Raw genomic sequence first — 288,358 nt, 5'->3', positions numbered from 1 at the left:
ATATCCTGTTGTAATGATGGGATCATACATTATCCGTAATCATGGAAAACACGGTAGCGGTAATGATGGGATAATACGGTACCCGAAATCATGGAAAATATACTGTATCACCTCACCTCAGAATCGAGGTTTAGTGAATATCATTGTCGAATATCTCCCACTCCGATCACCTGTTAAGAGATTATAGACTTTAACCACTTCAGTGTGAGAGGAACGACTGTGTACCACGACGACACGACCCTTGTGCACGACAATACGACTCTTGAGCACGACGACACGACCCTTGTGTACGACGATACGACTCTTGAGCAAGACGACACGACCCTTGTGCACGACAATACGACTCTTGAGCACGACGACACGACCCTTGTGCACGACAATACGACTCTTGAGCGCGACGACACGACTATTGAGCACGACGACACGGCCCTTGTGTACGACGACGCGACCCTTGTGCACGACAATACTACTCTTGAGCACGACGACACGACCCTTGTGCACGACAATACGACTCTTGAGCACGACGACACGACCCTTGTGCACGACAATACGACTCTTGAGCACGACGACACGACCCTTGTGCACGACAATACGACTCTTGAGCACGACGACACGACCCTTGTGCACGACAATACGACTCTTGAGCACGACGACACGACCCTTGTGAACGACAATACGACTCTTGAGCACGACGACACGACCCTTGTGTACGACGATACGACTCTTGAGCACGACGACACGACCCTTGAACACGCTGAGACAAACCTTATGACCTTCATCACCCCTCCCGAGGGTCGTCTCGTCGTGGTCAAGGATCGTCTGATCATCGAGGTCAAAAAGGGGGGGAGGGGGTCATTAATCACAAGACCCTTCATCTCCCGCGTCACGATGTAACTACCACACTGAAGACATCGACCGACCACGTACTACCCAATTGCCCTGCCCCTGTACTCTCAGCACACACACACACACACACACACACACATCATCATCATCACTACACTTTTATGACGTGTGGTCGTGGGACGCGCAGGAGCCTCCGGAAGACAGGAGGGGACCCGACCCCTGGGTGAACCAGACAACTCTGTGTATCTTAAGGCGAGACATTAGGGCGACACTGACCCTCCGGGGGTATGAGACAGCCCGCTGAGTCTGCTCTCTCTCTCTCTCTCTCTCTCTCTCTCTCTCTCTCTCTCTCTCTCTCTCTCTATCTATCTATCTATCTATTTATCTCTCTCCACCGAAAATATCTATGAGTCTCGTCTCTATTCACCGGAAATATCATTTCTTTTTTCTTTTTCTTTTCTTTTTTTAAACTATTCGCCATTTCCCGCGTTAGCGAGGTAGCGTTAGGAACAGAGAACTGGGCCTTTTTTGGAATATCCTCACCTGGCCCCCTCTGTTCCTTCTTTTGGAAAATTAAAAAAAAAAAAAAAACGAGAGGGGAGGATTTCCAGCCCCCCGCTCCCTCCCCTTTTAGTCGCCTTCTACGACACGCAGGGAATACGTGGGAAGTATTCTTAATCCCCTATCCCCTTTTTTCTACTTCTAATTATTCGCATCTAACTGGCATACTGACATTTTGATGACTCTAGGGACGAGACTCCCATTTGACAACGCGGACTATCCAACCTTTAGTGTCAGGGAGAGAATAGTCCCGTGTTATCTCTTTCATGCTATGATGCATCCTTGGGGCAGGCCATCCCAGCAGGCGTAAAAAACTAACGTTTATTGACAGTATGATGGCCAGCGTAATGGCCAGCCAGCTTAATGAACATACGAATTATCTTGATCATGGTACGTGCCAAGCGCGCACGCATGTACGTGTGTGCAATTCCTAATTTGGTTTGGGATATGATCGACCTTCTGAGAGTGGAGGATGGATGGGAATAGTTTAGAATGCTCTCGACTGGCTGAACACACACACACACGCACACACACACACACACACACACACAACAACACCATCGGCGGCACTTCACCGGACTGTCATGTCCTCATGCACATGGTCTTCAGTTCCCCCTCACCCATCTTTTACAAGGAATGGGGTGGGGATGGGGTCAGGGGTCAGGGAAGTGATGTTTCAGGAGGAGCACACGTAATGAAATCGAAGACCATGAAAAGTATCACCGTTTAAGAGGTTAGACAACTGAAAGATGTAATTACAGTCTTCAGGGAGGTTTATGTAGTGCGCAACCAGAAGAACGAAGAGGGAGGGGGAAAGGGGTTGGGGGGAAAGGTGGGGGGGGAATGGGAGGGAAAGGTGAGGGAAAGGGAGGTAAGGGTGGGGAAAAAGGGAGGGTGGTGGGTGCCTGAAGGGTCTTCTCTGAATGTCCTAGAGACAGTTACGACAATAAACAAAAGAGTGAAAAAAAAAAAAAAAGATTGATAAAGAGAGACAATAATGGATCTGGAGTAATGACTGGGCTGTTCAACAGACTGAGAGCGTGAGGACTGATGATTTGGAAACGAGACATCCGGGAGCACTGAAGCAGGATACACTGGGAATTAAGTGAAGCTTTAAAGAGAATAATAGGCAATGTCGGAAGGCAGATCAGTCGGGGGAAATTTATGGTCGGATGAATCAACAATGCCTTAAAAGGTGCCGAGTATTGAGGAGGAGGAAGAGGAGGAGGGGGGGTTGTCAGTGCTGATTATTAGCATAAAGGGAGATTTTTTAAGGAAATTCAGAGACATGAAGTCTGACGAGTCACCACTGAAGGACTGAGCAGGCGAGTATGTGGTGGCAAAACAAGAAAGATCATCAAAGCAGCGGGATGAGGGACGTGTCCATCGAAGGTGATAGACTAAGGGTAAAGAGAGAGAGCAAACACATACCATAGTCAAGAGGTAAAAAGACAATATAGAACAGCAAATGTGGTACAAGGAAGGAAGATCCCTGCTGGTAGCGCAGAGGTCTGGAACGTTGAAGTGACTGAAATGTCAGACTGACAGCAATGTAGATAAATGCAGATGTATATGAATGCAAATGGACTCGTGATTCACGGTAAAACTGCTAGAGTTCAAGAATCAAACTAAGAAGAAATGCATCTCAGTTGGCGTTGGTGGAGACGAAACCTACGACAGATATAGGACCACTACTGCCAGAGGGACACGTGACAGAAAGGAGACGTGATGACGACGAAGTAGAGGCAGGAGGAGGAGGACTAGCTGGCTAATTGAGATACAGCATTAAGAATCAGGAAGTAGTGATATTGGCCCATTTACACCATAAATAATATACTTAAATATATATATATATATATATATATATATATATATATATATATATATATATATATATATATATATATTTTATATATATTTTGTCCCTGGGGATGGGGGAGAAAGAATACTTCCCACGTATTCTCTGCATGTCGTAGAAGGCGACTAAAAGGGAAGGAAGCGGGGGGGCTGGAAATCCTCCCCTCTCGTTTTTTTTAATTTTCCAAAAGAAGGAACAGAGAAGGGGGCCAAGTGAAGATATTCCCTCAAAGGCTCAGTCCTCTGTTCTTAACGCTACCTTGCTGACGCGAAAAATGGCGAATAGTATCAAAAAAAAAAAAAAAAAAAAAATATATATATATATATATATATATATATATATATATATATATATATATACCTCCAGTAGTCCAGCACCCTCCAGTGGTCCAGCCCCCTCCAGTAGTCCAGTACCCTCCAGTAGTCCAGCACCCTCCAGTAGTCCAGCAACCTCCAGTAGTCCAGCAACCTCCTATAGTCCGGCACCCTCCAGTAGCCACACATGAAAAGGCACACCCCTCCTCCCGCAAGCGCGCGAGGAAGCGCTAGGAAAATACCAATAGGTTGTCATGTGTAATGCACCGAAACCACACCTCCCTTTCCACATCCAGGCCCCACAAAACATTCCATAGTTTACCCCGGACGCTTCACATACCCTACTTCAATGCAATGACAGCACGTCGACTCCGTTATACCATATCATTCCAATTCACTCTATTCCTTGCACGCCTTTCACCCTCCTGTATGTTCAGGCCCCGATCACTCAAAATATTTTTCACTCCATTCTTCCACCTCAAATTTGGTCTCCCACTTCTCGTTCCCTCCACCTCTGACACATATATCCTCTTTGTCAATCTTTCCTCACTCATTCTCTCCATGTGACCAAACCATTTCAATACACCCTCTTCTGCTCTCTCAACCACACTCTTTCTATTACCACACATTCTCTTACCATTTCATCATTTACTCGATCAAACCACCTCACATCACATATTGTCATCGAACATTTCATTGCCAACACATCCACTCTACTCCCCACAACCCTATCTATAGCCCATGCCTCGCAATCACAACATTGTTGGAACCACTATTCCTTCAAACATATCCATTTTGGCTCTCCGAGTTAACGTTCTCGCCTTCCACACATTCCTCAACGCTACCAGAATCTTCGCCTCCTCCCCCACCCTGTGATTCACTTCCGCTTCCATGGTTCCATCCGCTGCTAAATCCACTCCCAGATATCTAAAACACTTCACTTCCTCCAGTTTTTCTCCACAATCCACTCCCAGATATCCAAAACACTTCACTTCCTCCAGTTTTTCTCCATTCAAACTTACCTCCCAACTAACTTGTCCCTCAACCCTATTGAACCTAATAACTTTGCTCTTATTCACATTTACTCTTAACTTTCTTCTTTCACACACTTTACCAAACTCAGTCACCAACTTCTGCAGTTTCTCACCCGAATCAGCCACCAGCGCTGTATCATCAGCGAACAAATGCCTTACTTCCTATGACCTCTCATCCACAACAGATTGCATACTTACCCCTCTCTCCCTAACAACCCCATCCATAAACAAATTAAACAACAATGGAGTCATCACTCACTCCTGCCGGAAACCAACAGTCACTGAGAAGCAATCACTTTCCTCTCTTCCTACTCGCACACATGCCTTACATCGTCGATAGAAACTTTTCACTGCTTCTAGCAACTTACCTCCCACACCATATACTCTTAATACCTTCGACAGAGCATCTCTATCACCTCTATCATATGCCTTCTCCAGATCCATAAATGATACATACAAACCCATGTCTAAGTATTTCTTACAAACATTCTTCAAAGCAAACACCTGATCCACACATCATCTACTACTTCTGAAACCAAACTACTCTTCCCCAATCTGATGCTCTGTACATGCCTTCACCCTCTCAATCAATACCCTCCCATATAATTTCCCAGGAATACTCAACAAACTTATACCTCTGTAATTTGAACACTCACATTCATACCCTTTCCCTTTGTACAATGGCACTATTCATGCATTCCGCCAATCCTCAGGCACTTCACCATGAACTATAAACATACAATGAATATCCTTACCAATCAGTCAACACAGTCACCCCTTTTTTAATAGATTCCACTGCAATACCATCCAAACCCGCCACTTTGCTGGCTTTCATCTTCCGCAAAGCTTTCACTACCTCTTTTCTGTTTACCAAAACATTCTCCCTGACCCTCTCACTTCGCACACTACCTCGACCAAAACGCCCTGTATATATATATATATATATATATGTAGGTTTGCGGCAGGGGTGTGTGATGTCTCCATGGTTATTTAATTTGTTTATGGATGGGGTTGTTAGGGAGGTAAATGCAAGAGTTTTGGAAAGAGGGGCAAGTATGAAGTCTGTTGGGGATGAGAGAGCTTGGGAAGTGAGTCAGTTGTTGTTCGCTGATGATACAGCGCTGGTGGCTGATTCATGTGAGAAACTGCAGAAGCTGGTGACTGAGTTTGGAAAAGTGTGTGGAAGAAGAAAGTTAAGAGTAAATGTGAATAAGAGCAAGGTTATTAGGTACAGTAGGGTTGAGGGTTAAGTCAATTGGGAGGTGAGTTTGAATGGAGAAAAACTGGAGGAAGTGAAGTGTTTTAGATATCTGGGAGTGGATCTGGCAGCGGATGGAACCATGGAAGCGGAAGTGGATCATAGGGTGGGGGAGGGGGCGAAAATCCTGGGGGCCTTGAAGAATGTGTGGAAGTCGAGAACATTATCTCGGAAAGCAAAAATGGGTATGTTTGAAGGAATAGTGGTTCCAACAATGTTGTATGGTTGCGAGGCGTGGGCTATGGATAGAGTTGTGCGCAGGAGGATGGATGTGCTGGAAATGAGATGCCTGAGGACAATGTGTGGTGTGAGGTGGTTTGATCGAGTGAGTAACGTAAGGGTAAGAGAGATGTGTGGAAATAAAAAGAGCGTGGTTGAGAGAGCAGAAGAGGGTGTTTTGAAGTGGTTTGGGCACATGGAGAGGATGAGTGAGGAAAGATTGACCAAGAGGATATATGTGTCGGAGATGGAGGGAACAAGGAGAAGAGGGAGACCAAATTGGAGGTGGAAAGATGGAGTGAAAAAGATTTTGTGTGATCGGGGCCTGAGCATGCAGGAGGGTGAAAGCAGGGCAAGGAATAGAGTGAATTGGAGCGATGTGGTATACCGGGGTTGACGTGCTGTCAGTGGATTGAAGCAGGGCATGTGAAGCGTCTGGGGTAAACCATGGAAAGCTGTGTAGGTATGTATATTTGCGTGTGTGGACTTATGTATATACATGTGTATGGGGGGGGGGGCCATTTCTTTCGTCTGTTTCCTTGCGCTACCTCGCAAACGCGGGAGACAGCGACAAAGTATAATAAAAATAATATATAATAATATATATATATATATATATATATATATATATATATATATATATATATATATATATATATATGATGTTAGCCAGGTAGAAAAATGAAACACTATAAGTACCTAGCGCTCTCGTGTATTACATCTTCAGAGGAAAACCAAGGCCGAAGACTTCATTCAGTCTTCTTCCCCTGAAGGTGGAATACCCAGCAGCACTCGAGACTTGTCGAGTTCCATTTTTCCTCATGGCTAATATATATATATATATATATATATATATATATATATATATATATATATATATATATATATATATTGGGTGGTGAGAGTAAGTGAGCTTGAGAAGGAGACCTGTGTGAGGAAGTACCAGGAGAGACTGAGTACAGAATGGAAAAAGGTGAGAACAATGGAAGTAAGGGGTGTGGGGGAGGAATGGGATGTATTTAGGGAATCAGTGATGGATTGCGCAAAAGATGCTTGCGGCATGAGAAGAGTGGGAGGTGGGTTGATTAGAAAGGGTAGTGAGTGGTGGGATGAAGAAGTAAGAGTATTAGTGAAAGAGAAGAGAGAGGCATTTGGACGATTTTTGCAGGGAAAAAATGCAATTGAATGGGAGATGTATAAAAGAAAGAGACAGGAGGTCAAGAGAAAGGTGCAAGAGGTGAAAAAAAGGGCAAATGAGAGTTGGGGTGAGAGAGTATCATTAAATTTTAGGGAGAATAAAAAGATGTTCTGGAAGGAGGTAAATAAAGTGCGTAAGACAAGAGAGCAAATGGGAACTTCAGTGAAGGGCGCAAATGGGGAGGTGATAACAAGTAGTGGTGATGTGAGAAGGAGATGGAGTGAGTATTTCGAAGGTTTGTTGAATGTGTTTGATGATAGAGTGGCAGATATAGGGTGTTTTGGTCGAGGTGGTGTGCAAAGTGAGAGGGTTAGGGAAAATGATTTGGTAAACAGAGAAGAGGTAGTGAAAGCTTTGCGGAAGATGAAAGCCGGCAAGGCAGCAGGTTTGGATGGTATTGCAGTGGAATTTATTAAAAAAGGGGGTGACTGTATTGTTGACTGGTTGGTAAGGTTATTTAATGTATGTATGACTCATTGTGAGGTGCCTGAGGATTGGCGGAATGCGTGCATAGTGCCATTGTACAAAGGCAAAGGGGATAAGAGTGAGTGCTCAAATTACAGAGGTATAAGTTTGTTGAGTATTCCTGGTAAATTATATGGGAGGGTATTGATTGAGAGGGTGAAGGCATGTACAGAGCATCAGATTGGGGAAGAGCAGTGTGGTTTCAGAAGTGGTAGAGGATGTGTGGATCAGGTGTTTGCTTTGAAGAATGTATGTGAGAAATACTTAGAAAAGCAAATGGATTTGTATGTAGCATTTATGGATCTGGAGAGGGCATATGATAGAGTTGATAGAGATGCTCTGTGGAAGGTATTAAGAATATATGGTGTGGGAGGAAAGTTGTTAGAAGCAGTGAAAAGTTTTTAACGAGGATGTATGGCATGTGTACGTGTAGGAAGAGAGGAAAGTGATTGGTTCTCAGTGAATGTAGGTTTGCGGCAGGGGTGTGTGATGTCTCCATGGTTGTTTAATTTGTTTATGGATGGGGTTGTTAGGGAGGTAAATGCAAGAGTTTTGGAAAGAGGGGCAAGTATGAAGTCTGTTGGGGATGAGAGAGCTTGGGAAGTGAGTCAGTTGTTGTTCGCTGATGATACAGCGCTGGTGGCTGATTCATGTGAGAAACTGCAGAAGCTGGTGACTGAGTTTGGTAAAGTGTGTGGAAGAAGAAAGTTAAGAGTAAATGTGAATAAGAGCAAGGTTATTAGGTACAGTAGGGTTGAGGGTTAAGTCAATTGGGAGGTGAGTTTAAATGGAGAAAAACTGGAGGAAGTGAAGTGTTTTAGATATCTGGGAGTGGATCTGGCAGCGGATGGAACCATGGAAGCGGAAGTGGATCATAGGGTGGGGGAGGGGGGCGAAAATTCTGGGGGCCTTGAAGAATGTGTGGAAGTCGAGAACGTTATCTCGGAAAGCAAAAATGGGTATGTTTGAAGGAATAGTGGTTCCAACAATGTTGTATGGTTGCGAGGCGTGGGCTATGGATAGAGTTGTGCGCAGGAGGATGGATGTGCTGGAAATGAGATGCCTGAGGACAATGTGTGGTGTGAGGTGGTTTGATCGAGTGAGTAACGTAAGGGTAAGAGAGATGTGTGGAAATAAAAAGAGCGTGGTTGAGAGAGCAGAAGAGGGTGTTTTGAAGTGGTTTGGGCACATGGAGAGGATGAGTGAGGAAAGATTGACCAAGAGGATATATGTGTCGGAGGTGGAGGGAACAAGGAGAAGAGGGAGACCAAATTGGAGGTGGAAAGATGGAGTGAAAAAGATTTTGTGTGATCGGGGCCTGAACATGCAGGAGGGGGAAAGGAGGGCAAGGAATAGAGTGAATTGGAGCGATGTGGTATACCGGGGTTGACGTGCTGTCAGTGGATTGAATCAAGGCATGTGAAGCGTCTGGGGTAAGCCATGGAAAGCTGTGTAGGTATGTATATTTGCGTGTGTGGACGTATGTATATACATGTGTATGGGGGGGGTTGGGCCATTTCTTTCGTCTGTTTCCTTGCGCTACCTCGCAAACGCGGGAGACAGCGACAAAGTATAATAATAAAAAAATAATATATATATATATATATATATATATATATATATATATATATATAAAATGCTTTGCTTTTATAGGGTAAACTCGATTCCGATGTAGATATGCGGGCCACTGCATTAGGAAGTAAACCATCGCTCGGGTTGAAAAGCGTGATATAAAACTGGTCGTATCTCTGACGGGGTTTCCTATCTTGTTTACTCCACGGACAGGGTGAGTGACCTGTTAAAGCTGGGATGCCTACCTCTCCATGGGTAGTCCCAACGTCACGTCCTACCTTGAAATACATATGCATATATATATATATATATATATATATATATATATATATATATATATATATATATATATATATATATTTTCTTATTTTGCTTTATCGCTGTCCCCCGCGTTTGCGAGGTAGCGCAAGGAAACAGACGAAAGAAATGGCCCAACCCACCCCCATACACATGTATATACATACACGTCCACACACGCAAATATACATACCTATACATCTCAATGTACACATAGATATACACACACAGACATATACACATGTACATAATTCATACTGTCTGCCTTTATTTATTCCCATCGCCACCTCGCCACACATGGAATAACATACCCCTCCCCCCTCATGTGTGCGAGGCAGCACTAGGAAGAGACAAAAAAGGCCCCATTCGTTCTACTCAGTGTCTAGCTGTCATGTAATAATGCCCGAAACCACAGCTCCCTTTCCACATCCAGGCCCCACACAACTTTCCATGGTTTACCCCAGACGCTTCACATCCATTGGCAGCACGTCGACCCCGGTATACCACATCGTTCCAATTCACTCTATTCCTTGCCCTCCTTTCACTCTCCTGCATGTTCAGGCCCCGATCACACAAAATCTTTTTCACTCCATTCTTCCACCTCAAATTTGGTCTCCCACTTCTCGTTCCCTCCACCTCTGACACATATATCTTTGTCAATCTTTCCTCACTCATTCTCTCCATGTGACCAAACCATTTCAATACACCCTCTTCTGCTCTCTCAACCACACTCTTTCTATTACCACACATTCTCTTACCATTTCATCATTTACTCGATCAAACCACCTCACATCACATATTGTCATCGAACATTTCATTGCCAACACATCCACTCTACTCCCCACAACCCTATCTATAGCCCATGCCTCGCAATCACAACATTGTTGGAACCACTATTCCTTCAAACATATCCATTTTGGCTCTCCGAGTTAACGTTCTCGCCTTCCACACATTCCTCAACGCTACCAGAATCTTCGCCTCCTCCCCCACCCTGTGATTCACTTCCGCTTCCATGGTTCCATCCGCTGCTAAATCCACTCCCAGATATCTAAAACACTTCACTTCCTCCAGTTTTTCTCCACAATCCACTCCCAGATATCCAAAACACTTCACTTCCTCCAGTTTTTCTCCATTCAAACTTACCTCCCAACTAACTTGTCCCTCAACCCTATTGAACCTAATAACTTTGCTCTTATTCACATTTACTCTTAACTTTCTTCTTTCACACACTTTACCAAACTCAGTCACCAACTTCTGCAGTTTCTCACCCGAATCAGCCACCAGCGCTGTATCATCAGCGAACAAATGCCTTACTTCCTATGACCTCTCATCCACAACAGATTGCATACTTACCCCTCTCTCCCTAACAACCCCATCCATAAACAAATTAAACAACAATGGAGTCATCACTCACTCCTGCCGGAAACCAACAGCCACTGAGAACCAATCACTTTCCTCTCTTCCTACTCGCACACATGCCTTACATCGTCGATAGAAACTTTTCACTGCTTCTAGCAACTTACCTCCCACACCATATACTCTTAATACCTTCGACAGAGCATCTCTATCACCTCTATCATATGCCTTCTCCAGATCCATAAATGATACATACAAACCCATGTCTAAGTATTTCTTACAAACATTCTTCAAAGCAAACACCTGATCCACACATCATCTACTACTTCTGAAACCAAACTACTCTTCCCCAATCTGATGCTCTGTACATGCCTTCACCCTCTCAATCAATACCCTCCCATATAATTTCCCAGGAATACTCAACAAACTTATACCTCTGTAATTTGAACACTCACATTCATACCCTTTCCCTTTGTACAATGGCACTATTCATGCATTCCGCCAATCCTCAGGCACTTCACCATGAACTATAAACATACAATGAATATCCTTACCAATCAGTCAACACAGTCACCCCTTTTTTAATAGATTCCACTGCAATACCATCCAAACCCGCCACTTTGCTGGCTTTCATCTTCCGCAAAGCTTTCACTACCTCTTTTCTGTTTACCAAAACATTCTCCCTGACCCTCTCACTTCGCACACTACCTCGACCAAAACGCCCTGTATATATATATATATATATATATATATATATATATATATATATATATATATATATGTAGGTTTGCGGCAGGGGTGTGTGATGTCTCCATGGTTGTTTAATTTGTTTTTGGATGGGGTTGTTAGGGAGGTAAATGCAAGAGTTTTGGAAAGAGGGGCAAGTATGAAGTCTGTTGGGGATGAGAGAGCTTGGGAAGTGAGTCAGTTGTTGTTCGCTGATGATACAGCGCTGGTGGCTGATTCATGTGAGAAACTGCAGAAGCTGGTGACTGAGTTTGGAAAAGTGTGTGGAAGAAGAAAGTTAAGAGTAAATGTGAATAAGAGCAAGGTTATTAGGTACAGTAGGGTTGAGGGTTAAGTCAATTGGGAGGTGAGTTTGAATGGAGAAAAACTGGAGGAAGTGAAGTGTTTTAGATATCTGGGAGTGGATCTGGCAGCGGATGAAACCATGGAAGCGGAAGTGGATCATAGGGTGGGGGAGGGGGCGAAAATCCTGGGGGCCTTGAAGAATGTGTGGAAGTCGAGAACATTATCTCGGAAAGCAAAAATGGGTATGTTTGAAGGAATAGTGGTTCCAACAATGTTGTATGGTTGCGAGGCGTGGGCTATGGATAGAGTTGTGCGCAGGAGGATGGATGTGCTGGAAATGAGATGTTTGAGGACAATGTGTGGTGTGAGGTGGTTTGATCGAGTGAGTAACGTAAGGGTAAGAGAGATGTGTGGAAATAAAAAGAGCGTGGTTGAGAGAGCAGAAGAGGGTGTTTTGAAGTGGTTTGGGCACATGGAGAGGATGAGTGAGGAAAGATTGACCAAGAGGATATATGTGTCGGAGATGGAGGGAACAAGGAGAAGAGGGAGACCAAATTGGAGGTGGAAAGATGGAGTGAAAAAGATTTTGTGTGATCGGGGCCTGAGCATGCAGGAGGGTGAAAGCAGGGCAAGGAATAGAGTGAATTGGAGCGATGTGGTATACCGGGGTTGACGTGCTGTCAGTGGATTGAAGCAGGGCATGTGAAGCGTCTGGGGTAAACCATGGAAAGCTGTGTAGGTATGTATATTTGCGTGTGTGGACGTATGTATATACATGTGTATGGGGGGGGGGGCCATTTCTTTCGTCTGTTTCCTTGCGCTACCTCGCAAACGCGGGAGACAGCGACAAAGTATAATAAAAATAATATATAATAATATATATATATATATATATATATATATATATATATATATATATATGATGTTAGCCAGGTAGAAAAATGAAACACTATAAGTACCTAGCGCTCTCGTGTATTACATCTTCAGAGGAAAACCAAGGCCGAAGACTTCATTCAGTCTTCTTCCCCTGAAGGTGGAATACCCGGCAGCACTCGAGACTTGTCGAGTTCCATTTTTCCTCATGGCTAATATATATATATATATATATATATATATATATATATATATATATATATATATATATATTGGGTGGTGAGAGTAAGTGAGCTTGAGAAGGAGACCTGTGTGAGGAAGTACCAGGAGAGACTGAGTACAGAATGGAAAAAGGTGAGAACAATGGAAGTAAGGGGTGTGGGGGAGGAATGGGATGTATTTAGGGAATCAGTGATGGATTGCGCAAAAGATGCTTGCGGCATGAGAAGAGTGGGAGGTGGGTTGATTAGAAAGGGTAGTGAGTGGTGGGATGAAGAAGTAAGAGTATTAGTGAAAGAGAAGAGAGAGGCATTTGGACGATTTTTGCAGGGAAAAAATGCAATTGAATGGGAGATGTATAAAAGAAAGAGACAGGAGGTCAAGAGAAAGGTGCAAGAGGTGAAAAAAAGGGCAAATGAGAGTTGGGGTGAGAGAGTATCATTAAATTTTAGGGAGAATAAAAAGATGTTCTGGAAGGAGGTAAATAAAGTGCGTAAGACAAGAGAGCAAATGGGAACTTCAGTGAAGGGCGCAAATGGGGAGGTGATAACAAGTAGTGGTGATGTGAGAAGGAGATGGAGTGAGTATTTCGAAGGTTTGTTGAATGTGTTTGATGATAGAGTGGCAGATATAGGGTGTTTTGGTCGAGGTGGTGTGCAAAGTGAGAGGGTTAGGGAAAATGATTTGGTAAACAGAGAAGAGGTAGTGAAAGCTTTGCGGAAGATGAAAGCCGGCAAGGCAGCAGGTTTGGATGGTATTGCAGTGGAATTTATTAAAAAAGGGGGTGACTGTATTGTTGACTGGTTGGTAAGGTTATTTAATGTATGTATGACTCATTGTGAGGTGCCTGAGGATTGGCGGAATGCGTGCATAGTGCCATTGTACAAAGGCAAAGGGGATAAGAGTGAGTGCTCAAATTACAGAGGTATAAGTTTGTTGAGTATTCCTGGTAAATTATATGGGAGGGTATTGATTGAGAGGGTGAAGGCATGTACAGAGCATCAGATTGGGGAAGAGCAGTGTGGTTTCAGAAGTGGTAGAGGATGTGTGAATCAGGTGTTTGCTTTGAAGAATGTATGTGAGAAATACTTAGAAAAGCAAATGGATTTGTATGTAGCATTTATGGATCTGGAGAGGGCATATGATAGAGTTGATAGAGATGCTCTGTGGAAGGTATTAAGAATATATGGTGTGGGAGGAAAGTTGTTAGAAGCAGTGAAAAGTTTTTAACGAGGATGTATGGCATGTGTACGTGTAGGAAGAGAGGAAAGTGATTGGTTCTCAGTGAATGTAGGTTTGCGGCAGGGGTGTGTGATGTCTCCATGGTTGTTTAATTTGTTTATGGATGGGGTTGTTAGGGAGGTAAAAGCAAGAGTTTTGGAAAGAGGGGCAAGTATGAAGTCTGTTGGGGATGAGAGAGCTTGGGAAGTGAGTCAGTTGTTGTTCGCTGATGATACAGCGCTGGTGGCTGATTCATGTGAGAAACTGCAGAAGCTGGTGACTGAGTTTGGTAAAGTGTGTGGAAGAAGAAAGTTAAGAGTAAATGTGAATAAGAGCAAGGTTATTAGGTACAGTAGGGTTGAGGGTTAAGTCAATTGGGAGGTGAGTTTAAATGGAGAAAAACTGGAGGAAGTGAAGTGTTTTAGATATCTGGGAGTGGATCTGGCAGCGGATGGAACCATGGAAGCGGAAGTGGATCATAGGGTGGGGGAGGGGGCGAAAATTCTGGGGGCCTTGAAGAATGTGTGGAAGTCGAGAACGTTATCTCGGAAAGCAAAAATGGGTATGTTTGAAGGAATAGTGGTTCCAACAATGTTGTATGGTTGCGAGGCGTGGGCTATGGATAGAGTTGTGCGCAGGAGGATGGATGTGCTGGAAATGAGATGCCTGAGGACAATGTGTGGTGTGAGGTGGTTTGATCGAGTGAGTAACGTAAGGGTAAGAGAGATGTGTGGAAATAAAAAGAGCGTGGTTGAGAGAGCAGAAGAGGGTGTTTTGAAGTGGTTTGGGCACATGGAGAGGATGAGTGAGGAAAGATTGACCAAGAGGATATATGTGTCGGAGGTGGAGGGAACAAGGAGAAGAGGGAGACCAAATTGGAGGTGGAAAGATGGAGTGAAAAAGATTTTGTGTGATCGGGGCCTGAACATGCAGGAGGGGGAAAGGAGGGCAAGGAATAGAGTGAATTGGAGCGATGTGGTATACCGGGGTTGACGTGCTGTCAGTGGATTGAATCAAGGCATGTGAAGCGTCTGGGGTAAGCCATGGAAAGCTGTGTAGGTATGTATATTTGCGTGTGTGGACGTATGCATATACATGTGTATGGGGGGGGTTGGGCCATTTCTTTCGTCTGTTTCCTTGCGCTACCTCGCAAACGCGGGAGACAGCGACAAAGTATAATAATAAAAAAATAATATATATATATATATATATATATATATATATATATATATATATATATAAAATGCTTTGCTTTTATAGGGTAAACTCGATTCCGATGTAGATATGCGGGCCACTGCATTAGGAAGTAAACCATCGCTCGGGTTGAAAAGCGTGATATAAAACTGGTCGTATCTCTGACGGGGTTTCCTATCTTGTTTACTCCACGGACAGGGTGAGTGACCTGTTAAAGCTGGGATGCCTACCTCTCCCTGGGTAGTCCCAACGTCACGTCCTACCTTGAAATACATATGCATATATATATATATATATATATATATATATATATATATATATATATATATATATATATATATATATTTTCTTATTTTGCTTTATCGCTGTCCCCCGCGTTTGCGAGGTAGCGCAAGGAAACAGACGAAAGAAATGGCCCAACCCACCCCCATACACATGTATATACATACACGTCCACACACGCAAATATACATACCTATACATCTCAATGTACACATAGATATACACACACAGACATATACACATGTACATAATTCATACTGTCTGCCTTTATTTATTCCCATCGCCACCTCGCCACACATGGAATAACATACCCCTCCCCCCTCATGTGTGCGAGGCAGCACTAGGAAGAGACAAAAAAGGCCCCATTCGTTCTACTCAGTGTCTAGCTGTCATGTAATAATGCCCGAAACCACAGCTCCCTTTCCACATCCAGGCCCCACACAACTTTCCATGGTTTACCCCAGACGCTTCACATCCATTGGCAGCACGTCGACCCCGGTATACCACATCGTTCCAATTCACTCTATTCCTTGCCCTCCTTTCACTCTCCTGCATGTTCAGGCCCCGATCACACAAAATCTTTTTCACTCCATCTTTCCACCTCCAGTTTGGTCTCCCACTTCTCCTCGTTCCCTCCACCTCCGACACATGTATCCTCTTGGTCAATCTTTCCTCACTCATTCTCTCCATGTGCCCAAACCATTTCAAAACACACCCTTCTGCTCTCTCAACCACGCTCTTTTTTATTTCCACACATCTCTCCTACCCTTACATTACTTACTCCATCAAACAACCTCACACCACACACTGTCCTCAAACATCTCATTTCCAGCACATCCACCCTCCTGCGCACAACTCTATCCATAGCCCACGCCTCGCAACCATACAACATTGTTGGAACCACTATTCCTTCAAACATACCCATTTTTGCTTTCTGAGATAATGCTCTCGACTTCCACACATTCTTCAAGGCTCCCAGGATTTTCGCCCCCTCCACCACCCTATGATTCACTTCCGCTTCCATGGTTCCATCCGCTGCCAGATCCACTCCCAGATATCTAAAACACTTTACTTCCTCCAGTTTTTCTCCATTCAAACTGACCTCCCAATTGACTTGACCCTCAACCCTACTGTACCTAATAACCTTGCTCTTATTCACATTTACTCTTAACTTTCTTCTTTCACACACATTACCAAACTCAGTCACCAGCTTCTCCAGTTTCTCACATGAATCAGCCACCAGCGCTGTATCATCAGCGAACAACAACTGACTCACTTCCCAAGCTCTCTCATCCACAACAGACTGCATACTTGCCCCTCTTTCCAAAACTCTTGGATTCACCTCCCTAACAACCCCATCCATAAACAAATTAAACAACCTTGGAGACATCACACACCCCTGCCGCAAACCTACATTCACTGAGAAGCAATCACTTTCCTCTCTTCCTACACGTACACATGCCTTACATCCTCGATAAAAACTTTTCACTGCTTCTAACAACTTGCCTCCCACACCATATATTCTTAGTACCTTCCACAGAGCATCTCTATCAGCTCTATCATATGCCTTCTCCAGATCCATAAATGCTACATACAAATCCATTTGCTTTTCTAAGTATTTCTCACATACATCTTTCAAAGCAAACACCTGATCCACACATCCTCTACCACTTCTGAAACCACACTGCCCTTCCCCAATCTGATGCTCTGTACATGCCTTCACCCTCTCAATCAATACCCTCCCATATAATTTACCAGGACTACTCAACAAACTTATACCTCTGTAATTTGAGCACTCACTCTTATCCCCTTTGCCTTTGTACAATGGCACTATGCACGCATTCCGCCAATCCTCAGGCACCTCACCATGAATCATACATACATTAAATAACCTTACCAACCAGTCAACAATACAGTCATCCCTTTTTTGATAAAGTCCACTGCAATACCATCCAAACCTGCTGCCTTGCCGGCTTTCATCTTCCGCAATGCTTTTACTACCTCTTCTCTGTTTACCAAATCATTTTCCCTAACCCTCTCACTTTGCACACCACCTCGACCAAAACACCCTATATCTGCCACTCTATCATCAAACACATTCAACAAACCTTTAAAATACTCACTCCATCTCCTTCTCACATCACTACTACTTGTTATTACCTCCCCATTAGCCTCCTTCACTGAAGTTCCCATTTGCTCCCTTGTCTTACGCACTTTATTTACCTCCTTCCAAAACATCTTTTTATTCTCCCTAAAATTTAATGATACTCTCTCACCCCAACTCTCATTTGCCCTCTTTTTCACCTCTTGCACCTTTCTCTTGACCTCCTGTCTCTTTCTTTTATACATCTCCCACTCATTTGCATTTTTTCACTGCAAAAATCGTCCAAATGCCTCTCTCTTCTCTTTCACTAATAATCTTACTTCTTCATCCCACCACTCACTACCCTTTCTAATCAACCCACCTCCCACGCTTCTCCTGCCACAAGCATCTTTTGCACAAGCCATCACTGCTTCCCTAAATACATCCCATTCCTCCCCCACTCCCCTTACCTCCTTTGTTCTCACCTTTTTCCATTCTGTACTCAGTCTCTCCTGGTACTTCCTCACGCAAGTCTCCTTCCCAAGCTCACTTACTCTCACCTTCCTCTTCACCCCAACATTCTCTCTTCTTTTCTGAAAACCCATACAAATCTTCACCTTCGCCTCCACAAGATAATGATCAGACATCCCTCCAGTTGCACCTCTCAGCACATTAACATCCAAAAGTCTCTCTTTCGCGCGCCTGTCAACACGTAATCCAATAACGCTCTCTGGCCATCTCTCCTACTTACATACGTATACTTATGTATATCTCGCTCTTTAAACCAGGTATTCCCAATCACCAGTCCTTTTTCAGCACATAAATCTACAAGCTCTTCACCATTTCCATTTACAACACTGAACACCCCATGTATACCAATTATTCCCTCAACTGCCACATTACTCACCTTTGCATTCAAATCACCCATCACTATAACCCGGTCTTGTGCATCAAAACCACTAACACACTCATTCAGCTGCTCCCAAAACACTTGCCTCTTATGATCTTTCTTCTCATGCCCAAGTGCATATGCACTAATAATCACCCATCTCTCTCCATCAACTTTCTGTTTTACCCATATCAATCTAGAATTTACTCTTACATTCTATCACATACTCCCACAACTCCTGTTTCAGGAGTAGTGCTACTCCTTCCCTTGCTCTTGTCCTCTCACTTACCCCTGACTTTACTCCCAAGACATTCCCAAACCACTCTTCTCCTCTACCCTTGAGCTTCGTTTCATTCAGAGCCAAAACATCCAGGTTCCTTTCCTCAAACATACTACCTATCTCTCCTTTTTTCTCATCTTGGTTACATCTACACATATTTAGACACCCCAATCTGAGCCTTCGAGGAGGATGAGCACTCCCCGCGTGACTCGTTCTGTTTCCCATTTTAGAAAGTTAAAATACAAGGAGGGGAGGATTTCTGGCCCCCCGCTCCCGTCCCCTCTAGTCGCCTTCTTCGACACGTGAGGAAAGCGTGGGAAGTACATGACAGCTACAGAATGGATGTTAACAAGAATCCGTTCTTCGTCTATTCCTTGCACTACCTTGATACGAGGGTAAAGGAACAAAAGAGAGAGAGAGAGAGAGAGAGAGAGAGAGAGAGAGAGAGAGAGAGAGAGAGAGAGAGAGAGAGAGAGAGAGAGAGAAGGAATGCTTCGCACGTACTTACTGCGTAGAAGGCGACCAAAATGGTCGAGATTGGGGGAGGGGGGTGGGGCTGGAAACCCTTCGTCTTCTTGTGTTTTCTATTTTCAAATGATGGAAAGGAGCCGAGCGAGGAGCGCTCATCCTCCTCGAAGGCTCAGACTGGTATGTCTGGATGTGCGTGGATGTAACAAAGGTATGAAGAAGGTAGAGATAAGTAATATAACTGAGGACATACGTGGTATGTATAAGCTCAAGAGGAAGGGGGAAGAATGGTTTGAGAGTATCGCAGTAGTTACGTAAAGTCAGGGGTCAGTGGTAGGATGAGAGCTAAGAAATTCGTATCGCTTCTGCTGAGGAAGATGTGGGAATGTGTAAAAGTGTGGGGAAGTGAGCCAGAGACAGATGTGGGTATGAATGGAAGTGGATTACGAGAGATGGGTGATTATCAGTGTTTACGCACTGGTTGGTAATGGGAGGAAGAAGGAAAAGAGGCAAGCGTTTTGGGTGGAACTGAGTGAGTGTGTCAGCAATTTTGATGCGTGATACCTAAGTAATGTTGGATTTGAATGTGAGAACTGATAATATGGCGACTGAGGGCGTACCTGGAGGCAGGGGGTACCCAGAGTAAATGAAATGGTAAACAGCTTGTGGAGGTGTCTGCTGAAAATAGACCAGTGATTGGGATTAACTACATTAACAAGAGGGAAGTAACTGAGTATATAAGGGTGAGTGGGGTACTTTTGGAGTGAGTACTATACGATAGGCGATCTTGGATGTGAATGTGTTGAGATGGGCAGCTGGTGGGATGACAGATCGTTACCTAGTGTAGACGAGGGTGACAGTGGGTAGATGCTTTGAGTAAGAGGTAACGATATGGATGGGATGTGGGTGATGAAACTCAGTGAGCCTGGAAAAGAGACTTGCGTGAAGTGGGTACTAAGAGAGATAGAGTGAAGGATAGCAAGAGGAGAGAGTAAACAAAATCAAGTGAGTGTGTGAGGAATGGGAAGTATCTACAGAAGGTTTGTTTACATGTGGGAGACGGGAGTGTGAAAAAGTATAGCGAGTGGTGGAATGAGGAAGTTAAGTTGCTAATGAAAGGGAAAAGCAAGGCGAACGGACCTTAACTGCAGGGAGGGAGTGCGTGCATCTGAGAGATGTACAAGGGAATTCAGGTGGAAGGTGCATGGCCTGAAAAAGAGGGCAATTTAAAGTGGGGTAAGCGATAGCAAGCAAAGTTCAGGAAGAATAAGAAAATATTTTTGAAGGAGGTATATAGTGCGAATAGAACAAGAGACCAAAAAATGGAAGTATCAGTGAAAGGAGAGGATGCAGGTGTGGGAAAAGGAAGAGATGATTTGATGAGATGGAGCGAGTGTTTTACAGAAGGCTGGTAAAGTCTTTACATCCTGGAAGCCCGGAGTAACCCGATTCTTTGCCGTTCAAGTGCTTTTTAAATGTCTGTAACCCCGGCAGTTGCCCACGGAACAGATCTTTCAGATAGAATCATGCAATTGCTGGTCGCTTTTTCCTTTCCTGTTTCTCTGAAGTCTAAATCTGTAATACATGTTTTTTAGCTTGTTTTGTAGGATTTTTGAATGTTTGCGATGAAGTGGTTTGGTGAAAAGAGAAGAGGTGGTGAAAGCCTTGTATAAGACCAAGTGCGGCTAGAGTGGATGAGATTGCAGTTGAATTTCTTAAGAGAGGGAAATACTGCGTTGTTGCCTGGTCAGTCAGTATCATTATTCTTTGCCTCATTCGTCGCGAGGAACCTGAGGAGTGGTGGAATACATGTATAGTGCCCCTGTATAAAGACGAGCGGGACGGAAGTGTGGACGCGTTATGTTGTAAAAGAAAGTGGTGATTGAGTGGATGGTAGCATGCATAGGACATCAGACTTTGGGAACGATATGTTTTCGGAGGTGGCAGAGGATGTCTGGATCAGGTATTTATTTTGAAGAATGTGTGTGAGAAATATACCTAAGAACATGAAGTCTTGTATGTGGCATTAATGGATTTGAAAAATGCGTATGATAAGGTTGATAGAGATGCTTTGTGGAAGGTGCTACGAATAAATGGTATAGGAAGGTAAGCTATCAGAAGTAGTGAGGAGTGTTTATCAAAGCGTGTGTGCGTATGGGGAAAGAGTAGGATGAGTGATTCTAGGTGAAGGTGGATATAAAGCAGGACGTGTGATATCACCATGGCTATTCAATGTGCTTATTCATAAGGTGGTGAAGGGGGTAAATGCAAGGATTCTGGAGACAGGGGCAGGTCTACAGTCTGTCGGGGATAGGGAGGCGTGGAAGGTGAAGTTAGTTAATATTTGTCTATACGTGGCGCTCTGATGGCAGACTGGTGGCAAAGTGAGAAACAGCAGAACCTCATATTTGAGTTTGTGAGAGTGCGAAAGAAGAAACTTGAGAGTGAATGTAAATACAAGCAAGGTTTAGCTGTGGAGAGCAACAGGTCAGTTGGAGGTGTACGTTTTGAATCGAAGAAAAAAAAATTGAGGATATGGAGTGCTTTACATACTTATGAGGGGACATGACAGCAAATGAGTTCAAGGGAGCTGAAATAACCCACAGGGTGGGTGAGGGGGCTAAGTCTTGGACACATTAAGGAATGTGTGGAAAGAGACTCAATGCCTGTGAGGGAAAAGATGGGTGTGTTTGCTGGCACAGTAGCACCGACGGTGATGTGTGGATGTGAGGCGTGGGCCCTGAATGAAAAGGTACGCAGAGGGATGGATGTGCTGAAGATTAAACTCATTTCTTTAGGTTTTTGAAGTTTCTATGCCTATTCTCACTGAGGTGCAAATACTTCATAGAATAAGTATCATCAAAATAGTATACTACTTTTGTTTGTCCTGTTTCAATAAACAAACTATTATCATTATCACTGAATACAATTAAAGCAAAGAATATGACGTGAGAATGAGATTTTATAATGTATAAGAAACACAGAAATATAACCATTAGCTCCAACCATACCAAAACATTGCTCTTTTCGAATTCCATCGTATCCAAGGGTGGCAATATTACTCGTTATAATTCCTAACTATACATGAGGCAGACAAGCACTGCACAAAGAATGCTAGGGGAAGAAATACATAATCCATATACGACCCATGTTACATATTTCTATTATACTCCAGCGTTCACCTTAATATATTCCTGAAGTAATAAGACAACGAAACACCTACTCAAACTTTTATGACTTTCTCTTTACACATAGTGACCAGGAAGGGTGGTGAGGCTGGGGGGCAGGGCTGGGGTGAGGCTGTGGACCAGTGGAGGTGGAGGGTGGGAGGGTCAGGCTGGGAACAAGGGGAGGGGAAGTTGGGGTGAGGCTGGGCTGGGGACCAGATGAGGGGGAGTCTGTGGTGAGGCTGGGAGTAAGATGTTAACCAACGTCAGGTCCCCCGGCTTAGGCTCGTCTGGAATCTGTTCTCGAAAAGGTTTCCCCGACTTCCACCCAGGATCCCTTACTGTGGGTTGCACGTGTCGCCCTCACGTGCCTGAGATGTCATGAGTGGCATAATCTCAACCCACGTCTTACGTGCTAAATTATCTCTGAATAATCCACCACCCCTCACGATTACCTTCACTTATTTCCGATTGAGCCATTACTCATCACGATTACCTTGTTTTAAGCCATTACTCATCACGAGTACCTTGTTTTAAGCCATTACTCATCACCATTACCTTGTTTTAAGCCATTACTCTTCGCGATTATCTTATATTTCCGATTGAGCCATTCTCTTCACGATTGCTTTCTTTTAATTCATTACACTTCACGATCATCTCTTTTTGTTTTCTTAAAGTAAATGTGATGGTGAAGTAACTCTTAGGTATAGCAAGAAGTATCGTTTCTTTTCTTTACTGATTTCATTTCTTTCTAAACTAGTTCTTTCGCTCGGTTCATCATGTCGAAGAGAGAGGCTTTTGCGAGGGGCAACCACGACTTCGCCCGTATAGATGTCTCTGGTGTTGATGTCACTGATAGTGACGTCACCTCCTTCCACATCAAGACGCTTCGACGTTTCAGTCGCGTTCGTGCTATCGTCGTCGTCCCCTTCAGCTGACTGAACTGGCCAGTGTTCTTCTTATGGTCACAGTGATACGAGTGTCGTGAGAAGCAGGCCATCGAAGCGGGGCGAGCTTGATGACCCTGGCTACAGACGGCTTTGTTACAGGGTCCGACACCCTGGCAGGCCCTCATCCCGTCCCTGTGTGTGTGTGTATAGGGTGTTAAGTTTAATCATAATGACGTGAGTCTACCCTCCCCTCGCTTGCCTTGGTTGGCTGGCTGGCCGTGTTGTATGGGAGATAATGAGTGGACATTCTCTCAAGGAACTTTATCTCTGGGTACTATTCCGTACGTGGGGGGTTGTAAGGTGCGTCAGTAATGCGTGTGTGTCCACGTCTGTCCCTGCAATACTCCTTGCTTATATGATATCCCTCACACGAGGTCTTCACGACTGCCTTTAAGGACACTTGATCCCGGCGTCAAGCTGCTTCATAGACGTTACTGTCACAAAGACGATGTCAGGATCTTATTCGAGAGGACAGAACAGTGTTGAGTCCTGTTGTTCCTGACTCTACAAAGAGCTTTAGATCAGCCGTCCACGCTGGTGCCTTAGTTCGATTGTCTTCTTCAAGATTTTTCTTCAGCAGCATCCCACGTGGCACTTATACGTGCGGGCGGTGTAGAGATAATACTTTCCCTGAAAAAATGTGTGAAATGTCTCTCAATCTTATCGTCGACTGCACCTGCTTGGACACGGCCGAACACGTCCATCGTGTCTTCAACACGACCAGTTTGGTCCGTGGTTCGAGGGAAAGCTCCCATACCCATCAACACGTAGACCATGAAGAGGGAGGGCTGTTCCTACACCGCCATCCTACGAACAGGCGTCCTTGGCTATCCCCGATGAGCCTCAGCATCGACAAAGGTACATATCGCTACCCATCCTATTCAACGTGGTGATTAACGACGAGGCCGTTGACGTAGAGAGAGAGAGAGAGAGAGAGAGAGAGAGAGAGAGAGAGAGAGAGAGAGAGAGAGAGAGGGGGGGGGACTGGATCTTGCCTGGAGTCTGGGGGACAGCGGACTCGAGACGGCTTCAACACTGGCGTCTGTCTGTCGTGTTGGCGACCTCCCCGGTGAGCTCGCAGCTTTGGTGTCGTTAGAACCGAACTGCTAATGGAAGCAGGTCTGAGTTTCGATGGTAGAAATAACATCCTACGAGCCATGATGATGATGATGGTGTTTACAACAGAAGAGAAACAGTTGTTCAAATCCTCTAAGAATCTTCGAACTCCTTGGGGTGTCCTTTAGAGCCAAATGGTCAAAAGAAGACGCGTGTCATGTCCTTGATGGATGCCCGAAGGACCCCCTAAGAACGGAATCATACGATGGTTTCCCGAGCGACTGGAGTTATGTATAATCTAATCAATCCCACAACCCCAGGACCCCTTTAATGAGCCTCCCACTGCTTTAAGTCTCGGCTATAATCAGCAGCAGCAGCAGCAACGGGGGAATGATGGACTACTTTTGGGGTTCGAGATGTTCCTCAACGAGTCTGCTGCTCTTCCTCAACTGATGATGATGATGATGATGTCACTTTCATGAAGGTGACTTCCCACTCGCGGTGTAACCTCATGCAGGTAGTGGAGTCCAGTAGTGTACGCACACATGGGGGCAAGTTATGAGGTAGAACGTATCATCACCTCTGTACAACCCTCTGATCAATCAATATTTATATGATGATTCAGCGGGACAGAAGAGAGACGAAAAAAAAAAAAAAGACAGACAGAAGGATACACAAAGACAGTGTTATGTTCAAGTCCTAGTGAGCTGGGCAGAATTGTACGTTCAAAAAAAGAAATGATCTAAATTTACGAGTAATAGCCATGATTACCAAGTATTGTCTCTTCTTTTTTTTAAATTCCGCCATGTCCTATTTTCTACTATCGTCAAGGATGGAGAAGCAAGTCTTATCAAGATGCCGCAAATATGCTAGTAAGACCCGCATGAATTTACAACAGAGCATTAATAATCCAGGAGAATCTACAAGAACAGTGATAAATGATGTTAGTAACCTTGATAAATATAGCAATAAAGATAATGATGCCAAAAACTTTACTGCTGTTACTACTTCTAATACTATTACTACTACTACCACTAGTGCAATAATGATAACGATAATAATGATGTTGATGATAAAGATAATGATAATAATGATAGTAATACTACTAATAATCATAGTAATAATGTTGATAAAATAATACTAGCAATAATGACAATAATTATCATAATACTAATAATGATAATAATAACAATAATAATAATAATAATAATAATAATAATAATAATAATGATAATAATAATAATAATAATAATAATAATATTATCATCATTATTATTATTATCATTGATAATAATAGTAATATCAATAATGGTTGTTCTTTCATTCCATATCTCTTCAGATTCGTTAGAATTCTTTGGAGGAATGTTTAATGTCTTATCAGCATCACTACACACTACCTACCTGCAGTTACCCTTCCATCACTGAATACATTGCTTGACTGCACCTCTCCCGTAATGCCTGAAACTTGAGGTTGTCTCACATCAAGAGGGCCAGTTCTCCTCCTTTGTCCTCCATTTCCTTCCTTGCAACTACGTACCCTTGTGGAGGGAACAAGGGAGGTCTTACCTCACTTGTAAGTTTTGTCTTCCCTTCCCCATCAACATAGTGGGCAACTTTCCCCATACTACCCATGAATTCGAGGGCTTTTCACCATTAACTAACGGTTCATCAGCATTTGTGTACGTTACATTCAATCCGACATTTTCCATTCCCGTGGTTACTGCGGCACCCACGGTGATACCCGGACCTACTTGCCTCATTGGATGTCTCCGGTCTTTTGCCATCTGACTGCTTCTCTCTCTCTCTCTCTCTCTCTCTCTCTCTCTCTCTCTCTCTCTCTCTCTCTCTTGGTCTATCACCTTTGACGAGTACCCTGATGAATTCCTACTAAAAAAAAATAGAAGTTTTCTTAGCTTCCTTAAATACCTCCCGGTTACATGACTAGTTCAAATGTAGCCATTAGTGGTCGTCCCCTTGTGCCTACGAATGCTCCTCCTCCTTTCTTCTAGGGACAGAAGCTATGCTTGGTATGTCCGTAGCCTCTGTGAGTCTGATGGTCAGCATTCTTTCCCTTTTCATCCCTTCCTTTTCATCTCAGGAATATGATCTTGCTCCATTCCATCTATCATCAGTGACACCCGTGCGGCATCCTCCTGCCTCACTAACCTTACTCATTTCGGCGCCACCCACATCTCTGCTGGATGCATCAACACTGACTTATCAACCTCCATGTTTCTGGCTATGCTCAACATATCCCTTTTATGCCAACTAGCATTCGTCCTGCTCACTTTGTGAGTCTGCAATCCTTCTATCTTACTGGACCATAAATATCTTTCATTGCTCTGTGTCTAACAGTGCTTATCATTCTTGCTACAGCTTCATTTCATTCCCCGTGTCTCTCTGTTTCAATGTCTTCAGGTCTCTTCTCCACTACGCCAGTCCTCAATGATCTGAGTTTGTTGAACATTTTCCAGAAATATGTTTCCGGTGCCATTCTCTCTCTCTCTCTCTCTCTCTCTCTCTCTCTCTCTCTCTCTCTCTCTCTCGCCCACTGCTATCCATAGCTTCCCTGTGTGTTATAGACATTTTCTTTCGCTCAGTAAGTCTCTGTGAAGACCAGAATAGACCCCTATGAACTTTTTTTTTTCTCATTCGAATCTCCCTTTCTTCTGATGACAGACATCCTAAATCTCTTCATCCGATTTCATTTTGTGTTCATACTCCTTGATTACATTGTTCAATTTCCGAACTTTTCATCTATTTCCCCACATTTCTCAAGTACTTTTATCTGATATTAGTCTCATTACTTCCCCCTGCACGTGTAGTACGTCCTGATCATGTTTATCAATATTTTCTAATACTTCATCAGGTTTACGGTATCAGGTAACTCGACTTTCCATTCTGTGTAAGATACTCGTCTTCTAGCTTCCATGTAAAGATCTAGTCAAAGCCGTTTGAACTTGATCATTCCCTTGTCTAAATTCATCTTATTTTCTTAGATTAACATACACCAGCCCAGCTATGGTTGTGTGGCTGTGTGTGCGTGTGTGTGTGTGTGTGTGTGTGTGTGTGTGTGTGTGTGTGTGTGTGTGTGTCTATGTGTATGTGTGTGTGTGTGTGTGTGTGTGTGTGTGTGTGTGTGTGTGTGTGTGTGTGCGTGTGTGTGTGCTTGATACAGGCTCTCATAGCCTGGTCTGATATTTTCTTCACTTTGATTCATGTAATACTTAATGTCTTATATTGTTCCATCATTACTAACAATGTCACATAGGTTACTGACCCCCAAATATAATGTCTATCCGAAAGTGAATTCCAACGTACACCAGCTAGCAGTGTGGCCCGTCAGTAACACATAATTTACGTCCCCTTTCTAGTCACTGTCACACTCTACCCTACTGCATATTTTTGATAAACTTACTTATTCACTGCAAGTCACTTCACTGCTGTCACACTCTACCCTACTGCATATCTGATAAACTTACTTATTCACTGCATGTCACTTCACTGCTCTCACACTCTACCCTACTGCATATCTCTGATAAACTTCCTTATTCACTGCATATTACCTCACTGCATTAACACCTGTTTGGAACATTCAGATCAAACAACCATCTGAATACGTTACTGTACTGGTAATTTGCAACAACAGACATGGACACTCGATCTGGATATCTAGGTCTCATCTGGCCCGAGTTGTGAATCCACTCTTCCAAATGACACAGTGAAATGTTACATCCCGGAAATACATCATTCAAGGCAGGGCCTCCCTTCAATCGCCCTTCCCCTGACCCTTCCCTCCCTCCCTCCCTCCTCTCATTATTTGTACTAAGTAGGAACTGAAGATCCTCCAGGTCTTGAGAAGAAGCCAGGCAGGTATCTAAGCTGCTGTAGATGGTGTGTGTGTGTGTGTGTGTGTGTGTGTGTGTGTACAGCTATTCATATACATATTCACATGTCTGTATGGGTGTGTATAGCTATACATATACATACATACATCTGTATGTCCTGCAGCACACATGACACAATCCGTCAACCCTCTAAACTTCAAGACTAAAAGAATACATCAGATATACAGTAAATACAACAAGAATACATCAGATACACAGTAAATACAAGAAATATATCAAGGAGGACGTAACAAGAGGCTATCATACCGTGGCGATGAGCAGGACGGCTTTAAGCCAGGGTGAGGACGGACACGGGACCACCTCCCAACCGCTCCCTCCAACACCTCCAAGAAGTGGGAACCTCAAAACTGTTTGCCTAAAACACCTCCAAGAAGTGGGAACCTCAATTTGTTTTACCTATAACACTTCCAAAAAGTGGGAACCTCAAAATTGTTTGCCTACAAAACCTCCAAGAAGTGAGAACCTCAATTTTTTTTTACCTCCAACTCCTCCAAGAAGTGGGAACCTCAAAATTGTTTGCCTACAAAACATCCAAGAAGAGGGAACCTCAAAACTGTTTGCCTACAACACCTCCAAGAAGTGAGAAGCTCAATTTTTTTACCTACAACATTTCCAAGAAGTGGGAGCCTCAAAACTGTTTACCAGCAACACCTCCAAGAAGTGGAAATCTCAAACTGTTTACCCACAACTCATGCAAGAAGTGGGAACTTCAATTCTTTTTACCTACAACACCTTCAAGAAGTGGGAACCTCAAAATGTTACCTTCGACCATCTCCAAACAGAAGTGAATCTGAAATATGCTACCCTCCAATATCGCTAAGTTGTAGGAATTATATATATATATATATATATATATATATATATATATATATATATATATATATATATAGATATATATGCTTCGATACCGCCAAGAAGAGGAAGTCTCAAACCTTTTTTTCTCTCCAACACCTTCAAGAAATGGAACTTTAAAAGAGGTCCTCAGGCGATCATAAATGAATACGAAACAAGAAAGAGAACATCCCTGGGGTACACCACTTGACACGTCTCACCATTCTGAGATCCGACCGTTCAATCACCACTCCTTGTTTACGTCCAGCCAAGTCATTTTCACGTCCCCTACGCACGTCATTCATTCCCATGTGATAACCTCTGCCAGCTATATTTGAGAAGAGAATTCCTCTGATGTTCTTTCTAGCGAGTCAGGATAAATGACGCCACCTACCTTTCCTTCTTCGTGCAGGCTGATCGTACCATTTTAAAAGGTATTCGAGCAGGTTTGTTTAACCGTGAATGAGCGCGTCCAATACTTTGATGCGAATCGCTAATTAAGTGATTATCTATTCGGTTTACAATCACGTTTCGAATGATGGTTTCCACAGGGACTTGAAAGCTAACTGGGCAATCATTTCCGTGCGGGGGTCGGGGGGCTAATTTCCTTTTATGAATGTCAGGGTTACATTGGCAAACTTCTCATACTGTGGAACTTTTCCTGTAAAAAAAAAAAAAATCACTTGTAAAAGAAGGAGAAGTTAAGGGCTTCACTCCCTCATTTCGAGATTCTTTCAGTGTTCTCATAAAGCCAACCCCAGGATGTGCCTTTCCACGGACCTGCATTCGGTATAATGGTAGCAATATATCGTGGTCGTGTATGACAATATCAATATCGTCCAACAGCGAGGGAACCTGCAGCGTAGCAGTACATGAACTCACTTCACCAGCGGTAGAGAGAGAAAAGTAAAAGGAGATAATTGTAGATATTTCCCATGGATTCATCGTCATGAGCCAAATTACTGTTTTTCCGTAATCAATGGAACAACTGAATGGGTAATGACTTCACTCTCATGCCCAGAACAGAACCATTAAATTTTTTACGGTTTCCTTCGCCAGTTTCCAGCAATGTGCGCTTCATCCTGCCGTTTGATTTGATATATAACTCTTTTATCATACACAAATTCACAAAAGTTCGTTCTATCATGCAGGTTATCAACCATTACTGTCAATGGGTTTTTCTTTTTTTGTGTCCTATTGTCTGGACTAGAGGCAGGTCTTCGATTCAGTGTTCAATCATTTCGTCCATCAACTCTTTACGCACTTGTACACATGCTCCTTCCGTGGTCCTCCTCCACCTTTACTAAGTCATGTTTAGGTTACTTTAGCTAAAGGTGTTACCCAAGCTCATCCAGTAAGGAGCACAGTGGAGATCCTCAAAAAATCTGCCTGGATAAATCCTGACATCTTTTCCACGTCCGTCTTCGACACCTACCTGTCTTAAATGGAATCTGTCGGTGAGTACCTGTACCTGGCCAATCTCTCTCTAACCACGAGACTATATGGACGAGATGCTTATATGTGGCTAGAACTAGATCCAGTATATTCTTGTGTCTAGGTCTCCCAGTGAGTTATACTAGGAGCACTATTAAACCAGTTTGTTTCGAGTTCCCCTCCCGGAGCAACATGCCCCAGAAGTGAACCCCTCCGATACGCCACTGGTGACCCCCCAGCCCATATGGAGACAGCTCCTTTGACACAGGTCCTAAGTTCCCTTCCGCTAACATAATATCCGGTTTATGGACAGATTCTCTCATTATTCCCTCCTGAAGCTCCGTTTTCATTACCAAGCTCTCAGATATGGTACGGTGTGAAATGCTTTCTGACAGTCCAGGTACGTACAATCCACCCAATTCTCTTTACTGTCTAACACGGAGCTCACTCTCTCTTAGAATACTACGAGGTTCGTATCACATGTCCTCCTTTCCCTGAAATGCGTGTTGTCTCACACGTAAAGTAATTTCTCTTACGCAAGTAATCCTACGTTTGATTTCTGATGACGACTTTAATCATTTTGAAGAATACGATCGTTAGACAGAACTGTATGTAGTTCAGCACAACATTCCGGTCTGTTTTATACAAGAGAATACAAAAGAAATTAAACAGCAACTGACCACTGGGTCCTTTCGAGGTTAGTGATTGGGGAGAGAGATCAGATAGTCAGAAATTGCTGTGGTAAGAGAAGAGAGACATACAAACAATTCAAGGTGGGGAAAAAAAAAGCATTCTTGTACGTAATCAAAGATGTGCAAATAACACGAGTCGTGGACCTGCAGAGAAATATATATATCAACACTATTCTTAAACGTATCTATAGTACAGCTTTCAAGTACTCTAACTGACCACACAATCCATGTTCAATATTACCCTCAGTGGCCTTCCTTTAGTACCGTTTTCTATATTTCCTCATGCTCATGACTCCGTCACACTCTGAACTGTATCTGTTATGTCCATCACATTAAGCAACGTTTTGACGTGCTCCTACTCTCTTGACTTTCTTTCAGTCCCTTTAGTCCTCTTCCAGCGCCAAAAAGAATCACCAAAGACTTGCGTCTTTCAACCTCCCACTGTATAATTCTCTCATCTGCGTAGATGCCAGACTTTCTGATCTCCCATGCGGTCGTGCTAGGTCCTCTTCCTCTTCCTCTCCTCCTCCTCCTCCTCCTCCTTCTCCTCTCCTCCTCCTCCTTCTCCTCCTCCTCTTCCTCCTCCTCCTCCATTTTAATCTAAACTGAAATCTGCTGTTCATCGCCACACAGATGGGTGTCCTGACCGACCTGTGCCCTCCTAAGTCTCTCACCCATAATACCACATTTTTCCTTGACTCTCCTTGTCTCTTCAATGGCTTTCTTGAATGTATCATTCAGCCTTTCTAATTCAGAACCCCTACAATCTAGTTCCTCTTCATTAGGCTCTTCCTTGTAGCTATCTTCAGCCCTAGAATATATATATATATATATATAAAAGGGAAGGGAGCGGGGGGCTGGAAATCCTCCCCTCTCTTTTTTTTTTTTTTTAATTTTCCAAAAGAAGGAACAGAGAAGGGGGCCAGGTGAGGATATTCCCTCAAAGGCCCAGTCCTCTGTTCTTAACGCTACCTCGCTATCGCGGGAAATGGCGAATAGTATGAAAAAAAAAAAAAAAAAATATATATATATATATATATATATATATATATATATATATATATATATATATATATTTATTTATTTCATTTTGCTTTGTCGCTGTCTCCCGCGTTTGCGAGGTAGCGCAAGGAAACAGACGAAAAAAATGGCCCAACCCACCCCCATACACAATGTATATACATGCACGTCCACACACGCAAATATACATACCTATACATCTCAATGTACACATATATATACACACACAGACACATACATATATACCCATGCACACAATTCTCACTGTCTGCCTTTATTCATTCCTATCGCCACCTCGCCACACATGAAATACCATCCCCCTCCCCCCTCATGTGTGCGAGGTAGCACTAGGAAAAGGCAACAAAGGCCCCATTTGTTCACACTCAGTCTCTAGCTGTCATGCAATAATGCCCGAAACCACAGCTCCCTTTCCACATCCAGGCCCCACACAACTTTCCATGGTTTACCCCAGACGCTTCACATGCCCTGATTCAATCCACTGACAGCACGTCAACCCCGGTATACCACATCGATCCAATTCACTCTATTCCTTGCCCTCCTTTCACACTCCTGCATGTTCAGGCCCCGATCACACAAAATATTTTTCACTCCATCTTTCCACCTCCAATTTGGTCTCCCACTTCTCCTCGTTCCCTCCACCTCCGACACATATATCCTCTTGGTCAATCTTTCCTCACTCATTCTCTCCATGTGCCCAAACCATTTGAAAACACCCTCTTCTGCTCTCTCAACCACGCTCTTTTTATTTCCACACATCTCTCTTACCCTTACGTTACTCACTCGATCAAACCACCTCACACCACACATTGTCCTCAAACATCTCATTTCCAGCACATCCACCCTCCTGCGCACAACTCTATCCATAGCCCACGCCTCGCAACCATACAACATTGTTGGAACCACTATTCCTTCAAACATACCCATTTTTGCTTTCGGAGATAATGTTCTCGACTTCCACACATTCTTCAAGGCTCCCAGGATTTTCGCCCATTCCCCTACCCTATGATTCACTTCCGCTTCCATGGTTCCATCCGCTGCCAGATCCACTCCCAGATATCTAAAACACTTTACATATACATATATATATACATATATATATATATATATATATATATATATATATATATATATATATATATATATATAGTGTGTGTGTGTGTGTGTGTGTGTGTGTGTGTGTGTGTGTGTGTGCAAACGCCACAAGGATAAGGAAACACGCGAACCCTTAGCGCTTTCGTGTATTACCACATCTTCAGAAGACTATTTACCAATCCTCTGAAGATATGGTAATTCAAGAAAGCGCTCAAGATTCTCGTGTTTCCGTTTTCTGATTGCGTTTCTCCATTTTCGAAGCCATTCGTTTATGATTTTCTACACACACACACACACACACACACACACATATATATATATATATATATAGTCATCTGGATTTTCAATCTTCGTTGGTGTAATCCTATTGGTTTAAAACCCTGTTTCAGCCTATTCAACAGCTTCTGAGTCTGTGAGATGAGTTTTAAAGGATTTCCCGTGAAATACTGATGGAGCTCTAGGAAGCATTTTCAATTTCGTACAAAATCCACTACAAATCCTCCCCATACTGGGCTATATGGTACGCCATAAATCCTCCACACCAGGATTTATGTATGGGTAAGTTAGTAAGAGTGTGAGGGTCGTGTCAGCAAGTATGAGTTAGGGGGTCGTGTCAGCAAGTATGAGTGGGGGTCGTGTCAGCAAGTATGAGTGGGGGGTCGTGTCAGCAAGTATGAGTGTGAGGGTCGTGGTGTCAGCAAGTATGAGTGTGAGGGTCGTGGTGTCAGCAAGTATGAGTGTGAGGGTCGTGGTGTCAGCAAGTATGAGTGTGAGGGTCGTGGTGTCAGCAGGTATGAGTGTGAGGGTCGTGGTGTCAGCAAGTATGAGTAAGGGGGGGTCGTGTCAGCAAGTATGAGTAAGGGGGGGGTCGTGTCAGCAAGTATGAGTGGGGGGGGGGGTCGTGTCAGCATGCATGAGTTATATTTCACGTCATGTCATTTTCTCAAATACTCTGACGTGGCCTCAAATCCTCTCTGGTCATCCCTCACTTGGTGTGTCTGATGCCTCTAAGCCCTTCGTCATTTACATTTTCTTCGCCCAAAAAAATTTTCGCACACATTTTTCGCAAATACGAAATCATGAACTACTTTTCCATTTTCTTTCTGAGGTGGTGCCACGCTCAGTAGCAGGGAGAGGATGACCTCCTTCGTAGCGGTGATTTCTTTGACGAGACTGTGTGTACTGTTTCGTCAACTGAGGATGACCCGCCCTCACCAAAGGGTGACATTCTATATGCCGTGTAACCTCGACCAGGAGGTGTCCGGTAACACACACACACACACACACACACACACACACACATATATATATATATATATATATATATATATATATATATATATATATAGCTACAGTTTTATGTATAATGTTAGATAAATACAAATCCTATCGCTGTAGATCTTTTTGCAGAAAACTACAAGACCGTCTGCAGCAGCTGCAGCCCGGACTGAGCCTCACCCCTCCTCCAACGCCCCAGCAAGACACCATATCTTACCAGATATTATAGTCCCTCCTTACCCAGGAACTGCACCAGGAGCCGCTGGTTTATATCACTCTTACGCACACACGACACGCCCAAGTGCACGGCCCCCCCCTTGCCTTCACCTCGGCCATGCCTCTCAGTGTTCTGCTGAAGGTCTGAGCATCAACCCCGCGCCCCGGGGAGGGAAACGAGGGAAAGATAGAGAGATAGAGGAACGTAAGATAACGTCTTCTGTGCTACTAGAGACCGGGAACCCCCACCCAACCCCCAAAGCCGTGAGTTCTCTCGCCAAAATGTCTTCGCTGCTTCCGGGGGCGGAGGGAACAGCTTAGGCTGAGTCAGCCGCCACCACCACCCGTCCCAGCACTTCCCAGGGACTCCCTGGGACTTACCTCGTCTCGGCCATTGTCCGCACCGCAGGGGTGACGCCTCCAGCATTCCTGGGCCGGTGAGTGTGGCCTTTACGTCCGCCACCTCTCGTAAGTCAGACGAGATAACAAGTGCCCCCAGGGAGATGCCACAGGTATACAGGACTTAAAGACAAATAAAACGAAGAAATATATCCTCTCTCTCTCTCTCTCCCTCTCTCTCTCTCTCTCTCTCTCTCTCTCTCTCTCTCTCTCTCTCTCTCTCTCTATCTATTTATCTATCTATTTATCTATCTATCTCTCTCTCCCTCTCTCTCTCTCTTGATTTGTCATATCAGTTGACGTTGACCGAGGAGTATACACCAGCGCATGTGTACTTAGTAGTGTCATCATGAGTTTATTGAGTAACTTTAAGTTTACTTGGTCGCTTCAACACAAATAAGTTTACTCAGCATTTGCATCACTCCCAGTTTACTCAGTACTTACATGAGTACAAAATTACTCATTATCTTCATCATACGTTTACTCATAATTCACATGAGTACCAAATTACTCATTATCTTCACCATCCTAAGTTTACTCAGTATCTACATGAGTACAAGATTACTCATCATCTTCACCCCCATACACTGACTCAGTATCTTCACCACGATGAGTCAGTATGTCGATCACACGTGAAGTGTTCTCTGAGAAAAACACATCTTGGTTGTCTTCTGTGATTCTAATTCCCCAAGAAACGTCAGCAACACATCTGCAATACTCAGCAGCCTTAGCACTGGCGTGAGTATGTGTGTGTGTGTGTGTGTGTGTGTGTGTGTGTGTGTGTGTGTTGCCAGAAGCGATCTGGAACACCAGATACGCGTGTAATTTCCCCTCCTCGCCTCCATGCACACACACACACACACACACACACACAGAAAAAGAAAATCGTTGAAACCTTGGGCAGCGCACCCCCGGCGCACGGGATTGTGGCCCGAAACACATATCAAACGGGGTTCGATACTGCTCCTCTCCCGTCGCTATGGTGTATTAGAAAGAGAAAAAAAATATCTTTCGATGCAGCTATTCCATCATCAACTCCGCCACCACCACCACCGCAGCGCAACACACACACACACACACACACACACACACACACACACACACACACACATACACGCTCGTTCTGTTTAGAACCACTTCAAAAATATGTTGAAAAAAATTGGCCCTGTTTGGGGGAAAAGTCAGTTTGAAAAAGTGGATGATGTTATCAGACGTAATGAAGGTAGCAATTTCAAGGCTAATGGGTTACTTTTCCTTTGGGGAAGCAGGCAGGTGGTGCAGGTCCAGCATTTCCCACGCACACACACACACACACACACACACACACACACACACACACACACACACACACACACATACACACACACACGCCATCTCCGCCTCGTGTTCCGGGGGTTAGCCAGCCAGCCTCTCTCTCTCTCTCTCTCTCTCTCTCTCTCTCTCTCTCTCTCTCTCTCTCCCGTCCGGGCAACCCTGGGATGACAGCTTTATACCGCCCTCTGCACGGCGGCGGTACGACGCTTCAAGCACGACAGTGCGACACTTGACCACGGCGGTCAGGTCATTTAGCACGATGGGTCGACCCCTTGAGCACGATGTAGGGCCCTTAAACAGGAGGGTACGACCTTTGTGCACAATAATACCACACCTGAGCATGACTGGTTACTGGAAACAGCTGGTTTAAAGAGGGACATACATCAAAATACGAGGGCGATGGAGAGCAGACATGACTGGACTGATTATATGGTGATTGATATGCGTGCAAAGGAGAGACTTTTGGATGTGAACGTGCTGAGGAGGGAGAGGATGGTGGGATGTCCGATCATTACTTGGTGGAGGCGAGGGTAGAGGTTTGTAGAGGTTTAGGGATAAGAAGAAATGATAATAGTTACAGAGGGTGGAGAAAGTGAGTGACCTTGGAGACAGGGTTATGTGAAGAGATACCAGGAGATATTGAGAGTAGAATGGCAAAAGATGAGAGTAAACGAAGTTAAATAAGTGGGTACTGAATGGTAGGTATTGAGGGAAGTAATGCTTAAATGTGCGAGAGAAGTGCGTAGCATGCGGAAGGTGGGAGATGGACAGGTAGGATATGGTAGTGAATGGAGAGATGAATTTATTTTGCTAGTGAACGTGAAAAGAAGTGCAAACGCGTCATCTGCAAGGGAGGAGCGAAAGTCATTGGAAGGTGTACAAGAGAAAGCGGAAGGAGGTCAAGAGAAAGGTGCAAGAACTGGAAGAGAGGGCAAATGAGAGTGGGGGTGAACGAGTATCAGCAAACCTCAAAGAGAATAATCTTTTTAATGAGGTTACTAATGAGAGCAAAACGAGAAGAGAAATGGGAACATCGGTGAAGGGGGCAAATGCGAGCATGGAACAGGCAGATATGAAGTGGAGAGGGATGGAGCATGTATTCTGAAGGATTGTTGAAGGTGTTTGATGGTAGGATGGCAGATGGAGGGTGTTTGGGTCGGAGTGGTGAGCGAAGTGAGAGTCATGGAAAGTGGTTTGGTGGAGAGAGAAGCCTTGCATATAATTTAAATGTGGCAAGGCGGCTGAGTGGACTGTGTCGTGGTTGAATTTCTTCAGAAAGCAGGTGGATGAAGGTGTTGTTGACTGGATTGTCATGATTTTCGTTGTATGTCTGGAAAGTTGATTTAGAAACCTACTTCTAATACACAGAATGCATTCATTAACAATATAACTTCTAACATCTTCCAAATAGAGAGTCTAAAATCATGCTCACCAGCTCGTGATTTGCTGTTATCTAAGTCTGTCTGTCTCTCTCCACTGTTGACATACTCTGCCTCGTTGGATATCTCCCTACATACGATATGGCCAGAAGGTCAGGCACTCAACACGTGAGGGTGACAGCCAGCCAGCCAGACACTACACGTTATAGTCTGTGTTCAAAAGATCCCTACACAACACATGGCAACGCTGGAATCCTCACATCACTGTTATCTTTCCCATGGGAGAGAAAAGAAATATCTAATTACATTGATATAGATTTTGTATTAGGTACAATTTGAGAACATCTTGCGTGTAATCTAACTTAAGAAATCATAAACACGTCTTTTGAATATATTTGACCATTTGCGTTTTTGAGACATATCATTTTCTTGTATAATATATAATCTATTTTATAGAATATGAATATACACGAGGTTGATTAATAGTCTCATTCTCCCGCTGGTTACCTTCAACACGACCGTTCTCTCGGCCAAACGTTGCTGTCACAGGAGACAAACGTTTGAAGTTCGCCCAGAACGAACTGCAAGACGGCCCTTCGGCGCTGAAATTAGCCAATAAACTACGGCCTCCAGGCGCTATTAATCTTGTGATCTTAATCACTTCTATTATCCCTCTTCCTCGTGACCTGACATCATCTTCGTTTTGGGGTTCATTTTCCAATATATGAAATACTAAACATTCTCTCCAGCCCATAATATAAGAACTCAGAGCATTGTCATGATTGCCTCACAATATCTCTCTGATATATATATATATATATATATAATGTATATATATATATATATATATATATATATATATATATATATATAAGAATACTTCCCACGTATTCCCTGCGTGTCGTAGAAGGCGACTAAAAGGGGAGGGAGCGGGGGGCTGGAAATCCTCCCCTCTCTTTTTTTTTTTTTTTTTTTTTTTTAATTTTCCAAAAGAAGGAACAGAGGGGGCCAGTTGAGGATATTCCAAAAAAGGCCCAGTCCTCTGTTCTTAGCGCTACCTCGCTAACGCGGGAAATGGCGAATAGTTTAAAAGAAAAAAAAAAAAAGATATATATGTGTGTGTGTGTGTGTGTGTGTGTGTGTGTGTGTGTGTATGTGTGTGTGTGGTGTGAGGTGGTTTGATCCAGTAAGTAATGAAAGCATAAGAGAGATGTTGAGCGATCGGGGCTTGAACATGCAGAAGGGTGAAAGGCGTGCAAGGAATAGAGTGAATTGGAACGATGCGGTACACCGGGGTCGACGTGCTCTCAATGGATTTAAGCAGGGCATGTGAAGCGTCTGGGGTAAACCATGGGAAGTTTTGTGGGGCCTGGATGTGGAAAGGGAGCTGTGGTTTCGGTGCATTATACATGACAGCTGGAGACTGAGTGTGGACGAATGTGGCCTTTGTTGTCTTTTCCTAGCGCTATCTCGCGCGCGTGCGGGAGGAAGGGGTTGTCATTTCATGTGGCGGAGTGGCGACGGGAATGAATAAAGGCAGCAAGTATGAATTATGTACATGCGTATATATGTGTATATCTGTGTATGTATAAGTATACGTTGAAATGTATAAGTATGTATATGTGCGTGTGTGGCGTGTATGTTTATACATGTGTATGTGGGTAGGTTGGGCCATTCTTTCGTCTGTTTCCTTGCGCTACCTCGCTGACAAGGGAGACAGCGATAAAGTATAATAAATAAGATATAGAAAATACATTTATATATATATATATATATATATATATATATATATATATATATATATATATTTTTTTTTTTTTTTATACTTTGTCGCTGTCTCCCGCGTTTGCGAGGTAGCGCAAGGAAACAGACGAAAGAAATGGCCCAACCCCCCCCCCCCCATACACATGTACATACGTCCACACACGCAAATATACATACCTACACAGCTTTCCATGGTTTACCCCAGACGCTTCACATGCCTTGATTCAATCCACTGACAGCACGTCAACCCCTGTATACCACATCGCTCCAATTCACTCTATTCCTTGCCCTCCTTTCACCCTCCTGCATGTTCAGGCCCCGATCACACAAAATCTTTTTCACTCCATCTTTCCACCTCCAATTTGGTCTCCCTCTTCTCCTCGTTCCCTCCACCTCCGACACATATATCCTCTTGGTCAATCTTTCCTCACTCATTCTCTCCATGTGCCCAAACGGTATATATATATATATATATATATATATATATATATATACCGTTTCCAGAGGTTCCTGCTGCTGCAAGCTTGCACTACACTGAGTAAGTTGGACTCCTTTGAAAAAGGAAGTTCTCTGAGGAATAGTGTTCTCTCGGTCGTCAATTATCGATGATAAAACCTCGCTAAAGACGACTTCATCCACGGTGTAACCCCGAGCACCAGGAGTACAGTAACCTCTCTCTATCTATCTATCTATCTATCTATCTATATATATATATATATATATATATATATATATATATATATATATTATCCCTGGGGATAGGGGAGAAAGAATACTTCCCACGTATTCCCTGCGTGTCGTAGAAGGCGACTAAAAGGGGAGGGAGCGGGGGGCTGGAAATCCTTACCTCTCGTTTTTTTTTTTTTTTTTCCAAAAGAAGGGACAGAGAAGGGGACCAGGTGAGGGTATTCCCTCAAAGGCCCAGTCCTCTGTTCTTAACGCTACCTCGCTATCGCGGGAAATGGCGAATAGTATGAAAAAAAAAAAAAAAATATATATATATATATATATATATATATATATATATATATATATATATGGATATATATGGTTTTGTATGTAGCATTTATGGATCTGGAGAAGGCATATGATAGAGTTGATAGAGATGCTCTGTGGAAGGTATTAAGAATATATGGTGTGGGAGGAAAGTTGTTAGAAGCAGTGAAAAGTTTTTATCGAGGATGTAAGGCATGTGTACGTGTAGGAAGAGAGGAAAGTGATTGGTTCTCAGTGAATGTAGGTTTGCGGCAGGGGTGTGTGATGTCTCCATGGTTGTTTAATTTGTTTATGGATGGGGTTGTTAGGGAGGTGAATCCAAGAGTTTTGGAAAGAGGGGCAAGTATGAAGTCTGTTGGGGATGAGAGAGCTTGGGAAGTGAGTCAGTTGTTGTTCGCTGACGACACAGCGCTGGTGGCTGATTCATGTGTGAAACTGCAGAAGCTGGTGACTGAGTTTGGTAAAGTGTGTGAAAGAAGAAAGTTAAGAGTAAATGTGAATAAGACCAAGGTTATTAGGTACAGTAGGGTTGAGGGTCAAGTCAATTGGGAGGTGAGTTTGAATGGAGAAAAACTGGAGGAAGTGAAGTGTTTTAGATATCTGGGAGTGGATCTGGCAGCGGATGGAACCATGGAAGCGGAAGTGGATCATAGGGTGGGGGAGGGGGTGAAAATTCTGGGGGCCTTGAAGAATGTGTGGAAGTCGAGAACATTATCTCGGAAAGCAAAAATGGGTATGTTTGAAGGAATAGTGGTTCCAACAATGTTGTATGGTTGCGAGGCGTGGGCTATGGATAGAGTTGTGCGCAGGAGGATGGATGTGCTGGAAATGAGATGTTTGAGGACAATGTGTGGTGTGAGGTGGTTTGATGGAGTGAGTAACGTAAGAGTAAGAGAGATGTGTGGAGATAAAAAGAGCGTGGTTGAGAGAGCAGAAGAGGGTGTTTTGAAGTGGTTTGGGCACATGGAGAGGATGAGTGAGGAAAGATTGACCAAGAGGATATATGTGTCGGAGGTGGAGGGAACAAGGAGAAGAGGGAGACCAAATTGGAGGTGGAAAGATGGAGTGAAAAAGATTTTGTGTGATCGGGGCCTGAACATGCAGGAGGGTGAAAGGAGGGCAAGGAACAGAGTGAATTGGATCAATGTGGTATACCGGGGTTGACGTGCTGTCAGTGGATTGAATCAGGGCATGTGAAGCGTCTGGGGTAAACCATGGAAAGTTGTGTAGGTATGTATATTTGCGTGTGTGGACGTGTATGTATATACATGTGTATGGGGGTGGGTTGGGCCATTTCTTTCATCTGTTTCCTTGCGCTACCTCGCAAACGCGGGAGACAGCGACAAAGCAAAAAAAAAAAAAAAAAAAAAAAAAATATATATATATATATATATATATATATATATATATATATATATATATATATATATATATATATATTTTTTTTTTTTTTTTTTTTTTTTTTTTTTTTTATACTTTGTCGCTGGTCTCCCTCTTCTCCTCGTTCCCTCCACCTCCGACACATATATCCTCTTGGTCAATCTTTCCTCACTCATTCTCTCCATGTGCCCAAACCATTTCAAAACACCCTCTTCTGCTCTCTCAACCACGCTCTTTTTATTTCCACACATCTCTCTTACCCTTACGTTACTTACTCGATCAAACCACCTCACACCACACATTTTCCTCAAACATCTCATTTCCAGCACATCCATCCTCCTGCGCACATCTCTATCCATAGCCCACGCCTCGCAACCATACAACATTGTTGGAACCACTATTCCTTCAAACATACCCATTTTTGCTTTCCGAGATAATGTTCTCGACTTCCACACATTTTTCAAGGCTCCCAAAATATATATATATATATATATATATATATATATATTGTGTCAGCGCACCAACCACAATTCTCGTAGTTCAGGTCAGGCAAAACTGTGAGCTCCGTGTAACAATGGCAGCTGACCTGCCTCGTTATTTGCCGGGTATTGTGTCGAAGGAATTGTTGTTAATCCACTCTACAAATGAGGATAGTGTAACATAGTTTGCTTTCAAACGTATTCATACTCCAACTCCTTTTTTTTTCTTTTACCTCGCGTATAAAGATGCACATTCCTACACACACACACACACACACACACACTGCAGGCAGGACAGTGGATCATGCAGTGGGCTGGCGTGCGGAGCGTAACTAAGGAGTCCAGCTGAGCTCTGTAGATCCCGATCTCATTTCCTGCCGTCTAGTGACCGGGATGATATTGCGGATAATTTGTCCGAGACCCACTTCTCCGCGGATCCACCAGCACAGCAGCGGGGATCAAGCCAAAGAATAAGTTAATGTCCTCAGCCATGCTGGACCAAGCCTGAAGTGTGCTTGACCAAGCCTCGGCAGTGCTTGGCCAACTTTCAGCTACGCTGGGAAATGCTTACCAACGTTATGCTTGGCCAAGCTTCAGTCATATACTGGGCGAAGCCTCAACTATGCTGGATCAAACCTTAGCCATACACTACGAACCTATAATACTGCCATGAGGAGGGTTCGAACGCCTGTGATCCCATAAGAAACTCCTCATTCAGAAAGCCTCTTCAATTCTATCCCAGACTCTTTCGTTGGCACCCAACTTGGCCCTCACGCTCCGCTCTATGGTTATAGCCCCTCGCCTTGTAGCCTCCGTCTACGGTGCTCTGACCACCAGTGTTAACTGCTGCAGCGACGTGGTTGACCAGCACGGGCGTGTTGGAGGGCACGTCAGGCACAATGAGATCAACGACATTCGATAACTTTCGCTCCCGCCCGATGCTCTTTGTCATATTGTGGGAACCCCAGCTTCTCGGAGCCCGATGGAAGCGGCCTGACGGTTGTAGCATCATATGCCTTTAAGGCGGGCGGAAAGCTGTTCAAAGGATTACACACATCACACATGCGCTACCACCTCAGTGTGGTAGATTCCAGGGAATGGAGAAGACGGAGGGGAAATTATAGTGTCCAAGAACAACGATACCTCCTCCTCCTTCCACTTGCTCCTGCGATGCGCTGGAGCCTCGAGGGAGGAGGAGTGCTCCTCCCTCTCAGCGACCTTGACTCCAGGATAATCGAATCAACTAAGGACGAGAGAGCGGCCAATTCCAGCGCCTCACGATACCCATCCAGCAAGGGAATGCAAGTTGCATTACCGGTTCACGCCCCTCCTCCCCTGGGGAACAGGGCGAGCTTAACAAATGCAATTTCAACAAATCTCGTTTTAAAGACTTTTCATAAAATGTTATTTTCTGATGAAAATGAAGGTGAGGGAAAAATTATGGTGGAGGGAAAAATGTCATTTTAGATAGTCATCGACACAGAACTCCCTCCTTCATGGTTAATATTAATTCACTTCCTTGACGCCATGGGCACCTTAACATTAAACCTATATATATATATATATATATATATATATATATATATATATATATATATATATATATATATATATATATATATATATTATCCCTGGGGATAGGGGATTAACAATGCTTCCCACGTATTCCCTGCGTGTCGTAGAAGGCGACTAAAAGGGGAGGGAGCGGGGGGGGGGCCCTGGATATCCTCCCCTCTCGTTATTTTTTTTTTTTTTCCCAAAAGAAGGAATAAAGGGGGCCAGGTGAGAATATTCCAAAAAAGGCCCAGTCCTCTGTTCTTAACGCTACCTCGCTAACGCGGGAAATGGCGATTAGTTTAAAAGAAAATAATAGAAAAAAAAAAAAATATATATATATATATATATATATATATATATATATATATATATATATATATATATATATATATATATATATAATGTGTGTGTGTCTGTGCGTGTGTGTGTGTGTGTGTGTGTGTGTGTGTGTGTGTGTGTGTGTGTGTGTGTGTGTGCGTGCGCATGCGTGCGTGTGTGTGTGTGTGTGTGTGTGTGTGTGTGTGTGTGTGTGTGTGTGTGTGTGTTTTCTGGTAGCTGCATCGTGGGCATGATGGGTCTTGGAATATGTTGAAACGGTGTACGTAGTGTTGAAGTGACGACCAGAGACGGGAGAGTGTGTGTGGTTACTCGTGGGGTGTGTGTCTGGTGGGTTGGAGTTTACCAATGAGTTGGGAGGTCGGCTGGTCAGTGGTTGACGGGTTAGTTCGGTGTGTATGTGTTTTGTCAGCGTGATATTTGTTGGCGGGTGTGTGTGTGTGTATAGGAGACCCGCGAGCAGAGGTTACTGCAGTGTGATGCAGGGGTAAACTTATTACTTCTACTTACGAGTTGGTGGTTGGTTATAGAAAGATAATCTTTCAAACTGCGATAAAGAATATGATATGTAAGAAATAAAAGATGATTAATAAAGAAGTATAATCGTAAATCAAAATGATCCTTAATTCAAATGAAAAAAAATCTTCCTAGCTTTTTTATTTTTTTGCTTGATTTCTTACTGTTGGTTTGCGAGCTGACATTTGAAGTAAGCACTCGTGGTCACTTTCAGATCTACTGAGTAAGGCTTTTGATCACATTCACGCTAAAAGGAAAACTATGAGCATAACAGCCCAGAGACAAGCTAAGATAGCATTATACAGGGTGATCCTCCAAAAATGTACTCACCTTTTGACACACTATAACTCACTGAATTTCTTTTTTTTTCTTTTTTCAGATCCAATTGACCCTAAAAAATGGCAGAAGTACGACCACGTTTTGAAGAAAGAAAAATTGTCATCAAATGTAACTGGAAGCACGAAAACACCGAAGAAGTGCAAAGACAATTTAGAAAACAATTTCACAGACATCCACCAACTGGACGCGCCATTACTCGTATCACAGATGAGGTTGAAGCAGATGGGGCTGGTGGATGACCGTGGTCCTCCTGAACGATGGTAGATGACCGTGGTCCTCCTGAACGCTGCTTATGAAAGTCGTGAACAGCCCCATCTGCTTCAACCCCATCTGTGATGAGAGTAATGGCGCGTCCAGTTGGTGGATGTCTGTGAAATTGTTTTCTAAATTGTCTTTGCACTTCTTCGATGTTTTCGTGCTTCCAGTTTACATTTGATGACAAATTCTCTTTCTTCAAAACGTAATCGTACTTCTGCCATCTTTAGGGTCAATTGGATCTGAAAAAAGAAAAAAAAAGAAATTCAGTGAGTTATAGTGTGTCAAAAGGTGAGTACATTTTTATTGGGGGATCACCCTGTATACCAGATATAGAATCAAGCGAAGGTGAATTACCACAACGGTACAGATGCACTTAGATCTACCACGGGGAGGCTAGATCAGGCGACTGTGTGGATTTAACGATGGAAAGGAAGAAAAAAAACTCAGAAGAATCAACACATACTCGATCTGGAATTATGAGGATAACGGAATTACCGGCAGCCACATAAACAATAAGATCAAAAGCTACGACACTCGCGTGGAAATATCTGATAAACTCAAGAATCAAATCAAAGATCACGAACTGTGATAACATGAGATGGAAGAAGGACGTTAAGGACCCGAGAAATACAATCTAATATCATGATAACAAAACCACATCAAACGTAGAGACTCGGGGGGAACGTAACCAGAGGAACGAAGGTGCAGTGAATGGGGGGGAGCGTCAGAGAAAATGGCCAGAGGAGTCTACCCCCCCCCCCCCTGAGCAAGTCTTTGAGACAGGGGATGTCCATGACGCACAAAGACTGATGATAATAGAGGACAGGGAGCACGAGGGCATTCTGGTGGCCATATGAGCAGCAACAGATGTAGAGGATCTGAGACCTTGTGACGATGACACAGATGTACACGGGGAATCTATCAGGTGAAGGTATAAGGAAAGTAAAGGACTTTGTGAAAAAACAGAAGAATCAAGAAATATATGGCCTTTTACATGAAAGGGCAGGGTATCCAGAGTCGGCGTATGTTGGTAAATATGGGGAATATTTCTACATAAAGAAAGAGATATGGAGGTTGACGATACAGCACTGCAGAAATTATTTGACAAGTGGATTGTATCGAAATTAAGAATTTTGAAGGAACAGATGGTAGGAACATGAGGAAAGGGTATAGATGTGTGTGTGTGTGTGTGTGTGTGTGTGTGTGTGTGTGTGTGTGTGTGTGTGTGTTTACTCTTTCTAATCATCATGGGCGTATCTAGGGGAAATAGTGCCTATGGCAAGCACTGAAAATGCGCCCCTGGCTTGATTAAAAATGTACATACAGAGGATGTATATAGAAATATATACAGTTTAATCATAAACCGTTGAAGAGTTTGGCGAAACTTGAATCTATATAAACTCTTAAAGACTTAAAGACTTATTTGATCAAAATCGTAACGAAGAAGCGGTAATACAACTGATAGTAGCAAAATATTACTATAATTGAAAAGTAGGTGAGTTTCTTTTTTATCTCACAGAACCAAACCGTTAAAAATGTCAATCGGGTAGAACATGTCAAAAAACAAACCTGCTGAGTGGCGCCCCCCTTCAAAGTGGCGCCCAGGGCACCTGCCCTACCATAGGTACGCCACTGGTAATCACTACATGTATATTACGGGGGGAAACAATTCTACACCCTTGTTGTCCCGTCTCTTAATTTTTTGTATATGTACAGTGCATATATTCGCATGTACAATATGTACACACACACACACATCCAGCCATGCAGCCCCGTACAGCTGTATAGTTACTATTGTGTATTACGGGATTTTACATCCGTGTTGCCCCGTCTCTTTAACCTTGGACGTACATATGTACCAATTCTTCAATTTTATGTGTGTATACTCTTAAATGTATATATATCTATATGTGTGTGAGGGTGGCTTTAGTAGTCACTAACAATTTTTGTTTCACATTTATTAAGTCCCCCTTATCGAAGACTATAAATACTCGTTTTCTATTATGATGCCAAAGAAAATCTTTGGCGCTATAACTAATCAAAGATTTCCTAAGCTTGTACAAAAAAATCTCGAGGTAAATCCTTTAATTCAAGATATATAGAGGACCTAGGTACTCATCCTTTCTTGTTTACAGCTTACTACAACGGAAAAATATGATGAATACTGTCTGTCCTGTAAGGCACTGATAAAACGATTAAATGCATTTTAATTTGCGTATGTAGTTACCTATTAATAATCATACATTTGTACTGTATGGGGAGGGAATTTTACACTCAAGGGGCCTCATGTCCTGAAAATTCTCAATCACGCAATATCTCTAATCTATGTATGCTGTCTGCATTGACTTTTCCCTGTCATTCTATTCATCTACCACCGTTACACCGTAAATATTTCTTTGCATCTTTTTAAACAAGTTTATTGTTTAAGTTCATTTTATATTCTCTGGTTGCTCTATCCCTAAATCTCTTGAAGAACTACTCACTGTTCAGTTATCGGTGTTTGAAAACTTAAAGATGTGTAAAATATAAAGATGTGACAATCTAACACCACCGGCTTACCCATTTTAATGATACTACACCTATGAAACACACACACACACACACACACACACACACACACACACACACACACACACACACACACAAGCAATTGCTAAGAAAGAGACTGGCAATTTGGACTCTCATGGAGACAGTCAAGGAGACACAAGGTCTTAATCCAGAAGAATTTCCTACGCCACCATGTCACTGAGCAGACTAGGATGAGAAAATTATATTCAGTACAACAACCGGGAAAATCAAGAAGTGCTCCTATAATGCATCGGTTTGATCATGTGGGTCATCAAGGATGTTAAAAGAACACAGATGAAACGAGAGTCTACGAAGGAATAGGACCACGTCAACTATACTTTGACTCTTGTTCTTCCCTTCCATAATCCCCTCTATATTTCAATTAAGGTCCGGCCTTGATGGGGAGCTTCTGCCCGTGACTGGAGCCTCCAATGTGATCCAAACAAAGGACTCAACAGTTTCTATGGTCATACAAGCCAGGAATCAGGCCACTGTGATGGAAGGTTCTGTGAAACATACAAAGAAGGAGTGGAAACATGGCCACTATTACCCTCAGATACAAACGGAAGGTTCAGAAGAAACGGTTCAATAAATGATGGCAAAAAGCGAAGGAGCTTCGTGATGTTCTGTGACGAAGGTATAGCCGACACTCCTGGCAGTCGGCATTTATAAGTGTAAGACATTGGGAAACGAGTATCGCATGATAATAAAGGAGGAGAGGAGAAGCTTTCATAAGACCACTGTCGATAAGGCAGGGCATACTCTATGAATCATATGGAATAAACTGGCAAATAGGATCAGCTAAGCAGACTAAGGGATTCGGAGAGAAGAATTGCGGATAATCATATGAGAATATACGAGGAAATGAATGTAAAGCGTAAAAATGTTTTCATATCGGATGACACTACAGTCCCAACACCAATGATATGGAATGTAGAGGAGAATTTGAAAAGCATCGAAGTATCCAGACAAGGTATAGATAGAATACCGAGTAATCTTGACTCCAAAATTTGGATCTGGATCCTGATCAAACATTACCCTATATGCTGAAGATATGTGCAGCTACACTTGACAAACCTCTGACTCTGGAAGTTTATTCAAGATATCACTGGAAATGTGTGTAATTCGACCAGGGAGTGGAAGAGGACAAACATCACATCTAAGGAAGGAGACCGGAGAAGGTGCTGAGCTACAGACTGATCTCCCTGAACGGGTGCGGTCTGTGTAGGGAGTTGGAAAAATAATCGGAAAGCAAATGGATGACTTCGTGAAGTAGAGAAATTACCTAAGAGACAACGTGGTGTCAGGGAAGGAGGTCATGCGTCACGAGCCTCATAGATTTCCACGAGAGAGTGAGCTCTGTTGTAGACAGACTAGAAGACTGGGTGTATCTGCATATCTGCAGTGCCAGAAAGCACTACAACTGTGCCACACGGGAGGCTGGCACAGAAGTTGAATCTTCGGGCAGGAATAAGCGGCAGACTCCTTCGATAAATAAACCATCATCTTAGCGGTAGGGGGCAAAGGACGCACATCAGGGGAATCTTCTGGAAAGGCGATGAAGTCTCAGTGATGTACTGCAGACTTACAACCATTCCTCGACTGGCATGTATAATGGACCGAGACCTTAGCTCCCTTTCTGCAACCAAGCCCCTCATGTCCTGTGAGAGACCAAAGCAGATCTCGTATCAATATCATTCCTATTCAAAAAAAAAAAAAACCTGGTTGAGTGATCCAAGGCGTTAGTGAATTCCATCGTTTTTAAAGGGATAGAGAATCTGACACCATTCGTATACGAAATCTGAAAGATAAATGACAATTCTGAAGGTGTGGATGATCTAAAGTGATTCATTTTCATTGCACTTTTTTTTCTGGCACTAGAAAAACAGCTCAGTCAGGCACGCTGAAAATCATTACTGACTGGAAAAAAGTAAAAAAGTTTAATCAATCTTCCTTAAAATGAAAAGTTCAGACAACTAAGGAAAACAAATGAAACTGGAATCATTATACTAAGCCAGTAACATGATACAAGAAATCTAATCTTTTATATTTGGAATTTGGAATGGGATTAGACATTCCTTCTTGTATTCTCCTAAATCAAATCAAAATGGTCAGGCCAGCATATCCACAGGTCGTACCGTTGTGCTCAGAGGACACAGTGTCGTGCTAAAAGAGCGTACCGTTATGCTCAATGGGGCGTGCCGTCATATACAAGGGGCGCACGGTCCAAGGAATGGTCCATAGGAACGGTCCAAGGGATGGTCCACAGGAACGGTCCAAGGGATGGTCCACAGGAACGGTCCAAGGGAATGGTCTAAGGGCGTACTGTCGTGCTCAAGGTACGTACCCTCATGCTCAAGCGGCAATTGACATGCTCAGGGACGTACCATCGCACTCAGAGGTGTACCATCGTGCTCAAGAGCGTACCGTCGTCCTTAAGGAGCCCGCCACCATACTCAAGGGACGTACCGTTGCGCTCAAGGGACTTTCCGTAAAGGTTCAAGGGGCGTACCGTCGTGCTCAGTGGGCGTACCGTCGTGTTCAAGAGAGAGACACAATCATGTTGAAGGAGCGTACCTTCGTGCTGAAAGGACGTACCGTCATGCTCAAAGGGAGTCCCACTGCGCTCAACTGTCAACTGTCGTACCGTCGTGCTCAAAGGGAGTACCGCTGAGCTCAACTGTCGTACCGTCGTGCTCAAGGAGCGTACTGTGAGATCAACCTTCGTGCTCAAGGGGCGTGCGTAGAGAAGGTTAAGAGACAACAGCTCTAGAACCCAGATTCTGTGAAGGTCACCTGATGGTACAACTTGAGGAATGACAGATAAGTTGTTGACATGAGAAGAACTCATGCCTGCTCGCCTCTGGCCACGTACGTAAAAGTAATCCTTAAGGACTTTTGTTGACTCAGTACTTACACAATACTGACTCGTACCTACACAATAGTTTTTTTGTAAAATCTGAGATCTAGAAGAGTATGGAAATAATGGGTGTAAACATTAAAGACTTTTGTTAAATTGCTGACTTGGACCAACAGCAAGTCTCGTATTTCAGCTGACGCCATTTATAACGCTGTAGTTTGTGACGTAATACATTACTAATGAATCGTTCTGGTAAGAGACATGATCAACCCGCCACCAATATCAGGTCAATAGATGACAAACTGGTATCGGACTCGATAAAAAAAAAAATACTGGAAGGTAACGATCGTGAAAATCAAACAAACAAACTAGGTAGTAAGGTGTTAATAGGGCGGTTAAAGATGGCCGCGCACCTACTGTTGACGTGAGACATGTACAAGTAGGAAAGACTTCCTGGACGCGGTCCTAAATGAGCGACGAATGACTAGTGCTAAAATGCTAGTGATGCTAACCTTAAGAGACGAGACAACCTTAAGACAATACATACGCTACCCGAGACAATGAGGATGTGGGGCTGAGTATAGCAGACATGCAACAAGAGGTACGGTACTAAGCTGTGGTCGACAGACCAACTGTTTACCCGGGAGCGTTGACATGATCTTAAAATTGCCAGGTTCCATCATACATCTTAAATTTTCGGCAATTTTATATCATAATCGCCTGAAAATTTAAATAATCTAAACAGCTATACAGATACTTTCCCCGTTTTTCTTATCTCAAAAAAGCATTATGAATTTTCTTTCATGATGCTTGGTCTAAGCAGACAAATCTAGAAAGCAAATGAATTATTCCTTGATAGCAACTTACACCTGCGATCTTGCCTCAAAACATTCATATATACACATATATCTTTCTTATGGCAAGGCACAGGAATGCAGTTAAAAGATACAACTGTTCATTTTTCTTGTTAAAAAAGAACCTTCGTAGACAAAATATCAGTACATATTCCAGTACATTTGTACACCTGGGCTTCCTACTATCAATTGTGTACGATGAGATGGGACTACCCTACCCAGGGTTTAGGCACAGACGCTTCCCTGCAACCGGATGTGACGCAACCTACGAAAACAAACCTCAACCCGAGCCGGTACTTAAGAAGAAATACCTAAATCAACCCAGCGTAACCTGACCTAACCCAGCCTCAACATACATAGGCCCGCAGTGGTGTACCAACCAGCATAGGAGACTTGGTAACGGGATCCGGGACTGGCTCCGCCCACTGCCTGTGGAGGGGGGCGTGGAATGCACGGCGCTACACTTGAGGAAAGGTTGTGACACATCTCAGTTATCAGTACATAGTGTGTGGATTACAGGCTGCAGCTGGTGCTCCCTTAACCTGTGTGGGCCAGGCCAGCAGCAGATCTACCTCTGTTACTGCTGTAGGTGTGTGTGTGTCTCACTGTACTCGTTTATCATATCAAAGTGTCTCAACCTTGTTGTCCGTAGTACATCTTCTCAACTTCAAGTTTTCCATTCACATTTCTAAACTTCATTATTTTTTTTTTCATTAGTTGTCTAATATCTACGTAAATATCGACAATGTTTACTTCAACATCCACGGATCTTTGGCCTATGGTGATAACACAAGATGTCCATGTGTTAATCGGGATCTTCATCCAAAGGCCTGACCCCGACCTTGAAGGCTAGCCAAGGGCTTCATGGCCTGGAGCTCCCCCCCTGGAATGGACATGCCACCTTCCTAATTCACAACATGATCATTTCATCCACGTGTCGTCCTTCATAAGTTTCTTAAGGTCAGACGGCTCAGAGGAGAGGGTGTTCCAGGGAATTCATGGAAAATATACATGTTCCAGATCATCCCACCGTTTCGCAGGTCATCATTTCTTCCCTCACCCCAGCATTACACTGAGGTCTTACGGAGTGTCTGCCTCGCCACCTTCCTTCCCTCTTGTTCCTGGAAACAGCAGCAGCAGCAGCAGGAGGAGGAGACAGTCAAGGAGACGTGGCTGACCGCGTATCAGTCCACATCTGGAACTCTGACCGCCATTGTTTCTCTTTTACCCTCCCTGTCTTCACACACACACACACACACAAACTCACGTACACCACCTTTTTTTTTTTCTCTTCACGTTTTTCTTTACCTGATCTACTAACAACGTGCCCAACTTACTTCAACAACAGCTATTTTAATCACCAGAACCAACAATCATAAATCAGTTAGGAAGTTCTACCATCATCATCATGCTTTTGTTTCCCCACGATCCAAAAAACTTTACACCGTCACTGGAACAATTGTGTGTACACCTGCAGGAGTCTGCCCCCCCCCCCCCCCCCCCGGTACCCTGAGAAGGTGGTTGGTCGCTCACGTCACTAGCGGACACACACACACACACACACACACACACACAAAGCCAGTCTCTCGTCGAGTGTGTAGACGAACAGAGTGAAGCGTTGGTGGTCTAGGTAAGTGGTAGTTTGCGGGTCAGTGTTTCCAGGAAAGTTACTTGAATAAGAGTTGCCAAGTGTCGCCTCGTGCCTGACAGCTAGTGAAGTGGAATGGGAGGTGCAGAACTCTGTTATATGAGGGGTTTTTTCATTGTCTAGGCCCCAACCTTACCTGGAGAGGAAGTAAAGATATTGCTTTTTGCATCGAAACGTGCTCTGTGTGTGTGTGTGTGTGTGTGTGTGTGTGTGTGTGTGTGTGTGTGTGTGTGTATGTGTGTGTGTTGTGTTGTGTATGTGCGGGCGTGTATATATATATATATGTGTGTGTGTGTGTGTGTGTGTGTGTGTGTGTGTGTGTGTGTGTGTGTGTGTAATCACTCAATTGTAGTACGGGGAGAAGCTTATACACTCTTAAGGACTCGTTCTTTCAATTTTTTCTGGTATCACACAGCATCATAAACTCTGTGTACTCTCAGTATTCACAGTTTCAATGATTAACTCTTCCCTTCTTCCAATACTCTGATCCACTTCCCTAATATTCTAAAATCATTATTCACACCTTCTCTAAAAACAAGATCCATGCTTGGTTTCTTCTGGCCCTTGTTTACTTCATCTTTCGAAGAACTTTTCATCTTCGACCTCAAACAAGTTTAGAGGTTGTGGTCAAGTCACCGCTAATTCTTCTGCCCCATCCCCAACATACAGAACACTGATAAAACACACACGCTAAAATAGCTCGTCAAGCACTAAACAACCGACTTCCCAACTCAGTCGTAAACTCCAAACTTCCGGACATGCAATCATCAAGAATCACACTCCCTAGACAAGCACGAGTCACTCTCCACTTCCTGGACGTCACCCATCACTGACAACACTACAACCACAGTTTTATCGTATCCCAAGACCCTTCATGTATACAATGTAACTTCCATAAAGAAGATACCGAGCACTTGCTACTCAACTGCCCTGTGTGTGGCATGTAGACGCATACACAACTTACAACACTGTATGACCTATGGTTCCAACCGGTGGACGTGGCCAGCTTCCTGGGTGCTGCAGGAACCTCATAAGGATAGAACGGACTCTTGGAAAAGGATAGTGGAAAAATTCTACCCTCTTATCTCCTGCATATCGCAGAAGTGACTAAAATGGGGTTGGGTACACTTTCCCTTCTTGTATTTCACTTTCGAAAAGAAGCAGAAGCCAAATGAGAATTCCTCATCCTTCTCGAAGGCTCTGGCTGGGATGTCGGGCTATAAGGAGCGGTTAAAAGTGTGAGAAGAGTGTGTGGCATACAGAAGGTGGGATGTGGGTCTTTTAAATTCTATTATCTTAAAACTTTTAAAAATTCTGCATGCTGTCCCCATGTCCAAATTCGTCATTTTGTTTGTTCCATATATCTACCAATTTTCCTCTATAAAGGTACTTCTTTTCATAAAGAGCCAAATAGTTGGTATGAAGAGAAGACTCAACTGCTTAACGTTGCACAAGAACTAGCTATAACCAAGGTTACAGTAAGTAAGCGATGTAGATATACCAAGGCTACATTAAGTAAACGATGTGGGTACATCCTAGGATACAGTAGTACGCGATGTAGATATAACCTAAAGCTACATAAGTAAGCGATGGAGATATATCCTAGGATACATTAAGTAAGCGATGGAAAAAGTGGCAGAATGATGTCAATCAATACGATCTTCCAATGATTAGGGGACCCAGAAAAACTACACTTGAAGACGACCGAAAGATTATTCAGCAGGCAATAGATATTCCAATGACCAACGCTGTTGTCATCAGAGAATAACTCTATCTACAAGTAACGCGTCGTAAAGTCCGACTGAATGAAGGAGGGATATCGGAGAAACAAGTTGACAGAGGCATCGTATCGCTCGTCTGGCATTCTCGCTCAGAGATGCTTGTCCGCGAGACATTAAGATTTCTGGCCGAGGGTTATCTTTCCTGACGAAAAAGTACCCACGGCTTACTTCACTGTTATCGACGGAGTGCCACGCGTTACAACCGTGACGACATCTACGAAGTTGCCAGAAGCGGCCACATAACGGTCAACGTGCAGGCGTGGATGTGTGTGTGAGTAGGAGAACTAGCCGACATTGATGATCGCTTTCTCCAAAGAATGTACTATCTGGAAATACTGGCGGAGGTGATGGAGTCTACAGTTCCAGCTATGGCTCTACCCTTCTCTGAAAGGATTATCTTTATGTAGGTACGTTAAAAACGATGCATTATTTATAGCAAATTTGAGGAGTTTGATATGCATAACGAGTCAATGGCTTCTTCGAAATTGAATATATAAAAGATTTCATTGTCTATGTCTAGATTTTCTACATAACTATCTGAATAGGTCATTATAATTTGTCGTTATATATCGATCTATTTATATCAATCTAACTTTATTTCAAACCAAACACCAATGTTTGATTTTTTTCAGGACAACTGCCCTGTCCATACTGCTAGAATAATCCGACAATAGTTTACAGAACAAAGAGACATTGATCTCCTGGAATGGCCAAGCAAAGGTTGTGATATGATTCCAACCGAGAACTGCTGGGGACACATCGTCCTGTCGTAATGAACAATGGCAGGAAAGAACAACACATCAGCTTCACCAACACACTAAGGATGAGTGGAAGCTTCACTCCCAAATCGCCTACGAGTAGTCATCGAAAACGAGGGTGGTTGAACGAGCTACTGACAGAAGTAATTATGATAACCACCACTATCGCTCTTTGGTGCTGTTATCCATATCACATTTAGATTTGAGAATCACCGTGTGTTTTTTAAGATGGTATTTTTGTTATTTCATATGGCTACTAATAAATAGTTATATTTGACATGTGGTTCTCGCCTAGGGAACAGCAAACCCTTTATGAAGTAGGTGGTGATTCAACGGGACTAAGAAAACAGTGGAACGAGTCTGAAATTCTGGCTTAGAAAACTGTTACTAATTCGAAACACTAGTGCAAACTAAAAGAAACAAACGTATCTGCATGAACCCCACGTCGCACGCAGTTCCCACGTTTACATCGCACCAGAATAATTAGCAGTTTAGTGAAAATTAAAACGGAAATTGGGAAGGAATGGGACGGGGATTGTGTGTGTGTGTGTGTGTGTGTGTGTGTGTGTGTGTGTGTGTGTGAGGGTGGGATGTTGGGAATCGGGTCTACCAGAGCGAGGACAATTCTGCCGGCGAACACAGTGATATTAGATATCAACACTAGTCAGTAGTAGAGTCACTATTTCGCATTCTGATAACTGGTGCCATACAAACCCTGTTGCTGAATATCACTGAAGATATGTTACCACAATAAAAAAAAAAAAGCACATCACCTGCTTTTCCGCTTCACTCACACTTCCCCTCCCCCTCCCCCTTCCTCCACCCTCTCCTCCCTCTTTCTCCTTCACCCCCTCCTTTCCTAACCTTCCCCCCCCCCCCTTTGCCGCCTCTCATTCCCTAGGAAAACAGTTGTAAACTTTCTAGTTTAAACCTGATAAAAAAAACAACAACGACAATCACTACAGTGATAGCAGGTGTTTGTCTGTTCCCTTGAATTAAACCAAGACAACACATGGGTTCATATCTACAAGTATAAGCAACAGGCCGTCCCATGTTATCCTCCAATATCTTTTCTTAGTGAGGCGCCACATGGATTATGCGCTTCAGTTTTGATCGTCCAGAAATATAATGACCATGAGCTCCCTAGTAACACAACAAAAAACAACAAAACTGATACCGCATATCAAAAATTTATCTTTCGTTGGTAAACTAGATAAACTTGAGAGGTGGTTTGATAAAGGTCTTTCATTGGATCAAGGAAACAGACAAACACTTGGTATCAATAAGGAATTGAAATTAAGAAAATGACGACTGAAATAATGGTTTTCACCATACAAGATCAATCTAGATGTAAAGGGATATACGTACGCACTGGTTTGGAAATAGGATGTCTGTGTGGAATAGAATTCAGAATATCATCGGCATAATTACACTTGGAATCATTAAATGTAACTTGGGTAGGGAATGTACGATCGCTAACAAGGCTCTACAACCTGACTGAAGCAGTATCGAGCTGTTCTGAGCACTGACCAGAGTGCCATCTGTGAGGTTCCCAACAAAACCACTCTTTATGAACAACCAGAGGCGAAGCTCCGTATGCCGGGGATTGCTGTTATTGCTGTGTATAAGGCAAAACGAAACAGCACACTCACTGCATACCACCTTACTCTCATACAGTGCCTGACGTATGAACCTGATAAGCGAAAGAAAACTTGCAATCATTGCCATTTGTCTGTAAGTACAAGTATTGATGAGGCAGTGTTTGCAAAACTGAAATGATATTTCACGTACTAATTAGTTATCGTTGTAATGTTATAATAACTAATGTGACGAGCCGGATCGGATGAAGGAGGTGACTGATGCTTGTGGAGGTTAGAACAACTGAAAATATCATTTAAATAAGGAAATCATCTAACTAATGTATTTCTCAACACATTTCATCTTCAGAATATTATCCAATTTACTTCGATTAATATACTTTATAATCATGCACACAATCCGATTAATATACTTTATAATAATGCCACAAAGTTCATCACTGGAGCTGAACACACCTATTTTGTACACCTGACTTTACGATAAGCTTTCTTGTGTGGACGGTAAGCTGAGTATACGGCACTAAAAGCAGACGAACAATTAGCTAAGCTATAAAGAAGTTTGCACAGATATCTGTTGAAATATATGCAAAGTCTTGGTAACTGTACGTGAGGATGTACTCTAGTTTCCCGTGCATTTCACTGAAAAGAAAATTAATCTCTCTATGGTAACGACTTGATGATTTAGAATGGATAGGAATTCTCTTAAAAGCACACAGATAAGGATAAAAATTACCCTTAGCATTAGAAATAAGTCCTATGAGAACACACTAACATAAAACGCGTTCGCTTACAAAGGCTTAGTAAGGTGTGATACAAACTGGGTACACAAGCGGATAATCTGGTTTAACAAAGACGATATTATTAAAACTGGAAATCCAAACAATAAAGATTCCACAACTATGATTTTAGACTTGATTATTTTGGATTCAATAACGATAGAGGAAAACGTTAGAATTCGGTGAGATGAATGGAACACCTTAGTACAGTAGGTACACCTTAGTACAGTAAGTTCAAAAATTATGGAAAGTTCCAAGAAAAGATTGCAAGGCTACATGTGTAAACAGGTGGGGTTGCGTAGGAGTAGCCTAGCTTGTAGTAACAGGAACAAAAACAGTAACCCTCCATTCTTACGTTATTATGACCTTAAAAAGGAAAAGCCCGAACCCTCTTAACCTTGAATCACCAGAAACAATTATCAAACAGCGTTCGGTGTGTAACCTAAGATAAGTTGACACAAGTAGATATAAATAACAGTTAATCATGGTACTTACCTTCCGTCGCCCGGCGGTGTAGGTGACTGCAATCAGTTAAGAGTGACTAGGCTTTCAAGTAATCAATATACTTTACAAGGTTCCCAGGTAATTACATTATGTCACATTATGTTCACGGACTGTATTCTACATCACTCAAATCTTCTACCATCATTACGCGTTGAGAAATAACCACGAACCACTTCAATCACGTTTTGCATAACAAACTTAATATTCACCAATATCTTTACATAGTAGTGTTCCAAGTCATACTTTTCTTCCATCAATGGTTTGCAAATTTTTCGTATTTTTCCTAATTAATTCAGTATATAGAATTACCACTATACTGTTCAGCAATTTCCTTATGCTTGCGTGCTTTTACCATATTGATCCTCACTCAACACATTAACAAAATATGGAGCGTAATTTTCACCACTTCGCAGTCATATTGTTCGCTAGTCATTATAACTTCACCATACTGATTACTAGTGTTGTTCACTATCGTAATATTCTGGTCTCCATTCTTACTATAATGACACACGATTCCATAGTTTCTATTCGTGATTCACTACTCACTATTAGGTAGATGAGTGACGGTAGCCAGCTAGAGCCTAGCCATTATATCCAACTTGACTCAAGTTTTACATAAACCATTCACTAAACCAGTCAAACGAATTCATAAACCCAAATCAAGCACTGTATATCTGCACGGTAATCTATTTCATCACATGAAACATGACTGAATCATTCTGATAACGTTTCATTTGATGTCTTCGTTCACATCATCACTTGCAGTGTACTTTGCTCACACCGTATTTACGGAAATCCGAGTTAATAACATGACCGCAGTAGTGTTAACACTCTTCTTCAGTTTCATCGCAGTGTCATTACTTATAAAACTAACGTATCACACACCAGAATGTACTACAGTGTATACAACATGACCCACGTCTACTCCCCTTGGAGGTCAACGCAGCACTGAGTGTACCTACTGACGGCAATGTTGCCAACCCGAAAATTCGTTTTTAGTCCAAATATCCCTAAAAAAAAACATGAAAAGTCCCTAAGTCCCTATATGTGCCGACGTATAAAGTCCCTATGCCTGTCCCTACGTAGATTAAACTTATTTTTCAACAAGAAATGTACATACAATGTTTCTTATGAAGTGATTAATAAGCTTCATGGAGAAACGAGAACCAAATGATGAATGCAATGACATTTATTCAATGTTTATTAGAGAAAAACAAGTTATTTTGTTTCAGTATGCATCCATATTTCTAAAGTCTTCTTATATATCATATATTATGAATAGGAAAAAATGAAGTTTATAAAGCTTGTTTTCAATATAGTTAACTTGATAATGTTTTATTGCCTAGTTAGCTCATTCAGTTATTCATGATGATCATGTAAGGGTGAAAATACAAGGTATATATTTCATGAAAGAGGAATAGCAAATTAATAGAGCGATGTCATATTATTTCTTGCCGCAATGTTGAATGTGCATATCTATCCTCAACTCCAACGAAACATTATAACACTTCCAGCATTTCTCGTCAATCTCCTTTGCAAAATCAAGACAGTTTTTCTATCTTTGGATTTCATATCAGAATTGATGAATAGTAAGGAATCTAATAATTCAGGTCCCATCCTATTCCTCCTTTTCGTCTTTGCACCTACCATTAGAGAGGAGAGCCTCAGTTTCTGAACTGAAGTGTGGAAAAATTAGGATGAGACTTTGCTAGAGATGCAAGGTTCCTAAAAACATACTGGTCTGAAAAATTCCTTGGTTTGGAAAGATGCAACTAAAGTTCTTTACATCTTTTCTTAAGAAGCAGGTTATTACGTTCATCAGCACTGAAATATGCTGGCAAATCCTCTCACTCTTTCTGAACATTACTCTTAGATTCTATTGGATGTCCATATTCTGTCTTGATATTGTCTAGCTTTAGTAGAGTTTTCCTAGCATCAGAATCCAATGCAATCTTAGGAGATATGATTTCATTTCCTTAAGCAGAGGATCAGAAGCAACTTTTAATTTTTCTATTGAGCTCAACAAATACTGTTTGATAAAAGGAGAGACAACAACTCATCTTGAAATGCCTATTTTCATCAAGAGTAAAAATAATTGACTCTTCTCAATTAGGTCAAGGGGAAGATGACTTGTATAATCAGGTTCAATCTTTGATTAATTATCTACAAACTCTGGTTTGATGAAGTTCTTACCTATCATCCTTATCATTCGGATACTTTCATCTTGTAGAGTAGCTATCAAGCTGCTTTTATTCTGAAATAATGCATTCATTTGATTGCGACACGAAAATTTGTATTTTTGTCGAACAAGTGAAGGAGGAACATTATTATTGCATAAAGTACACGAAATTTCTTTTATATGCTAATTTTCTCACAGAAAAATATAGTAATTATCAATGAATATCCAAAATCCCTAGGTTTTTAAGAATTTTGCTTGGGCGTCCTTACGCCTTTGAAAATTAGCCAAAAGTCCGTAAGGTTGGCAACAATGACGGTGTGAGTCTCTAGCCCAGGATATGGGCGGAGCTAAGCAGTAAAAAATTTGATCATCGAACCTATAGTACGGCTGGGTCATTGTTGACAAATAAAAAGACGATGCAGGGCGTCTCAATTCCTGTTGTATTTATAGGGTTGGCTTTTTAAACTCACCATTACTGGTAGTTGTATTTGTATTCATTCTTCTCGCTGGGTTAGGCTTACATTTGTGGATATGGTCCACGGGTGGGAGGAGCAACCGTCGTTTGCCGCCTAAGAGGTATCCAAAAATGTTTATAGTCTTTGAGAGGTATCGCGTTAGGTGTACCGGCGCGGAGTATTCTGGTGGCTAGGTCAGAGGCAACACTCCCAAACAATTTGAGCGCTGGTGATTTTCGTAACAACAGCAAGAAAATATAACCCACGGAATAAACTCAATAAGGCATATAGGCTCGCGGACTAGAGCAGTGCAACAAGTTTGAATCCTCCAACTGTTCAGGAGAGAATCTGAACCCCCAGGGGTCCGAGGGCCTTCTGATATCGAAGATCCTAGCAACAACAGCTCTAAATCTCCCGACAATTGTCATATTTTGCCTGCTTCAGGTTGATCACTGAGGGTTCCTGAGTTTCATGTTAAACGTTTCGGTTATCTGGTATGGATATATTTGTAAGAAGACGTTATAAGAAAAAGAAAAACTTTTTTAAATGACATCATGTCATCTGTCGAGGTTTATTAAGTCTCTGACAAAACCAAAACTTTAGTTTATATGTAACTGGTGTAGCGGGGTGGAAGGTAAGGGTGGGGAGCTGTTGGGGAAGGCAAAGAGGGAATGGTAAGGTAAGGTGAGGGAGGGAGAAGTGTAGGTATAGTGAGGAAGAAAGAAGAGTAGGTATAATGAGGAAGGAGATCTGTATGTATAGCGTGGCGAGAGAGGATGAGCAAAAGGGAAATGATAAGAGCGGGTGAGGAAAGGAGAGGTGAAGTACGTAAGTGGTTCGCGCTGGTCACCGGAGGTGTTTGTGGAAGCTTGTCCTGTGTCATTTCGTCTTGCCTATGTACTGTTTACCACCACAAGGGGAAGTGGGTGTAATGCTTTGTACAAGACGTTGCATCCACTCACCGCGTATAGGTCAATCGTTAAGCTCCAGCTTTCTGATATATGCATAAGTCGTTACAGGCAGAACACTGTTGGACACACACACACACACACACACACACACACTTGATTCAGGTGAAAACACAATGGATTGACCCATTCAACGACACGCTCACTAACGGGCAGTCAAACATCAGTTCAAAGTAAGTCAATAAGATGGAAATTAATTTATCAACAATTTATGACGTCTATAAATTCTTGTTACACAAAAAGATCTTTCACTGGGACTATACGGCATAGATGTCGTCCATTCGTTAAGTCAAAAGATACACTAAATCTAGTTCAACTGCCACTGTTGATGCCACAACCACCCAGTATTTTTTCTTATGGTGTGTAACTAATATTCATTACCTTAAGCGGTGTTAATATCCTTATTTTTTGTGATGAACATCAACAACATAATGAAAACGTTATCAGGATGTGGGTATTTTCGTCATATTATTCTCGACTCAATTCATCCTCTTACTCTTACCACCTCCTCTGCTCGCCTCTCCTATCCATAAACGCCACGGAGTTGCCACCTGTTGGCTCAAAAATGAACTTGACTCAGGTGCTTCGAACTTATAGATCCATTTGTATCGGCTTCGCATCGTGGCTGATGCTACCAGGTTGTGGTTCAGAACCTCTACACTTGGAAGAGTTGCGATAACCGGCTGGGTAAATTAAGGAAAATTGTACAGTCGCGGAAAAACGTTGCGCCACAGCTTAACCGAAGCAGTATCGAGCTGTACCGAGCACCGGCAGCGCCATCTGTGAGGTTTCCAACAAAATCAGGAATCATGAACGATCAGGTGAAACTCCGTAGTTTACAGTAGTACTGTATATTGCAGGTGATTTCTAAATATCTATATCGTTTCCCTCTTTACCCAGTTTATCAAAGGCAAAACGAAACATCACAGCCACTGCATGTCACCCCGCTCTCATAAACTGCTTGGTATTTATCTCTTAATCTTCTTGAACTTTGTAAGTGAAAGTAAACTAGGAATTATTGTCATTATATGTAATGTCACACAATTATTAAATTTTCTTTATAGTAAAACACTACTTCATATATCAACCAAATCTATTATACTATATCGTAATATTTCTATAAGTAACAGAATTTTCTATCATCTCTATAGGAGTGGCAGGAGACATGACAACTCCCATATTGTAACATATAGTCGAGGACATATTAGAGTGTGTGTGCGTTAAGAAAAACGGTGGCTGAGACAGTGAGAGAGACGGGCACCGCTCGTTCCATTGTTCATCGGTGGGTAGACAGGTGGTAGGCAGAGGGAGGGGGTCATGGAGCACTCGACCCCGCAGTGGACGGCCAAGACTCGCTACTCGCCAGGGTGACGGTGTCATCACCGAGGCGTCCTGTGAGAGTCCACAGGTGTCAGTAGCGCAGCTGTTCATCCATCCCACCGCAACCCACCGAGGCTTCCGTACAGATGACATTCATTGTTATGTCCTGTCCGAAAATGGAGCTGTTCCTAAGGGCTTTGCTATGGCATAATCATCAGTTGACCTCGAGTTAGACGTCGGTAATATTTACGGATCAGAAGACTTTTACATCTGTAGGAGTTGGGTCAAGACAATGCTAGAGGACAGGGAATGTCAGACACCTCCCTCAGCACACCACTATGGGGGAGTCTAGTGGGTGAGTGACTACAGTGTACTAGGTATGGTTGTGGACCTGTGGACCAGGTGAACTGGTAAGCAGTGATGGTCAGCTGGACAGTGAAGAAAACGGTGAGATCAAGGCAACTGTGCGAGCCATGGCTCCATCTACCCGTAGACCAAGAGAAACCCTGCAAGAACGGCAGATAGTGAACACCAGCAGGATAGTGAGGTTCGTTCCAGATACACCGTCAGATGGAGGTAATTACATGGTCCAACAATTAAAGATTGTGACCTGAACTTAATCGTAAACTTATGGTCTATAACGTGTCGGGAGTGTGAGGTAGGAAGGAGTCACCAGGACACTGAGGGTACACTGCAGACGGTGTGGCCAGACACCCGACGCCAGCCGGATAAATGGGTGTGCATTGTTCCGTCCACTCTCGAGCTAGAGAAAGGGGAGACAGATGCTTGGAGAGGCTGAAGATGTTACTGAAACTCATGTATGAATAAAGAAATCTTTCTTAACTGGTGTGTTATTTCAACATGTTTTATCATCAAAATATTATTCAGTTTATTTCGAAGGACGTAGACTGTAATCACGCCACAGTGCAACAATGGAGCTGATCAAAGTAGTATTTTCTACAGCTGACAGTGATAAACTGTCTTATTTGTGAAGTGAGGTGAGAGGTTGTGGCATTAAAGCAGACGAATAGATCAAAAATAAAACATCTGTTTATACAAAAAAGATGCATGTCTCTTCCATTACTTTCTCAGATAAAACAAAAAAATAGCTTTCACATACACCTTCCCTCCTCTCCCTGAACCACTCTCTCTCTCTCTCCTCATTGGTCGGCGAATTAGCTCCCACTTTCGTCCCAATATTGAGAACAACATGTATCCTTTTCTTATCTGTAAAAACACTCCGCTATCCTGGGTGTCTAGATGCCACCATACCGGGTCAGTAGAGTAAAATAAGAAAAAAACGGGAAAAAATAATGTCACTCGGTGTTCCTATTGGTTCAGTTGGTACACAGAATCACCAACTAACGACGTGCGGGCGGCCACAAATTGAACCACGAAACATAAGCATATTGTACTCACCTCTGCTTCACTTAGACTCGACCCAGACATTAGGATGGTCGGATTATCCTCCTCCTATCACTACAGGTACAGAGTATCACATTACTCCTCTCACTACAGGTACAAAGTATCACATTAATGACTCCTCACTACAGGTACAAAGTATCACATTACTCCTCTCACTACAGGTACAGAGTATCACATTACTCATCTCTCTACAAACGTTAGACTTTTCATGGTCACGTCACAAACTTCTCTTTTCTTATATACATTCATTCAATTGTCGATGATTTAGATTATTGCCCAGACATCCAATCCAACTTCAGAATGAGAATTAACACAGTAGCCACGAGCTGTTTCTTGTGGTGGGGATAGTAGTGTTGGTGGTGGTGGTCATTGCGCTAGGATTCCTGCCCCAGGTAAATGGCCATATATACGCAGTGAGAGTGTGTATGGCTCTATATAAGATGATCCTTGAACACCTGAAGCAGGTGTTCCAAGATTTTTCGATTGGCTTTTATGACTCGACGTTGACGACCCTGGCTTTTGGCGGGTCTGGAGCCCAAACAAAGCGACCAATGAAAACATTTTCTTCAACGCAGAAAAGTTTTCTAATTTCTAAATAATAACCCAGGACGGCATGATTCCTGATTGTAATGGCATGGCCAAAGACCCTACAAGGAAGGTAGGAAAGCGGGTGTCTCAGAGTAACCATAACACTGGTGTGTTGGTGTGGCCAGCCGTCAGGTGGCAGCACCACCGGCGATGCCTCGCCCAAATCCAAAAACAGACCAAAATGGCAGAAGGTAGTCACCTGTGTGTTGTATGAAAACGCAAAAAAGAAACATCCAGAGGATGTATTTCGTAGATTCCCGCTGGAGGAAGAAAGGTAAGCATCTCATCATGTTGTATTCATGCATGAACCATATCAGATAACGGCAGTCAGAGAAAATATGATAGTTGATAATGATCAAGTTGACTTGGCAGATGTTTCCCCGTTGGGGTATTGTTATGCACTTGAAAGTAGGTACTAATGAGATGTCATATTGATAGATATGTCACAGAAATTAATTTTAAGTGCTGCAGAATAGATAAAGTAAGCACAGCAGTGTTTCAGATTTACCTACCCGTTACTGCACTACATTATTCTCAATATTTATAGGTGCCTGAGATGGGGGAAAATTTTGAGTAGCATGAAACAAACATCAAAGAAAATTCACTCGAAAATTTAAATCAACCTTACTTAACCAAACCTAACCTTACCAAAGCCTAACTTACCTAACCTAACTTAACCTAACCAAGCCTAACCTAACCTAGCCAAACTAACCAAACCTATCCTATCCTAACTAACCTAAGCTAACCTAACCTAACCAAACCCAACCTAACCTAATCAAACTAAACCTAACCTTACCTGACCTAACCTAACCCAGCCTTACCTAACCAAATCTAACCTAACAATCTAAACTAACCCAGCCAAACCAAACCTAACCTAACTTGACCATGATTATTTTAATTTCCCTCATCTGTAGGCTTAACCTTTTAATGGAAAAGAGTAAAGTACATGGCAGCAGTGGTGTGAATTAGTTTTTTCATACTTATTTTTCAGTTTAACATGCACTGCATCAAAGAATTTATGGTTTTGTTTGCATCAAAGAATATATGGTTTTATCTGCATGATAGTTTACTCTTGATTACCTTCATGGATATTGCTGTGTCTGCATGTGGAGAGCTTAATTTTATAATAGTAATATGTGATTACTATGGATCTTGATACTTTCTTTTTCATACCGTAAATGTGTGACTTAGTTTGCAAAATGGCATGCATGACCTAACCTAACCTAACCTAACCTAACCTAACCTAACCTAACCTTCAGCCACATTGATTAAGTGTCTGTTGCATGTAATTTAGTTATTTTATGGAAGATATTTTAAAAATGACTCATTGTTTTTGTGTCTGTGTGAGTTTGTCCAGCATTTCTTCTTTTGTGATATAATACAGCTTGTTTTCAGTGCATTGCATTAAAGTATAGGTAAATTCTATTCTGTTGCATAACTAATGAAGTGTTAATGTGTTAAAGAAGATACAATACAGCATATGAGTGAAATTAAGGTCTTTGTAAGCAATTAAGAACTTAATGGGCAAACATACTTATGATCTTTTATCCTAAAGTTATGTTGTAGATTATAGGTAAGCAAAAACAGTACAGTAGATGAGTGAAATTAAGGTCTTTGTAAGTAATTAATTACTTATAATGATAATAGTCAAACACACTGATGATTCATTTTATCCTAAGATATATGTAGTAGATTATAGGTAAGCAAAAACAGTACAGTACATGAGTGAAATTGAGGTCTTTTTATTTCACTGTAGTCAGTGAATATAATAATAATAATAATGATAATAATGATAATGATAGCAATAGTGATATATTCTAACACACTAATGATTCTTTTAATCCTAAGAATAATGTACATTACAGTTGAAGAAAAAATCAAGTGTAGTAATGGATGTACTAATGCTGAATATATACGTAAAAACGATTTTATACATATACTTTTTTCATATTCCCCATTTCCCGCATGCAGAGCTAAGAAAAGAGGACTGCGCCTTAGAAGGAATATCCCAACTTGGCCCCCTTCTCTTAAAAAATTATTATTATTATCATTATTATCATTATTATTATTATTATTATTATTATTGTTATTATTATTACTGTTATCATTATCATAAAATTCATTGATTACAGTAAAATAAAGACCAATTTCACTCATGTACTGTGCTGTTTTCGCTTACCTATAATCTACTACATATATCTTAGGATAAAAATAGCATTAGCATGTTTGACTATTATTATTATTGTTATTAATTGCTTGCAGAGATCTCAATTTCACTCATGTACTGTACTGTATTTTCTTTAACACCTTAACACCTCATTAGTCATGCAGTGCAATGGAATTAGTCTTATTATATTAGCCTTAAAATTATATATATATATATATATATATATATATATATATATATATATATATATATATATATATATATATATATATATATCAAATCAAAGAATACTTCCCACGTATTCCCTGCGTGTCGTAGAAGGCGACTAAAAGGGAAGGGAGCGGGGGGCTGGAAATCTTCCCCTCTCAGTTTTTTTTAATTTTCCAAAAGAAGGAACAGAGAAGGGGGCCAGGTGAGGATATTCCCTCAAAGGTCCAGTCCTCTGTTCTTAACGCTACCTTGCTAACGCGGGAAATGGCGAATAGTATGAATAAATATATATATATATATATATATATATATATATATATATATATATATATATATATATATATATATATATATATGTGAGAAATACTTAGAAAAGCAAATGGATTTGTATGTAGCATTTATGGATCTGGAGAAGGCATATGATAGAGTTGATAGAGATGCTCTGTGGAAGGTATTAAGAATATATGGTGTGGGAGGCAAGTTGTTAGAAGCAGTGAAAAGTTTTTATCGAGGATGTAAGGCATGTGTACGTGTAGGAAGAGAGGAAAGTGATTGGTTCTCAGTGAATGTAGGTTTGCGGCAGGGGTGTGTGATGTCTCCATGGTTGTTTAATTTGTTTATGGATGGGGTTGTTAGGGAGGTAAATGCAAGAGTTTTGGAAAGAGGGGCAAATATGAAGTCTGTTGGGGATGAGAGAGCTTGGGAAGTGAGTCAGTTGTTGTTCGCTGATGATACAGCGCTGGTGGCTGATTCATGTGAGAAACTGCAGAAGCTGGTGACTGAGTTTGGTAAAGTGCGTGGAAGAAGAAAGTTAAGAGTAAATGTGAATAAGAGCAAGGTTATTAGGTACAGTAGGGTTGAGGGTCAAGTCAATTGGGAGGTGAGTTTGAATGGAGAAAAACTGGAGGAAGTGAAGTGTTTTAGATATCTGGGAGTGGATCTGGCAGCGGATGGAACCATGGAAGCGGAAGTGGATCATAGAGTGGGGGAGGGGGCGAAAATTCTGGGGGCCTTGAAGAATGTGTGGAAGTCGAGAACATTATCTCGGAAAGCAAAAATGGGTATGTTTGAAGGAATAGTGGTTCCAACAATGTTGTATGGTTGCGAGGCGTGGGCTATGGATAGAGTTGTGCGCAGGAGGATGGATGTGCTGGAAATGAGATGTTTGAGGACAATGTGTGGTGTGAGGTGGTTTGATCGAGTGAGTAACGTAAGGGTAAGAGAGATGTGTGGAAATAAAAAGAGCGTGGTTGAGAGAGCAGAAGAGGGTGTTTTGAAGTGGTTTGGGCACATGGAGAGGATGAGTGAGGAAAGATTGACCAAGAGGATATATGTGTCGGAGGTGGAGGGAGCAAGGAGAAGAGGGAGACCAAATTGGAGGTGGAAAGATGGAGTGAAAAAGATTTTGTGTGATCGGGGCCTGAACATGCAGGAGGGTGAAAGGAGGGCAAGGAATAGAGTGAATTGGAGCGATGTGGTATACCGGGGTTGACGTGCTGTCAGTGGATTGAATCAAGGCATGTGAAGCGTCTGGGGTAAACCATGGAAAGCTGTGTAGGTATGTATATTTGCGTGTGTGGACGTATGTATATACATGTGTATGGGGGGGGGGTTGGGCCATTTCTTTCGTCTGTTTCCTTGCGCTACCTCGCAGACGCGGGAGACAGCGACAAAGTATAAAAAAAAAAATAAAAAAAAAATATATATATATATATATTTATATATATATATATATAAGTATAAAAGTATATATAAGTATATATATATAAGTATATATATATAAGTATAAAAAAAAAAATATATATACATATATATATATATACATATATATATATATATATATATATATATATATATATATATATATATATATATATATATATATATGCGAAAAATCAATAGAACATGGATTTTGATGTCAAAGAGGAAAGAATTATGGGATTTAAATGCTCGCCAGTATTGTAATTTGCATTACAGATGGCGCTCATGTTAGACAGCACATTTTATGCTTTGGTTAGGGCCCTTGCTTTCCTATCTTCCTTGTAGGGTCTTTGGTCATGACCCCATTGTCGACTTTTAACGATCAGGTCAGAGGTCAAGTAATCATACGTCATTATACCTAGGGGTCGTACCGTCGTGATGATGTGGTATAACTTTGTGTCAGAGCTTGTGTACCGTCGTGCTCAAGGGTCGTAACCTTCGTGCTCAAGGGTCACCTCAGGTGATAGATATGTAAATTGATATAATGAATCGCACAGAATCATTTGAGTATTATTCATACACAGTCTCTTTCCTCAGGTATATGTCTTTCTTTGAAGTTAGTAAAGTGAGAACTATGGGTGTGCATGTGAGCACTTGACGGCCATAGCAACCCTATAAGACCAGTCCCTAACCTTTATATGTTTTCATCATCTATTAGATTTCAGATTCCGCGAGGATGACGTTTCTTGATGTGTGGACGCCAGACACGGGCGTGGAGAAGCTACTGGCGGCGGCAAGCGCCGTCCTTTGCTGCGTCTACGCGCTGTGGGCCTGGCACTCCTCCCGAAGGCTTCCTCCGGGGCCCTGGGGACTTCCCTTGGTAGGCACTGACGGAGGTATCTGTATTTGCCTATATGGCAAAAGCCATGATAGATCATTCCTGTTGTGACTGAGGCAGTAATACGGACGTCTGACAAATGATTTTGTCTGGATTTTGACCAAGACACAGAAATGTTGGTCGTTTATAAGCACATGAATCTCATTTATAAACCAAAGGACAGAATCGTTAAAGATGCGTAAAGATACGTAATCTATAATCCGTTGTGAACAAAGACACACAACAGTAGTCTGGTAAGATGTTTACTTCAATCGTAATTAGATTAAAGATATAGATTGTCCTGTGCTCTACCGTCATGTAGTGAGGCTAGATAACTATCTCCTTGTCTGTGTCTACAGCCGACACCTTAGTACTACTGGTCAGGTTGAGGCAGACCAGAGTATATGCAGCAAACAAGATGCTACGTCTGACTTCTATATACGAGATATTGATCATAAAATTTTCACGTCATCATCTTACAGGAGATAAATGTCGAATCGCATTGTGGAGGCAAACTGAACTTATATACACAACATTCTAAATCGTTCGTGAAGGCATGTTGGTTTACCTCAGGACCTAACTAACGCTCTCTGCTACATCATGATACATTTGAATGCCAGTCACAAGTAACATGATTCCATGGGTTAAGTTTTTTACCTTCATATTTCGTGAATAGAAACAGAACCAAAAAGGTAGATTTGGAGCCACTTTACTCCGGCTTGTAAATTTTCCTGATACATATGTTAAAGCAAAACGAATGAAAGAAAACTTGATACAGAAGTTAGAGAGTAATTGAGATCGTGTTTTGTTGCATCTTGAAATAAATAAGGTGAACCTTGTACCATTAACATATAGCAAATTCAGGTGATGAGAAGCCAAAATATTTCTCGTATTAATCGTTAAAAAGATTGTTCGCTGACATTTTTTTTTAACCTCCAATTGTAGATCAACTCTTTAACAGTCACTAAACAGTTCAACTTATGTTTATTGATAATAAACTGAAAAAAAGAATAACTTGATTGATTACCATAGTCTTAAGGAATTTTCTCATCACATTTTCCTGTTACCACGAACCTTCAGTTATCCGTCTGGTGATTTTACGACAATATTCCAGGTGGGGTACTTGCCCTGGGTAAACCCGGTAGCGCCACACCTGACCCTGGTGAAGCTGGTGGAGCGGTACGGGCGCGTGTTCAGCCTGAGGATGGGAGGAGTGCTGGTGGTGGTGATGGCCGACCCTCACGTCATACGAGACGTCCTGAGTCAGAAGTGCACTACGGGCCGGGCGCCCCTCTACCTCACCCACGGCATCATGAAGGGATACGGTAAGTCACCAAGAAGTAGACTTTTTTTTTTTTTTTATATACATGTATGTACTTGTCGTTTCCCTCTTTAGCGAGGTAGCGCCGGGAACAGCTAAAGAACAGCCTCATTAACTCGCATGCACTCTAGCAGTCTCATAGGCAGTAAAAAGGGCGAAAAAAAAAAATCTTGTCTTCATACAATGGGGAGGGCACGGAGGCGAGCGACAGAGGTAATTCCCGGACTGAGAAACGAATCTTGTAAGACCCGATTAAACAATTTGATTCTGTTATGTTTAGATAAGAGAAAGATAAGATATGATTTAATACAAGTATTCATAATCTTGAAAAGGCTTCGATGATCTTGATCTGACAGACTTCTCAAGGATAGGTTCGTCTGGTTTCACTCGCAGTAATGGACACAACAAACTCGTGGTCGAACGTGTTACATCAAACGGGGAGTAATTTTCTTGAACGGCATTGTTTAAAAGTGGAATGGTTTACTAGTTAAGAGTGGTTTCAAGCAGTACCATTGGTACGTTTGATAATATTGATGATTATATCGCTTCAGATCCACGACTTACTTACACCTTCTTATGTACATGAAATGTTTACAGGTTTTGGAAACATTTGTCTTTCTATTCTTCCCACACTACCAATGAGTTCCTGATCCCTTCCACTATCACGATCAACCTCGATAGGACTCGATGGTCTGTTGCTGGAACTCTTTTGTATATCTTTGAATGAACAAAAAACCATGTTCCCCCAATCCACAACTAGGCCTTACAGACCTTTCTGTGGTTTCCCCCTAACCCCTTCAAGTGTCTTGGTTCAATCCATTAACATCAAGTCCTCCCCCCTTATATACCACATAGCTCCATAACCTCTTGCATGTTCAGGCCCTGGACACTCAAAATTTTTCCACTTCGAATCTTCTGTCCCCAATTCAGTTTGCCCTTCTCTCTTTTACCTTATAATTTCTTACTCGATCAACCCTCCTCACATACATTGTCCGCAAACATTTCATTTCCAACATAAATTCATAATCTTCCGGGCTTTCTCGTTGAGCCCATGCCTTGCGTCCGTTGACCGCCCATGGGACTACTGTACCTTGAAACACGAACCTAACCATTTCCTCCCTCACCGTAGCGACCTATCTTTCATCCCACTCCTGAATCCTGAATGCTCCCAGGACCTTAGCCACCCTCACCTGCCCTATGGCTCACTTCAGCTTCCATGGCTTCAGCCGCTGCCACGTCCACTCCCAGATGTCTAAAACACCGCCCTTCCTGGAATCTCTCCACATATGTCTTTTCCAAATTCACTTTCTCTCACCACCCAATCCTCATTCGTATCAATGCCCCTTTACCGAAAGTCTCTACGAATCTTCACCCTCGCCTCCACTAGGTAATGGTCAGACATCCCACCAGCTTTCCCCTACCAGTGCAGTCACATCCAAAATTCTCTCCTTTGAACACTTATCAATATCTACATAATCCATTGATGTCCGCTTACTATCACCTCTCTCTTCCCTCTTATACTTGCGTTTGTCCCTGTTTTTAAACCAGGTATTCCCAGTCATTACTAATTTTTGTGCGCACAGCTCCACAAGCTTTTAACCATTTTTAATTCATAACAATTATATCCTTAACTGCCGCATTACCCACGCTCGTATTTATCTGCTCATTTTAATACATCCCTCAAGTGAAAGCTGTTGACATTTGTTTCTTCCCAAAACATTTTCCTTTTTTATTCCTCTCGTTTCTAGGTGTACACAAAATAATAATTACCCATATCTCCTATTTCATTTTCAGCATAGTCTATCCTCTTATAGAAATATTACGTTTTCTATAGTTTGGGTCTTTCAGAAAACGTTTATGGTAAACTATGATACTTTTTTGAAATGAATCAACTCGTTTGTATGGCGTCATTTTGGTGTTGGAAGACGCGTTTACGATAAACAATCATGTTATATAGCACACACATCCAGTTAGAGTCCATGCCCTCACTGTTACACATTGGCGCGATCTGTCCCCCGTGAAGACAGAACCCTTTGATTGCTTTGGACCTGGCGAATATTTACATATTAACATACACATACATATGATGAGGAATAACATGAGCCATAGTGACGAAAATGTAATGTAGGACTGTGATACGATAACACAAACGATCGAATTGTTGTTCATAAGACATTTTCTATTTCCTGTGATGACATACAGCTCGAAAATGGGCAGGCCATTGAAGGTGAGAGGGAAAATGTGTTTGTGTAGCGTAAAAGGGAGAAAAAGAGTGAACTTGACTGCGAATGAAAAGAATCATTGTAAATATAAACAGACACTCGCTAAGGCCTAGAATTTACCTTATTTTCTGTTGCTTGTGGTATATGAGATAATGTATGAGAAAGACCAGTACGGGGATGGATTGTGAGGAGGCACTAGTTGTGAGGGGAGTTGGTACAGGTATGTTATGTCGAGAGGACAAGTACAGGAACGAGTTATGGAGAGAGCCACTACAGTTTTGGTTTGTGGGGAGGATCAATACAGGCATGGGCTGTGGGGAGGACTAGTACAGGCAAGGGTTGTGGGGAGGACTAGTACAGGCACGAATTATGGGGAGGAGCAGTACAGGCAGGGGTTGTGGGGAGGACCAGTACAGGCAGGGGTTGTGGGGAGGAGCAGTACAGGCAGGGGTTGTGGGGAGGAGCAGTACAGGCAGGGGTTGTGGGGAGGAGCAGTACAGGCAGGGGTTGTGGGGAGGACCAGTACAGGCAGGGGTTGTGGAGAGGACCAGTAAAGGCAGGGGTTGTGGGGAGGACCAGTACAGGCAGGGGTTGTGGGGAGGACCAGTACAGGTAGGGGTTGTGGGGAGGACCAGTAAAGGCAGGGGTTGTGGGGAGGACCAGTAAAGGCAGGGGTTGTGGGGAGGACCAGTGCAGGCACGGGTTGTGGGGAGGACCAGTACAGGCAGGGGTTGTGGGGAGGACCAGTACAGGCACGGGTTGTGGGGAGGACCAGTACAGGCAGGGGTTGTGGGGAGGACCAGTATAGGCACGGGTTGTGGGGAGGACCAGTACAGGCAGGGGTTGTGGGGAGGAGCAGCACAGGCAGGGGTTGTGGGGAGGACCAGTACAGGCACGGGTTGTGGGGAGGACCAGTACAGGCAGGGGTTATGGGGAGGAGCAGCACAGGCAGGGGTTGTGGAGAGGACCAGTACAGGCACGGGTTGTGGGGAGGACCAGTACAGGCAGGGGTTGTGGAGAGGACCAGTAAAGGCAGGGGTTGTGGGGAGGACCAGTACAGGCACGGGTTGTGGGGAGGACCAGTACAGGCAGGGGTTGTGGGGAGGACCAGTACAGGCAGGGGTTGTGGGGAGGACCAGTACAGGCAGGGGTTGTGGAGAGGACCAGTACAGGCAGGGGTTGTGGAGAGGACCAGTACAGGCAGGGGTTGTGGGGAGGACCAGTACAGGCAGGGGTTGTGGAGAGGACCAGTACAGGCACGGGTTGTGGGGAGGACCAGTACAGGCAGGGGTTGTGGGGAGGACCAGTGCAGGCACGGGTTGTGGGGAGGACCAGTGCAGGCACGGGTTAAGTTGGTGTGAAGGGGAATCTATTTGTCATGATGATCTTTTTGACAGGTTATGAAAATCGCACTTCAATCCAGTGGTCCCACAGCCCTCCAAGGCCCTCATGTAATGTAAATGCTATCATTAATATGATTCACAACATTGTAATGATGATAATCTCCTCCACCGTGTGTGTGAAAAAACTTGCAAACTTACGAGCAAATACAGGCGCATGATATTAAGGAGTGGCTTCATAATTATGATGATGTACAGCAACACAACATTAGCAAACCTCAAAATTTGTATTTACTTTAAGAATAGAACTTAGAGCAGAGTATTTGACTCCTGGCGCCTTGAACAGCATCATTTAGATTCACGTACTTTGTTAAGCAGTTAAGTAGTTACATCCCTTTGTATACAATTTTTTTTCAGGTACATTCTCTTTACTAGCATCACTTCCCACTTCTATGCCTCTGTGTTTATATTAATATTTTTGGTATTGGTGTATTTTCCCCTCTCCAACTTGGCTTGACTTAACTTATGATCATAACGTCTCCGAATTACAGCACCGTTTCCAGAGCGGATCTAACACGGAACGGGTCTTGTCTCTTCTTGAAGATGGACTTGAATGTTTGCTGGATCTGGTCTGGTAAAATTCTCGTAGCAGAGAGTCTATCTTATTGCAAACTTTGATGTGGGATGAAATTCCTGGTTCTTGTCATCTTTATAACTTCTTGGTTGGCAACTTTGTCCTCTCACATCACGTTCGTGAGTCTTAGGTCGAAGTAGATCAAAATGTTGAGACTTGAATCTTTCGCTTCAAAAACAGTTTAGGAGGAGTTGTACTATCTGTGACGTGTGGTGTTTATCCTGTAGTCAAGCAGGGTTATTTGTAGCCTTTCTTCTAAGATCGCATGTTATTAATAACTCTTGATGGTTTTCATGAACTTCTTAACTGCATTTTGTGGATGACCTGTTATGGAAGAGGTTATAAGTGCTATTTACATGACGACCGCCATCCCTCGTCCCACATTCCTGGACTTAAAAACATGTAAAGGCTCTTCCATTCCATTACCACTCACATGAAAAGTTTGGTAACATGTGAATACGAAACATTCCTCATTAACTCAGACGCAATAACCTTATCAGCAGATCCTGTAGCAATTATCACTTTCAGCCTAGCCTTTTACTGGACCCACATAACCAACGCATATCCCCCCCTCCCTCCTCTGGATTACGATTAAGTCGATAATTCGCATGGATTTCTTTTCTTGCTCACATCCAGATATATTTCTACATATTGGCATCTTTCCATAAAACCCCTCCTTTTCTTTTCTAAATATTCATCAATAGTCGGAGACAGTAGGTCAAATCGGGCGAACTCCTTCGTTCTGACTATGCTTGGCCGAGGGTCATGCTGGTTTCGAAGGACCTTCATGTCTTTGAGAGGAACTAGTGATTAAGAGTCTCCCTGTTGTAGACATCCATTTATACCAGCAATTTCATTCCTTCTGCTCAAGTCTGATGTCTTCAACGTTTACGTTTTGCTTCAGTCCAGCCTCTCAATCCTCAGTATGTGTTGTTCCCATTTATTCCACCCACGGATATAATCCTCAGGACACATCTGACTTGCGACCACAACCTGACACATTCTCCCACTGAAGTTGCCCAACAAACCCAGAATTCATCGGAGATCTTAATGAGAATCTTGCATTATTCTTTTTTTTTTTTGTGGTGTGTGTGTGGCATAACATGCAGACATATCCAGATAAGATAAGAGCACTGAGTAACCAACGGAAAATTTTCTGACGCCGTTTTGAGGTTCAGCTGTACCTTCGCCTGGGTGGGTGACTTCATAACAACCTCACTTCAGACTATCTCTGAAATGAATACTTCCTTAAATAACCCACTGACTGAACAACGGATGGGAATCCTTCCTTAAATAACCCACTGACTGAACAACGGATGGGAATCCTTCCTTAAATAACCCACTGACTGAACAACGGATGGGAATCCTTCCTTAAATAACCCACTGACCGAACAACGGATGGGAATCCTTTTGCCGAATGATGTTCTTCTTTCTCGTTCTCTGATAAAGATATTGATGCAAATGTGACAGGTTTAAGTCCTCCCACGTCCTACATTATATTTTTCATGGGTTCTAATTCTCCATCAAGGCCACTGAACCCTCATCATTGCGTCACACGTTCAACAGGGACACCTGGCTGGATCATTCGTATACAAGTGAAGCCAGTGATTCAAGTGATAAGTTTTGCCACTTCGAGTATTGTCAACATGTCCCCCAGATGCCTGGAAGGAGTCATTTAACATTTTTTTTTTCTTGCAGCGTTCCCACAAGGTAGCCATGACTAGCAGCAAGACCTACGTGGCCTAAGGGGAAGGGGAGGAGGATGATAATCTGTGGCAATATTTAATCACCTCCACAGATTGTCAGGCCTAATCCTTGTCACCTGTTGGGTACAGAAATTTGTGTTTCTCTGAATTATTATTATTTTTTTTCTTACCTTCTCGTATGATGCATGTGTTCCCCCAGAGCACGTAGCTCGTCTCGCTAGCGAACTGTAGACATGAGTGTGGACTCTCTCTCTCCTCTCCTCTCCTCTCCTCTCCTCTCCTCTCCTCTCCTCTTCTCTCCTCTCCTCTCCTCTCCTCTCCTCTCCTCTCCTCTCCTCTCCTCTCTCTCTCTCTCTCTCTCTCTCTCTCTCTCTCCACTCGTCGTAATCCTGCCTCTTCAGTGTCCTCCTCATCACAGGCTCTGGTGTTGCCTAATTAGATCTGCTTGTGGTTGTTCATGATAATATCATGCGAATACACTGCCACATCAAGAATGTTTTACATGGCATTTTTTTTTTCCTTCCTCACCACACGCCAGACAAACCTCACAGTAATATGCACTCCACACCAAAGCTTGGCTAGAGAAAGTAATCCCCCACACTAAATCCTAGGAGGACTCGGTAATAATCCCCCCCTAACACTAAAGCCTAGGAGGACTCAGTTTAATCCCCCTCACACTAAAGTCTAGCCGGATTTAGTAATCCCTTATGAGTAATGAGGTTGGGTAGTTTTGATCTGCCTTACTACGCTTTACCTGATGACTGACTGGCCCTTAGGAGGAGGTTACAGATGTACGTCTTCAGATGAGGGCAGTTAGTACATTCATATGTTCAACTGGATTAAGAATCTACGTAAGATCTGCCTCAAATACGACAAAATTAACTGTAGATTTGGTGTACTTAGAGAGAGCTGTACAAATCTAATCACACCAAGATAATCTAGAAATTGTAGTTTCGTATTTCATTATAGGCTTTAGATTCCTGGTTGCTGGTCGGGTAGGTTAACGAATATGGATGCATGTGGCCGAACATTAGATAATATATCAGAATCTCTCAAATATCATCACCGTGGTTCAGATATCCTCAAACCTGCTTCAAACATCCTCAACTTGCTGCATACATCGTCACCCTGCGTCAGACATCCTCACGCTTCATCCTTACTATAAAGCAGACCTCTGATGCGTCTTGAGTTACCACAGTCCACGAACCACACACGGTTACGATGGTAAACAGTGAACGATCCCCGGGACCCACAACCACTGATGGGTGATGAGACATCGAGAGGTGTTCATAACACTCGCCAGTGCAAGGCCTGTACTGTCCAAAAGCCTTCTGTTGTTATCAGTCAGGTTCATATATGCAGGGACGGGTCGCTTTCCAGGTAAACAGAACTTTTCTCAAGTCGACCCTACAACACATGTGGCAGCTGCTACAGTAACTAGTTCAGAGTCTACGTAATTACCTCACAGTGACATTCAGTGTTTATATTCAACCCTTCATTTGATGCCAGAAATGCCATATTTACTCTAAATCTCACACGTCCCGTACTCCCACTCGTAGTATCTGTAACTGTACGTGTAGAACTGTAAAAACACCCTTTCATTCCCTTGTATGATATCTGCTGTACTCTTAAGACACACGCTCGATACCCCAACCCCCTCCAGGAAACACACACACACACACACACACACACACACACACACACACACACACACACCCACACACACACACGCTACAGCAATGTGTTCTTTTTTTTCCTTTTCCCACATTTTGTAAATCTGAGCTTGATCTTGTCAACAAGGGTATCAAGGGGAAGTGCACTAAGAACGTAAATACCCATGAAGTGGGTTATCACTGCATGACCTTTGCTTGGAGTAAGCTGTTTGCACTGGCGTGTCATGCACTGGCCCTCTGTCATGCACTGGCCCTCTGTCATGCACTGGCCCTATATCACGCATTGGCCCTCCAGCACGGATCTATACGTTAAAGTGGAAGAGTTCTTTCCGATTACTTCACTAGTATCAACAGAAATGTCCGAAGCTTTACTATATATTTAATCACTATGTAGACACGAGTAATGTTCATGATGTACTGGAATCCGTCCCGTGCAAATGTACTGGTCTGGTTTGTTACCAGAGGTTTCTCAGTACCTTAGTCACATAGCTGCGTCCTTGCCAGGAACACGTATAAAAACAACTCCCACATCATCTCAGCATATCCCTGACATTCCTGGCTCCACCACGTTGCTCCCTCACTCACTCTGTAGCAGCGTCTCTGTCAGGATGATCCGAGAGCTTGGTTGGAGACACTAGGGTTTGTAAGTGTCAGACGCTCTTGAACCCGCTCAGACCCATGATGAACGTAGGTAGACACCATCACTTCATCATCTCTCGCCTCACCCATTCCAGTATCAAACCCTTACCTCTCGAAGTGACACCTCCAGACTCCATCGCCACTGTTGAAAGGTTGGAGCATCCCCTCCCGGAGCCACCGCTCACTGGTCTCCTGTGGAAATGATGATACACAGAGGATATCGTGTATTAAGTAATGTGAAAACTCCTCCCACACACAGACGCCGGGTCTGGGCGGGAGCCAGTATGTTTATTATGATAATGTTTACTGACACACAGAGTGTGAGGGGCACCAGTGGATGTTAACAGCTACGCGAGGAATATATGACTGTTCTTGTCGTCTGATTTCGTCCACGTGGTGAGGGCCGCAACAACAAAGATGCATGCAGAGGATTTGTTTTGACCGTTCTCATGCGCGAGTTTTAAAAGAGATTACTCGTTTATCTTATTTACGCTTGTACGTTGATTGTGAGAGACATTAAGACTGTTGTTCTTGGGGTTGTTAAGTAGAGAAGAACTGTCATTGTTGGACCGACAGTAGAAAAAATGAGAAAATATACTGTTGAAACTCACAGATGCGAACAAATACAAGTTCCCCCCCACCCGAATCCATCCTTGTTACTGTGGCCGCTCCCACTCACGGAACTTGAGATTAAGGTCTTAAAGGTTCTGTTCATTTAGATTTTTATTTTTTTTTTTGTTTTTATGTGTCTCTAATATGATATTTTATCCTCATTTTTTGCCATTCTTTCTACGCGGCGCCCGCTCTCAAAGGGACTTGTGCGTGGCTGTTTTGAAAGGACTGAGATGAACACCAGAGGCGGGGACGGTATTTTGCTAGGTTGGACGTACGAAATCCCGACATGGATCGCTTATAATGTTACAACACCGCGTATCATTATGCTGCAAATGATGTCTTAAGATAATCACCTCAGTTTATCATCATTGATTTGATTCCTTAAGGAATGATATATTTTAGACATCATTGATAACTTACAAACTGGAGGATACGAAAGATGTTTGATGTGATAACTGATCCACTTTGACTATTGACGCTATAATCATGTTAGATGGTGAGGAGTAATCTTACCAAGTATTACTCCTCTCCCCGAAGAGAATGATACTCAGAAAATCCTATTCCTGTTGAAGTACATAGTGATGGTTACAAAATGCTCATGTTATTGAAAGGATGTATAGATATATTTAAGCTGTACTATGAAACCTTGTATTACTGTATTATTGCATTGCGGTATTTCACTGGTGTGCTAATCGTTCATGTAGGATTCCCTTACTAAGAAGAAACAGGAATGATTAGCTTCTGTAAGTCCGTATGTACGCTGAATGTCGTTTTCTGCGCATTAATTTCGTTCATTTACGTTTTGCGCGCTTCAGTTATTTAACTTTCCACTCTTAGCTTCTCTACTTACATGTATTTGCATTATGTACAGCATCATAAATCGCTTTAATTCATCCGATTGATATTGACGACTTAACCACTGCACATTCCCGCCTTGCTGGGCTCAGGAAAACAGTTTAGTTCGATGATATACGAGGAGCACATCTTCCTATGTGCTGTGAAACCCACACTTCTTCAGCCATCCTTAAGTCCCTCGTGACACCGCCAGTCGGCCCGCCGCCAGAGTATTCTAAGACTGAAGTTGACTAGGCTACCAGTACCAGGTCACAATCACCAAAGGTCGACATCTCATGGCAACTGCCGTCCAAGTCGTCATGGCCATAATGGTTCGGTGATGCCATGAGGTGAAGGGGTAACCTCCGGGTGTGGTTGAGCTGCTGGTGATAGTGTTTTCATCTTGTACACACGTCGCCATGGACTGTTCAGATAATGTTGGTTATTACCCGTGAAGGCGGTAGAATATTTTGTTGTGAGAATATTTCGTAGACGAGTGGAAAAGAAGAACCCAGTTAGTAAGTGGGGTGTATTCACGTTGTATTTGAGATACTGGTTATCTTCTAACATATGAGATGTTTGGAGAAATGTGAGGTTCCTCCGCGCTATCGCTCGGGTTAGATGAGTAGTGGGCTAGGAGATTATATCTAGATACAACTTTATAGTCGCTAGTTTATCAATACAACTGTTAAGATTAACATCATGTGTTTGTTGAACTGATGTACCACAGTGTGATGGCTTCTGCTGTCTTCCCCATCAAAACATCGTCCGTCCTTCGCAATATTTTCAGACAGGCCGAGAAATAACTGTATTGAAATTGTCGAGGGTGATTAGTCTCCTAACCTGCCAGTTCTTTAGAAATCCACTCGGACATTTACGGACCATTCCGTCGTTCCTCGTGTATTTCTCTTCGTATGTAAAACAAGATACTCACTATGATGTTCGTCAGTATACATAATGATCAGTATGATGTTCGTCAGTATACATAAACACATAACGGTGCGTCTCTTGAAGATGTTTGTATTCTTACCGCCAGAGGTCCGGGACAGAGTTGATGCTATAATTTCACCCGTTGACCCATGAAGGGCTACTGGAAGTCGACCCACAGAGATGTCCAAGAAATCCTTTAACTTGCTTGACATGGATGAAGAGAACGATAAGGCTAGCTATAATCAATGTCTGTTGTTCGTTATAAGGTAGACTGACCTTTCCAAGCTTCATTCGGGCTCTTTCATTTTCCTCAGCAACGTGATGTCATAGAAGAATACAGACCATCGGATGTTCTATTCGTCTTTTATGTAGCAGCCAACTTGGTAGTAACGAAGGCATGCCCGAGTCATGGCCATGTCGGATGAAAGATAAGATGATGAGTAAAAGAAGAAAAATAAAGAAGTAACTTGAGCTTCTCAGGTTTTGCTAAGTAGACCCAACCTCTAAAAGTGGTGGTGGTGGTGGTGGTGGTGGTGGTGGTGGTGGTGGTGGTGGTGGTGGTGGTGGTGGTGGTGGTGGTGGTGGTGGGGGGGGGGGGGGGGGGGGGGGGGGGGGGGGGGGGAAGTGGAGGAAAATTTCACAGCGTCGTCGTACGAGAAGGGACGGGGGCGTCATAACGGTCACTCCTCGTGCGCTTGGTGTCCACAGTGAGAATATGGGAAGCAGTAATCCTACGCGAGCCACAGGTCTAGTTCACCGGGGTTGGAGCGTTCGCAGTCATACATCTTACGAGAACAATGCCCGAAATAATATCCGTAGAATAAAGACTGGGAAGCATATTTGCTATGGAGAGAACAGAATGGTCGAGGAGCGGGGATGGCTGGAAAGGTGATAAGGTAGAGAAGGCTTTTGCTTCCACTTTGGTTGAGAGAGAGATGAAAGTGAACCACCCTGGGTATGTGAGGAGCATCTGTGCTCCATAGTAGAGCTAGAGAAGCCTCTGTAGGTGTGGAACAGCCGTTCGTAACTTGTGAACCGTTGATGGAACTCTGATGTTTTCGATGACGAAGAGAAACAATATACAAATATATTCTAACGGGATTGATTTTTTTTTTATTCATATTTGTCACTTCCCGCGGTGGTGAGGCAGCGCTAGAAATAGACGAAGTAATGACCTCATTCGCTCATATACACTCTAGCTGTCGCGTATGATGCACCGACACCAGAGCCCCCTACCTATAATCATGCCCTACACACTCTTCCTCCGAAAACTTCATATGCTCTGGTTCAGCCCACTTATATGCCACATTGCTCGAATTCCCCTTATCCCTTGTACACCTCGCACCCTCCTGTATGTTCAGGCTCCGAACCTTCAAAGCATCTGTTGCTTCATCCTTGCATCTCCTTTGTTTCCCTCTTTTCCTTGTTACTCAGCAAGTTGTTTACTTCCTACATATTGCCAAAACTAAGATGTGCTTCTCAGAACTGGTCACTCCACCTAAAGAGGCACAAAGAGCTAATGGAGAACGTCTTGAAGAAGGCAGCAAAGTCGATGACAATATAAAGGGGCTGAATTACAGGGAAAGGCTCGAGGCTTTTTAATCTACTCATCATGGAAGAGAAGAGTGAGGGATGCCCTGTTCACAGCTTGTAGTTCTTTAGACCAGATTGATGACATAGTGAACAGCTCTTCGAAAGGTGTAGGGATAGAAGACCCAGCGGACATACGATGAAATTAAGCAAGAAACGTTTTAAAAGTGATGTAAGGAGGTATTTTACAGTTTAAGACTGTTAGACAAAAGGAATGAACTGAATGAGGACGTGGGTAGACACCATAGATAAATGTAAAAAGTCGCATGACTGTAGAGAATGTTTAAGAGATTGGAGCCCAGCGAATGTAAAAGCCCCACTCCGTATACAGTACAAATAAACAATTGAAAATAGGTAATTACACAAGCATATATAGCAGAAAAAAGGGAGAGAGAGAGAGAGAGAGAGAGAGAGAGAGAGAGAGAGAGAGAGAGAGAGAGAGAGAGAGAGAGAGAGAGAGAGAGAGAGAGAGAGGAACCATTATCCATCTAGGCATAACAGAGGTTCGTGAGGTTGAGGAGCGAAGAACACCATCTGATCAGTTCTGCCCCGTGTGTTCAACTGCGGAAAACTCGCGAGTTAGGCGTGTGGTACGTAGTAGCCCCCCCTGGATGCCTACTGCGCAACACTCGCCCGACTCCGCCCTCATGCTCGCCTACCGCAAAGATAATTCTCGAAGATGTAATGAGTGGAGAGGGTTGGCACGAGCCATAAGTGTTTCCAGTCACGTTAACTCCCCTTGACTTTTCCTGGCATAATCTTTGGATGCTGTCTTGCTCGAGTGGTGTGTGTGGGCTGAGTTCAGTCGAGCTCTTGTCTTGCTGCAGTCATACTAGGTGTTGTTAGAGGACGTGAAAGAAGGAAAACGAAGGGACCCTGATGGTCTGTGACGAATCAACTGCTGGAGGACAGACCTCGTAGCGCATAGTGTTTACCTATCTAAATGGGGACAGGATATTAGAGCATAAGGCTCCTCCCCATCCCACCTCTTCCTTGGGCATATCAGCCAGCAGGAATATAGCTGTGAAGGAAATCCATATGTAGTATACGTAATATATGTAGAGGGAATATATGCCGACATGAGAGATGTCTGTAAGAGAAGATGAATGACTAACGCACGTTGATCTGAATTCAGCCGCCAATTACTCCGGGGTGAAGATGAATATTAGCCTCTGCTCTGAAGAGAGAGAGAGAGAGAGAGAGAGAGAGAGAGAGAGAGAGAGAGAGAGAGAGAGAGAGAGAGACTTAAGGTTACGTACGTGAACGTTATATTGTTACATGCTTGGGCCAGGTAGCGTCTCGCTACAGTCGTCAGGAGGGCCATTACGGAGACGTCCTTGTTAGTTCTGCTGCAGTCATGAGGTACACGTGCCTGCCCACGCCAGGTACGTCCGTCCACATACGTAAATAAACCCAACGTTGCACCTCGAGCAAACACTTGAGCATGTCATGACGGCACAAAGGCGTAAGCAAAAGGGAGGGGAAAAAAAATATAAAAAGAACTTGCAGATTTTTTTTATCAGTATTTCTGACGCAGTGCAAATCCTAAGACGAACTTGTGTTATGAGTCTTATTTCGTTCGTTGGGTACGATGTTCATATCTACACATCTCCAGGAATCGTATCCACGTTCGAATCGGATGTCACCGAATTCCTCTGGTATTTATAGACACTTGCAATCACTTTCCTGTATCGCTTAGAATAGGCATAACTGGTTTAGCCACCTCACCTTGGCCTTGAGGAGAGATTATGTCCAAACAGCATCTGTCCAGTTGTGTGGGAGGGATTGCCTCATCGACTTCGAGTTCTGATGGCGAGTTAAACCCATCCGGTGCATTAGCCATTAAATGGCCCTTGTTAGTCGCAGTTCACCGTATGCCTTTTATCATATGTATGAATAATTATCTATGAACGTTTGACTTATGCTGGGCACAGTCAAGATAGAGAGAAAAAAAAAGATTCTATTCTCGCAAGCCTCTTAACAGGTTTTGCTGCGTAGGCCCCAATATTTCTCCTCAGTCTAGCTAGGTTCAAAGTCTTTCGTTATTCTTACCACTGGATCCCCCAGGGTCTAGATTTTGTATTCATCTCAAAGCCTACGGAGAGAACAGTTCACTCGGTAGGATATCTTTCAAGTCACCTCATTTTGCGAGACGCTTATCAGTGCTTTTTTTTTTTCTGTATCTGTTGTCGAATTGTTTTAAGTGAATCTGTTTCGGAACGTTTATCTCCCAAAAAAGAAGCAAATGTATGTTGGTAAATATGATCAAAAAGATGATTGTTGGAAGGAGAGTAAAGTTGTGACAACTGGTCACTGATTCCGCCTACGCTCTGCAGAGACAACGTTGGATTATATATACATTTTTTAATGGTTACGCAATAAACCCAAATATTTGAAGAGGAGCGGTCAGTCACCCCGCTTTGGGAACAGTCAGTAACCAGCACTTCAGGAGCAGTCACTGAACCCGCTTCAGGAGCAGGCGGTAACACCTGCTTCAGGAACAGTCCGTAGTCCCCGCTTCAAGAGCGGGCCAGTAACATCCACTTCAAGAGCTGGCGGTAATCCCCGCTTCAGGAACAGGCAGTAACCCCCGCTTCAGGACTTCATTAGCGTTTAGTGAATGATATCGAATCTTACGCGAATGTTTTCGAATCACATGCATGCATTATCATTATCTTCAATACTCATTCTGTCGTGATAACTGATTTTCCCCAATTATTCACTTCTCCAACAGAGGAAATATTAACGAAAAGTATGCTCTAATTAGGACACTCAGATCCTCATACAAATCCAACTGTTGGAAAATTAGGCTGAGGAGAGGAGAGAAGTATGTCTGTAATGTCTTAACACAAAAGTCCGATATCTCGAGCTGAACTCCGAGATCCCGGAACTGCTTCATGATCTCGAGCTGAACTCCGAGATCTCGAACTGCTTCATGAAGCTATGTATAAGATGATTCGTATTCACGAGATTCCTCTGAACCGAATAGTAGAAGATGGCATACAGGATGACGTATTTCATAAGCATATTTTGAAACTTCTTGTGTTAGCTCTTTTTTTTTACTTCTTTTTTATCACAGCTTTCCTGGCACAATCAGAACTACACCTGCCTTAATCGTACCTTGTTTAACTACGTCTGGCGAGGAAATGGCTTCTGTTCGTTCTCGTGTGTGTGTGTGTGTGTGTGTGTGTGTGTGTGTGTTTGTGACCTGTCGCCAACAAGAACACGGACGTGGCATCTGGTGTACGCCCTTCGTCCATGCCTCCGATTTATTTTCCTTGTATGTATTGCTAAAGATGTTAACGACTTACTTCTGGTGTAGGTTTACAGACCTCCCGCGCGTCACCTCTCTTCCCTTTTGCAAGGTTGTATGCAGCATTGCGCGCGACAGGCACTAAGGGTATCTAACGTGCAAATATGGCATTTTCGTCAATATCTGTCGCCACTGATCTTGGGACGAGTGGCTCCGTGTTGTAACCGAGTACCAGCTTCCACGTGTGGATCCCGGGCGAAATACGTCACCAAAACGTCTGCGTCACTGTGGTACAAGCAGACGTAACGACGAGGGTCCTCGTGTCGTAAGGTGTTGGAGGAACGAGTGTGGTGGAAGAGGAGCTGCGGAATACATTGCAAGAGAAAATGTTTAGTGTGTTAGAGTCAGGTAGAATGCCCGTCCGACGTCCCTGTGAGTTAGCTTATACAGTTGTTATTTAGCGGCTTTGGTGGTACTGTGGTGGCTCTCGCTGTACGGTGTGAAAGCACTTTCTCAGATTTTGTCAGGGTTGTGTGACGGTCGCACCCGCGTCCCAGCTAAATGTAACAAAGAGAGAGAGGAAACTGGGTGTTGGGGTCTGGTTTCTGTCCTTGTTAGACAAGCCAACACAGTTTAGCCTCCTGGCCAGAACATGTCCACGCAAGGTCAGTTCCACAAGTACCACTTACGGTTCCTCTGATTTGTATTGTATCCCTGGATGTTGTCATCTCTAGCATCTGGAGGCAAGTGTTGCAACAGCTCGACAATATGTGAGGCGAACTGAAAAGACAGAAGGGAGTTGGTAGCATTATGTGAGATCTCACAACGTCCCATACAATTAAGATGTCATAAGATAAAGCCATTCGTATCACAGTCTTTACCTACATACCATACACAGGTTGGTCCTCCATAGCACGAATGCGTCCTGCGTGCACATTGCCTGCAGACTGCCCAAGCCACAGCATAGAAGTGTTCTCTTGCGTACATAAGTAGTCTTTCCAAAACACACTAATGCGTCCTTTTGCTCTGCATCCCATCACAATCACTGTATCTTTTTTTTTTTTAGCTCGCATCGAAGACAGAGGTCCTCATTGAGGCCAGACCTTACTGAAACATGAAAGCGAGCTAAAGACATATAGCCTGGAGAAAAGAAGGACGAAGATAGTCTAATAGTTTCTGAGTGAAGGGGAAAACTTGCCTTGTAAAAGGGGCAGGTAGTAGACGATAGGCAAGACACGAAGCCGTAGAGTGTATCGTTGTAGATCGACGTAGGCAAAGAAACTAACGTCGTAACGTCTCACCCTTGAGGCGCCGATGGCCACACCAGCAAGTCGTGTGACACATCGTCTTGAAGAGTCTTGCGTAGTCTACCCAGTGGCGGAGGCATACAAGAGGCAAGTTCTCGGAAGCAGAAAACAATAGTAATTTCCAAAGATGAAGGACAGAGAACCAACATTGCAGTGTCAGGAAGGAGGGTCAAGTTCAATGGTTGGGTGGAGTGGTTGGGTCAGATTGCTTGAGACACGACTCTCTTGAGTAAAGCATGTAAGGCTGGAGCTTCCTCAGACGCGAGGGTAGTGGTCTGTGCACCTTGTGCAACCAAAGCATCGCTTCAGACGAGAGGAATCTTCTTCGGCGTCCGAGCGAGATTCTCAGCGTCGTCAAGGAAGACGTATTTATCTTGTAATGATGAGGTTTCTGAAGTGTACTGTAACCATGGATCACTCCTCTGCACCACGCAAGACTGTGAAGTGTAGCTTTCTAGTTGCGGAATCGTGAGATGCTAGTGATTAGACGTTAGTTAATGTTCCCAGCCACCTGGTCTTCTCTCTTGTATTTGGAACAATGTTCTGTGGGACGGTACCGCCAGGGGACAGAATTGGCCGCAGGTACACTTTGAGAAGCTTCTGACCTTGGCCACGTTAACTGAAGGTTATTCGAAGTTTTGCATCATATCTGAAACCAGCTCGTCTTGTGACCTTTAATAGATAGGACTCCCCGATGCAGTACAGTGTTAACCAACAGAGGTCGCTGAGTGATAGAGGTGATGAACTACGAGAGCGCAATGAGGTATACAGCCTTGCTAGTATAATATTGCACGTGCTCAACTTCCTGGCCATCAGCTCGCAAGATGTTATATTCAGTATACTACCTCCACCACCAGCGCCACATAGCACGGCTTTGTGTGATGACGCTAGGAGGAGGCGGAGCGAGATGTGGGGTGATGTGGTGGCGTGAGGCGGGTGGTGTGTGTGATTCACACACACACACACACACACACACACACACACACACACACACACATATACAGACACACACACACGTTGGCCTCAAAGCGGAGGATGAACTGCCGCGCCGGCTGTCCTGTTCCATTCATCAACCTCTCTTATATAGCAAAAGTATTTCTTAACGTCTTATGCTGCAAAAGTATTTCTTTACATCTTATACAGCAAAAGTGTTTCTTTACGTCTTATACAGCAAGAGTATTTCTTTACGTCTTATACAGCAAAAGTATATCTTTACATCTTATACAGCAAAAGTATATCTTTACGTCTTATACAGCAAAAGTATTTCTTTACGTCTTATACAGCAAAAGTATTTCTTTACATCTTATACATCAAAAGTATTTCTTTACATCTTATACAGCAAAAGTATTTCTTTACATCCTCTTAAAAACGTTTTTGTTCCTAGATTTCATGATGTGTTCTCGGCTGCTCTGTCCGTACATCTCTCCAGGAACTGTTCATTGTGCACGTCGTCGATCTGTTTTGAAAAATTTAAAAGGTTGTGATCAGGTCATCATCCCTCACACTTCCCTCTCTCTCGCAAGGTGGGTAAATTTAAAGCCTCCAGCATTTCCCCTGTGACGTGGCTCTCTCGTTTCTAGCACCATCTTTGTTGCTTTCCTTTGGATCTTCTCTTATCATCCCTCTGTGCTTTTCCAGGTGCAGTGAAGATACCTGAGAAGCATATTCTTATTTTAGCCTTGTGCAGGACATGAATAGCTTTGCGAATATAATCGTATCCACATATCTGAAAGCTGTTTCTGATACTTGCCAGCAGATTGTGTGTTTCCTTAACTATTTTCCTAATATAAGACCCCAGGTTAGGGGCAATGTTGATTCCCAGATCCTTAACACATGAAAAACCCTGAAGCTTATATTCGACTAGATGATATTCATATTAAGGCCTCCTTTCATTTGGCTCCATACTCATTACGTAGCATTCGCTCGGGTCGAATTTCATCAGCCATGTGTCATACCAACTCTGAGGTTTGTTTAGGTCCCCTTGTAAGCTAATGCAATCCTCTTGCTTTTCACCTCCCTCATAACTTTGGCGTCATCTGTAAACATACTCAGGTAGGAGTTCCTACCTTCAGCAAGTCATTTACGTACTGTGTGTGTGTGTGTGTGTGTGTGTGTGTGTGTCAGTGTGTGTGTGTGTGTGCGTGTGTGTGTGACTACGACACTTATAATAGTGGTCTTCACTTCATTAACTGTACAAACTAGGCTGGTTCGTCAGCTGGGTCCAACACGACGCATCCTTATTTACATGATCCTGTGGTAACTGTGAGGTTTTGGTGGACATTACAGATCAGGGAAATACAGGGATATACTGGAGTCGGGTCTAAGATACAGCACGCTGCCTTCACATGACTTATAATGATCCGCCTGAAACTAAGATTAATTCTGAAATCAGTCACCATCAGCTATTACAAAAATGGCTAAAAATTCAATATTTATCATCATTAATAGGATTTTTATTATTGTCATCATTATTATTGTTGCTATTATTATCAATATCATCGATATTATTATCATCATTATTATTATCATTATTATTATTATTATTATTATTATTATTATTATTATTATTATCATCATCATTATTATATCATTATCATTATTATAATTATTATTTTTATTAATATTATTATTATCATTATTATTATTATTATTATTATTATTATTATTATTATTATTATTATTGTTATTATTATCATTATCGTACTTATTATTATTATTATTATTATTATTATTATTATTATTATTATTACTATTACTATTATCATTATCCTTATTATCATTATTATTATTATTATTACTATTATTATCATTATTAACTCAGACAACATCTGTGAGTTCACACTAGCCTGAATATCTTCAGTATTTTGAAGAACGCCTTGTGAGACGTGGTGTGTAGTACAATCCGTACACAAACTGCTTCCACTGCGTTGAGAACCACAGTCATGCGTCTGGCATCCTCATGAACAGATCACCAGAACTCCCCGAGACGTGATCATTGCCCCATATAAACAAAGACATTCTCGCTGGGCACTGGGACAACAGAAGCTAGGATTCTGTGCACCCGCCGTCTGTGTCACTTGGTTGGATGCACAGAGACTAAACCAACTTTACATGACATTCTAATCAGCTTCGAGGTAGTATGCTAATGTTGCAGGCTTGGAACTAGTCAGTACATGATTACACTCGAACCCAGTTAATAGAAGAGGTGCATGGACAACGCCGAACTATTTCCACTCTGGTTAGAATATGTAGTTTTCAAGAGGCACTCAAGACAGCAGTGCGAGCCTGTGGTACTGTGACCAAACATTACCTACAGCTCTCTGTCTGCGGCCAAGTATGACCAAAATGCGACAATGTCTTCATCTGTTCACGTCTTTCATATGGATGTGACGCATCATGGTGAGCTGGTGTACTTTCCGAAGAGCCTCACGTTAATGGATCACTGCATGTGCTCATGGCAGGAAAGTGCTTCAGGTGGTTAGAGAGATATCATCCACCCTTGGTGACACAGCCAGGGAGGGAGTCTTCCCTTCGTTACATTACGTTTCCTCCAAGAATCCTTATAGATATACCACATCAAAACATCTGTCTGAAGTTGAGAAGTCTGAGGCATTCTGAAACTGATGAGCAGCAAAGTACCAGAAATAGAAGCCACAGAACGAGAGAAAGACAAGCTGGCCTTATCTACTTCTGTCTGGACGAATGATACAGACAAACATTTTCACCTCCAGCAATAGGACGATACACCTATTATATGACATACATACTGACCTAAGTCACGTTTGCCTGTTGGATGACACAAACTGACCTTATTCGCCTTCACCTATTGGTTAATGGATGGTTACACTTGCCCTTATCATGTACGCCTCTGGACAGATATATTTTGTATCTCTACAGTGTCTAGTCCTTATATACGACAGGTGATCAGACATTGTATGATTCTGCCCCACACACATGATAACGAGAGAGAGGGGGGACCCGGGCCACGCCTGCAGGTGGAGCTGTGTCGGGACGTTGCATATCATGGTTGTTTACACACGCGTGCCGCTGTGGATCTTATAACTCTTAAGCTGACGGCAAACAAAGATGTAGTATCAAGGCAAGCAGGAATCACTGCTGCCCTCTGTGTGTGTGTGTGTGTTGAGCGACGCAGGCAGGACCAACACCATCGACCTTGCTCGCCGACTCGGGAGCTTGCTGTGCCTCGCCTGGGTCCACGCTTTCACTAGATGTGGGCTGGCTTGCTGCTACTGTTCGGTTGTCACGCCCCAACACTGGATCCATTTCAGAGTGGTACTGGTTTAGAAGACGTAATGACGACTCAAAGCTTGTATTTCGTATTTCTGACTGCCTGGTATGCAGATGTTACCGAACACACCACCAGCCTCGACAGAGCAAAACAATCCACGTTCATCTTTACATATATCTGTACGAGTCACGTGATTTTCGTAGTGTCACGACTTATTCATTTACGCTTCACTTTGGACACATCAAGCCATGACAACGATGCGATGTATACGTCTCAAATGAACGAGTCTTAGTGTACATTAAGAGAAATCTTTTGCCATCAAGACACAGTCGTGAAGAAAAAGCTTGATTTGCATAGCTTTATTTTACGTTAGCTGAGATGGCACGAGCAACTGAGGCCCTAATCAAGGCTATCTCATATATATATATATATATATATATATATATATATATATATATATATATATATATATATATATATACCCCAACGGGTGGATAATCATTTGGGTTGACTATGGACCGACTGCCACAACTAGGATTTGAACCTATGTGTTCGACCCTTGCCGGCACGGTTGGAAACGCTAATCGCTACGCCACAGATATCCAAGTCACAACACCTCGAGGACTCCATCCCACGGAACTTCCATACATTATCCCTAATCCCACCGGCGACCGTTGCCTGCATAGTCAAAAAACAAATTAGTGAAGACACTGTCTTTGTTGTCTCCTCTTATGAAACAACAGAGACACTTGGCAGTGGGCTTTTTACCCCTCATTTCTCAACGAGACTTATAAGTTGCTCCCATTCAAGAAAGAGTGAGGTAGTGAAGGCTTGGTCTGTAATTCCGGCAGACGTGAAGTGGTGAGGCAGAGTGAGACATATACGAAACATCTGTCGCGGGTTACTGACGCAATTACTTTAATCGTCGTAACCAGTATTCCCAGTCTCAGGTACATTCTAGTTTATTGGACAGTAAAATAAACTCGTCTTGTAGGCGTCTTATCGTGACAAACAGTTAGTTCAGCTGACCAGTAGAAGTGAAGCAGGTAAACGTTCAACAACCCGAGGAAAGCCAAGTTGTTGCGTAGGGTGGTGTCAAGCGAAATTTGCGACGTTTGCGAAATCAATGACCTGCCGTAACACGTCAGATCTTCAACGTGATTAGGTTGGATGTCTAATTTTGCCTAACCTTACCTAACTTAATGAAGGAACCTCACCTAATCTAAAGTATCTTGACCCTATGCGTAGTCCGTGAGCGAGGAATCCAACGCGTTCAGCATTCATTTCGCACGCGCGTTCGCACCGACGTAATCTCTTTCGCGGGTCGGAAATTTCGCGCTACACCGGGTCTGCTGAGTAAATCCTCGTCTTCGCTGTGATGGAGAGGTGTTGTTCATCACCTGCGACCCTGCCGACACGAGCAGAACCCGAGCGGGGAGGAGGCGGGCATCAAGGCAGTTGTGGTTGGTTTGGATAGACGACTGCCTGGTTGTTGGAACTGTGAACCGGCTTGTGTACGTGGGTTGGGAATGGTTCAGTCACCTCGAATACTTCCAGATTGCGACATTCACCGCTGAGGTCGTTTTCTGGTGTCTCCGGTCTGTAGGTGTATTGCGTTTTCATTTTCTATCATTGCGTTATTATCGTGCGTACACATATATCATCCATTCCCGGCTATCATGTGTAATGCACAACCACGCGCCCCAGGCCTTTCCATGGTTTACCCCAAACGCTTCACATGCCTCGGTTCAGCCCATTGAAAACATATATATATATATATATATATATATATATATATATATATATATATATATATGTATGTATGTAAGGGGAGGGGGTACATTTTCATTAACTTGTTTCTTGAATATGTTGTTAGTTTAATTATTGTACGTTTAAGAGTTCGTGGGTAAGCTCACGGGCCCTGGATTTTGCCCTTTGTGCTTCCAATATACTGTGTAGATCAAGTTACGATGGAGGTGTGGACTTGCTACAAGTACGCAGTGACAAGCATGATGGAACTCGATAGTTCCCCAAGACTGTCCATGTTCGGACACATGACCATCACTGACAAGCGTAGCGGGACCCATAAGGTCTGTTGCTATGCTTTCTTTCAAGGCTGGTCTCTGGAGAGAACTGATACGCCATTCCTCTTGTGCCAGCAAGCTTTACATCTCCGCGTCCTCTGTAAGCATCCAGCTCTTGTCCTTCCCAACGTCCTTCCTCGTCTGCCTCCCTCCCTCCCTCCGTTTGTCCTTGCAACTCGTCTTCGGTTATCGCAAGGTGATGGTATCTGCGAAATGTTTACGACGTAAGTTTTCTCATGTTACGAACAGTTTCAGAGACCGAAGTGGTCATTAAAATTTCTTTTCTGAAGTGGATAACACACACACACACACGCACACAGGCATGAACATCTGCACTGGATTCTTTCATAATTGTCTGACTTCTAAGAATGCCTTTGTTGAGCTGAGAAGGAAATCTGTTTCTGTGATCAGAATCGTACAGGGAATTTGTGCGAGCGGTTCATGAATGACAGTTCGGCAAATTTCTGTTTGCGCCAAGACAAGAAGTTTTGTAAACCGAAGAATAAATCGGTCACGAGATAGTGGCTGATATTCACTCGCTTATTCACTTGTTTATCATTTTATGTGCACCAGCCAGATAACAGGAAGACCAGGAGTTTTACGCTACATGTGTTGCTCGCAGCTGCTGCCACTCCACTCCACTCAGCCCACACGTGCTGGCTGGCCTTGCCTTAACACCTTTTTTTTACTCTCATTTATTTGTCATTTTTTTATCTCGCGTTGCCTCAGCTGTTTGGTTATGCCAGTGATGCCTCGGTTGGATCATCATCATTTAGTAGACTCGGTCGACCGTCATCTTTCCTCTTCCGCATTACAATCGTCTCTCTTCTCTTCCACGCATTCGTGTCTTCGCACTCACTCTTCTGCTTACATTCTTTCTCGTCTGTTCTTCCCGATACTCGCATTTCCTTCCTTACGCTCTTCTCTCTCTCTCTCTCTCTCTCTCTCTCTCTCTCTCTCTCTCTCTCTCTCTCTCTCTCTCTCTCTCTCTCTCTGCGCCAGCCTTCACCTGGGTGGTGTTGTCTCATGAGGCGGGTCCTTCTGCAGGTATGAGGGGGGGCGGCGGGGGCTGAGTGAGGGGAGGCTCCGCCATGGTGGTCTTTAATGACCTTGCTGGCACCTCTGCCCAGCTAGTGGTCCACCCAACTCTGCCAGCTGACCGACCGCCGCTCCTTCAACTAGTCGTCCTTTGCAGTAGAGATGATCTCCCTGACTTCGTTGGATTCTCGCCCTTCGCCCTCCTCCAGGATTCTTCTACGGTTCCTTGTGTATGTATGTATGTGTGTGTGTGTGTGTGTATGTATGTGTGTGTATGTGTGTGTGTGTGTGTGTGTGTGTGTGTGTGTGTGTGTGTGTCACCCGCGTCACTCGAACTTCTCTGTCGAAGCGCCTCTTGCTACCTGAGGGGGCCCCATGGGCGTTACTGTACGTAGAGGGTTCTGGGAAGTTACACTGGAGTCTTGGCGACCACTGGTAATGCCCCGGAGGCTGCGCTGACAATCATCACCCGTGATTAGCGGAGTGGTTAGCCTTGCCGCCGCCCGCCCCCCCACCGTGCACGCGGGACCTCTTAACCTTTCGTTGTCAACTGCCGAAGGAACGCCAGCGCACGTCGGGGGTTCCAGAGGGTTTATCTCATATCCTGACCATAGGTACCGGAGCCCCTTTGTTTTGATGTGTAGCTTTATCGGTAGCTTGTTTGTCTGTGTCCTGTGGTAAGTAGAAACCCCTCTTCCCCTTCTCTCTCTCTCTCTCTCTCTCTCTCTCTCTCTCTCTCTCTCTCTCTCTCTCTCTCTGGGTTGGGGCTGGGGACAGCATTGCTGACAATGTCCATGTTAGGACTGATGGGTGTCTGTCTGTCCCGTTGATCTTTCCTTTTTTGTACTCTGTTTTATGCTTCATTCCGTTCATTCTATGATCACGCCTCTCTCATGGCCACAACCAGTCCTGGAATTCGACTACGTTGATACTAAAATGTTGTTCGTTGGACCACTAGAGCGTGACGGAACGGCCCTTGAATATGTCGTCTTGCCAATTCACCTAAGCCTTAAGGGTCAGATCGAGGGTCGCGCCATCGTACCCAATGATCGTATCTTTGTGATCGAGGGTCGTTTCGTCGTGCTGAAGGGCCGTATGGTTTTGTTCCTGGGCCTCGCACCGTCGTGTTCAAGGATCGTAACGTCGTGCTCAAGGGTCGTACCACTGTGCTCAAGGGTCGTACCGCTGTGCTCAAGGGTCGTACCGTCGTGCTCAAGGGTCGTACCACTGTGCTCAAGGGTCGTACCGCTGTGCTCAAGGGTCGTACCGCTGTGCTCAAGGGTCGTACCGCTGTACTCAAGGGGATAGAATGGTGAAATCAGAGTTACGCTGAATATAACGACCATTATTTAGCACTTATCTGATGTGTTAGATGACAACTTGTACCTTTCTTTGTTCTAACTCTGGTTGAGCCAAAGCCATTGATCTGATGGGTACCTAACTCCTTCCAGTGTTATTTTCAAGAGTAGAAACTGTAGGTTACGTAGTTCAAGATGAAGATGATCTTTTATTTTTTTCTAAAATTTAAAAAAAAAAATGACATTTTGTGGAGACAGGAAGTGTAAGAATCCCTGTCTTGTGCCAAAAGAGCCGTATTGAAATTTCACCTAAGACTTTGCACGACGCTTTCAAAACACCAATTAGAACTGGAGGATTATATTAGACAGCGTTCTCATTGGGTGTCGTTGAGAGCATTATGTCTCAGGAAAAATTTGCGCCAATCGGAGTGAAGGACCGAGATCACCATCCTGAACAATGTCCAGTGAGAAAGCAGGAGGGAATCAGCTGTTACTCACGTGTGAACATTGAGATGCCAGTTTTTCTTTGTTCTTATCCTAAGAATTTCCATTTCCATTAACATGAATATCTGAATTCCATTAGTTCGAATAATAAATCAATCGAAACCTGACAACGAATTTATGGAAATATATGGAATACCGTTTCATGGAAATATTAAAGATCACACAGCTGTTCAGATGTGTGTGTGTGTGTGTGTGTGTGTGTGTGTGTGTGTGTGTGTGATCCAGTTATGTTTTGATGTTACCTGGTCGTGTAAAGCTTCCTCGATTGATCTGCTTCATTTCGCCACTTAACTTATCATAAAAACGTTATTTCGAATGTTATATCAGTCCCGATGCTTGTACTCTATAGCTGCGGATTAATATGTCGTCGTCTACTATGTGTATAAACCCACTTGACAGGAGAGTATGTATGTGTGCTGGGCATTCTTGCCAAGTGATCAATCAATACCCGGTGTAGACATGTTCTGTCTCGGTCCGGAATTTGGTCATAGAAAGATTAGTTGTAATACCAAAAGGTCGTGAAGAGGATTCATTGTACAGACCATTGTGAACCGAGGCTTTAGTCAGGTTAAGGCTCGTGAGTGAGGGAGTGAACGTCGTGTTTGAGGCGGAACCAACGGTATGGGGAAGAGGGTCATTCCTTGTGGTGAAGGTATCAGGAAGGACGACTGAGAATTTAGAAATTAGTTAATGAACAACAGAGAAGGAAGAGATAAGAAAGAAAAAAATATGAAAAGAGAGTAAATGAGGATCTAATGAAAGAATTGACTATAGAATGCAGTCTAGATGAACATAACTTAGAAGTATTAAAAGTCTTAAGAGATATGTGCATTGAATGTAAAGAGAGTATTAGACGTGAAGACATGGTATTGTTATGCAAAAGGAACTCCATCAAGAATTACTGAGCCATATAGTCGTAAGGTCTGGCTCGTCCTAATGCTTTTTTTTTCCGTCTTTATTTACAACTGAAGATGAAACTCAAGTCCCGAATCCGTTTCCATTTCTAAGAGGGGAAAACATTTTGCAACATTTTGAAATAAAAGATGATATACTGTCAGCGGTAAATGGAATGAAAGTAAATAAAACGGCATACTCAGATAAGTTTTATCCAGGGACAATGAAAGGAGCGGAAATGAGATAGTTAAACCCTTAGTGCTCTTTTCAGCAAGTCACTTGTTACGGGAAACGTTGTAGAGGAAACGAAGTTTGGCAATGTGACACCGATACTCTAGAAAGGTAATGAGTCTCCGCCCGGAAATTTTCATCCAGTTAGCTTAACGTCTTTATTTGTCAAGCGTATGGAAACCATTATTCAGGATAAAATTGTTAACCATTTAGAGGACCACCACTTAATAAACGATCCTCAACATGGTTTCCCACGAAATTGCTCATATATGACAAGTCTGCTTGATTAGTTGTATGATATGGTCAACATGGATGATGAAAGTAGACTTGGAGAACAGTTGACGTCATCTATTAAGATTTTCAAAGAACGTTCGATAAACTTCCACATTAGATGTTACTAACAAAAGTTAAGTCATATGAATTCGTTTGTATTCATTTGTGTCTAGGTTATCCCCAGAAGAAGGTAGACTGAACATTGAAGGCGATTGTTGAGAGATAGTGTTGAGAACGAAGATCTAGTAAGAATGCGACAAAAGATTGAGTGTGGGTATGGCACCTGAAGCAGCAGCAGACCAAATTACGTGAGGGAAGCGGTTGCTGGGTCACAACAGCAGGGGTAATACAATGACTGCGCCGTTGTGGAAACCTGAAGACTACAAGTGTTATTATATGAGTGACATACGTTCCTACAGGGTTGATGCCAGCGTGTGATGACAGGGTCATCTGGACTCTCGGTTCCTTACATATCCTTTTTTTCATCCCTTTTTCTTTTATCATCAAATCTTTGAATCTTCATCATATCTTTGAATCTTCATACAGCACTGAACTTGATCTTGATAAGCAAATAGGGTCTTAGGTACTGTCTATATATTGCCGTCGTTCACCTAAACCTGCCACCTGTCTTCTCAAACGGTGGTCAGTATATGGCACTGGTCTTGCTTGGTACAGCACTTCCTCGGGCGGGTACTGTGGCTAGGGTGGCTGTACTGCCTGGGATGGACACTGAGGTAGGAGTGATTATGTTAGACAGCTCTAGTTTCAACAATCTTCGACGTTCTGTATTCTTTTCAGGTGTTCCTTCTTCTTTCTATCCAACAGTTCCAGTCTTCGGTAGCAGTGTGTGTGTGTGTGACTATCGCTAGTTAGCCTTCGACCTCAACCTGGCCCTTCCTGAGCCTAAACCTGGTCTCTCTTGGCCTCCAAGTGGCTTGCCTTGGAATCCATCTTAATGTATCTGATACCTTCTCACCTTCTTCCTGCTGCTGGTCAGAATTATCCGACCTACGTACATTTTTCTCCCGCTCAGGAACCCTAAGCAGCCCACTTCAGCCTCTACTTGCCTCCTTCAAAATTTAACTCGGCCACTTCTAGCTTCCAGTTGTCCTTCCATACCAGTCTGCATAGTTTAATTCCTCCAGCACCAGTGGAGGCCCTGCGTCGTCTGGCCCGAAGTTCACTTGATTAACTTGCTTAGATTTCCTACTTCTTTCTGGCCTTAGTGATACGTTTCCTCGACCTCCACTTGACCTTGAGCGATCATTTATCTTCTGTTCTCCTCCACTTGGGCCTCAGCCTCCATTTCTTTTCTTCCGACGTCCTGTTGTCTTCCGGTATATACAAAGCCTACCCCCGACTTTTACATGACTTCATCTAACCATATTTAGCGCTCCTCTCTCTCTCTCTCTCTCTCTCTCTCTCTCTCTCTCTCTCTCTCTCTCTCTCTCTCTCTCTCTCTCTCTCTCTCTCTCCATCCTTCACCGTCTCTCTTGCTTCCGTTCTCTCTCTCTCTCTCTCTCTCTCTCTCTCTCTCTCTCTCTCTCTCTCTCTCTCTCTCTCTCTCTCTCTCCACTGACCTCCTTAATACGAGCGGCCTCCATATTCTCATTTGCGTGTTGTGTACATACGGGCAGACTAGGACACCTCGCCCCGATCGGCTGTTGCTGATAAGGCACAACTAACTCTGCCCTTGTGGCAAGGTCATTCTGAGGGAGTTGTTTGGCATGTGGGGCACCCGACACGTGCCTCGCCTCCTCCTCGACGACCTAGGCCGAGAGGAAGCGAAGAGACGTGGCGGAGGGGAGGGGACTGCGGATGGGGGTGATGGGAGGGGCTGGGAGAGGAAGGTGTTGTGTAATGGAAGGGAAAGAAAGATGGATGGGAGAGGAAGGACATGAGGTGGTGGTGGCGAGCGAGGAGTGCGGGGGTTTAGGGAACACACTATCTCGAGCCTCCTTGCATGCCACACAGAGGCACGGGGGGCGCACGATGCCTCCTGTTGCCCCCTCGGGTACGTCACCCGAGGGGGCAAACAGGAGGCATGGTTCAGGGTAGGGCAGAGGGTCCTGACGCACCACCTGATGACCCCCTGTGTTGAGACGCTGCCTGGCGGCCACCTCTGGTGAGGGCGCCACCTGACGACCACCTGTGGTGAGGCGCCACCTGACGACCACCTGTGGTGAGGCGCCACCTGACGACCACCTGTGGTGGGACGTGATTGACGACCCTCTATGGTGAGGCGCCACCTCACGACTCCCATGCGGTGAAGCGCCACCTGGAGGACCACCTGTGGTGGGACGTGGTTGACGACCCTCTATGGTGAGGCGCCACCTCACGACTCCCATGCGGTGAAGCGCCACCTGGAGGACCACCTGTGTTGAAACGCCACCTGACGACCTTCTGTGGTGAGGCGCCACCTGGCAACCACCTGTGGTGAGACGCCACCTGACAACCTCCTGTGGTGAGGCGCCACCTGACGACCCCCCTGTGGTGAGGCGCCACCTGACGACCACCTGTGGTGAGGCGACACCTGACGACCACCTGTGGTGAGGCGACACCTGACGACCTTCTGTAGATAAACGATAAATCATGAAGCATTTTGAAAACCTGATATTTTGTGACAAAGCATCGGTCACGGACGAAATCCTAGAATTTGTTCAGCCATATCTATTTCTTTGTCTTTTCCTTTCCCAGCCTAATGCTTGCTCAGCTTCAAGGTGGAGCTTCTGAAATTCAATAAAGGTTTTGTCTCTTCCATGTCACTGGGGTTCAATTTTTGCTTCACAGAATACCACGACTAGTCACGAAGGCAGCGGGCATGTTCTTGTGTGTGTGTGTGTGTGTGTGTGTGTGTGTGTGTTTGTGCGAGTGTACGCACACGACATTGCCCCAGGATGCATTTAAAACTTATGTAGTTACTATTACGTCGTCGGAACTCTTACGTACGGAGAGAATTACTTCGATATGTTCATCCCCGTCAGTCTTCTTTCTTTCTCCGAAGAGCAGATGATGAGCGCAGTTTCTCCTCCCACATCGTCGTCATAAAAACCTCTTGATCCCACACACTAAATGATGTCATGGGCGATGAAGTCATAAACATACGCACCAGAAAACATTGCTCTCTCTCGTGCCAGGCGGAGGAGCGAGTGAAGGCTTCTTAACTGTTTCTTCCACGACCGTGAACCCAACCAGCCTTGGGTTCATGATGATCCGGAGAACTCAAGGTCTACTGGAACTTGCTTGTTACATCAGCGTCACTTTTGTAAGTTCGAGCGGAAAAAGTTCCGATGTGAAGATTTGAACAAAAACTTTGTAGGAGATCTTTGTTCTTGCTTCTAGTTCTGACGACCGAGAGAGTATATTGTTCATCTGTGATTAGAACAGAGCATTCCTCTTTGCTCTGACGAACAAACTGGTATAGATTGTTCTTTAGCACAGCCTAGAGAAACAAGGAACAATGAAATCTTTTATTGTTAATTCGAAATTGATAGAATGCTAATCACTCGCGAATAACCCAAATGAACACTTACCCAGGAAACGCCATATTATAACCATACGAAAGCAGATAAACAATAAGAAGCGAATTACCCCACATGAAACCACAATTGCAGGAAAGTGAATGTTGTATGTGTATCCTCACTGAAGGTTTTGCTGTAAAGAAGTATATCATAAAGTGTTTTAAGACTATCATGTATAAAACGGGTATTCATCACTGAAATTAGGTCACTTAGGCTAGAGCGTTTGCCTCTATTGTTACGTTATGTTAGCTGTATACAGTTTCCCAGTATTGCATTGTTAGGTTAGCTTAGAGTATAGCGTTCACCTCTGTAATTATATAGAGTATAACTTTCTTCTATATCGTTATGTTAGACTACATCGTTCCCTTATATCATGTCGCTTCCCTATAATGGTTAGGTTACACTATAACGTTCCTCTATATAATCATGTTAGTTTATAGCGTTCCCTTATAGAATTAAATTCGATTATAGCTTTCCCCTATATAGTTGTATGAGACTATAGCGTTCCCTTATATAATTATGTTAGACTATAGCGTTCCCTTATATAATTACGTTAGACTATAGCGTTCCCCTGTGTAGTTCTTTTTGGCTATAGCGTTTCGCCATTTCGTAGATCCTTCCCTCAGATATAAAGACTTTCCTCTTGGGTACACTGTGGCTTCAGTTTGGTAAATTCGCTATAGTTTACGTACGTCTACGTATTTTCTGGGTTTCATTAGAGCGTTACCATTTGAAGAGAGTACATCCACGTAGCTTGCACAGGCGACGACATTCTTGTGCTGCACGGTTTTGGGAACGAGGTAAGAATGAAAGAAGCACTCTGGCCAGCGGGAGTAGGAGAGGAACCTTGGCCCCGTTGTGAAGGCCAAGTGGTCGTCGGGTTGGACGCCATGTAAGGCGACTCAGCCCGGGTGCCAAGAGCCTTTAACGCTTGGCCACGACTCTTCATCCAGTAGTCGGCTCTTTGTTGTTATTTGGATCACTTCATCGACGTCTGGTTGAAACACACCTCCCCTTCGTCCAGCGATGGCCTAGGGCGATTCATGTCGGGGGGGAAATCCACCGCTGCACATGATGGGCTGGCTGGCTGGCTGGTCGCTAGCAGTGCTACACAGCAACTTCTGTCATCCCCGTCACTGTTTGTGAGGCGATTCCTAGAAAAGAGAACTGTGGCTTGTTGGAAATTCTATTGACTGAGACGTTGCAGTAGCTCAGGACACTTGTCGTCTCCAGCCAGAGATCAGTGATATTTCTTTTTATCATTAGTGCTGTTGAATTCACTGCCACATCCCTACTACCAATCGTGTGACCACTTCCTCCGCAGTCATCACATGTTAGTGATGCCTTTGCACTCACCACACGTTGGTGATGCCTCTGCCATCATTAATGATAAGCCAGCCACTGTGCTTGACACAAACACTACTAACAGTTCTTGAAGTCAGGGTCGCAGCTACAGCTGGTGTCATCTTGTTAGTTTTGTTGTTTGGCTGAAGCTCTTTTCTTGCTGTCAGAGTTATGGTTATTGTCTGATTACTGCGTTTGGCTCGACTATAAGCAGCTTCTTTTGCCGGCCAGAGGGCGCCCTTGAGTCTCGCCTGCATCATGTTACAGGTTAGGTCAAAAAATACCATCTTCACCCTCGTCTTCACTAAACTACATCATCACTTCATGCTCATCTTTACTATCTTACATCTTCATTACTTTTGATTATCCATGAAACAGTTATCTTGACCACGTCCTTCACTGCAGCCTCACCATCACTACACCCTCATGCTCACCGCAGAGCAATCTTCATTACGCTTTCATTTTTGCTACACCATCTTTTCCACTACACCTTCATCTCTGATGCCCCTTATCATCACTTGATCGTCATCTTCGGTGCATTCAACTTTCCCAGTTCCCTTATCTTTACCAAGCTAACTTTGTATTGTGTTTAGTAAACTCTTCTTCACTACACGTTCATCTACATAATACCGTTATTCTTACTAAGCCAGGTTGGTTCAGGGCCAGCCTATCTTCACAAGACCCTTATCTTCACAGTGCTAGGTTCACTGTAACATTCTTCGGTGTACCATTTATCTTCCCTGACTTAGTTTCAGGGTCAGTCTTCAACATAGGTTGGATCATTCATTATCCTCATCATCACTACACCTTGATCTTCACACTTATCTTCACTAATCTGGATTCAGGTCGTCTCTTGTTCCGCCTTGAACCTGGCTTGGATGATTTTGTGTTCGCTATATTTCTTTTCACCAAACTTCACAATACCCTTGTCTTCATTAAGCTACGTCTCTTCGTTGCATATCAACTGAATTATATTTCTTTCTTGTATCTCCCCTCATGATGTGATTATTGCACGAAAATGCGTCAAGAACAGAGGACTGAGCCTTAGAAGGAAAATCCTCACTTAGCCCCCGATCTGTTCCGTCTTACGGAAAAGTAAAAAAGGAAGGGAGGCCTTCCACCTCTCCGCTCCCGCCCATTTTAGTCGCCTTCTAAGACACGCTGGGAATGTGTGGGAATTATGAGACTATTTCTTTGTTCTTGTCGCTACCTCGCTAACCCGGGAAATGGCGTACATGTATGGGTTGTGAATAAGCACAGGTGAGGACTCGTATTTCGTTCCTCAAACGTCTCGGGTTGCGCAAATGCCCTCTTTACAGAGATGTAGTAAGGTGCAAAAAAGACAAAAAAGACACAAGAATATATATATATATATCTTTCTTTCAAACTATTCGCCATTTCCCGCGTTAGCGAGGTAGCGTTAAGAACAGAGAACTGGGCCTTTGAGGGAATATCCTCATCTGGTCCCCTTCTCTGTTCCTTCTCTTGGAAAATTAAAAAAGATAATGAGAGGGGAGAATTTCCAGTCCCCCACTCCCTCCCCTTTTAGTCGCCTTCTACGACACGCAGGGAATACGTGGGAAGTATTCTTTCTCCCCTATCCCCAGGGATATATATATATATATATATATATATATATATATATATATATATATATATATATATATATATATATATATATATATATATATATATTTTCTTTTTCTTTCAAACTATTCGCCATTTCCCGCATTAGCGAGGTAGCGTTAAGAACAGAGAACTGGGCCTTGAGGGAATACCCTCACCTGGCCTAATTCTCTGTTCCTTCTTTTGGAAAATTAAAAAAAAAACGAGAGGGGAGGATTTCCAGCCCCCCGCTCCCTCCCCTTTTAGTCGCCTTCTACGACACGCAGGGAATACGTGGGAAGTATTCTTTCTCCCCTATCCCCAGGAATATATATATATATATATATATATATATATATATATATATATATATATATATATATATATATATATATATATATATATATATATATATATGCTACTTCCTCATATTCCAGGTAATATATAGAGTGCCCAACAATAACTGCAGAGGAGGTTATTTCATCACCCTGTGTCTCAGACTTGCCCACAATATCAAAAACACTATTCCAAAATCCGTGTGGTGAAGCAAGGCCTAATTGGCGTAAGTCCAGGATGGTCGACTCATTATATGCAGTTCAGCAGGTCTAACTGCATTTTCGCCACTAATCAAGGTGTTAAAGCGTTGTTTTTTTCGGCATGGAGAGTGAATTAGATATACAATTAGTCGACACAAGTATGCTTTTATTTGCTTAAGACAGGCTGCAAAAACATCTAGTTGTTTTTACCTGTTTGTCACATTTCCTTTCTTATAATTTACAAACTCCCTTTTTTTCTTTTTACTTAACTGGTCATATTTTTTTACGTTCTTAATAAACCAAATGGCGTCTTATCATTACCATGATATCGTGGACCAACACGTTAGATGTGTCATTAATACATGAGGTATGTGGCAGGTCATTGTTGTCAACATATATTGTTGTGTTTGATGGACGTAAACATGGGCTAAGCACAAAGGACGCAACCCAGCCGAGAAGACGAAGGGCAGCTCTCACTGGAGCACTGGTGTCTTCCTAGGGCCCAGTATTTTCACAGGGAACGAGAAAGACTTCCTTTCCAACTTCATAACTTACTTACTTCTTGCCCTTGGAGTCCCTGCCATCCATGTGTTTCTCTTGCAGCGCTCAGGAAGCTGGCCACGTCTACCGGTCGAGGCTGCAGGTCATAAAGTGTGATAGTGTGTGTGTGTGTGTGTGTGTGTGTGTAGAGAGAGAGAGAGAGAGAGAGAGAGAGAGAGAGAGAGAGAGAGAGAGAGAGAGAGAGAGAGAGAGAGCGCAGAGCACCTGATTAGTAAGTTCTCGGTGTCTTGGGATATGACAAGACGATGTTTGTGGTGTCATAGTGATAGGTGATGGCCAGAGCCTACGTAGACGAGAAAGTGAGATTCGTGTTCGTCCAGCAGTATAACCACTGGTTCACCAGTGCGCTCAGTGTTGACCCAGAGCGTCGGGGATGTCACACACAACGTGCTACAGAGAATGCTGATTATCCTAACTGCACAGGCTACCATTGTTGATGCAGAGAGAGAGAGAGAGAGAGAGAGAGAGAGAGAGAGAGAGAGAGAGAGAGAGAGAGAGAGAGAGAGAGAGAGACTAGGCCAGCTCTATCCTCGTTCTGGATGGCACCTCAACACTTCTACTATGTACCGAGAAGTTGGTGAAGATGAGCTGTGAAGTCCGTCATGACGGTTTGAGAAGTTCCTAAACACGACCTGGTATGTGGGTCATGACGACATGTACTTTCAGACAGAGTCGCGCCAGGGAAGCACCAAGATTCCAGGGTATTACTGTCTTGAGAATCATACTTGGTCTACAAGTATGTGATTAGTGTGTTCATTCTTGCTTGCTATCCTTGAGTGTGACACTACATCCCAGATCTGATGACTGGGGGAAGTAAGGTGCTGTACTAAAGTTCATGTGCACCACTCACTTGTTTCAGGAATAGACCAAAGTACTGAGATATCTAAACGGAACAAAGATGCGTGTAATAACAGCTGGAGAGGATTCCATAGTCTTGCGTGTACAGTGGTCAAACTAGGCGATAAACTGGAAAGCCTCAGGTTGCAGCAAATCCATCAGAAGGTAGTCCAGGAGTGCGTCTTGTGTGCAACCTCAAGTGCTTCCCCATACATCAGTAGCTGTCAAGTTCCACAACATAAGGAAGTGCGGCAGTGAATGGGGTGTGGAGGACGTGAAGACACATGACAGAGGATGGTATGGAACGCGGTGGAAAGTCTCTTTCACTCTTAACTGATAAGCACACCAGCTCCAGCATGATTCCTGGAGGATGCAGAACAGTGTGTTGTATGAACCCTGGGATTATGAACAGTGTGTTGTATGAACACTGGGATGCAGAACAGTGTGTTGTATGAACCCTGGGATTATGAACAGTGTGTTGTATGAACACTGGGATGCTGAACATTGTGTTGTATGAACCCTGGGATTATGAGCAGTGTGTTGTATGAACACTGGGATGCAGAACAGTGTGTTGTATGAACCCTGGGATTATGAACAGTGTGTTGTATGAACACTGGGATGCTGAACATTGTGTTGTATGAACCCTTGGATTATGAACAGTGTGTTATATGAACCCTAGGATGTTCAAGTGTTGCATGAACCCTGGGGTGCTAAACACTGCGTTTGTACCCTGGGATTGTCAAACACCTCATCTGTACATATTCTGTGGAGATTATTTAGTCACTGCTAAGAGTGTTAAACGTTTTGCAGCATATTGAAATAACAGATGAATATATACTGTCAACGCTGAATGGTATGAGAGTGAATAGAATGGCAGTCCCAGGTTAGGTTTAAGCGAGGACACTTGAGATAGTGTTTGTGAGATAGTTCAAGCTCTGGCTTCTCTTTTTAGTCATTTGCTATGGGACATGTTCCAGAAGAATGGAAATTTGTTTGTATAACACGGATATTAGAAAAGAAAAGGTAGTAAACCACTGTCCGGGTATTATCGCCCAATTAGCTTAACGTTTGCAGTTAGTAAACAAATAGAAACCATCTTGTGGGATAGGATCGTAAACCGTTTAGAGGACCAGTACATTAGATAAACTATGATCAGCATGGTTTACGACGAAATCACTCTTGTCTGACGAATCCGCTTGATTTCTTGTATGAAATAATCAATATGTATGATGGGAGTAAAACAGCTGATGTTATTTATTTAGATTCTCAAAAAGTATTCGAAAACGTTCCTCAATCAAAGGTTACTAACAAAGGTTATGTCACATGGTGCGAAAAGGGTTGTACTTCGATGGTCACTTGGTGCAGATAGGGTTGTACTTCGATGGTTGGGAAACTGGGTAACTGACCGCCGTAAATGAAGACTAGTTATTAATGCTCAAGTCTTAAAATGGTTAGATGTAACAAATGGTGTACTACAAGGATCAGTCTTGGGACCGGTTCTCTTTCTCATTTATATTAATGATATTGATAATGGGCTCTACTGTAAGATCTCTACATTCGTGGAAGATATTAAGGTGGATAATAAAACTACAACAGATACGAAACGTCTGCAGCTTCAAAATGACATAGACAAATTGATGGAATTTTGATATTGATGACTGTGAAGTCTTACATATCGGTAGTAAGAATGAAAAGGATTGTTGACATATGGAATGATTTATCAATCAGTGTAGTTGTAAGCATCACCAGAGATACGTTTAAGCATACACTTGGTCAATATTTTCGCTTCAAATCCACGACTAATATTATTTGCAGCTCCGACACGATAAGTCTACAGGTCTTCCTCTTTAGAAATAATCTGTATGACTTTATGCTCTTATCACAGTAATCCATCAGATTCTGTTCTCTTCCTCTATCACAAACTGCCTCGACTTAGGACTCAGTGGTCTGTTGCTGTTGCCTTCGGTTGTATTCGACTCCCAATACAGTAAGGCACCATCAGAAGTGCCGAGGTTGCTCCTTACTGTCAGATCGCGCGGATGAACGTGAGCATCTTGTGGTGAGAAGCGCTCTGTGGCAGAGAGCTGAAGCAGAGGTGTTGGATGAGTGAGCTGGAAGGTCTTGGTCCGGGCGGCGGCGCCACCCCCTCCTCCCTGGTGGGCCAGCACCTCGACAGGTTTCTGAAGGCGGATGTCAGATCAGTTTTTGTGGCCTGGGGACCGGCCCCACCCACCCCTCATGACAACGGACCTTTACAGATTTGTACAAATTGCGGGAGAGAGAGATAAAAAAAGAATATACATATGAATCTGTTTAATGATTTTCTCGGTAAGTTGGTCACAGGAAGGCCCCTGGAGTGTCACAATGTACCCGTCTATACTACGTGGACGTCAGTCACTGTCATTGTACTCCTGTGTCTGGGGGAAGCAAGGACTAAGCTTCTACACGACACACGTTATAAGAATCAGTGTATGGGCGGGACGGACCGTCGAGTGCGGAGGACAGGTGCTTCACGTCATGCACGGGGCAAGAAATGCTTAGCTGAGGGGCAACTTGCTGGGGAGGGAGGGAGCCTGCTCTCCCATCTGCCTCGGATAGGCCAGATACCAGCACACTCGTTCGTATCTCTCTGCATGAAGACAGGCAGCGTGACCACGAGTGTCACTATGTGTCACGTGATGCTACACACACACACACACACACACACACACACACACACACACACCGCGACGTCATCCTGTGACGTGTCATTGGGCCTTATTGTGTGTGTGTTTATGTGTAATTGTACTGCACGAGGAGAGGACCTCCTATATGGCCATACAACTTTTGATACATCTTTATACACTCATCACTCACAACCTCATAACTCTCTTTAAAAATCTATATACTCTTCTCACTCACAGTCTCTAAACCCACTCTCCTCATCTGTAATCTTATATCTCGCTCTCCTCATTCAGTCTCATAACTGAGTTTATTCCATTCATCCACCACTCTCACACAGTAAAAGTATTTTTAACATATTTTCTGATATGTGTCTAACTAAATTTCATATCATGTCCTCTGGTTGTTCTGTTTCTACATCTTTCAAAGAACTCTTCACCGTCTACATCATCAGTTTGGTTTGAATGGTTAAAGGTTTTGATCAGGTTACCTCCCAACTCTTCACTTTTCCATAGTTGACATATTTCTCTGCACATCAGCACTTAATTCTGCCCTCCTCTGGGCCTTTAATAGTTCTCCTTTATCTCTATAAGAGCAGTGACTGAAGTTTGTGAATCATATCCTAGTCTTGGCCTGATGTAGGATGTGAATAACTTAAGCAATATTTCCTTGTCCACGTACCTGTGTGTGTGTGTGTGTGTGTGTGTGTGTGTGTGTGTGTGTGTATCGAACTCATACTTCCTGTTACTTGAAAACAGAGCACCTGTCCATCATCTTCCCGGTCATACATCATGAGATTCATATATTTCGTGCAAGTTAACGAGCGGAGAGGATGACGAACACATATTTCAGAGCCGTTGACCTTGGCTTGCAGATCCCACTCATATATGGATGTGTCGTGACGATTACTAAGAATTGATTCCAAATCTCATTTGCATATCGTCAGGTACATTTCTTCCAGCCTCCCACTTGCCATACATCTTACTGACCCTTGGATTCAGCACATCCAAGGGGTCGTTATAAGTCGTGCTCGAGGTTTGTCCCATCTTGATCAATAGGTTTTCTTCAAAAAAAAGAAAGCAAAAAAACAAAACGAATTAAAGTCTTTTCATCGAAATCGCGAGAGAAAAATTACAAAATCTCGGGGAGCAAAATTGTTACTGTCAGGTGACTCTGCTCGTGGTTAGTCCAGTCGGCTGGAAAATCCTGTGTGGTTAGGTCATCATCACTGGCGGTGTCCCGCTCCCAAGAACGACTCGTCAGAAAACGAGCTACGGGCAAAATCTTTCCTACTGAGAAATCAGCAAAAAAAAAAAAAGAAAAAAAAATTGCACTTGGGGAAAAAAAAGAAGAATCACATATAGACCTTAAGGAGGTATAAGAATATGCTAATTACATATATGAGATGTAGAAGGATGGGCTTCAGGATCCTTAAAAGATCATAATCGCATTTATCATGGAGTATAAGAAAAATTTTTCTTTCGCTACCACTTTAGTGTCTTCGTCAATTCACTCGCTGGCTGTGCGTTGGCCAGATCATTTGCCACAAGCAAGGTACAGGGCGAGTTTCCTTGAAGGGACACTACCTCGCCAAGTGCTGGGGCTGTGTGAGGCCAGTCTTGTTATGCAGCTGGAGAACCTGTTCCCCGCAGCAGCAGCAGCAGCAGCTGTCCATCATGCGTGATGCGAACACCGGCTTAAGAATTCCCCGCACGAATGGTATGTTGCTCTTGGTGCGTCATTAAATCATATCCATTTTGCAGTGACAGTCCATTCAATGCTCTGTCTGTCTTAGGCGCTCGCAAGTGTTGTCTTAAACTGAGGATTCATGACCTTAGATTTTCTTCATGACTTATTTAAGAGAGAAATATCTCCTTGATAAAAGTGTTGGCTGGAAGGCCCTTGCAGCCGGGAGAGCTTCATTGTTTCCAGGAAACATGACATCCTGGAAGGTGTTCTGAGGAAGTGTCATTACTTCCAGGAGACATATCTGTAAGAAAACATCTTTGGTTCTAGGAGACATGATGTACCGCAAGATATCTTAAGGAAACATCTTTGCTTCGAGGAGATAGAAATGACAGGGAGGTGCTGTAGCCGAGGAAGTATCAAAGTTCCAGGAGAAACACGAAGTGAGAATATTCCAGCTAGGTGGATACCCCCTCTCTAGGAGTCCTGCTGGACAGATCACGTAATTGACTACATAGCAATGGTTGATGGTAGGAACACGGGTAACAGATGTGTCTTTCTGTAGTCTCTTTACTTCATATAACTGAAGTCGTCATACAGACCTTGAGTAATAAAAGGAGCCATAGTGAGAGAGGAAAAGAGAGATTATAATTTCTGTATTCAATAGAATTTAGAAAAGAGGATAAGGAAGGAAAGCGAGGATTAAGGTGAAGAAAATGGGAGGTTATGTTTTGTATATAAGGATATGAAGTATAAAATGGTCATGTAGGACGGACGTTATGGGAAGTACTCCTGACACTGGGGATGTAAAATGGCCATCACTTCAACACTCACAAGTCAGGAGGGTGGTACTTTCTTGCACGGCCACTGTCTATAACCTACTGTCACGGAGGGTGTGACATGGTTCCGGGTATCATTTCGACACTCGTTAAGTCATGAGGGTAGTACTTCCCTGGGCGTCTGTTATCTATAACCTACCGACACAGAAGGTATAAGATGGTTCCGGGCATTACCCCAACGCTCCTACGTCAGGAGGGTAGTATTTCCCTGGGTGGCTGTTGTCTACAACCTACTGACAAATACGGATGTAAGACGGTTCCCGGCATCACTTCAGGAGGGTAAGGTATTTCCCCGGGCGGCTGCTGTCTGCAAGCTACAGACGTGGAGGGTCTAAGATGGTTCCGGGCATCACTTCAACATTCCTGAGTCAGGAGAGGGTAGTACCTCCCTGGGCGGCTGGTGTCTACAACCTACTGACACAGAGGATGTGAGATGGTCCTGGGCATCACTTCAACATTCCTGAGTCAGGAGGGGGTCTAGTACATCCTTGGGCGGCTGCTGTAGCCCATAACCCACTTCCTCGACCGTGCTAGGATATGATACAACATTCCTGCTTGTACTTCCTCTAGGATCCCCTCCTTGATACGTTGGTAGTGAATAACAAACGTTCCTTACTCGTAAGATATCGCTCCAGCCTCCCAGGAGTCTCACCAGTGAGTAACAAAGACAGATTTTTCACCTCAGTAAAAGGTTGGCCACTCATTACCCCGTCCGCTTCGTTAGTTCTCGTAGTAAAGGCGCCACCAGCACACTTACAAGCCCATTGATACGAGAGGTAGTAAAGTCGGGGGATGATAATCTCTAACTACTGAACGGAGTGGTGGATAATGATGTACAGCCAGTTCAGCGACCTTCTCCAAGGTGAACCACAGCACCTACGCACACGTCCGCCCGGGCCGCCCCCCGCAGCCCGCCACAAACTCCACTCACGTGGTGCAATACGCGCCGCCAGTTGTAGTAGGCAGGTCGTGCTGCAACCTGCATGTACACATCACACACCGTGCAGGATCTACCTCGCTGCGGTAGTTGTTTGGCCCACATTTTGCCTCCTCCTCCCTGCCAACCAAAGCAAGTCTGATAACAAACCCCCTACAATTACCACTTGTCCCACCGCCAGACCTACACACAGCTGCCCACCACCCCCGTATGTACAGTACCAGCCCAGCCCTAGTGCCCCCTACCTCCCCGTCGCCTGTCCTCCATACTTGCGTCTTCCACTACGCCCCATATTCTGTTGTCCCACGTCAAGGTCGTACACTCACCCTCCCCACGCCAGGCCCCCCCCACACTCGCCCTCCCCGCACCAGGCCCCCCAACACACCCTCCCCACACCAGGCCCCCCCAACACACCCTCCCCACGTCAGGCCCCCCACACTCACCCTTCAAACACCAGGCCCCCCACACACCCTCACCACACCAGGCCCCCCTACAGTGTCTTGCCCACACTCCAGGTCCCCCACACTCACTTGCCTGGGCTCCACGCCAGGCTCGCCACACTCATCCGTCTCACACCAGGTCCCCACACTCACCTGTCCCATGTCAGGCCCCCACACTAAGCCCCCCAACACTCACCTTCCCCACGCCAGGCTCCCGCAAGCACCTCCCCCCCACCCCACCCCCACCCCCACCACACAAACACACACGCCAGGCGCCCACATTCACTTCACAATCAATACACCGAGGACAAAAAAAAAAAAAAAAAAAGCAAGCGTTCATAAGACCATATTATTCCCGTCAGAGATGAACAGATTTCATCGCCACCCGGATCTCTGTCTTGAGAGGGCCATGAGCAGTGGCCCTGGAGTACCACACACCAACCACACTGTGGACCATTCACAGACAGTTGTTGTTGCCCATCGTAGTAGGCTCGAGAGAAAGCTTCACCAAGCAACTGCGCAAAGATCGAAGACCAAAGAAAGGAAGTTCAGTTGGAAATAAGAGGAAATGAAGCACTGACAGTTTTTTTTCTGCTGAGAAAGATTGGTTGGGAAATACTGGGAACACATCCAGACTCAGGGTAGTATGATGATCCCGGATATTTACCTCCCAGAACAAAGCAAAGATATGATCCGTGTTACTGATTTTTGAACTGAATAACACTATCGTACGATTCTGAATCCATAAAGACGCAACCACGTAGATGAGGAGATTCAGTAGATCCGAACCGGTATGTCTATTGTAAATATACTCAAGAACACCCCTTACACGTAGCTACATCCTCCCCAGGTCAGTGGACGGCACGAGCCAAAATGAGGAAATGTTTGAATAAAACGTCGAGTTAACTTTTCCATCGAAACTCGCCCCTCGGCTCTTGCCTCCGGCAGCGTGTAAGGGAGACTGTTACACTCGTCTCCTTTTGAACGACAAGCAATCTCTTTTTTTTCTTCATTCAACAGAAGGAGTAATGTATACATGTGTAGTGTTCAAAGGTTAGGGGCACCTTGGTACCACGTAGACTAGAAGGACGAGAGGCCCAAGGAACTGGTTGCATAATACCGTCTTGGAAGGCAGGTGACTGTACTGGGTACTGCGCCAGCCGCCGGCTGACTCCCCAAACCCATGATTTAAGCCTCATATCAAGTGTAATTCGTGGATGTGATATGCAGATGAACCGTGCAAGCAAATGCATATAATGACGCACCCGAAGGAACACTTGACGTCTTCGTAAGCCTTTTCCAAGAACCTTGACACTGGAAACCCTAAGACTTTAGTGATTCCAGGAGGACTTCGAGTCATGGTGGTGTCGGGTGGGAGGAATGTGTGGGTGACGCAAGACATTACCAAGAAGAGAGATGAAAAAAAAAAAGGTCAAACGAGACGGTGCGTCTACCGCCTGGGATGTCTTGTTGTCGCTTGACTGTAGCAACAATTTGGTGACGCAACGGGGGAACGACGGGCTGGTAGCCATCTCCTGAACCACCCCTGCATACGGCATCATTCTTCCCCCACCTTGGATTATTTAGTGGCTTCAACCTTCCATACACATAGTATCGTCGGATGGGGTTTCCCTCACCTCAACCACAGCTTGCAGACGACCACCACATCGTAGTGATAGGTGGGGATCATAAAGTGGCGGGGCAATGGATGCGTCGTCAACACACACAGCATCAGGGCGGGACACAGGAATGACCAACCGTGGGCGGGTGGCATCGTAGCTGCGTGGCATTATACTGGGGAAAGAATCTCAACTGCTCTTCTCATCATCTGAGTGACGGAAACTGTCCGTAGCATCTAAAAAAAAAAGAAAATCTGGTTGAAACGTGAAAATTACAACCATTGTTTCTTTCCAGAGATACTTCCAAAGCAGACACCCATTCCTTTCCTTGAAGGTTTAGAGGCACTAGGAAAGTATTGGTATGATTGTGTGCTTTTAGTACCTTTATGAAGCTCCAGCTTGGTTACAGTACTGACCAGGTCCCTGTATACTGGCAGTGCAGTATTTCGTCAGGGTTTCTGCCTTCGTAAACAGACTGATAAGACTTGCCTCTTCACTCGAATATTTCCAATTCCTACGTGGCTCCCAGGGCGACGTCCTTCCGAAGGTCACTCCACGATGGTTCCTCTGATCCTCTCCATTGGTTCCTTCTGAGAAGTCGTCCGGATGGACGCCCAGCAGACGGTCGGGCCATTCAAATGGTCATGTGTTGTTGCTGCCGCTGTAGAATAATAAGGAGGCGGGAGCGAGTGTCCTCCTCCTTCATCCACCAGTCACGTGGTCGCTTTGGAAGCGCGTTCCCCGCCACCACCCCACCATTCATGGCGACGACCATGTGTACTCTACCCAGCCACTCCCACATGCTTTCTTATCTTCATCCATTCCTATTGCCTCCCGCTTATGTTGCCTCCAGTCAAAGCCCTTAGCATCTACTGCATTGGAACTCTGGCTGTAAGCTCGCCCGATGATATTCCTAAGTCCTCTGGATCGTGACGTATGACCATCAAACAAATGGTCAAAGGCTCCTGTTGGTGTTGGTGGTGGGCGAGCAGTGTGTGTGTGTGTGTGTGTATGTGTGTGTGTGTGTGTGTGAGTGGAGGCCCTCCAAGGTTGGACCGGCACCATCACTCACCCGCCCCACAGGCAGGGAAGTGGAGAGATTGATACTACAGGAAGGAGGGTGAGTGGGATGGTGTGTGTGTGTGTGTGTGTGTGTGTGTGTGTGTGTGTGTGTGTGTGGGTAGCTCTACTTAGACAAGGGTCACCCAGTTGTGAGATACTCATGGAAAGGAGGGATTTTGTGCCCGATAGAGATATCTGATTTTGATTTTGGCCTCGAGAACAGTTAAATATCCTCTGGACTGTGGCTCAGAAGAGAGAGGTGGATTGTTCTGTTGTTGGTAAATCATGAGATACTGTGTTAGAAGGTACGAGAGTTTGTCGAGGGGGAAGGAAGTTGAGCTCACAAGGTAAGGGATGTTGTCCTGACGGTAGGTTGTGGGATGTTTACCTTCAGTGAAAGGATGAAACATGGGTAGAAGGAGGAAAAAGAATGAGATTATTGTCTTTGGGAAACTTTTCCAATATATGATGGAGGTAGGGCACTGTGTTCGAAGGAAAGGAAGGATGTTTCCCACAGGGCTGGAGATGTGAATGGTAGGGATAACGTGGTGACTAGAGAGGAGAGAGAGAGAGAGAGAGAGAGAGAGAGAGAGAGAGAGAGAGAGAGAGAGAGAGGACGAGATGTTAAGCTGGTTGACGGGATATGATGTTATATCAGAGGAGGAGGATGGAAGCTGAGGTCCACGGCAGGGTCGGTGCATTCTGCTGCGAGGGAAGAAGTGATCCAGGATGGATCGTTGGTGTGGTGTGGTGTGGTGTGGTGGAGGAGAGTGTTTCAATACTGAGGTATGAGGAGGAGCTGGACGCTGTGCTGGACAGAAGGACAGATTGAGATATGGCAGGGGTGGCAGTGGGCGTTGGGGGGTGGTGGATGGTGGGCGGTCAGTGTGTCTCAGCCTTGACGATGTGACATACCGCTCAACCCCCCCCCCCCCCCCCCATCTCCCAGGGGTGCCTCATACCCCACCGGAGGCCAGCCCCAGGGGCGCCACGCTCACAGCAGAGGCCAGCCCCAGGGGCGCCACACTCACACAACAGAAACCAGCCACACACACAAACACACACACACACACACACACACACACACACACACACACACACACACACACACACCAGAGACCAGCCCCCGGAGGTGAGTGTGTGAGAGTTGAATGATTCTTGTGATAAGACCGTGGTCGTATCTCCTTGTCGGTAACAGTCGGGTTAGCATTTGGTGGGTGTGTGCGTGTGTGTGAGGCACGTTGGTCGTTTTGGGAAGTACGTTATCCACAGGTGCAGCCTCCCGCAACACCCACCACGAGATAGTTCCGTAAGCACTTGCGTGTCGCAAGTGCTTGCGACACACCCGTCTTTCAATTCGTTGGCCTGGAGTTCCTGGTACACAAATCTATCTCATCTTTTTTCAATAAGAAATTAGCATATCGAGGGATCACGAGAGGTATGCTTCATTTTCTTTCAGCTTTTAGTGTTAGAATTGTTGGAGTCGGTTGCTGGAGTGTTGTCTTTCCTGCTCCAGTGTCCAGGAATTCTCCAGGTGTCTTCTTCGTGTGGTTCTGAGGAACCGAACTCCTCGGAAATCTCATTCACCCACCACCAGTTAGAAGCAGATGACGATGATAATGAACCCGACAGAAAATGATCAGGTATTGAGGAAATGTTTCCAGTCTTCGTATCGCGACCAGTTTATGGATATATATATATATATATATATATATATATATATATATATATATATATATATATATATTTTTTTTTTTTTTTTTTTTTTTTTTTTCAAACTATTCGCCATTTCCCGCGTTAGCGAGGTAGCGTTAAGAACAGAGGACTGGGCCATTGAGGGAATATCCTGACCTGGCCCCCTTCTCTGTTCCTTCTTTTGGAAAATTAAAAAAAATTGAGAGGGGAGGATTTCCAGCCCCCCACTCCCTCCCCTTTTAGTCGCCTTCTACGACACGCAGGGAATACGTGGGAATATATATATTATACTTAGTCGCTGTCTTCGAGCAGCAATTCAGGGATCTCACAACACCACAACGCCACGGCAGTAAAATATTCCTCATGATATAAAGCCAGTAAGGAACAGTAGTTCCATGCTTCGTGAGGCTGTATGGGATTCACTTTCTGAGTAATCACCTTTTTGTTCTGTACGAGGAAGGTGGTTTACACTCTCCTCTGAACAGTATTCCCGACTTTATAGTATATCTAATGTGGCCTTTTTGTTTTGTTTTACTATGTCCCATCCACATCACTTTGCGTGTATTTGGGTTGAATTTCATCAGCCATTTATGGGACCAGCTTTGGAGTCCGTACAAGCTGATGAAATCTTCATCACTTCTGACTTCCCTCATGACCCTGGTATCTTCTGCAAACATTATCAGGCAGGGGCCCAGCCCTCTCGACACACATCAAGAAAAGCAATGGCCTCAGGAGGAAGCCCTGTGGCAAGCCACTGGTGACCCAAGCTAATCTGGAGAAAGTTCCTTTCACCTGCTTCCTCAGTTCCCTCTCACTTTGGTAATCCTCAATCCATCAAGGAATCTACCCCTTATTCTTGCCTGGAAATTAAGATTTTTTTTTTCGTTTTTTTACCGCCCTTTGTGGGGTACGGTGTCAAATGCTTTCTGGCTGTCCAAATACAGTCGATTCATCCAACCATCTCTGTTCTCTTAAACAGAATTCATTCTCCCGTAGAGGTCTTAGAGTTTTGTTAAATATGACCTTTCCCTGAACTCGTGTGGTCTCTTATTTAGGTACAGTAGTGTCTCCTTCGCGAGTCATCGCCCAAAACTTTCTAATTACCTTTTCCAGTATTTTTCAGACCACAATCACAAGAGAAACTGTTCTATAATTTAGAAACCACTCCCCAGTCTCTTTTCTCAAAGACTGGGTATAACATTATCACTCTACCATTACAATTCTACCATGCCTTCTTCCTCCATCAACATTTCGAACATTTTAAGTGGATTGTCAAGTGTCATTACACAGTTCTTTCATACGTATGGATGACTTTCATCAGGACCATGAGCCATATATGGCTCAAGACCCTTTAGTATCCTGTTTATGTCTTTTCTTGTTATTTCTATCATTTCCAAGACCTCCTTTCTATTCCATAACCACTGGTGTTGTGGCTATAAAGTGAACACATTTCTCAACATGTTATTTAGTTCCACACATACCTTTACATCACATAAGTCCTCGTTCTGTAATTAACAATTTACTCCTGACGAACATATGGAAAATTTTTTGATCATTCCCTGCCTTGCTTTCTATGCCCACTTCCGAGTTTCTCTGTTCCTTTTTTCTTTATCCTGCTGTGCTCATTTCTTGCTCTCTTATACCATTCAAATCCTGAGCTGGCTGGAGTGTCATATTTTCTCTGAAGTCCATTTCTTAAACTCTAGCTTGTTTATACCTTTTATTAACCATCTCTCTCTCTCTCTCTCTCTCTCTCTCTCTCTCTCTCTCTCTCTCTCTCTCTCTCTCTCTCTCTCTCTCTCTCTCTCTCTCTCTCTCTCTCTCCACTTATCCCATGGACCTGAATCTAAAGGTATACTCCACGTTCCTACTGCTGCACTCTAAATGCCTTACGACCTTCCACAAAAAGATAACCTGGGTCGTGTTTACTGAACACCATTCTCCACTTTATGTTTCCACTGACAATGTTCAATTCTGTGTCGATCCCATGGTTGTATCTCCTCTTTAAGGTCTGGTTTCATCTCTTTTTTTTTTCTCTTACACGTCTTCGTTTATCACAGGCATTACACGACCACTTTTCCCCAGCTGAAGTATCGTTGAGGATATTGTCAATTTCCATGCCATGTGGTGTTCCATGCCATGTGGTGTTCCATGCCATGTGGTGTTCCATGCCATGTGGTGTTCCATGTCATGTGGTGTTCCATGTCATGTGGTGTTCCATGCCATGTGGTGTTCCATGCCATGTGGTGTTCCATGCCATGTGGTGTTCCATGCCATGTGGTGTTCCATGTCATGTGGTGTTCCAAGCCATGTGGTGTTCCATGCCATGTGGTGTTCCATGCCATGTGGTGTGAATATATGATTTATTAGTGATGGTGTATCACCCCTAGTGACTTCAACACTTAAACGGCGGGTATGGTCCGATTATTTCACGTTGAAGCAATGGGAAAAGATCATAATTCTAGAATTGAATTTCTTTGCTGATCGAAGGCTCAGAAAGAGTGATAATGACAAGTCTAAAAACCTTAGTAGCTAAGATAATGAAGATAATGTGTCTTTCTGTCTGAGCATATCCTCCAACTGCTTCATACGCAGTCACTTGGTCAGTGGTAAATAACATGATTGTAATTAGTGATATTATGCGTCTGATGCTAAGAAACAGTGTGAAGGAGATTGGCCGTCGAAGGAACCTTATTTCACATACAGCTTTACTCTCAGATATATGTAGAGTTTCAGTGGCCGCCACGATGGGTGATGATATAGAGTAATTTTTTCCTCTGCATATATCTCATCTCTTTACCTGTCACCAATCAGTTAAGTCCCCCATCATCATCATCATCCCAGGATTTAGATAAACAAGAAAATTAAGAACCAGTGTTACGGAATTTCTTCCGCAAGTGCGAATTCAGTACGGATGCTCCCCGAGATGGCTTCCCCTCACGTTGCGTAAACACTCTTTAAGACGCCTGTCACCAGTTTTCATCACACTCCCTCATGTTAATTTCCTCCACCAACACCCCACCCGCTGATGATGGCCTGTTGTAAGTGTCCATCGTAAGAACTTGGGTTAACCAGCGATCTACGTATTTCCCGCGGTGACTCCGCGCGCGACCTTCAGGAGGTGGAGGGCACTGTACACATATAATGTTGGCTGTCGGGGTGCTGGGGAGAGCAGAACGTTTCCTCCGCCTCGTTAGCGTTGGGAGGCTTCTATAGGATGCTAACGGCGCCATAAATCAGGTGGATGGTTAGACACAAGCGGGGAAAAAGGAAGGGTTGGAAATCTCAATGAGTTGCCGGGAGAGGAAAAATTCTTATAAACACTCTTAAAAGAACTTGTCTCTCCACTACTCTGTCTCTGTGAGGGGTCTAGATTCTCTGCTCTCTCTCTCTCTCTCTCTCTCTCTCTCTCTCTCTCTCTCTCTCTCTCTCTCTCTCTCTCTCTCTGTATGTGTGTGTGTGTGTGTGTGTATGTGTGTGTGATTGATATTTGTGTGTTACTGGAACTCTCATTGTTGCCCTTTCTCTTAAGCTATTGGGTGGAAGGAAAATGAGATAAAGAATTTACAAGACGACATGTAATTTTGTTGTCTCATCCAGAGTCTTCTGCCCATTCATTTTCAGTGTTTTTAGAGTGTTGTCTCAATGTTCTTCATGAATGGAAATAAGTTTTAATGATGCGAATGCACACAGCAAGCAATCATTAACATCGTGAATTAGAGTCGATCGATGGATTGAGGTATGTACCTCCGTCGTGTGACGATCGTAGATTCATATATCACCACCTACTACCCTTGGGCATGACGGTGAGACCTTTTGGGTATGTTGCCCTGGCCTCTGACCTGACCCTCACTGATAAGGGGTCACACCTGTAGTGGTTGAGACAATACGAGACATCGTCTTACTGATTCTGACAAAAAAGAAATGATACTGGTTGACTTTGCCATCAATTTCCACTCAATTCGCCTTATTTAGCTAGGCTCTTCGCCATACCCACTGGTTACGTTATACGACACCTGAGTTGTCTTCACAGGATATGGTGGTGCATTTTTTGAAGCATCCTTTGGACGCCAGATCTGTATGATGAGATTTCCAGAAACCTTAGTTCGTCCCCAACCCACCAAGTTCAAGATTCATGTGAGGACATGAGTAGGGTAGGTACAGGGCACCTTCCTCAACCTGCTGGGGTGTGCGACTTTATGGAGAAATCACCTCGGTTCGTCTGAAAGCACCTTGAGCGTGAGACGGAAGACTCGCCAGTGAGGTGGTCATTGACACCAACCGTGTCCTCACGACTCGATGTTTCCCCACACCGGGTAATCCCCTGGCAGATGGTCGCAGACGGTTGGGTGCTGGCCAAGTGTTCCTCTCCGCGTCATACCGGGTCACGGAGACCATCATTCGTTGAGGAGCTGACGCACGAAGAACGTCATTCATCAAAGCTGATTTGATAAGACCATTCGTGAGAGTTTTAGCGTGGTAAGTACAAAGGGAAATATCCGAAGACATGCGTTAGTTGCTGGCTTGTAATATATGCTACATATACGGCATTCCTATAGGGTTATAGGATACCCACGCAGAATGGTAAGGCTCAAGTCTCAGACTTAAGTAAAAATGATATCCGATTAGCGAGAAAAGAAGAGAAAGAGCTGACACAAGTATTGGAGTAGAGCAAATATCCCAGCGCACCAATTAACTCCTGAGACAGACGCCTTGAACCACATTCCGAACCATGTATCATGAATCCTTTCAAATGAATCAAGGCTGGCCCGAACGTCAGAGTTCTGCGAAATTGAGCAGATGGAACAGATTAGCTTGAACTGCGCATCTCTATCCGGCAGGAATGACCTCTGGACGCGCCCGAGGGTCACTACGCACTGGTCACTGTTGACCAGACAACACCAGCCTGGAAGGAGACGGGTGAAGCAACACGTTCCTCGACCTGTTCGAAGCTTCGTACGCTGCCTCGCCTCCCGCTGTTTGTTTATATCCCGCGTCGTCTCCAGCCATCTCTTTCATTCTTTTTCTTTATCTGTCTTTCTTTTGCTGGTAGAGTTTCTTCTTTTGAATATTGTTCTACTGTTGTATTACTATCGTTGTTATCATTTATACTATTATCGTTATCGTCATCATTACTAGATTAATGATAATAATAATAATGATAATAATAATGATAATGATTATAATAATAATAATAATAATAATAATAATAATAATAATAATAATAATAATAATAATAATAATGACAATGATAATAATAATGATAACAACAACAATAATAATAATAATAATAATAATAATAATAATAATAATAATAATAATAATAATAATAATAATGATAATAATAATGATAATAATAATGATATTATTATTATTATTATTATTATTATTATTATTATTATTATTATTATTATTATTATTATTATACTCATTATTATTAATATTATTATTATCATTATTATTATTATTGTTATTATTCAGTAGTAGTAGTAGTAGTATAATGATCAACATTATCATCATCATTAGCCTTTCAGGTTGTCCTGCAGCCTGCTTTGTACCTAGCTTGGAATTTTTACAGGGGTCAGGTCGAAAATGCCATGTTTCACTGCCCGCTCATCTTTACTGAAATACATGGTAAACTAGAAGCCTCGTCTTCACTATCTCACATCTTCACAGCAACTTCACCTTCACACTAGCGTCATCTTCACCACGCCCTCATCTTCACCACAACTTCATCTTAAACCATCATGTTTGCGACGAATATGTTTCCGTCGCACTCTTACCCACAGTTCACTATCATCTTCACTACCTTGCACCCCATCCTTAACTTGTATCGCTTTGCGTTCACTGCATCCCTCCTTGCTACGCTCATTTTCACAGTGCCCTTTCCTTTGCTGTCCTTGAACATAGATCATACTTTTCTCTCCTTCACTTCATCCCCTAACCCTCCCTCCACCGCGAAGGCCATCATCGCTATATCCTTATCTTTAACTATGCTGGGTTCAATATACTCTTCTTCACTACACCCAAATGTTCATATACATCTATCCTTAAGTCATGTTTAAGGCCGGCTATGAGCTCTTTTTCCATAGACACATACATACGTGCATATATATATATATATATATATATATATATATATATATATATATATATATATATATATATATATTTTTTTTTTTTTTTTTTTTTTGCTTGGTCGCTGTCTCCCGCGTTTGCGAGGTAGCGCAAGGAAACAGACGAAAGAAATGGCCCAACCCACCCCCATACACATGTATATACATACGTCCACACACGCAAATATACATACCTACACAGCTTTCCATGGTTTACCCCAGACGCTTCACATGCCCTGATTCAATCCACTGACAGCACGTCAACCCCGGTATACCAAATCGATCCAATTCACTCTATTTCTTGCCCTCCTTTCACCCTCCTGCATGTTCAGGCCCCGATCACACAAAATCTTTTTCACTCCATCTTTCCACCTCCAATTTGGTCTCCCACTTCTCCTCGTTCCCTCCACCTGCGACACATATATCCTCTTGGTCAATCTTTCCTCACTCATTCTCTCCATGTGCCGAAACCATTTCAAAACACCCTCTTCTGCTCTCTCAGCCACGCTCTTTTTATTTCCACACATCTCTCTTACCCTTACGTTACTTACTCGATCAAACCACCTCACACCACACATTGTCCTCAAACATCTCATTTCCAGCACATTCATCCTCCTGCGCACAACTCTATCCATAGCCCACGCCTCGCAACCATACAACATTGTTGGAACCACTACTCCTTCAAACATACCCATTTTTGCTTTCCGAGATACTGTTCTCGACTTCCACATATTCTTCAAGGCTCCCAGGATTTTCGCCCCCTCCCCCACCCTATGATCCACTTCCGCTTCCATGGTTCCATCCGCTGCCAGATCCACTCCCAGATATCTAAAACACTTTACTTCCTCCTGTTGGGGATGAGAGAGCTTGGGAAGTGAGTCAGTTGTTGTTCGCTGATGATACAGCGCTGGTGGCTGATTCATGTGAGAAACTGCAGAAGCTGGTGACTGAGTGGTAAAGTGTGTGAAAGAAGAAAGTTAAGAGTAAATGTGAATAAGAGCAAGGTTATTAGGTACAGTAGGGTTGAGGGTCAAGTCAATTGGGAGGTAAGTTTGAATGGAGAAAAAAAAAAAAAAAAAAAAAAAAAAAATATATATATATATATATATATATATATATATATATATATATATAAGAGGTAAGAGTATTAGTGAAAGAGAAGAGAGAGGCATTTGGACGATTTTTGCAGGGAAAAAATGCAATTGAGTGGGAGATGTATAAAAGAAAGAGACAGGAGGTCAAGAGAAAGGTGCAAGAGGTGAAAAAAAGGGCAAATGAGAGTTGGGGTGAGAGACTATCAGTAAATTTTAGGGAGAATAAAAAGATGTTCTGGAAGGAGGTAAATAGGGTGCGTAAGACAAGGGAGCAAATGGGAACTTCAGTGAAGGGCGTAAATGGGGAGGTGATAACAAGTAGCGGTGATGTGAGAAGGAGATGGAATGAGTATTTTGAAGGTTTGTTGAATGTGTCTGATGACAGAGTGGCAGATATAGGGTGTTTTGGTCGAGGTGGTGTGCAAAGTGAGAGGGTTAGGGAAAATGATTTGGTAAACAGAGAAGAGGTAGTAAAAGCATTGCGGAAGATGAAAGCCGGCAAGGCAGCAGGTTTGGATGGTATTGCAGTGGAATTTATTAAAAAAGGGGGTGACTGTATTGTTGACTGGTTGGTAAGGTTATTTAATGTATGTATGACTCATGGTGAGGTGCCTGAGGATTGGCGGAATGCGTGCATAGTGCCATTGTACAAAGGCAAAGGGGATAAGAGTGAGTGCTCAAATTACAGAGGTATAAGTTTGTTGAGTATTCCTGGTAAATTATATGGGAGGGTATTGATTGAGAGGGTGAAGGCATGTACAGAGCATCAGATTGGGGAAGAGCAGTGCGGTTTCAGAAGTGGTAGAGGATGTGTGGATCAGGTGTTTGCTTTGAAGAATGTATGTGAGAAATACTTAGAAAAGCAAATGGATTTGTATGTAGCATTTATGGATCTGGAGAAGGCATATGATAGAGTTGATAGAGATGCTCTGTGGAAGGTATTAAGAATATATGGTGTGGGAGGAAAGTTGTTAGAAGCAGTGAAAAGTTTTTATCGAGGATGTAAGGCATGTGTACGTGTAGGAAGAGAGGAAAGTGATTGGTTCTCAGTGAATGTAGGTTTGCGGCAGGGATGTGTGATGTCTCCATGGTTGTTTAATTTGTTTATGGATGGGGTTGTAAGGGAGGTAAATGCAAGAGTCCTGGAAAGAGGGGCAAGTATGAAGTCTGTTGGGGATGAGAGAGCTTGGGAAGTGAGTCAGTTGTTGTTCGCTGATGATACAGCGCTGGTGGCTGATTCATGTGAGAAACTGCAGAAGCTGGTGACTGAGTTTGGTAAAGTGTGTGGAAGAAGAAAGTTGAGAGTAAATGTGAATAAGAGCAAGGTTATTAGGTACAGTAGGGGTGAGGGTCAAGTCAATTGGGAGGTGAGTTTGAATGGAGAAAAACTGGAGGAAGTGAAGTGTTTTAGATATCTGGGAGTGGATCTGTCAGCGGATGGAACCATGGAAGCGGAAGTGGATCATAGGGTGGGGGAGGGGGCGAAAATTTTGGGAGCCTTGAAAAATGTGTGGAAGTCGAGAACATTATCTCGGAAAGCAAAAATGGGTATGTTTGAGGGAATAGTGGTTCCAACAATGTTGTATGGTTGCGAGGCGTGGGCTATGGATAGAGATGTGCGCAGGAGGATGGATGTGCTGGAAATGAGATGTTTGAGGACAATGTGTGGTGTGAGGTGGTTTGATCGAGTAAGTAACGTAAGGGTGAGAGAGATGTGTGGAAATAAAAAGAGCGTGGTTGAGAGAGCAGAAGAGGGTGTTTTGAAATGGTTTGGGCACATGGAGAGAATGAGTGAGGAGAGATTGACCAAGAGGATATATGTGTCGGAGGTGGAGGGAACGAGGAGAAGAGGGAGACCAAATTGGAGGTGGAAAGATGGAGTGAAAAAGATTTTGTGTGATCGGGGCCTGAACATGCAGGAGGGTGAAAGGAGGGCAAGAAATAGAGTGAATTGGAGTCATGTGGTATACAGGGGTTGACGTGCTGTCAGTGGATTGAAGCAAGGCATGTGAAGCGTCTGGGGTAAACCATGGAAAGCTGTGTAGGTATGTATATTTGCGTGTGTGGACGAGTGTATGTACATGTGTATGGGGGGGGGGGGTTGGGCCATTTCTTTCGTCTGTTTCCTTGCGCTACCTCGCAAACGCGGGAGACAGCGACAAAGTATAAAAAAAAAAAAAAAAAAAAAAAAAATATATATATATATATATATATATATATATATATATATATATATATATATATATATATATATATATATATATATATACAAAACACCATTATTAATGCATAGTTTATCAACAATAACATATTATTTGTAGTAGTAGCAGTAGTACTACTACTACTAGCAGTAGTAGTAATAGTAATGGTAGTAGTAGTGTCACAGGAGTTGTAGAGCAGCAGCTCAAGCTGGGGGTGTCACCGTTGGAAGAACGCCTAAGTCTTCCAATGTTTACTCTCTTGAGAACCACCAAAAATCTCGAAGCTTCGAACTTTTCAATGAGCTTAGATCCTTTTTGTTTTTTTTTTCTTTACCATCTCGTTTCACTTTGATGTAACACAATTGGTTCGCCTCGCCTTGTGGCAAAGATTCTGGTGACTCTCACTGTGGACGGAGTTTGCATCTCGTTCTGCACGTGTTCTGGCGTCTTCTGAGAACGGAGGGTTTGGATGTGTCCGTGTGCGTTTGTGTTTATGCTCTGCGTCGCTTTCATCTAATGTGCACGACAATTTTTTTTGTCTTCTTAAGTTGACGCACTTACAGATAAGGAACTTAAGCCCTGCTCACTTTGTTAATGAGTTTACAAGTCTCTTTCAAGGCTTTTTTTTCTTTTTTTTAGTTTTCTTACCAGTTATCGTTTAGTGAGGGTGGAGTGGTGAGAGTTAGGTTGGAGTGGTGAGCGTGAGGTTGGCGTGGTGAGAGTGAGGCTAAGTTGGCTACAGTGAACCTGGCATTGTCAGAGTGAGGCTAGCGTGGTGGCTAGAGTGAGCCTGGCCTTGGCTAGAGTGATGCTGGCGTGGTCAGAGTGAGCCTGGCGTGGCCACACTGTGTCTGGCGTGGCTACAGTGGGTCTGGCGTGGCTGCAGTGGGTCTGGCGTGGTCAAAGTGAGCCTGGCGTGACTACAGTGGGTCTGGCGTGGTCAGAGTGAGCCTGGCGTGGCTACAGTGGGTCTGGCGTGGTCAGAGTGAGCCTGGCGTGGCTGATATACATCATCGTCTGGGGCAACAGTTCACAAGGAAGTAATGTTGTTGGCATTGAGTCTAACCCATGTTAACATCTCGTTCATACAGACCAGTTGGCCATCCACAGCTTCCTGAACAGTGGAACGCCAAGGAACAGAGAGAAATACACAGTTGATACAAAAGAACGGAATACGTTGGGTAAGGTTAAGTTAGGTTGGGTTAGGTTCAGTTATGTAAGGTTAGGTTAGGCTAGATTAGGTCAAGTTAGGATAGGTTGAGTAACGTTAGGTTAGGTTAGGATAGGTTTGGGTTAGGTTAGGTCAAGTTAGGATAGGCTGAGTAACGTTAGGTTAGGTTAGGTTAGGTGAGATAAGATTAGATTAGGTTAGGCTAGGTCAAGTTAGGATAGGCTGAGTAACGTTAGGTTAGGTTAAATTAGGTGAGATAAGGTTAGGTTAGGTTAGATTAGGTGAGATAAGGTTAGGTTAGGTTAGGTTAGGTTAGGTGAGATAAGGTTAGATTAGGTTAGGCTAGGTCAAGTTAGGATAGGCTGAGTAACGTTAGGTTAGGTTAAATTAGGTGAGATAAGGTTAGGTTAGGTTAGATTAGGTGAGATATGGTTAGGTTAGGTTAGATTAGGTCAAGTTAGGATAGGCTGAGTAACGTTAGGTTAGATTAGGTGAGATAAGGTTAGGTTAGGTTAGGATAGATTAGGTTAAGGAACACGAACAGGAGCGTATCACTGGGCTCTTTCAAGGCCTGTATGTGAGAGCAGGAGAGACTAGAGCCTCAGAGCTAAGTGAGGAGGAAGGAGATCACCACCTTGTAAAGGGATGAACGAACGAGACTCGAACACAAACAACGTTGAATTTCAAATAGTCAAGCGGTCTAACAACTCGACCAACCCCTCACCGCCACCATAAGTCATACTGAGACATTTTTCAGACCACGAATCGAAAAAAAGAAAAAAGACTCCCCCAAGAAAAAAAGATTTCAAAAGTTAGTCAAGATGAGCCGTTGACAACACGACAGTGGGAGAGGGAGGCCATTAGTTCTTCTGTCGTATCCTGTCCCACTGACAGTCCCTCGAGGCCTTCCAAGAATAAAGGATTAGCATTTGACACTGTGGACGCTGAGGAGAACGCTACGGGCATACCTCAGACTTCTCCTGGTGATGACCCACCAACAGGCTTGGGTGCTACAGGGAAGCGATCTTAAGGTGGGAAATGGTTTAGGGATAATGCAGTGTTATCTCACCAGTAATGAGGTATACACACACACACACACACACACACACACACACACACACACACACACTCTCTCTCTCTCTCTCTCTCTCTCTCTCTCTCTCTCTCTCTCTCTCTCTCTCTCTCTCTCTCTCTCTCTGTCTCTCTCTGTCTCTCTCTGTCTCTCTCTCTCTCTCTGTCTCTCTCACACACACACATATGACTAAGCAGTAGACGGAAAATCCTCACTTGACTCCCTTCTCTGTGCCTTCTTTTCAAAACCTAAATCAGGAGGGGAGGATTCCCAGCCCCCCGCTCCCACCCATTTTAGTCGACTTCTATCACTCGCAGGCAATACGTGGGAAGTATTCTTTCTTCCAATCCTTAGGGATATATATATATATATATATATATATATATATATATATATATATATATATATATATATATATATATATATATATATATATATATATATATCCCTGGGGATAGGGGAGAAAGAATACTTCCCACGTATTCCCTGCGTGTCGTAGAAGGCGACTAAAAGGGGAGGGAGCGGGGGACTGGAAATCCTCCCCTCTCATTATTTTTTTTTTTAATTTTCCAAAAGAAGGAACAGAGAAGGGGGCCAGATGAGGGTATTCCCTCAAAGGCCCAGTTCTCTGTTCTTAACGCTACCTCGCTAACGCGGGAAATGGCGAATAGTTTGAAAGAAAAGATATATATATATATATATATATATATATATATATATATATATATATATAGCGCAAGGAAACAGACGAAAGAATGGCCCAACCCACCCACATACACATGTATATACATACACAGCCACACACGCACATATACATACCCATACATTTCAACGTATACATACATATACATATATACACATGTACATAATTCAGACTAGCTGCCTTTATTCATTTCCGTCGCCACCCCGCCACACATGAAATGACACCCCCTCCCCCCACCTGCGCGAGGTAGCGCTAGGAAAAGACAACAAAGGCCTTATTCGTTCAAACTCAGTCTCTAGCTGCCATGTATAATGCACCGAAACCACAGCTCCCTTTCCACATCCAGGCCCCACAAAACTTTCCATGGTTTACCCCAGACGCTTCACATGCCCTGGTTCAATCCATTGACAGCACGTCGACCTCGGTATACGACATCGTTCCAATTCACTCTATTCCTTGCACGCCTTTCACCCTCCTGCATGTTCAGGCCCTGATGGCTCAAAATCTTTATCACTCCATCCTTCCACCTCCAATTTGGTCTCCCACTTCTCCTCGTTCCCTCCACCTCTGACACATATATCCTCTTGGTCAATCTTTCCTCACTCATCCTCTCCATGTGACCAAACCATTTCAACACACCCTCTTCTGCTCTCTCAACCACACTCTTTTTATTACCTCACATCTCTCTTACCCTTTCATTACTTTCTCGATCAAACCACCTCACACCACATATTGTCCTCAAACATCTCATTTCCAACACATCCACCTTCTTCCAAACAACCATATCTATAGCCCAGGCCTCGCAACCATATAACATGGGTCAGACATTACATCACACGTACCCTAAAGTCTTAGTAGAGTGCAGACGCTGTACAGCTGATCATTGACTTTTAGGCTCGGACTTACAGTGACTAGACACTACCGTAACCGCGTTGGAGAACGGCAGAATGAATTCTTCAGTGTTACCCCTACCGTTTTCCACAGCATACCTTCCATATTGCCAGCACTGATCTCTCTGGTCACCAGAACATGTTTTTCTGAAGATTTATAACTCCGGCAGCCAGAAATTTCTATCTTTTTAAGAATATTGGATAATTCATTGGTAACTGTGTATGGGGGTTAGTCATCAGCGTCTGGCACCTTCCTGAGCGTGTTTACAAATATAAACCACTTTCACATTAACCTCTTCATATGTCCCATATTGCCGGCACTTCCCGTTCAACGATAACATATTTCCCCTAAAACATAACCCCCAACAGCTAGTAATATCTATTCTGCTGGGGAGATGAAGGAATCATTGGCAACTGTGTATGGTGTTGAGTTTGTCATCGTGCGTCTGGCAACTGCGTATGGGGAGGAGGCGTTATTTGTCATGTGTCTGGCGTGTCTGTACAGACAAGACCGACTTTTTCTTCATGATATAGAAATGTTCTGTGTTTTGCGTATGGAAGTTCCATCTTCGGCATGAGGGGTCTTGTGATGTGCTGAAGCGTTGTTTGTAAGGTTTTGGAGATGGTTGGTGTCCACAACACAGAAAAGAAAGTGTAACTCGTGTATGTCTGAGGAGTGTAGATTCAGATGGTTGCATGGGTGGTGGAATAGTGTTTAAGCCAGGTTTGGGAGGGTGGTCGTTTGCCGCTTGTCGGGACATTTTGGTTGAGTATGTACATTGTTAGTGTTTGAGTGTGTTGGGGGTGAAAGGATCTGTGAGTATAGGATATCAAATTGTGATGTAGGTTTAAGCTTTTTATTTCTCCTTGTGGGTTGTTGATAAGTTATGATGTGGCTTGAACGAGAAGGGTCTCCTGCTATTGCTAAAAAACAAGAGATAACTGAATAATGAGCGTATTGAGATGGCTTTGTACGTGAAGAATATATATTTTTTTTTTCATCTGTAGGTTGTTGAGTGGTTGTGCTTGCTAGGCAGCCAGTGATTGTTCTGAGTGTACTCTTCTTATGTGGTCTGCAGCTCCGTTATACTTCCTTTTATGACAGAGTACGTGACCAGGCAGATGTTTAGGCTGAGGCAGGTGAATTATTTGTGTAGGATACCAAGACATTCTTTCTCCTTGTGGCACTCTGGTAACCAATAAGCGCTGTAGTTCATTTTTGCCCTCGTTTTGATGTTTGTTGTGAGGGGAATGAATGGTGTGTGTGTGTGTGTGTGTGTGTGTGTGTGTGTGTGTGTGTGTGTGTGTGTGCGCGATGCCCAGAATAGTCGGACTTTTGTTGACTGGGAGTGATTGGCCAGACAGTGTGACGGGAGGGTGTAGGGTGGATTCAGATCTGGCTGTGGTTAATAATGGCGACTCGAGACTTCCTCGGGGATGCAGATATTCTGTAGCGGGGATGGGATTATGTGTGTCGCAGTGTTGCTTGCATAGCGTCACGGGAAACATAATATGACATTAAGCTCGCCAGTTTATCCATCCGTACTGTGGTGTGCGGGAGGTGGTGGGAGGTCGTGTACAAAGAGATTGGAGAGAGAGAGAGAGAGAGAGAGAGAGAGAGAGAGAGAGAGAGAGAGAGAGGAACATTTTACGAAGTAATGTTGGGTTTGTCACCAGCGAGACATTCATCAGTTTTCTCTCTTAAGCTAAAGTCGTCGACTGTCTTTCAAAACGTCATGTGGGAATCAGGACTGCTGGCTCGTCTTCCCCTGGTGAGTGAACTGACTCATCCTCTTCGTAAATAGGATTCCACAGAGCCTTCCTACGACGAAGAGAGTAACGCGAAGACCGTCCCAGGGAGGGCCTGCTTGCCTCCCCCTTGGTGAATGGGACGGGAAATAGTATGGAAGATTAAGGCGGAGTTCAAGCCAAGATTTATATCTCCCGTGTCACCTGATGTATAGGCCTGCCTGCCTGGCTAACCCTTCGTGTGATCTGGACAGTTGTTAGGTTGCCTTACACCACCGGACATACCAGAGGTGTGGTCGTCATGGCTGCTACGTTTCAAGGGCATTATCTTGCTCATGGCTGTGTTCCTAGGGTGTGATCTTGCTCATGGCTACCTTCTTAGGGTGTGATCTTGCTCATGGCTACCTTGTTAGGGTGTGATCTTGCTCATGGCTACCTTGTTAGGGTGTGATCTTGCTCATGGCTATCTTCTTAGGGTGTGATCTTGTTCATGGCTACCTTGTTAGGGTGTGATCTTGCTCATGGCTACCTTGTTAGGGTGTGATCTTGCTCATGGCTATCTTCTTAGAGTGTGATCTTGCTCATGGCTACCTTGTTAGGGTGTGATCTTGCTCATGGCTACCTTGTTAGGGTGTGATCTTGCTCATGGCTACCTTGTTAGAGTGTGATCTTGCTCATGGCTATCTTCTTAGGGTGTGATCTTGCTCATGGCTACCTTGTTAGAGTGTGATCTTGCTCATGGCTATCTTCTTAGGGTGTGATCTTGCTCATGGCTACCTTGTTAGAGTGTGATCTTGCTCATGGCTACCTTCTTAGAGTGTGATCTTGCTCATGGCTACCTTGTTAGGGTGTGATCTTGCTCATGGCTACCTTCTTAGAGTGTGATCTTGCTCATGGCTATCTTCTTAGGGTGTGATCTTGCTCATGGCTACCTTGTTAGAGTGTGATCTTGCTCATGGCTACCTTCTTAGAGTGTGATCTTGCTCATGGCTACCTTGTTAGGGTGTGATCTTGCTCATGGCTACCTTCTTAGAGTGTGATCTTGCTCATGGCTACCTTGTTAAGGTGTGATGTTGCTCATGAATCAGCTCCAAGCTGAACCACTCCTGATCGTGGCTACGTCCCCATCGACGGATTGTTCAGAGGGTGTTCAACGAGATATTTGTCCACGGTAGCAGAACAGTAGCATGTTAGAGGTCTAGATGGAGGATTCCCTTGGCATTCGATGCCATGGGAAGGGTAGGAGAAACGATAATAGACCATGTCCTACAGGGTGTACCCATGTTTCATCGACTCAATGAAAACGCTTGATAGAATTCAGTGGGATAATTCTTTTTGTGTTACCTGAGACGGCATAAGAAGAGAGAGAGAGAGAGAGAGAGAGAGAGAGAGAGAGAGAGAGAGAGAGAGAGAGAGAGAGAGAGAGAGAGAGGGGTGTTTTGGTAGCAGCTGAGCGAGTATGTCAGCAGTTTTGATATAAGAGACCGGATGTTAGTCATGGGTGATGATTTGAATGCGAAGGTGAGTAATGTGGTAGTTGAGGATACAGTCTGGGAGCATTGGGTATTCAGTATTATGAATGGAAATGGTGAACAGATTGTGGAGTTGTGTGCTGAAAATCGACTGGTAATTAGGAATACCTTGTTTGCAAAGGACATACACAAGTAGACGTATGTGTGTAAGAGAGATGGTCAGCGAAAATTATTAGATTGCATAGATTGTATTACATTGTCATGCGTGTAAAGAGAGACTTTTGGATGTAAATAGGTTGACAGGGGCAGATGGTGGGATGTCTGATCTCTATCTTGTGGAGGCAAGGGTGAATATTTGAAGAGCCTTCCGGTAAAGAGGTAGCAGTGTCGTCGAGAAGAGAGTGGTGAAAGCCTTACGTAAGAGGAGAATTGGCAAAGTAGCTGGATTGGACGGTATTGCCGTTGAGTTAGTTAAGAATGGGGATGACTGGATTATTGGCTGGTTAATAAGGATTCTCAGCGTATGTGTGGATCATGGTTTGGACAAATGAAAACAGTGAGTGAGGAAAGGTTGACAAAGTGGTAATATGTGTCAGACGTGGAGGGTACAAGGAGAATGAGGAGACCAACCTGAAGGTGACAAATATTATGAGCAATCGGAACCTGAACATGCAGGAGGGTGAAAGGCGTTTAAGGAACAGAGTGCATTGGAACGATGTGGTATACTGGGGTCAACTTGCAGTCATTGGACTTGACCAGGGCATGTGAAGCGTCCGACGTGAACTATGGAGAGGTCTGTGGGGCTTGCTTATGGATAGTGAGCTGTGGTTTCGGCGCAATACAAATGACAGCTAAAGCATGGATGTGAGCGGAAGCGGCCTTTCTTCGTCTGTTCATGGCGCTACCTCACTAACGCAGGAAACGGCGATGAAGCATGGTTCATAGTTTTGTGTATATATATATATATATATATATATATATATATATATATATATATATATATATATATATATAAGGAAAGGAAACACGAGAATCGTGTGCGCTTTCGTGTATTACCACATCTTCAGAGGCCTAGTTACAGAGTGAGAGAAATAGAGACAATGGATGTTATGTATATAGACCTGGAGGAGGTATTTAGAGTAGACACACTGGGTGAAGCCAGAAAAGAGGAAGGCGTAGCTATTTCCCGGACAAGACCACCATTTTCTGAACTACACATTCGGTACGCCAAACCAGCACCCTTTTTCTTTAATCAACGCTGCTTCACTGAACGAAATAACAAATACTCTAAAAGTGGATTTAGTAGTAATCAGCTGCGTAACCCCAAAAGACATACCACGACATACCTAAACCCTTAAAACCCTTAGAAATGAAACAGGACGGTTGCTACAATGGGAGCAAATCAAAGAAACAACAGAAAGGTTACATGCGCCTCACCCTGCACTTTTGTTTCATTGTGATGGCGAGAATTTATATCATTTTACCCATCTTCCGTCACACATTTGTCCGTTTCTTGATAATCGGAACATCTTAGTGTTTTACAAGAATACTCCCGGAGATCCAGTGATAAAGTGACGCCAGTGAAACAGAAGTCCCATAGATCCAGTGATAAAGTGACGCCAGTGAAACAGAGTCCCATAGATCCAGTGATAAAGTGACGCCAGTGAAACAGAAGTCCCATAGATCCAGTGATAAAGTGACGACAGTGAAACAGGAGAAGTCCCATAGATCCAGTGATAAAGTGACGCCAGTGAAACAGAAGTCCCATAGATCCAGTGATAAAGTGACGCCAGTGAAACAGGAGAAGTCCCATAGATCCAGTGATAAAGTGACGACAGTGAAACAGGAGAAGTCCCATAGATCCAGTGATAAAGTGACGCCAGTGAAACAGAAGTCCCATAGATCCAGTGATAAAGTGACGCCAGTGAAACAGAGGTCCCATAGATCCAGTGATAAAGTGACGCCAGTGAAACAGAAGTCCCATAGATCCAGTGATAAAGTGACGCCAGTGAAACAGGAGAAGTCCTATAGATCCAGTGATAAAGTGACGCCAGTGAAACAGAAGTCCCATAGATCCAGTGATAAAGTGACGCCAGTGAAAAAGATAAACAACGAGTACCTTTGCTGTGATCATCAGTTTAAAGTCCCCTTGGCGTTATCATTGTCCTCTGGCTGGTGTGGTGTAACCTTGTTGTGCTCAGCCACCGTTCACTGGTCGCTGAAAACATGGCCTCAGTCTCTTACTCACAGCATGGCCACAGTCTGTCACTCACAGCATGGCCACAGTCTGTCACTCACAGCATGGCCACAGTCTGTCACTCACAGCATGGCCACAGTCTCTTACTCACAGCATGGCCACAGTCTGTCACTCACAGCATGGCCACAGTCTGTCACTCACAGCATGGCCACAGTCTGTCAATCACAGCATGGCCACAGTCTGTCACTCACAGCATGGCCACAGTCTCTTACTCACAGCATGGCCACAGTCTGTCACTCACAGCATGGCCACAGTCTGTCACTCACAGCATGGCCACAGTCTGTCAATCACAGCATGGCCACAGTCTGTCACTCACAGCATGGCCACAGTCTGTCACTCACAGCATGGCCACAGTCTGTCAATCACAGCATGGCCACAGTCTGTCACTCACAGCAGGCCACAGTCTGTCACTCACAGCATGGCCACAGTCTGTCACTCACAGCATGGACACAGTCTGTCACTCACAGCATGGCCACAGTCTCTTACTCACAGCATGGCCACAGTCTGTCACTCACAGCATGGCCACAGTCTGTCACTCACAGCATGGCCACAGTCTGTCAATCACAGCACGGCCACAGTCTGTCACTCACAGCATGGCCACAGTCTGTCACAGCATGGCCACAGTCTGTCAATCACAGCATGGCCACAGTCTGTCACTCACAGCAGGCCACAGTCTGTCACTCACAGCATGGCCACAGTCTGTCAATCACAGCATGGCCACAGTCTGTCACTCACAGCAGGCCACAGTCTCACTCACAGCATGGCCACAGTCTGTCAATCACAGCATGGCCACAGTCTGTCACTCACAGCAGGCCACAGTCTGTCACTCACAGCGTGGCCATACTCTTTCACTCACCAAATGGCCTTAGTCTGTCACTCACAACACAGCAGTCTTTTTCTTTTTCATTTATCCCCAAAACGTTGTAAACACCGGGGACTAGCTATTTCGACCCTCAGATGTCTTCACTATGATTGGAGAGAGAGAGAGAGAGAGAGAGAGAGAGAGAGAGAGAGAGAGAGAGAGAGAGAGAGAGAGAGAGAGAGAGAGAGAGAGAGAACAACCCAATCCCACCCCCACCCCTTCACCTCCACGTAGAAGGGGAGAAAAAAGTGGTGTTGTGTGAAGCGGACCCCCTGCTTGGCCTGCCTGTTGCCAGCCGCCGGTCAACACACATCTCATCTCGCGCGTCCAAGGACGCCGAGCGAGACCCCCACCAGGGCGGACCCCCCTTGTGTTTGACATGATATGCATGCATGGTGGCTCCTCAACCCACCTTACGCACGGCTTAGATATCCTCGTAATAATGACGTAAAAAAAAAATATATATGAAAGAATGATAGAAAACCAAAGCTTCGGTCTCTGCCCTCGACGATTCATCTGCTACTATACAACACAAGGACGCGAACGACCACAGGGCGCAGTTGCTGGCGTTGTTATGCTGATGACAAAGATCCTAACGAGCGATAGCGTCCCAAGGAGACGATGTTGTTAGCGATACCGGGGAGAGAGAGAGAGAGAGAGAGAGAGAGAGAGAGAGAGAGAGAGAGAGAGAGAGAGAGAGAGAGAGAGAGAGAGAGAGAGACGAATTCCTAGGCACCAGGGCGTGGAATGTGGCGGGTCATTGCAGGGATATTGTCCCGAGCATTGGTTGGGTAGGTTGCAACAAGGTCATCCTTATGGTGTTTTTTAAGACACGGGTCACGGGCTGGGGCATGTCCACACGCCCTGGTGGACGTGTGAGTACACGCTGAATATCTGCATGGCTAGGGGTAGGGAGGACACTCAGGGAATACACCTAAATGATACACTTGGTTGGCACACTCTCCTACTCCAAACCGCTCACACTGTACTTGGCCATGCCCATGACCAACCCAGATGATGGTGGTCCGGCCAAACACTACTACACCTTGACTTTACCCTGGTCACACCATCGTCCATACACCTAACAGTACACTTGATCCATACATCATTTTCCTTTCGGGATATACAGAGACGATGGAACGTGTGTACACAGTCGTATGGGAGTGAGTTTCCCGTGGTCCTGCCCCCGTGCAGGTGTTCAGGCCTGACTGGCCGTGTGTACCCCATGACCCTCTGGGACTAGGGGCAGGCTATCCTCGCCTCGTCACACCTGTTTTCGGCGACACCTGTTAATCAGGCTGGAGATATACAGATCGTCCCTCACCCTCGGTCGTCCAGGTGACTTCTGGGCGGAGTACACGGGAGGTAACTCCTCAGCAAACCAGTTGTCCGGAGGAGGCGTTCCCACCTGCTGCATAATACGAGATGTTACCTCCTCACTGCAACCACACCAACTCCATGGCAGAGGAGACACAAGCCCAGAGGGACACACACAGGACACACACGCCACATGTTATCACCCGCCCAACCTGCCGTAGCAGAAGGGATATGTCTCTATTTCATCGCCTTCTGCTGTTCTAAACCTGCAGTGCCGTTGTGAGATGTAACGACTTCCACGCATCGCAGGTGGTGTCCAGAACACGTACAGGGACCTGGTACACCAACGGTGTGCTCCGGGGGTTTACCTCGGTCCGTGCCAGGCCAGGGTGAAGCCAGCTATAGAATACGGACATAATCTACCTTTTTTTAAGACCTGGAGTTATGAACGTCGTCAGGTGGGATACACTGGCCATCATCACGACTGAAGTGGTAGAGTTACGTCGTGCCAACACGGGCAGACGGATGATCGGTGATGTAACCAGGACTGGATAGATTTAAATAGATTTTCACACACACCAGTTTTAACATCATTGAGGCAAACAGGATATCATGATAAGAGCAGCGTATTACACTGTATCACCGGACCAGATAATGTAACACACGCACAAAAATTATCCTCGTTCATCGTCTTAAGTCATCTTCGAGACTCGAACTAGCGTGTCTACACCACCCAAGGTCTCCTCGCCTTGTTGCAGCCGCTGTCTTTGCCTCTTACGAAATGTGACAAGCGATGGAAATCTTAGGACCTCTTGGGGGAAGGGGGAGAGGGAGTGAGGAATCTGCTGGGAAATTACATATAAAACCTCGGCGAGCGTGGAAGTAAGTATTAAGAAACCCCCTCCCCCCCAGTCAGGTACAGAGAGAGAGAGAGAGAGAGAGAGAGAGAGAGAGAGAGAGAGAGAGAGAGAGAGAGAGAGAGAGAGAGAGAGAGAGAGAGAGTTCACCGACCCTTGACAGTTCAAGTCAAGGCCTTGAGTTCGGATCATGGTCACTTGGCTGGTGATGAGATGCTTAGGGTGTAACTAGCCTACACACTGGCCAAGGCCAGTGGGACGAAGAGCAGAAACCATCGCCTGGCCACCGCCGCAGACAGACGGAGAGACAGAACCCCGGGGAATGTCTTGCCTGCCGTGTGAAACTCGCAACACACACTTGGTATATTTCTCTGGATGGCAGGGCAGAGAGGGAGGAGGGGCTGGGTGTACGTACGTGTCCCGGGGTGGTGGTGGTGGTGGTGGCGGCAGGGCACACAGACGTGCTGCTGACACAAACACGTAGTGTTACTGTGACGCATTACGTGTGTGTGTGTGTGTGTGTGTGTGTGTGTCCGCTTTTATTTCTTTGTGCTGTGATGTTCTGTAGCCTCGTGTAGAGCAGTGTTATGTTAGTGAACCGCCTGCCTGCTCCTGATCCTCTTCGTGAACGGGACTCCATATCTGTCTCATGTGTTCTTCACCAACTTGTGCTGACCTTGAGTCCTAATTCATTCATTCAACTCACAACAGAACTTTTGGTGGCTTTGTTTTTTTTTTCTAAACCAGAGTTTTAGCTTTATACGATGAGCCTGTGTGTGACCAGGCAGGTATGTTAGATTTACAGACGTGAATCTCTGGAGCAGACATTCCTTCATCAGTGAGTCAGACCCACAGTGGGAAAGGTATGTCAGGCCTACAGTGGGAGAGGTATGTCAGACCCACAGTGGGAGAGGTATGTCAGATCCGCAGTGGGAGAGGTATGTCAGACCTACAGTGGGAGAGGTATGTCAGGCCCACAGTGGGAGAGGTAGGTCAGACCCACAGTGGGAGAGGTATGTCAGACCCACAGTGGGAGAGGTATGTCAGACCCACAGTAGGAGAGGTATGTCAGGCCCACAGTGGGAGAGGTATATCAGACCCACAGTGGGAGAGGTAGGTCAGACCCACAGTGGGAGAGGTATGTCAGACCCACAGTAGGAGAGGTATGTCAGACCCACAGTGGGAGAGGTATGTCAGGTCCACAGTGGGAGAGGTATGTCAGACCCACAGTGGGAGAGGTATGTCAGACCCACAGTGGGAGAGGTATGTCAGACCCACAGTGGGAGAGGTATGTCAGACCCACAGTGGGAGAGGTATGTCAGACCCACAGTGGGAGAGGTATGTCAGATCCACAGTGGGAGAGGTATGTCAGGTCCACAGTGGGAGAGGTATGTCAGACCCACAGTGGGAGAGGTATGTCAGACCCACAGTGGGAGAGGTATGTCAGACCCACAGTGGGAGAGGTATGTCACACCCACAGTGGGAGAGGTATGTCAGACCCACAGTGGGAGAGGTATGTTAGACCCACAGTGGGAGAGGTATGTTAATGATCCATTATCATAAGAAAGACCTTTATTTAACTGTCGGCCACGAGGGTTCGATCCTGAAGCATGACGTTACCATCGGCGGCGTCTCTCTCTCTCTCTCTCTCTCTCTCTCTCTCTCTCTCTCTCTCTCTCTCTCTCTCTCTCTCTCTCTCTCTCTCTCTGTAGCTGGTCTAGACAGCAACAGGCGGCTACCGAGCAATACTGACCCGGTGTTGGTAGGGTTAGTAACGGCTGTGAAGTGAGCCAGCACTTGAGCGGCGGCTGTCAGGTTTCCCTCCTTTGCCCCAGGCAGCTATCTTCTTCCTCTTCTTGTTTTTCTTCTTTCTGCCTCACACTCACGTGTGCTGCTGGCATTCAGGCCGTAAGCATACAGTCAGTCCCTCCCCCCCCCCCATCTCACACATAACGCACGTAACTCACACTAACTCATACGTAACAACACGTAACTCACACATAGAAACACGTAGCTCACGTAACGACACGTAACTCACATGTAACAACACCTAACACACGTAACAACACGTAACCCACAAAACAGCACGTAACTCACACGTAACAGCACGTAACTCACACGACTCGTTCTCCGTAACTCAAGACTCCTCCTGCGGTGAAGCGTCACCCGCCACTCCTGCCTCAAGACAGTTGTGTAGATATTGACCTACTTGTACCCAAGGGTCGTACCGTCGTGCTCACGGGTCGTACCGTCGTACACCTCTATCTCAAATGCATATATATATATATATATATATATATATATATATATATATATATATATATATATATATATATATATATATATATATATATATATATCATTTATTCATATATTTATTATACTTAGTCGTCGTCTCCCGCGTCAGCGAGGTAGCGCAAGGAAACAAACGAGGACTGGCCCAACCCACCCATATATATATATATATATATATATATATATATATATATATATATATATATATATATATATATATATATATATATATAAACGCCCATACACACACATATACATACATATACATTTCAACGTATACTTACATATAGAGACGCACACATATGCATATATACACATGTACATATTCATTCTTGCTGCCTTCATCCATTCCCGTTGCTACCCTACCCCACATGAAAATAGCATCACCCACCCCCACCAGCGAGGCAGCGCCAGGAAAAGACAAAAAATGCCACATTCCGTTCACACTCAGTCTCTAATTGTCATGTGTAATGCACCGAAACCACAGAACATTGGTGGAGGGGGCAAATGGGGAGGTGATAACAAGTAGTGGTGATGTGAGAAGGAGATGGAGTGAGTATCTTGAAGGTTTGTTGAATGTGTTTGATGATAGAGTGGCAGATACAGGTTGTTATGGTTAGGGTGGTATGTGAAGTGAGAGGGTCAGGGAGAATGGTTTGGCAAACAGAGAAGAGGTAGTGAAAGCTTTGCGGAAGATGAAAGCCGGCAAGGCGGCAAGTTTGGATGGTATTGCAGCAGAATTTATTAAAAAAGGGGGTGACTGTGTAGATCGGTTGGTAAGGATATTTAACGGATGTATGTCTCATGTTGAAGTGCCTGAGGATTGGCGGAATGCATGCATAGTGCCATTGTACAAAGGTAAAGGGGATAAAGGTGAGTTTTCAGATTACAGAGGCATAAGTTTGTTGAGTATTCCTGGGAAATTATATGGGAGGGTATTGATTGGGAACGAGGAGAAGAGGGAGACCAAATTGGAGGTGGAAAGATGGAGTGAAAAAGATTTTGTGTGATCGGGGCCTGAACATGCAGGAGGGTGAAAGGAGGGCAAGGAATAGAGTGAATTGGAGCGATGTGGTATACCGGGGTTGACGTGCTGTCAGTGGATTGAATCAGGGCATGTGAAGCGTCTGTGGTAAACCATGGAAAGCTGTGTAGGTATGTATATTTGCGTGTGTGGACGTATGTATATACATGTGTATGGTGGTGGGTTGGGCCATTTCTTTCGTCTGTTTCCTTGCGCTACCTCGCAAACGCGGGAGACAGCGACAAAGAAAAAAAAAAAAAAAATTGATTGAGAGGGTAAAGGTATGTACAGAGCATCAGATTGGGGAAGAGCAGTGTGGTTTCAGAAGTGGTAGAGGATGTGTGGATCAGGCGTTTGCTTTGAAGAATGTTTGTGAGAAATACTTAGAAAATCAGGTGAATTTGTATGTAGCATTTATGGATCTGGAGAAGGCATATGATAGGGTTGATAAGAGATGATTCATGGAAGGCTTTAAGAGTATATGGTGTGGGAAGTAAGTTGCTAGAAGCAGTGAAAAGTGTTTATCAAGGATGTAAGGCATATGTACGAGTAGGAAGAGAGGAAAGTGATTGTTTACCGGTAAATCTCGGTTTGCGGCAAGGGTGCGTGATGTCTCCATGATTGTTTGTTTATGGATAGGGTGATTAGGGAGGTAAATGCAAGGGTTTTGGAGAGAGGGGCAAGTTTGCAGTCTGTTGTAGATGAGAGGGCTTGGGCAGTGACTCGGTTGTTCGCTGATGATACAGCGCTGGTGAAAAACTGCAGAAGTTGGTGACTGAGTTTGGTGTAAATATATATATATATATATATATATATATATATATATATATATATATATATATATATATATATATTATCCCTGGGGATAGGGGATGAAGAATACTTCCCACGTATTCCCTGCGTGTCGTAGAAGGCGACTAAAAGGGGAGGGAGCAGGAGGCTGGAAATCCTCCCCTCTCTTTTTTTTTTTTCTTTTTTTTAATTTTCCAAAAGAAGGAACAGAGGGGGGCCAGGTGAGGATATTCCACAAAGGCCCAGTCCTCTGTTCTTAACGCTACCTCGCTAATGCGGGAAATGGCGGATAGTTTAAAAGAAAGAAAGAAAGATATGTATATATATATATATATATATATATATATATATATATATATATATATATATATATGTGTGTGTGTGTGTGTGTGTGTGTGTGTGTGTGTGTGTGTGTGTGTAAGTGTAAGCCATTTCTTTGAAATATTTCTAACCTCCTTCAGGAAACAGTAAGACTATATTCGGACACCGCTAAACATTAGGGAATAATATTTCCATTCCTTCACTGGTTATCTCTTGGGTTGTATGATATTCACTGTCATTCAGAGACTGTGACCAGAATATTGTCAATGACTCCAAAGAAAATTTGAGGGAGAGAAGCATACAGTTATGAACACCGCACTGGGGTCCATTGTTATAAACATTGCAAGATGGTACATTGCCATAAACATCGTGCTTTGGCCCATGGCTATAAACATTGAAAGGTGGTTACTTACTGAACAATCTGTACGAGGGTCCATTGGTATAGATATCGCACTGGGGTTCATTGCTATAAACATTATACAAATGGCCATTACGGACAACGCTCTAGTATTATCACAGACATTTTACTAGTGTGTACTTCTGTAAACATTGTGCCAAGGTTCGTAGCTATGAACATTATACAAGGGTCTAATGATATAGATATTATACAAGGGTCCACTGCTATAAGCATTGTACAAGGGTCTGCTGCTATAAACATTATACAAGGGTCCACGACTATAAACATTATACAAGGGCCTACTGCTATAAACATTATACAATGGTCTACTACTATGAATAATATACAAGGTTCCGCTGTTATAAACATTATATATTGGTCCACTACTATAAACATTATACAAGGGTCCACTGCTATAAACATTGTACTCTGTCCTGCCTGCTTATCTTGTACAAAATCGTACCCAAATTTGCACTGGAAATCCATTTCACAGTATGCCTTTGTTCACCATTAGTTGAAAGATTGCCTGTTGAAAGTTCAGACAATATATCACCCATTCTCCTTACGTTTCGTATCACTCTTAACGAAATGTTAAACTTAAAGAAATGTTAAACTTAACGAAATGTTAAACTTAAAGAAATGTTAAACTTAACGAAATGTTAAACTTAAAGAAATGCTAAACTTAACGAAATGTTAAACTTAAAGAAATGTTAAACTTAACGAAATGTTAAACTTAAAGAAATGTTAAACATAACGAAATGTTAAACTTTACGAAATGTTAAACTTAAAGAAATGTTAAACTTAAAGAAATGTTAAACTTGACGAAATGTTAAACTTCAGGAAATGTTAATCAACTCGACACTAAGAAATAGCAGAAAATAAACCATGAAAAATAAATAGACTCACGATAACGTGTAAGAAAAGATGGGTTTTCCGAAATAAAGGCCTGTAGAAATCTTGATTACTTCTGGGTTGATTCATACTGTTTCTTTGTCAGGTTCACTCGAAGTGTTTCTTTGTCAGGTTCACTCGAAGTGTTTCTTTGTCAGGTTCACTCGAAGTGTTTCTTTGTCAGGTTCACTCGAAGTGTTTCTTTGTCAAGTTTACTGGAAGTGTTTCTTTGTCAGGTTCACTCGAAGTGTTTCTTTGTCAGGTTCACTCGAAGTGTTTCTTTGTCAGGTTCACTCGAAGTGTTTCTTTGTCAGGTTCACTCGAAGTGTTTCTTTGTCAGGTTCACTTGAAGTGTATCTTTGTCAGGTTCACTCGAAGTGTTTCTTTGTCAGGTTCACTCGAAGTGTTTCTTTGTCAGGTTCACTCGAAGTGTTTCTTTGTCAGGTTCACTCGAAGTGTTTCTTTGTCAAGTTTACTGGAAGTGTTTCTTTGTCAAGGTAACCCACACTGTTTCTTTGTTAAATTTACTCACTGCCTTTTTGTCAAGTTCACTTACTCTGTTTCTTTGTTAAGTCTACCTACTCTGTTTCTTAGTAAAGTTCACTTACAATGTTTCTTAGTCAAGTTTACTTACATTATTTGTTTCTCAAGTTCACTCACTCCGTTCCTTCTTTCTCACGATCACCCGAACTATTACTTTGTCAAGTTCACCCACATTGTCCACTTCACTCCCACTGTTCCATAACCAAGTCCACTCCTGTTGCTTCTCTGTCAAGTTCGCCCACGCTGCTTCAGGGAAATTGATCTTCATTCATACTCTAGGAAATTTCGTATGTTCTTGGCTGTCACTGACCCACAGTAAAGACACTTTCCGAGTATCTTTTTCCTTCTTTGAGATATAAACAGCTTTTAATAGCGCGTCATTATACTAGTTCAGTGGATTAAACAAATCCTGCGAAATTCAGACGAAGTGCTGGCATGGGTGATAATCTGTGGTACTGGTGATAATCTCTAGTACTGGTGATAATCTCTAGTGCTGGTGATAATCTGTGGTGCTGGTGGTAATCTCTGGTACTGGTGATAATCTCTGGTACTGGTGATAATCTCTAGTGCTGGTGATAATCTCTGGTACTGGTGATAATCTCTGGTACTGGTGATAATCTCTAGTGCTGGTGATAATCTCTGGTACTGGCTGATAATCTCTGGTACTGGTGATAATCTCTGGTGCTGGTGATAATCTCTGGTACTGGTGATAATCTCTGGTACTGGTGATAATCTCTAGTGCTGGTGATAATCTCTAGCGCTGGTGATAACCTCTGGTGATGATGATCTTTGGTGCTGGTGATAATCTCTGGTACTGGTGATACTCTCTGGTGCTGGTGATAATCTGGTGCTGGTGTTGATCTCTGGTAATGGTGATAATCTCTGGTGTTGGTGATAATCTGTGATGTTGGTGATAATCTCTGAGGTTGGTGATAATCATCAATGCTCATCAAGAACTGTATGAGGTTCACTGAGATGGGTGGCAATGATTGCCAGCGATTACCAGTTTCTCCCTCCTTTTTTTTCTATCCCACCGGGAAATAATTGTGTTTATTACCGTAGATTTTTCATGATTGTCAAGACTTATCGTCCTCTGATAATTGTACCCCAAGTTCTATATCTATAAACCCAAAGGATAAAAAGTGAAAAAGGTCTGGCGTGTTGGTTGGACGAGAGTCATTTCTGTTGAAGTTGAGATCAGTCAGCCAAGCACTATAGGAAGGGAGGTTCCCTACAGGTGTTTATCATCTTCAGAAGCGTTGAGGGACAGGCCACCTCACTTGGATCTTGGGGTTAGTTTTGTGGTCTGTGTATGAAACTCAAGATTGATTTCTTAGGCCTTAGCCTGACACTGGGCCTATTCATCCATACGGCCCGTCCGTCCGTCCATTCTTTTTCCCTTTGAACCATGAAGGAAGTGAGTACAGTGGGAGTAAGAGATGTCTCCTTGCCTGTGGAGGAGGCACGAGAAGCGTATGTAAAGATATCGTGTACACAAGACGTGACGAGGGGGTCAGGAGGCCATGCGGAAGCGCGGCCGTGGTGGTGGTGGTGCGTGGGTCCAGCAACCCCTGTGGTGGTGGTGGTGGTGGTGGTGGTGTGTGTTTCTGGATGGTTCCTCTGACGAGGCGTGGAGCTGCCGCCCTGGGCGGGCGTGGCGAGGCCGCAGGGTAGCCGTGGGTGAGGCGCGGGCATCCCGGCCGACGCGAAGCCGCGTCAAGGCCGCACGTCTCTTTGCAAGTAGGTCATTCGGTTCATTGTCTGCGTAGCACTACATTCTTGTCTGACTCTGTCGAATTTTTGCCCAGGTCTAGCATAAAGGGCCGCCTCCTTGGCGCCTATGCGGTAGCCTTGAACTACTGAGATGGAGTGTGTTTGGGGAGGGCGCGGTCGCCGGGAGGGGGTTGGGAGATGGTGGTGGTGGTGTTGGGGTAGTGTAGCGAGAGGGGTGCTCGTCTACCCTGGCTTTATATCACGCCAAACTTTCAGGGTGTAACGCCCGGCTGTTGAACCCCAACCGCCATTGTCCCTAACTCATTACTAGTCAACAGGTGGAGCCGTCATGACAAGCTGCCGAAATAAATCAACAGAGGCAAAGCACGGGCGTCATGTCTGCCCGGACCACCACCGCCTCCTCCTCCTCCTCCTGCTGGCCTCTCATCCTACTGGCCTCCAAGGGTCTTGTCTGTCTAGCGATGATCATTGCTTGTGATTGCGGTGGTTAATTGTGTCTTACGGGCAGAGTGTTTTGCACTCGTGCTGGCCTCGGTCTCTTAACGTTGCGTACATGTGCGGCGTCTTTACACCCACATACGCACACGCAAGCCTAAGCCAGGTACACAGTTATCGACTAGCGCCGAGGGGAGGATGAATTACCTGGGTCGTGTGTGGGCTGAGTGTGCCGCGCCCCAGGATGCGAACCCATGCGGGCCCGACCCCGGGCGGTCCCATGCTGACTCATGATTAGTAAATTGTGAGTGCTTTGAGTGTATATTTTTGTGTCTATTCTTCTGTGTATGTTTGTCCACGTGTGTGTCTCATGTGTGTGGTAGTGTGTGTTTGTGTTAAGGAGAAGGAGGGAAGAGAAGAGAGTCGCTGAACCCCCCCTGTAGACAAGGACCATACTTTTCCTACGTGACTTCACACACGTTCCCAGCCATAGTGGGAACATGTGGTATCCCTGTCATACATCTGTTAGGACTAGAGAGAGAGAGAAAAAAAACAATCGACCAAGGTCCAGCTCAGACCTTGTGCCTATATATCCCAAGAATTTACTCGTCGTACCAACTGTTTATCATAGTACATTACTCCAGCCGGACCTTCGGAACAAGTGGCTCAAGGGAACAACACTACTGACGGGGGGAATGGCGTGTTTTCTCTTTAAGAGTGAAAGTCAGGGTCTTACGCCAAGTCAAACATGATTGTGGGTAAACAATTACCCTGAGCGGGAGTCCCTCATCATGAGAGGATCAGTGAGTGAGATGGATGAGGGTTAAGGGGGTCCGTTGCTTCAGGGAGGGAGGCAGGGAGGGTCTGCTTACTTGAACGAAGGGGATTTAACCACAATCATGCCACTAACGTATTGGCTTAGGAGAACCAGCCCAGTGACGCATCGACCACTAGCCAGAGGTAAATTCTCATTTGAGGTTTACAGAATTGTTTTGACGACCGATATTTGTCGAGCAATTGTTGTTTGCTTCGATAAATCGTACTGTACATGTCGGTGAGATGAGACACGCCCGGTAGATGGACTGAGAGTATCATGTCACTAAAGCAGACGATGCCTGGTCAGGTCTGTAGGGGAAAGCTGAACCCGTTGGTAGAGGAAGTGGCAGGCAGGGCCGGGTTTCGATCCCAGGAGCGAGAGTTGGCTCGAACTTTAAGTAAGAGTGATTGAAGTGATTCTTTCTTTTCGCCAGGTACAGAGGAAGTGCTTGGTGGGGACGTGTTTGGGGTTACCGTCAATGTTTGGGTTTATTGTAAATGTTTGGGGCTACTGTAAGTGTTTGGGGCTACTGTAAGTGTTTGGGGCTACCGTAAATGTTTGCGGCTACCTGTAAGTGCTTGGGGATGCTGTAAGTGTTATGGGATACTGTTAGTGTTGAGGTTTACTGTAAGTGTTTGGGGCTATTGTAAGTGTTTAGGCATACTGTAAAGGTTTGAGACTTCTGTAAGTGTTTACGGTTACTCTAAGTGTTTGGGGGCTCTTGTAAGAGTTTGGAGCTACTGTAATCCTTTAGGGCTACTGCGAGTGTGTGGGACTACTGTAAATGTTTGGGGCTGCTGCAAGTGTCTGGGGCTACTGTGTGTGTGTGTGTGTGTTTAGGCTACAGTGAGTGAGTATTCGTCATTATGACACCGTATACCTCCAGCTCGAACATCTTATTCATCAGCGACAATAGAGGTAATGATATGAGTCTCTGCATGTCTCTTCACCAGAGGTTTCCTAAAAACCCTGACTTTAACGCTCTGTCTGAGGATAAGACAGATAAACATTCATACGGCGCTGTCAGCTTCCTTTTGATAAAGAACTCAGGCAAGAAGGCCCGCAAGTTCAATGCGCCGTCCTCGACAGCCCAGCACTGAAGCCTGGAGTTTTTAGCAAGGAAATCTTTGGTTCTCCAGCGGAAGCCTCACATCCCCTCGCTGTCTTACCCGTCTGTCAGTGACACAAGCTCCCCTGAGCCTGGCACGCGTCAGTCAGGAGCCTCCCGTGTGTATATGACGATATTTCAGATAGAAAACGAGCTCTGGTAGCGAAGCCGTCGGGTCATCTCCGTCGTTATTCGTTGTTAAAGATCCGCGCGCCAGGCCTTACCCTGGTGCGGCTCGTCACCACCTTGAACCATACGATCCTCACCTCCACCTGCCCTCCCAAAGGCAGCAGTGGAGGCTGATGTCAGTCCTCAGGCTACGTCCACAACTCGTGGCTCTAGCTAGAACAGTATCCATTTGAAGGCGGAGTTGTGGCCGTTGGTTCACCCTCCGACACTTCACGGGTTCGAGGACCAGGTCTAGTGGGAACTGAGTCCTCAGCTTTCCTCCTGCCAGGAGGCAGGGGCTCCCTGGACGGGTCGGTTAACTGAGCGGGACAGGTCCTCGTGAGGCGCTCGATCAGGGATTATAACCTGGAATGTGGCAGTTAATTCGTAACCGGGAGGCTTTGTAGAGACAAGACGTGAGAAATTGGATATCCTCTCTCTCTCTCTCTCTCTCTCTCTCTCTCTCTCTCTCTCTCTCTCTCTCTTGCCGTAGGTACTCGTAGGCAGGTAGGTAAGTAGGTGGGCGGGTAGGTAGGTGGGTATTTAGGGAAGGTAGGTACTCCATCTTTCTAGGTAAGTATTAGGTGGTAGGCCGCTACCAACCCGTGGTGAGGACCCTCCCCCAACGTACCGGGAAGGTTAGTGATGACGGCTGCGCAGTGAACCAGCAATTTAGTAGCTGTCAACTTTCATTCCTTTGCCCTAGGTAGCTATCTTTCCTATGTGCCTCACCCAGACGCAGCCTATTGCCATTCGCTCCAAGACACACACACACACACACACATATATATATATATATATTTTTTTTTTTTTTTTTTTTTTTTTTTTTATATACTTTGTCGCTGTCTCCCGCGTTGCGCAAGGAAACAGACGAAAGAAATGGCCCAACCCCCCCCATACACATGTACATACACACGTCCACACACGCAAATATACATACCTACACAGCTTTCCATGGTTTACCCCGGACGCTTCACATGCCTTGATTCAATCCACTGACAGCACGTCAACCCCTGTATACCACATCGCTCCAATTCACTCTATTCCTTGCCCTCCTTTCACCCTCCTGCATGTTCAGGCCCCGATCACACAAAATCCTTTTCACTCCATCTTTCCACCTCCAATTTTGTCTCCCTCTTCTCCTCGTTCCCTCCACCTCCGACACATATATCCTCTTGGTCAATCTTTCCTCACTCATTCTCTCCATGTGCCCAAACCATTTCAAAACACCCTCTTCTGCTCTCTCAACCACGCTCTTTTTATTTCCACACATCTCTCTTACCCTTACGTTACTTACTCGATCAAACCACCTCACACCACACATTGTCCTCAAACATCTCATTTCCAGCACATCCATCCTCCTGCGCACAACTCTATCCATAGCCCACGCCTCGCAACCATACAACATTGTTGGAACTACTATTCCTTCAAACATACCCATTTTATATATATATATATATAAAACAAAATGTCTAAATCAAAATCTATCATTTAGTAAACACTAGATAAAAATCAATATAAAATTCACAGTCAAAAATCTGTTGTGGCTATGCTGACACTGCGTGTGTAACACACACATTTCTTCCCTCCCGGAGTATTCACATCCCCATACTCCTTCCTCAGGTGTGGGCTCGTCCTGTGTGACTCCGGGAGGTTCCTCATCACCTCCCTGTGACGCACTGGCCTTCTGCTTTGCGTAGGAGCAGGTTATGACGCAAAGCAGAAAAGCCGAAGCGTCGCAAGGGAGTGAAGCAGAAGGCAAAATTCTTCTTTTTATCGCACGTTGTTCCATCGACAGTTCACAGGTACACAGTACACGCTAGGACTCACGACGAGGTTGGCCAAGAAGGCAGGACCAGCGATTAGCGCTTATCGTCAGGGGGGATAATAGGTTGCCGGGAACGAACCGTGTGAGTTACGTGTTGTCGAGTGGTGTGTGTGTGTGTGTGTGTGTTTCAGAGTTTTTCATATTCTATTCATATTTTGAACACGTTTCGAGGTTCCTCTTATTCTAAGAGGATGAACGAGGAGATCTTATCCAAAAGTGTCCATCATTCACTGAGTTTTACACGCTTCGTTTCGCCTCTTCTGAAGAATCGTCAGGTGGAAGATGGATACAAGCGACACAGTTCAAAACATTATGAGGGGAAATTCACCGTCTCCTCTTGGAGTGGTAGCGCCTGCACTGACATGTGGGGCTGACCCACTCAACAGGTCGTACATTACCTCATCATGAGTACTCTTGTCAGTTTACTGTCATAGGTTTAACTGTATGCTTACATTTATCTTATGTTTATGCTTTGCTTGGAAATGCCTAATATATAAGCACAAGGTCGTGCGTAAACTTTCGTGATGTGTGGAGAGCAATGGAATTTACATCTCTAATCTTCTAGGTAGATAACTTTGCCTCGAGACTTAAAGAATGAGAGAAACTATTAAAGTTGGTGTCTGAGTTTTGGAGAGTGTGTGAATGGAGGAAGTTGATAGTAAACGTGAATGAGAGCAAGGTTGTTAGGTACAGCAGCGCAGAGACAGGCGAGTTTGAGTGGAGAAAATATGGGGGATGTAGAGGGTTTCGGATACCTATGAGTGTATACGGGAGCATATGTAACCATAGAAGTGCAGGTGTCATACGATGGATGGAGGGACGAGGGTTCTGGGAGTAGAAAGAGTCGAAGGGCGAAAATGAGTATGTTTGAAGGTACAATAGTCCCAGCGATGATGCGAGGCATGGGTTATAGACGAGAATGTACGAAGGAAGGTGGATGTGTTGGAAATATAATGTTTGAGGACAATATAGGGTGTGGAAAGGGTCAATAAGAGGTGTAATAATAAGAAGAGAATAGTTGAGAGATTTGAAGGGGTGTACTTGAGGGGGATGGCACGTATGGAGAGAATGAGTAAGGAGAGGTTGATAAAGAGGATATTTGTGTCAGAAGGGAAGGGGACATAGAGAAAGTAGACCAAATTTGAGATGGGTAAAGTGAATAAGGTTTTAAGTGCTCATAGCAATAACATACAGGGGTGATGTAAGGTATTCACAGAATAGAGTAAACTGGAGTGATATGGTATACACGGGGCGACGTGCCTAGGGTATATAGGGGAAGCATTGGAAAGATCTGTGAGTCTACGGGCACCTATCTCGCCTTCTCATCTTGCTTACATTCACATATATTTAGACACCCCACCTTGTACCTTCGAGGAAGATGAGCACTCCTCGCTGGGATCCTTACCCTCTTCTAATTTTTGGAAAAGTGCAAGAAGTGGAGGGTATTCAGCCCTCCGCCTCCGACCACAAGTAAACCTCAACATGAAGTTTTTCTCATATGCGGACGATCTCAGTCACATCATGATATCCTGACACCACAGTAACATCATCAAACGTGCAGCACTACATTACACAGCTGGAAGTGTGTCTCACTCAGAACAGAATACATGCATCTTCACAGAAGTCTTCAGTTACTCTTATGGCCTCAGACAGACACAAATCCATCTCGCACCCTCCAGTCAGCTTGAATGGACAGTCATTCCCATTGAACAAAACACCAACCCTTCTAGAAATCACATAATAGGCATATGACATTTACTCCCCACATCAATAACATTTATACAAAAGCTGAAAAAAGCAAAAAAAAGGTGAAAGTCACTGACAACATAATAATCATTGAAATTTAGTAAGAATAAACATGAAAAAAAAAAATCGAGGTAAAATACTGCCATACGTGTGGTAGAGCCGTGGTTAAGTTCATCAGGCCACAAAACTGCACCGGAGAGAATTTATTGCAAGGCCAGACTGGGTCTATATGCTCCACTGACTCCATCACTTAGTCCCGAGGCATCTTCCCGCTGTGAGGTCTTCCATTTACTTTCGATCAACTTGGTACACCTTCCTCCCATCAGCTGTGTATGAGTTAAACAACTCGCTGTAAAGAATTGAAAGCCACGATCGCATCTCGTCCTCAAACACTAGGAGTCATAACTCAGAACTCACTCATTCCGCTTCTTCGTTTCGACCGCTGCAGTTCGAAGCCTCGCATCTTCCAAGTACGTTTCATTCCCAAATCTATACGAAGTCGTCTTATGGTAGGTTAGACAGCCGCCGACCAAGGAGGTGCTACTACCCGCCTCGGGATCGGGAGGGTTAGGGATGGCTGCGCAGTGAGCTATCACTTTGGTGGTTGTCATGTAGCATTCCGATAGCCCAGGTGGTTGTCTTTTCTTCCTTTGCCTTACCCACACGTGTGCTGTTGGCTTTCAGTCCTCAGACGTTACACTCTCTATACAACTTTGACAGCACGTATCTCACACGACTTGTTTTCCGTAACTATATTTGCCAGCGGTGAGTACGAGGCTCTCGCTCTGACTTTTAGCAAAGTAAGTACTCGTAAGTGCAGCCATAATCGTCACATTCAACTGGACAGCGTTTCTCTGTCAACCCTCAGGATATTATGTAGGCTGGCTGGCGTTCTTACACAAGTGCGTCTTCTCCATTGTAAAGTGTCCTTGATGCAAAGGCTCTCCTTCTGTCCAGTCATTTATGTTAGAGTTGCTACGTAATCATTGTAAGTATTTCTTCATAGTCATGATCCTGAACTCCCCCCCCCCCCCTCTCTCTCTCTCTCTCTCTCTCTCTCTCTCTCTCTCTCTCTCTCTCTCTCTCTCTCTCTCTGTATTCAGCTGAAAATTCAGGAGAGAAATTGAAAGATGATGAACTGTTCTTCGCCCGATATGATGAGATTGTACTCACAGATATTGAAATAGTGAAGGATGGTATAATCAGAGAGATTGATCAGCTCAAAAGAAAAAAAAAAAGAAAAGAACAAGGGATTCATCCCCCGGACCAGGTGGAATCAAAACAAAATTCTTCAAAAAGGCAAAAAATACAACGAAAGCGAAATCAATGATGTCATTGTTTGGGGAAAAGCCTGGACGAATGCCAAGCAGCAGACATTCACAAATTGACATATGCAAAACCGATGTTTTCTAAGCTAATACCCATACAATACGGACCATTTAGCTTGACTTCACATGTCGTAAAAGTCTTTGAAAAAGTGATAAAAGGACAAATATTTAACCATCTAATCAAGAACAGCTACATGAAGAATAATATGGACTTGTGGCAGGAAAAAGTAAACAAGGCCAATTGTTAGCTCGTTACAGTGAAATATGTGAAAATTTAGTTCAAGGAATAAAATAATGTATACTGTTTTTCTTGACTTTGCAAAGGCATTTGGTAAATTATACCACAGGATTTTGAGAGAGAGAGAGAGAGAGAGAGAGAGAGAGAGAGAGAGAGAGAGAGAGAGAGAGAGAGAGAGAGAGAGAGAGTGTGTAGCAAAGCAAAACATTAAGGGTAAGACAGGATGATGGTGAAAGAATTTCTAACTGGAAGTTGAAAGTGGCAATAAAGGAGGAAGATGTGCTGCCTGGGGTACCACAGGGACGGTGTTAACCCCAGCTCTCTTTGTAATGATGACGTCAGACATCAACAGTGAAGCTAAGGAAAGCATTAGTAAGGAGCTTTGCTGATAACAATATGACTGGACCAGAAACTGATCAAAATACAAAATTACTTTAAAATAACCCATCGGTCTGTTGCTGTTTGAATTCCTTTGTATTTTTGTACAAAAAGAAATGCAAAACAGAATTAGACACAATTTACAGGTGAGCAGAAGTGAACCTGATGGAATTGGATGAAGATAGATTGAAGGAGTTAAGTTATCGAACAAGAAAGAATACACTGATGGTACCAGAAAAAATGACCAACAGAGAGTAGTACAAAGTGGAACATACGTAAAAGATTTGGGTGTCATCGTAAAAGAGAGACTTAGACAAAGGCACATCACCGCACCAGAGGCACATCTTCAAAAGAACATATTGAGAAGATAGCACACCCAAGTGTGCTATGATTCTAAAAACTTCCACACCAAGAGATAGAAACTTGTTAATGAGAATGTTTAATGCGTATGTAGGAAGCACAACTTAAATATTGCTGTGTTGTGTGGTCACCAGCGAAAAGAATTCAGAAACACTTCACGATTGCGATCGAAGGAATTAAGGATAGCAAATACAGTTAATCCTGTGGTGAAGCGGTTAGCGTTCCAGTCCGTGACGCATTCACCTGGCCGCCCAGGATCAAGCGCGTGGGTTCAAATCCTGGTTACGGCAATCGCTTCACAGTCAACCCAGCTGTTCATCCACCCGTAGGGGTTGGTCGATAAAATAGGTAACTGGCTTAGGCTAGAATATATATATATATATATATATATATATATATATATATATATATATATATATATATATATATATATATATATATATATATACACGCATATATATTATATCTTCTGCTTCCCCTTTTAGGAAGTTAAGATACAAGGAGGGGAGGGTTTCTAGCCCCCCGCTCCCGTCCCCTTTAGTCGCGTGGGAAGTATTCTTTCTCCCCTATCCATAGGGATAATATATATATATATATATATATATATATATATATATATATATATATATATATATATATATATAGCGTTAATGGGATGGCCTCAGCTGCCCATGCCGTCTCAGCTTACATGAAGAAAAAATATTTACACAAAAACTTTAAGAACTACCATGAAACATACCAAGAATAAATCGGACTAAAATATTTGACACCCCTAACCAGGAAGCTAGAACGATTATTCAGTATAGCAGCAGGAGACATAAGCAAGGTACATGGGAACACTCACAGAAACATTTAAAAGAACACTTGACCTTTGGTCAGAGTCAGTCCCAGATGAGCATGTGTAATGCAGGTGGCAACGGAGGGGGAATGGTCGCGCCACCCCTGCCCATCATGACACAATATCGTCGTAGGTACTCGTAGGTACGCAGGCAGGCACACTAACGTGTCTGGCATTAGTGTTAGCCGTGGGTATCAGTCGGTCTGGTACCAGTCGAGCCTCCATCACCAGAGACTGTTTTCTTTTCAGTGGACGTAACGCAGACATGATCTCACGTTTCAAGGAATCTTTCATGACTTCCATATTTCCCATTAAGCTTCCGGTCTGTCCACACCTTCCACGCTCATCGCTTCATGATTGACAAAACACGAAACTCAGGGTGAGATTATCGAGAAATCGTCTTCATTGTATGTCCTTCATAATGAAAATGACGTGTACGCGTCAACTTGCTAAGTAGGAACGAAAGACATACAGGAATATCAGGCGGGTGAATGTGGGTCCCATACACGTACAATCGGGAATATGGAAGGTATCCGTGGACGAATATTGATAAAGATCTTTTTCAGAATATCGCATACAGGATATCTTGAAGCACAGAGCTGCCTGAGGAAGTCCAGAGGAAAACGTGTAATTAATCTATTTTCCCATATCGGCCAATTTTCGCTCAAGCGAATCAATTCTCTTTCCACTACGGTTGAGTCAACAGCTCACGTTTCTTCACCTATACAGTCACGTTCCCTCCACCTGGGAACGTTTTTAACCATAACATCCGGATGGTAATCCCCTTGGCTGTTACTCAAGCAAGTCATTACCTTCACCTTCTGGTGACCGTACCCAGAGTGAGGCGTGACGAAGCTCAGAAAGACAGGAGAATAGGCGGTGTACCCACCCTCATTACCTCCTCTATACTCCCTGCCGCTCCATACCCTTATGTAACCTACCTCAAGCGCCGTCCTTACGTAAGGGCCAATTACATCCCTGTGAGGCAGGCAGGCAGGCAGGCAGTCACAACAAAGAAGAGATCGACCAGCCACCGATAGCATGGCATCACTTGTAGCAAAGTTTAGTGAAAAAAAAATAATTTTGATGGAGGCAGAAATGTTTACTTCTGGTGACGACTTCATCAAATTTTCAAATCAGATATTGATGTGCTTTCGTAAACGTGATTGATTTTTCGTTTTCGGTTCGGTATGTGGCGTCTGGTGAGGATACGTTCTTGATTTAGTCAAACGATTTGTAAATTTGATCTGAGGCAGTACTCCTAATGAGACCTGTAGTCTGCTGACGGACGTGAGAGCTTTTGGTTCCTTTCGTTTCTACAAGTTTCTTTCATTTCTCATTAACTATTATACAATTTCCTCTAATTCTAGTACAATGAATGCTAGAACATCTTCAGTACTCGCTACTTGATACGTATCTACCCAGACTTGACGCTTAGACTTGATGTTTAGATAGAAAGTTATCACCTGTGTGTTCGGGAGGTATGCGTTGCAGCTTCATCGAAACTCTTCATTATCGACCACGAGACCTGTTCTAACTCTCCAAAGAGACTCGCTCTTTTTGGAGGGCATCAGTGCGTGCAGTACTCGATCTCAGGTGCTAAGATTGTCAGTGGTACAAGGAAGCGAGTTCGAACCTTATCAAGAAGCAGGTTCGAACTTGGTCGCGATGCGTAGTGTTGAGGCTTCAGTGACACTTTGCTTGTATTGCCCGTTCTTGTGGCGTCTCTGAGGCCACTAGGGGTTGAGGTTGTTGGTTCAGTCTTGATCGCGCGGGTGTCATAAAATAGTTGAAAACGTATCATATCATCTCACTTATCCTTTTGCCTACAAGGTTTTTATCACGTGGGGAACTGTGTAACGGGACGGTGGCTGAGGTCTCAATACTTGATTGTTCTTGGGACAGCTGTGTTGGGAAACCCTGTGGGCGGGAGGACGGGGAAAATCTTCCAGGACTGATGAAGCACAGGAACTCCGAGGTATAATTCGGCCTGTACACGCGATCAAGGATAATTCAGAACACATCGACTATCCTGTGATACGGTGGCAAGTGAATGATAAACGAAGACTATCAGTTCCGTTCTGAGGAGGGGAGGATTTTTACATCCTAATGAGAGAGAGAGAGAGAGAGAGAGAGAGAGAGAGAGAGAGAGAGAGAGAGAGAGAGAGAGAGAGAGAGAGAGAGAGAGAATTCATGCATGCCGGCAGATTGAGAGGATCAAGAATAATGTTCTGGTCTTAAAAGTACATAAATGATGAAGCAGTAATACCCTGGGGTTTACCAGAAAGACATAAGACAAAAAGTGTAGGAGAGCCACTCAGAAACGATGGAGAGAGTGGAGGAATAATCATAATACATTTAAAGAATAACCATATTTAGGATTGGAAATTGTTCCGAATGAGCACATGATTGCTGTTAATGAGTAGGCGTGGCAGTAGAGAGAAATATTATCATTCATCAGGCAAGACACGGGATGAGTGCTACGCGCTCGCTCTACCTCTTGGCAAAATCTTGTTGAATATTTGTGGATTACTCATCTTTGTCTGAGTCAGTGTCCAGGCCGATATTGTGAGTAGGAATGACATGTGTTATGGGAAGTAAGTGTACCGATTCTCACTGTCTGTGTGGCAAACGTAGGCAATGGTGGTTTCGATTTCATCCTTCAAGCAAAAGATTCATTAGGTTTCGAAGCTCAGTGAATCTCTTTAACCCTTTTTCTTGCTTCACTGCTTGGAATGTCTGCAATTCTCTCTCGTCGCATACACTCCCTCATCAAACTTGTATCGAGGACTTTCATCCGGTACGAGCTTTTGATGGTCGCGCTTCCAGTTTAGACTCAGTAGATCCTTTCCAGGATCTACTGAGTCTAAACTGAGTCTAAACTAAAGTCTGTTCCTCGCTGGAGTATTTCCCGCAAACATGTTTAAGAGCAGAAGATCTATCTTTCCTCCCCATGGCTGGATCATAACATCGTCAGGGGTTAGGGACGTAAGGTCTCCATCCAATGCCAAGTTCCTCAGTCGAGTTAGATTTTCTAAGAGTCATAGTCACGCGGTGGTTACTACGTCGGTTTGCCGTTCAGCAGCCTTGGATGCAAATTGGGCAACGATTACTTCTTAACGCGGGAGTTTCCAGACAATGTCCTTCTCTTCAGCGTCGCGTTCCTCCCTCCAGTGAGCTTCTTTTTTTTTCCCCCCTGCAGTAATTCGTTATAAAAAGAACCGAACAAAAAACGGTATTAGTGAAACCCTTCGAGTCTGAGAACGTTCTTAGCCTAATGATTCACAGACGGAATCTTAACCTAGTGGGTCATCCCTCGTTTACCTGACCAGCGGCCCGCAGCCCAGCGCCCGCTTGAAACCTACTTGATCATGGAGGGACTGATGGAAGCGGGAGTCGTCGAACCTGTCGCTTGGATATCAGCGCATTCCGTCCTGGCAGGTCGGATACTCTGGTGAGGTTGAGGCATCTCCATCGGGGAGAGGCAGCTGATGGCTCGGGGTCCGGCTTGGTGTTAGACGCTTCTGTAACCCAGAGAGTTTCTTAGACTTGAGTCCTGGGTGTGAGAGTTTTGCGTACAATAAGTCTTAACGTGTGTTGAGGGGTCAAACAGTCGTAGAGTGCAGGCTGAGAATTGCTAAGGCCAGTGCGCCAAGACAGAGCCGAAGAATACGCCAAAAGATAGACGAAAAAATAAAAGGGAGTGGGAACAAGAAAATCATATTATCCCTGGGGATAGGGGAGAAAGAGTACTTCCCACGTATTCCCTGCGTGTCGTAGAAGGCGACTAAAAGGGGAGGGAGCGGGGGGCTGGAAATCCTCCTTCCTTTATTGTTTTACTTTTCCAAAAGAAGGAACAGAGGAGCAGGTGAAGTGAGGATTTTTCCATCTCAGGGTTAGTCATCCGTTCGTTACGCTACCTCGTTAATGCGGGAAATGGCAAACATGTATGAAATATATATATATATATATATATATATATATATATATATATATATATATATATATATATATATATATATATAAATATATATAAATTTACATATTCATTTATTTATTCATTTATTATACTTTGTTGCTGTCTCCCGCGTTAGCGAGGTAGCGCAAGGAAACAGACGAAAGAATGGCCCAACCCACCCACATGCACATGTATATACATACACGTCCACACACGCACATATACATACCTATACATTTCAACGTATACATATGTATACATACACAGACATATGCATATATAAACATGTACATAATTCATACATGCTGCCTTTATTCATTCTCGTCGCCACCCCGCCAAATTTTAAAAATCGCACCCAGTTCCACACACTTGTGGTCCCTTTCGTAAGCATACAAGTCTCAAGTTTCTAGTCATCATGAGCATCTTGAAACACACACAAACACACGCACACACACACACACACACACACACACACAAACAAACACACACACACACACACACACACACACACACACACACACACACACACACACACACACACACACTTACGTACAAAGCTCATGGTTCTGATGAAATTTCACCTTATGCTTTAAAGATGTGTGCAGATACGCTAGGTAAACCTCTTGAATTGCTGCTCAAGACGTCGCTGGAGAGAGGCAGAGTGGCAAGGGAATGGAAAATATCAAACGTCACCCCTGTCTATAAGAATAATTACTGATGAGAGGCACTGAAGTACAGCCCGGCTTCACTGACGAGTTTGGTCTGGTAAGATTCAAGAAAAGATCATTAGAAAGCAAATGGATGACTTTCTACAAAACCGAACTTCCCTGTGTGAGAGATTACATGGATTTAGGGAAGGGAGGTCATGTGTCACAAACCTCTCAGGTTTCTACGAGAGAGTGAACTCAGTCTAAAAAAAAAAAAGAGAAAGTTTGTATCCGGACTGCCAGAGAGCATTGGACACTGTACCACTTGAGAGGTTGATTAAAAAGATAGATCACCACGCAGGAATGAGGGAAGAAACGCATTCAGTGGATGTAAGATTATTTCACTAGAGGCGAACAAAGGACGTATGTCAGAGGAACTTTCTCGATGTGGGTCGAGGTGACTAGCGGAGTGCCACAGGGTTTTATTCTAGGACTATTACTCTCCTTGATCCATGAAAATGGCTTGACTGAAGGTATGGAATCCCACCTGAATATGTATGCAGTTGATGCAATGGTCATAAGAGAAGTGAAAAGCGAGGAGGACTCCATCAGCTTCAACGTCTGGCGGTTACATGGTTAATGAGATTCATCCTGAGAGAATGTTGAGTACTGAGGATGGGATGAAGTGAAAGAAGGTCTCAATTTGATGATCATCCATCAGAAAATAAGCTTCAGGATTCTATGTGTGGGAAGGAATTAGGAGTCAGCATCGTCCCTAACCTCTCGCCAGAGTCCCATATGAAGAGGTTAGTTCAAGGGACAAACTGACTTCCGGCAAACGTTAGGATGGCTCTCAAGTTTATGGATAAGGACACATCTAGCAAACTGTTCACTTCCAACATAAGTCCATAAATAGTTTATGGTTTTCAAGTTTGGTCATCACACCTACAGAAGGACAAGGAGCTGATAGATATGGAACTCGACTTAAGAGGGCTAAGTTTCAGGGAAAGGATAGAGGCTTTAGAACTGGCCCAATATGGAAGAGGGAAATGTGAAGGATGACCTGATTAACAACCTTTAAGATTGTAGAACTGATCGATGACGTTGGTGAGGAGCAGCTCTTCGAGAGATGTGAGGATAGACCAACCATCCACAGTTCATAGAATGAACTTAAGATGTATCGTACAAGAGTGATGGATGAATGGAATAGAATGACTGAGAACATCGTTAATGCAGACAACATTCATAAATTCAAGAAGTTGTATTATAGTTAAGAATGATCAAGAGATGGTGTCCTACGGGTGTAAAACTCCCTCCCGGTACAGTACAAATACGGGTAGGTGTAGATCGAGGTGGTACTGGATGAGGAAGTGTGGACGGGGGGGAAGCGACTCATGTTAGTGGGATGAACAAGAGCTTATGAAGCAGGCCAAGGGAGTAGTCAGCGAGGACTGACTGTGGATGGTTAACCCTGGTATCGGTATGTGTAAGATCATAAGTGGATGTGTACAAATGAGGCCATTGTTCGTTTATTCCTGAAACTGCTTCGTTAGCTTTCGAAGAGTCAATCAAGCTGATTGATCGGGCTTTAGCTCTATGAACTTCTAGGATTATCAAGGCCGTCAACGCGCAAGCTACAATCCACCAACTGAAAACAAATTCAACATCCAATTTACATGTTAAAAAAGAAGAAGAAAAGTTTAGAGATTTCTCTCCCGTACATCCCATGGCGTTTCTGATGTTTGTGAGCAATCAGTTATATAGAGTCTGGCCCTCCCGGATGTTTTCTGAGCTCTCTCTTTTTGTGCACCTCGCGTATTTTGATTTGAGACGAAATATCTTGCCGAGCCTTCCATGTCTGTCGTGCCTGGAAAGACATATAGCCAAGTGTAGGATGGGGACCGTGCTATGTAAGATCATCCAGCTGTACATGATGCTGTACCCTTCCCGTATGTATCCCAGAAAGTACAGCCTCAGTGATTTCAGCCATTCCCAGTACAAAGGATCATACATACATATATATTGGAAAGGATCACAATTTTGCGCGTGATCAAGATATTCCTATGAGTCCACGGGGAAAATGAAACACGAAAAGTTCCTAAGTGCGCTTTCGTGTAATAATCACATCATCAGGGGAGACACAAGAGAGAAATATAACGGTCAGTTGATATACATCGAAGAGACGATGTTTATCAACTGATCGTTATATTTCTTTCTTGTGTCTCCCCTGATGATGTGATTATTACACGAAAGCGCACTTAGGAACTTTTCATGTTTCATTTTCCCCGTGGACTCATAGGAATATATATATATATATATATATATATATATATATATATATATATATATATATATATATATATATATATATATATATATATATATATATATATATATATATATGTATATATATATATATATATATATATATATATATATATTTATATAACCCCTCCAATGTATATGGCAATATGCACTGGTGTTATAAGAACACGACCAATACAGATAGTGGCACTAGGGGTTCGTTAACATATCCCTCGGGCCTACATGCCTTACGGAGACGACACATATCTGCTTAATTCATCAAGAACTCATGAATTTATGGACCCTCCCGGCGGCGAGCCAAGACATGGAAGAATGTATGCATCAGTCGCCACACAAGAGAGAGAGAGAGAGAGAGAGAGAGAGAGAGAGAGAGAGAGAGAGAGAGAGAGAGAGAGAGAGAGAGACAAAAAAAAATAGTAATGATAAGGCCTAACAAAAAAGGGAAGAGGGACTGTGTTAACAGCCGAGCCATCTCGAGCCTGTCCGTGTTTTTTTGTGGTGTTCCATACGATTGTAGGCCTCAGGCAGGGGCATGACCGGGAGGATCAGGCACTGCTTAGAGCATACAAAAAATACATCAGGCGTGGTGGTGTCGTTGACCCCCCCTCCCCCAACCCCCCCCCCCTCTCTCTCTCTCTCTCTCTCTCTCTCTCTCTCTCTCTCTCTCTCTCTCTCTCTCTCTCTCTCTCTCTCTCTCATGAATGAATGAATGAACATTTCCGATTCATTCGCGACTCTTGCGATGCTCGTCATAAATCTTTACGTTCAGAAAAGCATGGAGATAGTCTCACAGTGCTGTTAGTTGACGAAAGCGAGTGAAACGTCGTGGAGTTGTTGGAGAGACATGGGAGGGAGGCAGGAGGGAGGGAGCGAAGGAAGTCCAGGGAAGCCAATGACCTCCGTGGCTACAGGGGAGGCCGAAGTCCTTCCCGCCGCCGCCGCTGCCGTCGCCGCCGCCGCCGCCGCCGCCACCGACGCCGCACCAAGTTTGGAAAGCAGCACAAAAAATCGTCTGCCGATGAAATAGATAGATAGATGGGAGCTGGTGGAAGCCTCCTGCTCTTAAGGCACTCATGGAATTCCTCTCTCTCTCTCTCTCTCTCTCTCTCTCTCTCTCTCTCTCTCTCTCTCTCTCTCTCTCTCTCTCTCTCTCTCTCTCTCTCTCTCTCTCTCTCTCTCTCTCTCTCTCTCTCTCTCTCTCTCTCTCTCTCTCTCCTCTCTCTCTCTCGCTGGCTCGCTTATGACTCAGCATCCGTCGCTTAGATTCCGTTTCAAAGCCCGACCCCCAGAGAGAGAGAGAGAGAGAGAGAGAGAGAGAGAGAGAGAGAGAGAGAGAGAGAGAGAGAGAGAGAGCCAAGGGACGTGTAGAATAACTGAATCCCAAAGCAGGTTCAGCAGTTGAGACGCTAAATAGCCTCGTCGTATTTCAAAGGCATCCCATTTATCACTTGGGTGGGCCTGGCTTGCCTTGGAGGAGGGTGTGTGTGTGTGTGTGTGTGTGTGTGTGATGAAAAATACAAGATCTCCCGTTCTGCTTCGAAGCGGCGTTACCATCTCTCCTGGGTTCCTTAGCCCCTTTCCCCGGAGTCTCGATCAAATCTGTGAAGCCAAGTTAGTTAGTCAAGTCTACCTGGTTCGCTTACGAATGCGAAGCCTTAAGCGAATCCCACGGGTTCCGTAGTGATGCTCAATTGTTTCTTATTGATTACGACGAATCTTTCTCATCCTCCTCCTTCCTCCCTCCCACCCTCCCCCTCCTTTTCTAGGTAGAGACGCAGGTATTCTGAGTACGCGCGATCGTTACGCATGCGTCATGAACTGGCCTTAGAACATGGTGTTGGGCTGAGGTAGACTATGTAGTCTCATGCATTATTAACACCGAGAGCAGCGGGGGCGCCTGCTGCCGGCGTCTCGTGAGTGTTTCCTCAAGGCTCTCATCTTCCTGGCCGCTCTCCACACACACACACACACACACACACACACACACACGCAAACACACACACACACACACACACACACACACACACACACACACACACTGACCTGCACTGAATACCTGACCCAGTCTTGTTCTTCCTCGCTGATCGAAGCTATAGAGACAATAGTGACTTCAGGTGTGTGTGTGTGTGTGTGTGTGTGTGTGTGTGTTTATCATAACCCTTCCTTAGGCGTGGTAGTGTGAAGGGTATGATTCTTTCTCCCATCTTCAATTATGTGTGATTACCTAAATGTAAGTACCTGTTTCTGCTGAGGGAATGCTACACTCCTGGGCCCCATCTTCTAAATCTTCCTCTGTGGGCTTCCGTGGTGAAGCGGTTAGCGTCCCTGACCGTGACGCATTCGCGGGCGGCCCAGGGTTGAGGGTATGGGTTCGAATAATCTTTGTTCGGCAGTTGGTCCACAGTAGACCCAGCTGTTCATCCACTCATAGGTGTTGGTCAATATAATGAGTACCAGGCTCAGGCTAGGGTATATATATATATATATATATATATATATATATATATATATATATATATATATATATATATATATATATATATATAGTTATATAGTTATATATATATATAGTTATAGTTAATTAGGGTCTTTGTTGATCGTGCTGTCTCAGCTAACATGAAAAGATATCACACAGCTTTTTAAACTTCCTTATATTGTCTGCATTTACTATTTTCTCATTAAGTCTGTCCCATTCATCCACTGCTCATGTTCTGTAAAGAGTAATTCCTTTCATCATTCCCCCCCAAATTTCTAGCTTAATTACACATGTCTTCTGGTGGTTCTCTTCCAACACTTTTCGACGAAGTGTTCACAGTTCACGTCATCGTTTGGTTTAAAGACATAAAGGCTGTCGTCAGCTCACCCTCCACTCTCTCCTCTTCCATAGTGTGTACATCTAAGGCCTCTAACCTTCCCCTGTAACTCAGCTCTCTCTTAGTTCTGGTACCATCTTTATTTTCTTCCTCTGGAACTTTTCTGTTAACTTTGTGCTTCTTTAAACGCGATGACCATAGTTTGAAAGCAAGATGTGATGCAGTTTTGGCCCAATGTAGGATGTGAACAGCTTGCTAAATATCTTCCCTTTCCATACACGTGAATGTTATTCTCATATTTGCCAGCAGACACTCTCTCTTTTACTCTTCTCCTGACGCAGAACTCTGACGATAGGTTAGGGACGATGCCAATTGTCAAACGCTTTCTGGCAGTCCATTTATAGATAATCCCCCCAGCCTTCTGTTTTCTATAAAACACAGCTCACTCTCTCGTAGAAATGCATGAGGTTCGTCACGCGTGACATCCCTTCCCTGTTGTCTCTCAGGTCATTTCCCCTCTGCAGGAAGTCATCTTTTCTCCTTCTGATTATCTCTTTTAGTACCTTATAGACCGCACTCATCGAGAAGAATGGTCTGCAGTTCTGCACCTTCTCCCGGTCTCCTTACTTATGGATAAGTATGACGTTAGCCATTTTCTACCCTCCTGACACTTTACCTTTGTCCAGTAACGTCTTGAATAGCACATTACGTGGTTTAACAAGTGGATTTGCTCACATCTTAAGCGCATGTGGTGACATTTCGTTAGGACCATGAACCTTGTATGGGTCAGCACCCTCAGGTATTCTGCTAATTGACGTCCTGATTTTTCCTTTATTGTTCTCACTGTATATTCATCGTCAATCGTTAGAATTCTTGGGAGGATTATATGATATCAACACCACTGTTCGCTTGTGTCTTTATGGTTGCTATTCCCACTGCTATGTATAGAGCCATCCACCACTATTTCCTAAAACTTAAGTCTGTATATTAATAAGGGAGTCAATCCTACTCTTCCATTGTCTTCCTCTTCCCTCCTTGCCTTTATGTACGCGTTTGGAATCAATAGGTGAGATCTCTCTTCAGTAAACTTGATTTCTATAACTTCAACACAATCAGGTGCGTTTTCCCTAATATGGTCCTTAAGATCCTACACTGTGTCACTTACTACTAACCTGCATTTGTTTTATCACTCTCAGTCTAACATTACCAACATGTAACGCTCCCAACTTCTCTGCGGTCCTGGCGTGGGTGTTCCATCCTCTTGGCTCATTTGTTAACAATGGTGTATTGCCACCTGACCGTGTTCTTCACCTTCCTTCCTCTCTTCCCACATCCTACCACGCTTAATGAATACCCCATTCAATTCCACCTCGTGTTCTTACGTTTCTTAACCTGCCTAAGTGCCCTCTGGTCATATGACTTGAAATAAAACGTAACCATAACTGGCCGTCCACCCTATTTCTTAGTGATAACCCGCAAGTTCTTTCCTCTGTGTTATTGACTGTCTTTGCACACGGGGAGGGTGCTTTATACCCCTCGAGGCCCCAGCTCTTATTCTGGTTTTATTGTCATAATTGCCTCACATTTTCCCAGCAGTAGTCCCACTTATTTGCTCCTCACTTAGCTTGTTCTATGAATCCAGCAGTTTGTTACCTCAGAAATGTGTCTTCTTGTCTAGAGTTGCAGAACTGCTCTATGTTAACGTCGTTATGGCCCCACTAGAAATTTATACGTCATTATCATATCTTCCTGACTCTTCTTTCTTCCAGTGTGGGTTGGTCGAGGGCTTTTCTCCTTTTATTCGTGGCTCATTCGGCTCAGCTTTGGTACTATTCTTCTCGCATTTGTTCGGAACATTGACAGCAACTCCATGGGGTTCAGCAAGCGAGGAGACCAGACTGACGTGCCATTATGTAGCTGAGGCCGAGTCTGCGTCGCGTATATTTTCTCAAACATCTAACAGTCCATGAACCTGAAGGCAGATTGGACAATAACATAGTCTTCTTCCCTTACAATACTTGGCATATGATGCCACAGGGAGAAGTTCGGCTTGATTTCAACTCCAAAAGTCTCTCTCACAGCGTTAGTGACTCTTGTAGTTTATTACCACCGACATTGTACTCACCATCTGGTGTGTACGACCCTTTCCCCATCTCCATGTCTTTTCGTTATCTAGGGTTAAGTTTCATGAACCATTTGTCCAACCTCTGGTGCATGATGTCTGTCTCGCTTTACACTATACTGTGGTTACTGTGGTTCCTCGTTTCCCTGCATGGTTCTAGCGCCGTTAGCATATATGTTCAGGTACGAGTCCCACGTCGTGTAGTTAATCATCAACGCAGACCCAGAACAGCGGGAGCCCCAGCGCTGAGCTCTTGAGGAACCGCACCCGTCACCTCGACTCATCAATATGAAAGAATCCCTCACACGTATTCTTTGATCCATTCCAGTTAGGCAACTGGACTCCGTTGTCTCCTGACTGGGTGTTGATCTCCATCATCTGGACCCACATCTATGATCCCCTTGGGTGATCAGTGCGAACGAGCCGCTTAACTAACTACCAAGCCGTACTTCTTGGCATAACGGAATCACGCTGACGACAGTGACCACCTAATGTCGGCACAGCATGTTTCACTGGCCAGTAACCCTTCCAAACAGTGATCTGTCTATACTGGTGTCTATCTCTCGTATATGGATTGTTAGTCATTATCAATATGGCTTAACTTTATATTTCTTTTTTGTATTCTTTTTGCTTTGGGCTTTTATGATATACCTATATCAAATTTAAGACTTTTATAAACTTTATACATTGTATAGAAACTCATGCTGTGGGTATTTCATGCATATCATCCTTTCTTTATACACTTTGACGAGGGTATATGTAATACCGAAGCCATAGATGTCTACCCAAGCCCTAGTGATTCTTCTCATATATATATATATATATATATATATATATATATATATATATATATATATATATATATATATATATATATATACATATATATATATATATATATATATATATATATATATATATATATATATATATATATATATATATATATATATATATATATATATATATATATATATTTTTTTTTTGCTTTGTCGCTGTCTCCCGCGTTTGCGAGGTAGCGCAAGGAAACAGACGAAAGAAATGGCCCAACCCACCCCCATACACATGCCTTGATTCAATCCACTGACAGCACGTCAACCCCGGTATACCACATCGCTCCAATTCACTCTATTCTTTGCCCTCCTTTCACCCTCCTGCATGTTCAGGCCCCGATCACACAAAATCTTTTTCACTCCATCTTTCCACCTCCAAATTGGTCTCCCTCTTCTCCTCGTTCCCTCCACCTCCGACACATATATCCTCTTGGTCAATCTTTCCTCACTCATTCTCTCCATGTGACCAAACCATTTCAAAACACCCTCTTCTGCTCTCTCAACCACGCTCTTTTTATTTCCACACATCTCTCTTACCCTTGCGTTACTTACTCGATCAAACCACCTCACACCACACATTGTCCTCAAACATCTTATTTCCAGCACATCCATCCTCCTGCGCACAACTCTATCCATAGTCCACGCCTCGCAACCATACAACATTGTTGGAACCACTATTCCTTCAAACATACCCATCTTTTTTTTTTTCATTTTTTTTTATTATACTTTGTCGCTGTCTCCCGCGTTTGCGAGGTAGCGCAAGGAAACAGACGAAAGAAATGGCCCAACCCCGCCCCGTACACATGTATATACATACGTCCACACACGCAAATATACATACCTACACAGCTTTCCATGGTTTACCCCAGACGCTTCACATGCCTTGATTCAATCCACTGACAGCACGTCAACCCCGGTATACCACATCGCTCCAATTCACTCTATTCCTTGCCCTCCTTTCACCCTCCTGCATGTTCAGGCCCCGATCACACAAAATCTTTTTCACTCCATCTTTCCACCTCCAATTTGGTCTCCCTCTTCTCCTCGTTCCCTCCACCTCCGACACATATATCCTCTTGGTCAATCTTTCCTCACTCATTCTCTCCATGTGCCCAAACCACTTCAAAACACCCTCTTCTGCTCTCTCAACCACGCTCTTTTTATTTCCACACATCTCTCTTACCCTTACGTTACTCACTCGATCAAACCACCTCACACCACACATTGTCCTCAAACATCTCATTTCCAGCACATCCATCCTCCTGCGCACAACTCTATCCATAGCCCACGCCTCGCAACCATACAACATTGTTGGAACCACTATTCCTTCAAACATAGCCATTTTTGCTTTCCGAGATAATGTTCTCGACTTCCACACATTCTTCAAGGCCCCCAGAATTTTCGCCCCCTCCCCCACCCTATGATCCACTTCTGCTTCCATGGTTCCATCCGCTGCCAGATCCACTCCCAGATATCTAAAACACTTCACTTCCTCCAGTTTTTCTCCATTCAAACTCACCTCCCAATTGACTTGACCCTCAACCCTACTGTACCTAATAACCTTGCTCTTATTCACATTTACTCTTAACTTTCTTCTTCCACACACTTTACCAAACTCAGTCACCAGCTTCTGCAGTTTCTCACATGAATCAGCCACCATGGAGAGAATGAGTGAGGAAAGATTGACAAAGAGGATATATGTGTCAGAGGTAGAGGGAACGAGGAGAAGTGGGAGACCAAATCGGAGGTGGAAGGATGGATTGAAAATGATTTTGAGCGATCGGGGCCTGAACATGCAGGAGGGTGAAAGGCGTGCAAGGAATAGAGTGAACTGGAACGCTGTGGTATACCGGGGTCGACGTGCTGTCAATGGATTGAACCAGGGCATGTGAAGCGTCTAGGGTAAACCTTGGAAAGTTTTGTGGGGCCTGGATGTGGAAAGGGAGCTGTGGTTTCGGTGCATTATACATGGCAGCTAGAGACTGAGTGTGAACGAATGTGGCCTATGTTGTCTTTTCCTTGCGCTACCTCGCGCGCGTGCAGGGGGAAGGGGTTGTCATTTCATGTGTGGCGGGGTGGCGACGGGAATGAATAAGGGCAGCAAGTATGAATTATGTACATGTGTATATATGTATATGTGTGTATGCATATATATGTATATGTTGAAATGTATTGGTATGTATATGTGCGTGTGTAGACGTGTATGTATGTACATGTGTATGTGGGTGGGTTGGGCCATTCTTTTGTCTGTTTCCTTGCGCTACCTCGCTAACGCGGGAGACAGCGACAAAATATAATAAATAGATGAATATATATCTATATATGTAAGACTGATAGCTGGAGCAACGTGCTCTAAGTGGGACTTTACTGCTGGTTAGCTTATTCTCGTAAGCAACCATCATTTAGCCTAGATATATCATAGCTCGGGGGCAGCATTGGTGCGTTCCCAGTTGGCTGTCACTAAAGATGGGTCTTCTTCCTTCCCCGGGGTCAGGTTTGATCTGCTCCGAGGGTGACCTGTGGCGCGACCACCGCAAGTTTGTGTTAGGCTTCATGCGTGACCATGGCATGAGGACAGTGGCAACCAGGGGCATCATGGAACCCAAGATCCACGCCGTGGCTGACCTCCTGACGAAGGTGAGTCTGGCCTCACAGTAAAGCTTCTAAAGAAGGTGGGTCGAGACTTATAGCTGAGCTTCTGACGAAGGTGGGTCAGGACTCATAGCTGAGCCTCTGACGAAGGTGGGTCAGGACTCATAGCTGAGCCTCTGACGAAGGTGAATCAAGACTCATAGCTGAGCTTCTAACGAAGGTGGGTCAGGACTCATAGCTGAGCTTCTGACTAAGGTGGGCCAGGACACATAGCTGGGCTTCTGATGAAGGTGGGTCAGTTACTCACGAAAGTAAGTCAGGACTCATGGCCAAGCGTCTGACGAAGGTGGGTTAAGAATCGTGGTTGCCTTGACGCAGGTGGGTCTATTCATGAGTGAGCTTCTTAAACTCCTTACCCATGAGTAAGCTCTTTATTCAGATGAGTTTTCAGAACTCTACTGTGTAATCAGTACTGATAATTTCATTTTATAATTTCAATAATTCTCTCAGCATGCGAGACGTCAGGATCATTGTCCAGAAATATATAGTTAACTGACGATTGTTTTTAACTTCCAGGATTGTAATATCAGACATATTTTCGGGGCTGGTTACCTTGACTTCTTTCTTTGTTCTGGAAATCATTATCCTGATAGTTTTAGAACTTTTCTCGTCGCAAACTTTAAAGATGCGATTACAATGCATATTTCCAGGAACTGTTAAGGAGTCATTTAAGCTAAACTCTTCATATAAGTGACTGTCATGAAGAGGCCGTACCTAATGGTCTCTCATTCCTTTTTTTGTCGTCTACTGTAATGACACAGAAATCTGCATTCACCTCAAAAGATGAACATCCTATGCTGCGAGGTGCATTGTGTCCGCTAGAAGCTTCCAAAGAGCTAATTCCGTGGGGAAACTTTCCAGTAGTGATTACCTCACGCTTTTCCAGGAGCTACGAGAGAGCACGGAGGCGGTGGACATCTCAGGGAAGCTCTTGCATCACGTGGGCAACACGATGAACCAACTGATCTTCGGCCTGACCTACGCCGAGGAGGACCCCAAGTGGCGCTGGCTTCGACACCTTCTAGAGGAGGGCACCAAGCTCGTGGGCGTCGCGGGGCCCCTCAACTTCCTCCCGTGGCTAAGGCGAGTTCCTCAGGTGCTCATGTCTGGCGTGGCTCGTCTACCTGACGAGTAACCTCAGCGAGGATTTTAAGTGACTTGATCATTCTGTGTTGCCTGTAAGTTCCCTTGAATTAGCTTCGCTAAGCTCAAGAGAATTTCCAGGTGAGTTTTGTGGTTGTGGGCCATGCGAATTATCTTTCATGTGGTTCTTGTTCTGGCTCGGTAAGTTAGTTTGGCTCGATTGAATTACTGGAAAGTGGTTCAGAAGAACTCCTTCTGGGTAACGTGTTTCCATTGTGTAGCTGGGGTGAGTATATCCCCATCATGCGGTTGTTGTGAGGACATCGGCATGGTGTGGCTGTGGTGAGCATGATTCCATGGTGTGATTGAAGTGGTTACATTTCCACTGTGTGGTTGTACCGAATGTATACCTTTGGTATGGCTGTGTTGAGTACATCTCCATGGTGTGGCTGGTTTAGTACATCTCCATGGTGTGGCTGGGTTTGTACATCCCCATGTTAAGGCTGTGGTGAGTTCATCTCCATGATGTGGCTGGGATAGTACATCATGGCATGGTTGGGGTTTGTACATCCCTATGGTGTGACTGGGATGAGTACATCCCGATGGTGTAGCTATGGGGAGTACAAAATCATGACGCGGCTGGGATGAGTGCATCCCTATGGTATGGCTGGGATGAGTTCAATACCTTGGTGTGACCTTGGTGAGTAAATAACCATGATGTGGCTGAGGTGGGTACATGACCACTCTGTGGCTTAGGTGTGTGTGAACACACAGTGTGGCCGTGGTGAACACATCACCATGATGTAACTAAGGTGAGTATAAACCCATGTTTTGGCTGGGGGAATACATACTCACGATGGGGCTGGGTTGAGTACATTCCCAGGGTGTGGCAAGGGTGAGTACATCCTCATAGTGTGGCGAGGGGGAGCGAATCCACATGGTGTGGCTGAGTGAGTACATCCATCCACACAGTGTATCAGTTGTGAGTACATCCCAGTGGTTCGGCTGGGGTTAATGCATCCCCATGGTGTGGCTGGGGTTGTACATACCCAAGTTGTGGTTGTAGTGAGTAGAGACTCATGATGTGGTTGTGGTGAATACACACACATGTTGTGGTTTAGTGAGGTCATTCCTGTGGTGTGAATGGAGTGAGTACATGCTCATGAGTATGTACTCATGGTGTGTATTTAATGAGTACATCCCCATGGTCTGGCTGGTGTGGGTACACACCCATGCTGTGAGTACATACTCATAGTGTAGATGGAGATGAATGTGTGACCTTGATGGGTACATCGTCATGGGTAAGGCAGGTAGTAGGAGGCCAGATGGTTCACAGTGAGTGTATCTGCAGACTAAATCTTCAGGCGTGGTAGAGACTGGATAATAGAGGATAAAAACACGTACCCACCCACCTCTCCCTCCGGCTCAACCGCCTGCAAGGGAATAAAATGGTGGGAAGGAACGCGATGTCGTATGGAGAAAGTGTTATGCCTTGGAATAATTTTTGCAGGAAAGTGTATATAGTAAAAGTTACCTCTTCCAGAGAGAGATATGGCCTCTCTGTAGCTGGGGTCTGTAAGGAAAGTGGAAATTGAATTGATTCTCCTTGAGCCAGGAGTTTCTGCTGATAACAGATAGCACTGATATATTTGTCTAGCTTCCACTTAAAGGTATTGACAGTCTCTGCATTTAGTATATCTGGTGATGGATCATTCCAGTGTTGCAAAACTCTTCAGATGAAAAAGAAAAAGAAAAAACTTGCACACATTGTTTTTGCGTCTCCGACCTACTTTCTTCATCCAGTTATTTCTGGTCACTGAAACTCTACCTAATGCGAAGAAATATTCATGTATTATAGTATTCAAATTATTCAGTAATTTGAAAACTTTTATTAGATCTCAGAATCGTCATTTTGTTCGGGGAAACTATTTTAAAGTCTTTGTGTCTGTCTTTAGTAGACATATTTCTTAAGTGGCAGAATTAGTTGTGTTGCTCTTCTCTGAATTCATTCTAATATTTCTTTATCTTTGATCAGGTTTGGTGCCCAGAACGGAATTGTGTATTCCAAATGGGATCTGACCAGCGGGTTATAAACAGCACTGTATCTTTATTTTATCGTTTATACTTCTTGTTGTGGAACCTATCAATCTGTTTATTCTTCTTAGCTGCAAAGCTATGATCCTGTTGCCTTTTTTTTCTATCTTATTTTCTCTTTGTTGTTGTTGTTTACAGTTGGCATTGTTTTTGGTCTCGTGGTTATAAATGATGATCACACTAAATGTATTTCTTCTTTCGCTCCTAATCATGGTTCATCAACCATTATATATATATATATATATATATATATATATATATATATATATATATATATATATATATATATATATATATATATATATTTCTTTCTTTTCTTTCAAACTATTCGCCGTCTCTCGCGTTACCGAGGTAGCGTTAAGAACAGAGGACTGGGCCTTTGAGGGAATATCCTCACCTGGCCCCCTTCTCTGTTCCTTCTTTTGGAAAATAAAAAAAAAAAAACGAGAGGGGAGGATTTTTAGCCCCCGCTACCTCCCCTTTTAGTCGCCTCCTACGACACGCAGGGAATATGTGTGAAGTATTCTTTCTCCCCTATCCCCAGGGATAATATATATATATATATATATATATATATATATATATATATATATATATATATATATATATATATATATATATATATATATATCCATGATTCATATTTGTATCACGGAAGTGCAGTACATTGCATCTGACAAAGGTGGAATGCACTTGTCATGTCTCCCAACTGGCCATCAGTTTGTTTAAATCATATTGCAGTCTTTCTTCACATGAGTCATATCCCTTTATCGGCAAATCTCGAAACTCTTTGTAGGTGATTCCTGTCTCTGGATCGTATGGGTATAAAGACTGTGCCTTGTTGTATCCACTGGTCATATAATGCCAGGTCATTTGTCTCTCTCTCTCTCTCTCTCTCTCTCTCTCTCTCTCTCTCTCTCTCTCTCTCTCTCTCTCTCTCTCTCTCTCTCTCTCTCTCATTCAAATCCACTCCACGTGGTGTTTCAGTTAGCGTTCTTGACCACGACGCATTCACGGGCCGCCCAGGGTCGAGCGAATAGGTTCGACTCCCGGTTGTGGCAGCCGGTCCACAATCAACCCAGCCGTTCGTCCACCCTCAGGGGTTGGTTCATAAAATGGGTATCTTGCTCTCAGGCTATCGTGTGTGTGTGTGTGTGTGCGCGTGAGAGAGAGAGAGAGAGAAAGAGAGAGAGAGAGAGAGAGAGAGAGAGAGAGAGAGAGAGAGAGAGAGAGAGAGAGAGAGAGAGAGAGAGAGAGAGCTTAATGAGATGGCCTCGATGATTAAGGGTTCAGTTGCCCGTGCCGTCTCAGCTAACATATAAAAAAAGAAGTGGTACGTTGTCGAAGGCTCTACTGAAGTTTAATTATATAACACCAGAGGGCACTTGGAGTCCCAGCTATCATACATGTGACTAAAGAATTCATTCAGATTCGATGCACATGACCTTTTGCCTGGAAATTCATATTTGTTATTATCAGCAAAGAATTCTACGATTTTTTTTTATTATATTATTTCAAAATTTTTTTCCGAGAACCGGCTTAAATTTTTGACGGAACGGTAGTTCAAAGTCCATTTTCTATGTCCTCTTTTTCTCCTGGAAAATTATTCTTACATAGTTTCAAGTCTTCTGTCACTTTCCTTTCCTCTGATGATTCAGCACACGTTGTGGTGACTGGTGAAGCTACTGCTTAACCAACCTCTCTCATTCCTGTAGGAGATGATATGGTCAGGATCATTGCTGTGGGAGGAGATGATATGGTCAGGATCATTGCTGTGGGAGGAGATGATATGGTCAGGATCATTGCTGTGTGAGGAGATGATATGGTCAGGATCATTGCTGTGGGAGGAGATGATATGGTCAGGATCATTGCTGTGGGAGGAGATGATATGGTCAGGATCATTGCTGTGGGAGATGATATGGTCAGGATCATTGCTGTGGGAGGAGATGATATGGTCAGGATCATTGCTGTGGGAGGAGATGATATGGTCAGGATCATTGCTGTGGGAGGAGATGATATGGTCAGGATCATTGCTGTGGGAGGAGATGATATGGTCAGGATCATTGCTGTGGGAGGAGATGATATGGTCAGGATCATTGCTGTGGGAGGAGATGATATGGTCAGGATCATTGCTGTGGGAGGAGATGATATGGTCAGGATCATTGCTGTGGGAGGAGATGATATGGTCAGGATCATTGCTGTGTGAGGAGATGATATGGTCAGGATCATTGCTGTGTGAGGAGATGATATGGTCAGGATCATTGCTGTGGGAGGAGATGATATGGTCAGGATCAGTTGACTTGTTTACGTATAGTTTTTCGAGATATTGACATACCTTGTGGTATTCAATATTCATTTTACATACATATTTTCCTTTCTATTTTCGGTTCTCTTATGGTCTATGGTACGAATTTCTGCTAGTAGTAGTAGTAGTAATAGTAGTAGTAGTAGTAGTAGTAGTAGTAGTAGTAGTAGTAGTAGTAGTAGTAGTAGTAGTAGTAGTAGTAGTAGCTGATTGGAAAATACATTTTTGACAGGGAAGCCGTTTCTTAATCATAACTGGTTAAGGTGCCATAGTTGCTTCACAATGGGACCAAAATCATTTTCTGTTCTCATTTCTTTTTTTTGCGCACATTTAAACTCTTTTTTTCACGGAGAGATTGGGGTATGTATGTCTCTGTTGTGTGACTGGCATTAGTACATTACTCTAGTGTTCCTGGAGGGATTACATTCACATGGTGTGGCCTGGGGTGAGTACATTTCCATTGTTAAGGCATGGGTGAATGTGTGGCCACAATGGGTAGATCCCCCATGGTGTGGTTGAGGTGAGTCCATTCCCATGGTGTGCTTGGGATGGGTGTGTGGCCGGGATGAGTACATCCCCTTGATGTGGTGAGGGTGGGCGTGTGGCCGTGGTGAGTACGTCTCCATGGTGTGGTTGGGATGTGTGTGTGGTGTGTGTGTGTGTGTGTGTGTGTGTGTGTGTGTGTGGTCGGGATGAGTACATCCCCACGGGATGCTTGGGATGGGTGTGCGGCCGTGATGAACACACACATCCCTTGGCGTGGTTGGGGTTGGGTGTGTGGCGGTGGTGAGTAACCTTGAAGTGGGAGAGGTCACTCACCTTGGTGCAGCTCCTACCTTGAGGGAACTCAGGTGAGTGACCTTGAGGGTGACGGGCATGCTCCTTGAGGGGTCAGCGAACATAAGGACTCGCTTGACGGCCGTCGTTGAGTTACGGCCTCCGTCTGCTCATGTCTAGCCCAGGAGGGGAAAAAAGAAAGATCATTACTATTATCTAGTTGTACTACCACGAGATACCTAATCATTGGGGATATGAGGGTATGAGAGGGCAAGGCAAACTGCTCCTATTGACTCGCAGAAATTCAAGCCAAAGCTGGAGTGCGTCAAAAAATGTCGTCACATCTCGTATGATAACAGATAAAACACAGTCTTACGTTCGTATGCAACGGCCTTGACTTGCGCTTAGTCTCGCCGTCTGAAGTGAATCGAGAGGCCGTCAGCAGCTTGTATCTCCCAAGTTCTCAGGCAGAGGACCTGAACGCCAACGTATTTTCTCGATCATAAAGGTCAGTTATTCACTTCAGCTGAAGTGAGTTCTTATGTCACCTGTAAGTAGGCATGATGACTAGAACCTACACCACACATACATGCCAGGGGTATATATATAAAATATTAATATATATATTTATATATATATATATATATATATATTATCTGACAAAGGTGGAATGCACTTGTCATGTCTCCCAACTGGCCATCAGTTTTTTAAATCATATTGCAGTCTTTCTTCACATGAGTCATATCCCTTTATCGGCAAATCTCGAAACTCTTTGTAGGTGATTCCTGTCTCTGGATCGTATGGGTATAAAAGACTGTGCTTGTTGTATCCACTGGTCATATAATGCCAGGTCATTTGCTCTCTCTCTCTCCTCTCTCTCTCTCTCTCTCTCTTCTCTCTCTCTCTCTCTCTCTCTCTCTCTCTCTCTCTCTCTCTCTCATTCAAATCCACTCCACGTGGTGTTTCAGTTAGCGTTCTTGACCACGACGCATTCACGGGCCGCCAGGGTCGAGCGAATAGGTTCGACTCCGGTTTGTGGCAGCCGGTCCACAATCAACCCAGCCGTTCGTCCACCCTCAGGGGTTGGTTCATAAAATGGGTATCTTGCTCTCAGGCTATCGTGTGTGGTGTGTGTGTGCGCGTGAGAGAGAGAGAGAGAGAAAGAGAGAGAGAGAGAGAGAGAGAGAGAGAGAGAGAGAGAGAGAGAGAGAGAGAGAGAGAGAGAGAGAGAGAGAGACTTAATGAGATGGCCTCGATGATTAAGGGTTCAGTTGCCCGTGCCGTCTCAGCTAACATATAAAAAAAGAAGTGGTACGTTGTCGAAGGCTCTACTGAAGTTTAATTATATAACACCAGAGGGCACTTGGAGTCCCAGCTATCATACATGTGACTAAAGAATTCATTCAGATTCGATGCACATGACCTTTTGCCTGGAAATTCATATTTGTTATTACCAGCAAAGAATTCTACGATTTTTTTTTTATCATTATTTCAAAAAAAATTTCCGAGAACCGGCTTAAATTTTTGACGGAACGGTTGGTCAAAGTCCATTTTCTATGTCCTCTTTTTCTCCTGGAAAATTATTCTTACATACATAGTTTCAAGTCTTCTGTCACTTTCCTTTCCTCTGATGATTCAGCACACGTTGTGGTGACTGGTGAAGCTACTGCTTAGCCAACCTCTCTCATTCCTGTAGGAGGAGATGATATGGTCAGCATCATTGCTGTGGGAGGAGATGATATGGTCAGGATCATTGCTGTGTGAGGAGATGATATGGTCAGGATCATTGCTGTGTGAGGAGATGATATGGTCAGGATCATTGCTGTGGGAGATGATATGGTCAGGATCATTGCTGTGTGAGGAGATGATATGGTCAGGATCATTGCTGTGTGAGGAGATGATATGGTCAGGATCATTGCTGTGGAGGAGATGATATGGTCAGGATCATTGCTGTGGGAGGAGATGATATGGTCAGGATCATTGCTGTGTGAGGAGATGATATGGTCAGGATCATTGCTGTGGGAGGAGATGATATGGTCAGGATCATTGCTGTGGGAGGAGATGATATGGTCAGGATCATTGCTGTGTGGGAGATGATATGGTCAGGATCATTGCTGTGGGAGGAGATGATATGGTCAGGATCATTGCTGTGTGAGGAGATGATATGGTCAGGATCATTGCTGTGTGAGGAGATGATATGGTCAGGATCATTGCTGTGTGAGGAGATGATATGGTCAGGATCATTGCTGTGGGAGGAGATGATATGGTCAGGATCATTGCTGTGTGAGGAGATGATATGGTACAGGATCATTGCTGTGTGAGGAGATGTTATGGTCAGGTCATTGCTGTGTGAGGAGATGATATGGTCAGGATCATTGCTAGTGTGAGGAGATGATATGGTAGGATCATTGCTGTTGAGGAGAGCTATTGGTCAGGATCATTGCTGTTGAGTGATGATGATATGGTCCAGGATCATTGCTGTGGGTGGAGATGATATGGTCAGGACATTACTTGTGGTCACGGAGATGATTGGTCAGGTATCATTGTGTGGTGAGGTAGATTATGGTCAGGATCATTCCTGGTGTGGTGGGAGATGATATGGTCAGGATCATTGCTGTGTGAGGAGATGATATGGTCAGGATCATTGCTGTGTGAGGAGATGATATGGTCTGGATCATTGCTGTGTGAGGAGATGTATGGTAGGATCATTGCTGTGTGAGGAGATGATATGGTCAGGATCATTGCTGTGGGAGGAGATGATATGGGTCAGGATCATTGCTGGGGGAGGAGATGATATGGTCAGGATCATTGCTGTGGGGGGGAAAATGATATGGTCAGGATCAGTTGACTTGTTTACGTATAGTTTTTCGAGATATTGACATACCTTGTGGTATTCAATATTCATTTTACATACATATTTTCCTTTCTATTTTCGGTTCTCTTATGGTCTATGGTACGAATTTCTGCTAGTAGTAGTAGTAGTAATAGTAGTAGTAGTAGTAGTAGTAGTAGCAGTAGTAGTAGTAGTAGTAGTAGTAGTAGTAGTAGTAGTAGTAGTTGATTGGAAAATACATTTTTGACAGGGAAGCCGTTTCTTAATCATTACTGGTTAAGGTGCCATAGTTGCTTCACAGTGGGACCAAAATCATTTTCTGTTCTCATTTCTTTTTTTGCGCACATTTAAACTCTTTTTTTCACGGAGAGATTGGGGTATGTATGTCTGTATTGTGTGGCTGGCGTTAGTACATTACTCTAGTGTTCCTGGAGGGATTACATTCACATGGTGTGGCCTGGGGTGAGTACATTTCCATTGTTAAGGCATGGGTGAATGTGTGGCCACAATGGGTAGATCCCCCATGGTGTGGTTGAGGTGAGTCCATTCCCATGGTGTGCTTGGGATGGGTGTGTGGCCGGGATGAGTACATCCCCTTGATGTGGTGAGGGTGGGCGTGTGGCCGTGGTGAGTACGTCTCCATGGTGTGGTTGGCGTGCTGTGTGGCATGTGTGTGTACATCCTCATGGTGTGGTTGGTGTGTGTGTGTGTGTGTGTGTGTGTGTGGTCGGGATGAGTACATCCCCACGGGATGCTTGGGATGGGTGTGCGGCCGGGATGAACACACACATCCCTTGGCGTGGTTGGGGTTGGGTGTGTGGCGGTGGTGAGTAACCTTGAAGTGGGAGAGGTCACTCACCTTGGTGCAGCTCCTACCTTGAGGGAACTCAGGTGAGTGACCTTGAGGGTGACGGGCATGCTCCTTGAGGGGTCAGCGAACATAAGGACTCGCTTGACGGCCGTCGTTGAGTTACGGCCTCCGTCTGCTCATGTCTAGCCCAGGAGGGGAAAAAAGAAAGATCATTACTATTATCTAGTTGTACTACCACTAGATACCTAATCATTGGGGATATGAGGGTATGAGAGGGCAAGGCAAACTGCTCCTATTGACTCGCAGAAATTCAAGCCAAAGCTGGAGTGCGTCAAAAAATGTCGTCACATCTCGTATGATAACAGATAAAACACAGTCTTACGTTCGTATGCAACGGCCTTGACTTGCGCTTAGTCTCGCCGTCTGAAGTGAATCGAGAGGCAGTCAGCAGCTTGTATGTCCCAGGTTATCAGGCAGTGATGACCTGAACGCCAACGTATTTTCTCGATCATAAAGGTCAGTTATTCACTTCACCTGAAGTGAGTTCTTATGTCACCTGTAAGAAGGCATGGTGACTAGAACCTACACCACACATACATGCCAGGGTATATATATATATATATATATATATATATATATATATATATATATATATATATATATATATATTTATTATATATTTATTATTACGTGTTTGTATATACATGTGTATGTGGGTGGGTTGGGCCATTCTTTCGTCTGTTTCCTTCCGCTACCTTGCTAACGCGGGAGACGACGACAAAGTATAATAAATATATAGATAAATAATACACGCACACACTTGCTCGAGGTTACACCGCAAGTAAAAAGTAACCTTTGGCGAGGCTGTATATCACTTGGAGTATACTTTCGTCAAGGATCATTTCACTCCAGAGCCTCCATTCCCCTGTTACAGGAAGTCGCCGTTCTCCGGGTCATCGAGGTAGCGTCAGGAAACAGACGAAGAATGACCCACACGCTCATATACACTTGTATATACATACACGCCCATACACGTGCAAATACGTGCATATACATACACGTACACTGACATAAACATCTATACACATGTACATATTCATACTTGCTTGCCTTCATCCATTCTCGGCGCCACCCCGCCCCACAGAAAAAAAAAAAACAAAGCATGACCACCCTTTGCCTCAGCGAGGTAGCGTCAGGAAAACAGACTAAAGCAGGACGCCCTTCTGAGAAAGGATACTGGTGTTACCTAGGAACTCTTGACAGGATGTCCTGCAGCCCAGGGCTCAGCCACTTCCAGTAGTAGGAAAATGATGGTCTGGTCACGTGGGAGAAGCACTCTCACGTGACTTGTTACTCCCAGTGATACAGTAACCTCGCCTACGTGGATTATCACTCGTGGTATAATTAGTGCAGTGCATTTGTCTATCTGTCTATCTATCTATCTATCTATCTATCTACCTCGCAAACGCGGGAGACAGCGGCAAAAAAAAAAAAAAAAATATATATATATATATATATATATATATACATATATATATAAATATATATATATATATATATATAAATATCTATATTTTTCTTTTCTTTCTTTTAAACTATTCGCCATTTCCCGCGTTAGCGAGGTAGCGTTAAGAACAGAGGACTGGGCCTTTTTTGGAATATCCTCACCTGGCCCCCTCTGTTCCTTCTTTTGGAAAATTAAGAAAAAAAAAACGAGAGGGGAGGATTTCCAGCCCCCCGCTCCCTCCCCTTTTAGTCGCCTTCTACGACACGCAGGGAATACGTGGGAAGTATTCTTAATCCCCTATCCCCAGGGATGATATATATATATATATATATATATATATATATATATATATATATATATATATATATATATATATATATATATATAAACGTGTTCTTAAGTTTACTCATGCAAGAAGAAAATGCGCAAACTGCAACCTTACCAATGCGATCCATTAAATATTTGACATATTGAACATTGGTTTTGGTCTCCGTGACACCAGCTGTACGGTTAGCTTAGCAAGTGAAGCTGTTACTTATAATACTGAGGCACAGACAGACAGACAGAAGGACAAACAGACAGACCGATAGACTGACATAGAAACAGACAGACAGACATACAAACAGACAGACAGAAGGACAAACAGACAGACCGATAGACTGACATAGAAACAGACAGACAGACATACAAACAGACAGACAGACAGACAGACAGACAGACAGACAGACAGACAAGCATTGAAGACAAAATCAATTGTACTCCTCAAAAGAATTTAGGATACCGGAATGTTGCCTCAAATGTCAACCAGTTCTGTGGTTTTTTCTTCTCTCCCTCCAGCAGCCACCATCTCCGCTGATCATCCGTCACCAGGTTTACCTGGAGCAGTCTGAATTCACCGTATGGTATCCAGAAGTGGATTTACCACGTCATTCACCAATTTCCCAGGAGTTTACTCTAGTTTAATGACACTAAGTCTCAAGTATGGTTTACAGGGATTTAACAGTTTACAGATTACAGAATTTAGTTTTTTCTCGGAATTATCTATATGCCTTCCTTTGTACCAAGTAATTTACCTGAGTTTACGATATAGTTTACCAATGCTTCTCTGAGTCTACCACGTTGTTCGTCTATAGGTCCCTGGGTTAGCCATGCAGTTTACCTCACTCCCTTTAGTTTAATGCGTGGTTTCCCTGAGGCTGACTGAGTTTACAGTGTCCTGTTTGATGTTTCCTGATTTTACACTGTAGCGTACCTATAGTTCCTTGAGTTTACCGTGAGTTTTTCTTAAAGTTTCTTGAGTTTACCCCTTAGGGTTTCTAGAGTTCTCTGGGTTCGCTACGTGGCTTACTTGGAATTTTACGTAGGTGATCACATATAGTCTACTTTCAGTTATCTGTCTTTCTTTCAGTTTACCCAGAGTTCATGGGTTTACCATGTTGGTATATGGAGTGTGCTGGGTGTTCCACGTGGATTATCTAAAGGCTATGGCCTTGCCATGTAGTTTACCTGTAGTTCTCTTGTTTAAATTGTGGTTTACATAGACTTCAGGGAGTTTATCATATGGTTTACTCAGAGTTCCCAAGTTCATGTTTCTTACCTCGAAGCCTTTAGAATGAGGTGTGGTTGTGGTTTACATGTATTCCGTAAGTTTACCATGCAGTTTACTCAGAGTTCTCTGCATGTGGTTTCCCATGTGGATTATCTAGAGTGCACTGAGTTTACCACTGATTCACCTAGACCTGGACATTCTCAAAGCTACCATGTGGTTTACTTAGAGCTTCATTAGGTTACCATGTGGTTAACAAAATTTTTTAGTTTACTATGTGGTTTTCCGAAAGTTGTTTTGCGTTTATTATGTGGTATACCTAGTGTGGTTTATCTAGGGTTGCTTGCGTTAACTCTGCGTCCCATGGGTTTACATTGTGGTTTACTTATGATTCCTTGGGTTTGCCAGGGGTCTGCTTAGAGCGCTTGAGTCGACCGTGTTTTCTACTTAGAGTTTCATGAGTTCCCATGCGGTGTTCTTGGTGTTCCTTGAGTCTACATCTAGTTTACCTAGATGTCTGCGAGTTTCCCATTTAATGTTACCAAAGGTCACTGAGTTTACTATCTGGTTTACTTATACATTCACGAGTGTGCCATGTGGCGTTCCTAAATTTTTTTTAGTTTACCATTTGGTTTACCTTGACAGTCATGAGTGTACCATTTGGCGTTCGAGAAGTTTCCAGAGTTTACCATGTGATTTACGTAGAGATCCATGAACTTATTGAGTCTACGTTTTGGTTTACCTAAATATTCCTGAGTTTACCGTGTGGGTTTTACTTGTGAATACCATCTGGTATACCTAGATATCCCTGAGTTTACCGTGTTGGGTTTATCTCCGTGAGTTTATCATTTGGTTTACTTAGATATCCCTAAGTTTACCGTGTGGGGTTTACTTGAGTCTACCATTTGGTTTACCTAGATATCCCTAAGTTTACCGTGTGGGGTTTACTTGTGAGTACCATTTGGTTTACCAAGATATCCCTAGGTTTACCGTCTGGGGTTTACCTGTGAGTCTCCGATATAGTTTACCTAGATATCCGTAAGTTTACCGTGTGGGGTTTACCCGTGAATCTACCATTTGATTTATCTAGATCTCCCTGAGTTTACTGTGTGGGGTTTACCTGTGAATTTACCTAGATCTCCCTGGGTTTACCGTGTGGGGTTTACCTATGAGTCTACCATTTGGTTTACCTAGATCTCCCTGAGTTTACCTGTGACTCACCTGGGTGCAGGTTCCTGCCGATGTACCAGCGCGTCATCCGCTTCATCACAGAGAACCAACACAAGACCCATCGTGAGTACCAGCTCATCATCCACCACCACGAACGCCAGACGCTGGCGTCCTCTACCACGACCCGCCACCACCTGGGGGTAGCGCCACCTGTTGAGGAAGATGGAGAGGAAGGAGGAGGAGGAGGTGGTGGTGGTGGTGGTGGTGAGGACACTGGGAACCACCTGACGGAGGCTTCCGAGGCTGGGAGGTCTTCGTCTGAGGTTCCTCTGCACATCATCGACGCCTACGTTAAGGTAACTTTATAATTACCTCGATAATTACCTTGATAATCACATCGATGATTACGTTTGTCCTGCTTTGACAAGAACGGAATGAGGAAATTGTGTAAATGTATTAAGAATATCATCAATGAATTATTCGTTGTCTTACGTATCACAGAACTGATTGGCTGTTTCCTATCAGTGAAATATCTCTTACCTTACGTATCAGAGAACTAATTGGCTGTTTCCTATATAGGAAGGATAGAATCAAATCCCTTAACTAAATAAAGACAGAGGGGAGGTAGTGGGGAGTGAATGAACGACAGTAGGTGACAGACTTGGCATTAGAATTGTAACAAAAGTCGTCCCATTGTCATTCATAACTACTGCTGGTCATCTTGGAGAACGAGGTGATGTGGCGTTTACGGTGGATGCCGGGTTGTTTGCAGTCCTTTGGAAAAAGAGAGCTTATTAGGAAAAAAGGAGGTGGACTTTGTAGATATTTCAGCCAGACATTATGTTTGCCTGTTCTGTTACTACTTGACTATTGTCACTGGTCAGTGAAAACAGTACGTGAGGATCACACAGTTTACAGAGTCACACAGGTTACAGAGTCTCTGTAGGACCTCTCGGTCACCTATGATATAGGAGGAACGATGAGGGATCAAGATGGCGGTAGGAAAATACATTCTGACATCGCAGGGATGGTAGATGGCTTCCACAGTACGCGTTGGAAACTACCGCATGACAGGTGGATGGAGGCGGACCCTCTCGTCATTGGGTGTAGAACACACGTTAACTAATTACATACTACTGATTCCTGATTACATACTACTGATCCCTGATTCCTTTCTACTTGATTTAAGTCTGATCCTCAACCTTTACTAGGAACGAGAAGGGATTCGGTTATAAGGTCTTGACTTACCTTCATTTCCAGTCATGTTACCTATAGCTCCACGAGGGCTGTACACCAGCACCTTCAGGAGGAGTTAACCAGTTCTTCATGTGTCTTGGTCAGGAGCGTCGCAGGCGTGGGGAGGTCGTGGGTTCCTTCACGTATGAGCAGCTGCACCATGTGGCTGCTGACCTCTTCGGTGCCGGATCGGAGACCACCATCACCACGCTCAAGTGGCACCTCCTGAACATGGCACTCTACCCGGAGGTTCAGGTAGGTCACCCTCAGGTAGATAGATGTTCCTCACACTTAAAACATGGAGGTCGAGACAAGTCACGGTGTTTTAGGTTATTTTCTTTTTTCTTTTTATTGTATTCTCTTTATAGTGTTTTCTTTATATATTTCTCTTGTACTTTTGCCTTTTGCGTTTATTGCACAGGGGCTGATTTAGTGTATTCTATTATCTTTTTTACTTCACTTGTCTTTATTCGGCTGTGGCCCGTCCGTTCTTTATGAATTTGTCTTTATAAAGTGAATTTTTGAATTGATACACAAAGCGTAAGTTCCCGCTGGCCTTATGTACATACTTGGAATCTCAGGTTTGCTTTTATGTATTGTACTATGTTTGTTTAGGTTCGATGAACTCATATTTATCACATTTGGACTTTAGACTCGACGCACAGTAGTATCAGACTACAACTCGGGAGCAAGAGAATTATGGAGGCGGGAGATGACGGTGGCGAGATGGTACAGTAGCTTCATCCCGGACCGTCGGATGGGATGTGGTCCAGGCGATGGCTGGAGAGAGTCAGGAGGGATCTGTGCACCGTGTTGTGTTGTGGATAAGATGGATGACCAGACGGGGAAGTGTAAAGTGAGTTTGGAAAGAACAGAAAGTCGTGTAGGTGTTGAGTTCAGGCGCAGGGAACTTGATGATGGTGTCTACGTGTTCGCTCCAGCCTAGCTTGTCTCTGGAAGTGGCACCAAGATGCTGGGTGGACTGAACTGGAAGTGGCTTAGGCCTAGTAGGGCAGTAGGGGACGGGCCAGGGTTAGTTCAGCTGAGAATGACGTGTCTGACATGGTTTCGGTTAGGTTGAGGGTGACGCGGAAGAAGATTCTCCAGTTCTGAAATCTTGAGTGTTGAGGAGGATAATGCATACAGGATAGATGTCCTAGGCGTTGATGCCAGTGGCAGAGTCGTAGGCGTACTTCCACTGAACTGACGCGTCCGTCAGAGCACCATTAATATAAAGTGGGAAGCACAAACGTTTCATTCCCGTGTTCTGTGGGGGTTACCAGCGGAGGTCAAAGACTTGAGGGTGAAGATGGACCTCACGGAAGTGTACGGGCAGATGCTGCTCTGTGAAGATCGTCTTGCTAACCACAAGATCTCTCTCTCTCCGTTGGTTGAGGTTGATGACCTCTGTCAATGGCTGCGTTATGGGTGACTGGGACGAGAGCCGTGGTGAGGTCAACGAAGGCGTGAGCCGGGAAGGTCTTGTTGTTTTCAAGGTTATGGTATGTATCTACGTCTATCGAGTCGTTGTGTGTACGCAGTAGTCCTAGACACCAGGTGAATACCCTGGCTGACAAACAGTCGCTCCTACAACCAGACGTATCTCTCAAGATCAGTGAACTTGCATGCCTTTTGCTGCAGCTGCCCTCCGTGAATGGACTGTCAAATCACACCAGTGAGCCACAGTGACGCAAGTCTGGATTCCTCGGTCCATATTGCTGAAGAGCTGGGCAGACGAACCCCGACACCTCTCACGTAGGACAGACGGGTTCATTGTGCTTTCTTGGCCAAACCTCTAGCACCGTTTTCTCCCCCCCCCCCCCACCACCACCACCACCACCCACCCCAACCATCCCCTCCCCTCCTGATCCTTTGCCAGACACCACTCCCTACCCGCCCCGCCACCCCGGAGAGGGAACTCTCCCACCCCCTAAGGCGTGGTCCATTCACACAGACCCTTCATTCTTAGACTCCCATATCAATTCATGTCTTTCACCGACATGCAGACGTTTTAGGGGTGAATGCATATATATATATATATATATATATATATATATATATATATATATATATATATATATACATTAGTGGAACACGGTAACGAAGATATACAGACTGCAGAGGATGTAGAGAAGGTTTTGAAAGCTGTGTGATACCCAAGAAAGATTAAGAGATGTCTCAGTAAGCGATAGATCTCATTAAGGTAGAATTTACTGAAAGAAAACAAGTTTTGAAAAGGACTTTGGCAGGCTCAAGGCTGTCGGGAAAAGACAGGAGTGGCAAGCAGATCTGCTTGCGTCAGGAGCAAAGCCAACACTCCCTTCAAGTCCCTTCCACTACAGTAATGACGATCTCATCACTAGTCCATTTCTATCAATTCAGACAATGTTTAACAATGTCTCACCATCAGAAATGATTTCCTCTCGAATCTTAACTGTTCTACCATCCAATTGCTCCGGCCAGTCTTCGGGTAGCCTCCCATTAAGGGTGTGGACCTCGAGACAATGATGGCTAAACTCCCCTCGTCTGGATGGCCATCCGTAAGTGCAGCCTGGTCGATCACCCCAGCCAGTGAGGAACGGACGTCGACCGTGTTGGGTGGAGGACTGCTGCTGCTGCTGCTCTCCTTGCCAAATGGTCCGCGTTGACTTGTCCGCCTCCTCTACCTTCCACGCCTTCACTTTAGTTGTATCGGCTGCCTCTCTCTAAACCCATCTGTTTTCTGGAGGTATCTGGTCTCTTTGAGGGGCTTGACACGAGCCAGAGAACATCTGGCTCCCTACCTCGTGGACCTCTGCTTCAGCACGTCGCCACGTCGACAGATGTGGAGGACTCAATCAAGTTAATCTTAGTTTCAGTCTGACTCCATCATCCATCCTCATAGCATCATCCCCAGTACATCACTCGCCCTCTAGGTCTCTCGTCCGCCACATCAGGAAAATCAGCTGAATTCTTGGTTTCTCTTCGACCACAGCAACTGGCTTTCTCGACCTGCCATCCTAAGTGTCAGCTGGCTTCATCTTAGTAACATCACTTGAAGTACAGCCTTCGCTTTCACTATATGAGTCGACTTTACTTAAGTGACATCAAATGGGTTCGTGGTTTCATCTTTGTTGTGTATTAGGGAATCCTTGCCTGCACCTGTGTCACATGACTTGAGTTCCTGCCTGCACCTGTGTCACATGACTTGAGTTCCTGCCTGCACCTGTGTCACATGACTTGAGTTCCCGCCTGCACCTGTGTCACATGACTTGAGTTCCTGCCTGCACTTTCATTTTGTGCAGTGGGTTCCCAGCTTAATGCTCATCACTTGCATTGGGTTCCTGTCTCCACCTATGTTACGTAAACAGGGTTCCCGACTTCACTTATTTACGTAAACAGGGTTCCCGACTTCACTTATGTTACGTAAACAGGGTTCCCGACTTCACTTATGTTACGTAAACAGGGTTCCCGACTTCACTTATTTACGTAAACAGGGTTCCCGACTTCACTTATGTTACGTAAACAGGGTTCCCGACTTCACTTATTTACGTAAACAGGGTTCCCGACTTCACTTATGTTACGTAAACTTGGCTTATTTTTTTTTGGCTTCTTCCTTCGTAATCCTCACATCATTTTGGGACTTTGGGTACACCATTATAACGCTTGGCTTATGTCGTTACTTTGACTTCGTGAGATTGGCTTTCACGCAGTACGTCCCGTCGTCTTGGCTTCAACTATCGCTGTATCATTTGACTTCTTGGCTTTTCGTCCCTTCCCCCCCTGGGGACCATTACGACCCGTGGGTGTAATTTCCTGTTAGCTTGGCGTTCAGCGCGCCGTAGTTGCTATGTTAGGCTGTCGTATAGCGCGCCGTAGTTGCTATGTTAGGCTGTCGTATAGCGCGCCGTAGTTGCTATGTTAGGCTGTCGCAGTATGCTGTTGTTGCTATGTTAGGCTGTCGCAGAACGTGCGGTAGTTGCTGTGTTAGGCTAGGGTACTATGTGCTTTAGTCTCTGTCTATTGTATAGCGTGCTGTAGTTGCTGTGTTAGGTTGTAATATACCGTGCTGTAGTTGTATGTTAGGCTGTCGCAGAGGCGGGCTGTAGTTGCTATGTTAGCCTGTCATGAAACGTGCTGTGGTGGGTACTTTAGCCTAGCATGTACCGAGCTTTGGCTGGGTACGTTAGCTTGGCATGAGCCGTGGTGTGGTGGGTACGTTAGCCTGGCATATGAGCCGTGGTGTGGTGGGTACGTTAGCTTGGCATGAGCCGTGGTGTGGTGGGTACGTTAGCCTGGCATATGAGCCGTGGTGTGGTGGGTACGTTAGCTTGGCATGAGCCGTGGTGTGGTGGGTACGTTAGCTTGGCATATGAGCCGTGGTATGGTGGGTACGTTAGCCTGGCATATGAGCCGTGGTGTGGTGGGTACGTTAGCTTGGCATGAGCCGTGGTGTGGTGGGTACGTTAGCCTGGCATATGAGCCGTGGTGTGGTAGGTACGTTAGCTTGGCATGAGCCGTGGTGTGGTGGGTACGTTAGCTTGGCATGAGCCGTGATGTGGTGGGTGCGTTAGCTTGGCATGAGCCGTGGTGTGGTGGGTACGTTAGCCTGGCATATGAGCCGTGGTGTGGTGGGTACGTTAGCTTGGCATGAGCCGTGGTGTGGTGGGTACGTTAGCTTGGCATATGAGCCGTGATGTGGTGGGTACGTTAGCCTGGCATATGAGCCGTGATGTGGTGGGTACGTTAGCTTGGCATGAGCCGTGGTGTGGTGGGTACGTTAGCTTGGCATATGAGCCGTGATGTGGTGGGTACGTTAGCTTGGCATGAGCCGTGGTGTGGTGGGTACGTTAGCTTGGCATATGAGCCGTGGTGTGGTGGGTACGTTAGCCTGGCATATGAGCCGTGGTGTGGTGGGTACGTTAGCCTGGCATATGAGCCGTGGTGTGGTGGGTACGTCAACCTAGCATGTACCAAGCTGTGGCAGGTACATGAACCGAGCATGTGGTGGGTACATGGGTTGTGGTAGGTACGTTAGGCTGGTGGTGCTGGCGGGCGAGGTGCCGGCACGCCCTGTAGTTGCCGAGGTCACGGGGTAGAGGCGGGTCGTCGCTGGCCTCAGGGTCACAGTTCATGAACCCACAAAGAGACATCCCCTCCCCCCCTCACTCCTCTCCCTCTCTACCCCTCCATCCCCCCACCACCCCCCCTGTGACGTCCATGGCCGGCTGGGAGGGGGGGTTGGGGGTGGGGGGGGGAAGTCAACGATCGACTTCTCGGTTGGCAGAATACTAATGAGTGATGATGGCAGTGACATCAAGGTCGTTCACTGTCCGGGGTCAGCTGGCGTGCTCAGGTCATTGGGCAAGTAATGTATGCCAGACATCCTCATGTGAATAGTGAAGAACACACTTGGAACACCATATATATATATATATATATATATATATATATATATATATATATATATATATATATATATATATATATACATACATCATTGTTTTCTCAGTCGAGATTAAGTAGAAGTGTGATGAAGCAGGTTTGTTTCGGATTTCGAAGAAATTTCTACACCGGGACGTAACTTTATCATGCTCGAACGAGCTGTCCCCACACACACACACACACACACACACACACACACACACACACACACACACACTCAGAGAGAGAGAGAGAGAGAGAGAGAGAGAGAGAGAGAGAGAGAGAGAGAGAGAGAGAGAGAGAGAGAGAGAGAGAGTTAGTTAGTTTGCTCAGGTTTTGTGTGCTTCCATGAGTCGTGGATGCCAGTGGTGGTGGGATGGCTGGGGTTGATGGAACGCTGGCCTTCATCCCACCAGGTGAGGGAGCCCAGCTCTGTGATGATGACCTGAGAAAAGCTGGATAAAGAAAGATTAAATAATAATAAGGTTCACAGAGAGATGACCTGAAACCAACACAGGTGGCTTTACCATCAGAATTATGAAATACAGCATGGAGAGTGCAATGACCTCTCTCTCTCTCTCTCTCTCTCTCTCTCTCTCTCTCTCTCTCTCTCTCTCTCTCTCTCTCTCTCTCTCTCTCTCTCTCTCTCGCATACGACTTCAAACCAGTTTGATGACGTCACGGTGAACAGTTGTTCTTCGAACGTTGGAAGGATAGAACAGCCGCAGGCCATACCTGTATAACTTGTTAAGAGAGAAATGTAAAAAAAAAAAAAGTGCATTTACAGTGTAAGAGTAGTGGGTGAATGGGATAAGCTTGGATGACGACACTGTAAATGTAGACGACATGCACAGAAGTTTACGAAGCTGTGCGATGGAAGAGGAGGCTCAAGAGATGTAGAACTACCTCCCCGTACAGTATGAATGGGTAATTACCAATACTTAATCACACACACACACACACACAGCACACAGACACACACACACACACACACACACACACACACACACACACACACACACACACACACACACACAACCGCTAGCCAGTAACAACAGCATCACACAGGAGTGTCTCGCTCTCTCTACTTTTAGCCAAGAACTGGAGGGACTAAAGCTTCTCCCGGCCTCTCTGCTGCATGGAAGGGGGTGTGGGTGGAGGAGGATCGTAGAGGGCCCAGTAAGAGAACTATATCTTAAAGTTAAGCTCTCACTTTGGTAGAATGAGAAGGAAAAGAGTTGTTGGTGTGAGAAGACCAGATATTTCTGATCGCGTATTGAGAGGTGATGCCCAGGCCAGTGATCTGCAAATTTCCTAGTGATGATGTGTGTTAATCAACCAGATGATGATGTGAGAAACCGGCATGAACTTAGTAAAGAACTTCAGGGAAGAAGAACTACAAAAGGAATGTAACTGTGAATAGAAAAAAAAAAAAAAAGAATGATAACAGAGACTTACAGGCAAACCTGCCACCTGACGTGCGTGCCAACCACCTACCCTCTTCAGTCTTTCCTGGTGAGATTACTTACATCTTTCCTGGTTCACAAACCTGAGGTTGGTCACCTAGATACTTATATAAGGCAAGAGGTTGTTGGCTGTAAACCTATGGGTGAGGTTACTCCACACCTTTACACTGACTGTCACAGGGTTAGAAAAAAAAAATGTGAAAGGGCATTTAGCTTACTGTAAGACCAGAACCCAACAAGGCAAGATTTTTGAATCCTTAGATAAAGATCACCATTGCCACTCAGTGTTGACTAGATTTCTGTGAAGGAGGCTACGTAAGGGCTGTGTGGGCCCTACAGTTAGTAGATATAAAAAAAATAGTGGATAAACGTTGGATAAATCATCTTAACATCGTAAGGCTAGATAAATCATTTACTATTATCAACAAACAGGATTAGAAATTAACACAGTTGTAAGAGGAAAGAGAAGAAACACTGGGAAAACAAATCAAAGGTCGTGAAAAGTGTCATCAAAAGGAGGGAGGAAAGCAGGGAACTGAATGATATAATCCAAGAACATACTCATAGGATTGAATCAGGTGAGAGTATATAAGGAGAATGTAAACGTAGGATAGAAGGTGCAGTAACTGAAAAAGATAAGAGAAATGGACCAGAAGCATTGTGTCTCTCTCTATGTGTCCTCAGGATGGATCAGTAGTGAGAGACGAGTGATAACAGAGGGAAAGGAGGAGCCGCAGAATCTGGGTCTGATGAAGAGAAGCAGGGCATAACGCCTCACCGCAGCGGAACAGAGACCTAGGGGGGAATGGACACTGAAACAGAGGTACAGAGGGAATGATTAAGTGAGGCTGTCGCGTGAGTCTTTGCATTGTTAAAGACACAGCAGACATGGAGATGTATGGTCCCATGGATGAGAGGTTTGAGACAAGTGCATCGTATTCAGGATCAGTATTGAATGACAGAGAAATAAAAGGTTTAACAAATCGACCCAAATGATTCAGCAACGAAATTGTATAAGGTTAGTGAAGCAGGAGGTTGCAAGGTGGATTGGTAGATCGTATTCCAAGCAAAGAGAAAAAAGGTGGAAAAGGAAGAAATGGTTATTAGGATCGCTGGAGGCTGTAGATATGCCAGACGTAGTTTTTCTGAAGAAAGAATAAAAGGAGACAGCCAATAATGGATGTCTGATTGTAGTTGTGTAGCCAGGTGGTACGTAAGTAGGCCCAGAAACTTGGAAACAAGGAGTAATTCAGTAGGGTCTTCATCAGAAGTGTGTAGTCCAAGAAGAGAGAGAGAGAGAGAGAGAGAGAGAGAGAGAGAGAGAGAGAGAGAGAGAGAGAGAGAGAGAGGACAAAAATGGGAGACATAAGATGAGGAAAGAGGACTGGACAGGCCCAGCAGGACGACGGAGAGGTCAGGAAGGTTTAATGATGACAGTGTCGTACTGAGAACAATGTATGCAGGTGCTGATGGGCTAGTAGTTAGTGACAAAGAACTAGAATTCAAAGATCAAATGAGGAAAAATGTAAGCGTTGTTGTTGGAAGTGTGTAGACAAAACTTGGTGAAGAAATAAGATCCTAACTGTTCTCCTCTCCCAAGGGATGGACGATAGTGGGGAGAGAAAGAGATGATGAAGTAGGAGAAAGAGAAAGACTGGCTCTCTCGATACCTCAAGTTTCATGAAGCCCTGGAAGATGACCCGTTCAGACCATACGTAATAAGAAGAGTAACTATGGGGAAGAAGTGTAGAGCGACGTTGATCATATATATATATGGTCCTCCGAAGACCTCTGATGAACCGGGACAAAAATACAACGATAACGGAAGAACCGAGATAGTGCACAAGGCAGTGATGCACACACTACTGCCCACAAATGATAAAAAAAACTGATAAGGGGAATTTGTCTTTTGAAGAGGTAGAATGTAGGGGGAAACTTGGATTCTCATGATGTCAGAGAGTCATGGAGACGCAAGTTATTAGAGTGTATGCAGGAATACTTCCTTTAGCGGCATATCGCTTTGCATACTAGGCTATCAGAGGGACTGATACACCATCTTTAATTAGATCTTGTCTTGAAACATGCTAACAGGGAAGTTGAGAATATAATATATGATAAACCAGTTAGAAAAAGAATCATGTAATGATTGAGTTAGATTTTGTGGTAAGCAATGACATACAAGGGGTAGTTATGGAACCAGACTCAAAGAGGAGGTATAATTGTGGGAACTACACTGAACGGAGCACTTTCCTGTATAACATAAATTTGGAAATGGACTTCAGCAGCAAGGAAGCAGGATAGCCAGGAACCAGGGAAATGTAGTGGAAGGTTCTGAGAAATTTACAATGTAGAGAAGGAACATGGTTACCTTTAGCCTCAATCACAGAGGGAAGATTAAGATACAAGTGTGGTGCAGATATCAAAAAGCGAAGATCTGACAATGTGCTGCGAAAGAGATGTTGGCGACACCCCAGTTCCCCAACATCTATGAGGTACAAGAGGACAGGGAACGTGCATAGCAATAAGAGAAAGGAGGAACAGAGAAATTATGTGAAGAATATCTTGCTCAAGGCAAGAGACAATCCAAAGTTTTCCATATATTCATGAAGACTAAATCATCAGTTAAAGAACAGCTAATCAGTCTAAGAGTTTCAGAGCTCGATGTAAGGATATTTGAGGAACTTAAAGTGGTTTCACCTTGGAAGACACCACAGCCTTAACACCAGTGTGAAGAAATCAGGAGGAGGTATTGGAAAGCATTGAAGTTTCTATAAAAGACATGTATGTGTAGATCCATATAAGGCTGATGGTCCTATGGGCTGAAGACGTGTGCAGATGCATCTGAGAAACGACTTGAAATCGTGTTTAGGACATCGATGGAGAAAGGACCAAGGGAATGGAAAAGGGCAAAGGAGCTGAACTACATGCCAGTCTCCCCGACGAGTGTGGTCTGCAATGTGCTGGAAAAGATAATCAGAAAGCAAATCAAAAGCTTCCTGCAGAGGAGAAGCTAATCAAGAGAGACAACACGATTTCACGTACACGAGGTCTTATGTAACGGACCTCTTAGGCGTGTATGAGAGAGGGAACTCCGTTTTAGACAAAAGATAAGTTTTGATGGATTATCTGTGTCTTTATTGCCAGAAAGCATTTGACACTAGACCACATTACGAAGGTAGTTACGAGCCTGTTTCTTCAACACAGGTAAATGAAATGAAGGTCTCATATCAGAGCGCCCTCTCAGAATGAATTGAGGTTACCCCTGGCGTGCTGCAGGGATCTGTTCAGGCACCATTGCTCATCTTGATTTACATATGTAGAGGACTCACCAGAAGGATTGGATTCGTACCTAAATATGTTTCTGGATGATGCTCAGGTCATGAGGGACGTAAAAAGCGCGAAAGATTGCATTAACTTACAAATGGACCTAGATAAACTCCATAGTTGGTGAAATTCAACCTGAATAAGTGTAATGAGGATGGGGAACCAGTGAAAGAAAGCTTCACTACAGATATTATCTAACAAGAAACAACCTTTAAGAATCTATGTGTGAGAGGGACTTTCGTTGTCCCTAACCTTTAGCCACAGTCCCACATTAGGAATGAAAAAAAACTGTCTGGCGGCAAATATTAGAACTTCATTCAGGTACATGGAACATAAAGAACTGATAGAGGAGGTTCAGAGGAGGATATCGAATAAAAGCTGAGTTGTAGTAAAGGTTAGAAACCTTTGATTTATCCACCATGAAAGAGAGAAGAGTAAGGGGTGATCTGATTACAATTAAAGTTTTTCAACCAGTTTGATGAAGCAGACAGTCAACAGTTCCTCGAATGATGTGTGGACACAAGAACTAGAGTCGAAAACATGAAATTAAGCGAGAAGCTTATTAGAGAATATATACAGAAGTAACTGTAAACATGACCGTAATGGATGAATGGAATAAACTGAGTGACGAAATGGAGGATGTCAACAGCATACAGAAGTTCCAATCATCATACGATTATAGATAAGGTATAGGAGATGTAGCCCTGTGAATGTGAAACTGCTTCCCCGCGCAGTACATAAGCAGACAAATAGACAAAACATTCAAATAACGCAATAAAACAGTTTAAACACATCTATAGGACACACACACACACACACACACACACACACACACACACACACACACACACACACACACACACACACACAAACACACACACACACACACACACACACACACAAACAGAGGCACGTACATAGTATGCATATTGATCAGCCTATGTTCACAAATGTTCAAACATATTCATGCTTTGCGGGATACGTCAACCTGACCGACCCCCCACCCCCAACCTCTCCATTTGTTGCTGAAGTTCAAAGTCCTCCTTGAGGGGGCAGACGCCCGGCTGCTGGTCCTTTACCTTAGCATCGTGTTGAGGGTTTGCCAAAGTCTGTTTTTCCCCCTCCGACAATCGGATGTGGAAACCTTGCAGCTTTGGTGACGTAGTGGCGTTTGGAAGCGTTTTCCCCAGCTTGTGTCCTAGCAGTAAATTCCTTGTGGTACAAAACGCGTCAGGTTTTTGACCGACTTGCACGAGAATCCAGTGGTCTACGGCCTCTACCTCCTCCTCCTCCTGCTCCTCCTCCTCCTGCTCCTCCTTCCTCCCTTGCCGTTAAGCATTCGGTGTCATCAACCCCAGATGACGATACCTGGGAACAACATCAACAGACCGAGTGGTTGGGTGGAGCGTTTTTTTGCCTCTTTTGGCTCGTCGAATTCATTTCGTCTGGGAAACAGACTCAAATATTCTATAGTTTACCCTAAGAAATAAAACATTTGAACTGAATATTCTTTTTTTTTTTTCATAATTTTTTAATCCCTCTTTTTTTTTTCTTCGCTTCTGTAGACCAACGAATGAAAAAGAAAGACAATAAAAGAATTATAACGTACGTTGACCCAAACCTGTTTTTGCATGTGCTTTGCGACCTGTGTGTGTGTGTGTGTGTGTGTGTGTGTGTGTGTGTGTGTGTGTGTGTGTGTGTGTGTGTTTGTTTGCTTGTGTGAGTACAAGAACCTCTGGGCACAGCCTCCTCTCCCCTCCCCCACCCCACTCACCCATCAGCACTCCCCGGCGGTGTTTCAACCGCAGCTGTTACAGCGCCCCCCACAGTAGCTCCGGCTCCGCCACCTGGAGTGTCGTGACCCGCCAGCCACTTCCTCAGGTGCTCTCACTGCCTCACGTCACCGACTTGGACCACCTCGGGATGGCCAGTCCATTTACACAGTTACTCCTGCAGGCCCCCCTGCGTCTGGCGGGTCTGTGGTCGGGAGAGGAGAGGACCTGCCAAGGCAATGACCCGCTGTGCCCAACCTGCCGAGGGAAGGAGGGAGAGAGAGAGAGAGAGAGAGAGAGAGAGAGAGAGAGAGAGAGAGAGAGAGAGAGAGAGAGAGAGAGAGAGAGAGAGCGGGAGAGAGGGGGGTAAAAGTGGGTGAAGAGGCTCTCGCACCGAGAATTCCTCTTATGCCAGCCAACACCCACGTAGGAGCCAGCGACCTTGGCCAGGGCCAGGGGTTCATCGTGCCGCTGGGGGCCTCTCTCTCTCTCTCTCTCTCTCTCTCTCTCTCTCTCTCTCTCTCTCTCTCTCTCTCTCTCTCTCTCTCAACGCCAAGGCTAATGCCTCCTCCTCCTCCTCCTCCTCCTCCTCCTCCTCCTCCTCCTCCTCCTCCCTGTCTGGTCTGTCTCGTTGGATTCCTCGAACGAAAATTCGAACTGGGATGCCTTCATGCATCAGTGTGAGTATGTGCCGAGCTGGTGTGCACCACTGTCTGCATACGCTCGTGTGATTATCGACCAGTGTATTCCTAGGCCGTTCATCCCGTTAGTGAGGCATGGATCTCTCGCCTTATCGTCAAATTTATGTTTATAGTTATATTATGACTACTGGTTATAAAGGACGTCAGTCAATACACTCACTGTAGTGTCTATAGGTAACCCCTTATTGATAACACTCATTTTCTTGATTATCAGAGAATTACTATGATGAGAATGATAACTTATATGATTATACTGTGTCATATTTTGTTTTTGTTTATATTGTTAATGTATGGACGTCTGTGGTGGTTGGTGGTTAGCGTTGCTGGCTGTGACGCATTCAGGGGTCGCCCGGGGCCGATTGCATGGGTTCGAATCCTGTTCGTGTAAGCTGGTCCACAGTTAACCTAGCTGTTCATATTCCCCCAGGGGCTGGTTGATAAAATGAGAACCTGGTAAACCAAATGGCGTCCTAGCTTCGTCTCTTCGATGTATATCAACTGACTGTTATATTCCCCTCTTGTGTCTCCCCTGATGATGTGATTATTACACGAAAGTGCACTTGGGAACTTTTCGTGTTTCATTTTCCCCGTGGACTCATAGGAATATCTTGATCACGCGCAAAATTGTGATCCTTTCCAATATATATATATATATATATATATATATATATATATATATATATATATATATATATATATATATATATAGCTAATCAGATGGAGTTGATTAGGTCGGGCATTAGTATGTCATATGACATATATGCCGTCGTAGGCCAACAGCTCTTCTGCTTACTGTTATTTTCTATGGACTTCTTCGTACCAATGCAAAATTCTTACCACACAATGGTCTGGCTGATAACCAGTGACCGTGTATGTTACCCAGCAGTTAACTTGAAGAACGAATAGAACAGTTGCGGTAAATAACACGTGAATGTAGTGAAACGAAATGACTGTTGGTCATATAGCGAAGACGGGCGCGTTCCAACCTCGACATCGGTTTCCCGATGCCCGAGGCGATAGGGGCAGCAGCTGCACGCGCCAGTCACGCCACAAACGCTCCAGAGATGAGACACTTGCACCGTTTGTCGCCGTGAACGTCAACGTCACAGTTGCCATAAAGATGTCAACTGAGTCTCGCGCTGTTGTCCAACAGCCGAGCACGCCCATTGTAGTGAGCCAGTGAGTCGTTATTTCCATAATATCCTCCCACTTTGTTAATGTAGTTGCCATAATATCCTCCCACTGTGTTGATGCAGTTGCCATAAATATTCCCGCTGTGTTGTTGTAGTTGTCATAAATCCTCCCACTGTGTTGTTGTAGTTGCCATAAATCCTCCCACTGTGTTGATGTAGTTGCCATAAATATTCCCACTGTGTTGTTGTAGTTGCCATACAGCCGCCATCTACAACTCTCACACTACGTATACAAAGCAATTTCTCATTTTTTTTTTTTCCTGACAAGCTTGTGGCTTATTCTGATGACGCGTGGCTGCTCTTTAGTTTCATTTTCCGATGATCTGTTATCTCTCGCCGTTGTCAGAAAAAAAAGAGAAGGATTTGAAAAAAAAAAAAAACAATATTGCTCGCATACACAATAAGAATGTGCAGAGGTCTCCATGTTGCTCTGTCTCCATAAACATTCATTCCATTCTCATGTTTATGTGACTTCCTTCATGAGTACTTGACTGTCTCTGAGAGTTGCGTGCTTGTACTTGACTCCTGCACCATCTTGATAGTGTCTTCATTATGTTCCTCTAACGTCTGCTCTGATTTATCAAAATTGTTTTTTTTTAAAGTTATCAACACGAGTATACAAGTTTTTCATAAAATTATTTTATCCCGTTATGATCTGTTGAAATGGGACCACCAACCAGAACTTTTTATAACCTTAAGTTGTCCTCTATACCTTCCTATACCCTTCCTCCTTTGTCCTCTTGTTTCCTCTCTCGTTATCATGCATCCCGCTCGAAGAGTCTAGTTAGATCTTGTCTCATGCAAGGTTCATGTCTGATACTCCAACAGTATTTGGGTATAGGGTCTGCAGCTCGATCCTCAAATTTCACCTCCTCTTGGCTTCCTAACCCAAGCCATCAATTTAGCATTCATGGACGTTGCTTATGGTTGTACCCTACTGCTACTTGATATGCCTGGCCCCCTCTCTCTCTGCTGGTGAGTTGCTGATTCAATCTGTACCTCTTTCAGTAACTCTCTCCCTTTTTCCTTTCTTTCCTTCTAACTAAATTCGTTATTTCTCTTTCATTCTTCGTTGAGCCATCAACTCAGAGATGAACACCCCTCTGGAGTCTTCAAAAGCTTGTAGATTTCTTCGCCTGCTGAAGTACCTCCTAGCCACCTACACATCGCCATTCTGAAAGTAATCTGTGCTTTTCATTCCCTTTTATCGTGATTGTATCTTCTTGTTCATCTTTTTTTCTTTTAAGATTTCTATTCGTCATGTTTGTGGACTCTAGCAGCTCTCTTATCAATGCATTTTTTTCTTTCCTACCATTCCTTTCTTTGGAGGGTTATGGACTTATTCTTGTCTCCAAATTATCAGTGACTTACGTCTCTCTTTCCTGCTTCGCTCACTCCTGTGGTTCACCTTCATGTCTCAGGTTCCTTCCAAAACCAAGAATATCGCCCTCATGAACTGACCTTGGATACTGTGCACCTGATCAAACCCTCCACCGTGTAGACACGCCACATATTTCTCTAATGGTTTGGTTTTTAACCGAGTATAACTGCTCTCTCTTGAGCTTCATTTAGTGGAGTGCTATACCGTCTGTTTCCCGCAGATCCATGTTCCTTTGCACCAGTCAGTACCTCCCTGTCTCTCTCTCTCTCTCTCTCTCTCTCTCTCTGTCTGTCTGTCTGTCTGTCTGTCTGTCTCTCTCTCTCTCTCTCTCTCTCTCTCTCTCTCTCTCTCTCTCTCTCTCTCTCTCTCTCTCTCTCTCTCTCTCTCTCTCTCTCTCTCTCTCTCTCTCTCTCTCATCTCCAGAATTCATGCCTCTTGATTTCTCCCACCGTCTCAGATCCCTGTGCAGTTGGGCACACCTTCAGATTGATATCTCTCAGGGTCCCTCAGACCAGACCCTGTCCACCCTTCTCTCTGAGACCTTCCACAATATGCGCTCCCCTCCTCTCGTTTTTTTTCACAGTTCTTTTGATCGCCTTGATTTCGTGATTTTTTTTTTTCATTATTCTCTTATGTTTCCCCATTTCTTCACCTATATGCTGATGACAGCTATGGTAGCAGATTCGAGTGAGAAACTGCAGAAGTTGGTGTTTGATTTAGGAACAGTGTGTGAGAGGAGAAAATTGAAAGTATATGTTGAACAAGAGCAAGGCTATTAGCTTTATCAGTGCAAAGTGACAGGTTAGCTGGAGGATTAGTTTGAATGCATAATCACAGGATGAAGTGGGGTGTTTTAGATACCTGTGAGCAGACATGGCAGCGAATGAAACCATGGATGAGGCTGTGAGTCATAGAGTGGATGAGGGGGCGAAGGTTCTGGAAGCGCTAAGGAATGCGTGGAAAGATAGTGGTCTCGAAAGGAAATTTTGGAAAGGAAATATTTGAGAACGATATGTGGTGAGGTGAGGGGTAATCGTCTGTTCCTGGCGCTACCTCGCTAACGAGGGAAACATCGAAAAAGTATGAAGGAAAAAATTAACTTCTAATTTTCTTTAAGCGTTTTTGTTCTCTATTTCTTCTATGATGATCATTATCAGATTGTCTTGAAACATATTAACGAATAAAGTTTTTCATCTCCCAATCAGCACATCGGTTTCAATCCATCTTGTGCCTCCCATGCAGTGTACACTTAAGACATTAACCTGTCTTAGTGAAATGATACCTCTGTGACATTCTACCTCCAGGGCCCCTGGGGCATCTTCTGCCTCCTCTTGCTTGTACCATGGGACTCTTGAAGCTGTTAACCCTCTCTCTCGCCTTTAAAAACAAGAGTTGGTTCTTGCTAGCTTCCCGCTCTCTTAGCGGTGTGTGTGTGTGTGTGTGTGTGTGTGTGTGTGTGTGTTTGTGTGTGTGTGTGTGTGTGTACCCCTCATTGCCCTGAGAGATGCTCATAGACCAGTCAGTGTCCTGGAAGATGCTTTCAGACCACACTGCCCAGGAAGATGCTCTCAGGCCTTAGTGTCCTGGGAGATGCTCTCAGACCTCAGTACTGTGCGAGATTCACTCCTCATCACCGTGTGACATGCTCTCAGACCTCTCAGTGCTCTAGGTCATGCTTTCAGACTCCTCTGTACCCTGAGAAATGCCCACAGAAATTTCAGGGCCGTCGTTCGCAGCGCTGTCGAGGCAGAACCTAAGACTTCTCATCTGGGAGTGCCCGCAATGTCGTTGTCGTTGTGTCTGGGTCTGTAGAGTAGAAATGATGTCAGCCTTGTGTGTTCAGAACCCGCCAGAATATACATATTAAGTATTTTCTCCCCCATAGATTGAGAACAAATCGTATATCTTAGCTTGTCTGTTTCATCTTTAAACTGTCTACGTCAAGGGACTGTGATGGTAACGTTGTGTTTACCGTAGCATCTCGAACCAAGGTCTAAGGTCCCCTAAAGACCTATGCTGTGTTTTGTTTTTTCCCAGGCAATCTGCCCTTTACTCATCTTGATCATTACTGGTACATTTGGGCCTCGTCTGCTCCCTCTTGAGGAGGGCTACCACTCTCTCCCTCACCACCACCTCTCCCTCCTTTACCACCACCACATCCTCCCTCACTACCCCCACGCCCTTCCTCCCTCTCCACCGCATCCTCCCTCACCACTCTCTCTCTCTCTCTCTCTCTCTCTCTCTCTCTCTCTCTCTGGCTACCACACCCTCCCTCACGCCGCCACTCCCTTCCTCTCTGGCCAGTACAACCTTTCCATACCACTGCCATTCCCTTTTTCCCTGGCCATCACACCCTGAACGGCGGAATAACATTGTTCGGTGGTATAGTCGTTCACGACCGCCATTTTCATACTTCCCATATTGTCGGCACAACATTCCCTTTCAACGATAAGATAATTTCCAAAAGAAATTGCCCAGCAGCCAGCAATTTCTATCCTTCCAAAGAAATGTACGAATTACTGGCAACTGTGTGTGGCGCTTAGTGGCAGTTTCCCTGGCATAGCTGTAGACAGACAGAAGAATGGCCCTCTCCAAATTGTGTATATAGAAGGAGGTCACTGCCATGAACATACCTAGAGTTGATGTTGTTCCATCATGTTCTCTTATGATACATCTTTAGGTTACGTTCTTTATATCAAACTTATCATACGCGCCTCCCAAGTGTGAGGCGCTAGAGTGATTTGCATGGTGATCAAGATTCCTCATATTGCCTGGATACGATTACTTAACACTCTACAGAAACCAGAACAATTAAACTCCTTACCGAAGGGCCACTGTTCAGCCATGAAAATACATATTGCTTGCCTCTGTCTTCAACAGCAACTGATACTAAAAGGTCTCAAATACGACCAATTTACAAGGAATCTAAATAAATGTCAAAGCAAACTCTAATTGGTGTGAGCTTAATATAGTTTACCAGGAATGGCGTCAAGGATTAGCATAAAAACCACAGAGAGGAGATACAAAGTAGATTTACTGGTTTAATCTGGTATTGTCGGATTGGCTGATCCTTCGTAAGTTTGCATCACTCAAGGTTATGTGTTCCTGTCTCCAGAATGACGCGAGTTCGATGAATAAGAACTAGATATACAATAGAGATAGAATAGGAATCATTATCGGATGTAGATCGTGTGGGAATCGGGTATCGGACACAGGCATTTTAGGAGTCATTGTATTGGACCAACGTACAACCTTAAACCAGTGTGCCATGAGGTGGCAAGGGTGTGCCATGACATATTAAGGGTATGCCATGAGGTGCCAAGGGTGTTCCATGAGGTAGCAAGGGAGAGCCATGAGATGCCAAGGAAGTGCCGTGAGGTATTAAGGGTATGCCATGGGGTGCCAAGGGTGTGCCATGATCCCGAAGCCTTCTAACGTACCATGCGGAACCTTGAGCCATGAGGTTCAACAGGGGTGGTAGCGCCATGACCGACCATCGTCGCCTGATGTATGACGTGAGGACCTTGAACCTCCCTGGCGAGGGGTCGACCCCAGACACAACACCGTCCGTCACATGACCAAGTCATCACCAGAGCCGGCCGGCACCCAGCCGTTTGTGACTGGCTAGAACCGTCAAGGTCTCACACAGCCTTGATGGCTCTTGCATCACACCACGGGCGACATTCCCTCCCTGACGTGATAACGCGTCTCTGTCTCCCCTTGTCGGGTAACACCTGTGTTCTGGTGCAGGTCCTCACAGATGCGTGAATGAAAGAAAACCTGATGAGTAATAATGAATATTTGAACAGATATTATTACTCAGCATAAACAGAAAATCCACCAGTGTTTGTTCATTATTACTCAGCTCAACATGACAGAGTTAAACTGTCATCATTCCAGTCGATGTTCCTCAAGGCATTACGTATATGGAGTCCGGAATTTATTGATAATGACTTTAAGAAGATATCTTGTATTGGATCTACGTTGAAGTGTCCTAGATCTTTCATTGATAAATCCCTTAAGCTGGCAAAGAAATCCTTTTATAGAGATAAACCCAAACCTCCCCTTGATACCAAGAATCTTTTAGGTCTCCCTTTTACTGATAATTCTACATCACTTCCCAGGTTTCTTGAATCCTTTGATGTAAATGTAGCCCTCAGCAATATCAATACTATAAAGAATATATTAATCAAAAACACTAGAAAACTCTGCGGGCTGTGTTTACAGAATCCCTTGTAAAAGCTGTAATATGTTTTACGTTGGGCAGACTGGTAAGGATCTCTCTGTTAGACTAAAGCAACATAAATGTAGTATAAGAACAGGACAAGAATGAAATGCTTTGTTTAATCATGTTAAAAATCATGACTATTGTATAAAGTGGAGTAACGCAAATTCATTTATTAACTGTAACTCCTTTACCACGAGAAATACCATTGAATCTTCTGTTACTAAGTACACAAAGAATTATAACATTAATATTAGTGAAGTTGTATACAAACTGGATAGCCCTGTCGCAGACAAAAATTTGTAAATAGTTTCCTTTCCTGTCCACATAATAGAAATTTTATGACAGGCATTATACTAGACCCGAGCACCGCCAACCAGTAACGCTTGTTTACCACTGGCGTCTCAGCTACGTCTCGCTTCTCTTCTTTGTACATCAACTGATTGTTCAACGTCCTCTATCTCATTCTTGTATCTCCCATGACGATGTGATCAGTACACGAAAGAGCACTTGGAAACTTATCGTGTTTCATTTTCCCTGTGGTCATCAGCAAATACTTGATCACTCGCTCTCCTCTGACCTCTCTCTCTCTCTCTCTCTCTCTCTCTCTCTCTCTCTCTCTCTCTCTCTCTCTCTCTCTCTCTCTCTCTCTCTGTATATATATATATATATATATATATATATATATATATATATATATATATATATATATATATATATATATATATATATATTTTTTTTTTTTTTTTTTTTTATACCTCGTCGCTGTCTCCCGCGGTTGCGAGGTAGCGCAAGGAAACAGACGAAAGAAATGGCCCAACCCCCCCCATACACATGTACATACACACGTCCACACACGCAAATATACATACCTACACAGCTTTCCATGGTTTACCCCGGACGCTTCACATGCCTTGATTCAATCCACTGACAGCACGTCAACCCCTGTATACCACATCGCTCCAATTCACTCTATTCCTTGCCCTCCTTTCACCCTCCTGCATGTTCAGGCCCCGATCACACAAAATCCTTTTCACTCCATCTTTCCACCTCCAATTTGGTCTCCCTCTTCTCCTCGTTCCCTCCACCTCCGACACATATATCCTCTTGGTCAATCTTTCCTCACTCATTCTCTCCATGTGCCCAAACCATTTCAAAACACCCTCTTCTGCTCTCTCAACCACGCTCTTTTCATTTCCACACATCTCTCTTACCCTTACGTTACTTACTCGATCAGACCACCTCACACCACACATTGTCCTCAAACATCTCATTTCCAGCACATCCATCTTCCTGCGCACAACTCTATCCATAGCCCACGCCTCGCAACCATACAACATTGTTGGAACCACTATTCCTTCAAACATACCCATTTTTGCTTTCCGAGATAATGTTCTCGACTTCCACACATTTTTCAAGGCTCCCAAAATTTTCGCCCCCTCCCCCACCCTATGATCCACTTCCGCTTCCATGGTTCCATCCGCTGACAGATCCACTCCCAGATATCTAAAACACTTCACTTCCTCCAGTTTTTCTCCATTTAAACTCACCTCCCAATTGACTTGACCCTCAACCCTACTGTACCTAATAACCTTGCTCTTATTCACATTTACTCTTAACTTTCTTCTTCCACACACTTTACCAAACTCCGTCACCAGCTTCTGCAGTTTCTCACATGAATCCGCCACCAGCGCTGTATCATCAGCGAACAACAACTGACTCACTTCCCAAGCTCTCTCATCCCCAACAGACTTCATACTTGCCCCTCTTTCCAAGACTCTTGCATTTACCTCCCTAACAACCCCATCCATAAACAAATTAAACAACCATGGAGACATCACACACCCCTGCCGCAAACCTACATTCACTGAGAACCAATCACTTTCCTCTCTTCCTACACGTACACATGCCTTACATCCTCGATAAAAACTTTTCACTGCTTCTAACAACTTGCCTCCCACACCATATATTCTTAATACCTTCCACAGAGCATCTCTATCAACTCTATCATATGCCTTCTCCAGATCCATAAATGCTACATACAAATCCATTTGCTTTTCTAAGTATTTCTCACATACATTCTTCAAAGCAAACACCTGATCCACACATCCTCTACCACTTCTGAAACCACACTGCTCTTCCCCAATCTGATGCTCTGTACCTGCCTTCACCCTCTCAATCAATACCCTCCCATATAATTTACCAGGAATACTCAACAAACTTATACCTCTGTAATTTGAGCACGTATTCCTCGCGTGTCGTAGAAAGCGACTAGAGGGGACGGGAGCGGGGGGCCGGAAATCCTCCCCTCCTTGTATTAACTTTCTAAAATGGGGGGGGATATATATATATATATATATATATATATATATATATATATATATATATATATATATATATATATATATATATATATATATATATATGGCTGTTTAATTTGTTTATGGATGGGGTTGTTAGGGAGGTGAATGCAAGAGTTTTGGAAAGAGGGGCAAGTATGAAGTCTGTTGGGGATGAGAGAGCTTGGGAAGTGAGTCAGTTGTTGTTCGCTGATGATACAGCGCTGGTGGCTGATTCATGTGAGAAACTGCAGAAGCTGGTGACTGAGTTTGGTAAAGTGTGTGAAAGAAGAAAGTTAAGAGTAAATGTGAATAAGAGCAAGGTTATTAGGTACAGTAGGGTTGAGGGTCAATTCAATTGGGAGGTGAGTTTGAATGGAGAAAAACTGGAGGAAGTGAAGTGTTTTAGATATCTGGGAGTGGATCTGTCAGCGGATGGAACCATGGAAGCGGAAGTGGATCATAGGGTGGGGGAGGGGGCGAAAATTCTGGGAGCCTTGAAGAATGTGTGGAAGTCGAGAACATTATCTCGGAAAGCAAAAATGGGTATGTTTGAAGGAATAGTGGTTCCAACAATGTTGTATGGTTGCGAGGCGTGGACTATGGATAGAGTTGTGCGCAGGAGGATGGATGTGCTGGAAATGAGATGTTTGAGGACAATGTGTGGTGTGAGGTGGTTTGATCGAGTAAGTTACGTAAGGGTAAGAGAGATGTGTGGAAATAAAAAGAGCGTGGTTGAGAGAGCAGAAGAGGGTGTTTTGAAATGGTTTGGTCACATGGAGAGAATGAGTGAGGAAAGATTGACCAAGAGGATATATGTGTCGGAGGTGGAGGGAACGAGGAGAAGAGGGAGACCAAATTGGAGGTGGAAAGATGGAGTGAAAAAGATTTTGTGTGATCGGGGCCTGAACATGCAGGAGGGTGAAAGGAGGGCAAAGAATAGAGTGAATTGGAGCGATGTGGTATACCGGGGTTGACGTGCTGTCAGTGGATTGAATCAAGGCATGTGTATGGGGGTGGGTTGGGCCATTTCTTTCGTCTGTTTCCTTGCGCTACCTCGCAAACGCGGGAGACAGCGACAAAGCAAAAAAAAACAAAAAAAAAAAACAATATATATATATATATATATATATATATATATATATATATATATATATATATATATTTATATATATATATATATATATATATATATATATATATATATATATATATATATATATATATTTATATATATATATATATATATATATATATATATATATATATATATATATATATATATATATATATATATATATATATTATCCCTGGGGATAGAGGATTAAGAATACTTCCCACGTATTCCCTGCGTGTCGTAGAAGGCGACTAAAAGGGGAGGGAGCGGGGGGCTGGAAATCCTCCCCTCTCGTTTTTTTTTTTTTTTTAATTTTCCAAAAGAAGTAACAGAGAATTGGGCCAGGTGAGGGTATTCCCTCAAAGGCTCAGTCCTCTGTTCTTAATGCTACCTCGCTAACGCGGGAAATGGCGAATAGTTTAAAAGAAAAGAAAGAAATATATATATATATATATGAATGTGTGTCTGTGTGTGTGTGTGTGTGTGTGTGTGTGTGTGTGTGTGTGTTTGTACAAATGTGTCCGGGGAACACTTGGTATTCGCGCCCACAGTAATATTATACATCTCCCATGCAATACAATCTGCACCCAGATGCCATTACACGTCAGAGATGCACCCTGGTTGTTCAGGATGCAACCAGTTCGACGGGATGTCCGTCAGGGTACGTCCTAAGAGGAGCCACACCCACCCCCCTAGTGTGGCAGGTCAGCACCAGGGGGAGCCAGTTGAGGGCAGAGAGACTCCCCACATACCAGGGGGGATGTTTGTCGTTTTATCTAACCGCTTGAGCACGATTGCACGACGTCTTAGCATGACGGTGCCACCCTTGAGCACGACGCAACGGTACCACCCTTGAGCATGATTGTAAGAAGGAATAGAAATTGGAGAAAATTTAAAGATCTTACAAGTAAATATCATTGATTGCAAGAATCTAAGTAGAACAATTATATATATATATATATATATATATATATATATATATATATATATATATATATATATATATATATATATATATATATATATATATATATATATATTTTTTATTTTCTATTATACTTTGTCGCTGTCTCCCGCGTTTGCGAGGTAGCGCAAGGAAACAGACGAAAGAAATGGCCCCCCCCATACACATGTATATACATACGTCCACACACGCAAATATACATACCTACACAGCTTTCCATGGTTTACCCCAGACGCTTCACATGCCTTGATTCAATCCACTGACAGCACGTCAACCCCGGTATACCGCATCGATCCAATTCACTCTATTCCTTGCCCTCCTTTCACCCTCCTGCATGTTCAGGCCCCGATCACACAAAATCTTTTTCACTCCATCTTTCCACCTCCAATTTGGTCTCCCTCTTCTCCTCGTTCCCTCCACCTCCGACACATATATCCTCTTGGTCAATCTTTCCTCACTCATTCTCTCCATGTGCCCAAACCACTTCAAAACACCCTGCTCTCTCAACCACGCTCTTTTTATTTCCACACATCTCTCTTACCCTTACGTTACTCACTCGATCAAACCACCTCACACCACACATTGTCCTCAAACATCTCATTTCCAGCACATCCATCCTCCTGCGCACAACTCTATCCATAGCCCACGCCTCGCAACCATACAACATTGTTGGAACCACTATTCCTTCAAACATACCCATTTTTGCTTTCCGAGATAATGTTCTCGACTTCCACACATTCTTCAAGGCTCCCAGAATTTTCGCCCCCTCCCCCACCCTATGATCCACTTCCGCTTCCATGGTTCCATCCGCTGCCAGATCCACTCCCAGATATCTAAAACACTTCACTTCCTCCAGTTTTTCTCCATTCAAACTCACCTCCCAATTGACTTGACCCTCAACCCTACTGTACCTAATAACCTTGCTCTTATTCACATTTACTCTTAACTTTCTTCTTCCACACACTTTACCAAACTCAGTCACCAGCTTCTGCAGTTTCTCACATGAATCAGCCACCAGCGCTGTATCATCAGCGAACAACAACTGACTCACTTCCCAAGCTCTCTCATCCCCAACAGACTTCATACTTGCCCCTCTTTCCAAAACTCTTGCATTTACCTCCCTAACAACCCCATCCATAAACAAATTAAACAACCATGGAGACATCACACACCCCTGCCGCAAACCTACATTCACTGAGAACCAATCACTTTCCTCTCTTCCTACACGTACACATGCCTTACATCCTCGATAAAAACTTTTCACTGCTTCTAACAACTTTCCTCCCACACCATATATTCTTAATACCTTCCACAGAGCATCCCTATCAACTCTATCATATGCCTTCTCCAGATCCATAAATGCTACATACAAATCCATTTGCTTTTCTAAGTATTTCTCACATACATTCTTCAAAGCAAACACCTGATCCACACATCCTCTACCACTTCTGAAACCGCACTGCTCTTCCCCAATCTGATGCTCTGTACATGCCTTCACCCTCTCAATCAATACCCTCCATATAATTTACCAGGAATACTCAACAAACTTATACCTCTGTAATTTGAGCACTCACTCTTATTACCTTTGCCTTTGTACAATGGCACTATGCACGCATTCCGCCAATCCTCAGGCACCTCACCATGAGTCATACATACATTAAATAACCTTACCAACCAGTCAACAATACAGTCACCCCCTTTTTTGATAAATTCCACTGCAATACCATCCAAACCTGCTGCCTTGCCGGCTTTCATCTTCCGCAAAGCTTTCACTACCTCTTCTCTGTTTACCAAATCATTTTCCCTAACCCTCTCACTTTGCACACCACCTCGACCAAAACACCCTATATCTGCCACTCTATCATCAAACACATTCAACAAACCTTCAAAATACTCACTCCATCTCCTTCTCACATCACCACTACTTGTTATCACCTCCCCATTTGCGCCCTTCACTGAAGTTCCCATTTGCTCCCTTGTCTTACGCACTTTATTACCTCCTTCCAGAACATTTTTTTATTCTCCCAAAAATTTAATGATACTCCCCTCACCCCAACTCTCATTTCCCCTTTTTTTTTACCTCTTACCTTTCTCTTGACCTCCTGTCCTTTTTTTTTTATACATCTCCCACTCAATTGCATTTTTTCCCTGCAAAAAATCGCCCAAAATTTTGCCTCTCTCTTCTTTTTTCACAATACTCTTACTTCTTCACCCCCAACCACCACAAAACCCTTTCTAATCAACCCACCTCCCACCTTCCCATGCCACAAGCATCTTTTTTGCGCAATCCATCACTGATTCCCCAAATACATCCCCTTCCCCCCCACCCCTCCCCTTCTTCCATTTTTCCACCTTTTTTCCATTCTGGAAAATCTCCCTCCCAAAATTTCCCCACACAAGGGTCCTTCCCCAAGCTACTTTCTCTCACCAACCCCCTTTTACCCCCCCAAAATTTTACCTTTTTTTTTCTGAAAACCCCTACAAATCTTCCCCCCCTTAGCCCCACAAGATAATGATCAGACACCCCCAGTTCACCTCTCAGCACAAATTAAAAACCAAAAAATCCTCTTTCGCCGCCTGTCAATAAAAACGTAAACCAATAACGCTTTCGGCCCTTTCCTCTTACATAAATATATTATGTATATCCGCTTTTTAAACCAGGTTTCCCAATCACAGTCCCTTTTTTCAGCACAAAAACTACAAGCTCTTCACCATTTTCCATTTTCAAAAACTGAACACCCCATGTTACCAATTATTCCCCCCAAATCCACATTTCCCACCTTTGCATTTCAAATCACCCACACTATAACCCGGTCTCGTCTCAAAAAACCCCAAAAAACACTATTCATGGTGTTTAATTTGTTTATGGATGGGGTTGTTAGGGAGGTGAATGCAAGAGTTTTGGAAAGAGGGCAAGTATGAAGTCTGTTGGGGATGAGAGAGCTTGGGAAGTGAGTCAGTTGTTGTTCGCTGATGATACAGCGCTGGTGGCTGATTCATGTGAGAAACTGCAGAAGCTGGTGACTGAGTTTGGTAAAGTGTGTGAAAGAAGAAAGTTAAGAGTAAATGTGAATAAGAGCAAGGTTATTAGGTACAGTAGGGTTGAGGGTCAATTCAATTGGGAGGTGAGTTTGAATGGAGAAAAACTGGAGGAAGTGAAGTGTTTTAGATATCTGGGAGTGGATCTGGCAGCGGATGGAACCATGGAAGCGGAAGTGGATCATAGGGTGGGGGAGGGGGCGAAAATTCTGGGAGCCTTGAAGAATGTGTGGAAGTCGAGAACATTATCTCGGAAAGCAAAAATGGGTATGTTTGAAGGAATAGTGGTTCCAACAATGTTGTATGGTTGCGAGGCGTGGACTATGGATAGAGTTGTGCGCAGGAGGATGGATGTGCTGGAAATGAGATGTTTGAGGACAATGTGTGGTGTGAGGTGGTTTGATAGAGTAAGTAACGTAAGGGTAAGAGAGATGTGTGGAAATAAAAAGAGCGTGGTTGAGAGAGCAGAAGAGGATGTTTTGAAATGGTTTGGTCACATGGAGAGAATGAGTGAGGAAAGATTGACCAAGAGGATATATGTGTCGGAGGTGGAGGGAACGAGGAGAAGAGGGAGACCAAATTGGAGGTGGAAAGATGGAGTGAAAAAGATTTTGTGTGATCGGGGCCTGAACATGCAGGAGGGTGAAAGGAGGGCAAAGAATAGAGTGAATTGGAGCGATGTGGTATACCGGGGTTGACGTGCTGTCAGTGGATTGAATCAAGGCATGTGTATGGGGGTGGGTTGGGCCATTTCTTTCGTCTGTTTCCTTGCGCTACCTCGCAAACGCGGGAGACAGCGACAAAGCAAAAAAAACAAAAAAAAAAACAATATATATATATATTATATATATATATATATATATATATATATATATATATATATATATATATATATATATATATATATATATATTATCCCTGGGGATAGAGGATTAAGAATACTTCCCACGTATTCCCTGCGTGTCGTAGAAGGCGACTAAAAGGGGAGGGAGCGGGGGGCTGGAAATCCTCCCCTCTCGTTTTTTTTTTTTTTTTAATTTTCCAAAAGAAGGAACAGAGAATTGGGCCAGGTGAGGGTATTCCCTCAAAGGCCCAGTCCTCTGTTCTTAATGCTACCTCGCTAACGCGGGAAATGGCGAATAGTTTAAAAGAAAAGAAAGAAAAATATATATATATATGAATGTGTGTGTGTGTGTGTGTGTGTGTGTGTGTGTGTGTGTGTGTGTGTTTGTACAAATGTGTCCGGGGAACACTTGGTATTCGCGCCCACAGTAATATTATACATCTCCCATGCAATACAATCTGCACCCAGATGCCATTACACGTCAGAGATGCACCCTGGTTGTTCAGGATGCAACCAGTTCGACGGGATGTCCGTCAGGGTACGTCCTAAGAGGAGCCACACCCACCCCCCTAGTGTGGCAGGTCAGCACCAGGGGGAGCCAGTTGAGGGCAGAGAGACTCCCCACATACCAGGGGGGATGTTTGTCGTTTTATCTAACCGCTTGAGCACGATTGCACGACGTCTTAGCATGACGGTGCCACCCTTGAGCACGACGCAACGGTTACCACCCTTGAGCATGATTGTAAGAAGGAATAGAAATTGGAGAAAATTTTAAAGATCTTACAAGTAAATATCATTGATTGCAAGAATCTAAGTAGAACAATTATAATATATATATATATATTATATATATATATTATATATATATATTATATATATATATATATATTATTTATATATTATTTTATATATATATATATATATATTTTTTATTTTCTATATTTGACTTTGTCGCTGTCTCCCGCGTTTGCGAGGTAGCGCAAGGAAACAGACGAAAGAAATGGCCCCCCCCCCCCATACACATGTATATACATACGTCCACACACGCAAATATACATACCTACACAGCTTTCCATGGTTTACCCCAGACGCTTCACATGCCTTGATTCAATCCACTGACAGCACGTCAACCCCGGTATACCGCATCGATCCAATTCACTCTATTCCTTGCCCTCCTTTCACCCTCCTGCATGTTCAGGCCCCGATCACACAAAATCTTTTTCACTCCATCTTTCCACCTCCAATTTGGTCTCCCTCTTCTCCTCGTTCCCTCCACCTCCGACACATATATCCTCTTGGTCAATCTTTCCTCACTCATTCTCTCCATGTGCCCAAACCACTTCAAAACACCCTGCTCTCTCAACCACGCTCTTTTTATTTCCACACATCTCTCTTACCCTTACGTTACTCACTCGATCAAACCACCTCACACCACACATTGTCCTCAAACATCTCATTTCCAGCACATCCATCCTCCTGCGCACAACTCTATCCTAGCCCACGCCTCGCAACCATACAACATTGTTGGAACCACTATTCCTTCAAACATACCCATTTTTGCTTTCCGAGATATGTTCTCGACTTCCACACATTCTTCAAGGCTCCCAGAATTTTCGCCCCCTCCCCCACCCTATGATCCACTTCCGCTTCCATGGTTCCATCCGCTGCCAGATCCACTCCCAGATATCTAAAACACTTCACTTCCTCCAGTTTTTCTCCATTCAAACTCACCTCCCAATTGACTTGACCCTCAACCCTACTGTACCTAATAACCTTGCTCTTATTTCACATTTACTCTTAACTTTCTTCTTCCACACACTTTACCAAACTCAGTCACCAGCTTCTGCAGTTTCTCACATGAATCAGCCACCAGCGCTGTATCATCAGCGAACAACAACTGACTCACTTCCCAAGCTCTCTCATCCCCAACAGACTTCATTACTTGCCCCTCTTTCCAAAACTCTTGCATTTACCTCCTAACAACCCCATCCATAAAACAAATTAAACAACCATGGAGACATCACACACCCCTGCCGCAACCTACATTCACTGAGAACCAATCACTTTCCTCTCTTCCTACACGTACACATGCCTTACATCCTCGATAAAAACTTTTCACTGCTTCTAACAACTTTCCTCCCACACCATATATTCTTAATACCTTCCACAGAGCATCTCTATCAACTCTATCATATGCCTTCTCCAGATCCATAAATGCTACATACAAATCCATTTGCTTTTCTAAGTATTTCTCACATACATTCTTCAAAGCAAACACCTGATCCACACATCCTCTACCACTTCTGAAACCGCACTGCTCTTCCCCAATCTGATGCTCTGTACATGCCCTTACCCTCTCAATCAATACCCTCCCATATAATTTACCAGGAATACTCAACAAACTTATACCTCTGTAATTTGAGCACTCACTCTTATTACCTTTGCCTTTGTACAATGGCACTATGCACGCATTCCGCCAATCCTCAGGCACCTCACCATGAGTCATACATACATTAAATAACCTTACCAACCAGTCAACAATACAGTCACCCCCTTTTTTAATAAATTCCACTGCAATACCATCCAAACCTGCTGCCTTGCCGGCTTTCATCTTCCGCAAAGCTTTCACTACCTCTTCTCTGTTTACCAAATCATTTTCCCTAACCCTCTCACTTTGCACACCACCTCGACCAAAACACCCTATATCTGCCACTATATCATCAAACACATTCAACAAACCTTCAAAATACTCACTCCATCTCCTTCTCACATCACCACTACTTGTTATCACCTCCCCATTTGCGCCCTTCACTGAAGTTCCCATTTGCTCCCTTGTCTTACGCACTTTATTTACCTCCTTCCAGAACATCTTTTTATTCTCCCTAAAATTTAATGATACTCTCTCACCCCAACTCTCATTTGCCCTCTTTTTCACCTCTTGCACCTTTCTCTTGACCTCCTGTCTCTTTCTTTTATACATCTCCCACTCAATTGCATTTTTTCCCTGCAAAAATATATGGTGTGGGAGGCAAGTTGTTAGAAGCAGTGAAAAGTTTTTATCGAGGATGTAAGGCATGTGTACGTGTAGGAAGAGAGGAAAGTGATTGGTTCTCAGTGAATGTAGGTTTGCGACAGGGGTGTGTGATGTCTCCATGGTTGTTTAATTTGTTTATGGATGGGGTTGTTAGGGAGGTGAAGGCAAGAGTTTTGGAAAGAGGGGCAAGTATGAAGTCTGTTGTGGATGAGAGGGCTTGGGAAGTGAGTCAGTTGTTGTTCGCTGATGATACAGCGCTGGTGGCTGATTCATGTGAGAAACTGCAGAAGCTGGTGACTGAGTTTGGTAAAGTGTGTGAAAGAAGAAAGTTAAGAGTAAATGGGAATAAGAGCAAGGTTATTAGGTACAGTAGGGTTGAGGGTCAAGTCAATTGGGAGGTAAGTTTGAATGGAGAAAAACTGGAGGAAGTAAAGTGTTTTAGATATCTGGGAGTGGATCTGGCAGTGGATGGAACCTTGGAAGCGGAAGTGGATCATAGGGTGGGGGAGGGGGCGAAAATTCTGGGAGCCTTGAAGAATGTGTGGAAGTCGAGAACATTATCTCGGAAAGCAAAAATGGGTATGTTTGAAGGAATAGTGGTTCCAACAATGTTGTATGGTTGCGAGGCGTGGGCTATGGATAGAGTTGTGCGCAGGAGGATGGATGTGCTGGAAATGAGATGTTTGAGGACAATGTGTGGTGTGAGGTGGTTTGATCGAGTAAGTAACGTAAGAGTAAGAGAGATGTGTGGAAATAAAAAGAGCGTGGTTGAGAGAGCAGAAGAGGGTGTTTTGAAATGGTTTGGGCACATGGAGAGAATGAGTGAGGAAAGATTGACCAAGAGGATATATGTGTCGGAGGTGGAGGGAACGAGGAGAAGTGGGAGACCAAATTGGAGGTGGAAAGATGGAGTGAAAAAGATTTTGTGTGATCGGGGCCTGAACATGCAGGAGGGTGAAAGGCGGGCAAGGAATAGAGTGCATTGGATCGATGTGGTATACCGGGGTTGACGTGCTGTCAGTGGATTGAATCGGCATGTGAAGCGACTAGGGTAAACCATGGAAAGCTGTGTAGGTATGTATATTTGCGTGTGTGGACGTATGTATATACATGTGTATGGGGGTGGGTTGGGCCATTTCTTTCGTCTGTTTCCTTGCGCTACCTCGCAGACGCGGGAAACAGCGACAAAGCAAAAAAAAAAATACATATATATATATATATATATATATATATATATATATATATATATATATATATATATATATTATATATATATATTCCTATGAGTCCACGGGGAAAATGAAACACGATAAGTTCCCAAGTGCACTTTCGTGTAATAATCACATCATCAGGGGAGACACAAGAGAGAAATATAACAGTCAGTTGAGATACAACGAAGAGACGAAGCTAGGACGCCATTTGGTAAACATGTTAGTGTCCAAAACCAAAATTGGTCTTGGATATGTGTGATATATATATATATATATATATATATATATATATATATATATATATATATATATATATATATATATATATATATATATATATATATATATATATATATATATATATATATATATATATATATATCACACAGGGGTCCCAGGTTGGACCCTGGCTGTTGGAGGTTTGTATGTTTTATGAAGGTGCGCGTTCATATGCACTTTATTCGTATATGAATAATATATATATATTATCCCTGGGGATAGGGGATTAAGAATACTTCCCACGTATTCCCTGCGTGTCGTAGAAGGCGACTAAAAGGGGAGGGAGCGGGCGGCTGAAAATCCTCCCCTCTCTTTTTTTTTTTCTTTTTTTTCCAAAAGAAGGAACAGAGGGGGCCAGGTGAGGATATTCCAAAAAAGGCCCAGTCCTCTGTTCTTAACGCTACCTCGCTAACGCGGGAAATGGCGAATAGTTTAAAAGAAGAAATATATATATATATATATATATATATATATATATATATATATATATATATATATATATATATATATTATATTATCCCTGGGGATAGGGGAGAAAGAATACTTCCCACGTATTCCCTGCGTGTCGTAGAAGGCGACTAAAAGGGAAGGGAGCGGGGGGCTGGAAATCCTCCCCTCTCGTTTTTTTTTTTAATTTTCCAAAAGAAGGAACAGAGAAGGGGGCCAGGTGAGGATATTCCCTCAAAGGCCCAGTCCTTTGTTCTTAACGCTACCTCGCTGTCGCGGGAAATGGCGAATAGCATGAAAAAAAAAAAAAAAAAAAAAATATATATATATATATATATATATATATATATATATATATATATATATATATATATATATATATATAGATAGATAGATAGATATATATATAACTTCCCATTCAACAAACTTACATTTCTGTAATCTAAACACGCACGCTCGTCCCCGTTGCCTGTGTGTACAATGGTATATACAAATGTATTCCGCTAATCGCCAGGCACCTCATCATGTCATTTATACGTTAAGAATGTTAACAAAGTCACTACACCACAGTTACCTTTGTTTTTCTTAAATTCAACTGCAGTTCTGTCCACTCCGGCCGCCTTTACCAGATTTCATCTTATGCAAGGCTTCCACCTCCTCTTCTCATTTTACCAGTCCACTTGTTAAGACTCTCATTTCGCATAACTCTCCAACCCAGACGTCACACATCTTTCACCCTTTCATTAAGCACCTTCAACAATCCTTTTAAATACTCATTCCATTTCCTCTTCACCTCATCTCTTAACGTTTTACCACTTCTCCAATTGCCCCCTTTATCGATGTTCCCCTTTGCTCTCTTGTTTTTCTCACTATGATGATAACCTCCTTCTTCCTGAAGTTTGCTCACCCCAACTATTACCTACCCTCTTTTTCAACCCAAGCACCTTCCCCCTGACCTCTTGCCTCTTTCTCTTGTACATATCCCACTCATTCAAACTCTTTCCCTACAATAACACCCATGTGCTTTCTTTTATTCTTTTACTAGCAACGTAACTTCGTCCTCGCATCACTCACTACTCGCTCTTAAATGCTCACCTCCCACCTACCGCATGCCACATCCTTCTCCCACGTTGCTTCTCATCTTTTGTCATTCTACATTCAATCTCTCCTGGTATATTTTTTTCACACAAGCCTCTTTCCAACCTCAATCACTTTTACTACCTTCTTCCCACACATATCATCTCCTCTTTTCCGGGAACCCCAACAAGACTTCACCCACCAAGTAATGATCAGACATCCCACAAGCTGCCCCTCTCAGCATATTTACATCCAAGTGTCTTTCCTTTGCACGTCTGTCATTTGGTGCATAATCCAATAATGCCTGCTTACCAACCTTCCTCCTCACTCACGTATACTTATGTATATCCCCCAGCCCTCTGTTCTGCGTGTGTCTCTCCCCTGGTCTTTGTTCTCTGGGTCTCTGTTCTGCGTGTGTCTCTCCCCAGGTCTTTGTTCTCTGGGTCTCTGTTCTGCGTGTGTCTCTCCCCAGGTCTTTGTTCTCTGGGTCTCTGCTTGTTTGTCCCTAGGTTTCTGTTCTCTGGGCCTTTGTTTGTGTGTTTCCGAGACTCTGTCCCACAGCATCAGTCTTAATGCTCTGCATTAGTCGATCAGCCCCGTAATAATTGCTCCTGCTTCCCTCCTTACCCACTAGATTCTTGCATGTATTATAAACCTTTCCCCTCCATGAGCAACATCTGGGACAAATAAAAACAGATCAGTTTGATAAATTCGCCATATTTCGTGTGGTTACATACCCTCTGGATCCCATCTCCTCATTGGAATCTACGTTTCCTACCTAATGACTTTCTTCTTCGAATCCCTAAGTTCCTCTCTTTCATATCCCATGACACCTTTCATAATCTTTAACTTGATTCCTCAGTTTCTTCATATCCTTCTCTGATCACGTAGACTTCAGATCCTCCTTTTTAAATGAATCAAATGATATCATCAAACGTTTGTTCTCTAGTGACTTATGCTTTATTGATTCCTCTTGGCTTTGCCCTGTGGACCCCGTCACAGCTGCCTGGTCTTGATCCTTTCCCTACATTGAATTCATTCACGTCTGTCTATATGAAAATCGGGAAACTCTCACCTGCTTGGCTTTATGTGTGTTTAATAACAGACTTGACTTAGACTGGCCCAGCTGGTTCCTCTGTCTGTAATATCCGTGACTTCTTTTGATAACCTTTATTTGACTGGCTCAGGTAATCCTGAAGGTTTTAGACTGTTGCACTACATAGTAAGAACAACATGATACACAGCTTTTTGACACAAATTTAGGATGTATCTAGAGACGGTTTCGAATCACCATCTGTCATTGTTGCCTTTTGGTTGTCAATATTTTCTTATATTTCATTTACTCACAGTTGCACTTATTCATAGTAATTCTTAGATATACTTGCTCGCTCTACCCATGTCAGCCTCTCACAATATCAGATCAAAAGTATTTCAAAAGTTCTGGTTATGAGTGTGTGTGTGTGTGTGTGTGTGTGTGTGTGTGTGTGTGTGTGTGTGTGTGTGTTTGTGTCTGTGTCTGTGTGTGTGGTGTGTGTGTATGTGTATGTGTGTGGGTGGATGGGTGGGTGCGTGGGTGTGTCTTTCGAAGTCAGGTGAGGGTCACGTCTCGTGAACCTTCATAGAAAGTCGCTCTTTACGTATGAAAGCATTTGGCCAGAGGTGTCAGTGAGTCTCTTGACGACGATGTGAGTGTGGCTGAGTCAGAGGAATTCCCTGGAAACCATGAGAGTAAGATGAAGGTCACTGGCACCAACTGATTTCTGGGACACACCCAAGATAGTCAGGATAAACCTAATGAAACGAAGTGGCCCTACTGCCTCCACCTGCGTGCTGGACTCAGGCAGTGGTGTACACACTCATAGTGTGGAGAGTTCCTTAGCAACAGTGTGTAGCCAGAGTCACTGAAACCATCCTTGGAACACGCCTCAAAAAAGTGGATCTTAAAGATCTGAGGAAAAACATCCCCGTCCAAGGACCGATACCTTAAACACGAGTCATATATTACTGGTTGGCCAAGCGTCCCTTGGCCACCTTGTAAACAAGGTAGTCAGGTGTTTTGGCTCACGCAAGGGGAGAGAGACGTTTGAACCCATGCAGGGAGAGAGATTATTGGACTCACTCAGGGAGAGATACATATGGACTCACTCATCTCTGAGAAGTCTTAGCCAAAAGGTCGTCAGAGGTGACGCTCAGCTGAGATGTGAGTCAGTAGATGTGAACCGGGCGACGATACAGCTCGAGCTACCGAATCACTCGGGCGGACGAAACATCTGTTTCACCTCATGGATGAAGAGTGAAACTGAGATGGAAGTTGACGAAACCCTCCCTTCTCCCCGACCCCCCACCTGTCTGAAGGTAAAACGCACATGTACACACTTATGGAAGATGGGAATCCGTATCAAATTATCAGCTGAGCTACGACCAGGAGACAGAGAGCGCGCGTGATGTAGCAAACCTAACAGGTTCTGCTTCTCGAGACGAGATGACTTGGAGCCTTGAAAACGACCAGACCTGACCACTACTCCTCTCTGGTGGTGGTGGTGCCCGGGTGGCAGGTACACGAGACACCACCTTGAAGGAGAGTCACCCGGAAAGGTCACACTAAAACTTCCGCCGACCGTAGATGTTATGCAACCACGGTGGGCCACGTCCGGCAGGTGGCGAAGGGTCAGCGAGCCAGCGCCTCTTAAGTGATTGGGGTCACTGGATCGCATTTCGCGTCCAGACTCCACGCCGGCTACATGCGCGTGATCCCTCTGATGTTGTGGTGGTGTGTTGTGGTGGCGCTTGGCCGGAGTGTGACGGCGTCATGTGGTAGAGTGTTGTGATGGCCTTTTGTGGTGGTGCGTTGTGGTGGCGAGCTTGCTAATAGCGTTCTGAAGTGATGTGTTGTGGTAGAGTGATGTGGTGTTGGTGAGTGTTGTGATGTGATTGGTGCCTTGTGTGGTATACTATTATGGTATGTTGTTGTGGTATACCGTGGTATGTTGTGGTGCTGTGTTGTAATGTGACGTGCCACAGTAATGGTTCCAGGTAGTGCTGAACTCAGAGGTTTTGGTTGTGAGTGGTGAGGCGTGTTGTGATGGTGGGGGCCTGGCTACATTTAGTGTTTCCGTGTTGTGATGGCAGATTGTGGTGTACTGGTATGATGTGATGATGGGTTGTTTCACTGGAGTGTTAAGGTGGTTGGCTGTGATAATGGGTTGTGTTGCACTGGGGTCTTGTGGCAGGGGGTTGTGATGGTGAGGTGTACTGCACTGATGTGTTCTGATGGTGGGTTGCTTTGAGAGGTTATATTGCCCTGGTAATGGGTTTTGATGATAGGTTGTGTTGCGCTGGTGTCTTCAGGTGTTGGGTTGTGATGGTAGGTTGTGTTGCACCGGTTCGTTCTAGTAGTTGGTTGTGATGGTAACATGTGTCAAAGTAGTGTGTTCTGCTCATGGGTTGTGATGGTAGGTTGTGTTTTACTGATGGGCTCTGATAATGAGTTGTGATGATGTGTTATTCTAACATTTTCGAATAGAATATCTCAAGATGTAGATGTTATAGCGAAGCATGATGGTTTGTGTAGTGGTGTGTTGCGACGGTGAGTTGTGGATGTGTTGTGACGGTAAGTTGTTGCTATAACTTATGAAGGCTTGACTTGCATTGTTCGCTGTGTTGTGTAAGGCGAGTTGTAAAGGTATGTTATGCTTCTTTGAGGATATGATGTGGCAGAGGGTTGTGATAGTACCTTATGGTAACATGTTGTGAAGGCGAGTTGTGATAATGGGCAGAATGTTGTGAAGTGGGTTGTGATAAAGTAATGTATTATATGATGTGACTGTTAGTTGTGTTGATGATGGTAGTGATGTGATGTGGTAGTCAGTGTACCACTGATGATGGTAGTGATGTGATGTGGTAGTCAGTGTACCACTGATGATGGTAGTGATGTGATGTGGTAGTCAGTGTACCACTGATGATGGTAGTGATGTGATGTGGTAGTCAGTGTACCACTGATGATGGTAGTGATGTGATGTGGTAGTCAGTGTACCACTGATGATGGTAGTGATGTGATGTGGTAGTCAGTGTACCACTGATGATGGTAGTGATGTGATGTGGTAGTCAGTGTACCACTGATGATGGTAGTGATGTGATGTGGTAGTCAGTGTACCACTGATGACGGTAGTGATGTGATGTGGTAGTCAGTGTACCACTGATGATGGTGGTGATGTGATGTGGTAGTCAGTGTACCACTGATGATGGTAGTGATGTGATGTGGTAGTCAGTGTACCACTGATGGAGTTGTGTCATCATTTAAACTCAGTAAGAATCCCCTAGAAGCAGTTAATTTCCATTTCAATAAAGAACTGAAGTTGTTGTTGAAAGGTAATGGTTCTCTTATCAAAAGTCTGTCATCTTTGTCCCCTTCATTGCCATATATGTATGGACTTATCAAAACACATAAATAAAATTTTCCAGCAAGACATAGTGAGTTCAGTATGATCCATTACATATGAATTGTCAAAATGGTTAGTTTTTTCATTAAGCCCTTTAGTGGGTAAGATATCAAATTCTAGTATCATGAACAATGTAGATTTAGTTAACAAGCTTGGCAGTATCAATATCAATTTTGCTTTCAAACTTGTTAGCTTTGATGTTTCCTCACTTTTCACAAAAGTTCAAGTTGAATGTGGCCTTTTTCGTCTGTCCCTGGAGCTGTCTCGCTGGAGGGGGAGGGGGATGCCATTTCATGTGTGGCGGGGTGGCAGCGGAATGGATGAAGGCAGCATGTATGAATATGCACATGTGTATATATGGATATGACTGTGTATGTAACTTTGAAATGTATGAGTATGTATAGGTATGTGTAGTAATTAGCGTTACTGACCATGACTCAGTGAACCCAGGTGTTCATCCTGCTTTTGGGGTTGGTCAGTTTATGGAAACCTGGCTTAGGCTGGTGTGTGTGTGTGTGTGTGTGTGTGTGTGTGTGTGTGTGTGTGTGTGTGTGTACACTCCTCTTCACTGTACACAACCCCTTTTCGGCATATACATTCCTCCTCAAGGTGCAGATGCTCCTCAACATACACATTCGCACCCAGCATACTCACACCTCTCACATACATACAACCTTTCACATGATACACACTCATGAATATACAAACACTACTCCTCAACATACATGATACATCACAACATACACACATATCCTCAACATACATGATACATCTCAACATACACACATATCCTCAACATACATGATACATCTCAACATACACACTTATCCTCAACATACATGATACATCTCAACATACACACATATCCTCAACATACATGATTCATCTCAACATACACACATATCCTCAACATACATGATTCATCTCAACATACACACATATCCTCAGTATACACAATCTTCCCCAACATACCACTCCTAATACACACACCCTCTGCTCAAAATACACACCCCTTCTTATCTTTCCCTCCAAAACATGCACCGCCCCTCCTCAACATGCACGCTCTCTCCCCACCTCACAGCTCCTCCCCGCTTCAACATTGCACCTATCACTATCATCGGTCATGTAGTACCAGATCATATGAGACTTTACAGACCCAAGACCCATCATTGTTACAGCTTTAAGTGGCACTTGTAACACACTGATCCTGACCCTTGCCTCTTATGGCCCCCTATCCATCACAAGTGAACGTATCATTTCGCCCATTTATCCCTAACTTATTGTTTGCTTTAGTTCTAAAAAGGATTGGCTTTAATTACCTAATGTTTATCTAATGGAAAATTTACGTTGCCACGTGTGCGTGGCAAGAAGAGGCTAATCCACTCGGTGGTCCGTTTGGCAGAGCTGGAAAGCTTATACGTTATAGGAAGAGTGACAGCGATGATGGCTGGAGCCAGATTGACTGGGTTAACAGGTTTGTGCCCAGGGCTCCCGAGAAACGATGTAGTAGTTGTATTATTATTATTATTATTATTATCATTAGCAGTAGTAGTAGGAGTAGTAGTAGTAGTAGTAGTAAGAGCTGTAGTGGTGGTGGTAGTAGCTGTAGTAGTAGTAGTAGTAGCAGGAGTAGTAGTAAAAGCTGTAGTGGTAGTAGTTGTGGTGGTGATGGGTGGCTGTGGTTCTCGAGCGGCAGCTGTGGTGGTAGTAGTAGTAGTAGTGTTAGTAGTAGTAGTAGTGTAGTAGTAGTAAGAGCTGTAGTAGTGGTAGTAGTAGTAGTAGTAGTAGCGGTGGTATCAGTAATAGTAATAAAAAGCTGTAGTGACAGTAGTTGTGGTGGTGGTAGGTGGTTGTGGTTCTCGAGCGGCGGCTGTGGTGGTGGTTGTGGTGGTAGGTGATGGTGGTTATAGGGTGTGGCTGCCGTAGTAAAAGTGGTACTGATCCCAGGCACAAACAACAACAGGACTTTACCTACTCACAAACCTGTTCACAGCTCTAGCTTGATGATGATGCGTGTGCGGTCAGTGCTACTGGCACGAAGCCGGGGACTTATGAGAGAGAGAGAGAGAGAGAGAGAGAGAGAGAGAGAGAGAGAGAGAGAGAGAGAGAGAGAGAGAGAGAGAGAGAGTGTACCAACGACAAGATTTTTGCCTTGTGGCAGGGCGATCGAGATAAACCCGGCCTTGAATCATTAAAAGAAAAGGGTGGCGCTGAGAACGAGGAAAAAGACGTAAAGTCTGTAAAATGTTTAGGAATAAAGTAGGGGGATAGAGATATGAGAGAGAGAGGAGGAGGAGGCTAAGAGAAAGAGGAGGATATTCCACCTGCCCAGCATGTGGATTACAAGGAATATATATATATATATATATATATATATATATATATATATATATATATATATATATATATATATATATATATATATATATATATATATATTCCCTGGGGATAGGGGAGAAAGAATACTTCCCACGTATTCCCTGCGTGTCGTAGAAGGCGACTAAAAGGAGAGAGAGCGGGGGGCTGGAAATCCTCCCCTCTCAGTTTTTTTTTTAATTTTCCAAAAGAAGGAACAGAGAAGGGGGCTAGGTGAGGATATTCCCTCAAAGGTCCAGTCCTCTGTTCTTAGCGCTACCTTGCTAACGCGGGAAATGGCGAATAGTACGAAACAAAGATATATATATATATATATATATATATATATATATATATATATATATATGTATATATATATATATATATATATATATATATATATATATATATATATATATATATATATATATATATATATATATATATATATATACATCCATAGGGTAGCAGTTAACGTTCCTTTGTGTGACGCATTCACGGACCGCTTCGGATCGAGCACATAAGTTGGAGTCCTATTTGTGGCAGTTGGTCCACAGTCAACCTAGCCGTTCATCTGGCCTTAGGGGCTGGTCGATAAAATGGGCACCTGGCTCAGTTTGGTCAACTCTCTGTCTAAGTAGATACATTCACACAATCCTAGACAGATGAGTAGGTAGATAATGCATATGATATATATCAACAGACAGATGATTTGACAGATAACACACACACACACACACACACACACACACACACACACACACACACACACACACACACACCTCCCTCGGCGGCTCACATGACGTGAGAGACGTCACCATAAGAGGTCGAGGAAGTAGTTGGATTCCGTTCTCTCTCCCTCTGTGGCAAGGAAAAGATCAGGTGGTGCTTGAAACATACTACACGTAAATAGATGCCCACCCGACCCACCCAGTTCAGTATATCTTTTTATACTGCCATCTTGCCAGAATCATTAAGTGTATATATATATATATATATATATATATATATATATATATATATATATATATATATATATATATATATCCCTGGGGATAGGGGAGAAAGAATACTTCCCACGTATTCCCTGCGTGTCGTAGAAGGCGACTAAAAGGGAAGGGAGCGGGGGGCTGGAAATCCTCCCCTCTCGTTTTTAGTTTTCCTAATGAAGGAACAGAGGAGGGGGCCAAGTGAGGATATTCCCTCAAAGGCTCGGTCTTCTGTTCTTTCCTACCTTGCTAACGCGGGAAATGGCGAATAGTATGAAAAAAAAAAAAAAAAAAAAAAAATATATATATATATATATATATATATATATATATATATATATATATATATATATATATATATATATATATATATATACTCACGTGTTAATGAGAGTATGCTTATATATACGTGCATATAAATCGAACGCTTTTTATTTCTAGGTCGAGCGAGGGATTTCACCATTCAGGAAATGTCTCGAAAAAAAAGCGACACTTCGCCCTCTGTCGTCCATGGGTCAAAATTTCTTACGTTTCGATTAGAAAATGATTTTTCAAATCATCAGACAATGATCTGTAGGTCGTTAGAAGAATCGACGAGGCATTGTTAGTGAAAGGATAACCTCATCTTCACCTCTTGCTGTCTATCACAGATGTATCATTGTTCCTTTGCCACTATGTTGATGCTTTCCTAAAATTAGTATTGTTTTCGTTCATGTTGAGGTGACTCGACACCTATATCTTCAGGGATGGAAGCCTCCGATGATTTTCTTGGGGATAAGTTTCTCTTTTACTGAGACCAGCTAGTCCTTACCCGAGGGCCAGGCAGGTCTCAGGAGGCTGTGAGCCCGTTTGGGACTGTCATCCATTGAAATCGACCTTATTTTCTGATTTTTTTTCGATTTCTTGATCAGTGACGTATCATCAGTGTCGTTCGTTTCTTGAGCAAGTAATGCATGATTTTTCGGCCTCATGCGTGTGGTTTAGGGACTGTAGGAACCAAGCGATACTTGTGTGTACATCACAGCGACCAGCTGCCCCCCTGAGCGGTGAAGCCTCGCGTGTCTTCCCTCGCCTGGCGTTCCACAGGCATTTCCTGGAACCGCAGGAGAAACGCTACCGTTGTGTACTATTAACCTAGTGTGGTGGAGGGACCTGTACCCTGCTCTGTGGTCAGTTTAAGGACCCTGTCTGTCGTCTGTGGCTCCCTCCGTTAGTAAACGCCTTACGGTCTAATCTGTAAACACCTTACAGTCTAATCTGTAAACGCCTTACAGTCTAATCTGTAAACACCTTACACTCTAATCTGTAAACGTTTTACAGTCTAATCTTTCTTGATTTCCATAATCATGTAACAAATGTTTATATCTGAATCTTGCAACCTTAAGACCCATTTTGTTTGGTTCACGCAAAGTTCAGGAAGTCAGCCTCGTCCACTAGCCGAGACTACAGGTCATGAAATGTGGTTATGTGTGCTTGTCTATGTAGGGTAAGTGCACAGCAGCTAAGGAGTCTTCAGCGAGGAGGTTGCATCTTCGGCATGAGAGGTTCTTTGATATGTTGAGACGATGTTTGTAATGTGGAGGATAAAGGTGATATTTATTGTGAAAAAGAAAAAGTGTGACTCGTTTTTGTTTAGGGAGTGTAGTTCCAACTGGATGTGCATAGTGAGATGAAGTATAAGATTAGGTTAGAGGGAATGGTGTTTTGTGTTTCTTGAGTCAATTCGGTGCAAGTTTCGACATATTGGTGTTTGTTTCGGGTGGGAAGGGGAACTGTGAGCACAGGTGGCTGAAGTTTGAAGCTGGGGTGAACTATTAATTTCTTCTTGAAGAGTAATGAGTGATTATAATGATAGCTACCCCGTGTTGTATTGACCTATGGGCCAAACATGTTGAGGTGGGACTGATTTGGAAGTTTTATTGTCTCACACAGCAGGTGATCATAGTGCCTGGTTCTGTATACTTTGTACTTCTGTTCTGTTTGATTTTGGAAGGGTTGATGACCGAGCCGGTGAGGCGTAGTTTAAGGTGGAGCGTATATACTCTCTACAAAGAACGCTGACGGATTCTTTTTCTCGTCCGAACCTGCTGTCTGTAAGTGTTTTTATGGCATCAAGTGGTCATCACGTTGATGTTTCCAGGATGGGAAGTGAATGATGTGTGTGTGTGTGTGTGTGTGTGTGTGTGTGTATGTGTGTGAGGTTCCAAGACACTAGTGCCACTGGAATTTCCTGGCCAGAGGTTCCTGACACCGGTGAGAGGAGAAGCGTCCCGTATTGTCAACAGTGATGACTAGGCTGTGGGCACTGGACGCTGCCTAAATCATCCGAGAAAGTAACACCAGCGGACGCTGGGTGAGGGGGAGACCTTCCTCACCTCTTGTGGGCGACGGTACGACTCCTGTGGCCGACGGTACGATTCTTGTGGCCGACGGTACGATTCTTGAAGGCGACGGTACGATTCTTGAGGGCGACGGTACGATTCTTGTGGCCGACGGTACGATTCTTGAAGGCCGACGGTACGATTCTTGTGGCCGACGGTACGATTCTTGTGGCCGACGGTACGATTCTTGTGGCCGACGGTACGATTCTTGTGGCGGACGGTACGATTCTTGACGGCCGACGGTACGATTCTTGTGGCCGACGGTACGATTCTTGACGGCCGACGGTACGATTCTTGTGGGCGACGGTACGATTCTTGTGGGCGACGGTACGATTCTTGTGGCCGACGGTACGATTCTTGACGGCGACGGTACGATTCCCTTTAGCACGACGTTACGACGACTCGTTACGATGTGGCGCTACCTCTGACCTAAGGGGTCGGGTCGTGGGCCAGACCACCATACCCAAGGGCTTCACCATCGTGGTGACAGACGCTAAAGGTCGTGTGATAACTTGGATGACCCTCCACATACCTGATGCTCACGGTGCTGCCAACAACAACAACTACAACAACAACAACAACAACTACAACAACAACAACAACAACAACAGCAGCAACAACACCCCTAGGCAAGAGGACCCACTTTAAGCTTGAGACAGTCAAGTCTAAAGTCGCTTTTCTGTCGCTCATTTAAGAGTACTACTGGCCTGGTCCTCCCGCCCTCCATGACCACACAAAGGACAGTGTGTTCTTGTGGGTCATCGTCCAAACTCGGAGTGTATATACGCCTCTCTCTCTCTCTCTCTCTCTCTCTCTCTCTCTCTCTCTCTCTCTCTCTCTCTCTCTCTCTCTCTCTCTCTCTCTCTCTCTCTCTCCCCACCCGAGTCCTCTACTTTGTATTTATGCGATCTGTATCGCTCACTTGTTTGACCCCCCCCCCCCCCCCTTAAGCACGAGAGGGTGACCTTTGAACACGACTGCACGACCTTTCTAGCGTTACGTTACATCGCTTCGTTATGATGGCTCAGCCTCTGGCCTTGCCCTTCTGGGGAGAATCAATAATCATGTCATCATAACCAAGGGTCGTCTTGTCGTCCTCAAGGATCGTACCGTCTTGCCCAAGGATCGCACCGTCGTGCTCAAGGATCGTACCGTCTTGCCCAAGGATCGCACCGTCGTGCTCAAGGATCGTACCGTCTTGCCCAAGGATCGCACCGTCGTGCTCAAGGATCGTACCGTCTTACCCAAGGATCGCACCACCGTGCTCAAGGATCGTACCGTCTTACCCAAGGATCGCACCACCGTGCTCAAGGATCGTACCGTCTTGCCCAAGGATCGCACCGTCTTGCCCAAGGATCGCACCGTCGTGCAGAAGGATCGTACCGTCTTGCCCAAGGATCGTACCGTCTTGCCCAAGGATCGTACCGTCTTGCCCAAGGATCGCACCGTCTTGCCCAAGGATTGTACCTTCTTGCCCAAGGATCGCACCGTCGTATTCAAGGATCGTACCGTCTTGCCCAAGGATCGCACCGTCGTGCAGAAGGATCGTACCGTCTTGCCCAAGGATCGCACCGTCGTATTCAAGGATCGTACCGTCTTGCCCAAGGATCGCACCGTCGTATTCAAGGATCGTACCGTCTTGCCCAAGGATCGCACCACCGTGCTCAAGGATCGTACCGTCTTACCCAAGGATCGCACCGTCGTGCTCAAGGATCGTACCGTCTTGCCCAAGGATCGCACCGTCTTGCCCAAGGATCGCACCGTCTTGCCCAAGGATCGCACCACCGTGCTCAAGGATCGTACCGTCTTGCCCAAGGATCGCACCGTCGTGCTGAAGGATCGTACCGTCTTGCCCAAGGATCGCACCGCCGTGCTCAAGGATCGTACCGTCTTGCCCAAGGATCGTGGCACCGTCAGCTTAAGGAGGTAAAACCCCATCATCAAACATGCGATCGTATGTCTGTCGCTGTCATGGCTCATCATTGCCAGCGGATTAGGTCTGAATGACTCCTTAACACCCGGGGGGGATGGGGGTCAGAGGTAAAGTGAAAGGGACCTGGTGTTCGTATAGAGTCATCATTGCACATTTCTCTCCCGCTGGTCAGGGCCACCAGAGTTTTAGGGTAAGAATCAACAGGAGGATCACAGTCGCCTTGACCATTGTCCGTAGCAGCTACTGATCCCCCAGTGCTTGCTCCAGGGAGTAGCAAGTAATCGGAGAGGATCATTCAACACCGGCCACAGTAACTGCCGCCTCCTGCATAATTGGCATTTCGTCCAGTTGGGGAGGGAGGGGGTGTGGGGTGGGGAGGGGGGGGCATCGTAGGCGCCAGGGACCGGTCTGTATCGGTCTACAAGGTTGGTCTTGCCAAGTCCCTGTACGCTTAATGGGGCAGCTTTTCATCCTCTGCGACCATTAACACACCAGCAAGGCCCAAGGACGCTGTGGGAACTGCAGGTAAAACGCTGCGTCTGCTGGGGTGTGTTAGAGTGCGTGTGTGTGTGTAGTTGGTGGTAGCGGGGTTGTGTGTGTGTGTGGGGGGGGGGGGTGCACCAGACTGGCCGGTGTCTGTTGGATTTGTAAACACCCTCGGGAGACGTCTTCTGTCCCACACACAACACACACACACACACCTCCTACGCTACTGTCTGTGTAACATAATCCGGATTTATATAATAAACCGGTGAAGAGAGACACTTACGAACAACTTTGAGGCAATTCATCATGTCTTGATAACCGTCTACAAGCGAAGATTAACCGCGAATGATAATGACTAAAGGCCATTTATGAGTGAACCATGTAAGGTGTGGTTAACAAGTAGAGGGAACATGGCTCGCCTCTCGCCAGGCAGCAGGCAACAAGATTAGTCTGTCTGTCTGTTTATTTGTCAAGTGTCTGTCTGTTTGCGTGTCTGAGTCACAGGTTAGCTATATGTCAGTTCACTTGTTACGTTTCGAAAATCGACCGAGATGAAATCGCTTTACTTCCGTCGCATTTATTTTTTTTTTCATTTCGAATGAATATTGATAGATTGGGGTTTTCTTCCGCCCAAGTAAAAGTCACAATAATATATTTGCTGATGATCGCGAGGAAAGACGAAACTCGGTAAGTCCCAGGTGCATTTTCGTGTGATTATCACATCGTCAGGGGAGACACGAGAAAGAGACAAAAGACGTAGTTTGTGGTGTTGGGGTTCTGGCACCATCGTGCCGGTCATAAGAATTATCATGGGATCACGACAGGAAACTGCTAACAATTTTGTTTACGACAGAGCTATGCAGTTTATATGGACCTTCCATAACATTCATGTTGCATTTCTTTGTATGTTGAATTAGTGAAGATGCAGTGATATTTCTTTTGCTCAAGGAGTACAGGTTATGACTGAATCAGCACTATTCTAGTTAATACATTGGTTGTGATTTCTAACATGATGAAGCAAAGCACTTGAACGTTGTCCAGTTCTAATACAATATCTACAATGTTAGGCTTAAGAAACATAGATATTGTCAAAGAATAGGGCAAGATTCAAATGCTTTGTTCAGTCATGTTAGAATTTATGACTACTGTATTGATTGTTATAGTGCTTGACCGAGAGAAATATCACTGAATCTTCCATCATCAAATACACAAAGATTTGTAACGTGAATAGCTTTGTCGTAAGCAAAAAAAAAAAAAAAAATGTAAGCGATTTCCTGTCTTGACCCCATGATAAATCTTACAACAAGAACCACGGTGCCAGACCCGAGAACCACAAACCACAAATACTTGTGTGCCAACGGCGTCTTACCTCCCCGTGTTCTATATGCACGTGCTGAGTATTCTAAGTCGTCTGTCACACTCTAGTATTTCCTCTGACGAAAGTGCACTTGGGACATGTGTATACATACACATCCACACACGCGCATATACATACCTATACATTTTAACGTATACATATATATATATATATATATATATATATATATATATATATATATATATATATATATATATATATATATATACATATATATATATATATATATATATATTCCCTGGGGATAGGGGAGAAAGAATACTTCCCACGTATTCCCTGCGTGTCGTAGAAGGCGACTAAAAGGGAAGGGAGCGGGGGGCTGGAAATCCTCCCCTCTCGTTTTTTTTTTTTTCCAAAAGAAGGAACAGAGGAGAGGTCCAGGTGAGGATATTCCCTCAAAGGCCCAGTCCTCTGTTCTTAACGCTACCTCGCTATCGCGGGAAATAGCGAATAGTATGAAAAAAAAAAAAAAAAAAAAAATATATATATATATATATATATATATATATATATATATATATATATATATATATACATGTACATAATTCATACTTGCTGCCTTTATGCATTCTCGTCGCCACCCCACCACACATGAAATAGCATCCCCCCTCCCTCCCTCCCGCGAGGTAGCGCTAGGAACCAGGACATAATGCCACATTCGTTCACTCTCAGTCTCTGGCTGTCGTGGGTTATGCACAGAAACCACAGCTCCCTTTCCACATCCAGGCCCCACAAAACTTTCCATGGTTTACCCCAGACGCTTCACATTCCCTGGTTCAATCCATTGACAGCACGTTGACCCCGGTATACCACATCGTTCCAATTCACTGTATTCCTTGCGCGCCTTTCGCCTTCCTGTATGTTCAGGCCACGATCGCTCAAAATCTTTTCACTCCATCCTTCCACCTCCAATTTGGTCTTCCACTTCTCCTCGTTCCCTCCACCTCTGACACATATATCCTCTTTGTCAATCTTTCCTCACTCATTATCTCCATGTGACCAAACCATTTCAATACACCCTCTTCTGCTCTCTCAACCACACTCTTTTTATTACCACACATCTCTCTTACCCATTCAGTACTTACTCAATCAAACCACCTCACACCACATATTGTCCTCAAACATCTCATTTCCAACACATCCACCCCCCTCCATACAACCCTATCTATAGCCCATGCCTAGCGACCATATAACATTGTTGGAACCACTATTCCTTCAAGCACATCCATTTTTACTCTCCGAGATAACGTTCTCGCCTTCCACACATTCTTCAACGCTCCCAGAACCTTTCCTCTCTTCCTAATCGTACACATGCCTTACATCTTCGATAAAAACTTTTCACTGCTTCTAGCAACTTGCCTCCCACACCATATACTTTTAATACCTTCCACAGAGCATCTCTATCAACTCTATCATATGCCTTCTCCAGATCCATATATGCTACATACAAATCCATTTGTTTTTCTAAGTATTTCTCACATACATTTCTGACAGCATTCATTAGTTTCTTGCTGATGCTCTCAGTTTGTCTAATGATTCGCGTACACTTCTCAGGTAGATTACCAGTAGCCTAGCCAAAGTCCGTAGCATAGGATAGAACTGTACAGAAATAGCTTAGGAAGGTGGACAGAAGAGGGGAATACGTTCGTGGAGGCTGTGAGCGAGCATGTCCTCCTGTGAGAACACACACACGCATGTGTTTATCATTAAATATTTGAGGGAGTGAGGAGCACAGGTCCGCAGTAAAAAGTAAACACGTTCTTGAGTTGGTTACCTCACGTTTGAGCGAGTGAGTTTACTCTTGGACGATTATTCAGAAACTCCTTACCGATACTGTGTATGTGGCAGGTGATATAGAATCCATTATTTCGTTCCACAAAATTAGTGGGAGTTCAGAAGCAAGTTGAGGTGGGGACTAGTATGTACAACAAAGGCCATCTCTGTGAAGGACATGGTATAATCAAACAAGACAATTTGCATCTTATCAATCTTGAGGTTAGGACAACATACGTTAGTCTGAATGAGTCTATAAGTTGTTTTCTTATAAAATGTCTAATAAGTAAAGATCACTTGCTGGTCCTAATAAGCATAAGGAACGTACTAACAGGGAGAGGCAGATTATCACACGAACCTGAAAACAAAACTGGACTCCGAACTGCTTTCTTCTTCACCAGTTATCGAGTAACCCCCTTTTTGCTTCTTCTTCTTCTTTTTCTTCTTCTTCTTCTTCTCCTGCCCTGAGCTGATGTTGTAAGACAGGTTCTGTGAGGCCCGGCTCTGCCTTGCACATGTCAACTCTAATGTTATATAAGCCAACCTGCCAACCCAGCCTTGTGTACAGAACTCACACTGGTTGTTTGGCTTGCCTCGGTGGGTTGCGCCCAGGGCGCCGCTAGTACCTAGTTAAAGATATATATCACCCAGTTGCTCTTCTGTCTCACGTGAGGTTCGAACTCAGACGTCTGAGTCCGCTGACAAGGGCGTTCACAGCACGTTCACCCCTCCAGCACGACGGCGTGGTCCTTGAGCCTGACGGTACGAACTTTCAACATAACTACGATGTATGAGCACGAGAGTACGATCAGTTAGCACGAGAGTACGATACTTGAGAACGACGGCACGATCCTTGAGCACGAAGGTACGAAGGCGAGGTCCACTGGTTATAACTTTCCTATCTTAGTAATGTCTGGTCATCATCCCTAAAGGAATTTGAGGAATTCCGTGTAGTTGTCCTTGATACATCCAAAGCTTTAGATAGGGTGTGGCATCGGGGTCTCATCTCTAAGCTCTTGGCTTGCCTCCCTCACTTTACTCCCTCAAATTTGGCTTTCTCTCTAGCCGATCCGTCTCATGGTTGTTGATGGATCAGACTCTTCATCATTTTCCATCATCAGCGTTGTGCCTGTTCTGTCCTGTCTCCTACACTATTTTTTGTGTCATCGATTAATGCATTATCCTTATTAACTTGGAAACCCCACTCTCTGGAGATAGCTACGTCTGCCCGTAAGAAACTGACAATCCTCCTTATGTGTCGAATTTCTTTTCTTTCGAACAGTTGTTCCATTTGTGAAAAGGATTGATTCGTCCTTGTATGGAGTACTGCTCTCACATCTGGGGTGGTTCTAGTTGTGTATCCTTACTTGACAGGGGTGAGTAGAAAGCGGTCCGACTTGTCAGCTCTCCCAGGTTGACTTCAAATCTTGACCCATTTGCCCTATGCCGCTGTGTTGGTTCAGTTTCCCTCTTCTATAGGTATTACTTTGGTTTTTGCGCTAGAGAGCTGGCTGCTTGTGTGCCCCCCTACAACTGCTAGCTAGGCCACACAATACTCAGTAAAGCTGGAACGCTCTATCCTCCTGTGTTGACCAATAACTATGACCTGGCACCTTTCAAAGGACAGGAGTGTCACTTCCTCCAGAATTTGTAGATAATTTTTCTTGTCTTTTTCCGTTTTGTTAACCTCTTTATATTCTAATTAAGGCCTGGCCTTGATGTAGACTTATTTTTGTGGTTGGAGCCTCCAGTGCAGAAAGAAAAAAGAAAATGCTGTGGGCTCCATGTCATGACTGTGATGGTTAATGATGGCCTAGTTTCTTAACTGGATCTAAAGGATCGGGTCAGAGTTCATGTCGTCATTCCAGATGGCCGTACCATCGTGGTCAAGGAATTAGATAGATATATATATAAAAAAACACGATATATGGAAATATATGAGTTACCCATGAATCATAGAATCCAGGACCAATACCCCTGAGGACAGTTTTATGTGCATAAACACACACACACACACACACACACACACACACATATATATATATATATATATATATATATATATATATATATATATATATATATATATATATATATTTTTTTTTTTTTTTTTTTAAACTATTCGCCATTTCCCGCGTTAGCGAGGTAGCGTTAAGAACAGAGGACTGGGCCTTTTTTGGAATATCCTCACCTGGCCCCCTCTGTTCCTTCTTTTGGAAAATTAAAAAAAAAAACGAGAGGGGAGGATTTCCAGCCCCCCGCTCCCTCCCATTTTAGTCGCCTTCTACGACACGCAGGGAATACGTGGGAAGTATTCTTAATCCCCTATCCCCAGGGATAATATATATATATATATATATATATATATATATATATATATATATATATATATATATATATATATATATATATATATATATATATAAATATATATATATATATATATATATATATATATATATATATATATATATATATATATATATATATATATATATATATATAATCTTTCTTTTTCGCCGATTCTCACGTCGCAAGGTAGCGCCATAAGATAAAGCCAGCTTAATTTGCGCTCATCCGTTACGTAGCTGTCATGTGTAATGCACAGAAACCAGAGCCACTTATCCAACACGAAGCACCTCATACCTTTCCGTGGTGTCTCCCTGACCACTTCATGGTTCAGCCAACTGATAGATAAGTTTCATCCCAGGACAACGAAAGAGGCGTGGCATGAGATGGTTCAACTTCTGACTCCTCCTCTTAATTACTCACTCACTATCACGAAAGCCACTGAGGAACAGAAGTTTGCCAGTGTAAAACCGATACTCAAAAAAAAAAAAGAAAGAAAAAAGACGATAAACCACTGCTGGGAGATCATCGTCCAATCCACTTAACGTGTGAGGTTGGTAGACTCATGCAAACCATCATTAATAATAGGCAAGGTTGTCAATCATTAGGATTCTCTGCATGGCTTCTCGGCGACACCCGCTCATGTCTCTGACACATCTGCTCGAGGTCTTCCACGAAAATCATCAACACGTATGATGTAGAGCAGCTGATGTCATCTACTTAGGTTTTTGAGGGAAAAAAAAGCAAATAGTCAAGTTCTATGTTATCAAAGGTTAATAACATGGGTTGGGGATGGGGTTATATACTTAGGTAGTTAGGAAATTGGCTGAGCGCTATGAACGAAGAGGAGCGACCGACGGTCAAGCTTCGAACCGCCGTCCTGTGCTTCAGAGGAGAGAGAGAGAGAGAGAGAGAGAGAGAGAGAGAGAGAGAGAGAGAGAGAGAGAGAGAGAGAGAGTGAGTTTGTGTTCCATACGATTACACACTTGGCATGTCTATTTTCTTGTATCGCCTGTGAAATCTCGGGGTTCGAGACACGCTTCGGATCTGTCTCTTAACTCTTGAACTCAACCCAGCCTAGACTCGACTCGGTCCGATATGCCGCAGACATAAGTCATAGTTTCCGGGCAGTTTCACAGCGTATATGTCACACCCTAAGACTTCACGTAGCTCAGAATAAGATATTTTTCATCGTCATTTTCTCCTGGTGTGTCTCCAGAATCGTCACCAACACCCGGCCATGTCAGAGGGCAATGTCTCACTCACTGTGCCGCTCGTATCCTCAGCTTAATGCCCACCCGTGCCTGGTGGCCGCCTCAAAACTGTGGGGCATGTTTTTGTTGGTGAGGTGTACCTGTTTTTGTGACCGGAGAGGGAGAGGGGGGAGGCGAGGGGGAGGGATGGTAACGCTATAGTAGATAAATCCTGAGAGAGAGAGAGAGAGAGAGAGAGAGAGAGAGAGAGAGAGAGAGAGAGAGAGAGAGAGAGACTGGCTTGTTCTTTTTTTTTTTTTCTCTCTCTCTCTCTCGTGCGTCGTAAGTACTGGTCACCCATTTGGCAGATTCCCAAACTTTCTCAGGAATTCTGGGACTGTTGGTGTACTGTCAGTGAAGGTGTGTGTGTGTGTGTGTGTGTGTGTGTGTGTGTTTGTGTGTGGAATGATATCATTGGATGAATCTGACTCTTCCCGGCCGTCTTCCTCGTACATAACAGTCCAGAACATTAGCTAGTGTTAGATGACCGTCGTCAACATGAGCCGTACAGTGTAGACATATCATCTGGAACCCACCAGTCCAAGCTGCTGCAACCCCGTGTGTTACCACCTCCTACGAGGCGGGACGGTATGCTTCAGGACCTCCACCTGCTCCCAGCTCCTCGTCATGAGAAGTAGAACCGTAAGTAGACTGAGTCATTGATCTTCTGCCGCTCTACCCCTCATGCTGAGCGTTGGGAAAACTGACGCCATGACGCTCGTCTCGTCTGTGACTCTGGTTGTGAAATGTGTAATGAGACCAGTTCACCTATACCACTGACTGCTCCAATCATTTTGTTCCTGTATGTGGGGAACCAAATGAGAGGTGGATACATACATACGTCCTGTATATGTCCTGTGATCCCGCCCAACCCTGAGGGAGAGACCCGCACCTTCAGTGGTGCCCAACACCTAGTCCATACAGTGTCCAGTTCTCCATGACTCCTATATACCTATCTTGCCTACTGTGGAGACCAAGCCCTTCACTCTGACCTTGCCACAGGGGAAGATCCTTCACTCTTACCTTGCCCCAAGGGAAGATCCAGTGCTTCACTCTTACCTTGCCCCAGGGAAGATCCACTGCTTCACTCTTACCTTGCCCCAGGGGAAGATCCAGTCTTTCACTCTTACCTTGCCCCAGGGGAAGATCCAGTCCTTCACTCTTACCTTGCCCCAGGGGATGACCCATTCCTTCACTCTTACCTTGCCCCCAGGGGAAGATCCAGTCCTTCTCTCTTATCATGCCCCAGGGGAAGATCCAGTCCTTCACTCTTACCTTGCCCCAGGGGAAGATTCAGTCCTTCACTCTTACCTTACCCCCAGGGGAAGATCCATCGTGAGCTGGACGAAGTCATCCCGGACGGCGAGAGCGTGACCCTGGAGGAGGCCAGCCTGCTGCCCTACACCCAGGCCTCTGTCCTGGAGTCCCAGAGGCTCCGCAGCATCCTGCCCCTCGGCATACCCCACGGGGCAACCCAGGTCAGTCACGAGGCAACCCAGGTCAGTCACGGGTGGGCGACCCAGGTCAGTACTGAGTGGTCTAGGACGTGTGTGTGTGTGTGTGTGTGTGTGTGTGTGTGTGTGTGTGTGTGTGTGTGTGTGTGTGTGTCTGTGTCTGTATGTGTCTGTGTCTGTGTGTGTCTGTGTGTACCTGGTCGACTGCCAGGTAGATTGGCGTTGGTTACATATATATTCATAGATAGATGGTTAGATTGATAGATACTTGGATAGATAAATAGATAGATAGATAGATAGATAGATAGATAGATAGATAGATACATACATACATACATACATACATACATACATACATCATACATACATCATACATGCATAATACATACATAATACATACATACTTGTTGAAGAGATGGAGCCTCACGAGCGCAGAACTCCCTCCCCACACAGTACAGATGAATAATTACGTGTAGACAGACGTACATAGGAATGAAGCCATACATAATGTTATAAAGAGAAGTATTGACTCACAGAATATCATCAAAGGAACTTCTAATGAGAGATACGCATCTGTATCCCAAAAATATTAGTATATTAACAATACATTTAGCAAGACATAAGTAGAAACTACGTGTTACATTCGCCATGTAAATGGTGATTGTCCCTTTGATTCCTGAACAATACTGTAATTAGTGTACCGTATTGAACCCCCTACAGCTGCAGGGGTTAAGATCCTCCTTCATATTTAATGGTAAACAATTGTATTTAATGATACGATACCACCAAGTTGACCTTACTATACGCCTTGTTTACCTAAATTTCTCTTAAGGTAAACATACTATATACACCTTGATAACTGTGCCACTGGGTAGTCTGGTTAAGACAGTGGGTAGCCACACTCGGTAACATAATGTTCCTTGGGACGAGTTTGGCTGAGATTCTGGCAAGAATGTTTTAGCCGATGGTAAAATAAATATAGTGATAGATTTTATCGTATAGCAGTAACTATAAACAAGAAAATCGCTAGCATTAAGACATGGTAGTTCTTCTGCCTGTCTTTGAGAAAGACATTATACTTACATGCATATATGGAGGTTTACATATATATACATCATGTATGTTGATACATGTATAATATATTCCACACAAGTCATAGGGTAGATATGTAACAGTCATGATCTCTGCTTCAGTAGCTTGAGAATATGACTCATTCACTCACTCCCCACCAAATACTTTACATGATCCCCAGTCCGTCACCTTCGTGGCTCCCAAGGTGGAATAATCTCTTGACATTTGAACGACCCAATACTACTTATTTCGCCCTCGTCTACACACGGTGGGTCACCATGTGGAGAGCGGAGACAGAGGGTCATCCTCACATCACAGAATTGCACGGAATGTGAATGTATTCCACGACAGCTGACGTAGCCAAGGGGATCAGTTGTTGAGGATGAATATGTTTGAGGCTACAGGTACTGGAGGATCTAATCCTTTTGAGGCATGTCTCCCTACAGGAGCTGGAGATCGACGGCTACAGGGTTCCCCAAGGGACGATGCTGCTCCCGCTGCAGTGGTACGTTCATCATGACCCCCTCATCTGGGATGACCCCGACACGTACCGCCCGGAGAGGTTCATAGATCAGGAGGGCAAGGTCATCAGGCATCCGGCTTTTATGCCATTCCAGACGGGTAAGTTGTTGCGGAGGAAAGGGGGGGGGGGGAGCAAGTGGAGAAACAGGTAGAGAGAGGCGTGTGATAAAGGATATTGACAACGAGAAAGTGATGTGAGACCCGTGCTGTTTGTTACCCATGGAAAGTAAAGAGGTATGAACGCCAGTGAAGTAAGAACCCTAGAGGTATGGACGCTAGTGAGGCATGGACGCTAATAAGGTGTGAACACTAGTAACGTGTGGACGCTAGTAAGGTGTGGACACTAGTGAGGTGTGGAGACCAGTGAGGTGTGGACGCCAGTTAGACCTCGGAACGTAGACTCTTAAATATTGGATGACGTGACCTTCCAGAGTCAATATCTTCCTCCCTTCCATCCCTGACCATGACTCTCACTGGTCCTGAGTGCCTCTCATAAGACCGTCAACAGTGGAAGTGATGTGGCAAAAATGTGGATTACGAGGTCGGTCATTGCTTCAAATTCTGACTTAGAAAAACTTATAACCAAACTCATCTAACCTGATCTGTCTCTTGCCCGGCGAGGTGCAAGTGAATATAGGCTACTGGTTCATTATCAACAAGAGAAAATATGCAGGATTTCCTTGTTTGAAAGCCATTATATGACATCTTACAAGACTTAACCAAACCCTACATGTGAATGGGTAGGTTAGGTCCTGTGACCTGGGCTGCAAATGGTTGTTATTATTTTTTAATAAAGTCATTGATTACACATGATCTTGTCCGTGTTTTTGAGTCAGCGATGGTAATCCGGCACCTCTGGTCTCCGCACTAAGTGAAAATACCTTCGTGTAGACAACGGATCATAGGCTTTGATTCCCTCATCTTGTTTGGAGAGGATGGTAGAGCATTGAGTCCTTGGTCTGTCCATCAAGTTCAAGTCACGGTGTTGTCAAGTGCTTACTAGCTGATTAAGTTGTCAAGTGCCTGCCAGTTGATAAGAGGTCAAGTGTCTTTCAGCTGATAAACCATGAAGTGCCTGCTAGTTGATAAGAGGTCAAGTGTCTTTCAGCTGATAAACCATGAAGTGCCTGCTAGTTGATAAGAGGTCAAGTGTCTTTCAGCTGATAAACCATGAAGTGCCTGCTAGTTGATAAGAGGTCAAGTGTCTTTCAGCTGATAAACCATGAAGTGCCTGCTAGTTGATAAGAGGTCAAGTGTTTTTTAGCTGATAAACCATGAAGTGCCTGCTAGTTGATAAGAGGTCAAGTGTCTTTCAGCTGATAAACCATGAAGTGCCTGCTAGTTGATAAGAGGTCAAGTGTTTTTTAGCTGATAAACCATGAAGTGCCTGCTAGTTGATAAGAGGTCAAGTGTCTTTCAGCTGATAAACCATGAAGTGCCTGCTAGTTGATAAGAGGTCAAGTGTTTTTTAGCTGATAAACCATGAAGTGCCTGCTAGTTGATAAGAGGTCAAGTGTCTTTCAGCTGATAAACCATGAAGTGCCTGCTAGTTGATAAGAGGTCAAGTGTTTTTTAGCTGATAAACCATGAAGTGCCTGCTAGTTGATAAGAGGTCAAGTGTCTTTCAGCTGATAAACCATGAAGTGCCTGCTAGTTGATAAGAGGTCAAGTGTCTTTCAGCTGATAAACCATGAAGTGCCTGCTAGTTGATTAGCCATAAAATTCCTGCTCGTTGACAAGCCGTCAAGGTCCTGCTAGTGAGTCATAAAAGGTTGATTTATGCTCATGTTTTATCTTAAGGATTCTTTCTTTTTTCATTTCTACCGTTCAAATATTTCTGCATTGATTATCCAAGATGTTTTATGACTGTTTCTTAAAAGATGGTCGGTCACGTTAGTGGTATCAGAGTATGATCAGTGTTGTCAAATCTTGTGTGTCGAGGTCATCTTTCTTAAACATAAGCAAAGTTGTGTGTGGGAACCATTAGACCACCTCATGTTAACAGATCCATTGTAAATAATGAAGACTAGGCTTCCAATGGTTATTACTAGTATTATTGGTAATGTTATTATTATCATAGTTATTATTATTATTATTATTATTATTATTATTATTATTATTATTATTATTATCATTATCATTATTATCATTATTATTATTATCACTATTGTTATTATTATTATTATTATTATTATTATTATTATTATTATTATTATTATTATTATTATTATTACTATTATCATCATTATTATCATTATTATTATTATTATTATCATTATTATTATTATTATTATTATTATTATTATTATTATTATTATCATCATCCTCATTATTATCATTATTGTCATTATTTTCATCATCATCATCATCGTTGTTGGTCTTTACATAATTTAACGACAACGTTGGATGTTCATAAATCCCCATTTGAACAACCATGGCTGTACAGACCCTATCCTGACGCTGCTGTCCATAATTATGATACGGTGGCGAAGAGGAGGTGTTTGTAACACGTATAATATAATGGAAGCCTAGTCTTCTTAATTCCCAGTGGAGCTGGTCACTTCAGGTAGGCTACTAATTCCCACAAATCTGCTTATGTCTTAGATAGATGACTTGAGAATGGATAATGAACTCCTATTCAACAACAAAAGTGAAAAAAAAATTAAGATGAATGAGTCACTGATGTGTTAGAGAACAAACAACAACATTTTTTTCTTCTCCCGGAACTGTGTTTGGAAGAAAGGCTTCCTTGAGGTCAGAGGAAAGTAGGATGTCACGCCACTTTGGTTCGTCGGCCGCGTTGAGGGTTGTTGGGGGAGGGGGGGGGGGGGTCGGAACTGGTGCCATCTGGTGACCTGTGACGCGAGGTCACGCCACAACATGGGAAAGGAAGAGAATGGCCCTCCCATTGTTCCAGTTAAGTTGATCATGCTGGATATAAATCTGAAGTGTTTTGTATCCATTTTTTTTTGCACTATTCACTGGAAGACTCCTCTACTATACATAAGAAGTACGATGAGGCGTCGATGCCGTACACCGAGGTTATGACTGACCCCTGATTCCTTTTTATAGCATCAATGAAAGGATTCGATCCCTTTCGCAGGGCCACTGATGGGTTCTGATCCCTTTACTTGGCATGTGGATGGAGTTCAGTCCCTTTACGAGGGGCGCGAGTGAACCTCGATCGCGTATTACATCCTCTTACACATTGTAAATTAGTGACGTGGATCACTTACACGTCACAGTATGTTATGCAATGATAAACGCCATTATTGGCTGACAGTACACAGTGACTGTATTCCCTGGACGTTGCTCTAGCAGTTGGTGGCAATGCAGATCCTGAGGCACTTGGACAGAGGCTTGGGCTGGGATAGGGTCAGGGGGAATTTGAGCTGGGATACTGTCAAAGCTTTGGGATGGGATAGTGTCAGTGGTTTAGGCTAGGATAGTGTCAGGGGTTTGGGTTGGGATAGTGTCAGGAGTTTGGGCTGGGATAGTGTCAGGGGTTTGGGCTGGGATAGTGTCAGGAGTTTGGGCTAGATTAGCTTCATGGGTTTGGGGTGGGATAGTGTAAGAGGTTTGGGCTGCGAAAGTATCAGTAGTTTGGGCTGGGATAGTTTCAAGAGTTTGGGCTGGGATAGTGTCAGGAGCCTGGCCTGGGATGATATCAGGAACTCGGGTTTGAGATAGCGTCAGGAACTTGGATTGGGATAGTATTGTGGTTAGGGGGGGGGGATGGGTTGTAGGGTTGGGATTTCAGGATCCCAAAGACACAGACACCCCCCCCCCCCCTCCCCCATCCCTCAGACTGATGACCACGGAGAGAGAGAGAGAGAGAGAGAGAGAGAGAGAGAGAGAGAGAGAGAGAGAGAGAGAGAGAGAGAGAGGAGGTTAGGGCACAACAAAGCCCCGGTGTTTGGGTGCGTCTCGTAGGCTGACAGAACAGTGTGGCGCTGAGGTCCGAACGCGTGGTGCCGGGTGACACCCTCCCCCCGAGCACGACTAGTGGTCTTCGTCCTCGGCTTATGCCATCCCCCCCCCCCCCCCCATGGTCTATTGTTGCTGTTCCCGGGAGCCTCTGTCCCGCCATCTTGCTAAGGAAAGTGAAGGAACCATCCCCCCCTTCACCCCTCTCCCCCTGTTACTACTACACTGTCGGTGTTACGGATGTAGGGGGGAGGGGGGAGGGGGTCATCGTAACAAAGGATGGCGTCACGCGAGTGTAAATGACACACACACACACACACACACACACACACACACATATTGAGGTAGCTTTACGTCGGTCCTGCAACATGCCTCCTTACATTCCCTTCTGATTCTGGAGGTTCGTAGGAGTCACGCCATTTCCCCTTCTTCGTCGCCCGGTTAACTCTATGAAGGAAGTTGGGATTCTGTGGTTAACTCTATGAAGGAAGTTGGGATTCTGTGGTTAACTCTATGAAGGAAGTTGGGATTCTGTGGTTAACTCTATGAAGGAAGTTGGGATTCTGTGGTTAACTCTATGAAGGAAGTTGGGATTCTGTGGTTAACTCTATGAAGGAAGTTGGGATTCTGTGGTTAACTCTATGAAGGAAGTTGGGATTCTGTGGTTAACTCTATGAAGGAAGTTGGGATTCTGTGGTTAACTCTATGAAGGAAGTTGGGATTCTGTGGTTAACTCTATGAAGGAAGTTGGGATTCTGTGGTTAACTCTATGAAGGAAGTTGGGATTCTGTGGTTAACTCTATGAAGGAAGTTGGGATTCTGTGGTTAACTCTATGAAGGAAGTTGGGATTCTGTGGTTAACTCTATGAAGGAAGTTGGGATTCTGTGGTTAACTCTATGAAGGAAGTTGGGATTCTGTGGTTAACTCTATGAAGGAAGTTTGGATTCTGTGGTTAACTCTATGAAGGAAGTTGGGATTCTGTGGTTACCTACATGAAGGAGGTCGGGATTCTTTGGTTACCTACGTGAAGGAGGTCGGGATTCTACGGTTAACTACGTGAAGGAGGTCGGGATTCTGTGGTTAACTACATGAAGGAGGTCGGGATTCTGTGGTTAACTACATGAAGGAGGTCGGGATTCTGTGGTTAACTACATGAAGGAGGTCGGGATTCTGTGGTTACCTACATGAAGGAGGTCGGGATTCTGTGGTTACCTACATGAAGGAGGTCGGGATTCTGTGGTTACCTACGTGAAGGAGGTCGGGATTCTGTGGTTAACTACATGAAGGAGGTCGGGATTCAGTGGTTAACTACATGAAGGAGGTCGGGATTCTGTGGTTAACTACATGAAGGAGGTCGGGATTCTGTGGTTAACTACGTGAAGGAGGTCGGAATTCTGTGGTTAACTACATGAAGGAGGTCGGGATTCTGTGGTTAACTACATGAAGGAGGTCGGGATTCTGTGGTTAACTACATGAAGGAGGTCGGGATTCTGTGGTTAACTACATGAAGGAGGTCGGGATTCTGTGGTTAACTACATGAAGGAGGTCGGGATTCTGTGGTTAACTACATGAAGGAGGTCGGGATTCTGTGGTTAACTACATGAAGGAGGTCGGGATTCTATGGGTAATCATCAGACTAACTACATAACACTCACAACAAATTTTCCCACACACCAAACTGTTTCCAGGAAGTCTTCCACCCATTTCCCCCAGCGGCTCCCACTAACGCAGACTTCCGAAGGTCCGAATTTGGCTTCACTTACCGACACTTTCATCTCTCCGTCATCCAACGCAAACCTCGCCTTATACCAGTTGCTCCTGTTACCCACACAGGCCGACGGATGTGCATCGGAGACGAGTTCGCCCGGATGATTCTGTTCACCTTCAGCACGAAGATTCTCCACCAGTTCACCATCGAACTGGAGGAGGGACTCAAGGACGACCCGACGAGGGACCCAGTGTGCGGCATCTCCCTGTGCCCCAGGCCCTTCAAGTTGGTCTTCCGCCCAAGAGTGTCCAACTGACACACATATCATCAGACACCACCCACACAGGAGCGTGTCACAACACTTGGTATAGTCTATACTCACCTGGTACGGCCATTAATGTTGACGCGGTAGATGAATTTGAAAGAAAAAAATAATTTAGACTCAGTAATTGCAACAATTAAGGATAATGATAATACATATGTGATTATAGTCTTGTTCACGTTTAATGTTTTTGCCATCTCTTGTGCAGATTTCTATATGCATCATACTCAGTATGGAAAAATGTGTGATGTTTTGCATTTCACTATTAATTCTTTTTTTGCAAACAGCCATGCTTATTGCCAGTGATCAAGATGATTTGATTTTATGAATTTGGTTCACAAATGCTTCATTACGATGAAAACGGTTACTATTGATGAAGATGGTCATCATTTTGTATCAGTTAATTATTATTACTATCATTATTATTATTATAATTATAATTATTATTATTATTATTATTATTATTATTATTATTGTTATTATTATTATCATTATTATTATCATTATTATTGTTATTACTATTATTATTATTATTATTATTATTATTATTATTATTATTATTATTATTATTATTATAATTATATTGTTCTAAACATTATTATTATCATTATTATTGTTGTCATTATTATTATTATTATTGTTATTATTATTATCATTATTATTAATATCATTATTATTTTCTTACATTTTTCTTTCATACTTGATCGAGTTAGCGAGGTAGCGCCAGGACCAGAAGAAAGGTTTCATTCGCTCAAGGCGGGATTCCACCTGGGCAACACAAGGCAACATGCGAGCTGCCAGGCTTACAACACGTACGTTGAATGTGGCTCAGAACGAGGAGACATATTGCTTGCCACAAGGCCACATCGTTCTATCATGTAGCATGACGCTACACGAAGCCATGATTAGGCTAATTGCCACAAAACCGTTTCCGCCGAGTCTTCCACAACTGAGCCAGCTGTCGACACGATGTCTCACGGGACGATGGCTGCTGCTGCTGCTGCTGCTGCGTTTTTGGTGCTGTACAGCAAAGCCCCGCTGGCGGACGAGAGAGTTGCCTATCGGCAGCGACACATTGCTCCTCAGAGGGATTATTATTTCTTGACAAGTTACCAGGCGATGACCAAGCGCTGTTCAAATACTTTTCCCAGATGAGCGCGGAGGATTTTCATAACCTTCTTCACAAAGTTTGTCTCAGAATTATGAAGAGCGACATCAATTACCGGGAGGGGAGGCCAGGCCACCAAAACCCACACTTTTGATAACGTTGCACTTCTTACCTATTGGAGACGGTTACAAGTCCCTCATATACGTGCCTCTTCAGATTTTATTCGTCTGCTGTTTCGAAGACTGTATTCTCCCACGCGTATGTCCCACAAGAGCAACCAGTGTCCCATATTCTTCACTGGACTCGACAGTTTTTCCTTGCGGCCAATTCATCGTGTGGCTTTCCACACGGAAGCCTTCCCGCGACTGCTGGGAGTGCAGGCAGGCAACGGGCTGGATATTGTCACATGCATCAAGTTCCAGGGACAAAGTGTTGCCACCTGTTGTATGCCGCCACACTATCGCATGCCAAATGTTGCCTTGTGTTGAAGTGGTTCGAACACATCTGGCCTGTGCAACAATGTAGCATGCCACATGTTGCCAAAATTCTGTCCTGGTGGAATCCCACCTTAACATCCATTCTCCAGCTGTCATGTGTAATGCATCGAAACCACAGCTCCCTATCCGTAACCAGGCCCCACAGACGTTTTCGTGGTATCCCCTGGGCTGTTTCATTGTCCTGGTTCGATTCATCTATTTCATTTAGCTTCCTGTATACCACATCACTACAGTTCACTTTATTCCGTGCACGCCTTTCACCCTCAAGCTTGTTCAGGTCCAGAGCACTCAAAATCTTTTTCACTCAATCCTTCCATCTCAAGTTTGGTCTCCCTCTTCCTTCTTACGTCCATTTCTATCACATATATCCATTTTGTCAACTTCTCCAGATGTCCATACTAATTCAGCACACCCTCAGCTCTCTCAGCCATATTCTTCTAATTACCATACATCTCTCTTACCCAATCAGTACTTAGTCAACCCTCCTCGCACCACATGTCTCAGACATATCGTTTCCAACACTTTCATCCTCCTACGTACATTGTCATCTATAGTCCATGACTCTCATCTATACAACTTCGTTAGAACAACTATACCTTCAAATATACCCATTTCCGTTTTCCTAGATAGCGAGCCCTGCTTCAACACTCCCCTCAATGCCATGTTCTCTCCCAGGTGTCCCAAACACCCCACATCCCCCATGTTTCTCTATTCAGACTCATACTCCAGTTAACCCGTCTGTCTGCACTGCTAAACCAAATTTTTCTCCTTTCACATACACTCCCAAATTCACATGCTGCCTCCAGTGCCACGTCATCATCATACAATAAATGACTCACATCCCAAGCCCCTTCAACCCCTTCAGATTGCTTACTTGCCACTTTCTCCTAGACCCTTGCATTTACCTCCCTCACCACCCCATCCATAAACAAATCAAACAGCCATGGTAACATCACACGTCCCTGCTGCAGACCCACCCTCACCTAGAGCTGTTCACCCTCCTCTCTACTTACTCGTGCACATGTACTCTCCTGATAAGATCTCAAGTGCTTCTAATAGCATTTCTCCCACACTATACTTGCAACTCTTTCCGAAAAACTATTTCTATCAACCGCTCCATATGCTTTGACACATACGATACCAATTCCTGTTTCTATAATCATTTTTATGCACACTTTTCAAAACATTATTTACAAATCCTCTACTATTCCTAAAACCACATTGCTCTTCCCTAATTTGATGCTCTGTGTATGCAACCACCCTCTCAATCACCACTCTCCCATACAACTTACCAGGTACACTCAAAAAACTTATACCTCTCTAATTCGATAACTCATCTTTTTACTCCATTTCTTTATACAATGGCAATGTACATACATTCCACCAGTCATCAGACATCTCATCATAATCCATACACACATCGAAAATCCTAAGTGACCAATCAGCGACAGAGTTGTACTTTTTCTTCAGAATGTCAACTGCAATACCATCTACTCCAACCCCCTTGCCACATTTCTTCTTCCGCAAGGCTTTCACCACTTCTCTCTTCATCAACCCACTTGCCATGACTCTCCTTATGCATAACTCACCGATCCAAACACCCTACTTCTGCCACTATCTCATCAAACATATTCGACAATCCTTCAAAGTACTTGCTCCATATCTTCACTCCATCATTAACTAATACCACCCCCCAATTTGCCCCCTTCGTCGATGTTTCCACTGGATCTCATGTTTTTCGCCCACTATTAAACTCCGAAAACATTTTCTCATTTCCCCTGAAGTTTACTGGTACTCTTTCACCCCACCTCTCATTTGCCCTTTCTTTCAGACCTTGCATCATCCTCTTGACCTCCTGCAGCTTTCTGTTGTCGTCTGTAAGTACCCTCCATACACCTCTCTTTTCTCTTCTCTCTTTTCTCTTTCACGAGCACTGTACTTCCTTATCTCTCCCTCTTTCACCTGCCCACCTCCCACATTCCGTAAGCCACAAACTTCTCTCGCACGTGCCAGCACTGTTCTCATAAATACCTCCTATTCCTCACCCACTTTTCCTTGCTTCGTTTACTCGCAACTTTCGCCATTCCACACCCAATTTCTCCTGGTATTTCTTCATACAAGACTCTTTTCCAAGTACACCTACTTTCACAGCCCTCTTCTCAACCATAAGATTTCCTCTTTACCGAATACCTTTACAAATCTCCACCTTCGCCTCCAGCAGGTAATGATCAGACATCCCACCAGCTGCCTCTCTCGGTACATTTGCATCTACATGTACATTACTATTATTATCATCATAAATATATTATTATCATTATTATTATCATTATCATTATTATTATCATCAATATTATTATTATTATTATTATTATTGTTACTATTATTATTATCATTATCATTATTATTATTATTATTATTATTATTATAATTATTATTATTATCATTATTATTATTATTATTACGATTCTATTATTATTGTAATTATCATTTTTATTATTATCATTATCATTACTATTATTATTATCATTATCATTATTATTATTGTTATTATTATTATTATTATTATTATTATTATCATTATTATTATTATCATTATTATTATTATCATTATTATCATTATTATTTCTACAAGCAGGTATATCGGCCCGGAAGGTGGGTATACCTGCTAGTTCTTGCAAAAGGCTGTTGGGCCTTTGGTCCAAAAATATGTCCTTCCTTCTTTTTACACTATCAATTCTTTGAGACAGTTCCTGTGGGCGAGAGTACGGTCTTTTCAGAGTTATCGCTTCAAAGGAGCCCATTCTGGCCCTGCTACTGAATGTGGCCCACCCTTGGAGCTGCGTGAACCGCTGGATATTATCTAAAAACAATTTCCTAAGTCACTGGAGGCCGTAGACTGCAAAAGTCGAAAACATAGACTGACAGAGGAATTGTTCATCATCTATAGGACCAGGAGGGGAGGCAATAAAGGATCTTTTATAAAAAATACTTTATATCTGGAAGCTCCTTTGTTCTACGGGGTTCTCGTATGTGTGTGATCACCTGGGTCCCTCTACCTTCCATTCTTGTTCAGACGTCGTGAATGGCGAGTGTGTCACTCTGTGCTCCTACTCCTTCTTTGTGCCTTATGGATCTGGTAGACTCCTGGATACCGATAGTGTGGGGGACAAATAACTTGTAGATACTTAATAGCCAACCAATCATTGTGCTTCAAGAATGTTCCGCGTGTCAGCAGGAACCTGGTGGTCTGCAGAATGGATGCCTTTGATGTTAAGTCCTTATGATGAATAGCTTTTGTGTGATGTTGATAAGAATAATAACTTTTTGGTATGATTTTTTTTTTGTGTTGGTAAGTGAAATAACTTTTTCGAATCAATTTTGATTTTCTTTTGTCATTTTTTTTTTTAACAAAAGCTGCTTCCATTTATGTTTTGTCCTTAGCTTTTTATCTTGATAATGTAAAGCAAAGCTTAGAGTTCATGTAAACTTTTTGTTTTCAATAAACTGCTGTTAGAGTTATTTCTTTTTCTCATATTTTTCCCGACTGGGACTGTTGAATCGAACGGGAGTGAAAGCCTTCCAACATGCGATATATATATATATATATATATATATATATATATATATATATATATATATATATATATATATATATATTTTTTTTTTTTTTTTTTTTTTTTTTATACTTTGTCGCTGTCTCCCGCGTTTGCGAGGTAGCGCAAGGAAACAGACGAAAGAAATGGCCCACCCCCCCCCCCCCCCCCCCCATACACATGTACATACACACGTCCACACACGCAAATATACATACCTACACAGCTTTCCATGGTTTACCCCAGACGCTTCACATGCCTTGCTTCAATCCACTGACAGCACGTCAACCCCTGTATACCACATGACTCCAATTCACTCTATTTCTTGCCCTCCTTTCACCCTCCTGCATGTTCAGGCCCCGATCACACAAAATCTTTTTCACTCCATCTTTCCACCTCCAATTTGGTCTCCCTCTTCTCCTCGTTCCCTCCACCTCCGACACATATATCCTCTTGGTCAATCTCTCCTCACTCATTCTCTCCATGTGCCCAAACCATTTCAAAACACCCTCTTCTGCTCTCTCAACCACGCTCTTTTTATTTCCACACATCTCTCTTACCCTTACGTTACTTACTCGATCAAACCACCTCACACCACACATTGTCCTCAAACATCTCATTTCCAGCACATCCATCCTCCTGCGCACAACTCTATCCATAGCCCACGTATTCCCAGCGTATCGTAAAAGGCGAGTAAAGGAAGGGGGGGGGGGGGGGGGGGGGGAATATCCTCCCCTCTCGTTTTTAATTTTCGAGAAAGAATAGAGAAAGGGGCCAAGTGAAGATATTCCCTCAAAGGCTCAGTCCTCTGTTCTTAACGCTACTCGCTAACGCGGAAGATGGCGAACAGTATGAAAAAAAAAAAAAAAAAAAAAAAAAAATATATATATATATATATATATATATATATATATATATATATATATATATATATATATATATATATATATATATATATATATATATATATATATATATATATGTATATATATATATATATATATATATATATATATATATATATATATATATATATATATATATATATATATGTGTGTGTGTGTGTATCATACTTGATCGCCGTTCCCCATATCAGCGAGGTAACACAGCCTTCATCTGCCATCCAGATGATAAGTAGGCCCAAGAGGTGGAGGCCTCTGACACTATGGCACTTGGAAAACTAGGCTGAGGACCCGCTGGCTTCTGGCTTCCAGCTGATGACTGGGCCCAGGAGACGGAGGCTTCTGCCGAAGGATCAGACGAAGAAACGCCGCATCTGCTCATTTATTTTGTCGGACATGTGTGATGCACCGAAACCACAGCTCCCTATCCAAAACCAGGACCCACACACCCTTCCATGGTTTACCTCGAACGCTTCACATGCCCTGGTTTAGTCCATTGACAGCACGTCGACCCCTGTATACCACATTCTTCCAGCTTACTCTATACCGAGCATGCCTTTCACCCTCCTGCATGTTCAGGCCCTAATCGCTAGGAAAATTTTTCACTTCACCCTTCCATCTCCAACTTGGTCTCCCCGTTCTTCTTGTTCCCTTCGCTTCTGACACATATAGCCTCTCTGTAATCCTTTTCTCACTCATTCTCTTTTTATATCCAAATCATTATAACATACCCTCTTCTGCTCTTTCAATCACACTCTTTTTAGCATCGCACATCTCTTACCATTTCGTTGCTTACTCGATGAAAACATCTCACACCACATATTGTTCTCAAACATTTAATTTCTGACACAACCACCCTCCTCCGCACAGCTTTTTTTTCTGTAGCCCCATGCCTCGCATCCATATAACATTTTTTGGGAATACTATACCTTCAAACTATTTTGACCTCCCAGATAACGATCTTTCTTTTCACGCATTCCTCATTTCTTCCAAAACCTTCTTCCCCTTACCCAACCCATGACTCACTTCTGTAGTTTCATTCGCTACTCTGTCTACTCCCAGGTATCTAAAACACTTCTCCAATTTTGCCCCATTCATACTTACACCCCAACAGAGTTGTCCCTCAATCCTGCTGAACTTGACAACCTTGCCTGTATTCACATATATTCTCAACTTTCTCCTTTCACATACTACTCCAAACTCACGTCACCAAATTCTACATTTGGATCATTAGTAAATAACGATTGACACATCCCAGGCCCTCTCATCCCCTGCAAACCCCAGACTCTGCCCTCTCTCCAAAGATTCTTGCATTTACCTATCTCACCACCCTACCAATTAGCAAAGTGATATCAAACACCCTTGCCGCAGACTAACCTCCACTTGGAACCATTCACTCTCCTTTCTTACTACTCGTGCACATGTTCACACCCTTCATAAAAAAATCTTATCACTGCTTTCAGCTTTCCTCCCAAACCATATAATCTCAAGACCCTCCTCAGGGCATCTCTATTAACCCTATCATAAGCTTTCTTCAGATCCATAGATTCCACACATAAATCCATCAGTCCCTCCGAGTACTTTTGACACGTTCTTAAATTTAAGCAAACATCTGATACACACATCCTCTACTGAATATATATATATATATATATATATATATATATATATATATATATATATATATATATATATATATATATGTATATATATATATATATATATATATGTATATAAGTATAATCAAGTTTGCATTAATATTCCTACATTATTAAACTCCTGAAAACTCGTCTCGAAAATTTTCGCGGCCTGCCTTTCATTGAGCGGGAAAACGTACATACTTAATATTCTTTTGTGTAGATGGAGACAATAAAGGCAACAGCAGAACAATGGAAGGTGTCATTGCTCCCACCTGGAAATGGTTCAGGGGCATGAAGATGTAATCAGGCTGGAGGAACCTTCCATCAGAGCTTTTACCCATATGGACGGTGTGACCTCGTGCCGTGAAGGTAAAAGGCTTCCAACACTTTTGCTATTTAGTCATGGGACACATAGGCTCACTGACGCAGCGAGCTCAGGAAAGAGAAAGAAAAAAAGAACGCATTGAGAGAGGTCCTTTGTTGAAAAGTCCCTTGAAGGTTTCAAGAACTGAAATCCATATTCGTGTATGTTCTTGGGGAACTAGGGTAGTCACTAGATTCAGCAAACTAGGTGTATTAGAGAGAGGCAGGCAAACCGTTCCTACTCTATCTTTATCATATAATCTCCACCCTCCTGAATGCGCTGTTACCTTATATTCGTCAAGCCCGTGATGCCAGTCCTATTGAAGTCTTCCCGATCGCTTCTTAAACCAAGACTCAGTAGCCTGTGGAAGCTCACCATTATCCTCGAAACAAGCGACAAAGCTGAGACTCCAAGTTTTGGAATGACCTGATAATTACCCAGAGCCAAGTCTGAGTAGGAGGGAGGGTGGATGAACTGCTTAGAACCAAGAATCACAGTTTAAGGGCCATTGCAATGGCAGAGAACAGGAACACACCTTTGGTCAATCCTCCCCCATCGTAACTTTTCTTGGTGTTAGAAGATAAGAGTCACCTGTGATCGTCGTTGTACACGGTATATACAGTAGAATCCCTTACACATCTCAGGTCCCAGCTTGACGTGTTGTCCATATGATCGTGAATCATCATCACAACGCTTCTATGGAAATTCCAACCTCATGGGCGAAGTTTCAATGACGTTATATGCGCCTGTCCACCATGATGACACCCTCGCCTTCAGGCATAGCTACCTCCCTGCCCATCATTAGTGGCAGAAGAAGGTTCTCTAGAGCAGAAGTCGTCCTCAAGACTCTCACGGCCTCGCTGGAGCTCAGTACCCCTCCATCTTGTTACCATAGTATTCACGGGTCACCATCAGCTTACACGACCACCAGACAACTTTCTGATAGGAATTTACGACGCTTCTGTAATCCTTGCTTAAGCAATGCTAGTCACTTAGATTTTTCTAGACTTACGTAAAGAAAATAATTGACATAAACCGCAATGATTATTACTTTCGACAAGACTGAGATTATTTCACGTCAAAATATATGATTATTGTTGTTGTTGTTTTAAGTTCCTCGAGGCATTTAAACATAACATGTAAACTCCCTTACGGAATCAGTTAGAACAGACCATGGAATGTCTATGGACATGATATACATATATACATATACAAACTTTGGCTGGACAAAATCCTTTCTTAAAATATCTCGATGCAGAATAAGTCAGAACTTTCTGTGTGTGTGTGTGTGTGTGTGTGTGTGTGTGTGTGAAGGTTTACCCCCAATGCAGGAGAGTAACAGAAGTGGTGCATATGGTCTCGCAAAAACGAGAGAAGGCGGGGGGTGGGGTTATGTTACTCTCTGGGGTAAAAAGTGAGTGAAAGTCCTCAGTTTCGTCTTGGCCATGAGCCACTTTCCATAAAGGGGGCGCTGACACGGCTCTGCCACCTCTAGGCCTACAGCCCTCCTCCCGAGTCGCAAGAAAGGGGCCGGGTTGAAGGGGGGCGCGGGCGGAGGAGCACAGCGGTTATCAACTAGAAGGACTTCGACGTTCGTACACCGCCTACTTACCCACATACCTACCTACACCTATCTACCTACGAGTACATACGAGGAGTTATAACCGGCGGCCGGGTTATATCGCCTATATCGTTTGCGGTTATATAAATATAATTTTTTTTCCCGTCTATGCAATTTTTTTTTTCTTTTGCAATCATCGTGTCCTGGTAAACCTGGCGCTCTTCTTAACCATCCGTCTAATTTGTGCACTCTGAGGGTCTCGATGTTAACTTCAGACGTTTTCCTTATTTCACTCTGTAAAATGCCCTCCTCCCATCGTTGCCCTCGGTGCCCAGTACTGTACTCTCGTTCGTCACCTCTGTAGTATGTTCCCAGAACACTTACATTCTGTTTCGTCCTATATATGATGTTTTTAAATTCGGTCCATTTTGATTTTGTCCTATATAGGTAGCTATAATGCTGTATATTATCATATATCTTTCTCCTCGTCTTCCACGACTCTACAACCGCAGTGTTTTGAGCATCTCATGACAATTCAGGTGTAAAGTTTTTCCTACTTCTTTACAGCTTATCTATTTCAGCTTATTAAGCTGGTGTGGCCATACGATGCATCAGTATTGAGTCTTGCTTCGTTGTTCAACATTTATCAGTCTTATCCTTCACCTTTCTTCCTATGAAAGTTCTCGTGACCATCGCAATCATGACTACCCTCACCATTAATACCAACTAAACTACGTATGCTGCCTTTGAGATCCTTGACTATTCTTCGTTTTCTATATCTTCCCATATTGGTCCTTCATAAGGGTGTCATCGTTATATTATTAGCCTTTCCGTAACTTATCTGCTCAAGTTTATATTCACTTAATTCCATTAGATCTTCTCTGTCCATTTACAAATCATAATCCCTGTCTTTTTGCACGTTTCGTCCTCATCTAATCATCTCACTTTTTCTGACTGGTGTCACCAGCAGTGTGAACCCATACGGCGTTGGTGGCAGATTAAAGTGAGAAACTTCTGAAGCTGGTGCCTAACTTGTGAAGAGTGTGTGAAATGAGGAATATATATATATATATATATATATATATATATATATATATATATATATATATATATATATATATATATATATATATATATATATATGCATACAGAGAGAGAGAGAGAGATGAATAGATTTTACCGACAATTTTCTTTCATCGGGCATTGCACTGATGGCCAAATTTTCATTCATGATACTACATGCAAAAATTAGTCATTAATTTGACTTACTGACTAAAATCTATAAGGCGTTCAATCAAATGCCTGAGTTTTTGCGGTATAACAAATTTCCTGGTTGGTATTGATTTCAGCGCTCATATGAAGCCGCTTCACTGGCAAAGTCTTCCTCTGTACAGCTGAGTGCGTACAGAAAATAACCATTAAACAACACTCCGAGACATCTTAGCCCTGTCTTATCAGTGTATAAGGAAGAATTATGAGAACCTAATCTGCATTTCATCAAAATGGCGTAAGGTCAGGGAAGATCTAACTATACTGGGAGTGTGACTATTTACATCTCCGTCAGGTCGTGTATGATTGTGAGGCGGTGTGTGTAACCGTCTCATGATAGCAATGAATATTATTGGAACCTCCACTGGAGGTTTCGTTGTGGCTTACCCGTCCCCACAGTCGGTCGACCAGACATAAACAGGAATTGGCAGTTGGAAGAGAATATTAATTTCTGAGTTATGAAGCTTAGAAGCGTTCACGTGCTGTATTCATAAGTAACAAATAAACTGAAAAGATGGTTTTCTAAAGACTGCGGCCTACTGTGAGAACGGATCTCAAAGGTACACAAAGAGCAGCGGACGCTCCTCACGTTTTATTGCTCTAATACTAACAAACAGGAATACTGAATCTTGTCAGTTATTGTAGATACTTTAAGATTACTATGGAACTGAGCAATGGAAGCCCTGCTGCAGATAAATCAGCTGGATGAAGTACGAGGAAGTGGATGGCGTAAAGCTCCCACAAGTCATTATCAAGGAGTCTGTTCAGATCCTGTTACATGTTCGGTAAAGCCAAAGTTTACATAATGCTATCGTCTCTCTAAACAATGTACCAGGAAACTTTTCGAGAAGGTTAGAGGATGGCTGACTCGAGAAGAATACAGAAGAAGTAGGTCCTGTAAGTTTGCTGAAATGATTAAGGTATTTGTTTGATGTATAAATACTGTAGAATTATGGAAGCTTAACAGTGACTATGATACGCGTTATTGATAATTTGTTATGTATAAGTAAATCTATCCCTGGGGATAGGGGAGAAAGAATACTTCCCACGTATTCCCTGCGTGTCATAGAAGGCGACTAAAAGGGAAGGGAGCGGGTGGCTGGAAGTCCTCCCCCCCCTCTTTTTTTTTTTAATTTTCCAAAAGAAGGAACAGAGAAGGGGGCCAGGTGAGGATATTCCCTCTAAGGCCCAGTCCTCTGTTCTTAACGCTACCTCGCTAACGCGGGAAATGGCGAATAGTATGAAAGAAAGAAGGAAAGATGAGTAAATTATGGATTTGCATGATAAACATAATATATTATCGAAGTTTCTACGTGACTTTAAATGTAACGTCTTTCAAGTGTAAAGGGAAGGTTAGTCAGTACCATACTATATTTATATAATCTCCTTGAATGAAACCTCTTATTAGTGGATTATTAATGCTTAGTTCGGTAATGAAGTATGTGTATTGTTTTGTATTACAACTGTTTCCCGTTCGATTTTATTCATTCTCTTCGTTCATTCTTTTTTAACAGTTTTAAAGTGTAGTCTTTCAGTTATTTTTACTAAGTAATTACCAGCATGGTCGTAAAGTCCATATCTCCCTTTAGTTATAATCACATCTCTTATTCATAGCAGGTTGTAGTGTGCCAACTTGACTACAGCCGCTAGTATTATTATATGGCAACTGAAACTTTCAATTGAATGTGTTGCTGATTATTTTCAGATGTGTGGCATCTGTTTTCCAAACATCTTGGCCATACTTCAGGAACAATGGTTGCTTTAGCTCCTGAATATATCATGTTTCCTCTGCCAAGAGATCTGGCGCAGTTCATCAGTTTCAAGTCGATAGGAGGAGTGATAGATAGATAGATAGATAGATAGATAGGCTGTATTGACGGAACACATTTACCATTCCAAGGTCTCGTAGGAAACGGTGCTTAAAGATACAGCTGTAGGAAAGGATGTTATTCTATCAATATGGACTACATATGTGATGATAAGGTGAGGTTCAGTGATGTCATAGCAAGCTGGCCAAGAAGTGCACAATGACAGCAGGATTTTCGATAACTCCCGAGTGTTGTGTTACGTCTTTGAGCAAGTGACATGGTTATCGTATGCTTTTCTTGCCGACACTTTTTATCTATATCTGCAAATTCCAGGAGCAAGTGGTCAAGAAAGACGCTACAACTGCTTATACAAGAATAGAAAGTATTACCACGCCAGCAAAATTTTAAAGTCCTAAATTGACATCGAATTTACATGACTTGGTCAGGTTAGAACTAAACAAGAAATCACCATGGCTTGCGAAGCTCTTCACTGTCTGGCATAATGGAGGACGTCCAGCTTCCTGGTGAAGTAATCTTGGATATACTACATGGCTTGTCCAGGATGCACAGGTAGAGGCTAATGCTGACGTACATAGGGCAGTGAATGTCAGGAACATTGTGCATGAACTGTGGTTTTAGGATCTGTGGTTGTGTTAATGGTTAAACTAATATGATTTATATTGTACGTGCAAACATTTCCTTGAACAGTAATAATCATGTTACATGTATTGCTGTGTTTTCTTTGCAGTTGGGAGCATTATTTTTGCATGTGTATTGACTATAGCGTTGTAAAAACAGCTATTCATTTCTGTACAGATATGTGTACATATGTTTTCTTCAAAGTATTTCTCTAACTTCCACAAATAAAAAAGATATGTAAATGTATATTTTCTAAGTCCTTCCGTATTCTGTATGTATATTGTACAGATTGTAAGAATACTTATCCAAGTTCAATAGATATGCAATGAAAATTATGAAAACTATAAACACTATAAATTGTGTAATAAAAGATATGAATATCGAGAAAAATATCTACAATGCATCTAAAGATTACAGAAATACTCATTCTCAGCGCCCATAAATTTAGAATGCTTAACCTGCAGAACCACACCAATAATTTATACATTACAACCTCATCCGATGATCTTTCATAATCTGCAGACATGCTTTTTAAATGTTTACCTCTTCAGCTGCTGACCTAACAGACTTGTACGTTTCTTTCAATTCCTTCCTCGAGTCATTCATTATTTTAGCTAGGCACTGTACAGTTACGCCTGCCGCTTTTTCATCGCCGAGGAGCAACAGTTATCTATGATCTTCCTCTTCTTTCCTTTGTTGGTAGTATGTAAGGGTAGAGGTGTGTCAGTTGTGTCTGACTGACACAGGGGCTGACGAGGGGGAATTGTAAGAGGAGAGTGTGGAGCATCGGGTACCACTGAACATCGACACTCGAGCTGACGAGGTAACTAACGTGCAGGCTAATGGGTTGGAGTATGTGGCGCATCTGGTGTCACTGTTGAAGACTGAGAAGAGCTCAGACTGAAAGTCATGAGGAACATGGGATTGGTTTCTGCCTGTATAGAATTCAGTAGAAGTGAGGATGACGAAGGCCCTCTGCGTCCATTCTTCAACCCAAGCTGAAGGTTAGAAAAAAAAAAAAAATGTTGAATTCACAGTCTAAATCTATACTTCGTTTACTTGTAAGCAAATGTTACAGAGGTTGATTAAATCCTTTTTAATTATAACTGCTTTTACAATGATTTTGCCTGTCTTTTAACATTCATTATAAAACACACTTAACTTCGCCCGAAAATGTTCCCTTGCTCTCTTGATGTTGAGCGACGAGCCTGGCTGGACTGCTAGATTGCTCTGTCACATCAATCCATGATTGCCACTTTCGGATAATGCTTGTAGGATCATGTTTGACCTGAATTTCAGCATTATGTTCAGAAATTAGAGCTTTAATTGTTATCCAAGCTGCTCTTGTCGGACGTACTCTCTTTCCCTGACATTACTGGGTTTGTTGACATATTCGGTCACTTGATCGCGTCGGTTGCAGGATCGAAGGCTACCAACCCTCCCGACTTGAGGATTGCTTGTGGCATCGTCTCCTTAACAGCTGAACCTCTCCCATCAAACAACACAAACATTAGAAGAATAAAACAGTGTAGTTGTGTCGGCCGTAAACGAGAGATGTAGTGCGTGGGGGACGTCCCGACAGTTAAAGTCTGAAAATGAAATTGGCCAAGATGGTGGTAGTGATCGCCGATGGTGGCCACACTGCGTATGACGCGGAAGTGTAATGGCTCTGTTGTGCTGTGTTAGTATTGTTTTCGACCGTATATATATATATATATATATATATATATATATATATATATATATATATATATATATATATATATATATTCTGCAGAAATTGCAGCAAAGATATGAAGCATAGAATACCGTAAAATTTTAGATAATACTAAGTGACAGAAAGAAAAACGTGACATTGCCTATAACTGAATACGATGAGGTTGTGACAGCAGCTAAACAGCTCAAGAAAGACTCTCCAATGGATTACTATCATGACAAAATGCTTGTCCTTTTTCTTTTTTTAGTATTTGAATGTAATGGAGAGTGAGTCATTATGCTATTAAGGATCAATACTGTCGTTGCTTTGGGGAAGAACTCCACGACGTGGTCATACATACTCCACACGCTCACAGGGGAGAGTGGAGCGAACACAGCTGGTGAGTCTGCCGTTGTATATATATTTTCTTCGAAGTAGGTTGGGAGGGAGGAGGGGCGGTCTGCTTCGAGGTGTGTGGGTTGAGGTGGCACTTGTAGTCATACGACGGAAAGTCTTCACAATCGGTTGTTGTCTTAAACTTCTCGAGAATCACCATGTCAGGAGGAAGAAGCTATTGAGAGGCAATCAATAGTATTGTATTGTATCGCCCGTATACGTAAGACTAACATGCGTGACTGCTGGTTCTTGTGTTATACCAGCGTGAATGCGGCCTCACTCTTGACTCCTACTTGTCTCTTAACATTCTGGACGCCGTGCGTCAGCTGCATGAGTGTGTTCGTGTAATACATCCAGGCACCTCTTCTCCCCAGGTCACATAAGATGGTACGCTGTATAGATATCCCTTCTCCAGGTCATATATGATGGTCCACTGTTTGGAGAGATATCTGTTCCCCAGGACATATGATGGTACACTGCTTGTATAGGTGTCCTCTCCCCCAGGTCACATGATGGCTACACTCTCTGTATAGAGAACCCTTCCCCAGGTCACATGTGATGGTACACTTCGTAGAGATAACCCTTCCCCAGGTCACACTGATGATGAGACGCTGTCCTTCAGCACATTTCTTCTCCAGAACTTTATAACAAAAAAAAATACCATTCTTTCGTTGACCTTGCGTCACCGCAGTTAGTCTCTCTCTCTCTCTCTCTCTCTCTCTCTCTCTCTCTCTCTCTCTCTCTCTCTCTCTCTCTCTCTCTCTCTCGGTGACAGTCGACGTCGCCCTCCTCTGCGCCCGACCTTTGACCTCTCTCATGGTCACTTCTCTCACTTCTGGGAGAGGTGACATACAGTCATTCAGACAATGATGGTGGCGGTGGCCCGTCCACACCTCCCCCCCCCCCCCCCCTCCCCGTCAGGAGGGCTGGTCTTCGCTGGGGACACTATCTCCAGAGATCTGGCCTACCATACCTCCATCTTCCTGCTCCCTGCCTCACATCACCCATGCATTATTCAAATGTGTGTGTGTGTGTGTGTGTGTGTGTGTGTGTGTGTGTGTGTGTGTCCATTTCAACGGCACCTACCCCTCCTCTAGCACCCTCTCCTAAAGGTAAATAGATACTGGCACCTCAACAATGCTGCCTGGAATGATTTCGTGATAATCCTTTCCCTGACTTTCGCCTGGATAGATCACTGTGTCTCACGTAGTGATGACCCCCCACGTCTCCACCAGATGCACTGCAGACGTTATTGATGCCAGAAGATGGAGGCGTTCATCCCCTTCACTTTTCAGGTTGTGTAAGTTGGAAAGGCCCAAATATTCTTGACCTAATTGTGGGGTAGAGACGGCGGCTGAAAGTTAAATACAAAGAGGGCGAGCAAGGGGCAGTGTAACGATCCTGACACCACTTTCACAACAGTACCAACAATGAAAACACTCTGCTCTCAGTGCCATCTACGGTCAAATTAGATACACCGACAGTAAGGTTCACAGTTAGTACATGAAATATGCTGTTAGGACTTGCCATCCACAACCCAATCGATGCACAGAGAATCTTGTGGCTTCAACCGCCTAAAAGTTTCACTTCTGTACCACCAGAATCAGATTCTGCTCTGTAACCTCCACTCATTATCAGTTTAAGGCGGAAACAAATACTCGTCAAACCCCCTAACTTTCCTTCACTGTCAATTCAAGGGAGGGAAAATACGAAGGGAAAGTAACAGTGAAACTTTCTGGACGAGAGTGAAGTGCCAGAGATGGTAGCACCCAGGCACAGGTACAAGGGGCACAAGAAACTGAATATTCGAGCTGCTGAGGCATAGTTCTCCTGCGTATACCTGGTAGGGTTCAGGTGAGGCTATGGTGACGCAGAGGGTGATGGCATGTGTAGGACATCTGACTAGGAAGGAGCGATGTGGCTTCTAGGATTGGTGGAAGATGTGTGGACCAGGTGTTTGTTTCCAAAGATTTGTATGAGGAGAATGTGGTGAAAGAGAGTGAGCTGGGTACGCGGCATATATGCAACGGAAGAAAGCGTATGATAAGGGTGATAGAGATGCTTTGTGGAAGGTGATACGAATGTATGGTGCATACCTGGTGAAGTCTTCGGGGATCCTCACCCCCACAGCGGATTAGATTGTTGGTCGACCAGGCTGTTTAGAGCCGCAGCCCTCAGGCGTACATAGGCCCCCACAGCCTGGCTGGCCTGGTACAGTTTGTAAGTACTTGTCCAGTGCACTCTTGAAATTTTATGTTGTGCATCCTATCATGTTTCCGATGATAACTAGCCAGGTGTTGAAGAGTCTTGGTCTCCAGATGTTTAAGGTGTTCTCTCTTTTTGTGTATATCTCACTTTTGGATGTCGGAGGTAAAATTTTTACAAAGTCTTCCCTGCTTATCGTGCCGGGAAAAGTTGCTAAATGCAATGGAAAAGATATCATAAACTACATAATAAAACTCAAGCATTACGTGATCACTTTCTTTTCCAATTGGTATATTACATATTACATTTTCAATTTAATGAGCATCATGTGTGAAGATGAACTGAGGTCATGATTATTCTAGTGTATTCATTGTTCATGATCACTGCAGAGGTTTTCCTGTACACACTTTAAGAACTCGATTCTCAACGACGATCTACCAAGAGACTCTATTTCCGCCCAGACTATTTCTGTATGATCGCTGTCCCTCAGTACTTGAACTTTATCATCTCAGCTACCAGCACCATCATTGCTGTTCCTTTTCTGTTATCATCGAAAATAGATTTATGAATATTCTTTGAAGGATTATAGATTGTCGAACTCACACTGCAAATGTTTCCAACGTGTGATCTTCACGTTATGTAATGTGTGTATAATTGACTGTCTTTCCAGTATTGGGAGGGAGTTCTGTGCTCATAGATCCCATATCTTTTTGAACTTCTCAGACTTTTGCATCCTCCCACCATTCATAGTTTCATCCCATAGTTTATTCCATTCATCGACTTGCCTTGCATTCATAAGAATATTCATTTTCATTTCTTCAAACAAGTTACTTGCACAATTTCATGCTATGGTCTCTGGCTGTTCTGTCTTCGCATCTTTCGAAGTACTGTTCAGTGTTGACATCATCAGCCTGGTTTTGAAAACCCGAAGGTTGTAATCATGTCACCCTTTCCTCTTCTCTCTTCCACTGACGACAAATTCACGGCTTCTTACTTCTTTGGGTAATTCGCTTCTCTCAATTGTGGTACCATTTATATTACCTTTCGCTGAACCTTTAGTATTATTTTTCAAGTGGTTTTCGCTATGATCATCCGGTCCTCTAATAGGTCATCTTCCCACCTTTCCCTTGTCCTTTGTGAAGCGAATCTTTAAAACCGAAATGGACAGTCTCTCCCACTGAACAAAACATCACCCATTCAAGGCATAACATACAACACAAACATGACATGTATTTTCTATACCAATAACAAAAACACAAGCAAAACAAGACTAAATGCTCTCGGATCATTAACTGTCAACAGATGTTGACCAGAAAAAGAATCCCTCAACACCTTAAACAAACAATTCATCTCCTCCACTTAAACTATGCCTCATATATATATATACGTTTATCCAGACAGTGCCGGTCGTTCTAGGGACGAGTGACGGTTGTTGTTAAAGACGGTACCAACTTCTCCGTGGATACGATGACGGTTACATGATGCTGCCTGTTCTAGAAACAGTGCGGATTCTTCTAGATATGGTTTCGGCTGTTCTAGATATCATGTCGGCTGTTCTAGATATGGTGTCTGCTGTTCTAGATATGATGATGGCTGTTCTAGATATTGAACCAAGTTACTTTAGTTACGATAATAGCATGTAATTTTCTCAACAAAAATGAACATACTATATCACTAGTATTCATATAAGATTGCCCAACTAGATGGTTGATAGGAACTCAGAACACAGTTGCTCAGGTCACTAGAAAAAAAAAATAGTTGATAGACGAAAGAACCAACATTTTGTTTCTAATTATAACTGGCGCTTCAGGATATGTTGGCAACTTGTCGTCCTCAACCTATTTAGACTCCAGACAAAGTGTGTCGAGAAGTTGACCAGGGCGACGCCATTGCATGTTAGCAATATCAAATTAGGATTTTAGCGGCTCCTCAAAGGCGACATTTGGTGTCTACTTTAATTGGAAAACGAAATGAAAAGATGGCGCCACGAGCGCTGATGTGACGTAAGCATGTCGTCTGCATTGTTTACATTCTTGTTTCTCATTTTGCCGCGACGTGGAAGCCTTCTAGCTACTTATATGCATACTTGCTATGTTAATGATAGCTATTTGCATAATTGTAAAGTGGCTGTTTATCTATGCTAGCCTTACTGACTTTCAAATGTGTCTTATTACCATTGTATCTCACGCGCTTCCTGCAATTCTCTTGGATTTCGGCAAATTTACTTCTAGCCAATGTTGAGGAGGGGGACCCTGGGAAATGGCTACTTATATTTTTGTTAAGTGTATAAAGTAATTTGTTCTTTGTACTTAATAAATCTGCAATTGAAACATTGTAGCTGATTTTTATGATTAGCTATAGTGACAAATATGAGATACTATTAATCATAATATTTCTGCAATATAGATTACATATAACATGAACATTTTGTTTTCATCAGCATTGCGCCAAGGACTCACTCAATTATTCCAAGTCGAATAAAGTTTGAATAAAGAAGGTACATACTTGTCTTACTCGATTATGATACTGGAATCTTCTAGTCATCTTCGAAACGAGAAGGGATCCTGCAACTGACATCTGCACATGATAAGGGGTTTGTGTGTCTGTGTTTGTTATGGTTTAGATTTGCAGTAAAGTCAAATGTATAATGATAAGGAATAAGGTAAAAATAAAGTAATTCTAGTTAGTCATATACTGGTGCAAGGGAGCTTTGTTTCAGTTGAATTAATTTAGATGGTTTTGATTTGTTTTAATGGCACTTATAGATACGGGTCAAAATAGTTTTCGTCCTATGACTCCAGATATTAAAGTTTATCCTAACCATTCTCCTTAAATAGTTCAATACCTCAGCAATAGATGACGCTGTTGTCGAATTTAGGGAGCTGCCTGAAAACGACTGTGAATGAGTTGACCGTTAAACTTCCTCTCTTAATATCATTCACGTCAGTCCATTGTCTACATGAGTGAAGTGATGTCTGCTGGTGTGTTGCTCGCTAATGTTAATTTAGTAACTATTTAACAGTTCATTGACTCTTTATTACTAGTCAGCATTGCCTCTCAGATGTGTTCACTTGTAAACGAATGTGAAAGTGCTGCGAAGAAAAACATTATTTCTGACAGGCAACGAAAAACATCAAATATATCGACTGGTTGAAATCGTTATGTGTGATCTGACGACATGAAAGCTATCTGTGTTGGAATTTAGTGACATAAGCAGAGGACTGAATATTGGGAGTTGAAATAACACGATGGAGACTGCAAGGCTTTTAAGAATGGCAGGAACAAACCGCTGGCATCTGCAAGAAATTGGTAAGTCTATTTTTAAGAGACTTAATGAGCAATGGACAACAGGTATGACTTGTAAAGTAGTGAACTTACACTGATGACAGACAAAATAAGGCTGGTTGAGTGTGTTAGATCCGGGTCAGAGATCCAATTAGAAATAGGAACCGCCTAGGTTCAAAGTTACCCTCTGGTCGTAGTTGATTCGCCCGGTCAGTGGTCAGTCCACCTATGCTTATACTGTGCTGTGTATAATGGTGTCTGAGTCTCTTGTCTATCTCGTCAGCTTGATCTAGGCCCCTCACCATACCTCACGGAGGTCCTCTGCCCTCACAGCATGGCTAGGCTAGAACCAAGCTGTCCTGTATCTATTATGATCAGGCAGGCTGTTGAAGGCCGCAGTCCGTATACTACGTAGGTCAGAACGAGGCATCTAGCCCGCCACATTTCTCCGTCCGTTTTATTACATTTCACGATCACAACATTTGTAATGTTATCAACTGAAGCATTAGATATTCTGTGACTTGTTTCCTAAATGCCGCTAGTAATTTGTCATAACATAAAGGCTTACAACAAACTAACGAAGGGAAAGAACATCATCATTTTACATATATTGAAATCTAAGAGTCATTACAAATGTTCCCACGTACCCCGTAGTTAAGAATTGCTGGAATACAACGACTGTCTGGATATCATAGTTCACTCAGGACCCGCTATGTTACGTTATGGTACCGCATTGGTAGCGTGCCGTCTGAGAGGTCTGTTGTTTTGCCTTGCATTTCATGTGTTGTGCACACCTCAAGATTTCTCTTGAAAAGCACCACCACCACTCCACGTCGAGTCTCGTATTTTATCAACTACATGTACGTACAAGTCTTAAATCCCTGTGTTTTCATCGCATGTGTCATTCATCACATAGTAAGGTCTCTGGACGAGGACGTGGTGTTAGGGAGCACAAAGGAGACCGGGTCTCTCGAACGTGCCAAGCAATTCTGACCTTCGGTTGGATGTTACGGCTCTTGAGCACGCCACACGACTCTTGGGCTATCATGGTCTATCCTTTGACCTGACCCTTGCGAGTCTGTTGAAAGTCTAGACCATCCTGCTCAAGGGTTGTACCGTCATTCTCATGTAGATGACGACCTTCCGACAATACTTGTCCATTTTAAGGTTAAGGGCAGTTAAGGATAATTAGCTTCCGTGAATCGTTAGTAAAATGGAAATACACTCGTAAGCGATCTTTTTCTTTTAATTACACAAAGTATGAAGTTACCTTTCACGAAATACCATTATCTATCTATCTAAACATTTGATTATTTATGTATTCACAGTATGTGAGTTTACTACCGCTTAACTCTCACCTCTTCAGCTTTCGTGTGAAAAGCTTTCAGCTATTTAGCTTTCAGTTGGTCAGTATTCGTCTCTTGTATGCTATTGGTGGGCGAGAGAACGTAGAAGCAGTTACCAGCAAGCACATCTCGTTTTTTTTTATAGTATCCAGTTCACAAACCCACATACTCTCTCTTCATCTCAAACAACACTTAACGCACACAGGTCTCTAACCTTCACTCTAGATTTTCCTCACTTTATAAACTAATTTTTTTTTAGCAGTCCATCAATTCTATAATCCACTGATCGAAGACGGCTAGACTGTTCCCGGTGCCCCGTTGACCGTCATCACGCGATTGTGACCCGCCCACCTCATCTCTTCTAACATTGCTCCCACCCCTGGTCCTTCCTCTGTCCATTTTTGTGACACTTGCCGTCTTAATACTAACTTCTTTCCACTGGAACATCACCTGTCTACTTCTTCTCCTGATCTCTCTGAAAACCAACTTTCCAAAACTTCTTCGAAGGTTCGCTTGTCGATTGTTGAGTTTACTACAGCTTAACTCTCACCTCTTCAGCTTTCGCGTGTAAAGCTTTCAGCTATTTAGCTTTCAATTGGTCAGTATTCGTCTCTTCTTCTCTTGACTATTAAACTCTCAGTCTTCCGCTGCTAAGTTCCCAACTGTTGACCTTCCTTGAAACTCAGATCTGGAATGTGCAGCAGACCTCTGCTCTCCAGCCCTCTGCTCTCCAGCACTCAGCTTTCCAGCCCTCAGCTCTCCAGCCCTCAGCCTTCCAGCCCTCAGCTCTCCAGCCCTCAGCTCTCCAGCTCTCAGCTTTCCAGCCCTCAGCTCTCCAGCCCTCAGCTTTCCAGCCCTCAGCTCTCCAGCCCTCAACTTTCCAGCCCTCAGCTCTCCAGCCCTCAGCTTTCCAGCCCTCACCTCTTCAGCCCCTGACTGTTCAGATCTCTACTATTCAGCGCGTCAATGTTTATCTTTCGACTCTTCAACCCTGGAATGTTCAGATTTCTGCACTTATGTTCTCGAACGTTCAGTTCCCTTACAGTTAAGCTGTCCAGTGCTCAGCTTTCAACCGTTCAGTTCTCACCTGTTCCAGGTCTCAACCCTTCAGGTCTTGGTTATTCACCACTCGACCAGGTTCATCGTTGTGTTTACAACTCACACGTGCCGGTCGTCTTTGGTGCTGTGTACCATCTTGAGTCACCTTTGTTGCTATACACCATGCCAGGTACCATGCGCCATCTCAGATCCAGGCCACACTGCGGTGGGTAACATGCCTAACCCAGGCTGCGTATTATACTGACCAGGAAGCCCAGCAGTTGGCTGCTGGCCACCACACTCGAGGTAACTAATTGAAAATTATCGACAGAATAATAAAAGAAAACGAGAGGGACGTTTTGTTTTCAGTTGGTCAGCTGGTGGATTTTTGCTTAACTTTTAAATGTTTTTTTGCTAAGTATTTGGCACACCGCTCGGTAAAGAAACTCAGTGGACGGTCCATGAATGATGTTCTCCCAGTACAGGAAGACTAGATAGTACAGACACTCGAAAAGCAGCCATTTTGGATGGATAATAATTTAGAGGTTTTCCTTTTTTCTCTCTCTCTTCTGTAACTTAGGTACTTAGGCTCGAAGCCCCACTTCCAGGGATGATATTACCTTGTGAACAAAGGACAAGTTCCTCCTTCAAGTTGTTATGTGTTGACTGGTGCGAATCCGTCAGACTTTAATAGATTTCAGGACGATCATTTTGTGTCGTGTGGGACAAAGATATCTTTATTGTCAAATTGCATACATGATACAAAATGAAATTCCTTATGTCTAGAAGCTCAATCGTATATTATCCAATGAATTTTGCTTCACGAAACTTGCCTCACGAATTTTCCTTCACGAAACTTGCCTCACCAATTTGCTTCACGCAGCTTACCTCACAAAACTTGCCTCACCAATTTGCTTCACGAAACTTACAGAATTTGCCTCACCAATTTGCTTCGCGAAACGTACCTTACAAAACTTGCCTCACGAATTTGCTTCACAAAACTTACCTCACAAAACTTGCCTCACGAATTTACTTCACGGGACTTACCTCACAAAACTTGACTCACGAATTTGCTTCTCGAAACTTACCTCACAAAACTTGCCTCGACAAACAGTTTAAAATGGCCCATTGCAGACACGAATTTCTGTTCATGTTTTCACGATAGCGTGTCATTAGAGAACTTTGTTGCAATAATACGAATATGAACCACACAACCTACCAGATTACTCTTAGGCACAACAATGGAAGTGGTCAGCTGTCGGGATGGTGTGGTGGAGAATGTTATCAGAGACAGTTTCCTCCGCTTGTGTCGTGTATCGCTGAACAAGCAGGTAGAAAACAACCACGATAAGATGTCCCACCGACCTGGGACACATTGAGATAATAGATCAATTTTTTTTAAGTTATAATCTTGATTTGTCTAAATATAAACAGAAGAAACACTTCAATGATAGCGAGAGTGGAGGGTGCGTGTTCAAGGGGAGGTAGAGGCGTACCGTGGGTACAATACCTGGACACAGGAGGGTGACAGGTGGGCCCAGGTAGACACAGGGACCAAGAGGGTCTCCCCATCCCGTCAGAGGAGGAGGAGGAGGAGGAGGAGGAGGAGGGAGGTAGAGTGTATAGCAGACGACCACAGGATACTAAGTGATACTAACGGTAACTCAGGTAACAAAGTGATGACACATGTATAATACGAGTCAGGTTGATGTAGGACGTGCTGAAACAGAGTATCAGGGCTCACACAGTCTACGAGTTCAGACATTATGGAGGGAAGTGAAAACACATCATATTCGCTATACAGTGTCCGAGCTACAGAATTTGGGAAGTACAATATGTAAACAGACACGTTACATATGTGATGTGTATCAATATGTATTTGAAATAGGACACAGTCTACAGTTAGTGTAGTGTAATTTTTTTTTCTCCTAGTGTGCAGGTTTTACTAGCGACACTAATACACACGAAGATCAAGGAGTTGACTTGAATTCTTGAGGTCTTACATCCCATTACATAGACGAAGATGCAGTTGTGAAATGTGCTTGCACTTGGCATGATTACGTCTGATGTTTGACATAGCTCAGGGCATGGCAAATATTTCGATACAGTGTCAGAATATTTTCAAGGATATTACTATCGTTAAAGTAGTCAGACACACATGTCGAAACTGTAGGTCTGGAGGCCTGAAATCTATTGATTTTCGAACACTTCCTGATATACTTGTCATTGCCTGTGTTCGTCGGGTGAAGAACAGAATCGTCTCTTGGGATGTTCAGGATCGTGGTCACGCGTCTTGCCACACGTATACTGGTTACCTCAAGTGTATTGTGGCAGTTAGCAGTATGAATGGTCTAATACAGGAGAGGTGTCCTCGTTTATCCCTCTCTTCACTGTAACTCTGCCCGAGTTAACCCTGGGGTGTCCACAGCCGGGGACGAGTAGGTCAGTCTACCATGGGGTGATATCTCACTTTTACACTGTATTGATTAGTCCGTTAATCAGGTTCAAGTAAAGAAATCTTTTCCTGCGAATTGGGATGGGGAGTTTCCGTGTGCCAAGCTGAATTTGAGGAGGTATAGAGGAATAATGTCTGTTCCGTCAGTGAAGAAAACTAGGCTTGAGGAAACTTTTGGAGGCAAAGGTTCAGTGGGAGGAGAAGGGAGACGAGGACTAGCTACAGAGTCCCTCAAAATACAAACACACACACACACACACACACACACACACACACACACACACACACACACACACACACAGATACACACACACACAGATACACACACACACACACACACACAGACACACACACACACACACACACACACACACACACACACACACACACACACACACACACACAGATACACTCATACACACACACACACACACACACACACACACACACACACACACATACACACACACACAGATACACACACACACACACACACATACACACACACACACACACACACACGCACACACACACACACACACACACACACACACACACACACACACACACAAACACACACACACACAGATACACACACACACACACACACACACACACACACACACACACAGATACACACAAAAATCGCGTTATGTGTTGCCCTTCATCTCAAACCGAAGGGAAACTTTTCTGTGTGAGGAAGTTTGCTAGATATGATGGTTGAGCCGTCGTGACTGAGGTATGAAGGGTGAATGGCTATTGGAACCTGTAAGATGGATCTTGTATTAGTCTCCTTCAGTAAACCAATATAAGAAGTTTGTCTCGGTGAATCAGGTGTCAGTGTCAAACGTGATGCCTTCTCTCAGCGTTACGCTACTTTACTAAGTTCCTCAGCGACTGAGACACATGCCTGACTGTCCCCTCAGCGTCACTCAGCACCAAGGAATCGTGACTCAGCGCCTCACGATCCTACCAGGCTTCTTTTTCCGAACTTTCATCAACTCTTCCTCCTGGCAACAGAAACGTGACACAGACTTTACATAATGACCCTAACATCCCCGCGCACTTTAGAGTGCGTTTACCTTATGGGGAACCTCGTAAGAAAGGTGCGTGTGTCACCTGTTGACAATGCGGACCCAGTCAAGTGACCACCAGAAAACCATAGGAGAAAAAAAAAAGAAAAAAAAAAGATAGGAAAGGGAAAGAGGGAACAATATTTATCAGATGTATGATGGAACATCTTTCTCCTTTCTTGTATCACGATGGTGAACGAACCCCATGGAATAACCAGGTAGGGCTCCCGCACGAGGCCCTCCCCAGTGTGAGGTGGCAAGAGCGACATTATCGCAACGACGCGACGGAGGGAAGGACCTCACGTGAGGTGTGGGAGGCCCCTGACCATCCTCTGTGGGCTGGAGAACCTGGCAAGTCAACCATGACATGGCGACTGACTTGAAGATTAGCAGATAATCTTATGTCCATTATCAAGACTCCGTCTTTCGTTTCCGCTGCCTTAATGGTCTAATCTTGTTTATGTATGTTATTGTTTGTGCTAACTGATAAATGGTTAGTCAAAGTGCATTGAGAATAAGGGATAATCCTTTCAACATCTCGCACCTCCAGTTCAAGAGTCAAGTCAGTTTGGCTAAAAAGTTTGCAATTTTCTAGGGTGAGGATCGCTCTGGTTCGACCGGTTATTGAGGAGGTGTGGCATCTCACACTGTTGGGCGAATGAGAAAAATTCTCCTTAGTAACGGACCGTTCGTGTATGAGACGTCCCAGTAGGTACATACCTGGGAGTGGACATGACAATAAATAGAACCATGGAAGCGAAATTAAGTCTTAGGGTGGGCGAGGAGACGAAGGTTTCAGGGGCATCAAGGAATGTGTGGAGGAAGAGGTTGTTATGTGGAAGGGCGAAAATGGGTATGTTTGAAGTTAAAGTAGTCCTAACGATGTTGTATGATTGCGACGCATGGACTAAAGATGAACATGTACGGAAGAAGGTGAATATGTAAAAGATTAAGTGTTTGTAGACAATATGTGGTGTGAGGTGGGTTGATCAAGTAAGTAATGGTAAAGTAAGAGAGATGTGTGGTATTAACAAGAATGCTGTCAAGAATGCTGAAGAGGGTGTGCTGAAGTGATTTGGACATATGGAGAGAAAGAGTGCAAAGTGGCTGACACAGAGGACATGTGTGTCAGAAGAGGGAATAAGGAGAAAGGGGAGATCAAATTGGAGATGCAAGGATGGAGTGAAAAAGATTTTGAGTGCATCAGGGCCTGAACATGCAGGAGGGTGAAAGGGGTAGACGGGAGAGAGTGAATTGTAGCGATGTGGCGACTTGCTGTCTGTGGACTGAACCAACACATATGAGAGCGAAGAGGGAAGAGGGTAAATGTGTTGCAAATGAAATGGTTGAAAACAGAATGTGGTACGAGGGGGTCAATCGACTAAGAAATGATAGGGTAAGAGAGAGATGTAGTAATAAGAACATTATGGTTAAGAAAGTTGATGGTGTGCTTCAATGGTATGAACTTATTGAGCGAATGAGTAAGACATGCAAACGAGGGAGGCCGAATCGGAAGGATGTAGTGAATAAGTTTTGAAGTATTAACGGCCAGAGTATGGTAAAGAGAATAAGGCATTCACGGGATAGAGTGAATTGGATCGATGTGCTATACAGGGGGTGATGTGTTGTCAGTGGACTGGGCCAGGCCGTATGAAGTGGCCGGGGAAACCACGGAAAGGTTTGTGGAGCCAGGTTGTGAGCAGGTGGCTATGGTTTCCGTGCATTACACATGAAAGCTATAGAGTGGAGATGAGTATATGAGGTCGTTCCTTCATCTGATCCTCATTAACTCGGGATATATATATATATATATATATATATATATATATATATATATATATATATATATATATATATATATATGAACAAAGAACATGTGAACGCGCACAGTCATAGAACATACAAACCTTCAACAGCCAGGATCGAACCCGGGACCCCTGTGCAACAGGCGGGAGCGCTACCACTAGGTTATGATCGCCTGTTATACGTAGCCCAGCGGTAGCGCTCCCGCCTATTGCACAGGGGTCCCGGGTTCGATCCTGGCTGTTGGAGGTTTGTATGATATATATATATATATATCCTTTTTCTTTCATACATGTTCGCTGTTTCCCATATGAATGGATAGCGTCCCTTCTGCTGGAGGGTACTACAGGAGGGGAGGATTTCCAGCCCCCTGCTTCTACCCTTCTTAGTCGCCTTCTACGACACGCAGGGAGTGGGGGTGGGGGGGGGGGGCGGTATGTGGTCAGTAATCTTCCTTCCCCCCAGGGATGGGTGAAGTACACCTGCTCACAGGTGAACTATCATGTTCACCTGACGTGACCGTCTTATCCCAAGGGTGAGGTGAAATACGTGGTTACTCTCAGAAACCCATTTTCTTTTCAGTGACATTATAAACAATTTGACCAAGGAGGCTGTGGGTAATAGTGGCATCCACAGGGGGTCATTAAGGGCATCCATCCTACGAGAGTGAGACGTGCTGAGCATCCCACTTAGTGTCAGTCAAAGCAAATCCCTCTCGCAGGGGAGACTTTGGTGGGAGAGGAAAGGACTTAGTACTCACGAAGAACATGAAATCACGCGAATTAGCATTGCCCGAGGGCCCGGCCGCTCGATGGGCATGCCAGTGATGGTATACGTCAACAGGAATCTCTCAAGCAATGCTCATGATCAGTTCTTGTAGAGCCTACGGAGGAGGCCACGTCACCCGGGGTGATACTGGTACACAGTGCCCCCGTGCCGGAGCCTGTGAGAGCTTGGTTCCATGGAGGGTACTGCCCCGCATGGAGTCTGTAGGAGGTTGGTATCTTAGGGCGGTACTACCGCTACTACTACTACCTACTACTACTACTACTACTACTACTATTGCTACTACTACTACTACCACCCTATGGTACCCGTGGAGCCACCGGGGGATTGGCCCCCCCGGGAGAGAACTACCACCATAACACAGTACCCATGGGGCCTGCAGGGGCTGGGCTCCCCTTGGGGACTGGGTAGGAGGAGGAGGAGGAGGACCACCACCAGTACGGGAGCTCAGATGGGAGGAAAGGGAGGCGGGCGACCTTGAGCGTGTTGCTAAGGCCGTCCTAACAAGCGCTGGAACGAGTTTCTCCTACGTCATGCACTGTGTTCGTCACACTGCTTCTCTTGCCTTGTTCCTCCTCCTCCTCTTCCTCCACTTCCCCTCCTCCTCACCTCGCTGTACACTCGTTTACACTGAACGTCGTATGACGTGAATAAGATGGCTACATTACCCGGGTGATGTTAACCCAGGATATACAAGGTGTCTTCGTGTGAGAGAAGAGATAGATTGGTGATCTTTCCTACGACCGCCACTATGAGGGAAGCAGTCATCACGACGCGTCGCTTACATCATTGTGACACTGGGAGGAAATTCAGCCAAGCTGAAGGTGTGGTTTATTACTGATCTGTAACTAAGCTCGTGCAGTAAGTTGCCATAGTCTTGTGCAGTAAGTTGATCTGGTACTGTGCAGGTAATGGTCTTGCACAATACGTTGCTGTCATCTTGTACAGGAAGTTGCTATTGTCTTGTGCAGGAAGTTGCCATAGTCTTTTGGATTACTTTACTACTGACTTGTGCAGTTAGTTGCTGTGGTCTTGTGCAGTAAGTTACTGCACAATAAGTATAGCTCAGTAAGTTGCTATAGTCCAGTGCAGTAAGTCATTAGAGTCTTGTGCAGTGAGTTGCTATAATGGTGTGCAATAAGTTGCTTTAGTCCTGTGCAGTAAATTGTTCTAGTCCTGTGCAGTAATTTATCATTGTCCTGTGCAGTAAATTGCAGTATTCTTATGCAGTAAGTTGCTGTGGTCCTGTGTACTAAGTCACCATAGTGCTGTGCAGTAAGTTGCTGTGGTCCTGTGTACTAAGTTACCATAGTGCTGTGCAGTAAGTTACCATAGTCCTGCGTACTAAGTTACCATAGTGCTGTGCAGTAAGTTGCCATTGTCCTGTGCAGTAAATTGCAGTGGTCCTTACTGCAGTATTCTTATGCAGTAAGTTGCTGTGGTCCTGTGTACTAAGTTACCATAGTGCTGTGCAGTAAGTTGCTGTGGTCCTGTGTACTAAGTTACCATAGTGCTGTGCAGTAAGTTGCTGTGGTCCTGTGTACTAAGTTACCATAGTGCTGTGCAGTAAGTTGCTGTGGTCCTGTGTACTAAGTTACCATAGTGCTGTGCAGTAAGTTACCATAGTCCTGCGTACTAAGTTACCATAGTGCTGTGCAGTAAGTTGCCATTGTCCTGTGCAGTAAATTGCAGTATTCTTATGCAGTAAGTTGCTGTGGTCCTGTGTACTAAGTTACCATAGTGCTGTGCAGTAAGTTGCTGTGGTCCTGTGTACTAAGTTACCATAGTGCTGTGCAGTAAGTTGCTGTGGTCCTGTGTACTAAGTTACCATAGTGCTGTGCAGTAAGTTACCATAGTCCTGCGTACTAAGTTACCATAGTGCTGTGCAGTAAGTTGCTGTGGTCCTGTATACTAAGTTACCATAGTGCTGTGCAGTAAGTTACCATAGTCCTGCGTACTAAGTTACCATAGTGCTGTGCAGTAAGTTGCCATTGTCCTGTGCAGTAAATTGCAGTATTCTTATGCAGTAAGTTGCTGTGGTCCTGTGTACTAAGTTACCATAGTGCTGTGCAGTAAGTTGCTGTGGTCCTGTGTACTAAGTTACCATAGAGCTGTGCAGTAAGTTGCTGTGGTCCTGTGTACTAAGTCACCATAGTGCTGTGCAGTAAGTTACTATAGTCCTGTGTACTAAGTTACCATAGTGCTGTGCAGTAAGTTGCTGTGGTCCTGTGTACTAAGTTACCATAGTGCTGTGCAGTAAGTTACCATAGTCCTGCGTACTAAGTTACCATAGTGCTGTGCAGTAAGTTGCCATTGTCCTGTGCAGTAAATTGCAGTATTCTTATGCAGTAAGTTGCTGTGGTCCTGTGTACTAAGTTACCATAGTGCTGTGCAGTAAGTTGCTGTGGTCCTGTGTACTAAGTTACCATAGAGCTGTGCAGTAAGTTGCTGTGGTCCTGTGTACTAAGTTACCATAGTGCTGTGCAGTAAGTTACCATAGTCCTGTGTACTAAGTTACCATAGTGCTGTGCAGTAAGTTGCTGTGGTCCTGTGTACTAAGTTACCATAGTGCTGTGCAGTAAGTTGCTGTGGTCCTGTGTACTAAGTTACCATAGTGCTGTGCAGTAAGTTGCTGTGGTCCTGTGTACTAAGTTACCATAGTGCTGTGCAGTAAGTTGCTGTGGTCCTGTGCACTAAGTTACCATAGGTGCTGTGCAGTAAGTTGCTGTGGTCCTGTGTACTAAGTTACCATAGTGCTGTGCAGTAAGTTACCATAGTGCTGTGCAGTAAGTTGCTGTGGTCCTGCGTGCTAAGTTACCATAGTGCTGTGCAGTAAGTTGCTGTGGTCCTGCGTACTAAGTTACCATAGTGCCGTGCAGTAAGTTGCTGTGGTCCTGTGTACTCAGTTACCATAGTGCTGTGCAGTAAGTTGCTGTGGTCCTGCGTACTAGGTTACCATAGTGCTGTGCAGTAAGTTGCTGTGGTCCTGTGTACTAAGTTACCATAGTGCTGTGCAGTAAGTTGCTGTGGTCCTGTGTACTAAGTTACCATAGTGCTGTGCAGTAAGTTGCTGTGGTCCTGCGTACTAAGTTACCATAGTGCTATGCAGTAAGTTGCTGTGGTCCTGTGTACTCAGTTACCATAGTGCTGTGCAGTAAGTTGCTGTGGTCCTGCGTACTAGGTTACCATAGTGCTGTGCAGTAAGTTGCTGTGGTCCTGTGTACTAAGTTACCATAGTGCTGTGCAGTAAGTTGCCATAGTGCTGTGCAGTAAGTTGCTGTGGTCCTGTGTACTAAGTTACCATAGTGCTGTGCAGTAAGTTACCATAGTGCTGTGCAGTAAGTTACCATAGTGCTGTGCAGTAAGTTACCATAGTGCTGTGCAGTAAGTTACCATAGTACTGTGCAGTAAGTTACCATAATGCTGTGCAGTAAGTTACCATAGTGCTGTGCAGTAAGTTACCATAGTGCTGTGCAGTAAGTTACCATAGTGCTGTGCAGTAAGTTACCATAGTGCTGTGCAGTAAGTTACCATAGTGCTGTGCAGTAAGTTGCTGAGCCTCTTGGTTTATGCTCTTGGTCTTCTTGACGTGAGGGTCACTTTCACCCATGGTCTCCTGCTAGACAAGCACGGCCCAGGCCTGACCCTGCCTCCTCCTCCCCCAGCCCCAGTGACTACGCCCCTCTTGATGCCGGCTGCTAATAGACCAATTAACCTTAATTGCCATATGTGGCTGATACGAAGACATCCCCCTCCAGTGCATGTGATTGAGAGTTTAACTCCTCATGAGAAACCGTAGCTATGCTTTATTTAACTCTCGATGCAACAAAGAACCCAAGATGGATTTAACTTTTAATAAGTATACGAACCCAAGCTTTGTATCACTTTATATAATCCAAGTTTTATATGACTTCTCATATGAAACCGAACCCAAATTTCAAATACGGATTGGAAGAAGATATCTATTTACTGGAACATTAGGCCTGTTCTACGGATTATTTAACCCATTTGTATTCATTCGTGTGAAAGGTTATTTCCGTATTACTAGAGAAATATCCTTTATTGACATCATGTTACAGTCTCGTGTCTTGGTATGGAGATAACGTTACGTGTTCATGTAAGATTCATCATAATTCCTTCAGATACCTCGATAGATCTCTAAACATAGATTATCATCATTTTTTATCTTTATTTTCGTATAAAGTAAGACTCATAAAGAGAGCGTTGCAGACCGTGACGCATTCACGGGCCGCCCGGGGTCGAGTGGATAGGTTGAAATCAATATTTGTGGGAGTTCTCGGTCCACAGTCAGTCCATCTTTTCATCCTTCCCTAAGTGTTGGTCGACTGGCTGGATACCTGGCTCACGATAGCATATATATATATATATATATATATATATATATATATATATATATATATATATATATATATATATATATATATTGGAAAGGATCACAATTTTGCGCGTGATCAAGATATTGCTATGAGTCCACGGGGAAAATGAAACACGAAAAGTTCCCAAGTGTTTCATTTTCCCCGTGGACGCATAGGAATATATATATATATATATATATATATATATATATATATATATATATATATATATTTTTTTTTTTTTTTTTTTTCTTTGTCGCTGTCTCCCGCGTTTGCGAGGTAGCGCAAGGAAACAGACGAAGAAATGGCCCAACCCACCCCCATACACATGTATATACATACGTCCACACACGCAAAATATACATACCTACACAGCTTTCCATGGTTTACCCCAGACGCTTCACATACTCTGATTCAATCCACTGACAGCACGTCAACCCCGGTATACCACATCGATCCAATTCACTCTATTCCTTGCCCTCCTTTCACCCTCCTGCATGTTCAGGCCCCGATCACACAAAATCTTTTTCACTCCATCTTTCCACCTCCAATTTGGTCTCGCACTTCTCCTCGTTCCCTCCACCTCCGACACATATATCCTCTTGGTCAACCTTTCCTCACTCATTCTCTCCATGTGCCCAAACCATTTCAAAACACCCTCTTCTGCTTTCTCAACCACGCTCTTTTTATTTCCACACATCTCTCTTACTCTTACGTTACTTACTCGATCAAACCACCTCACACCACACATTGTCCTTAAACATCTCATTTCCAGCACATCCATCCTCTTGCGCACAACTCTATCCATAGCCCACGCCTCGCAACCATACAACATTGTTGGAACCACTATTCCTTCAAACATATCCATTTTTGCTTTCCGAGATAATGTTCTCGACTTCCACACATTCTTCAAGGCTCCCAGAATTTTCGCCCCCTCACCCACCCTATGATCCACTTCCGCTTCCATGGTTCCATCCGCTGCCAGATCCACTCCCAGATATCTAAAACACTTTACTTCCTCCAGTTTTTCTCCATTCAAACTTACCTCCCAATTAGGTTACTGTACCTAATAACCTTGCTCTTATTCACATTTACTCTTAACTTTCTTCTTTCACACACTTTACCAAACTCAGTCACCAGCTTCTGCAGTTTCTCACATGAATCAGCCACCAGCGCTGTATCATCAGCGAACAACAACTGACTCACTTCCCAAGCCCTCTCATCCACAACAGACTTCATACTTGCCCCTCTTTCCAAAACTCTTGCATTCACCTCCCTAACAACCCCATCCATAAACAAATTAAACAACCATGGAGACATCACACACCCCTGCCGCAAAGCTACATTCACTGAGAACCAATCACTTTCCTCTCTTCCTACACGTACACATGCGCTATATATATATATATATATATATATATATATATATATATATATATATATATATATATATATATATATATATATATATACATATATATAACACTTATGACATGCCCTTGATTAAGGCATTTAGTCTCCCGTATCATCACATTATTAATCATAATAAATCTATGATAGATCTAACTCCTTACATGATGATATGAATCTGGAGATGCCTCGTGCTCAGGCGTGACGAGATAATGATCATCTGTGCCAGGTGCAGCACAGACAGCGGGCGGGTCTGTAGCGTTCGTACATACAACCGCTTAACTGTTGGTTACTCTCAGATGATGTCAGTCTTTGCCATCTTTCAACAATGTATTGTCGCGACTGTGTGTGTGTGTGTGTGTGTGTGTGTGTGTGTGTGTGTGTGTGTGCTTGTGTGTGTGTGTGTGTGTGTGTGTGTGTGTGTGTGTGTGTGTGTGTGTGTGCTTGTGTGTGTGTGTGTGTGTGTGTGTGTGTGCTTGTGTGTGTGTGTGTGTGTGTGTGTGTGTGTGTGTGTGTGCTTGTGTGTGTGTGTGTGTGTGTGTGTGTGTGTGTGTGTGTGTGTGTGTGTGTGCTTGTGTGTGTGTGTGTGTGTGTGTGTGTGTGTGTGTGTGTGTGTGCGTGTGTGTGTGTGTGTGTGTGTGTGTGTGTGTGTGTGTGTGTCGGTCTTCCGTTGTGTATTTGTTTGCGTTTGTATATGTTTGATTGGTTTTGTGTAAAGGTGTACATGTGGATATGTATGTGTATGGATTTATGTACGTGTGTGTGTGTGTGTGTGTGTGTGTGTGTGTGTGTGTGTGCGTGTGTACGTGTGTGTGTGTGTGTGTGTGTGTGCATCCGTGTGTTTGTTTTGCTATATCTGGTGTTGATATTTATCTGCGAGAGAGAAAAGAACCAAACAGGTAGACAGGTAGGTAGACAGGCAGGGCAGGTAGGTAGACAGGTAGGAAGGCAGGTAAACAGGCAGGAAGACAGATAGACAGGCTGCCAGATAGACAGATAAGCAGGCGGGCGAGGATGTAGACAGACGGGTAGACAGGAAGGCAAGCACGAAGGCAGAGAGACGTATAGCCATGCATGCAGACAGACAGACAGGCAAGTAGACAAGCAGGAAGTAGACAGACAGATAGGTAGACAGATAAACAGACAGGTGGGTAAACAGATTGGAAGAGACAGTTATATGCACACCACATTTAAAACCATTACAGACGATACCTTTCCCAGCCTCTTGCCTTGGACCTAGCGTCCCGTCTGGCCCCGTCGTCGGCCAAGGGCCCCGTCGGCGTCCTGGGGGCCCCGTCAGGCATCCTGGGGGCCCCATCGTCGGCCTAGGGCCCCGTCGGCGTCCTGGGGGCCCCGTCGTCGGCATCCAGGGGGCCCCCGTCGTAGGCGTCCTGGGGGCCCCGTCGTTGGCATCCTGGGGGCCCCGTCGTCGGCGTCCTGGGGGCCCCGACGTCGTCCTGGAGGGAGGGCTCTCTCTGGGTTCTTCCTCCCTTCCTCCCCCCCAGGGAATGTTTCACCATTGTTCTGAGCCACATGCCCTTCATGGGTGACATGCCTTTAAGCATACGGCTGGTGGAGGGTGAGGTTCCCGGGTCCCTGCACTCTTGAAGAAATGTGTGTTACCGTGTTTCTTGTGGCTGCAGTTCAACCTTGAGCCTCCGAGGTATAACCTTTCCACACCGAGCGTCGTAAATATGTATGTGTGCAACAGAGAGAGTGAAAAAAAAGAAGGAAAACAACCCCAGAGAGCTTTGTTTATAGCCTGGGTTTTCTCTTTCTTCGTTTCTTTTTTTCTATCTCTATCCAGATATAAATATTTTGATATCAGAGGAGGAGGTTGAGTGGAGACGTGCCTGGTGCTGCTTACTTTCGGTGTCAGCTCTCTCTTTTTCCAGTGGTCAGTGCCATCAACATGTTCCTCTCTCTAGTGGCCAGTGATATCGTTACACTTCTCTGTCTAGTAGTCAGTGTGATCACCATATACATCTCTCTTTTCCTCAGTGGTCAGTGTGATCACCAAGTATATCTGTCTTTTCCTCAGTGGTCAGTGTGATCGCCATGTATATCTCTCTTTCCTCAGTGGTCAGTGTGATCACCATGTATATGTCTCTTTTCCTCAGT

General features: G+C 43.8%; 1 protein-coding gene across 4 annotated transcripts; it reads left to right on the top strand.

The window, feature by feature from the left end:
* The first annotated feature begins 52,667 nt into the window (after positions 1–52,667).
* phtm (cytochrome P450 enzyme phantom) lies at positions 52,668–256,111 on the top strand. 4 transcript variants are annotated; one of them, XM_071678258.1, is made up of 10 exons: positions 52,668–52,772; positions 70,980–71,141; positions 72,253–72,463; positions 173,311–173,453; positions 174,355–174,551; positions 187,656–187,950; positions 188,936–189,085; positions 243,305–243,460; positions 244,954–245,128; positions 250,791–256,111. In XM_071678258.1, the coding sequence occupies exons 2-10, from the start codon at positions 70,998–71,000 to the stop codon at positions 250,979–250,981; spliced, it is 1,662 nt and encodes a 553-aa protein (XP_071534359.1). In that variant the 5' UTR covers positions 52,668–52,772; positions 70,980–70,997; the 3' UTR covers positions 250,982–256,111. The 4 variants fall into 4 exon arrangements, with proteins under 4 accessions (XP_071534359.1, XP_071534349.1, XP_071534368.1 ...); XM_071678248.1 differs by having other exon boundaries at positions 52,679–52,772; positions 70,987–71,141; XM_071678267.1 differs by having other exon boundaries at positions 52,698–52,768; positions 70,987–71,141.
* Positions 256,112–288,358: the final 32,247 nt, after the last annotated feature.

This window comes from Panulirus ornatus, chromosome 2 (genome assembly GCF_036320965.1).
Source record: "Panulirus ornatus isolate Po-2019 chromosome 2, ASM3632096v1, whole genome shotgun sequence".
In the NCBI taxonomy this organism is placed as follows: Eukaryota; Metazoa; Arthropoda; class Malacostraca; order Decapoda; family Palinuridae; genus Panulirus; species Panulirus ornatus.
Note: the sequence above shows the minus strand (reverse complement) of the source record. Positions and strands in the feature narration are given on the sequence as shown.

Excerpts from the sequence above, each read along its gene's own strand:
- phtm (XM_071678258.1), top strand. The coding sequence starts at position 70,998 with ATGACGTTTCTTGATGTGTGGACGCCAGACACGGGCGTGGAGAAGCTA. Across the intron at positions 72,464-173,310 it reads CGGCATCATGAAGGGATACG|GTTTGATCTGCTCCGAGGGT; the intron begins GTAAGTCACCAA and ends CCCCGGGGTCAG. Across the intron at positions 187,951-188,935 it reads TCATCGACGCCTACGTTAAG|GAGCGTCGCAGGCGTGGGGA; the intron begins GTAACTTTATAA and ends TGTCTTGGTCAG.